Source organism: Pithys albifrons, chromosome 6 (assembly GCF_047495875.1).
Source record: "Pithys albifrons albifrons isolate INPA30051 chromosome 6, PitAlb_v1, whole genome shotgun sequence".
Classification (NCBI taxonomy): Eukaryota; Metazoa; Chordata; class Aves; order Passeriformes; family Thamnophilidae; genus Pithys; species Pithys albifrons.
The window spans coordinates 55,356,536-55,644,893 of record NC_092463.1 but is presented as its reverse complement, the minus strand read 5'-3'; the positions used below and the strand labels follow the sequence as shown (position 1 = coordinate 55,644,893).

At 40.0% G+C, this 288,358-nt stretch overlaps 1 protein-coding gene and 1 long non-coding RNA gene across 3 annotated transcripts; one reads left to right on the top strand and one right to left on the bottom strand.

The window, feature by feature from the left end:
* The first annotated feature begins 49,047 nt into the window (after positions 1–49,047).
* GALNT18 (polypeptide N-acetylgalactosaminyltransferase 18) lies at positions 49,048–275,664 on the top strand. 2 transcript variants are annotated; one of them, XM_071558981.1, is made up of 12 exons: positions 49,048–49,144; positions 49,672–49,937; positions 156,265–156,457; positions 167,758–167,924; positions 201,642–201,825; positions 202,736–202,933; positions 205,042–205,156; positions 220,607–220,792; positions 225,932–226,069; positions 229,208–229,303; positions 257,587–257,751; positions 275,185–275,664. In XM_071558981.1, the coding sequence occupies exons 2-12, from the start codon at positions 49,703–49,705 to the stop codon at positions 275,329–275,331; spliced, it is 1,824 nt and encodes a 607-aa protein (XP_071415082.1). In that variant the 5' UTR covers positions 49,048–49,144; positions 49,672–49,702; the 3' UTR covers positions 275,332–275,664. The 2 variants fall into 2 exon arrangements, with proteins under 2 accessions (XP_071415082.1, XP_071415080.1); XM_071558979.1 differs by lacking the exon at positions 49,048–49,144 and adding an exon at positions 49,247–49,526.
* On the bottom strand, positions 254,754–272,281 carry LOC139673395 (uncharacterized). Its single transcript, XR_011698098.1, has 5 exons — positions 270,304–272,281; positions 266,831–267,001; positions 265,848–266,017; positions 264,094–264,189; positions 254,754–254,770 (listed from the first exon to the last, which is right to left on the bottom strand). It is a non-coding gene; the product is annotated as an uncharacterized lncRNA (long non-coding RNA).
* Positions 275,665–288,358: the final 12,694 nt, after the last annotated feature.

The window sequence follows — 288,358 nt, the reverse complement described above, 5'->3', positions numbered from 1 at the left end:
CTGTGAGAAAAAATATTGTAAGTTTATTGTAAGATTTTGAAGGCAGAATTAGGTCTTGGGAATTACTGGTGAAAATTGCGGACAGGGATGTTTGTTAGAAAAACTTCCCTTCCTGTGGGTGTTGAAATATTGGTATATGGGCTGGGGTATTCCAGTAAATCTTAGGGAGCCTGAAAGTCAGCAGCTCAGTGTTGTGCAATGTGCTCGCAATGAATCTTGCCATCTGTAAATCCAAGTTCATTCCTCTAAAGGTCAAAACTGTCAGGACTCCTTGGTGCACCTGGTATTAAATTTCATTATTTCCATTGGCATTGAAAGAGGATACAAATCATGAAGTGTTTCCAAAATTAGATACAGTATTACAATCTCTCCAAGATCCTTGAGTCTCTCCTATGAGTCATTTCTTTTTGTGTGGGTTTCAGTTCACATCACTACAAATAGAGCCGGTACTTGTACCCCAGTCCTGATGAGATTCAGAAATTGAATTAAGCAGAAAGGGTGTATTTCAATCTGGGCATCTTCATCATCCAGGCCCTGTTGCTGGGGGAGCAGAAGTTCTGCAGAACTCCCTCTGACAAACTCAGTACTTCTCGTGGTGGGGATGAGCTGTTTTATCTTAACTGTAACTTCATCTCAGCAACTAAAATTATGTCCTTCTCACTAAGCAGAAAAAGACTTAATAGCAGGGTGGTTTAAAATGTCCAGATACAATGTACAAAAAGAACAAAAATGGTAAAGAAAACTGATGAGGAGTAATTCCTACTTCTTTTACTTAGTTAGGTCTTTTTGATCACGTTGGGGATGTCTCTGCCCAGTACCATCCCACAGCACTGTTTGTGGAAGAAACTCATCAAACTCAAATGCTGCCTTTTTATGCTAGTTTTGTATAACTTACTATTAATTACTCTTACTCTTCCCTGTAGGCATTAATGCCTATTTAGCTTTTATGACCCAAATAATTGAACATAAAACTGAGCTCAAGTTGTTGAACTTTGCTTGACCTAATCTGACTTCACTGATTATCATTGAGCTGAATGTTTTCTGCTTCTGAGAATGTTCAGTTAGTTCTGAGCTTTCCCAAGCGATGCTCGTAGGGATGGTCACAGATACCTCAGCTGGAGTTTCTTGTCTTCCTCATTACAATTAGGGAAATGTATCTAATGTTGTTACTCATAAGATGGGAAAAAATCATGTATATTTGCAAAGGTGGGGCTTTACACACAGTACTAGGGTTTAGTTTCTGATTCGAGTCAAGTGCTGTATGATTCCATTCTGAACATAGGTCTGTGGGGGAAGAATCTCTCTCAAAGTTGTTTCTCTCTCTCTGCTGATGCTTTTCAGATCTTCTTTCAGAGATCTAGAAATATTCTGTTCTCTGGAGCGTATTGAACTTCTGCTAAAGCTTTAGGTCACCTGTATGAAGAAGGAAATCTCGACTTGCAGAAAAATCACAAGTAGATTGTTTTTATAGTTAACTTTGTGTTTTATCTGTAGACAAAGTATGCTGAGCTTTGTCCCTTATTATCTTTTGAGGCCTGGCACTTGAACCAGATTCTGGCTTGGCCTATGACCCCTGGCTTTATATATTAAGATCAAATGACTCCTAAAATTTACATTGGACAAAAAGACTGAGCAACTTTGGCTGGTTGTTTTCCAGTTCTTGAGTAACTCCAAACTGACAATATGCAGAGGTACATTTTTGGAGCTCTCTGTAACAGTAATACAGCAGTAATACATTCTTTTTTATGGTCTGAAGTTCATACTAAGTTAGAGCTATTTAAAAATGTATTCCAATATGTTGTTTAAAAGTCTAAAACCATGTAAAACCTCATAGTTCCAGCATTTGTGGGGTGGGTTTTTTTGTTGATGTTTGTTTTGCTTTGTGTTTTCTATTTTCTAAATCTGTATTACCTTTCTCTTTCCTGCAGTTTAGAGTGTTAAACAACCCCTGGTATTGGTAATATTCCTGCAGTGAAAGGGGATTTTTTTTTAAGGCAGCTCTAATCTTAAATAGCTGAACAAAGTAGAAAAAGTTGTAATAAAAATTTTACCCTTTAGCTGAGACCTTTTTATACTGAGCTTTAGCCTGAAGCACGTTTTTATAGCTGAGTTATAAACCTGTAAAACAATGTTTCTTGTAAAGCAGAGGCAATGATCTATGATAGTTGAAAGCAGACTTTATGGTCTAAAACATCCTAGAAATTGTTTGAAATACTTAATGCACACTATAAACACATAAATTCTCCAGCTGTGTGAAGTTTTGCTGGCTGTTTGATTCTCTGGGGGACATGTTTTGGGTGACTGATGACTATTTGTTAAGGTCAGCAAAAATTAACTCAGCTCATAAGAAACACATTTCTGGTGAGGGACTCTGAAATCATCTTTAGAAGTGTTCTCTAAAACAAAGGAGAAGTCTCTAATTTAAAATACATGCTGATCACAAAACACCATCTTACTATACCATCACAGGCATTTTGGACATGGAGAAGTCCTTGTCTGTCATGCAGCTTATGCTGTTCCTCATTCATCTGTTTTCTATACTTATTAGTGCTTTGATAATATAAATGTATTTTTTATTTAAAAGCTTCCAATATTTTAATCACCGTTAATTAAAAAGTAGCTGCAAATAAATGGAATGTGTAAAACAAGGCCTCGTTCAACTTTTGCTTGGACAGCATTCTTCACTTGGGCAGATCTTCCACCAAAATGAGCTCAGTTTTGCAGCGCTCAGCTCAAAATTAGGTTAGCTTGAGCTGTGAGGGCAAACCCATGCCCTGCCTCAGGAGAGCTGCTTCATTAAGCTATAATGACATTGACTGGCAACGATTATGAAGCCAAAATCCTGTTTGTGTTTTAGATGGAGAGGAAAAAAAAAGGGACAGGGAGCCTTTCCTCCTACTTGCCTTCCCAATGCAGAGAGGAGCACTGAGGGCATCTCTTTCCACTGAATTCCTTAGATTTGTGACCCAAGCAAATGAAGACAGGAGAAGATAGGTCAGCTCCATACCAAAATCCATCTGGGCAATTTCCAGGGGGCCCAGACTGTGGTGCCAGCCAGTCCTGTGGCCACATTGGTCCTCTGAGCAAGAGGAGCATTCCCTGTCAGTGTAGCTTGGAACACAGGGGGTGCAAGCCTGTGCTAATCCCCATGCTGTAGCCCCTCATCAGGAATTACTCAAGCAAGGGATGAACAGGCCTTAAATTCTACATTTTGGCTTAATGCTGCTGTTCTTATGAATGGTTACTCAGAGGCAGTTGGGGGAAGCAGGAGAAGGAGAGGTTGTGGGCAGCATCATTACAGGGTTTTTTTCCTTAGAAAATGCTATCCCAAGTGAGAGGACTTCAGTGTATTCATAACAGGCAGGGATTCAGGCTAAGATGGTGACAAGGAAGGGAATGATATTGTCAGTTACTTTTAATAAAGCTTTTCTTCAGTGCTAGATTAGAGATATGAAACCATAAATGAGATTGCCGACTGCCAGGGCTTTGCCTGCAAATGCAATATTATTAAGGTGAGCTTTCAGTGACATTCTCTACCTCGGGCTACTGGCAGATTAAGCAAGTCATTTCTATTGCTATTGACACTGATGCAGTATTGTTACTTTCTCATATCTTCTATGTGCCTTGTCAGTAAAACCTGTGATAATTCCTTTCCCAGTCACCAGAGGTGGCTCTGTGAGGCACTGCAGGATAGTGAGTCACTTCTCTTGCTCACAGCAGAGTGGGCACTCCTGCCTCAACAAGCCCAGGACCAAGGAATTGCTGATGTTCTGCACTGATGATATGAAGGGCTGTTGCAGGCTTCTACTTGGGGTGCACAGAGCTCAAACAATACAAAATAGCAGGCAAAAATCAGTCTTCCCATCTACATTCTTTACATTCAATATATTAGTTAAATGGCCACAAGCTTGTGGATTTTGTTTTTTAAAATGCCCTTCCCCCCCCCCCCCCCCTTTGAAGAGAAGCTTAAGTGGGGAGGAATTTTAAGCATTTTTTTAAGAAGTTTTAGCAAGCAGTAGGGGGGAAAAGGGGATATTCACACATTCAATGCCAAGGAACATTCTCTGGAAATTAAATAGAAAGGACTTCTATGCAAAGTCCCCAGTGGTAGCAATGTGAAAGGAACCTTAGAGAGAGAAAACAGCTTGAGATATCCTTGCCCATGGCTGTTTTTCCATTATCTCATGAAATGGCTCACACCAGTCCTACTTCTAACCCTGACATGAGTAACATATGGCTGTGTAAGAAAAGTAACAGTCTAAGGCTGAGATGGAGATGTAGCTGGAGCACACTGTACTAACAGCTGTTTCCCAGGGCCTGGAAAGGGGCTCTGAGAAGCAAAGCATAAGCTGAGGCTAACTGAGCCTGCACCAGTGTCTAGGAGAAATACAGACAGCTTCACCCACAGCCTGAGGAACACAAAGGGGGTCTCAGAATCCCTCTTCTCCTCTTTGGTTCTGGTCCTGAGCACCTCATTTGAAATACAAACAATTTCTTATCCAATCGTAACTGCAAACAAAATTGCATTGACAGATGAAAATTAATTGTGCAGATTTCTAGTGGCATAAAGAGTTTCGAAGATGGATAATACGGATGGATAAATACATTATTTTTGTTCTTTTTTAAAGATTTCTAGTTTTTTCCATGTTCCAGTCTGCAGCAGTCAGTCACTCTGCACTCTTCAGACAAAACTTGGGAGGGTGAACCTGTCATAACATGACATCTGTATTTGAGCATTGTTCTCCAGAAATGAGAGAAGGCATTAAAGAAGCCTGGTTCATGGGCCATACCAATCACTCCCTGACAGTCTCCCTGTTAGTTCATAAAGAGACTATTAGGGATGGTGATGAACCATGCTCATCCATTTACTAGCATAACAGGAATTATTAACTCTAAGAAATGTATTATTATGTAGCCATTAGGTATCAGTTATAAAACTACTTAATGTCTGCATGATTACTTGTAAATGGATTTGGAAAGAAGCTAAATTGGTTATTTATTGGCCATACTGAACAGCATTATTTATTGACTTGGCTCAGTAAGTTTGGTCTTTCAAGCTAAAATGAGATTCCAAGTTTGTAATGATCTAACCAGCATGTAAGTCGATTCAGGAAAATTACATTTTTTTTAAAAACCTGCTGAATTTAATGGTAAGTAGGGTTCTAGAATGATCTGAGTTTCTCTTTCCTTTCAAGTTCATTCACTAATTACTTTTAAATGTGTTCCTGAGACAAAAATCTGAGAAAGTAGAGAATTTAATACTAGTTACACTGAGATACTGCTTCCAAGTAGCACATGGCCCTGTGAGTCAGCAGCAGACAGACTGCAGAGCTGTAACAATTTTTCTGGGCTCCCTTGCTTGGCAGATCAATTCCTGTACCAGTGCTTTGAAATTTGCTGCTACAATACCTTAAAAGACTAAAGCAAATAAAAAAAGTTTAATTTCATGGCATGTGGTCTTCTCACTGAAGTTGATCCTATTTATCTCCACTAAGTAAAAACTAATTTTAGGCTGATTATTTTATAGAAAAGAAAGGCTGAGGGAACAACCTGCTTATTGAATTCCAACAAGGAAAGGCAAGAAAAATACTCAGGCAAAGTCAGAAAGTGCCAGAGTTCAGTGTTTGCTCCTTCAGTAATATTTAATGCATGTTAAACATTTAATCCAATAGACAGACATTGCACAAGGATATGCTCCTAAACGATCAGTAGAAGAAAGAAAGGCATTTTAGCACTCCTGAAATACACTGAATTGCTGAATCTCATGGACATAATAGGGACTTGGGAAGCTCTTGCTTTTGGGGAATATTGGGGGTTTGTTCAGCAGTAAAAATAAGTTCTTGTGAAGCAGAACAGCATTTGACTTGTATTTCTGATAAGTACAGAGCTAGGACTTCTAATTAAATATTGTCTAAAAAAATATCTACAGATTTGGTACAGAGCTGACCCCAGTGAACAGACCCCACTGGATAGAGCTGAGCATATTAAAGACCTTCAGGAGTCCAGGGCAACGCCAAAGCCAATGAAGGTCATTGTGTAAAAGGTGTTTAAGGATTGGAACAAGCTGTTGGGTGTGATGTGCTGCTCGGGTGGAGCCACTTTTCCCTCACAACTCTTCCTGGGTTTTTTGTCTCCTTGCTCCTGCAGGAGGCAGGGCAAAGACCATTCTGTGGTGAGTTCTTGATGCTCACACCACATGCAGTCAGGACTACCCCTGCTTTAAAACAAAAACAACCACATGGACAAAAGGCAACTGTTAGGAGGCCAATCCCATGTGATTGGTGCCTTTTTATATGCCCTGGACTGCAGACAAGGTTGCAGAAGTGCCTAACCTGTTTCTAAAGCAACAGCTCCTGGGGAAGCCCTTGAAGGCCAACAGATGCTTTGCTGAATGTCCATGAGTATTTGACCTTCTGCTTGCTGAATTTGCCAGTATTTAGTGAAAGATGGAATAGAGAGGTCTGCTGTTCCAGTTGTATCAAGATGTAGAAATGGTTGGAGGTTTTTCAACTAAATGCTTTTTCTTTTCAATTAAAGACTAAACTATTTACAGTAGAATTAGTTTCAACCACAAAGAAGACATCTTTATTTTTAACAATGTTTCTGTTGAAATCCCTTCCTGAGCTTCTTCAATGAAAACCTGCTATTATTTGCAAAAAAAACCCTTATATTTGTCTCAATGTCAAAGCAAACCTGGAGTAAAAAAACCCATATCAAATCCAAGACTAATATTTTCAGGTAATAGGAACAGAATGCTCTCCACCTAGGCTTCTATCTTCACAATACTTTGAGTTGTCCAATTTTTAAAACTCTTAAAAATAGAATCTCAAATACTACATCATGGCTGAAGTTGTTAACTTTTTCTTATAAACTGTTATTTGTGTTACAAAAAATGCTTAATCATGAGTGAGAAATGGATTTATAATTAGGAAACCTTTACCATCTTACAGATGTTTCCAGGCTCAGGGCTGTGTGCAGCTGGCAGACTGCTGGATAATATCTCTGCTTTTCCAAGGCAGCTTGCTTTCTGCATTTCACAGTACAGAAGAGTTAACTAGCAAATGTCCTGTTAAATTTGCAAAATTGGGAAGAAAGAAGGAGAAGCTCTAGACAGAAATGGCATGATATGCCAGAAACAGTCTTACAAAGAAGAAAAAGGCAGGTAGTATGACAGTGATGTATTTGGATGGAGAGAGAAATGTACTTAAGGAATCTTTTGGGAATTACACACATTGCCAGCACATACTGTACAAACAATTATACACATCAGAAATCTTCTGAATTCTGTAAATAGAGAAGGACTAAATGATTGCAAAGAATTTTGGGTTTGCTTTATGGCTGGAGGTTCCTTTCTTGTTTCAGCACATTGTAATGCTGGTTTTGCTCCTTTGTGCTGGCTTCTTCCTGTTTTAAATTGACCAAAATATAATTAAACCGTGTGGGTGCTTCCTCCAGATGAAAGCAAGGGCATCCAACATTAATGTTGTAAGGCTCTGTCACCAGAATTCAAGGCCTGTGTCATTGTAGCCAGAAATCACAGTGGTCTGATTTTCTGTGGGCTGCTGACAGGAAAATGTAACATATGCTGTATTTCACAAGCACTTCCATTTTCAATTCTGCATCAGAGCTTGTTGCCTATTATTTGCTTGTAGTTCACTGTTCAGGCTTGAGGAACATTTTTCTCGATTTACAGCTCTATTAAACTGATAAATCAATCACTTGTGCGAGGGGAGGCAGTGTGCTGACATTTGCTTTGCCAACATACTGCCACCCACAACAGTATTCACAGGTCCTCAAGGATATGGTAAGAGGGAGGAAGCTTTCCCTGTAACTTCATTTTTAAAACATAAAACCTGTTTCTGGTGCTCTGAGCAACTTCAAAGAGAATATTTTTAAGAGCTGTCATCTGCTAATCCAGTATTAAATTTGATAACGACATTTTTTAAAAGAGGAACACATTAGGCTTTTAAAATTCTAATGACCAAAAGGGGACAAATCAGACCAAATATTCTGGGGAGCTACACAGAGAATTTTTACCAGGGTTTAAATTGTCCAGCCACCTACTCTGGGATTTGCTTGTCTTTCCTTAAGTGTGTGTTTACTCCTGAAAAAAAAGTGTCAAGGCAATTTTTTTTAGAATTGTCTTGAGACTTTTGGTGGTGGTGCATGAGTTGCTCTATTGTATGACCACTGGTAGACTTTTTTCTTAAACCACACAGTAGTGAGGTTACCTGAACCAAGCAGGTAGAGGTCACTGTACTATGCAGGAGAGTTCCACCCTCTACCTATGAGTTGCAGAGCAACAGTGCCAAGGTCTGAAGAGTGTAGAAGGGTGTCTGTGGGACAGCAAAGTTCTTTTTGGAGCTTGTTTTCTGACAGTGGACAGTACAGTTACAGCAAAAGGAAAGGTCCCTTCTTTTTATCTTAAACTGAATGTACATAGTCTGGTTCCTTCTGTTAACACAAATAGTTTTGTATCGTTAAGTAGAAAGAATCATGTACACTGTGCTAAGACCAGTATTCTTTTCCTTAGACAATACAGATAACTTTGGGGTTAAATTTTATTATTCTGAGGTAGCAGTTTTGTCAAAATCAGCTTGCTAATACACATTGCCTCTTAGATAGGATGATGAATTCATACGAGTTTATTGAAGTTATTCTTCTTTTGCATGGGTGTAATTGATGGCAGACCTGGGTGAGTGTCTTGGAAAGAGAGAATGTAAAAACATAAAATGAAGAAGCATGTACTTTGTCAACAGGGTTCCTCATATAAATAAGTTTATGCTAATGTTATGTCTCATCATTTATCATAATGTCAGGACAAATCCTTTCGTGCCTATGTCGGATTTAAATAAAATTAGTAAGAACTTTTGTATAACTTCTGCAATCACACTGAAGGGAACAAATGAATGTAATGTGCATCATTATTTTCCAGTGATTACTAAGACACTTAGTTCTTGGTCTTTTGTTTACATTTGACACATAATTCTCTTCTCTAATATTTTCCTGTGCCATTCGCTGGTGTTTTGCATCAGACAAATCTGCATCTTCAGGTAAGTGCTGTTTTCAGCATGCAATCAGGATATTTCAGTGGGCAAGCAGGACCATCTCCTGGTCTCCTGGTAGGTTGGGCTGTGCCAGTGCTGGAGGCTGTAAAGCTCTGAGACTGCTTGGAGCAGGGACTGCAGTCACTGTATAGGCAGCCATTCAGAACACTGCGATGGTGCCTGTTTGTTCTTTGTAGTATGAAAGTAGATTCTGACAAATTTAGCTTGTTCAGGATGTATTCTGTGTCTACACACAGATGAATGAGGCAGGTTAGAATAAAAACGCCTCAAAGAGGAAAAGATCTGGGTGCAATAAAGTGGTGTTTTATACTCCTATACTTGTTAACAAGCCTTGCTTGACTTTTAGGTCCAATTCAGTCTTGTAGTCCTTACTAAGAGAGAAACTTTTAGGGATAGCAGTAAAATTCTTGGCACTTCTGAAAATCAGGAGCATAAATAAAGTTTGTCTAGATTAGAGTAGCCAGCTATGAACAATCTAACAATCTCTACTGTGTCATAATATTCTGAAGTATTATTCTAAAGCTTGGGAAGAGCTGTGGATGTCATCTGTCTGAACTTCTGGAAAGGCTTTGGCACAGTCCCCCACAGTACCTTTTTCTCTAAATTGGAGAGATATGGATTTAGTGGATAACATTTTTCACCTTTCCGTACTTAAAGAGGGATTACAAGAATGATGGGGACAGACTTTTCAATAGGGCCTGTAGCAACAGGGCAAGGGTAATTCTGAACTGTGAGGGTGGTGAAACACTAGGACAGGTTGCCCAGAGAGGTGGTGGTTGCCCCACCCCTGTGAACACTCAAGGTCAGCTGGGCTGGGGCTCTGAGCAGCTGGTCTAGTTGAAGATGTCCCTGCCCATTGCATGGGGCTTGGACTAGAAGAGTTTTAAAGGTCCTCTCCAACTCAGACTATTCTATGATTCAATGATTATGAATTCTGAATGTGTCTCACTACATCAAAATGCATCTTTAGAGAGATTTGGTTTTAAACCCTCTTGTGTTCTGCCTCTTCACTTGGCTGATCTGTTACTGTCTGTCCTAAACTGACTCTGTACTCTGTGAATTATATAATTGTTCCTTTTCACTGAATATTAAACATGAGAAACCCTATTCTACTATTTTTTAGAAGTCTGCCAGGTTCTTATGTGCCTTTGCAACCATATCACCAGTAAAACTACCAGAAGACCATGGTGTGTGAAGACCTGGATGAGAACTGCATCTTTTGCCATCTATTGTGCTATTAAAACAAAATCTTTTACTTTCCTGACATTAGCAGAGATACCACTTGCACAGGTAGGAACTTCACAAGACCTCAGTTTATATGTTATTTGCTCTGATGAGGAAGTGGTGAACCCATGTCTTTAATGGGACTTCTCTGGCCTGAAAGAGTTCAGCCTTGACTACTTCATTTCTGTTGCTTTCTTCGTGCTGGCCTGAGCTTTTGTGCTTTATATAGCAGTTGTGCAGAGTAATTAACAATTTGAAAAAGGTTGAGAAATTTGGATGTTCCATTGGCTTGAGCTCATCTCCCAGCTTAGAGAACACTGGAGCTTACACAAAGAACATGATGGGATCAAGTGCATGAGCTTAAGGCAAGGGGCAGGAGGTGGAATCTTACTTCTAGAAAGTGTGTTATTGTGGCAGGAAAAATATGGTATTTGGGCAAAGAAAGATGTTGGGAAGAAATATGTGAAACTGCCAATGTACTGAATATCAGTGCTTATGTCACCAACAGTTTCCAGACAGAGAGCATGCAAACCATGCTTGGATTTTGAGGGATATGCAAGAGCTCTAAATCTGGAAGGACAGACTTAATTTTGAGAGAGTGAGAGTTGCTTATTGAAGATAAAATGGATATTGCAGGAGGACTGAAAACTTCACTGAAACTTTCAGCTTATTAAAGTCTAAGACATTAATTTCATTCTTTGAATCAATATAGTTGTCTCCAAGAAAATTCTTCTTTTATGATTTACGGGTGTGATGCTAAAGTCAAAGCACACATGCTGTCTGCAGGCCATACCAAGGGGAGAGTTCAGACTCACCAAGCTACTTGTTTTATTAAATGTGTGGTGTTTGAAAGGAAGAGGCACAGGTTATAATTATTTTAATCTTTATGGATCATTAAGTATGTTTTCCTGTTGCACAACAAGCAGTTCAAAACCAGTCAGTCCTCCTGCACTGCAGTTCGTGTTCACCATTGCTTAACACACCCAGCACTGCTGGCAGTGGCCACCCTGGCAAATGCCACTTTTCATGTCCTTTGTCAAATTGCAGCTCATACATGGATTAAAGCACACGTAATCCTTAAACACCCACCTGCAGAACTTCCTTGTAAAACTTTTAGAAAGTATCTTTGGCCCACAAATGCAAATGGTGGCATTAAGACAGAGAGGTGTTTTCAAAGCTGTAGGTCTCTTAATTCTTATTGTTGTCATGGAATCTGTGGCATAATCCTGTGAGGAGTAATGTGCTTGTCATGCCAGAGAATACAATGAATGTTTTGTTTACCCTTTCCCTATTCTGATTCTCAGATAATAGCAATACCAGCTCCAGGTGTGATGGAGGCTTTATGACATTTCTCTGACATGAAGTTGAGGTTGCTGACTCTCACCTGGCTTTCAGAATGCTTTCTGCAGCTCTGGCTTACCTGTTTCCACTGATTGTATCTGACTGCTACAGAAAGCGTTTTTATATTGCAACACATACTCTAAACCACAAATTGTAGAGATCTGGATGATGAATTTCCTCATTCCTTGCCTTCATCTAGCCCATGACAGTTACCGTGTGACTAAGCAGCTCTGGGAAGTGACTGGACATTTTTGAATGGTGTACTTTCTCTTGAATAGGATGTTTTTTACCACACACCTTTCACACTATAAACTTGTAACTGTATATGGGTTGATGAATAACACCACAAGTCAAAATAAAGAGACAGAGTGAAGAGAGGCAAAATAACTTGCCTATTCTGGTCATGGGAGTGGTAATTCTTTCAAGAGGTGCAGAGATAGGATTTTGTTTTACAGCTGAATTGCTGTTGGATACAAGTCAGTACTGTTTGTGGGATGTCTTTGTAGAGATGCTATACCTATAACAGTCCCCCTCTGCTGAAAGTGCCTGTGATTTCAGAAATTAGGGTCGAAATGAAAAAGCAAATGTGCAGCAGGTTAAAATGTATCTGCTCTGCTCTTAAGGAACCATTTCTGGGATGGGATACGCCTCTTTTCACAGCCCCTCTCCCTGCCCCCCTACCCCCCTTCTTTTTCTTTTTCTTTTTTTTTTTTTTTTTAATATTAGCCAACTAACTTGAACTACTCCTTCTACATACATGCTGAAATGTGGTTGGCACCCTGTAAGGTGAAGCTGAAGTACTAGTGAATATGTTTTTTGTCTGGTATTTATCTGAACTTTGTAAGCAAGCACTGATTGTTTAATACTCTATTATTCCCCAGCTTCTGGATGCTACCCCACATCCTTTCCTCCCTCTCTGAACCATTATCTGTAACAGCTTGGCACGAATGAGGCATCATGAAACTCATTACAATCCCTTTTCCCTACTGGAATTTCTCCGGGGCATGATGGAAATAAATTAATAGAGTTGTATGGGAGAATCTTGCACTACAGTGTTAATACTGTTATTGTCTGAATAAATAGGATACTTTAGCTGCCTGCTAATAATCTGGCAGCTGCCTGTTAATAACCTTTCATAAAATTAAAACATTTTAGAAATTCTCTGCTCTAGTAGCAGACTAGTCTGTAATAGACAGGGAGTTTTTAAAATGATGGTGATCCGTTGCTGTTCATTAACAGAATTTAACATAATATTCAGTTAGAAATAGTTTTTATTAGATTCTGGGATAAGAGATTTACATACATTAGGAACCAGGGAACATTTCAGAAGATGAGAAACAGGAAGAAAACGGGGAAACCTTGCTTAGAAAAAAGCCAGGCTGCTGGCCCTGAAAACATAAAAAAGTGCTGTAAACTGTGAGGAAGCTGACAGATGTAGAGGAGCACAGATGTCAGATGGCTGTGATCCCCCAAAATGCCCATGGCTAACGTTCAGGGCATGTATGAAAAGGCTGCAAAGAAAGCAGCACAAGTGCAGTGAGTAGGGAGAGCAAATCAGGCTCCTTCCTATGCCCATTGACAACGCACCCAACACAGCTGGCAACAGACCAAGGGCAAAACCTGCCAGTTGTAGAAGCCTGGAAAATGAGATGGAAGAACTAGGCTGCTTGGTTTCATATGATGAGCTTGACAGAGAGGCAGCTCAGAGAGCTTGCAGAAAGAGTGTAGTCGGTGGCTGGGATGTTCCCAGCCTATCAGCTTCACAAAAATTGACAGAATAGAATGTGCATGCAGAGGACTGGCATTGTTTCTGGAGTCTAAAATGAAGTCTAATGAAATGGAACTATTGTTGAAAAAGAAAAACCAGTATTAAATCCCTGTGGTTGGAAGTAGCACACTGTCATAATAAAATTGTAATGTTAGCATTGTATAATTATCCCCACCCTCAGGCAGGATACAGATAAAGGATGGAGTTTAGAGAAACTTCAAATTCAGGACAGTTGGGATGTTTCAGCTACCAACAGAATTAATGCCTCATCATCTATGACAGGATATAGAAATACATTTTTTGGAGCTGCCTTCCAGAACAGCCAGTCTACGGTTCCAGGAAAGATCTGCTCCTGCTTTGGTCGTGAGTGGTGCACAGGACCAGCTCAAGAAGTATGTGGGAGAGCTGATCTGTAATAGCAGTTGCAATCTGATTAGGTTTAACACTGCAGCAGGAGAGACTAAACAAAACAAATCCAGAACACAAATGTTCAATTTAAAGAAAGGGAACTGCATACCAATAAGGCAAGTGGTTAAAAGGAAGAGAAAGGATTAAGAGAGGAGCAGGCTAAGAAACCAAGAAGACTAGAAGTAGCCCAGACACTTTTCAGAAATACTGTTTTAATATTCAAGACAAACTCTGCTGAAACTTGAAAAGAAATCAGAATGGTCCAGCAAAAGCCATAGAGGACTAAATTGAAAATTAAGATGATTTTCATGTAGGAAGGACTGGTATTTGCAGTGTATATTTTGTCTTCCAGAATAGAACAGGAAAGTCTGTCTGGCAGATCAAATGTAATCAGGAAACAAGGAAGGTTAAGGGAGAGTTTGAGGAGGATCTTGCATAAGATGGGGGGGAAAATAATTTTAAAAAAGGTAATTTTAATGTAAGAAAAGCAGGAATATTTCAGAAGTCTGTCCTATACACAGAAATGACTGTAGAAAGGATACTGGGAAGGACACACCATGAGGCTGAATGTCATCCTCCGAAGGATGATAAACTTGGTAAGAAGACTGCTGAACATGTAGAGAAACTGTTGAGAGAAACAATCTCCACCAGAACTGGTAAAATATGAGAAATAAGAGTAATCTGAGTTGGCCCAAGGTGCCTGTAGTTACTATACCAGGTACTCACACCTGCTATGCAGTCTAGCCTATGATGACTTCTGCCTGTCTTGTTTTCATTACTCTAAAAGAAGACAAAAATCTGTATTTTCAGGAGTCCCTAGGGAAGCAAATTACGATGTTTCAAATGTCAAATTAGAAGACAATAAATAGCAGGGCCCTTCTAATAACATAGAGTGTGTGTGGGATTGGTGAGGATGGACTGAGTGGTCCAAGACACAGCAAAGGAATTTTAGTGGATGTAACCCATACATAGGAAGCAGCAGAGCAGCTGGAAGGGTGGATGGAGACAGAACCACGTGTGTATGAAATATCTGTGGCATATGCAGGAGCAAGGAATATGTGCAATATATGAAGGAATGCAATTCCTTAGGTGGGTATTTTCTATGGGGACTGTTGTGACTGTCCTTCCAACACAGAATTTACCTCCTTGGCTATGAGGTGCACACCCATGCCTGCTTCCTTCCCAGCTGTTTTAACTCTAGATCTTTCTCTGTTGCTATGGCATGCATATGGAAACACAGCTGAGGAGCAAAAGGGATAGTGAACATACAGCAGAGATTGAAGGTGGCTTCAAATGTATGAACAATAAGAAATCTGTCTTCTTGTATCTTGGGTTTTGCCTGCTTTGGACTTAGAAATATCTTTTCTCAACATTCTTTAAGAGAGAACATTTTTACATTTCTAACTGCAGAGGCTGCTGTGATGACTAAATACACAATGAGGTCATAAGGTCTAAACAGAGCTCAGAATCTCACCAAAAGAAGATAAATTCAAAGGAAGCATAATTGTGCAGTGTTTGGACAAATAAACCAAATACTACACTGCAGTTATTAGGGAATCATCAAAGTTAGCATCTCTGGTATTCTAAAATGGGCTCTTCAAATAGCACAGCTGTTCCTCAGGGGAGGGTTAGACAGAGAACTCATTTGTGACTCAGACCACAGACCCATCAAAGCAGCATGTATGTTTTTCAATTGTCTGAATTATTATTCTTATCTAATCGGATCTATTGATCATTAATGATCTGGAAACCCTTAAGGCATGGCAGGGGACTGAGGGAAATCCAATAAGCTCTCTACCATTGCTGAATACCAAGAAGTGAAAATACTCCTGTTGTGTCCTTATAGCACATCTGTGAAACACTGCATGAATTAATAAACAGGATTGTCTGGATGCTACAGGCTGACCTTCAGTTCTCTTAGCATAGACAGAGTACAGCCTTTTGTTCAAACAGTACCTATTTTCAAGCCATACACTATAAATTAAAATTATATTTATTAATATAATTGAGTGTATAACACCTACATACTAAATTTTATTTAGGGCCTTAGAGATGTCGTTTACATGAACACAGCATTCCAAGCACTACTTTTAAAATTATTATTTAAAGAAAATTCAAGCATTTTTTACAAATAGCTGTGTTCATTTATGTGAAATAAAGACATTTGCCAATGAAGATATTGCTGAATGTCTAGTTATTTTCCATGTATTAGTAAGTTAAAAATCTTGTTATGTGACACCTTCTTTGTGACAGTGAATGGAATAAGAAAAACCTAATTTGATTCTTCCATCAGATGTCACTAAAGATTGTAATTTTCTATTGGCTTTCAGACATTAAAGCATCTTTGTTTATTTAGAAGTAAGAAGTTCATGTTTTATGGAACTGCATGAATAACAGGGCTTCCTAGATTTACTGGTAGAACTGTCTGGTATTATAGCACAGGTTGTAGTATGAAGGACTATTGGTCAGGTGTATCTGGGGCTACCCACTTGAGGCGTGATCCAGACAAAAAGTCTTACCTACTGTCTAGTGTCTATCCCGTAATTGTTAATGTGTTCTAGACCGATAAAACAGTCTAGTTCTAGAGTTTCTCTTCTAGAAAATCTCACCACTTCCACCAAGAAATGCTTGTGCATTAAACAGTTTCAATCAAAGCATGCTAATTTTGATCTCTTCCTTAAATAATGTCCTTTTTATCTGGAAGATTTTTGTCAGTGTCAACAGTATCCAAGTTGATGCACAGTCCTAGAGTTCAAGGGATAAAATTTTCTGCAGATTTCATGCTCCTTATAATACCCAGGCCTGGGGCCAAGAACCCGTCAGCCTTGTCCATATCTGTGCAGCCCAGAAGACGTTCCTCAGCCCCGTCTGGCACTGCAGGCAGGACAGCATGTCAGCTCTGATTAGCAGTGCTGGGAGCAGAGTGGTGCATGGGCATGGTGCTGATCTAACCTGCTTTTGGTGCCCAAGTTCTCTGTCCTCTGGTGTGGACAGTGTGAGCTGTGTGTGCTGTGGAGGCACCGGAATGGTCGCATTAACTCTCTACATTGCATGGTACAGATGTGCCCTCCCTGCTCAGAATCGTTTGTATGTGAGGGGGAGGGAGGGAGATTCATACCCACTAAAGTCCAATATTGCTCCTTGAAAGCAGGAATGCAATAGTGTGTGCTGAATACAGTACTGGCTTTTGCCCAGTGAGCAAGCAAGATCAAATAGTGGATAGCAGTTCAATTAGAGAGCAAGAAATCTGTCTTAATTCTGAATGAGGCATGGCTCATGTAGATGAAATAGCACATGTGCATGTAGTAAAGGTGTGTATCATAATGAATATGTACACTTTTAATCCTGTTTTTTTTCTAACTCATTAATTCTTAGCTATACTTTTCATATTCTTATAAATATATATAAATAAATATATATTCTTTTCATATTCTTGTAAATAACATAAACATATTTAAGAAATCTAAGCTTAATGATACTGTGTTTTTCATAATGCTTCACCTTTTTTTTCATTTTTGAATAGTAATTTGAATGTTTTCTCTTGTACTCATGTGCATATATTTGTTTATAATATATGGAGTAACAATTCAAATAAAGCTTCCAGTGTAGTCTTTCCATGAAGGTATGTTTGGCTTGGGGTGGTTATTCTTTTGTCCAACATAAACAATGCTCTTCAGGATTGTATGCCCCAAATAAACTTGCCAGATACCTTTTAGACAACAGATTAGAAAGAAGGCCTGATCCTGTGACTACAAATCAACTGCGTTTTATTAAGCAAACCTACTATTAAGTATAATGGAAGAGTTTAAAAATTTGTCAGGAATGAAACAAAACAGAGAAAAGGGAACAGGTAATATGGCATAAGGAGAAAGAAACAAGGCTTGATGCCAAGGTGGATATGACAATTATTGACTGGAGAGAGGAAACATTCTGCACTGTAACTTGGAGCCTTGGAGGAGGAAACTGATCAAGTGGAGGAAAGAATATCCCGATCTGACAGCATCAGGAAGCAACACAAGAACTGTCTCCCTGCTTAAATGCAGTCATTGATAAAAAGTGTTGGTGTATCTTATCCTTTTGATAATTGTCACACAGTAAGTATGGTGATACCTTGCTCATTTTAGGTCCTCCAGGTAAGCCAGGTCAGCAATTCACCTTTGCTGTGAGAACTCCTTTGCCCACCTCCAAGAGCCAGCTGGTGACTGGAACAAAAATGTTCTCTCTGTTGGTTGTTCTGGCTGGTGACTGTTCCCTTCTTTCGCTGGCCAAGATGGTGGGTGGCTGTGCTAACCACCTAACACAAGTCTAAAGAGACTTTTGTTTTATTTTGGACAATAAAAATCTTTCTTTTTTATTAATGAAGATTACTAGTTAATTAATCCACATCCACTCTTGTATTTTAATAGAAGTGTGTAATACTCATAGATTTCTGCTTTTTGAAAAAACCCAAGAATTTTCTTTCTTTATGATTTCCTGATAAATTAATAATGAGTACTTTTCTACCTCTTTGATGTTGCTGGAATCAGGTTCTATGTGTGGTTTTTGCTCAACCTCTATATTTCTGGTCAATTCATAGTGTTTTGTTTGATTCTGATATAATACAAATGTTTTCCCTTTTAGTCCTCCAGTAAGTTGTTATTGTCCTAGGCCATCTTCTTTTTCCTGCTTGCATTAGGATAGACATGCTGCATTTTAAAAAATCTACACCTTTCTGCAAGTATGGCTTACTATAGCATTACAATGCATTATTAATTCAGGACTTGGCAGATTAAGATAAATCACACACTGGGTATTATAAGAATGCTTTGGGATTTAAGGATGTAAGGTGAGGCCGGCACCTCCTTAGGAGGAGTTAGGAAGCCAGAAGGGGTTTTGTTACTAGAGATCTTCAAGGAATTTGCCTGGGGCCAAACATGTGATGCTTTCATTAATGCCCTCTGTGCAATAATGAAGAGTTTGCTAATGAAACCTGCTGTGGGCATACAGCTGGGAAACGTTACTGTGCAAAAGAATTGCAGTATGATAAAGAGGAACTGAATAACCTTGAGGACAGGCAAGAGATAAAAGGAAGAAATTCAGCAGCTGAGAGAACAGGTTCATGCACTTAGAGGTGTTCATGAGAGTTTTCTCCTATGAGCTGCCATCTAACCCAGTCAAGGTCAGGATCCACTAAAGTTTCAGTCATTGTTCATGTGAAAAACTGATTGTAGCTTAAACATCATGGCACTTTTATCAAATCAAAGCTGAGCAAGTTTTACAAGTTATATATTTTCCTGACTTTCCTACTTGCACAGCCCTCCTGGCAGTACGAAGGAGGTGGCCACACCAAATACACACTCAGTAGCACAAGCTTGTTCACACACTTAGCAGAAGAAAAGAGGGACTTAAATCACTTATCGATCCAATTTGAAGACAGAATCTGAATCTCTCAGGAAAGTCTATTAGCAAGTAGGATCAAGCATATTCTGCTTCAAGTTACCTGTATTATCCAGTTGAAATACTTTTACTATGTATAAAATAACATAATAGTAATTACAACAGAAACTGCACTTGGCCTTACAAACAACACATCCAACTATCAAGCTGTGAGATTATTTTCACTGTCTGGTCCAAGGAGCTATCAAACTTTTTGTTTGTTTGGTTTTGATGGGTAACTGCCTTTTTCAGTGTTATACTGACTGGCAAATCCATTCCTCAGCAGATAGGTTTCTTGAAGAAAGGCTTGAGTGTTTGAAACTTCCCATTTTTTTTCCCCAGCTGCATTAGGTTATCTAATGAAAGGTGTCATCTGCCTTGACAAACATTGCTTGCTATTTTCTAGGCATGATAAGTGCAGTTTCACAACTGGCTTCTGTGCTACAAGCTGAGTTCTCATTCCCCCTCAACTCCTGTAAGCTACTTCTACAATTCATATTTTATTTGGTGAAACTCAACCAAATGAAAACTTACTGCCCAGTCAATTGACAAATGTTGACACTAGAACCAGGGAGAGATGGAAATGTCTAGCAGGCAGAATGGTACTGCCCCTTGGGCCAGCACTGGCCTCATGGATGTGATGGACCTGTGCCCCATTCCCATGGATCCTTGTTCGTCATTAATGTGTTTGAAATGCAAAGTACTGAGCTACGTATGCTCCTGTTGAATTTGGACCACAGTCTTTGCACACCAGTTTTGATTTAGAAGGACAGACTGATGAAAATGCCTTTGAGATGTCCATGTAACAGCAGCAGTGGTAACTCATAATCACTGCTGACAATAAGTACTCCACTGATCCAAAAGGATGGGACCCTGGGAACAAAATGTTTCTTAAAAATTAAGTACTTTTCTGATTCTTTCTTAAATGTCTTCCAGCAGTGGTCCTACAGTGGCATCTCTCATTATTTGTCATGGCTGAAAGGCTGCTTCTGCTTCTCATGAGATGTTTTGGGCTGTACAATAGGTTTCAGGTTTACTGTTGTTTGAAGTTCCCTTGTGGATTTTTTCCTTTTCAAAGAGTTTCAAAGCAATCCTTTTTTATTGAACTGTCACGATCACTAAAACATTGGAAGAGCATACAGACTGTGACAGAAAACAATAAAGTTAAGGCAATTCCCAGCTGAAGGTGATATGGCACCATATATCCATCCCACAGATTTTCGCATTAGAGAGAAAATGAAGCAGCTTGTTGAAGTCCTGGCATTGTGCCTGGGCATTGGAAGGACACACAACACTTCCCATCATTAAATGAGGATTTAATGTTCAGGGTGCTCAAATGTTTCTCCTTTTTCTAAAACAAACCTTCATTAGTGTGTTTGTTTAAGCAATACAAACTGTCCAAACTGCCCTGTCCCTACTGCACAACAGTGGCCACGAGGCTTTGGGTGCAGCTGCCAGTCTGTTCTGATGGGTGCTCGGACATCATCTGCACGTGTGTGCTTTGCTTTGGTTTGTACAGAGAAAACATGATTACTGACTGGTGGAAAACAAAAATATGGTCATAAAACCAGGTGCAAAACTGTATCTCTTTTTTAATTGTTTTTTTTTAGTTCTTTAATTGTTTAGTTCTTTTAACTTTTTTCCATAGAGTTCTATTTCTGCTTGCAGGACATCTTTATTCAAGGGTAGTAAGATTCTAGAAATCAGTGTTTGTTATGGAACTTGTGACCTGACTTTAATTTTAGCCTTGATGACTGTCAGCTGAAAAAGCTCTGCATTAACAAATACTGACTATGACAAATCTATTTCTACAGTGAAACACAGAAAAAGAAAGCAGACATAAAAATAATTATTTATAGAGTCTAGGGACAAGAATAGCAAGAAATTTGAGGAGGAAAACCTTAAAACTCTCCTATACCGGACCCTGGAAGTCAGAAGCAACATTAGCATGTTTACTGACACTGAGTTTATACAGGCAGACTCTGTTATCTCTACAGGACCATTTGTGTGGCGCTCACAGCTCTGACTTCAACAACTGCCTTCGAGAAAAAACCCACTTTATTAAACAACTTTATTTGTGCTTTGCCTTCCCTCACAATCCGTTAAATGCCACGCTTCGTGTGCCCTTGGGGCTAATGCAGCAAAGTGCACGCACCTGTGCCTGGGGAGTGCCGACAGCTGTGCTAATTAAGCCCACCTGGCCAGAACATTCTGGGCTGCCCTCGCCTGAGGAAGGGCAGGACTCAGCTGCCTTTTGGTTTTGCTCCAAAAGGGTCTTCAAAATGATGGCTGTTGGAGGTGTTGTTTTGAGGGATGTTTCTGACCCACGAAGACACAGCCAGTTTAGTGTCCGAAGAGAGGAGGCTGTGCCACCCGGAGAAGTAGCTGGTAGGTGACGAGGCGAAATTATGAGGGCGGGGAGATTTACCCTAAACCCTACAGTGAAAAAGGGGTGTTTTGCTTTTAAATTTTGATGCTGCTTTTGTGGCCGGGGCTTCTGTGCGTGTCATGGGCGAGGGGCGGCAGGTGAGGGTTTCTCCAGCACAGCCGGGCCGGGGCCGCAAGGTGGAGCCGCCGGCCGCGTTCCTGCCGCTCCGCATCCAGCGCCTGCCTTGGGTACCCTTTTTTCCCTTGGAACTGTGAGCGAGCCGCTCTGGGAGCGACTAACGGCGCGAGTGCTTCCTCTCCTTAGAGCCATGAGAAGCCCTTGCTCGCAGTTTCAAAGCAAGGCTTTCCTGTGTTGTCTGTCCTTCTACAAGGACACGATAATAGCTGCGTGCCCACGGTGGCTTCTGGAATGTCCTGAATTTGTTGCGTGGTAGTACATTAGGAGAAGTGTTTCCTGGAGAACAAAAGAACTTCTACCCTGTTTATTTTCAATTCTTGAACAGGATTAAGAGAGAAGGTAGAGTAGGTGAGGTTCTGCCCCTCACTCCCCAAACTAGTTTGTTTCTCACAAGAAAGCAAAAAAGCTCTGGGTGGGCAGTTTGAATCAGTGGTTCAGCCTAAGCAGGAAGTCCGTGGGAAATTGTCTGAATTCAGTCTCTGCTAAGGACATAAACCTAAGGATTTCAGTCCTTCTTCTCTTCATTAATGTGGCTACGGCCTAGAAGGTAAAATAATATGCCTTAGTCTTCGAGAGGGCTCTGGCTCCCCAGTGAAGGGACCCACAGTGGAGTAGCAATGAAGTTATGAAGTTATTACATCTGAAGTAAAACCTACTTCAGGGCTGGTAAAGGAAGATGTGAGAAATTCTTTCAAGCCTGTCAGAAGTTACTGGTCTAAAGTGAGAATAGCTTGAAACCAAAATTCTGCCATCATGACTGCCAGAGGAATACCTAAAACAGCCTTCAGATGTGGGGAAAATGTAAAAAACTGCAGCTGGCTAATAGTGTCCAGTCAATTTTTGAAAATAATCTGAGTTACTGTGTTTGAACAAAGTTTTCTGGCATCTCTAGAGGATCTTATTTCAACTCTAAACCCTTATTTTAAGAATTAACTCAACATTTCAAAACAAGCTGTTAGAATTTCAGTAGTGCTGCAATCGGCCATCTGCTATTTTTCTAATTCTAGCTTATGTTCAGATAAATTTGGCTCATTTTCACAAAAGTATGTTCTAAGGCTTGCATGTTCTGGCACTGCATGATCCTCTTGGGTTTATTCATGGATTGCGTGGGGATGGGGTCTCAGAAATTAGAAGGTTTCTGACGTCTGTTCTTAACCTTCTCTTTTTCCAAATTTAAGAAATAGTTCTAAATAGCACATTTTATTATTCTGAAAGGGAAGAGAGAGAAGGCTCAGTCATGGTACTCTCTGCTGGATTCTGTGGAGTTTTTGGTGACTTGACTTCCAGAAAGTGTACTCTGCTATCATTAACATTCATACTGCTCTAAATAAGTGATATGCTTAGTGTTGTCTTTATTTCTGTTTTTTAGATGTTGGCTGTTACAAAAGCATGACCTTGATAACTGATGGGCAGATTTCCAAAATTTATGAGTGCTTAGCAGGGTTAACATTCCAGAGGAATAACAATATGAAGCACACCTTAATTCTGGTTAACCTAACAGTTGTCAAGGGTTGGGTCTTCTGTACGTTTCAGGTTACTGTAATAATTTCCTGTATTTCTGGGACATTTGCAAGTACCATTTTTTAAGTTTGTTTTCCAGTCACTGTATGAAATTAGATGTAGGTTTATGTTCTAATAGTTGCACTGAAGTCTCATTAAGGAACAGGGATGTTTGGACCCAAATTCTTCTCTGGTGTGTTACACCCAGTCCTTGGGTATCTAGGTCCAGGTGACTCCTGTCCCTGTTTTTTGGATCACCTACTCTTAGTGTAACTTAAATCTGTCATAATATTGCCTACGCTTTACTAGAGAGATAACTTCATGAAATGCTGCATGAAGGACACGCTTTTATTCTTTTATGGGCAGAACACCTAATCCTGTTTCCCGTCACACAGTTAATGTACTTTGGACTGCCTGGGAACTGAATCACAGCTGTGAGAGCCAGAGAAGGACCTCGGTTTTACCTGTTGTGCTATTAAACAAGAGGTACAATATGTGTGAGTGCTATTAATAGTTAAAAAGCAACTTAGGAATAAACTTTGTTGTATAATGGAGCAAAACAAACATGTTTTCTTCCTGCCCTCCACAAAACCAAAGTTGAACATCTGGAGACTTCTAAAATAAGTTGGTATTGGGAAGCTTCTGGAAGAGAAATTAAATGTGGGGTAACTAATAGAATTTATTGAAACTTGGGAAATTATATTGCCTGTTTCCAAGCACAGGAAGCTGTAATACTCCATAAGAGAGCACTAAAATCACTTGACTGTTGCGTGCTTATGTGATAAATGTACATTATGAGTGAACTTGTTGTCTTGCTGTAAACCCATAGCTGACTCTATATCTGCAAAAACTGTGCTTTTCACACTCAAAAAGGTCAACCATTGGCTTTATTTGTAAGGTAGTACCTGAGTTTGGCCTGTGATTTGTACCCACCCACTGGTTTGAGAGAGCTTGTTTTCCTCGTGGCCAATATTCCCAGAAACTGTGTTACAGACCAGTTGTGTCTGCACAGTTCCACAAAAGCTGAGCTTTTTGCTGCTGTGGCTTCTGTTGCTGCTCATCACCACCTCCACAGTCTCACCCTCTCCTGTGCAATGGCTCCAGTGCATGGTTGACTCTGAGACCTGGACTGTCTGCCAGAAATCCCCCTGAGCTCACACCTTGTTGGGTTAGACAGGTGCCAGTTCTAGAAAAAGAGCTGACATGTATAACCTGGGGTAGGCACCTGTATTCAGACAGGTGTATCTGCCCTAAGTGTTGCCCTCTGAACAAGGGATAATCAGACAAAAATGCAAGTCAGGTGACTGAGGTGGTAGCTCAGGGATGCTTGCTGACTGTCCTGTAATACGTCCAGAGCCATTAGGTGGTGGAAGGTTGGCAGAAAGAAACGGAACTAAGGAGCAAAGCTACCCTGTATGTATTCATTGCCTCATTTGTCAAGGTTTGTGTCTTCTCTGCATTCTGGGTTACTTTAATTATTCCCTGTATTTCTGGGAGTTTCAAGTTAGGGCTGTAGGACACTTGAGCACCACTTTTGACTCAGGTGTTCTGCCTGCTGGAAGGCTGGAAGAGTATTTTTGATTAAAAAATCCTCCTTTGTTGTGTGCTCTCTGGTTATTTGCTGTTGGCTGCTGCAGAGGACAAGTTCTAAGTCAAAGACTTGTTCAGACCTGTGTTGTTCCGACATTGTGTTAAACACTTAGTGGGCTCAGGAAAGGAGTCAGACTCCCAGGAGTTCTACTGCCCTGCTTACAGAAAATCTCCTGTAGTAGGCTGGCTATGTGTGAGTGTAATGCAAGGGACTCCTTTAGTGCCTTGCTGAGTTAACACCTGCTGGGTTTTAACCCTCTGAAGTGCTGAGTGTGCTCCATCTCAGGACAGGTAACCTCTGTACTTCAGGCATCTAAAATAAAGTAGGTGGCTGTAGGTGCTGCAAGGAAACAAACCTTGGCTACAAGAAGGAAGTGGATTCAATCTGTGCTTTTTTTCCCCTTGGTACTACATTCATAATTTTTTTTTCAGGGCCATAAGTTACACAGTGCCTGTGCTTTATATATGGATATGCATACAGGCACATGGGTGACCTCTGTAGGTCACACAAAACTTAATTTTGAAGTGTGTGTTTCAATATTACTTAGTGCCCAAGTGGAATGCTGCAAAAACTGAAAAATTTAGAAGACCAATGAAGAGCCGAAGATGAAATAAGAAGAGCAGCTTTGTCAAATGCTCCTCAATTGTGTTCTTTGGCAAGGTGATTTCTGTAGATCCTGACCTTTCAGCAGCTATTTTGAAAGAAGCCAGCATTTTGGTTAGCAAATGAAAGGGGACCTTATACTTTGAGTCAGCAGAAGATTTTTCAGTGTCAGGCTACTGCACAGAGGAGCAAAGAATTCAGTGCTATTTATATTCATTTTCAATTATGAATTTTCAAGTGCTTTGCATCATTTAAGTCCAAGTATTGACAGGTATTGAATATTTTCCACTACCAGTGAAGTCACAAGGATATGAGGTCAGTTCCAACATAATGACATCTTGAGCTCATAAGGTCAGCTCTCTTGACACTTTAGTAGAAGTTTTACTGAAACTCAATCAACTTCTTAGTCTTCTCCCATATTTTTAAAAAATACTACTATCTAAGCAGAGAAAATCTGTACAGGTATTAGGCAAAGAAGAATGGTTATTGAAGAGTGGTTATTGTTAGTGTTGTCTTGGACACCAGTCTGGTGTGGATTAGCATAGTCATGTTGTGATTAATGGCCTTATCACAACTCAGAAAAATTACAGAACTTACACAAAGGAATGCAATATCCGCTGCCACCAAAGAACTTAATAACAAGGAAAAGCATGAAACAGTGTTTGATGCCATTAATAAAATCTATCATGGGATGTAGGAAAGTACTTGCAATTGCATCAGTCTTTGAGAAAAAGGCAGATAAGACAGCTGTGGTGATAGAAAAGATAATACATTAAAGAAAAATTAACATATCTTTGGGGATCTCTTTAGCGGGAGATGAAGGGAAGCTTTTCTTCATTAAGGGAAACTGCAGTTGTCTGAAAGCACAGAGAACATCATGGTCAGAAATCTTCCCTCATAAAGCAGGCATTCTTAAAATAGACCCCTTTACAGGTGCCTGCGTGTTTTATGTAACCAGTGCTGTTTCTTCAAATGGCAGTTCAGCTGCAGTTGTGTTTTTACCTTTGTGTCAGCTAATGACTCCTTACAAAGAATGCACCCACTGTTTTTGTCATGTATTTCAGCTAATAATATCCTGTAACAATGAAAATGCAGTAAGGGTTCAGGTTCTTAATTTTAGCTAAGCCATACTGTAAAACTTTGTAAATCTTCAGAACTTGGAGTTATTATATTCTTCTCTAAATTGTTGGCTGGCTTTGCCTTTCATTGAGCACTAGAATCTGCAAGTTTCATGACCTGTTTTTTTTATGTGTTGGCTTCATGCCCTTAAAAGATGGGAATGCTTTCATGATTACATGATTGCATATTCCTGTGAAATAGAAGGCAAAAGGCACATGGATCAAGTCTTTAGGCACATGTGTCTAACACTGCATGTAGGAGTAGCCTAAGATCCTCTCTGAAAGAAGGCTAATTTTAGCATCCAGCTGCTACAATTCAGAGGAGCAGCTGAGGGAGCTGGGGTGGTTTAGCCTGCAGAAAAGGAAGCTCAGGGGAGACCTTAACACCCTCTATAGGAGGATGTAGCTGGTGGGTCAGTCTTTCCTTCTAGATAACAAGTGACAGGATGAGAGGAAATGGCCTCAAATTGTGCAGAGAAAGTTTAGACTGGATACTAGGAAAATTTTCTTCAGCAGAAGAGTTGTCAGGCATTGGAACAGGCTGCCCAGGGAAGTGGTGGAATCACGGTCCCCGGAAGTGTTCAAAAAACCTGCAGATGTGCACCTGGGGGCATCGCTTACTGGTGAACACGCCAGTGCTGGGTTAACAATTGGACCTGATGTTTTTTGAGATCTTCTTCAGCCTTAACTATTCCATGATGCTACACAAGCACTTCACAAATAAATTGTGCCCAAACTTGAAGAGAAGGGATTCCATGCTGCCACTGGCACTAAATGGATATTGGACACTGGGATAGAAGCACACATTTCAGTCCATTGAAATCTGGCACAAAATAGAGAGGCACAGATTGCAGAAAAGTGCAAAGTTGAGAGAAGTGAGAAGGTCTACAGTCTTACAGAATCCCAGAGTATTCCGAGTTGGAAGGGACCCACAAGGATCAAGTCCAACTCTTAAGTGAATGGTCCATATGGGGATCAAACTCGACCTTGGCATTATCAGCAACATGATCTAACCAGCTGAGCAGTATGCAAGTTAACAGCAGATTTTTAACCACCCAACACCAGTCCAAAGTGCTGGGCATGAACAAAATTCCAGGGTTCACTCTGATAGGTTCCTGTTTTGCCCGAGTTCTTAGTAAACTGACCACCATCTGAGTTAGTGCCGCTGACGATGAGTGTCCATGTCTTGAAGGAAGTCTCAGGCTCATGGTTTTGGGTGTTGATGACATCATCTTGATCATGCTCAGAGGAGGAGCAGAGGTCAATTTCAAGTTTTATTTCTGTCAGCAAATTGGAGGTATTCTGTCCTTCGTAACACTGTAAACTGGCACTTAAACATCTAGTTCTTATCTTATTAATGAGGAGATATTTTCATTGCTGAATGACTTAAAATAATTGAGAGCTTACTGGGCACATGGCCAAAGTTCTGAGCTAGAAAAATCAAATCATTTATGGATTTTTCTCCCTATTCAGCCTACTTGAACCACCTAGTGATGTAAGGCCTGTAGGTCACAGGTTGTCATAAAGCTGAATGTGAGATTATTTTAAATGAATCTCATCGAGTTGGCTCGATATTCACTTACCCCAGCTAAGCTCATCTTTCTACAGGGCTTTCTCAGCCCATATTTTTTCTGCTTTCAGTTTTTGCCAATCTGAACCATCCAGTTGCAGAGGACTTTCAGAAGGATTATACAATGAGTTGTACTTTGAACCAAGAAGCCTCTCAAGCACATGGTAACTGTCAAGCAAGCTCTGTCAGGGTGTGGGCTGCATCTGTTGCCTGTTTCTTGAAACGACTCTTCAGCACTGACCTGTTCACTGGTTTCTGAGGTGGTTACCAGAAAAACCTGCCAGATGCTTCTTGGGAGGCCAAGTCAAACCTAGACAGAACCTGAAGAATGCACACTAACTGCATGTGAAAGGGTTTGTTTCACTGCAGATCTGAAGGAGGAACATCGTCTGGAGATAACTGTGTTCCTCTGAGCAGTGATGTCTTGCCCCTGTGTTCTTCTGGAGTGGGGGGTGACACCAAGATGCCTTCGACTTGTAGGCTATTACCATTAGCACAAGAAGGAGCAGAGTATGGGAACTGTGTGCTGACCTGAAAAGGAAGTGCCTGGATGTTCTCATTTGATTTGCTTACTCTGCCAAAATGTGGGTTTAATGCCTTTTTTTACTGTGCACCATTCTTGGGCACTGTTAAATATGGCACATATGCCTGTCAGCATAATTCTAGTGCATTCACTTTCAATTCTCCTGATTATTTTTCAGGAGGTTATTAAAAAACTTCTGAAAGGAAAACACACCTGCTAGGTGAAGACAGATTATTCAAGTGTCAGGAGAAAACCTCCTCCATATGCACTATAATAAAAGCAAAGAATCTTAAAATAGACTTCAGTGACTTGCATAATAATTGAAACACAGTTTACTATGGAGACAGCATCAATGTAACCAAAGAAACTTCCTTGTCTGATGGCCCTGGATGAGAAAATGGTATATCAAAGTGCTTCAATCACTGCTTGAAGACTATAATCTCTGTCAGTCAGATTGTGAACACATTACACACCCTCTTTCTCACCATCTGCCCAACAATCAGTTGAACTTAATCTGAAATTGATGGAAAAGCAGCCCTCAGTAACTTGAGAACATGACATTTATCACATTTAATATCTGCTGAAGAAAATGTCTGTTAATAAAAGGGTGCTGAATCTCGCACTAAAATAATAATGGAAGAATTCTTTGGGTTTCTGTCTTCATTTTTATATGAAACTGTCAATGAAATGCTATCATCTTGCTTGTCAATGTGTAATTGTCTTTTAATTATTGGCTGCTAAGTAGTATTTTTTTTTCACATTTACTGGTTTCAAAGGCAAAAATATTTTCATAAGACTTTCCCAGACTGGAGGAAGTGAAACTGCTTCACTGTCTTTAACTGTGGACGTATCTTAGATGCATCCTGTGTATAGATGAACTTATCCCATCCACCTTCAACCTATCCTATATATAGGTGACCTTTGCTTAGGATCAGCACAATGAATTAAATGTGTGTTGCCTGATTATGCATGAAGACACATTCATAGACCTCAGTCAGTGTCATATCATAATGTCAAACCCTAGATATTCCAGCTGATTAATTTGGAGTAGGAGGGAGCAGCCAGTGCTGATTTTCTAATTGTTGATTTTCTGTGGCTTCCTTGCCAAGAATGCAGCTTGCCTGGAACTTCCTTTGTGAAGCAGCAGCACAACATGGCAGAGATGGTTCTTGGGAGTGAAAGCCTTGGGGAAAGCAGGGGCATGTCCTGTTTCTTCCCTTTGTAGATACTGGTGTGGTGACACCTCTTAATGACAAAACACAGGGATACACATTGATTTGAATTCCAAGTGGTAGCTGGGAATAACTGAAGGCATTGACATGAGAGGTGTGTTGATGAGGCAACATTTGAGTGCTGAATCCCACTGTGCTGCACTGTGGTTCCCCTGGCACTGAACAGCTGTGGAACAGCTCTGCCCATGGCACAGCATAACATGGTAACAGAGGCAGATGGGAACTGATACCACTCACCAGACTCGAAGTGATGGGCACACACTTCTGCTTTACAAGCCTGCTGTATTACCTGTGTATAACTACACGGTTAATGCCATCCTGCGCTTAACTGAGTTTATAGTTTGATTTAGTGTTGGGTTTTTTTAAAATTTTATTTCAGAGGATGAATTCCAAATATTTTCTGTAAGGCAGTTTGGCAGCTTCAGAAATGACAACTAAGTCTTGATGGCTAAGATCAGATCTCCTTAGATACAGAACATACAAAATCACATTCTACAAGGGAGAGAAGTCATGCTGTCCTATCCCATTTTTTGTGCCAGGAAGGTTTTAAAAGACACTTTCTATTAAAATGTACAGAAGAAAAGTCAATGTTTTTTTCTAAAATCTTAAGATGACAGCACTCAGCAGTCAAATCCTGAAATTATTTTAATGAGACCATGAACAAAAGTTTCACATGGTGAACAGTGTGTTTCCCAGTCATTCACCAATACTAGTAGAGTATTGCTTATGCTGGATCCAACTGCAAACATTGCTATCAGCTTCAAGCTCTTAGGAAACCCAGAACCCAAGACTTTCAGGTGACATTTCTTCCTGGAAGGCACACAGACTTTCTTGGTGAAAGAGGTTTATTTTAGAGCATAACACTGAGGACATGCTTAGATGCATTAAAGGCAACTGAGTCTACTTGGAAAACATCAATACATATCATATGTCTTTGAGCTACATATACACAGTTTTCTTTTAAAAAGTATTATTAAATGACGTTCTTGCCAACTGTTTAGAACTTTGACTCAAGGTTCATCAGCTTGCCAGTATTTAAGTGAACTTTGTGGCTAGCTTTGGTTTTTTCTGTTTTTGTCTGGAACTACATATGCAATAGTGAAAAGACAACATCTGCAAAGTTAATAAAAATCCTGAAAGGGTGCAGCTTTCAGCAGTTCATGTTAAAATATGGCAAGTTTAGCTGTTAAGTCTTGGTATCTGAAAATATTTACTTTATTGTAGGCTGAAAACATAAAGCAACTTGTCTCTGTGAGATCTGGGACAGGACCAATACCCAGCACTGGGTCAGCTCTGGCTGCAGAGCACTGGAGGAATCAAAATGTGTGGGAATGCCTGTGCTGGGGGTCTGTGAGGAGCACATGTGTGTTACCTGAAGCTACTGAAGGGTTCCCCTGGACAATGGCAAACTTTCTCTTGGAGAAAACTCCCTTTGCAATTTTTGCCTGTGTTATTGCAGGTCATCTCTATATCATGGTGACTTCACAATATGGAAAAAAGTCAGTCTAATTTTTTTTTCTTTTCTGTGAACCTGAGATTATTATTAATATTCTTCTGAGTTGTTTTGCCTGTGATGCCTGTCAAAAATGAACTGTAGAGGAAAGGGGGGAGTAGCCTTAAAATCAATATTGAGAGCAACCTGTCTTGAGTGGAATCTAATTTGAGTGACATGTTCGTCTTCCTATTTCTTTTATGTAAGAAGGGTAAAGGTTCTGTTGCAAGTAAAGAAAACTAAGTTAAGCTGTGTGCTCTATTAGCTTGAGCCAGTCCTTACTGTGTGCATAAAACTAGTTCAAGGAATTAAGAGCTGGGTGCTCTGTATCCTTTGGGCCTGTTCTGCAGTGTCTGAGTGCTCTAAACACAAGTATTCCTTATGGCAAATAAAAGTATAAATAAGTGCATTGCTGCCTGAATGTGTAGAAAATCAAATGCAACAACAGATAGAAGAAACTCCTTTTAGTTTAGTAAGTGACTGTAATGTTAAAGGTTTAAAGTTTCGTAAATTCTTATTTTGTTTTTTATTTGAGGGGGAGTAATAGCTGCAGAAGGTGTGCACTGGTGTCACAGAAGGAGGATAGTACCTGAAAAGGTGAGACAGTCACAGTTTGTCTACAATGTTAAAGGCTTGGTCTGAAAGGGCATTTCGTTAAAACAGGCTCCTGGAGTTTCTGAGCAATCTCAAGTTTAACAATGGTGCAGTTCTCTAACTGTTGGACAACCCAATTATTCTGGAGTAAGGAAACTTTCTGTTTCCAGCTGCAACCAGGAGAGAAAACTGGCGATGTTTGCAGCCAGTGGATTTCATGTTTACATATGGGAGGAAACTGCCCTCTGGGAAAGATAGTGCTAAAAGATGAAGAATTTTCTTGTAACCAGAGAAGTACAAGCATGTACTCTTAGATTCCTGGGTAGTACTTCTGCAGCTTAATGATTTCAGAATCCCCTTCTTCATACTTGAGCTGTCAGATAACCATGTCTGATTTTTTTTTTTATTTAATAGAGGCAATAAAATTTACTGTCTAGTATGTTTCTTTATGAATGAACTCTGCCTCACTTGGAGAAAAATGTGTATATGTACATGCTCTAATTTACAGTTTTGCCAAATCTTTCATGTTCCAAGCCCCCCAGCTTAGTTAATGAAATTGCTGTTCTGAATGCAGATTCATTGTGTTAGCCTGCTGGAAAGAAAACAGCCTAGTGAAATGCTCAGCAAAGCCCAGCAGCAGTGATGCATGAATTAGTGGTGTTAAGCCTCCTTTAGCCTCCATCTGTATTCTCTTTCAGCTCTGAGAGATATTTATCCAGCAAGAAGGGGGAAAAAAAAAGCTTTTGGCAATGGCATCTAGCAAGATTTCAGTAGGGGTTCTAGATTTCTCCTGCCAGTGACACAAGTTGGAAGGTGGCATTCGTAGCAACTTCAGTGGTTCTCACATTTCATGAATGAAAATAGAGAGATAAATGCACTTACAGAGTTTGAGGTGTTTTTCCTGGTTGTCACATTATTTGTTTTCATTTGGGATAGTATTTGATATAGGTAGGTATTATCTGATTTAACTGCCTGACTGGAACTCATTCAAACTTCTAAAACATTGGGGGAATTCATAACAGTGGTGGTGGAGAAAGTGGACAAAGGGAACAAGAGAGGGCTCGATCAAGGACTTTAAGGGAAATCTTCTTGAAGGGAAAGTGAAAACAGAAACTCCAAGCACTCTTTTTTTTTTTTTCCCAAACCTGAAACTTTAGATAAGATTCTAGGTGTCAGAACTCTCTGCTCTATAATTACCTAATATTTAACAATAATACTATACCATATATTAATCTTGTTTGGAGTATCATTACTATAATAAGAGAATTGAAGTCAGATTTATTTATGTAATAAGAAATCATGAGTTTGACTATTTCCTATATACCTGAGGCTATAAAGCCTCTAGAACAGGTGCTGGAAACCTCCATTGTTAACATTAGAACTAAAAAAAAAAAAAAAAAAAGCTGTAATATAAATTGCCCTCCCTTCCCCAGAGATGTGCCCTGTTTGGTAACACAGTGTTTCTGTGGAAGTGGTGGCTGAGGCTGGATCAGTAGCTGGGGCTGCTCATCCTTGTTCTTCACAACTGCTAAACAGAGAGCAGAGCATGTCAGGGTACCGGGGGATGTAACTGGTCTAAAACATTCCTCTGATCTCTGCAATTTGGGATGTTTCATCTGGTGTTCCTTCCACCCCTCCATGAAAGGTTGCAGAGAGGGAACATGTCCACTGGCTTAAGTCTGATCCATTTGGGTTATTGTGGCTGTGTCAGCCTTAAAAGTTGGTGCTTAGGGGTTTTACCCTCTCTGTGCTGTTCTACAATTTTTTTTTCCAAAACTATCCACCTAGTGGCATTGATGGACAATAATAACATGTGAAAGGTTCCATTCATGGCAATCTGATGGATTAGCCAAGAGCAGTAGCAGTTGAGTTACTCGGGTTTTCCAGTGTGCCATAGTTACTGTCATAAAGTAGAGTGCTCTCTCCCTCCCCCTCAAAGGAACAAACCTCTGCCCCCACCCAGGAGAGTCAAAGGCAAAATCCTTCTGGCTCTGTTCAAACAGTTATGCTCACTGGAGGATTCATGCAAATCCTAAGCAAATTTCAGTGCTTTGTTGCTGTGAATATTCCAGTCTGCATTGTATCTTGGCATAACATGCCCCTTCATGGTCCATAAAATGATATTTTCTTTCCTCTGGTCTTGATGCCCCCTCTCTCTCACTAAATGTTGTAGTTGATGCTTCTTAATTGCTCTCCTGTTTATTAAAAAAATAAATGGGATTTAAATAAAAAATGTTTTCCTTCTTTCTTTAGTGAGTGTCTTGCTCTAGGAATTGCTGATCTCTTCCCATGAGCACTCTTTATACCTCTATAAATATTCTGAGTGTTTTTGCTGTTGCCTGGAGACCTCAGTAAACTCTTCCTCTGTTGTAGGGGACATCTCTTTTCCTCAGCATTTCTTTATAGTCCTGTTTAACAAGGGGTTTGTGCATTTTCCTACTGTGCCATCCAACTTCAGTGTTTCCTAAATTCTTGTCTCAAGCCTAAAGAAGCTTTGCCCTGTTTTTTCCTTTTTCTCACCTTTTGGAGGAACATCTACTGTGTCAGGTGCCCCTTTCTGTGGATCATGAGTGGCTTATTGCTACAAGACAATGCATAATTCAGGTCCTTGTCCAATAAAAAAAGCAAGGAAATGAAAGATTTCTTCAATTTTTGTCACATCCTCCAAGAGTGCAAGAACTTTTTATTCTGTGTGATATGAAAGATACTCTATTTTTGGTTCATGAATCATAACATGGATATATTCATAGATATGAATCATGTGACATCTTGTGTCTTGATTTAGGGCATCTATTAAAGATGGTTTAAAGGTTGAAAGTAAATATTTGTTATTTTATAAAAGTTTGGGGTTTGAGCTACAGGAAAGGAGTGGGATTTTTTTTCCCCCCTTTCTGATAATGTTGTTTTGATTTGGTTTTTAAAAGCATGATAGACTTACTGCAGTTTAAAAAAGTCTTGTTAATATCCTATAGGGTTGTGAAACTACTCTTGAATTAATTTTTTTCTAAACTGGTCCGTAGATTCTTTCCTCTTTATTGCAGACAAGTATGTCTTAACTGTTTTCTTTTTATTTCTCTGTAACAATTTCAAGCAGTTTAGAAGTAATACAGCATTAAAAGCACCACTTAATTGGAAAGAACTGTGAATTAGCAAGGTAATCAAATAATGCATTGGTTTATTTTTTCTTTAAATCAAAATGCCTTTGCAAAAAAAAATTGAATGCTTTCTCTGGAAAACATTGCTGGGGGTGTGGAGAAGGGAAACACACCTAGTTTTTAATCAAAGGCTTTACAGTCAGATTGTGACTAATGCTTTTCATCTTTGTTGAAAAGGAAGAAATTATTATTTCTCAATGAGTTATTAATTGTATTTGTGCTGATGTTGCCTAAAGGTAATGAATTTTAAGGAAATAATGTGGGTTTTTTAATTTTATTTGGGTCTCTGATTCTTTAAAAAAACTTTGTATAAATTAGTATCTTCATTATGGTACACATGAATTAGTTTGAAATATTTTCTGCTCCTTATTGTACAAAACAGTAACATTCTCTTGCATTTGATCAACAAAATGATGTTTTGTCTCACTGTGACAGTGCTAGTGATAAATTTGGGATCTCTTAGCCAAAATGTAAACTATTTCCCTGCACATACACATGTCAGAGGAGGAAGAGGATTCTTTCTTCCTTGCTGCTGGGTTGATCTATGGTGCTTCATTTAAACAAAAGGAAAATAATGAAGCAGTGTTGGCACTGGTGGAAAGAGATTCCTGTGCTCTTTTAGCAGACACAGTGAAGTGGAAAACATGCTTTAATGAAGCAAGCTTGGGACACTTCTACTCCTTTTGTGTTTGTCACACCTATTATGTTGTTACATTGAAGGAAATAGCAAAACAAGAACAACAAACCAGCAAAACACAAGGAAAGTTATGGGAAATAACTCTTAATAACAAAAAAATAAAAAAAGAAAGCCAAAAAATTATAAAAGTGAGTCCGGGAAAACTGGCTCGCTTTTCCCCAACATTTTCTGAGGGCTTTGGCATTTATATTGCAGTTAGAGGATTTAAGGACATTTAACTTCTCTGTTCAGGCCTTGTAAAAAGGACCTTGCAATTGAACTTTCAAGATGGTAGATGATACCAGTTTGACTTTTCTGGAAGATGCAGCAAATCTGAGTTGCTAGCACTGTAGAAGGAGCATTGCCTATTTCACAAGTTCTCTTTGCCACAAACTGGCCTTAAAACACGTTCCCAAACGGTTGTCCTATTGCAAAACACCAAAGTCACCTTATTGCTGTATGCTGAGAGTTTTAAATGGGAGAGAAGTGGGGAATGATGAGCCGGTGCTCAGAGTCTGTGCAGCAAAGAGAAGGTCTTGTTTAACAAACCCCCAGTGGTAATAACTCCCAAATTATGCCTACCTGTTTTTCCTATAATCCAAAAGGATGACCAGAATTATGCCTGCTCTTAACAGGTAGCAGTGTGTTCTGCAGCCTGGCATCACTGAGTTCTGCAGATACAACAGAAATATTTTTGACTGATGAGTCATCCTCAGAACACAGCATTGTATTGGAATAATGCTTGGCATGCCATAGATAAATCTGAGTTAAAAGTGGTGGAAATTGCTTGAGCTGGGGGAAAAAATTAGATCAAAACATGTTTTTGGTTTTGTTTCATTTGCTTGTTTTCCCCAAGTCTTTTACAGCAATAAGTAAAATAAATGAATATCACCAGAAAATGAACAGCACATTAAATGCTTCTGTTAAGTCCTTCCAGTGGTCCTTCCCTAGTAAGAAAAAAACAAAGCATGGAGTTGTATCTTGTGTCACAAGAGAACTTTTAATATCAAATTTATAGTTGTTGCACCTTGTTTTTCTCTTTGCCTTGTTGAGTTTTCACTTTCTTTTCCCATAATCCTCCACCCTCAGTGTACCCTTTGCTGTTTAGTTGCCACTGCAAGAGGTTAAAATGTTGTTTGAATGGATTCCTTGCCCTGCAAATCAGTGTGTGAATCTTGATCTGTATAATCTTGTCACTAAGAGGCTTCCACTGAGAAGCCCAGATGCAGGAGGGGAAGTGCACTCATTGGGAAGTTGCTGGTAATGACTTTACTTTTCCATGGCAATTATGACCCACCAACACCTGACATTAGTTCTCAGAGGTAAAAACTTTATTTCTAAAGCATTTGCAGTAGAACCTTTTCAACACCCTGGTGAAAGAAACAATGCTTGTCGAGGCAGGACCTGTGGGGGAGAGTGTGAGGTGGTTGTAAGTAACATGTGAGCTTCAGGCAGACTTTCTGTTGCTAAAATAACTGCATTATTTCTGATCTACAGAGATGCAGTGTATACTGTGATTTTAACACTTTACAGATAGTCTGTACTGCCCTTCTTTATCAACAACTAGGTAGAAACCCCATCCAAGTTGTTTAACATTAGCAAATTGTCCTCATCAGGCTTTCTAGTCTGTTCAGGAGTTAGGACTATCTACCAGGCTGGCAGCAGGATTCAGCTTCACCCTGTTTTCTTCAGTAGTGGATGGAACACTATTGGCTCCAAACTGGGAATTGGTTTCTAGGATTCCTGTACAACTGACTTTGCAGTATGTTAGAGCTGCCTTGCCAGCTGGAACCTCAGCCAGCTGGGACACCTTGCATTCACCAGAGGCTTGTCAAAATCATAAAGCAACAAATTGCATCTTAGAACAATATCTACAACAAACCAGAAGGTCTTTTAATGAACAGGGCCTTAAATAAAGAAACTCATACAGACTCATGTTCTTCTATAGTTTTAACACATCAATGCTATTTTATTTCCACTCAACTTTGCTATTCTCCCCATTTTGGACAAAAGGCTGTCGTGGTTAGCCCTGTTTTATGGTTGATGTTAACCTGAGATGCTGCTGTGAAAAGACATTAACTAGAATGGTGCTGGCCTATGTTCACTGCTGATATGATATCTAAGTCTTCACCTGAACTGATGTTTAGTGAAATTTGTGTGTGGTACAGTGTTGTCCATAGATGTCAAACCACAGTTGGCTGAAGATATATGTCAGCTGTACTATTGTAGTTAATGGTTGAGGATTTCATCTCTTCTAGTCTGAATATTTTTGGCAAGAAGCCAGTGGAATGTAATCTCATACAGGAAGTTGTCTAACAAAACTGGTGCCATAAACCTGGATTGTTGAAAACACCCAGCTAAGATGTTCTAAGAAGGAAGAGATGTGATAGTATTTAAAAGGATTGCACTTTACTCTTAAACCTCTATTATCCTGTAACTTTTTTGAACTATAGAGGTTGGCAAACACAAGGAACAGCAGCCTTTTATGTGTCTGGATGTCATGTCAGTGGCTGAAAAATTATTACTTAGTTATCCTCTAAGACTTCATAATAAGTAGTTAGCCAAGTTGTGGGATTTCAAAACCTGCTGTTTAATTTGTTAAAGCTGCAACAACCTAAAAAACTGAACCAATGTATCTTTTGTGAACTGCTTTGAGGTAACTAAAAAAATTAAAAAAGTAGAGCTTTTACAAGTCCCTGAAACTCATACCCCTTTCTGGTGTGGAATGATGCTTTCTGATTCCATCTTCTGATTCATACTACAAGGCTATTGCTTGAATTAGGACTTCTGGATGTCTCTTACTCCTGCAATTTCCACAGTGAAGTCCTTATTCTACTGACTTTATGATATAAACATGTGGTGTTTACTACTTTAATAACTGGAAGGATTCCAATAGTTACTTGAGCTCACACTTTCTGTTTGAGACCCCAGGGCCAGTAATGTTTTTATGGAAGTTCCTTGTAGGGCAGAAGAGACTGTTCCAGCCTGTACGAAGCAAATACTGCAATGAACAGGAAGGTAATCTGGGATGTCTACACAGGATCTGCTTGTTTCTTTAGGGCTTGCAGTACTGCTGACTGGTGCTGACTTACTCTGTGACTGGACTTACTGTGTGTTGGCCTTAACAAAGCAAATACAAATTCACACCTTTCCTGTCCTGAGCTTTATAAAACTAGGTGATTTTTATAAAAAAAGGATCATTTTTCTTAGTGTGCAGGATATTTAAGACCAACAAAGGAATAAATAGTTTGGGATTTTTCTGGCATCCGGTCTGAGTTTGGCCAAGAGCAAACCGGTAGCCATAATGACAATGTGAGTCCTGTTTAGTTCAGAATTGACTAGAAAAGACAATACAAGGAAGGGTGAAACCACTTGAATTTGTTAAACAAAAAAAAAAGTTCTTGCAGTCCTCCTGTAAAAAACAATCCTGGGCATTTTTGTAATCCCACCAAGTGATCATTAGAGGAAAAAGCTGTGAGTTAGTGAACTGCTGGGTGCCTGTTACAAAATGCATTTTGTAGCTTTTCTTTGTCCTAAAGAAGCTGGGGAACTGTGTGTGTTGTGCTGATAAAAATTCAGGCTGTAAATGAAGCTGTAAATCATGTTGTAGCTGTAGCCTAGAATTTCCTGTATGTGAAGCCAGCTTCTAGACTGGCAATCTTCCAATTTATGCAACAGCATTTTCCTCCTACCTGTTGTGCCATCAACCCACAGAAGTACAATGAAGCAATGGTGTTCCTTGCTTCAAATAACTCACATTCACCTTAAGCTGACATCCAGATTTTTTGCAATTACGGCAATGTTTCCAGCTGCATGATAAACTTTTCCCTTTAAAATTCTCATGTTTGTTTTCGCTTCAACTTTTCATACAAATGCTGTGAGAGGCCCATTCCTTTTAATCTAAGCAAAGTCTCAGTGTAAGTGGTGCTCCATTTCCTCATTACAAGTACCAAATTATTTTCCTCAGCTTTTTTCATTTTGATCAACTTATAGTTCTTTAGACTCACAGCAACATGGTAAGTCTTGAGAATTAACACTACTTTGTGTGTCAAGGTTCCTTTGATTTGTTAAATCCCCTTGCTAGTGGCCAATTAGTTTTGATTATCTCTGTAACTGAGAATTTGTTGATTTCAACGTTCAGAGAATTTTTTAAGCCTTTCATGAACTGTTTGTGCTTGATGCTTGATCTTCAGGCTTTAAATATGAACTTATATGTGTTTCATCTTAACATGTTGAAGGGTGTTCATAACCTCTGTTGAACTTCTTACTGCCTGTCCCTGTCAATCATTGAGATATTGGGGTTTGTGGCTTCACAAAGGTGTGGCAGAAGAAATATTTGCCATTTGTTCCTGGAGGAATGTAAGTTTTAATTAAATGTTATTTTAAGTGCTTTTTAGAGCCATGGATTCTGAAAAAAAGTTAACTGGTGACTTTTACCTTTAACTAATGGAACCATGTGGAAGCCAGTGGTTATGTGGCAGCCTATTGTGCCTGTGATCTAATGGTAAATCCTTTTCTCATCTTCTTTTGGAAGATGCAACTAATCCAAGCCCACCTCTGATACCTACTAATACAGCTGATGGGTTGAGATAAGGGACTGCATTCAAGATTAACTTTACTGCAGTGCTGCAGCTCAGTAATTCCACACCTTTGAACTGTTTTATGATGGAAGGGGTGACTGTGATTTGTTGTGCTCAAGACCATACAGCAGGTGCATCCCACTGAACAAAACTCAAGGACTGTGGCTGTTGCATATCAGAGGAATATGTGCATATGACTCCAGTGTATACCATCTGGAACATTGTTATTTAGTAAGGAAAGCAGTTGGAACTGCATGTGTGATTCTTGACGTTTTTTTTATTGTAAGTACACCTTTATTGTAGAAAGAGTTGTCTGAAACTTTTAATTGAAATGCTCATTTCAGCAGTACTAAAATCAGAAGTGCTGCATGAAGGACCAAAGACATACACAGAAATTTCTGAATCCCATGCTGGGGGATCTGTACTTGCTGGTACTGTACTGGCTGTGGAAATGACTCTTGGCTCTAATCCACTGCTTCCTCTGTGGGCTTCCTTTTTTATTACTTAGATAACTTCTAAGTGTCTAGCTCTTTTTTTAAACAAAAAAGAAGTCTTTTGGAAGTGTTAATATGTGACTTGCTTTTGTTAAACATTCTTGGAGCACAGACTGGTGTGATATTCCAGGCCTAACCAAATAAAAACTTCAGTCTCTTCTCATACTGTGAGAGCTATTACAATTGCAAGCTGGACTGAAAGGTTTCTTGTGGAGTCAGTTTTGTTTAAAAGTGGCACAAGGGCTTTGGTTGTTTGTTTTGGGATGGTGATTGTGTTTTGTTATGCAGTGAATGGATCAGAGAAAGGTTAACTCCTGGGCATCACCAAATCCTTTAAAAACCAAACAACCCAAAATACAGCCAAAGCTGAAAATCTTTCATCTACCTCAAAAAGATAATTAATTACTAACACACTCTAGGTATTTTGTTAAACCTTTGACTGCAACACCTGATAAAAAAGGGTGTCATCTGGAAAATTTTTTCATCAGTCTCAAATTGTAGAATCCATGTTTCAGCTGAGTTACATATTTGGATGTGAATTTGGCAAAAGAGCATCAACAGAGGCTTTGGTGCATTTACTCTAAGCACTGGCTGAAGGATAGCTGGCTAAATCTTGCCTTTAAAAAGACTGGGATAATGTTGTTTGGGAGATGGAAGACTTAAAACCAAATGAATTCATCTGTGCTGTCCTTTAGGAGGTGTCTGCCCTACCTGACATTAAACTGGCAAAGCAGAATAACACCAGTTCTTTATAATTTCTGGTTGAACATTAAAATGAACATACAAAATCATTCATATTTTCTCTCAGACTAAAAAGGACAATTACTTTAATGTTCCATTCTCTTTGATCTCTGATTTGAGTTTGCAGTGCCTTCTGAGGTTCTATTCCTCTACCCCTTAGTAGTGGTTTTATTACCTGTCTTTACTTTGACATAAGACTCTTGAATGCTTCAGTGTCAATTCCTCTGAAATAATATGAAGATCCAAGCCTCTGGAAAAGAAAAAACCGCCTTATAAGAACCTAAACTTCTGCAATATTCCTTATTCTCCTATTCCTATAAGACAGAGGGTGATTATTTCTTTCAAATTCTATCTGGATAAATAGCTATCTTGGCAACAATTGAAGGAAGTCACTTTCCACCTATTTACTGGGGGTTTTTGTTTGTTTGTGGGTTTCTCTGAGACACCCATTATGCATAAGGAGAAGCTCCATTCATGCATTAAAAACTGATTAGGACAGCAAGGACAAAGAATAGGAAAAAAGGATCAGTTTCAAAAGAAGAGAGTCATAAGTAGGGGAGACTGGGACCTGTGTTGTTCAGCATATGTAGATGTGATCAGACAAGCATGTAAATAGTGAGGATACCAAAGCCTCAGTCATTTCTAAGGCTAATTGCAAAAGGTTAGAGAAGCCATGACCCCAAAAGACAAGCTGATGAAATACCAAAATATGAGGTGCCTACACCTGGAGAGACCTAAAAAGCTACATCTAGTTTATTACTGGGAATTATATTTATATAACTGGAGAGGAGAATTTTGTGGCTACTTTGGGAAGTTAACTTGAGGCTTGGTGGCAGCTGAGAAAGCTGGGTGGTAGGAATTATACAGGAGGGAGCTGAGAGCAAGGTAGTGTGTGCAATGGTGCATCATCTGGGCTACTGTGCCATTCCATCTTACAAAGAAAAGAAAAAAAGGTGAGCGTAGGAAAGGATAAAAAGTAATTGAAATATGGAGTTCCTGTCCTATGAGAAGGGGCTTACATGTGAGACTCTCAGAAGGCCATCTAAGAAGGTGGTCTGCAATAGGCCTATACAATCTGTTCATGTCTCTTTGCAGAATGAGAAAGTACAGTTCCAAAACTTTGTGAATTTGTAATTGCTTATGTAGTTCGTGTAAGGAATCACTTGGTTGCCACCTCTGACATAGCCTTGAAGTTGTTAAATGTGTTAAAGCTTTTCCAGGTAAAGCCTGGCAAGAATGTTCTTGTCCCTCACTGTTCAGGGCCTGACAGTGTATGGAAATAGGATACTTGGCTACATCAGTTTTTGTTTGACATAAAAGAATGAATTTTATTATTATAGTTAAAGATAGAAAAACCAGCATCAAGGAACGGGTTGAGAAAGCCAAGATTTCTAGATGTCACAAAAGATTTTGCATTTACTACTTTTTTTTTGCATCTGAATGTAAAAATATTCAGAGATTGAGGGGGCTGCAATCTCTGAAAATCTGTTTCAAATGTACCCAAGGTTTAATATCCAGAAATTAAGATACTTGAAGTTGCGTGGGGACAAGGTTGTCATTGGAGGTGTGGGGTGTAGACACATGACAGCTTTGAGAAGAACAGAACATAGTGCTTCTCTGAGGAACTGTAGACATACCACTTGCAAAGGACCATATGTTGCATCTTTTACTCATACTGGGGATTTGCTGGTCATACATGATTCACTTGAGATGGAATAAATGAGAGTTCTGTGGCAAAAAATGGTGCAGTGTAATGCTGCCAGAAAAAAAAAATCACACCAGTGCATAAAAGTAACTAATGAAACAGCATAGAGCAGATCAGTTAAAGTGTAAAGTCATTTTTGATGATTCAGATAGAAAAACAAATTGGAAAGACAAATGGACAAGATAAGCCTGGCAAACACTGAGAATGAAAAATGCCATCCAGAAACAGAAAAGACAGACAATAAATTCTATAGCAACTTTATGAGAGGGGTGACAAATGTCTTTTAAGCCATGAATCTGATGATGAAGACAACAACATGCACCCTTGTGTTCCTAACTCTTGCAGGTTGCTTTTGTATATGCTTCCATTAGATGTTTTAATGTTCTTGCTAGCTCTGTTCTGTTCCCTTTGCATAAGGTATTTTCTCATTGCTTTATTGCTCTTTCCAGAAGACAAGACATAGTTCAGTTTTCACTGTGGAACTGCCTGCGCTCTCTCGTTTCTATATTTTCTGTGCTGTTTAAGTTCTTCCTTTCAGTGTTAGGTGAATGGTTTTGAAATGGTGTAGCCCACAGCTTGGGCAGGTGCACTCTTTGCTGGGTTAAAAACTGCCTGGGCAGCTGGGCCCAGCGAGTGGTGGTGGATGGAGTTACATCCAGCTGGGACCAGTTACCAGTAGCATTTCCCCAAGACTCAGTACTGATCATCTGGATGAGGGTATTGAGGGCACCCTCCGGAATTTTGTGGATGGCACTTAGTTGGGTGGGAATGCTGATCTGCCGGAGGGTAGGAAGTTCTGCAGAAGGATCTGGGCAGGCTGGATCGATGGGCTGTGGCCAAGTGTATGAGTTCCACAAGGCCAAGTGCCTGATCCTGTCCTTGAGTCACAACAACCCCAGGCAGTGCTTACAGGCTTGGGGAAGAGTGGCTGGAAAGGGGCCCAGAGGAAAAAGACCTGGGGGATCTGGCCAACAGCAGCCAAACGTGATCCAGGGTATGCCCAGGTGGCCAAGAAGGCTGATGACATCCTGGCTTGGATCAGAAATTAAGTGGTCAGCAGGACCAGTGCAGGGATTTTCCCCCTGTACTTGGCACTGGTGAGGCCACACCTCGAATGCTGTGTCCAGTTCTGGGTCCGACACTGCAAGAAAGACATTGGGGTGCTGGAGTGAGTCCAAAGAAGGGCAAAAAAGATGGTGAAGGGTCTGGAGCACAAGTCTCATGAGGAACAGCTGAGGGAGCTGGGGATATTTAGCCTGGAGGAGGGTCAGGGGAGACCTTGTCACTCTTTTCATCTCCCTGAAAGGAGGTTGTATCCAGGTGAGGGTCAGCCTCTTCTCTCAAGTAACAACAACAGTACAAGAGGCTGCAGCCTCAAGCTGTGCTAGGGGAGGTTCAGGCTGGACATCAGGAATTTCTTCACAGAAAGGGTTGTCAGGCATTGGAACAGCTGCCCAGAGAGGTGAGGGAGTCACTACACCTGGAGGTGGCACTTAGTGCTATGGTCTAGTTGACATGGTGGTCAAAGGTTGGATTCAATGGTTTTAGAGATCTTTTCCAGCCTAGAGGACTCTGTGACTCATGGATGTTGGTTTTACAAATGTCACTTCATGTTTGTGCTTTAGACACCCATTACCTTTCCTCCTTGGGAGGCTGCAGTGTGGCAATGTGGGACTGACTTTCACCATAGTCAGTGCTCTGCTGAGCAGTCTGTGCCAAGCAGTGAAAAATGAGGAGTCCTGAGTGACCTAAATGAACTAATGATTCATAGAAATGTCCCAAAGGGAGATGTGTTACAGAACTAGTGTGAACTTAAAAGCAGTGATTTTTAAATGAGGGATGGAAAAGATTGACAGGGAATAATAGTAAGGGAACAGAGCAGATATCGACCCAAAGAAGGCAAGAGACAGAGAGTAAGAGTAGCATGGAAGAGAGAAAATGCCAGAGCAATAAAGATGATTATGATGTGTCCCAGCATAACAGGAAAAGCAGGTTTTATGTTTCTCTTTCCTTCCTTTACCCAATTTTCATTCACTTGGCTTTTTTGCCTTTTTTTTTTCTGCATTCAGTTCATTATCTTACAACCCTAACAAATCCCTTCCTCCAAAGTCCAGTTCAAAACCATGCAAGGGCATCTCTGCAATACCTGCATGTGTCTTTTTATGATGTAATAAAAGTTTTAAGATGGTTTTAAATTTATTGAGAATGATGACTAGGGACAATAGACACCAAAGACAATAAGATCACTTCCTTGGGGACTGAACTCATGACTTTTATCTTCAAAATGCAGGAATCCACCTCTTTTTGGGAGCTAAAAACCCAGTTTTGTAACTTGAACTGTTGGGAAGAGCTCATCTGCAGAAGGGGTAATTTCTGCTCGAGACAGACAGGTCTTGATTTGTGTGTGCAGGCTCAGACACCAGAGCTTCAAAAAAATTACCCACTCAGAGTAAGTCAGACTTTCCTAAATTTATTTGGTCATCTCTCTCCACAATATGAAATGCTGTGTTGTTTAGTGTGTGCCTTTGGAATTTTTTATCATTTTTCCAAACAAAAGATGTGATAATCATGGGTGAGAGAGAAGGAAAACCTCCTCAGACTAGATAATAATGATTATATCACCACAAACTAATAGGATTTCAGCTAAGAATCTGAATAGAATGTGATAAAAATAAAAAGTTAAGCTTTTCCATTGATTTCTATCAAGGTGTAAGAAGCCTCTTCTTATAAAATGGAATGTAAGTATTGTTGGTTCTCATGTTTCACTACAGCTTTCTTTGAGGACCCTCTTGCCTCTAAAAATATTTAACTTGCATCAAAATTCACCAATAAAAATACAGGTCTTAAACATTTCCCTTCCCTGAACTGTGATGATAGGTAAGAAATGCTAACTGAATTACTTATAGAGCACTTTACAGCCACCACTTACCTTGCGTTATTTACGAGGTTATGAGGTTAATATTTCCTCATCGCTGTTTGAACTGGTGTCTTATTACAGCATTGTAGGTGGGGCCTATCCATATTAAAGCCTGTTATACAGACACATTTTAAGAAACATGAAATAACCCTGTGAAACAAAAGTGAAGTAATTTGCATAGCATGGCAGAGCAGAGCAGTATCAGGACAAGGAAAAAAATCAAGAAACCTGGTTTAATGACCTGCACAGTAGGTTGTACTGCCTCAAGCTTAAGCACCTGAAGTAGAACTCTCAAAAACACCACTGTGATTTAAGAGAACAAATTTCATAGACCTTGAGCTCCCCTATAATTTAAATGTGCAAAAGAGAACCATTTAGGATTTTTATCACCTAATTTTCTCCCTGACTATAATGTGAGGCTGGCAGCATTTCCTATTGTTCCTTCTCCTGTTTTCATTCCCATTAAATTATAAAAGGGGACTGCCTATGTGTTCGTAAAATGCCTTGCACGGAGGGGTCTCATCTGCATTGTACTACTATACAATAAATCAAAATGACAAAACCAACCAATTTCTAAAACCATACGCTTGGATACCTCCAACTTTGTATAAACTCATAAAAGAAGACTTCTAAAGAGACCTGTCCAGAATATTACCAGGGACATGAAAGTGAGAATATTTTTTGTGTATCAAAGGATGTGGAGGTTTTGCTATGAAGTCAGAGTTTAAACACTAACTTCAGTAGAATCAAGGCTCTAGTGAGGAGACAGGGAATTACTCTTCTGCCATTAAGGACTGCAGCTTTGGTGGTAGGAGAATATGGTTATAAATGAAAACATATTTTAAACATGATCAGAAAAATGGGAACAAAGGGATAATGAACTATTAATAGTTACTGTAATATTGCAGTAATAAAAGGTTAATCGAGTATGTGCTGTTATAAGCAACGCATTAGTCCCATGAGACACATTATCCATCTTTTCCCAAACCCTTATGTCACTTATGGATGTGCTGACAATTATTAGTAACCATTACAGTTCATATTTGTTTATAAAAGCAGATAGTTTTTTGTTACTATGTTATAAACTTCCATGGAAAATACGACTTATTAATGCTTGTTACTCATCCCTTACCTGGATTTATTTCCGGTAAGTTCTGCTTTAAATTGGGAAGTCTGAGGCTAAATCCTGGATTCTGCCTGAATTTCCAGGGCTGAAGAATTTGTGTTTTGTGAGTGCAGGCAGAGTCTACAAAGATTAAAGCAAGTCTAGATCACACTGCTATTAAAGGCAGCAGTAATAGCACTTCCTGCTCTTGGTTGCTATCAGATGCAAAGCTGTAAAACTGCAGTGCAAAAGTAGGAAATAAGAAAATAAATGATGCTGTAGACAAATATTTATTGCAGACCAAGTGGGTTAACTGACTTATGTGATAGAGCAGCACTAACAGTGTTTTGTCTTTTACAAAGCTTGAACTTGTTCATTAACTGGTTTTCCTAACAGTTTTCCCTGTATTACTAAAAATATTTTGCCTTACAATGTAAATATTTTTTTCATTTAAGTACTTTGTGTTATATATTGCAACTTTCAGGGGAGTTCTCTTGGGCTCACCTCCTTTAGTGTTTGCCACTTGGCAAGTACTTTCAAACTGGGCAAAATTTCTGTTAGTTTTCAGAGGTTCATAGGACTGAGGAGGCAGTTTGTTTTTTCAGCTTCTTTGGCAGAGTTTACTGCAGCTTGGTGCTGGTTTGTATGTGTCTGAGTATTCATAGTTTTTACTGTTTCTATTGAGTACCAACTGATGGAAAGGAAGAAGTCATTCTGCTTTTGGCAGGATGGTTGTCTGCCTTCTCTCTTGAATACTGAGTCTTGCTTGTTATTGATTTAAAAATCACAATCCCAAACACTAAGACAAAACATCTACTTTTACTTCTCTCAAGATATTGCTGTGTACATTCAAGCTATTGCAGGGTTTGAATGCTCACATTTAAGCTTCAGAGCAGTAATTCCTGGTACTTGCTGTGCTTTCTGCCTACTGGGTAACCCTGGTGGCCTGATCAGTTATGGGGGGTGACTGCATACTATGATCCACAGCATTTGATGCTCTTGCTTTCACTGGGAAAGTGTTTAAAATAATTTTAGTATGTTAATTAGCTGGTGCCTCGTTGTTTCTAATACTGGTCATGCTGGTTACAGTTCTGTCTTGAGACTGTGAAAAGAAAATTTTGTCGTTTAGAGCAAAAGTCCTTACCTTATGGGAATGGAAGAGATTAATCTATGCTTATCTATTTTGTATTGAGAAGAATTTGCTTTCTTAGTGCGTATCCAAAAGTAATGTAAGATGTGAAGAGAGGAAAGCAGCATGAATATGCTGAACTGAATTTTGAATTAGATACTGCCCCGATACTGAAGCTAATTCTGGATGTACTCTGATAGAGTGAATCCCTGTGGATACAGGGCGGGGGCAGCGATGGATGGATGGATGCTGGGGCTCGCTGGTGTGGATGAGAGCAACAATTAGGTCTTACGAATACAACCTCTCCGGGGAGCAGGTTGGCAAAGAGGCTGAAAGGCAAACATATCGCAGCAGTGGGTGGTCGCTGGGAACCGCGAGCTCCGGTGAGCCAAAGGCTCGTCTCCGGTTTCACCCCTCAGGCAAATGGACGACTCTCGGCGTGACCGTGCATCCAGCCCAGCGACACCGCGGCTCTCCCGGCCAAGCCGCACAGCAAGCGGCAACTGGCGGCCGCTGCTTCTGCCTCTCTACGCTGGGAATTCTTCGCAGGAATGGCAGGGAGGTAGGGAGACGCCGGTCCGCCCCGCCGGAGGGCCCCCGCCGCCCCTCCGTGTGTGTGCGAGGAGCAGGTGGGTCCCACCGCATCCCCGCCCCGCGCCCGCCCGCATCCCCCGCGCCAGAGCCGCTCCTCATTGGAGCCGGGCGCTGTCAGTCCGCGGCCGAGCGAGCCCCGCTCCCCCGGCTGCTCCCGAGGGCTGAGTCTGGAGCCGCGGCCGGTTGCGATGGGAAGCGGCGTCGGAGGGAACAAAGTTTGCCACGCTCGGGCACTGGGCTGCTGGCGTCCGTGATGCCCGGGGCGGGAGGCGGTGCCTGAAGGCAGCGGGCAGGCGGGCGGCTGGCACGCCTCGCTGTCTGCTGTCGGCACTGCCATCGCAAAGTTTCAGCTATTCTAATGTACTCAAACCCAGGATTCTAATTGTCAGCCCTCCCCGCCCCCACCTCTCCTTCTAGGTAGGCGACAAGTATTTGTATTCTGTGGATTAGAGAACTTTTTTTTTGCATGGAAATTTACTGACTTCGGAGTGGTCTCCGTTTCGGGGAAAGGGGGGAAAGGATTTATTTTCATCGCAGTTTATTTTTGTTTTCCGGATCGCAGGACTTTTGGAGCTATATGGAGGGATCTCAGGATGGTGTGCACCAGGAAAACCAAAACTTTAGTGTCCACTTGCGTGATTTTGAGTGGAATGACTAACATCGTCTGCCTGCTGTACGTGGGCTGGGTCACCAACTACATTGCCAGTGTTTATGTGAAAGTGCAGGAGCCGATCTCAGAAAAAAAGTTAGAGGAAGACAAAGGGGACACTTTAAGGATTATAGAAAGGCTGGACCACTTGGAAAATGTCATCAAGCAGCACATCCAAGGTACCACCTTATCCCCGCTTGCTTTTCCTCCCCTCCCCTCCCGGCGCTTGCCGTGTGCAGCCTCCATCCCCTCCCGCCGCTTTCGCTGTTGTGTGCGTGCGACATCCCTGTAGCGATCGGCACAGCCATCCCCAGCCCGGAAGAGCCGGAGCCTGCGGAGCGTGTGGGATCCCCGGCGGTGCTTTCCCGGAGCCCGGCCGGGGGGACCTGCCCCTCTGCCCTCCCTCCTGCCGGGGGCCGGGGCGAGCGAGGCTCCGGGAGCTCGGCCTGATGCTGGAATAAACCTGCCCCCGGCTCCCTGCTTGCCTGTGTCTTGCTAAAGTAGGGGGTCCACGGGCAGGGCCAGGACTCGCTTCCCATCTTGCTGTTATCGTTATTTTAATATTTTTTGGTGTGTGTTATTTTTCTTTCCAAAATGGGTTGCTGCGAGTGGAATTCTTGTTCTGCTCCCCCTTTAAGCCTGACTCTGCTAATCCGTGTTGAGTCTGTGCGCGGCTGGGTGTGATGGAAGGTTTCCCCTCAGCGCTGCTGTAGTGCTGGGAGCCTCTCGGGATTATAACTGGGGCAGTCTCTCATTGTGTAATGCCTTTTAATTTGATCTTCTTTTAATGGGTGCTCTGGGAGAAGGGCTGAAGTGGGCAAGCAGTGGGGGAGAATATGATTATTTCCTGAGAGTTTGAGATTTTATGCGACTTTTGCTTTACTGGATGTTCCTTAGTGTCTTCCTTTCTATTTCCATCATCTGCATGGCATCATACAGTCATTCTGTCAGCCTGCTGAGTGGGTTGGATAGTGAGGAGGTGTGGGTAGGTGAGAGCCCTTGCAAAACCGAGAGGGACTGTCCTTCTCTGTTTCTGCATAACCTCCAGTGAAGGTTCAAATCCCAGTTCTAGTCTCTCCTAAATCTGAAAAGGGAGAGCAGACCATGTGGTGAAGGATACCTATCACCAGTGCAAAAAATCCTTTCAGCAGCTTTGGCCAATTGGTCTTCTGGGAATATGAAAAAAAGCTAGAACAAGCAGAGTGACTATTCCCATAAGGATTGGGCTTCCCCACTTGTCAATACACATTAACTTTACAGTGGTGTCAAAGACAGCTACTTTTCTGTGACTTGTATTAATATATTTTTAGTTATGACATATCACCATTAATTTTGTAAATGCCTTCATTTTTTAGATAGTCTTGTCATCTCATGTAGATGAGTTCATTTATTCTGTAGAATGGGTTCTAGCAGCTCTTGCAAGTTTTAAGTTCTCTCACACAGTCCTTAAGTTTTTCTTGATTGCTGAAATGTATTTTTAAAAGGAAATGTATTCTTGTCTGTGTGCCAGTGGAGTGCACTGTGGAAGCATGTATGAAGGCAGGGATTTTTCAAAATGCTCTGGTTCAGAGTTAGATACACAAAATTAGTTGACTTTCCATATGAGGCTGGGACATAAATCCTTCAAGTTTGTTGATTTGAAACTCAGATAGCCTTATTTATTTGGTCAGTAGCTCTTCTCAGAGTAGTAGAGAAAAGGTCATAAGCTTCTTTTTTTTTGTGACTACCCATAAACCAAACCAGAAGGTATTTTTCTTAAATAATGCTTGTTTCAAAGTTGAAGAGGGTCTTTTAAGTGAACAGTTTAGTAATAAGTACTAAAATAGTAGGGAAAAAATAATAAAATGGATTTTGTGTACTTGCCAAATCATGACAACTGGAGTTCTCAAGGAATTTCTGCAGCAGATAGTGCAGAATAGGATGTTATTTTCATCAGATTTTGCTTAGAATTGTGAGATGCTGTGAATTCTCAGTCATGGTGCAAAAGTCACTGAAGTTATTGGAAGAAGTATCCTAAGCTTGACTGGGTTTGGGATGAGCTTGAAGGTTAGCTTTAAGAAGTTATAAGTTTTGAGATTCAGCGCCATAAATGGGGTAAACCAGCTGCTGTAATGGTTCTTGGCAAGGTTATAAGGGTTATCTGTAGTTTGCTATTAAACTCTTCCTTGGACCACTTCTTTTTCATGTTAGAGATGTCTCAATAGCTCAGATGTTCTGCAATGCTGAACAGGCATGAAATTAGCCCGGATAATAGAATTACATTCCATAGGATATCCTGCAAATACCAGAGCGCTTTAACTGCTGCATTTTACACATGGGGTTATGCTAATATTTCATTTTAATTTGTTTTCTGATTGAATTGTTTGATTAGATGCCATCTGGGAGTTCCTTTAGCATATAAATTGCAGTCTTGTAATGTTTTATCAAGTGTCCTGGAAATGCCATGAAAGTATCTTTTTTAAAAATACATAATTTAAAAAGCGTTTTTTAGGAAGGCATGCCTTACTCCTTCTCATTTCCAGGTACAGTCTGAAAAGAGATTTCCAGTTAAGAGGGGTGCAGAGGAAATGAGAATGTGGATGCCTTGTGTTTGGAAAGAGCAGTGTGGGCAGGGAAATACTGGTATTGACCAAGAATGAGAAAGTTTGAATGCACAAGTACCTACCTGGCTGTACTGCACGTGTTACACTGCTGTGTGTTCACACCTCTGCAAATGTTGAAGGAGGATTTCTCTGCACACACTTCCTGTGTGCTGGAAATGGAGTAAGAACCTTCGTGTCTGCTCTGCCTATATGCTACTTGTCTGCTTTCTTCTTTCCTCATTCTGTGTTTATGTTGTGTAGCCCACAGATGTGCTGTGCCAGGGTCAGGCACCTGTATGTTGACTTCTGGGGTAGGCACTGTGGGGCAGGATTGGCAGCACTGGGGTCTTGTTGGGCAGTAGGGACCACAGAAAGAAGTATCCTGTGGAGCTGAAGCATGATGCTGGAACTTGAACTTGAGCCTGGGAATCATGAATTCTTGGCCAGACAGAGCTCACGAGATGGTTTTGTTCAAGTGACTTTACCTATTTACAATGACGATGACCTGCATGCTTTTCTGTGGCAGTGTTGTGTTGTTCTTTACTTCTGAATGCTCTCCAGCTACTGTGAAGGAGATTCTTTTCCCCCCTGCCCTAAATCTTTAGTAGGAGGCATATGTTTTATGCTAGCAGGCAACCCACTGACAGAAACTTTTAGTTTCCCCTTTCATTTGAGTTTGCAAACAAGATGGTGTATTTTTTGAGATTAATAGTGTGTGTGGTTTTGTGTGTGAAAGAAACTGAGTAAAAGACCAGATGGATCGCTTTATGCAAAATGCAGTCCTTTTCATGCCTAACAAAGGTGTGTGGCACATGAATGGTTTAGTACTAATGAGCTTTATTTCCAGAAAGTGTACTTTAGGGTCAATGAGTGTTAAATGAAGTATCTGTGGTTCCAACCTAGGATTTGAAAGCGGTTTTTCTCAGTTCTATTTGAAAAAACCAAGTTCTATTGAGTTCACAAGGAGCATACTGGTTCAAAAAACTCCAAACACTCATGTTATTAAAATCAATACAAGAGTGTTTCAAAAGGATCACAACACATCATTCATCTTAATAATGCATCATGCATTGGCTCTGTCCCCAAAAACTTGCCCTAAATCATATGGGCAGTTGGAAGATGAGGTGAGGGGACAGGCTGCTCTTAATCCATACTTAGTTTGTAGGAGTAACAAAGTGAAAAACACTTTCAGGAAGGGAGGAACTTACTGTTTTCTGCAACTTGGCTTTAGGCCTTCATAAATGATGAGTTGAGACTTTTACTTGAAAAGCTTAAGCTATGGTTAAGCTGATAAACTTAAAACATCTTATTATGCCATCCTGTCTGTCTTATTATGCAATATCATTCTAGCGTATTTCCGCCTTCCTAGTTTTAATCAGATGATATTTGTATTGCAGCATTATTTTAAAAGGCTATGGACTCTGAAGTCTATGAAGTGAACTTGTTTCCTTGCCCCCTCAGTCCCCACCCCCCTGCCCTTCTTGGACCTAAACAGAATTACTAAATTGCACACAGTTAAGACATGGAGTAGATCTAAGTTAAAGCTGTAACACACAGTTAATTTCTGGACCAGCTGTATTCTTAGTTAAGATCAATGGATGGTTACTAAGATGTCTGTGTTACACTGGAACTTTGGTCCTTCATCTTTGTAAGCTGCTGCATCTGTTTTCACCCATGGAATATCAGGCACTATGTGAACTTATTTGGGAAAATTTGTGAGAGAGGAGTTGTATATATTATCTCTCAACCTGCTGCTTGGAATGATTTTCTCTGAGCTAATATTAGCTCTCCCACAGTTGGCTCTCTGATTACCCCTGTGGTCAGGTAGGGGAGGGAGAGATCCCCAGTGGGTGGTTCATTCATTCCCTGTGTCTTGAACAGGTGTTGGGGGAAATGATTTGCCTTCAGAAATGGCATATTTTGAGTTTGGGAACTAGGTCAATCCACATTCCTAATTTTAGCCATGGAATGGTTTTAAAAGTCTAACAGTGTAAATTCTAGACTTAAAATTTTAGACATGTAAAGGTTTGGGGAAGTAAATTCTGTTATCTACATTTTATTTCTTGACCTTGAACACAAAGAAGAATGTCTTTTGCTGCCTGGCTAGCTAGCTGCATTCCAAGTCAGCTCACTAGAATTCCAGTGGCCATTCCACCATGACTCTTAGTCTTGTGGTACTTTCCTTTTGGGAATAATTGTTGTTAAATTCCCCCAACTTATTTCCCTCAAGCTCCAAAGCAATTAGGCATGTTTATCACTCACTGCAGTGCATTTATTCTACTGAGAAACAAATGAGCACTAGGCAGCAGCCCTGGGAACACACAGCTCTTGCTCCACCAGAGAGGGCTCTGTGTTCTCCATCGCTGTACAGGCAGAGGGACCTGCTGTCCCAATGGAACTAATTGCAAGAGAAGCAGCTACTTGGCATATGTAAGACATTCAGGATTAATCCTATTATGTTTTCTCTTTAGTCTGTGACTTCTCAAGTCATTCTAGATTGCTACAGGTCAGTGCAGATTAATTTGAATTTAACTTTTGCATTCTTCCATGCTTAGGAATGGATGCACTGAAAAAAACCCTTAATATGGTGATTTCAGCTGTAAGACTTAATTTGCTGTAAATTTTCAAGCAATGCAGTAGGTATAGGTATTTCAAGGACCATCTACTGAAGACTTATTATTGCTGATTACGTTGACTACAACTTGATGATGTATTATTACTGTTAGGAAAGTTAACTTTTTTGTGCTTTTAATATCTTTAGTTTTCTTCTAATTATAGTCTTAATGGGTCTTCCATTGAGGATTATGTTACTGGGTTTAGGATGCAGTGACCAAAACTGAGGAGTGGCCGTTTGGCCATGTATTCTATTACTGGATATTTAATGATTTCTTTTGTGATTAAAGTTGATTTTTTCATAATGAGTTGTTTTCTCTTTTTCTGATTGTTAGCTAGATAGCTCTATTAATTCCTCAGATTTCTACAATGGAAATGGCAGGACATGTTTATTTGAGATTGTTTCTTTTGACAGAACCAAGCAAAGTTTTATTTCACTACAAAGTGACAGTGAGTGGTAGCTTTGCAGTTACGAAGGGGATTGACCTGCATTCTGTTTCCTTCAATTAAGGCAATTTCTCTAGTTCACATGAAAGTCTTCAACAGAAGTTTAAAAAATTCATCAGAAGCAGAGACTGGAAGCTGTAACGTCCAGGCCCTCCACAAGTTCTCTTATTGCTGAGCTAGAAAATTTTGTCTTTTTCTCTGACAAAGTTAATTTTTGTTGCCATCAGCGATCTCTGCATAATGGCACAACTTCAGTGGCAGGAGCGGGTTGTGTGCTGCACTCTTTGAGCAGCTGATGCATGGGCTGTGCAGAGATGGGAAGAGCTGTGCTGCTTAAGGTTCTGGACTCAGCTCAGAGCTTCATTTATCCCAGCTCAGGTGTCACTTTGGAGAATGTTGTTCAGGTTGGCACAAGCAGCCTGCAGATGTGCAGAGTCCAGGTGGGGCTCTTGGGGTTTTCTGCTACCTTGTTATGCCCATTTTAGTACTAATGGGTGGTTTTATGTACATGACCAAAATATAGATAAATGTGTATGAAAAGCAACATAAAGCCAGACTTCTAAATAGCTGCTGGGAATTGCGTACAATGTGTGAGATCAGCTTGGTCCTGGTGTCGTGCTCATTCATGGCAATATCAGCCTCAGCAGTCAAATCTTTGACTTGGGTGTAGCATGGCCTGAAGTTTATTATGACCTGACAATTAACTGTTGTGTGTGCAAGGGCAGGCAGGGAGAGCAGCAGATGTGACTTCTCTCAGGGCCAAAACCTCAAAACTGGACCTGCAAGAGCATGTGTGCAAAATATGAGGCTTTCCACTGTATTGTAGAAAGAAAATACAAATGTTTTTTTATCGCTGAGCCTGACATGGGCTGTGTGGTTTCTCTATTGTCTCCAGAGCTGAAAGGTTGAAGTTGTTGCCTGTCTCTACTAAAAATTGCCTGTTACAAGCTACAGAAGCAGTTTCCTTTAATTCTGTGTTCAACAGAAAGGTCTCATCATCAATGTAACTGTGAAAGCATGCGTGAGGTGGGGTATGGTGGGATAAGCTGATATTATCCACCTCAATGTTAGAGGCATGATGTGTAAAGAAAATCTCTGGTAATTTAACAAAGCAAACATTGGCGCAAATCTTGAAACAGCAGTGGAAGTTGTCAAAATGGCTTAGCTGCCTCCTGAGGATGATGGGGAGTCCTTGGTTGTCATTAAAACAGCCCAGGAACCTGATTATCAGCTGTTCATGTATGGAGCATCACAAGGGACACAATGGGACATGAATCCTCTTTAGCTGGTTTATGGCTGTCCTTGTTTTTGCAGCCATAAGGTTATGTTGTTAACCATGCTTGGCCTGGAGATTGGGCTCAGTACAGTGTGCTGTGGAGTCTTGGGATTGTTCCTGAGTCCAGAGCAGATACTGTGTGACTGCTCTAATTTACTGGTCCAAAACTAATGAAATTAAATTTATGTCTAATGTGAAGGTGAAAACTAACTTCATATTGTGTAGTGCCTCCTCTGAGATGAATCAATTTTCATTTGTCTGCCACAATATTTTCCTTTTCATTCCCCCTTTTTTTTTTTTTAAATTTAAAAATGTCTGCTAGTCTTCCTTATTTTGTTCTGTAAGCCATGTGATGATCAAAGTCCAGTGGCACTCCCATCATCTGTGGAGGTATCTTCCTGTGCTGCCCTTGGCCTTCCAGTGTAGCCTCTTTAGAAAGTTCTAGGCTCCTTTATTTTAGGAACTTAATAAATAGTTCAGTAAGAGGCTGCTTAGTGGGATTGATACACTAAATAGTCACTGAAATTCTCAGGTACCTGAAACTTCATGCTCTGACTTCATGCTGCTGTTACCTACACCTAAATCTATTCTTACTACGGTTGTGCAGTGCAACAGCTTTGTTTCTGTTTTCTCCATGAGTTTTTTTTCTGCTCAACTGGTGTTTTGTAACCAAGATGCTGTTTTTAACATATCCTGGATTTCCTGAGGGAAAGGCAGGCATGTTTAGGAGCTGAAGCCATATTGGTAATTATTACAGCTCTCCAGCATCTCCTTTACTTGGCTTTGAAAATTAACAAATGAGACTGCTTTGATTTCCTTTTTTTATAATATGAAAATGGAAGGTCCAAGCTGCTGCCTTGAAGTTCTCTGCATTTAAAATGCCAGAATGTGTTTTCTCAAGTCTGTGATGGATTCTTACTATATTTACCACTTTAGGTGTATGATCTTTAAAATTGCTTATTTCTACACCCCCACCACTGTGGCAGCTTGCTGAAATCCCAGCTGTCTTGTGGTCAGTGCCACATGAATATATAGAGGAACCCTTGATTCAGAGATTTCATCTCCTTGGACAAGGTCTGGAGGAGCTGGGCAGAGGGGAGAGACACAGAGAACTGATATGGCCAAATTTATACAGGCTGTTGGTGGCAGCTTTGACTTGCTGCTGGAGTTGCTCAGATGAATCACACAGAAGGTCTCTCTCTTCTCCTGTTAGTGACAGCCCAGAGAGTGTGTGAATCCTGCGGCACCAAATGTACAGTGGTACAGTTGCCACATCTGTTCTCCCACAGCGGATCTTGGCCTGACTGACATGAATTTGAGACTGACATGAGCCCTGAAGTATGAGATCAGACATGTCTCCCAACATGCATGTTATAATAGCACGTCTTATAAACCACATCATTGCCTAATTCTCTGCTTGTATCTTGAAAACTCATGAGCTCAGTGACCTTGTGTCAGTAGTGTCGGTGGGGCTGTGGAAATCCTGTTGTAGTTTTGGTTTTGACATTTCCTATCTCCTGAATCAAACCCTGTATTTTAAATCTGGATGTTTGAATTTTCCTTTTATTAGAGTTGTCACAGGTGATCTCTGAGAAAATAGGATTTTCTATAAGCAGCTTTCTGAAGAGTATAAGAACAAGATAGTATTTCTGGGTTTTTTTCCTGCACAGATAAATTATCATTCTAGTCTTCATTTCAGGGAGATAATATAGATTTTTAGACTGTGTTACTTGCCCATATGTAATCTGGATCTAGCTAAAGATATCTTTCATGAATCATCCAACTAATGCAGAGAATTACCTGTCCCTGTTTTCATGGGGGATTCAAATTCCTTTGAAGCTTTCCTTTCTGCGTCAAGTCATGACTTGCCAGAGGCTTTGCAAGAAGGTTTGGCATGCTGTAGGTAAAAGAAAAACTGTCAGATAAACTTTTCAAGCCCAGCAGACTCTGTGAGTCTGTACTCATCCATTACAGGATTATCATTGCAATGAAGTTATGGTTAGAGAAAATGCCTTTTGGGATTTCTCTGTGCACAGAATAAATAGGGCTTGCAGAACAGAGCACAGAATAGTTTTTAAACTAACTTTGTTCTATATATTTGTCTTTCTCTGAGGTATTTATAGTTTTACCAGCTGTAATCACATGATGCCAGCCTTTCCCTCTCCTCCTTGTGCTAACAGGAGTATTTTAAGTTGCTCAAGCAAAGGGTGTGGGAGTAGTATGCTGTAATTTCTATGGAATTTCTGATTAGAAGATGTGTTTACTTCATGTGTAACAGTTTGGAGGATGAGGAGGGTCAGGGAGGAGCAAAGTGTAGGGAAAGCTACAAGCTGCACAAGAATACCTGATTGTTTCATCCTTTTTTTAGTTAATATGAAAATGCAGTTACTGAGTGGAAACTATAGAGTTTCCACTTGTGTAATTGAAACTGGAGCTATTGAGTTTCCATGGAGTGGAAAGAAGTGACACACCATTTTTGATTCTCTTCTGATAGCCTGTTACTTTTTTGTTGCTCTCAAAACCGGTTTCATATCCAGTAGATTACTACAAATATGTGCTTGTTAATTTAAACTAAATCTAGCATTGAGAAATTGAAGACTAAATCTATTTGATTTAGTTTATATGGATCTTTTGAAATGTGTGTAGCATCCTTAATGAAGTAAGAAATATTTTGCTTGTATAGAGTCAGAAATTCATAAGCAAGATACTGGTTCTGGAACCAAGAATGTATTGCTATTAGCCCCCATATTATCGTGTGTTCTTTTTTTTTGATCCTGGTTTTTAGTACTCTGACTTGACAACATGATGTCAGCTATAAAGGATTATGACATCATTAAACTTAAAAGTAACTGCATGAGACATTTCAGGCTTCTGTTTAGCTAATATTTTAGCATAGTTGTAAAGCTGTGTAACTTTAGAATTAATTTAAAACTGATAGACATAAAACAAACAAACCAACAGTAAAACAACGCCCCACAAGTTCCAAAGGGATTTATAAAGCTGTACACAACACCAAGAAGACTGGTGAATTTAGACACTAAAAGCAGCAAGACCAGGAAAAGCAATAGCAAAATGACAGCAGAAGACTTATGTTTGGATACATTGTTCCCACTTGCAGCTTTCATTTCCCTAAATGCAGGCATTGTTAACAGGAATGATTTGGTACAGAAACATTTTAATCTCATTGATTTATTGCTGTACTTCATATACGTGCAATTCTATAAACATATGTGTTTTCTACATGACTTATGTCTTTCTTTACATAAAAATACATTAAAAATTTTTAAAAGCATCTTCCTAGTGCTGATTCTGCTGCTCTCATTTAAGTACTGAGAAAAATGTTGCAAGCAAATGAATATGTAAAATAGATACAAATATTTACTACATATGTAAAATATTCACTCTGTCTCTCTATATCAGTGTATGTATGTGCTTTAATGGTTAAGCTGAGGATCTCTGTATCTTGTCTTCAAGGTAGGAAGGGACTTCACCATTCCCTCATATGGACTGACAGGGAAGAGTTTGTAAATGGCAGGGCAAGTGCTGAAGCAAGAGCTTGGTTCGAGCCAGTTTGAGTGTGTTTGCATAATCCCTCAGTGTGGTGGCAGCAGGAACAGACTCCTGCAGCCTGGAAATGCAAAGGACAGAGGTATTGCCTGCAGTGCACTGAAATCAGGTTTTCAGTCAGTGTGTTAGTGCTCTCTGTGGTAACTGAGTAAGAGCTGGTGGCAGAGTGAACCCTGCACAGTCAGTCACTAGTGCAGAGTGTTTTTCAGATGATTGACTGCTGCAGAGCAGGTGGGACATGGGCCATAGAAAGGATGGGGACCCACACTATTGATTTCTCATTTGAAGAAGTAAGCCAAGGTAAAGCTTTTTATGTTGGACCTTCTAACTTGAGGGTGGATCTTTAACCACTCAGTCCTGGTTTCTGTTTTTTTCATAATTAAGCTGCTGTTGGAGAATTTCTAAATTTTCAACAGATTAAAATTCCTTGTTATGAGAAAACCTGGAGACAAACAAATAAAAGGAAATTCAGTGTTGTAATGTGGGAAACATTCCTTAGCTCCTTGCAGTAACAACAAGTCAATATGTTTTGTCTGCTTGACAGTGTGTAGGAAAGGCCTTTGATTTTGTAAAATTGCACATAATTTCTCAACATTTCTTTTGATTCTATTGATTAGAGCTTTTCTGCTTTGCCTGGAGACATTAAATAGCAAACCATCTGCTAAAAATGGATTGGCAACATTCCTGAAAATTAACATAAAAAAAATTCAGTCTAAATATATTTGAAAGACTGTCCCTATTCGTGTTCTGAGAGGAAGAAGAAAACAAAAGCTTCTCTTATAGTCTGGCAAAAGGTGGGACTACCTGGTGAGATACTGGTATTGTCTTCACACTATGGAGAGAGAGATGTTGACTGTTGCAAAAAAGCAGAGGTAGCAGATGCTGTAGTGTAAAAGTGTCATTACCAGCACTGTCCCACGTGGCTGTGTGTTTGCCTCCTGTATCTGTTATGCAGGGATTGATGGGTAGTCAGCTGTTCAGCCCCAAGTGCTTTCTGTGTGGCTGTCAGCAGTGAGATAAACTGACCACAGTTACTGGCTGAGTAGATTTAGGTGTAGGTTATAGAGTAGTCCCCAAGCTCCAAATTTTGCTAATATAATGAGGTGGTAAATATAAAACTGGTGTGATCATGGAGAATGATATTTTTCTAATTATGGCTTTTTATCCTCACCAATGACTTTCTGACTACACTTTAACACAAAGACCTTTGGGGCTGTCAGTGGCTGTGCTGAAGTTCAGAAAATGTTTGTATGTATGGCCAAACTTCGCAAACGAAGATTTGGGAAGGGCTGTCCCCACGTGGGTGTGCCCTTCCAGCCTGCGCAGTGGATTTTAGGTGAGGCTCAGCGTGCGCAGAACTGGCCCCACCGTTTCAGTCCTGAGGTTCATCTGCCACGGCCGAGCGAGCTTGGACAGTGACAGTGAAGTCCTCAGGACTAGAACCTACAGCACCCGGCATTTCCCAGGAGGTCTCCCATCCAAGTACTAATCCAGGGCTGACCCTGCTTAGCTTCCGAGATCTGACGGGATCGGATGTCAGGGATGTCATTTAACTGCCCAAGAACATGTTTACAGGAATAAGAACTCTCTGTATATTTGCAGTGTTGGGTCAACCCCGGGGATAAGTTTCTCGGCAGGTTAAGACATAAAGCTTGTGCATTTAGCCTGGCTTTTGTGGCTGGTTTTGCCAGGTAAGAATGCCATGCAACTCCCTTCAAAAAGTCAAGGGTTGCTCAATACTCTGTGCGTTGGCACAGATTCAATGGAAGATAATTCTTGATATTTGCTTCTCTGGATTACCATTTTAACTGTCCAGTTAGAACAGATTTTAAGTAATAAAGTCATCTGTGCAGGCACTATGCATTTACACCTTTTCTGCTGAACTAAAAGTATGAGGTCTCTGTTTGAAAGTGAGAATATGGAAGTCTTGGTATAGTCACTGTTCTGTCTTGAGATTTTTCCTTACATTAAAATCCTTAGGATTTTGAGAGATATTAATTTTTAAAATTTTTTTTAGATTACATTCTTTCCACAGAAAGAATGTAACAGGGGCCTTGAATTGAGTTCTCAGTCAGCATGAATGTACTAAAAGTTCTTGCTCTAAAATCTTGTCTCTGTTGGACTCAATTCAAGGCCTTGCTGCAGCAGTTCATACATCTGAGGTATTGTGGACCTTGGAAGGGAGCGGAATGATCTGTGCAAAACAGTGTAAAAAGCAGTAACTCAGTTTTTCTGGCCCCTCTGCTGCCCCAGAAATCTGCCCTGGATACTCACAGGCAAGGCTGGGATCGGGAAGGGTGGCCCTTCCTTGCCCCACATCTGTGGAGTTACTTTATTCATATCCCCGTGTCAACAACTGGGTCTGAAGCATAAAGATGGAAGGGAAAGAAGAATCAAAGTATTCACAAGTATAAAATATAATGTAATTACCACAGGAGTTATGTGAAATACTGTGTCAAATAATAGGCAATGGCAAATACTTAACAGTGTGTTCTCTGCTGCCTGTCTATTTTTAATACTTGTGCTGAGCTAGCACCCAGCCAGCCAGGCTGTTCCTGCATGGCATTGTGCACCATGTCATTGTCTGGCTGTTTGTACAGTGAGTGTGGTGCAGAGAGTGTGAGTGTTTTAGCCACAATGGCAAATTGTGGCAGTGCAATGTGTGACAGAAAGAAATTATAATACAACAATGTAGGATGTAGCAGTTTAGCTTTGTTATATTCAGCTAATAAAAAAGTATAATTTTACCCTATAGAATAATTTTAATGTATCTCTTTTACTCTCTGTTTAATGTTCATGCTGCAAATTTATTAAAAGAGACTTCGAATTTGCCTCTCTGGTATTTGATGAGAACAGATGTTGTTTTCTCCCAACTTCTCGACACCTGGAACTGTCATAATTCCCCAAGCTCATTCAATTATCATCCAACAAGCAGGGTTTATTTGAGCAATTTACCTAGAAGGGCCAATTCAACACAAAGTGGGAAAAAGATACCCTTTTCACAGATGTTAAAATAAATGCAAGAAGCCCTGTTTATTTCATCAGAATGAGGAGCTGTGCCTCTTACATTAAAAAAAGTAAAAAGGCAATTTTATGAAGTCCTACTCATGCCCTTCTCCAGTACATGAAGTGTATGGAGCTCAGTAATTTTCTCAAGACTCAAATTTGAATAAACCAGAAGTTTTAGTTGCTTCTTAGGGAGGAAGAAAAAATACCCTACTCCTTGTTTGTCAGGACTTTCTTCTGGCTGGGCTGCACACCTGTGGTAATGCTGTGCTTGAGTCCTTGCCAGTTTGCACCAGGGAACAGCCAAAGCAGCCACATGGGCATTAGCCCTCTTGCTGTCAACTGATGGATGGGGTGTTCAACACCTCTGGCACAGCTTTAGAGCTGTTGGCACAACCCCTCCTGTCCTGCTGCAGAGCCTGGAACCTGCAGGCACCTCAGACAGCGTGAGTGACACCAGGAGTAGAAGGCCCTGGCTGAAGGAACTCATACATTTCATTTTCTCATCTTTCAGTTCCAATTTCTTACAGGGAATTCGTACATCCACCTTAGGTGGACAACCATAATTATCAGTTGCAATAGTTACCTGTAGGATAATTGAGACCTGTGCTTTTGCCACATTCCTTTTCCTGGCAGGAAAAGAAGCAGGATATGTGTCCTCAAGATCTCATGTCTAACAGTGTTTTTGTTTTAACTTGGCTTAGCAGCTCCAAACCTGAAATATAAACTAAAATGAATAGTGATACAGAAAAGGTTGTAGTCAAACAATTAGAGTTTGGATGAAAATTTGAATAGTTTAAAACACTGCAGCAATGCCATGCCCTGTGGCAGGATGTGTTTATGGCCCAGTGAACAGCAGCACTTCCTTATTCTTTCCTTTTTTTTTCCCCCCATGGAATTTTTTCCAGTTTTATTTTTTCTATTTCCAAACTCTGCTAATACCATACTGTGTTTTCCAGAAGTGGTTTTTCTGCCCCTTTATTAACCTTGCTGTATAAACACGTGAACCTGTCTCATAAGAAGTTAGGAGTTTGCAGCTAATGGACTTTGGGAACTTATAGATAAAAGTGGTTAGGAAAAGATAAGTTTAGCCGTGGGATGTCTATTACAAATGTGTAGGAGTTCCCTCATTGTCTCTTTGAAATTTCTGAAAACTGACTGACTGCTAAACAGGTATGTTAAACTATGTAATCAGCCAAATTTCAATGAGAACTTATAATGCAAAACTGCATAAATGGGAATGAGAATTCATTTTTCTCCATCAACTTGATCCACTTTACTAAAAAAACCCCAGTAGGTAAGGTTAGTCTCCTTATGTACTTGTTATAAACTCATTTTTTGAAAGTGTGGAAGAAGCCTGTTTGTCCAACAAGCTTCCTTTCTTCCTGAAGAATGCCAATCTTTGAATGCCTTGGTCTTGAAGCCTCACATAGACTTCTTGTAACAAAGGCTCCAAGGTCTGAATGCAAGGTTTTCCCAGTTGTTCACTGTATGCAGCTTCTTGAATGAGTTTGTTTGTTTGTTTCTATGCATGTTTTAAATTGGCTCTCGATTGCCTTGACATGTTTCAGGCACCGTCTTTTTGTCTGACACACAGTGCAGTCAAATCAGTAAACAGTGATAGTAAAAACCTTCAAATTAGAAATGATGGCCAAATACCTGGCTGTCAGAGAAACAGGCTTTTAATAAACTTGTAAATCCCATTTCTGTATGTCTCTTAGATATGTTCCGAAATTTTTTTCCATAACTGACTTTGAAGCCCCAACTGCTTAATGTCCTTTAGTGTGTATTGTTTTTCCAAGGAAAAAAAGTTAAAAAATTAATCTCTTAAATTACTGAAGGCAATATTCCTTAGTTTTCTGTCCTGCATTACTGGTGTTACAGTTCAGAGGAGCAGGAGCCCTGCAGTTACACCATTTGCTGTGCTCTTCTGCCCTACCTTGGGTACATTTGTGTGCATTTATTGATAGGCAGTACATAATATATTTGGAAAATAAACAGAAAAAATAAGAATTACTGTAAGGATGTTGATGCTTCCTTAGGTAACTGTGCTGTCATGGAATATTAGATTGCAGTGCTTTTCTACTATTTAGAAATGCAATGATGAACTTTCTGTTTACAGACAGATATTTGGTTTGCCTTAGACTAAATTGTTCAGGATTAGAGGTGCCACTCCAAGAGGAGAGGAGTGATTTCCTTGTCACAGAAGGTGGGCTTTTTGTTTCTGAAGTTGGTGGCTATCAGTGGTCAGCACAGTTAGCCCCACTCTGTACTTCTCCTTCTGCCTCAGCAGCTGCTTGAATTGTGACTCAGTAGTGATCAAATCTACATTGTTTTGTTTCTCTGGAGCACAAGAGCTGACAGTTGTACTGAATGTTGTTGCTTTCTAGGACAAATTCAGACCCTGTGTAAACATTCTAATTCCATTGTGTCAGTTGAGGTGTGTGTGCCCATGGCCAGTTCACATTCAGTGCTTCCTCCTTATCTGCTGACCTCAAATACAATCTTTTTATCTTGGATTTTGAAGTTTTATATGTATTGCCAAGCTCTGAGGTGTTCCATGTACTGTGTGGCTATTCCTAGTAAGAGAACTGGAGGTAAAAGACCAGCTAATGCAAATTCTGAGGAAATCACATAATAAATTTTGGTTAGGATGTAATTGCTTCAAATGATTACAACAGTAGCATTAAAGGGAGGAATCAAATACCTACTAGGTTATCTCAGAAACTTTCTACTTTTTTTACTTCTGAATCTGAATCTGAATTACTAAGAAAGAAATCAGTCTACTTTTCCAGTAACTTCGGAATCTGACAATGAAATTGATGTAATCAGAGGTTTAAAATCTTGGCAATAACTATATCCATTTGAGTCTCCCACAGGTATAGAGGGAGGCACTCTAGATACTCTCCTTATGCAAATTGAAAATCTGCATTTATTGCTATTTGCCATCAGAGAATGGGCATGGAAAAGAACACTCACCCACTCCCAATAATTTCGTAAATGTTGTAAAGTCTTCAAAAGAGCTCACGTAATCCCAGAAATAAGTCCAAAGGAAAACTAATGTTATCTGCTCTTGTGCTCAGGGATCTGATTTATTTAATCATGTCCTAGGTGCTTCCTAAGCTTTTGTGAAGAATTCCTGGGCAGAAATAGGACTACTCATTGTCTTGATATGACTGCAACATCCTGGTCTGTAGTGCAGCGTGTTTGCTTTTTTATCAGCTAAGCTGAATTCTGATTGCAGATGGCCAAAAAACTGGGGCACAGCAAAATTAGCAGCAGTATTAATAAATGAGACAAAGCGTACTCTGCTATTTTCATATATAGTGCAGAATATCTTCTGAGCTGGCAGTCCATTTTGCTCAGCCTGAAAGGATCATATGATTGTTCAAACGTCGTGACTGGGACGTACAGGGGTGGTTGGAATTCAGCATCTCTGGCAGTGGGGCAGCAAAACGTTAGGCTGGTTCCTTACCATGGCAGTCTTAGTTTTGGGAACCCGCCGCCCCATTTGCAAGGGTGAGTGAATATAAGAATAAGTGAAAACTAGATGGAAAATTGCCAAGCTGCATGTTCATACCTGCAAAGCTTGAGGGCATCAGTCAGTGCAAAGGGGTGTGCTTTTGGCAGGTTTTGGGCTTAATTAGGACAAGCTTGGAAATGTCAAAACATTTGGAGTGATTACCTGTGACTGCCCAGGTTCTCTGAGTGGCCACGCTGCCCTTAGGCTGACACAGCCCTGCAGAACCACTGGGACTTGCTAATGGTGCTGGAGATGTGCAGTGAACGTGTTGGAGTGGACACACACAGTCTGGATGGAGGTAGATCTTCTGAGCAGTGGATAAAACGGAGAATGAATAATTTTGTGCAGGAGCTGCTGTGAAACCCCCATGAATGAGTTGTGTGAGTATATGTTTGTGTAATAACTATGTAAAAACATACATTTAATAGATACAAAACTTCAGAAGACCTAGTTCAGAAAAAGGTTCTCCAGCAGCACTGTTGAGTGCAAAATGCTTTATAAAGCATATATTTTGCTCTAGGAATGTGTGGCTCTAAGACTTTAGAAGGTAGAACAGCTACTATCACAGTTAATTTTGTGTGTGTGTGTGTCTGGTGAAGCCTAGCATCGTGGTCCTAGATAGAATTTTCAGTGTTTCAATGCACAGAGGATGGTTTCTTTCACCATCTGAAGGTTTTTCCCATTTGCTCAGCATGTATGATACCCTTCTGTAAGAAATTAGCATTGACAGCTGAGGGACAGCGTTTTGGCCTCTGTCAGAGCTCTAACTTCACCACCTAAGTTAGCCAGTTGGTTTTTACATAATCATTTGCCATTCTACAGGAACCTGAACTGGTAATCTTCAGTAATGTTCTTTGCCACTGAGCAGAGGAAGGCAAGAATGTCAGTAAGACTTGCTGATGGCCAAGCTGCAGTTAAGAATTTTGATGTATTAGTCCCTGCCATCTCTGTTTTCTAATTATTCCTAAATTAAGGTGAGCCTTACAGGGCCATGAGGACATTCTCAGTGTAGTCAGCGCTGCCTTTGCTCTATATTAAGGTGCATATACAGGCTCCTGAGCCAGCCAGTCTACCTGGATTTGCAGTTCTTAGTTTGCAAAAAGCTCTCCCAGATTTGCAGTTGGACCTGCACAGCCATTAGAGCAGGATCATTATTGCTAATGGAGTGCTCAGTTACAGCAAAGATGGGTTTCTGGTGAAAGCCTGCCACTTGGAATAGCTGGGATCTACAGTAATTCTTTCAATTAATGGGCCTGCCTCCTTTTGCTGGTACTGGTGGCTGTTCCACCAGCAGGTGGGGGTGATTTTTCTTTCCTTCTGACACAGGTGACACGTTTAGCTTGCTGAGCTGATTAATATCCCTAAACAAAAGCTTCAGTGTTTACTGTTCTAGAAGGAGGCTTGTCAAATTCAATCAGTCATTATATTTACATGGCAAATTGTGTTTGGGATATATTGTAATCAGCCTGTGTAGGAATATTTTTTCTGAAGCAAAGCATAGAAACTTGATGCTGTTTGGGACCCTCTGCAATGAACAGAATTGCTGCAAGAATGTTTGCAGGGGGAAGATGTGTTGTTACATATTTAATAAGTGCATTTTTTCCTTCCATTATCATAATGGAAATGCTTCTACTATTTTTGCTAGAAGTCTTCTTTGTCAGAGGACAAGCTTATCCCTTGTTTACGTTCAAATTGTATGTTAATTGCTTTGGTAAAACGCCACTTGTGACCTTGTGACAGTTTTGTATATGGGCTTGATGGGACTGAGACCCCTGTGGTGTTCGTTTCTGTCACTCTTTTGGCTGTAGTTCCTTTTTGTGCTTTGCAAGAAATTCTTGTGCAAGTATTCTTGCACAAGGAATACTTTTCAATTAGTATATAAGAAAGAAAGGTGTGCAAGGAAGGTGCTGTTTCTTTTTGAGAACACCTTTTTATGGCCCAGGGGTAGTTTCAGTCCACCACAGTTTGAACTTGGGTGCCATTTCAAGGTGGCAGAGCAGGCACATTTGCAGGGTTACCATGTCCTGTTCAGGAAAAAAACATAACAAAAGAAGAAAATCCCGCTGTTTGGCCTAGGAAGGGAAACTCTTGTAATCCATCAGTTTCTGGTACTGGCAAGTCTGCTACTTTGTATTACCTTGGCAGAATTTCAGCTAGAAGACTTTTGTAGAGTTATGAATTGTCTTGACAATGCCTGAAACGTCTAAAAAAATCTTATTTCATTTGCTGAGTGCAGTATGTTTGCTTTGTAAGGAATAGAGTTTCTATGTTTTGTTGTAGCAAATGTTTTTTACCTTGTTAGGAAAAGTTTCTCAAATGAAATCTGAAAAATCATTGTAAAGGCAACAAAGCTGATAAGAATTGGAATAGTACTATAAGTGAACAAGAATTCCTGTTCATTAAGCTAAGGTGGTACTTTCACAGTAAAACCCTTTTTAATTCATGCCTTAGAAAGAACTGCCTCGCAACTTACTGATAGAAGGCAGTTGTTTTTCTTTTAAAATATCACTTACGTTAAAATCTTTCCATGTAGATCACAAAAAGAAACAAAACCAAACCAAAACAAAAACCCCAAACAAACAAAACCCACAAACCCCCCAGAACAAAACCCAAACCTCAAACCAATACAAACAACTAAATGTGTCACTAAAAGGACAGTAAAGTTCTGGTAAGTTACAAGGAATAGTTTGTAAACAACTGCAAGCTTTAAAAATAACACTGTGAGGAACTGTAGTTTAAAAATTCTTGAGTTTAGCATTAATTCAATATAGTAATGACAGATATGAGTGATCTAAATAGAAATTCTTATGTGTGAATACATAACCTTGAAATCCAGATTTGCCAATTTTTTTAAGGATTGTCTGATCTTAATGTATATTATTGACTGATTTTTTTTCAACCCAGACTCTGTTTAGTTATTAATTTGTCTCTCTCCAGGAATCACCAGTTTCTGATGTGTGCTTTGCACCCAAAACTCCTTCCTCTCACTGCCTCTGAAAGCCCTGACCCTTATGCCTTTGCCTGCCTAAGGTGGTGTTTTCTCAGAAGTGCAGTATAACTTTTAGATGAGCTGGGTTGCCATTTCCTCTGTTAATATCTTAATTTCATTAAGCTTGTGCTAATGGCCTCAGTGCCTTGAACACTTTCCTTCTAATGGAATGTTTCAAGCTATTGATTCTTCAGCTGAGTTTAATGTTCGCCTTTGGGTACAAACAAAGTCAGGGGTTTCAGCTCCTTGTTCTGCAGCTTTACTCCTGCAGTGCTTCTATACAGTTCAGAAAAGGTGTTCCAAGCCAAGTTGTCCACCCCCAAGTTTCACTGAGTCGTGGTTTTACAGTTTAATAAATGGACTTCACTGAGAAGGAAACTTAATTCATTGAAATGCTAGTTCCATACATCCATTTCTTCTTCCACGTGGAGGTTTCCCCATAATGACACTCCAGAAGAGAAGCATCCCAGATTTGCATGTTTGATTATTCTGACTGTGAGAATCTATGCTACACAATTCCCTACTGAAAGTAACTTAATTTTTTTTCCACCCCCTTGTATTAGACCTGGAAGTTTTGCACACAAAATATTTTATTTTCTGAATTCCATAGTACTTTCTCTTTAATCCTGATGACTCCTGCAATCCTACTGACTTGGTCAGGAAAGCAATAGTCAGCATGAGTGCCATTAATATAATCTGCTTCACTATGCGTTTTAAGAGAAATTAATTCCACTCTGACCCTGTTGTTTATCCAGACCAATCTGTAGCCAGTTCCTTGAGTAATTTTTGAAAGCTGTGGCTGGAGCAGGTACTGTTGAGTTTTTATGAATACAGAAAAGCCCATGTGGTTTATTCTGTATACTCCAGATTGTTATGAATGTGTAGTATTTTCCTCCTTCTTACAAGAGTTTTTTTCTCAGTCATGTAAGAATAACAAAATGTACGTGCAGAACATTAAAATTTATTATGCCAGTGGAATTGATGAGTTCAGCCTTTCCCTGTGTGCCAGTTAAAATGGAGAGGGCAAATGTTAGTTATTTACCTTGGGAAAAATGCATTTGTTCCCTTGCAAAAAAAGTATAAGGTAAACTTTGAAAAACATTTTTGTGAAATAACCATCTTGAGAGAGAATTCCAGTGCGGCTTTTCTATATCTTTAATTGTGCAGCTGAGAGGATGAAGGGGGAAACAAAACCCACACACAAATGTACAACTGAACAGAGAACAACTCCTGCTGGGGGTTGGCTTTCTCCCCAGTACATTTACTGACTCAAATCAATAGCATTACTGTGATAAGTTTGACTTTTACCTGAGGGTTTTAAGTTGATCACAACTTAAGGGAAAAAATAAACCCTCACCAAACCCAAAACTTGGCCAAGAGTCTGTCCCCTTCTTTGACTCAATGAGCGCTAGGATTTATTTTTTTAAGTCCCAGTGTTGCAGAGGGTCTTCTGTTTCTCTACAGTCTCTTGCATTTCTTTCTGAAATTTCTGTGAGACTGAAACCTGCCTTAGTGCAAAGTTTTGTAGTAATACTCCAGTGACAATTAAATGTACTTGGGTCTTGTGGCAATTCCTTGCTCAATTCCTGAATGCTACCCTAAATGGTTGGATTTTGCATGAAAGCACAGAAAATGGAAAAAAATCATTTATTGTTTGCAAAGAAACAAAAATGAAAATCCAAAAAGATAATTTTTTAGGCAAGTGTATTCTTAACTGCTTCAAATTCTGGTATCATTTTGGTTCGCAGTTTAGGGGACTTCGTGTCTCATAAACATTTAATGAGACACATTTAAAACATTTTGATTCACTTGGGTAACCAATTGTCTAGCTCGATAATTTAAACATTGCTCACTTTAAATCAGTGCTTTATAGGAAACAGCAACAGTCTTTATTCTGCAGAATGTAAAGGAGCAGAACCATGCCCAGAGTGAATACTTTTTTTAAAAATACCCCAAAACATTCACAGATCTAGTTTGAGCTTTGTTTATCTTTGTTCCTTCTCAGTGATGTCTTCGTTCATAGCAGAAAAATATTAATTGTTTTGCCTTAAACCCTAAGCAGCACTCTGTTTTTTACTTCCTTTCCCTAATATGAGCATTCCAGAGACTGGGAGAAGGATTTAGCTGATGGAAAGCATCCAGACTCCCTCCCTGTAAGGGCAGAGGCTCAACTCAACCCAATGTGGAAGCCTCTGGACTTCTCCAGAAAAGCACCTGCTTGTCTCCCCAAATGGTAAGGAGACTGAAGTTTAATATCCCACAGGTAGATGCCTGCTGTAAAAGCAACTTAAGCTTCCTAACCCACGTGTAGATATCCACTTTGTAAGTGTTTACAGTTAGATGAGATCAACCCCACTTTAGAGGTTTGTCAGTCTAAATCTCTGGAAATCAATAGAGCTAATTATGTGAGGGAGGCTGGCCTGCTTTAAGCTATGTCTCCTAGCAAGCAAATGAAGCTTGTTTTTTCTTCTCTGTAGGTGCTAACAGGTGTTTTCTTGTTGTGTGTCATGTTACACATTAGCTCTTCTTAGGAGGTGGTGTAGCCCTTTTAGGTTGGCTGTATCAGCCTTTTATAAGGTGTACGGTTAAAATAAATACAGTCCCAAGATGTTTATCTCAGTATTTTAGCATGAATATCATTGTTGTATTTATGAATGTATATAAATGCACTGACATACTGGCTCTTTGTTCTAGTTACATCTGTGAGAATCCCCTGTTTCACTGGTAGTTGTACTGAGCCTTTACTTGGCTTACTAAGGCTCATTAATAAAACCCTCTTAACACAATAGACTTAGGGTGTTTTATGCACAGTTGTAGCAATGCAGTAGAATCTGAACCAGAAAATAATACCTTAGACAGGAGGCTAGTAAGCAAACAAAATATTTGTCCAGATTGGAGATATTAATTTATGTTATATATGAACTCAGGAAATTATCTCTGTTGCCAGTTGGGAATTTTGAGTGACAAGCCATCATGAGTACTAAAAAACAGTTTATAGTAATGCTTCAATTCTAGGTTTTCCTTTAGGCTGCTGGTTCCACTGGGTACTGGGAATATTAGATTGGGTTCTTTTATTCTGTGCAGATTTCAGTGCAGCGTCACAGAGATGACACATCATGCACAAAGCACAAGTTCTTACTTTTTTTTCCCTCTTTTATCCTAAAGCTGTTTTTGTGCTACCTGGCATGTTATATATAAATATATGTATATAGATATATATGCATAGAGCTTCATCATAGGTATTATCCTTTGAAACTTAAAGGGTTTTGAGGTAAAATAGCAACAGTTTGACAGCTCCCAACTTTTTGCAAGAGGAGAGGAGCCCAGTGGTGGAGTGTTACAGCAGTGTCAGGGTCACTTCCGCATATTCTGTTACAAGCTTGCAGTTGGGTTACAGCTTAGCTTAAAAAGGATTGCTGACAATATAAAAAAGTAGTCATGAATAGGAAGGACGTGTTTTTTCTTTATTGTGAGAGGTACAAGCATAGGAGAGGTTTTTTCCTGTAGAACAGCAGAGACAGAGGCTGTTTGTGGCTTGGAGTTGAAGGGCACTTCCCTTAGCAAGGTGGTAATTCCTGCTGGTGAAGGTGTCTGTATGAAGGTCCTTCTCTGGTAACATGGGAAAAGCGAAAATGGAAGGCACAAGGGATCAAGACCCTTGATTTCACTGGGAAGTAGATGTTGGCTGTTGGGGGTACCCTCAGTGCAATTTGGGTGGTTACCATCCTCTGTTTATATAATGGAAAAGGAAGTCACTCTGAAAAGAACTTAATTAGACTTGAGTCTCTGGGGCTACTGATCCAGTGCCTTTCACAAACACAACATGATTTATTCATTCCGTTAAAAAATGAAAGCAGGGGAAATAATAAGAATGGAAGGGAAAAGAATACTTTCAAATCCTGCCATTTAGAAGGAATTTGTAATGTAAAGATTATGGAATTTTTTAATTTTTAAAGGCTTTATCTGAGATACAAAATGTGATAAAAAATATTGAAGCATGAAGTATTTCACAGGTAACATGAACCTGTCTTAAGGTTGCTTTAATACTTAGTGTGTCATCCTTTACCCATTGGAGATCCAAAAGGGCATCTGTTCTTCAAGCCAATACCATATGCTAGCATTGAATGTGCAGATTGGTTTTTACCCACAAAACAAAGATGAACTAGAAGCAGCTGATACGCTGTGATAACATATTTTTAAATTCTTTAAATCATCTCCAGCTCTCTTGAGATCAAATGGAAAATAAATTTTAGTCTAGAAAGCTAAGAATACATTATGCTCAGTGTATATCAGTCTGCTGCTTTGTTTAATAATCATGGTTTTATCTTGCAGTCATCTCAGTGGTGGTAAATGGAAGTCTTAACTGGGTCAGGCTTCATTGTTCTGTGCATTCAGAAATCATACCATAAGTACCTTCTCCCAGAGAATTCAGGCATGGAATGCAGCAGGGATGGGATCCCTGGGCTGGTACCCAAGGCCCATGGCTGGGTTGGTTGTGCTGCTGTGTGCTGGACTAACCAGCCCTCCCTGCTGGGGCCATCCCTGCCCCTGCACAGACAGCCTTGCCCTGTGCTGTGCCAGCAGAGCAGCCTGTCCGCAGCTGGTTTGGCCTTCTCTGGGTGGCATTTTAAATACTCATTTAACATCGGTGCAATCCAAGAGGGGTGGCTCCGGTAGTTACAATGCTAGTCTGCAGTTTAGAAAGCCTGGATTTAATGAAATTCCTTGGACATGTATGTGTTTTTAAACTGCAAACCAAATCTAATGAGCTGGACTGGGTAATGACAAGGGGAATATAAATAGCCCGGTGCTTTAGAAAGCATAACATTATGCTCAGTTGCCAGCGGGTTGTCACAAGTTGTTACCTGCTTTGGTGATATCAGATTACAGGTTTTGATGTGTTTATGACAGGAGAGAGTCTGAAGGTCATGCAGGTCTCACCTCAGTGCCTTTTGGATAAATATTTTTCTTTCATATTTTTTTTATTTCCCTGAAGATACCTTTTAAAGTTTTTCTGTGTCAAATTAGTTTTATTTAATATATTTATCTCTAGAATGGTTCCCCATAAATTGGAAAGATTAAAGGGAAAAAAAAAGGAAACAGACAGAAACAAGATTCTTGCACGTTGTGCGTAGTGAAGTTAAATGGACACATAATTTGAGGCATCAGGCAAATGAAAGCTGGTTCATTCCATCCACTTAACTGGTTGTATACAATGAGTTAGACAGTTGCTGCTTGTTATATATAAGATACTAATTAGTGTGCTTAAACTATGGGGGAAACAGCATACGGTATCTTAACTCATAAAGGAGTTGTTGCTGGTCATAGGATCCTTTCATTATTTAATAAGAATATTTAATTTATGGAAATCGCAGAATGAATTAATCAAATTAATTTTAAGGCTCTTCTATGAATTTATGAGGCCACAGCACAGGTGATTGTCCAGAGGTTGCCATCAAAACTTTGATCTAAAATTTTTGTGAGGATGCAGCCTTTGACTTGTTTTTTCCCCTCAGGATTTCTTCAATGCAGAATTAGCTAAGTTCATGGTGTTCCAAACTCTTAATGCCATCAGATGCATCAAGGAAAAAAGACTGTCATGATGTTTGTTGGTGTGAAATTAAGGCCAAGGAATTGATAAACAGTCAACAGAAAACAAATAGCTGTTTTTCCAGGGGCAAATGTGACATCATGGCTTCATTTGATTTCCAAAGTCCTGTTGATAAGGTCAGATTATTAAATTCTGTCCCTTTTATGTTTTTCCTAATTGAGGCTTCCTCCCCCACCAGTTGAAAGTGGGAGGGGGAGAAAAGTCTGTCTTTGCACTAACTTTGTATCTGGCCTTTAGGTCACCATTGACTTCCTGTTCCTAGAATGTAGAGCTAGACACTGCATTAGGACTCATGATGGTTATGAATGAACTATATTTTTTAAAATTCTACTTCTGATATGGAACAGAATTGTTGACTTTCTTAGTTTAATGGGGCAAGAGAAGCATAGGCTCTTTCTTAGCTCTGTGTGGAAGAAAGTGGTAGTAAAACATTGTTCATCCAGGACAAGGTCATGCCCTTTGCATAAGACATTAAGGAAAATAGCTGTGCTTCACCTATGTAGCCAGAAGAATCGTATAGTCATAGAATCGATTGGGTTGGAAAAGCCCTCCAAGATCATCAAGTCCAACCCTTGGTCCAACTCCAGTCCCTTTACCAGATCATGGCATTCAGTGCCATGGCCAATCTCACCTTAAAATCCTCCAGGGATGGGGAATCCACCCCCTCTCTGGGCAGGCCACTCCAATGCCTGATTACTCTCTCTGCAAAAAAGTTTTTCCTGATCTCCAACTTAAATTTCCCCTGGCAGAGCTTGAGCCCGTGCCCCCTTGTCCTATTGCTGAGTGCCTGGGAGAAGAGACCAACCCCCACGTGGCTATAACTTCCCTTCAGGTAGTTCTAGACAGTGCTGAGGTCACCTCTGAGCCTCCTCTTCTCCAGGCTAAACAACCCCAGCTCCCTCAGCCTCTCCCCATAGGGCTTGTGCTCCAGTCCCTTCACCAGCCTTGTTGCTCTTCTCTGGATCCGCTCCAGCCCCTCAATCTCTTTCCTGAACTGAGGGGCCCAGAACTGAACACAACACTCAAGGTGTGGCCTCACCACCGCAGAGTACAGGGGAAGGGTCACTGCCCTGGTCCTGCTGGCCACGCTATTTTTTATACAGGACAGGATCCCATTGGCCTTCTTGGCCACCTGGGCACACTGTTGGCTCATGCTGAGCTTCCTGTCAATTAGTACTCCAAGGTCCCTTTCTGCCTGGCTGCTCTCCAGCCACTGTGCCCAGCCTGTAGCACTGCAGGGGGGTGTTGTGGCCAAAGTGCCCCAAATGTGATGGAGACTCCTGACATTATTGTGATACAAATAAACAGTTTGTTTTAAGAAATTAATTCTGCACAGCTGGGGCTTTCCTATGAAAAGCTTGTGGAATTCTCAGATTTTGGTAGCCATTTCAAGGCAACAAGCTGTGTCTGGTTAGTCTGAGGCTGGCAGCTGCAGCTGTCTGGGGCTTTCCAAGAGCTGCTTATCACAAAGTGTTTTACCTTGTGCCACCCACAGAAGTTGTTACTGAAATGAAAGATGTTACTGAGATTCATCAGGAGATTTACTGGCCTCCAACTTTATTGAATTTCTCACCTCAGACAGACAGTGACCGATGTACTGGCCTTGTCTCATGGGATCCTCTGTAGATTAATGTCTTCGGCACTTTTTCTCCTCCTTTTGTTCCTCATCCTTCTGGTAAGTCCTGCTGGCCAACTGTCAGTGCCTGGAGATATTCAGGGATGATAAGCCCTTGAGATTTTTATCCCAGCAGCACCTGAAAAACAAGTATAAATTCTGAGTTTCAAACGGATGTTCAGTATTATTGATGCCCCTATAGACAAGTAAAATTGCAAACTGCTGTGGTCGATGCAGGGTTTCCTTTTGTTTCCCCCTGACTGCTGCTGCAGCCATAGGTTGGGGAATTAATTGAGCACTGATTGCTTGAAGCACCTGCCATTTTTAGGCCCCTGGCTTAATTAAACAAGCAACCTATTTGCAGCTGCAAGAAAGTATGAATTCTCTAAGAAAATTAGTTTTATTTTGATGCTACGGTTCTGGCCAAGTGAAAAAATCAAACCCTTCCCATTTGCACAATGGGCTCCGGAAGGAAGTGGCTTCTCTAAGGAAATAATTCGAAGCCTGAGATGTGAGATTTTTTTTGGTATTTACTATTAGTGAAATCAAGGGGAAACAAGGTAACACTATATATATTTTTTTAAGGAAGTTTTGGTTGTTTGCAAAACATCACCATTATTCTTACTAACAGAATTGGCACTGTCCTTCTGGCAGCTAAGACTGTCTGAACAAAAATAAAACCTGGGTTCTAATCTTGCTTGTAATAAAACAAATGTCCTCAGTTAGTGCCGGCCAATTTTTGGCATTTCTAGAGTGCAAATCAGTTAAATCTTTACATGCTGCAACATCTAAATTACTACCTAAGACCCCAGGCTATTAGATTAATAACAGTGAGGACTTAGCAAAGACAATTTTCTTTGAACCCTGCATTCTCCTGCCTTTGTAAATGGTGGTCTTAGAGTCTGGTCTTGCAGGTCTTCCAATTAAGGTATCACTGTCCCCAAAGATTGGTCCTTTAGTTTGTAGTTTTAAAGCAATCTGTTTTCATAAAGTAGAAAATTGCATATGAATATGAAGAACTGTTTGCATAGCAGGGACATTGTTCAGCACTAAATCTGGCAAATGATTCTGATGTATAGAATATATGAATGTTGTATTTATGAACATTCAAACCAGAATGATCTTAATTTTATTAAGCAGCGAACAATTAAAAAATAATTCCAGATTAAATGTAGGAGAAGTGATTTGAATTGTAAAATAGAAGAAGAAAGAAATTCAAGCTAGTGTAAATTTTGAGGATATTAGTATCTTCTTATTATAAAGTCTAAAATCTTTTAGCAAGCTTCTTGAGATTATCATGGAAGCTGCCCTGCACACTAAGCACTGATGGCAGAATGGTTCTCTTGGAAGACAGTGCCAGCGAGAGTTAACTGAAAAATTAGTTATGAGCCCATTAAATCTGAGGTAACATCTGGCCCATCAGTCAGAATTTCCCTTTAGACTTTTTTTCTTTTGACATTAGCTTTCCTAAACTTTTTGTGTACCTACCATGATGTTATGGATAGTCATACCTTTGCTGAATGTGTAACAAAAGTAAAATTGTTTGCATTGTGCTTAACAGCTGTGACAGAGTGGGTGGTGGTCTAGAACTGGTCAACTTAAGTATTTCAGTGTGAGATACTGGTAGATTTGGTTTAGAATGATGTCCCTTTTAGTAGAAGGGCAATCCTACAGTCAGTGGAAGCGGTTTTACTGGCAGTGGATTTAGTGACAAGAACTGCCTTGAATCAGCTGCCCCTGAAGAAGCTCAATGCACTGTGACTGTTTAAGGGATTCTAATGGACATCTAATGAATGAATGGATGTTTTTTGGGTTGTGTATGATTTCTCCTGTTTAGTAACGGTTATTCGAACAGTGTCCTGGTTGTTCGTTTTTGCTGTAGAGATCCTATGTAGGTTTTGTTCCCCTGACCCCTCTGGGCTGCTTTCCACCCTGGCAGAGCCTCCAACTCTGATTGGCTGTTGGATGCAATCCCCTATTGGTCAGTTGTTGAATCCCTACACCTGCTATTGGTACATGGATGTGATCTCCTATTGGTCAGTTGTTGAATTCCTGTGCCTGTTATTGGTGTGTTTTTCAATCCTGTTCTCCACCAATGGGCTCCCAGGTCCCGCCCATATTTCCAGAGAGTTCCACCCTAACCCTATAAGAGAAGGCCTTTCTCTTTAATGAAGTGCTCCCATTCCACTGCTCTGGGAGCGACGCGGGAGCTGGAGCTGGAATGGCCAATCCAACAGCTGCCTGTCTCTCTGTTCATTTGTACCATTTGGAGTTGAGTATCCCTTCCTGTCACATACATACAGTGAACTTGGGAGCATAAGTTCATATTCAGTGCCATGGAAATTAATGCTGACATTATACTATCCTGTCTGGTATCTCTGAATAATTAATGGAAAGAAAAAGAGAATTGTACAACAGATCTTTTGTTTTGAATTTCCTAAATTCAAATGTCTACTTCTGAATATATCAGTGTACAATCAAGTTTCCTCTCACTCACCTTATAAATCCTCTTACTTTTGGTCATCACATAAAACTAGTATTTTCACACAACCCTAAGCCAGTAGAGTGAAACTCTTTTAAATTTAATTCCTTGGGAAACAATTTTGTTTCAACTGGGTACCACAGTGTAAATTGAAGGGGGAAACTGAAAAAGTAAGTTGTCTGTGTTGTACAACATTAATCCACAAATTGTTCTGAATTTTACTGTGTGGTGCTGAAACTTGTTATTCAAAACATATTAATATGCAGGCATACGCATATTTTAATATCATTTCTGGAAAAATATTTTGATGACCAAGTGGCAAGGTCCATGAGTGAGGGCTGCGCTCTGGGCTGACCAGCATTGCTAGGCAGGAGATCAGGATGGAGGGGTGAGGGAGTGGCTTCTTCCACACAGTGCTCCCATGGCATCGGGTGGGACCTTTCTGGAAGCAGCTCAGCTTGGTTGGCAGAACGGGTCTGTGATGTGACAGTGTGTCCCTGGAGCAGCTCTGGAGTCAAGTGCATAAAGGCTGTGCCGTCTCCTCGGGGCTTTGGGTAGTCGTGAGTCAAACCTGCCAGACTAATCCAGCTCTCAGTGGGAGCCTTTTCTCAGCTGCAGTCCAGCTTCAAATTTTACTATAGCAAAAGTAAACTCTGAATCTGAGCTAAAGAGCATCCTCATGATCTTAGGGGACAGAACTGGAATCGTAATTTGTGAAAAATCCTACAGTGAACAGAAATTTAGCACATCACTTACTGATTTTTACCACACATGGGCACTGTGGATTTTTTTTAATATGCAACAATATTTTAAAGTTCCTTTAATTTAGGCAGAATATTTTCTAAATAAGGACAGGTAAAGAACTAGGATTAGACAAACTTCTGCAGTGCCAGTAGCTACTGACTTTTGTACTGCAGCCTGTAGCTCCTGACAGCTGTAGTGCCAGTCATTTGAGTGGTGCTTTATTCAAATATATTTGAATTTTCTCTTCAGTGAAAAGTGCCATTTCAGCCTTACAATTCAACTGTCAGTGTGTGGTGAAAACAAATCTCATAAATCAAGTATTTCCTGTGTGACAGGAAGGTATTAGGAGACTACTATGTGTAGTTTTACCAAATGCATTATACAGTACCAACGTCTTTAGATAATTTTGTAAGTATAAGCAGTGCTCACAGTATAAACAATTATTCTTTGAACCATGTATACTTTTGATACTAACTCCTTTATATGAAAGGTAGAAAGAAATAGCTTAGATGAGAAAGCTGCTGAATGTTTAAAAGGAATTTGCAAGATTGTGGAATTTGGGATTTGCTTTCTTCTGGCTGGTCATACTAACAAACTGCAGGTTTTACCTGTGAGAGATACAGGAAGTTTTATGAAGAAATCTTGTGTAGGAATTATCCCAGAGGCCTGAAACAAAATTTTAAACAATCTTGGCTTGGATGAAAGGTGATCCCTTTATCTGGTCTTGGGTAGTTACAAGAGTGTGTATATTGGAGTTTGCTGGTACTAGGAAGATGTATTTAGTGTGTGTTCAACCAGCAATCAATTTCACAGCCTCAGATGGCTAAAGAACATGTTAATTCAGTGTTATTTGTCAAAAATGTGTGCTGTACCATTTTTTCAGGCATGTCTTTGAATATACTGAGATGTTAGACACACGTTTTAAGGGAAAATGAAAAATAAGGTTGAGAAGACCTAGTGGTTCATTTTATGTAATTGGAATTCATTTAAGGCTCTTCATTTTTTCAGCCAGCTCTGGTAGAGATGTACCTTCTTCAGAGGGCATAGTGCCCATTAAATAACCAAGATTTCTATTCCTTGCAAATGAACACATTTGAGCTTTTAGAGAACTGCTTTCTGAAGCTGCTGAATAGTCTCAATGCACAGGTTTTAGTGCTGCATGATCTCTGTACTCTGCTCAAATTTCCTTTTAAAAGTTTTTCATTTACACTGGATTTCAGTCACCAAGAATTTTTACTCAAAACCGTCAAAGCTGCTTATTTCCAAGGGGTGGCTTGGAGGAACTGAAAGAAAATCTGTACTATTAAAAGTACAAATATATACAGTTTAAACTATACATTAAATGCTATAATAAACAAAATAATATTGGAAAGGGAAACCTGATCTAGGCTAGAGGAAGAACATTCTGAGAAACAGCATTTACACCATTTGTGAAGAACAAATAGTTAATAGCAAAGAAAAACTCTCAGCTAGATGGTGATAGCAATATTAATAGAATGATAGAAGAAAAGCACTTGCTTTTAACTAGTTTATCAGTAGTTTCCACAGAGGTGACTCAACCAAATGTGTGTAAACATGGAGTTTGATGGCTAGAAGAGGCTTATTGGGGGATTATGTTCTGTACAGTGCACTCTGCGCGTTTCTGCTGTCAGTCAGTGTGGATAGAGGTAAGATTATTAACCACTGCCACTTAGACTTTGCTTGCAATCTCTGCCAGTCTCTAGTGGGAAAATCACTTCAGCTCTATTCATTGCTGGGTTGTGCCTGCCAAAGCAGAGAGGGGTTATTCTGCCTCTTGTTTAGTCAGCATGGAACAGCTGGATGATTTGGTGGGTTTGGTGATTGCAGAGCCTTTGGAATGAACTGGTTTAGGATTCTGAGATAAGACTGATAACGTGATTATGGATCTCCAATTTTACTTCCATGGAAGGCCTATCTAAAAACGTGTTCCTGGTGTTACTAATAGAATGTTCAGTTCTAGTGGTTGTCTTATCTCACACCCATTGGTATAATTCAAAGTGTACTAAAAGAATGGAAAAAATTCTGCTGTGTAGTTCAGCAAGTGCTGAAGCAGGTCTTAGACATGTCCCTTCTGGGTTTTCTAGTTATTAGCAAGAAAAAGCTGTAAGTACTTTAAAGGAAAATGATAATTTAAAAAAGAAAAGGTGTAGGACAATATGAATCAAATCTGTAAAGCCATCTGCAGTTATTCCTGTGGTGAAGCAGATGTTCCAGGTTCTTATGGTTTACTTAGGAAGTACTTTGAGTCAGACTGAGTTTCTGACTTTTGGAGATGCTTGATTGCAGCACTGACATTCATACTGATGGGCAACTCTGCTGATGGTCACCTTGAAACTTTTGCAAGCACTTGCCTGAATTAAGTGGTCACAGGAGGGTAAAAGCTGGGGCAGAGCTCCCAAAGAGCAGCCCCGTTAGAACTGACACACTGCTTGAGCTGAAGCTGCTCTTTGATCTCCTTTCTGCTCTCTTGCACCTATTTGCACTTTCATTTGCCAAGGTCCTTCAGTTTCATTGATTAGTGGGGTGACTGCTCTATGTAATTAGAACATCATGTATATATTTTTCTATTGTTTTGATTTGAAATATGCCATTAGGCAGTCATCAATATATTGCTTCTAATAGCTAGTGAAGTGCATATTTATATCTTGTCTTCTGTAATTTGAAAAAGAAAGTGATTTTTTTCTGGGTTGGTTGGAGTTTATTCCCATTTAAATCTTGGTAGTTTCACCAAATATATCAATTTGCACCCCCACTGAAAATATATTTGGGGTGGGAAAGAGTCATCAAAGCAAAATATCTTCCTCTAGTAGGTAAGACAGGATCCTTGCAAGGGAATTTGACCTTTTTCCTGTTGGGTAACTCCTAAGTTTTAAGAGGTATTTAATATGCACTTTCATAAGCTTGCAGATTGACTGAAGGGACAGTACAGGAAGTGACAACTTTTCTTGGCATCTGCCAGCAGTAAGGGCAGCTGTGCTCAGGTTAGCCCAGAGAAGACAGGGCTGTATTTTTGAAGGGCAGATGTGGATGGGATAACTGAAGCAGTAATAGTCCCTCACTATTGTGGAGGTCACTGTGCTTTCAGCAGGGATGGTGAGAGAAATGATGTATCCAGTCCTGAGAAACCACAGGTTCTGTGTGGGCAGCAAATGCTGGCAGAGGCATGTGGAAAACTGCTGGTTCTCTGAGCACTTCAGCTGTCTCAGAAGTAATTGCCTGTGAGTTTGGGTTGTATTCTTCTGTAGTGAAACTGCCCAGATGGATTTGGCTGATGTTGGAAGCTTGGACGATGGGAATTGTGCCCTATTTTTAGGGACACAATGTCTCTGAGACGTGCTTAGCTGCCTAGAGGTATAGGAAGGCAAGGGAGCTATGTATGTACAGGTACAGCACTAACTCTTCTCCCTGTTTAGGGTTGTGTTCACTCCCACTATTAGGATGTCTGAATGCCTCACATGTTTGTAAGGTATTTATCCTTGCACCCTTCCTCCTGAAATAGGAGGGTGCTGTTCACTGCCACTTTTCTGATAGGGAGTAGAGTACAAGTGTAGATGTTGTGTGCCTGAGGGTGTCTATGAAAGTGCTGCAAATTGAATCCAAGTCTCTGGACTCTGGGGTTGATATATTTAATTGCTGTCACATCTCTTCACCTTTGAGCTATCCTGTGTTGTGTGAAACCGTAATTGTGCTGAAATGGGTTTGTTTTTCAATTGCTTTCTGAATCTTCTGCATGTACCTGAGCATTGCTGAAGTGCTCACAGTCAAAGAAATGATTCATGACAATGTGTGCTATCTGATATCCCCTTTTCCCCCCTAGATGTTTTTGAGAACCTAACCTTGAAATGCACATTTTGCACTGAGCTGAGAAATTCTCTTCATAAACTGCAGATTTCGACCACACTGCAGAACTTCTGACTGATGAAATTCCATTGTTCTGGAATGTCATATATCTGTTCCTGCTTTATCTTCCCAGTTGTCAATTTAGATTTTATTTGTTCATACTGATATATACCAGGTTTTGGGTTTGTTTTTTTTGTTTGTTTGTTTTTGTTTGTTTGTTGTTTTTTGTTTAAATTTTTTTTTAAATGAGAGTTTTAGCTTGTTACCATTCTGGAAATGGAGAAAGCTTCTCAAATTAATGTCTGAGCAACCAATCTTCTGCTTGGGTGTATAAAGCTGCTTTGATATTATAAAAGGACAAATATTTCCATAGCAACCTATTAAAAACACAGAATGTTTTTGCTATGTAGTGTTTTTGTTGTTGATGCTATTACATCCTTACATTGGAGACTTTTGACTGCTGTAACTGAGCCATAAAAAATAGCTAGTGATAGTACAGCAACATTAGTTTGTTTATTTGGGACTTTTTTCCTACACATATACTTTTAAAAATGAATGTAAACAGTTATTAATGAAATTACCTCATGTTTCTAAAATATACACTTTAAAATATCTACACGTGTTTCCCACATTATCCAGCGTTTCTTTTGAGTCTGATGTACCGGTATCATCAAATGTGCAGAGCAGATTATGAAGCAAAAGGAAGTTAAACCATCACACAGGTACATTCAGCCAGCTGGATGAGCTGCTCTCTGGTTTCCCAAAGCAGAAACATGTTTCAGCCTTTATTTTCATTAAGGGTGGTTATGCACTGCTGTCCCTGTGCTGGGGGCCCGTCCCTGTGCCTGTGCCGGGTGCCATCCCTGTACCTGTGCTGGGGCACCTCAGGGTATCGGTGTGTGCCCAAACACCCAGTCTCTGATTGGGTTACCCAGGGGGGCTGTGCATTCCCACTCCAGGCAGCCCAGGACAGTGTTATTTTGCATGGTGTTCCAGGTCACTGATGCAGCACTCATTAGGGGTGGGCAGCAATAACAAGCAAGGCTCTGGACTTTTCCAGCCGTGTGGAATGCTTTGTTATGTTGCCAGATTACATAAAAGTGAGCAACAAGATTGCACTTGACTGCATAAGCGGAAAACCAAAAACCTGCTGCTCCTGAGTAGCTTCTTGTTCATAACCATGTCAGCTCGGTGTCCTGTGCAAGACGAGAAATTTCTTTTGCTTCTCTGATTGGCCTTCAGTTTCAGGCTGCTCCCAAATAATACTATTACTAACTCCATTATTCTGTATTTAAATGTCTGCATGACGGAGGACTCAAGAAAACTATTTTGTTTTTTCAAACATCTTTCCTGAGAAATTCAGTATCTGCTCTGCATTCTCTCTTGACTGTTTCCATGCTACCAAATGCTTTGTTTCCTGTCTTACACCACGTCAATGCACTTTACCATGTGAAGTATTGCTGCTCTGACTGGATTTATATCTCCTTGTATAGACACTTTAGTGGTGGACTTGGCAGTGTTAGGTTGGACTTAATGATCTTAACCGTCTTTTCCAATCTAAATCATTCTATGATATGAGGGTATAATAAAGAAAAAACAGTATGTAATTTAAAGGCTCTGTTTGCTTTAAAAGGTACAACAAATGGTATTTACTTGGCTTAAGGAAATTATTTCTTCATGTATTCATCATATTTTGCTGCTAATAACAGAAATGTTAGAATTTTGCCCCCAAAAGTCTTGCAGTTGACTTCTCCACAGCACTCTCACCCTTTTATAATTGTAAAACTTAACAACCTTGCATAAGTGTTTAAGTAGAGTGGTGTTTCAGAAAAAGAGTTGATTGAAGAAGTGAGGCCTCATTTTACACATGGTGAAGTAACTGATTAACAGAGAGGGTGAGAGGGCAGGGAGTGCTGCCCTAATCCTGTCACTTTCCTGTTGCAGTTATGTGGAAGACTTGCCTTTTTTTTTAATTTGATGTCACTATTTGTTTAATAAAAATTCTCAGGGGAAGTTCAGAACAGCTGGGTTCACTGCATGGGAGTGGGACTATTTTGCACTAAGTTACTGAGTATAACTGGAAAGTAGTAGAAATTTTGGTTATGTGCCTTTCTTCAGATTCATAATCTGGTATAAACTGAGATAAGTATAGGAAATGCTCAAAATGTCCTTGCTCAGCTGTAATGTCACACCACTGGTATCAACCAGGGGACACCACATTACATTCGTGTCTCTACTTAGCTTAGGAAAGCCATGGTGATTGTTGAGGCTGCTCATGTAGCAATAATCTGTGTTGCATGTAGACTGAGTTTATACAAAAAAATTATTTGCAAACTGCAGGAATTTGGCCATACATAATTTGCTTTCCTGAACCTTGTTGACAGCAAAACTTTAGGCTGAGAGAGGTAGCTCTTCATGTGGTCTGTTTGTGAACCTCCAGCTTAACTCAGCTGCTGTTGACTCTGTTGGGATTGGTGTCCAGAGGCATCTTGGAAGCGCTGTCAGTTTAGCTGGCAGGTGTTTATGCTGCACTGGTGTTATCTCTGTGCTGTGCTGATCCCCATTTCAAAACAGCTGTGACACCAAGTAAGCACTTGGGCTAAAATTTCTGAGAGTAAATTGAAATAGCTTGATCCTAAAGGCTGCAGTATATCAAGGAAAAACTTGACTTCTGGAGATCAACTCTCAGCTTCCTACATGGCTGACATGCCCCGGTTTGACATCTGCTTTAGCTGAGACTGCATCCACAGTTCAGTGATCATTGCACACTTATTTATAAGGCTTCTTCCACAGAAATCCTGCTACATTACTGCTTCCATTCACATTGTGGGGTTCCAAGAAATGTGTTTTCTCATTTCTGAAGGAAAAGTTTACTCTCTTATCTTTCTGATCTGAAGATTTGGAGTTTTTCTTACCAACTCTTTTCCCATGGATACTTACTGTTAACAGATCTCCTTTATTTTCCTTTTTAGTGTTGGGATAATTTGGTACTATTAGCTGCATCTAATAGCTGAAACATGTCTATGTGGCTGAAACCACAGGTCACACTATAGAAAAATAACTGGATGTGTGAAAACAAATAGAAGCATATTGGAATTAAAATGCAGTCACATGTTCTTTGAATGTAGTTTTACTCCTTGTGTTTTGAGCACATTAGTTTTTCAAGGTGATACTCTCCTTTCCTGCTAGCTTTCAAAGTGGTGAGTGTGTGAAAATTATGTAGACAATATGCATACACATTCCAAAAAATGGAATTGCTTTGTAGATTAACCAGCTGAACTTCATCCCAAGGTGAAATGCAGGCTTAGTGTGATTTGATGTGGACAGAAACGAAGTTTCATGGCTTCATGTTCACTTAGTATAGCGTTTCATTACAGTGACTAGGAACCCTCAGCCTTTTTTCCTGTAAGCCCAGACTTTTCTAAGGCTCAAAGTAACATGTACTTTTTCTTGTGTTATCTTTACTCTCAGGATTTGTGAATGCTCCTACAGCTGCCATATGTGTCATTCTGTTTTTCTCAGCGGTATCCAGGCAATTCCCCCCTTTTTTTGACTTTGCTTTTCTCTAAAGAATTTCAAAGATCCGAAAACAGAACCCCACATATTAGTTCAAGAGATGACAGAAAGGCTGTGTTCAGGTTTGCATCTGTGTTCTGCCACAGACTTTTAAAGTCTGCCATAGACTTTCCAAGTCCTTGATGTCTCTGCCTGAAATCCCCACCTGTAAAATCTTGCCTGTTTTCATGAGAGAAAGCTAAATTCTTTTATGATATCCTTATGGGACTCACTGGTGTCCCTTTACTGTGGTTAGCTGCTGGCTCTTGTCTCAGTTTTGTGTTTTCACTCTGCCACAAGTCTGATCAGAAGTCTGTTAAATATGATTCTGCTTGCAAAAGATTGGTAATGATGTAATGACTAAACAGGGGTTTGCTGCATGCTACAGGTGAATCTCTGTGGTCATCAAGAGCTGTGCTGTGATCAGTACTGGAGAGGAAGGGTGTTAATTTATAATTGTAAAAGTCTCATATGAGAATATTGATTCACATATGATTAAAAAATAGGTGTCTTTTACACTCTCAGGAAGGATATTTGAGACCCATCACAAATGTGCTAATGCATTTTGTAAGAGTCAGTGTGTTCCTCTGGCACATTCTTGGCCCCAAATGAGAGACATGCTAGGCTGTTTTGCATGCCTGTCAATTATTTGAATGTAACAGATGTGAAACTTGAAGGCAAACTGCTGTGGAGCAGCTTCTCTGTCCTGTGTTAGTTAATAATATCTGTGTCTTCTGCAGGTCTGTGAAAGTGTGCAGATCATCAGTAGCATTTGGAAGCATCACTTGAAATAGCAATGCTGTGTTTCAGATATGTCAAAGGTGGGAGATATTTGAATTCTGATTCAGCCCCTATAGTTGGGATTGATATACATGCTTTTTTTTCAGGTATAATTTTTTTTTTTTTTCACAGAACCTACTTAAAAAATGGTGCTCCAGAATTCTCTTGCATCAAGCAAACTTGAATATATGAGTCAACTGTATTTTTCCATAAAACAGTACAAATATTCCTCTCTAATATTTAAACAGTATGTGTGAGGCAACAGCACTATGGATTTGAAAATTAATATATATTTAATATCAAAGCTATTTGGCTTGATATTATATCTTACCTAATTCTTAAAGGTTTATCCAAAGCTCTTGCCTGTTTTCTAGTCTGTGTGACCTGAGACAGGCAGAGTCAGTCCAGCTTCTGCAATAAACACCGTGACCAAGTGAAAGATGGAGAATTTAGGGGATGTTTAGGTTTGGCGTATAAAGCCTGGTAACATGTGCTGCAGCTGAGATTGATCCTTTCCTCACTCAGTGTTGTTTAGAGAGGTTTTCTCTGGTGCAGTAAATATGTCTGTGTAAAAGATGGTGTGCTGGCTGGCAGATCATAATGTCAACAAGAGTCTAGAATTTTTCCTTTGATGCCTTTGGCTTATTGCACACCTCCTGAGGCATTCTAACCAATGCAAGGTGGTGAACTTTTTTGGGTTTTCATACTTTTGTAGTCAATCAGTCAGTCTGCTTAGGACACTTCTGTGGTTTAAGCTGAATGGCCAGTTATTCTAGAATTTTATAGGCAGCTTTAACTAAAAACTTAAAGTTGTATTTCATAACCCCTTCAGTTCATTCAATAGAGTAATTGCTGACAGCTCTTGGGAAAGCAGCATGTGTTTTTTCTTCTACTCATTGTGAGTTTAGGAGGGTTCACTTCCTCGTCATTCGTGGTGTGACAGCATGAACCCAAACTATTCTGCATCATGTCTCACTTTGGGAAACTTTGCCTGCACAGTGGGCGTCATTTGTCTCTGTCCTAATTCCCTTCTGACTGTAAATGCAACAGGAACATTTGCAAAGAATAAATCTTTTCAATATATTGACAAAGCTGCTTCTATAATTGTGTTAGCTGAAGCAGATGATGAGCTGCAATCCCTTTTGAATTAGGGTTTATGTAACTCTCGCCCAGTTCCTGGCTAAGCCTCGCACCCTGATCCAGAACGGTGAGCACTGACAGCCCGGGTGTTGTGCTGCAGGCAGGAATGTGTGACCTCACACACCAAGGCTGGGATTGTTCAGCTGCTTTTTCAGCTTGGTGTTGCCCTGCTTTAGTTATTTGCCTGTGGCAATGTTACCTGGCAGAGGAGAAAGGCTCAGTTGTACTTGGATGTGGAGGCATTTCCAAGTGTAACTCCTCAGGCTGTGGTGGGGAGGCCAAAGGAGCGTGGTTGGCTGCTGGAGCAAGTTGGTTGGTGCTCTGTTTTCAGAAGCTCTCCTTGGAGAGAGCTAAGATGACATGGAAAAACATAGGCCGCTCCTTTGCTCTCTTTGGGTTCCTACAGTTAGGTTCTTTTACTGTTGTGTTGTTTGAAAAATGGTGGTGAAAAGTAAATAGACTGGTGGTGTAGGCAAAGTGCTGGAAATTGTGTTCTGTAAGTTTGTTACGGAGGGCAATGCACAGCCAAGCTGAATGGAAACCATGAGTACACCATGATTTGTTCTGAAACAAAACACAGTTTCAGAGATGAGACTCTTTCCCCAGATATGATGAGTGTAAATTTTTAGCTCTGTTGAAATTGATCCTTGAGATTTCTGTGCATAAAAGATTTTCTCAGAAGTTAAGAGGTGTGTGGAGTTAAATGAGATTCTCCTGAGAGTTAAACTGGCTGTGCTAGGCAGCACCTACAGTCATGATGCTGCTCAGGAATAAAATGGAATAGAAAACTCCATCTGGAGTCTTGAATAGGTTTATCATGTGGTAAGTGAATCTGTACTTCGAGGTTGAGGCTAATGATGTTTCTGTGATCAGTATTAGAAAAAAATATTTGTAAATTACAGGCTTATAGGAGGGTTGTGTGACTTTATTTTTTATTGTACATGGTATTTATTATATATTCTGATGAATTATTCTGTGTTCCTTTGGACTTGCTGAAAAGCTGACTGTCTCAGATCTTGAGTTACTAAAAGAAGTGCTGTAAGCATATTTCCCAAAGATTTACAGTGCTGTTAGATAAAATACAGCCAGTCTTAAAGAGTGCTGAGGAAAACAAGTCAGTCCTTGTTTTCAGTGTTTCTGGACACTGACAGCAAAATATCCAAGTTAATATACAGAGCTGCAGCTGTATTCTATAAGCCTGATAGTATCTCCTTATTGTTTTGATAAAGATGATTGATTTCCATATTCAACCTTTTCTCTGTTCACACTGTTAATCTAATGTGATGGTGTGAAAAAATGTACTGGAACTTTTCTTTAAGACTTCTTGGGGCTTAATGTCTTCTACTTGGTGGGCTTTTACCTGGAAAATGCACTGCAATTTCAAATCAACTTTCTTCGTGTGACACACATTTATTTACATTAATATTTAATACAGATATATAATGGGTATATATAAATTATATACATATATTCATAATAAACATACTATATTGCATATATACAACATTATATAGATAATAGAATATCCATATAGACATATAATGTATTTTTCAATATTATGTGTCATGTATTTCCTCACATTTCATATATCCATGTATACATAATTTCTATGAATAATGACATATTTTATGTATCTTTACTCTTGAGATGTTCTGTAGAGAGTATTCAGCAAAGTTATCATCTATATGGAGTATTTCCCTATAATAATTTACTTTATAGTGTGTAGCCTGCTGGGATTTATTATGAAAACACTACATTTGTTGGTTCAACCCCATATTATTCTGAAAGAATGTTTCCTTCATTGCTTTGGGGGCAAAAAAAAGGCCAGTTCTGACAAGGTCAGTGTTCACTTCTTTCCTTACCTCTTACCCCCCTCCTTCCATTACAAAAATGGAAAGCATATTACCTTCATTGGTTCAGTAAATTTGTCCTAATTGCTTCATCTCAGTAAGGACACTGAATGCCCACATGCAGATAATACAAAACTCTTGCTATGGGGATGAAAAAAACCCTGCAGAGGTAGCCCTGAGTTTGAAAATACCTTTTGGGTTTCAATCCTTGGCAGCAGTCAGCTGGAGACAGAAACACTGGTAGCTAAGGTATAGTTACATCCAAGTACTTTGGCCATGTGCATTGTTTTGCTTTAGAGAAGCTACAACCAAATACCTGAACTACTGCAGGAGATGCTGATGGCAAAATGACAGGCTGAGGAAGTTACTATCTTCCAATATTTTCAAGCTACAAAATATGTTGAATAATATTGCTTAAGAATATACTGTAGGCAACAGATGAGTCTTAAAATTGCCCTCATAGCATAAAATTACCCTAAACCATCAAGATTTTCCTTCCTGGGTTTTATGAGAATTTCTCATTTTTAATTTTAAGCTGAGAAGCTTGACAGCAGTTGTAATAAGTAAATGCAGTTAGTGATTTTTAATTTTTTTGTTTGTTTCTTATGCTCAGGATTCATACTTGACTTCTGTATTATTATAAATGCTATGTAAATGCACTCTTTGCCCAGTGTACCCACCCGTAAGGCAAATGGATTCTGCTTTTAAGTTTGCAGCTCCATAAAACGGGGACAACTCCTGTTTATGAAAGTGCTTGGTGTTACTTAAATGATGTGTAAAAGTCAAGAGGTTTTCTATTTCTCTGTATGTATTTTTTTTGTCAAGAGTGTGACTGTTGCTCCCTGGTTCTTGTGACTGGTGGTAGAGCAGCCACACAGTGTTGGACAAGCAGTGCACTGTAGTTCTGGGGTTTGTCATTATACATCAAGGGCAGTCCCATGGTGTAATGGAGAGCACTCTGGACTCTGAATCCCAAGAAACTGAGTTCGAGTCTCAATGGGGACCATCCCCTGGCAGTTCAATGCCTCCCTGCCATCCCATCCTGTCAGATCTCGGATGCTCAGCAGGGTCAGCCCCGGTTAGTACCGGGTGCTGTGACAGTCCCGAGGACTTCACTGTCCAAGCTCGCTGGGCCGTGGCAGATGGACCTTAGGACTTAAACTGTGGGGCCAGTTCTGCTCACGCTGTGCCTCACCTAAAATATCCACTGTGCAAGCTGGAAGGGCACGTGGGGAGAGCCCTGCCCAAATCTTCATTCGCGAAGTCTGGCCATACCCACATTCTGCATCCCAGGGCAGAGCTCCTGCACGCTGTGAGGCCAGCAGCAATCCCAGGGCTGAGACAGACTCTCTCCCAGCTCAGACCCAGAGGAAGCACCTGAAGGAGGTGACCTGGGATCCATTCAGCTCCCTGCCGCAGTGCTGTGCTGGTGTGCTGGCTGGATCCTTCCTTTCTGATGTTCGTGCTGCTGAGACAGGGCAGATGGTGCCTTGTGTCCCGCTCCCGGCAGACAATGCCAGCTCTTTGCCAGCTCAGTTTCCATGAGCTACACCATGAAATAGAGGTGTGAATTCCAGAGCTGTTCACCAGGCTGGCACTCTGTGCTCACCCATGGCATCCAGCCCGGGTCTCTGCCATCATAAGGAAACAAATCCATGTGGGTATTTTGCCTGGGGCTTCAGTAATCAACTTCACTTGGGCAAGCTTGGGGAAGGAGTCAGAGCTCTGCCTTTGTAGAAAGGGAAGGTGAGGGAGGAAGGATGAAAGCTTAATGCAGAGTTTGGTTTACTTATTTACTGCTTTTGGTCATGGGTAGCACTAAATGAAGCGAGATGAGGCATTCTCTTTTGGAAATACTGATAGACTTCAAGTTGTTAGTGTTATCTATAAGCCACTCTTCTGTTTTGTTTTCAAGCTTCTCCTTGCTGTCATTTGCCCTCAGATTGTGTGAGGTATTCTAGGGCTTTAATAAGACTGCTCTGAGAGCTTTGATTTTGTAATTTTCTTCATGTGGAAACCAAGTCTTATGGTTTTATTAGCCAGTTAGTTTTCTTAAACTTATATTGCTTATTTTGCCTGTGATTTCCTCTTGCTTTCCAAAGCCAGAGAACATCTCCTTTATTTTTGTAAATATTTATTTTTCCTTTAATGTGTTACAAGCAGATTGTATAGCGGAGGGTAGACTTGAGATCTGAAGTGGAACCAATTTTTTCCTTCTGTGGTTGCTTGCACTTATTTCAGGCAGGATTATGGAAGATCTTCAGAATAAGAAGAGAGTTATAAACTGGTAGTAACAAACAGGCCATGTAATATTGCCCTTTCTGCTCACTTTATTTAAAAATATGCTAAAAGTGCCATGTATGACAGAAGACAATATATTCACTTTCATGCCACTGGAAAGAACAAGTTCAGTATGAAACTAGAGTGGGACTGAAGAAAAACAACAGCACATTGTGTTTGGGAGACAAATCAGACAAATTCTCTTTAGCAGTGTTATTTTCAGGCCTTGGATGCTAGAGGTTCTGAGAAATGTTTTGTGAGGAATCTGCTCCAAAAGATTACTTGCACACATATCTCAGAGTTTAGAAAGGCAGGGGGAATGTGATTCATTTTTTGCTGAACTGAGATTGAGAGCTTAATTCCCCTCTGGTATGCAACTCTTGTTTCATTTTACCTAGAGAACAGGGTCAGTAACACCAATTTCAGGAACATTTTGTGATGTTACATTAATATAAAGCTGTTGGAATCTAATTCTATTTGATAATATGCGAGTGATATGGCACAGATGGGATTTGAAGAATCATAAGGCCCAGAAATGCCATAAAATTTTGAAAATATTCACAAGAAAATCTGTTCAGAAATCCGAGAGCTATGAGAGAACAGTGCTAACTTCTAAGTCAAATTTAGAGCTGATGTGAATTGGTGTAACTTCGCAAAGACAGGTGAGATTAAATGAGTCCTTAATTTTTGCCTTGGTGTTTGAGAATTCAGTGAAGTTGGCAACATCTCTGACTCTCTAATATCACCAGAATGCGTAGAGATGTGGAATCAACAGTGTCGTCAAAGTAGCTAAATTTAGAATTGTATTATTTTGAATTTTTTAGTATATTACGATGAAAACCAAGACATGCAGCAAGATGATGTTTTTCCCCCTTAACTACTGAAAATAGTTTTTCTGTGATGTGCTTCTAAGAGAGATAATTTGCTTCTCTGAATTTTCTTTTAACATTCTGATCACAGACAAAACAATGTTGTTCTCTAGCTGATTTTTGTACCTGTTTTTTGAGATCTAACAATGCCAAACCAAAGTGAGATCTGAGGAAACACTAACTCTGGACTTTTCTGTGAGCAGTAAAGGAAACTGTAGAATATTGAAGTTAGAAATGCTGTGGGCCCAAGGCTACCAAAAGAAAATGAATCTTCATTTGAAGTCCGTAGTAGCAAAGCTCCCCCTGTGTTAGTTATTCCCTATTACTGTGCCAATGTCATTGCCTTCTGTGCATTAACATGAATTAAAGTGAATCAACAGGTCTTAAGTTTCCCTTACAGGCAGGAATAGAAAGCCCTTTTGATGGATTTACTGTATTCCATTAGGCTGAAGAGAAAATGGACCAACAGGAGACATGGAAAAGTGAAGTAAACAGGTGACAAATTGGAATGTTGCTGGAGATGATGAGCATTTGGTTAACAAAAAAGCCTTAAACTTGGGCTTTATTATGCAGCTAATTTTAGTTAACATGGAATAAGTGAAGCTGTGGTGCATGAAGAAATTACCTTTTGGAAAAAGTGGGTTTTACAAAAGCCTAAAATGTGAGTCATGTAGCCACATGTCAGAGGTGAAATGCCTTCTGCACTGCTGGTCTGTCTGCTGTTCACTTTAGGTCTAGTGCTGCTTTCAGAGAATTAAGATTACTAACATGCCATTCCCCTCAGCTGCTCTCCTGTCTAATTTCCTGCCATTTCCACGGACTGGTACCTGCTGTGTGGGGCCCTCTGCAAACATCAGGGCAATTCCTGCCCTGAACAATTCACGCCGCAACAAGCGAATCAGAGTATGCAAATGAAAGAAGCAAGTGGAGGGGCAAGAGGACGGAAGAGGAAGCAGACAGGATTAGAAGGCACTGTATTATTGACCTGGTGGTGTGCACAGCTCCTTTCAGCAATCACTTCAGCCCATAGAACACGTCCTTATCTGTCACTTCAGATGGTGGCAGACTGAGTCCAGTTGAACTTTGTCATGTTGCCACCAACTTTCATTAGTTGTGATAGTGAATTTGAATCAAATGTTGTTTGGTAACAGGTTCTGTGGAATTTTTGACTTCCACCTAGATTGTATCTCTTGTAGACAGTCATCTGGTGCTCTTTGTAGTATTTCTATCCAGTTTGTTTTTCTGTTTTACCACTTTTTATTACCTCGTAGTAGTGATTAGACAAAAGATGTCCTGCCTGGAGCAGCATCCATAAAAAACAAGAACAAGGCAAGCATATATGACAATGCCTTCCATTTTCTTCTGAGACTTCAAACATTTTCAGCCCATAAATTCACTAAGAAAAGTGTGGTTTCTGTGTTTAATAGCTACCTTTGGTGTTCAATGCCCCAAACTTTGTCAACATTTCCTTCCCTGTGTTGTAATCTTCTACTCCTTAACCACAGTGGGCAAGCCCCTCCAAAGCTAAGCAGTAGCATAATGCTCCTTCTGCCGGGTCTTTTTTTGGGAATCACTGACATTTTGCACAACTTTGGTAGCCTGACAAACAGACAACAAAAATGTACATCACTGATCTTGTTCACATTAACTTGGGAAAAGTAGTTAATGTAGTAACAATTTTATTTGGCCTTTTTTGATCACTGTTCCATCCCTGCATCGTGTAAATCTGGTCTGTACCTAGTCACGTTTTGTTTAAAGAAGCACTAATTTAAATTAATTCCTTAATATTACATCTTTATTTATATAACTAATGCTAGCATTGCTAGCTAAGGATGGCATGCAAGGGAGAGTGAATTACACTTCAGTGTGGCTTTCCTGATGATTCTTTATTTTACATAGAAGTGATATTTGGTTTTCAGTGACTGTTGAATACACACTCGGTACTCTGAATTTCTCTGTCAGAACTGTTTGTCTCAAGTGTCTCTAAAGCTTCAGAGTGAAGAGTAAATGAAGTTAAGCTATGGTCTCTCCTTGGTGTTGTTAGAATTTTATTTCAAATTACTTTTTTGTGCCTTTGGGTTTTATTATTTTTTTTTCTCAAAATTGCATTTCTTCCCATACTGTTTTCAAATAACCAGCGCTGTGCCACAAAGGATGAAAATGCATTAGCTAAAAAGGAGGTCAGGCTGCAAATTAACACAAGTATTTGATTTTTTTTTATTTTTGTGAGATTTCAGTACAGATTAGGAGATAAGGCTCCATGCACCTACCAGGTTTCCTGTAGGGAAGGTGAATGCTTGCCCAGGAGGAACAACCTGTTTGAGATTTTGCTGTGTAATGCTCTTGTACATATTTCATCTAAACATACATTAAATTTTACAAAAGATAGCAAAAAAAAAGTGTAAGTGTCAAGTAGTGTGACTGAGAAGTCAGGGATGTCTGCAGGAGAACGCTGGTGATGTCATCCCATTTACCTTAGGCTGTTGTTAATAATGTGCTGCCCTTGGATCCTGGGCAAACCATGGAAAGCTGGAGGCACTGAATGGCTAATGCTGGGGCTCCCAGACTGCAGCACAGGCTGTGCATTCACAGGTGGTGTCTCACTGCCCAGGCTGCAGTGCCGTTTTTGCTCTGATCCTGCATATTGGGGGTCTGTGAAGGGAGACACTGCTGGCTGGTGCTCCAGAGATTTGTTTGTTAGCCTGAGAAGAGAGCATGTCACAGCTATGTGGGAAACGCACATGTTATTGTGGCACTCTGATGCCTGCCATTTGATATCCCAGATGAGATAAATGAAAATGTGGAAGATGGGGAAACGTGCAAAGCCTTACACTGAACACCCTCAAACGAGCTCCTCAGTAAAAACACAGACTCTTCTCCCAGGATGGTCTGTGTAACCTCCAGCAGCAACACTGCAGACAGTAGCTTGTTACAGAGGATGGAAAGAAAGGCGTTTGAATAATTAGCTTTGATCTAGGCCTGCATCAATCTGGCAAAATACTTAATGATTTCCATTTTGAGATAGACTTGAGTGCTTTTGCTGACTTTAAGTGTATGAGTAGCTATGGAATGAGGCTGCTGTTGAAAAGGGTTTTTTGACTGAGGTCTATGAACAAATAGCATTTACCTGGGTAACTGCTGCTCTTTGGTCTTGCTAATTACCCTTATGGAATATTTAGTTTGCTTCATGCCTTCTCCCCTTGATTTAAAGAAATAAAAAAATAAATAAAAAATTTTCTGACCAATGCTGATTGCATCAGTGTGCACAATATTATGTGTTACTTTAAAACCAGCTTGTTTTAATAATGCAGAATTATTAGAACAGTTTTGTGTTGTTGAAACATTTCTCGAATCTGTGAAGTCAAAATAAATAATGTAAGATCTTGTATGATTTCAACCTATGCCTTCCTTTTTCTCTTTGTATTTAGTTATCCTTTCCTACTATTTCTTCTCAGTGATTTGGGAGCAGTGTGAGAAGTGGAAAAATCAGCTTAGTGTAAGTGTTGCTAAGAAAAAGCAGCTTGTAGCATGAAGTGCCAGTCAACCATTTTTATTATTACTTTTTTTAATATATTTAAAATGTTTGCTACTTTTCTAGTTTAACATATTACTTAAAATGCAAAGGGAGAGAGTGGACAGATCAGTATCAGTGATCTGAGTTTTCTGAGAAGGTACTCAAATGTTATTCACAGCAGAGGCTGATGGACTAAATTGTTTCTTATCAAAGTCCTGGAAAATATACTTGAGTGGGGGCTCAGGAGGGTCTTCAGGATTTATTTATGAAGCCTTTTACAGTTGAACTACTTTTTGGCTTATAAAAGCAGAGTGCTTCATTTCTCTGTTAGGGTAACTTTCTAGCTAGATCTAGAATAAAATAAGGATTAAACTAATCTCAGGGACTCAAAGTCAGCTGAAGTGTTATGAGGAAGTGAACTTTTTCTAGCTTGAAGGTGCACTCTTTGTCCTTGTTTTTCTGAAATCTCAAGTGTTTACAATTAGCAGAATGATTTGGGGCTTCGGTTCATTGTGTTAGGGGACATACTGGGTTGTGACCTGTTGATTGCTGTCCTCTGGGAGTCTGTTCCTGCAGAGATTTACATGAGATGTACTGGAAAAAAAGAAGAAAGCTATGTTAGCATAAGGACCTGAATCCTTACTGAAATGTCTTGGTGTTGCTGTAAGGTAAGATAAAGCCAGCAACGATAGGAACAATATGTTGGGCATACTGAGACAAGACCAGTATCAGATGTCTGCACTGTAAGAAGGATTTATGAAAAAATGGTGCTACGGAGATGCAGGGGAGAAAGGTAATTTCTGGACAGGTGTTAAGTACCTTCTCTGAATGTAGAGGAAATCATGAGAAAAAGCAAAAGAAGAGATTTATGGAAGTACTAAGAGGTTTGGAGGTGTTCAGGGAGCAACATCATCAAAGCTAAAAAGCATCTATTAACCAAGTTTCCTACTCTTTTCTGCACTTTCAGCATCTCTTATAAATACAGAAAATGCTTTCACTGCTCAGGGTGGCACTCAGGTAACCTCGGGTGACCAGTTAGTAATAATTTAAAAGCTGGTAAGTGGATTGTAACCACCTGTATTCTTTGCGGGGTCACTGACTGTAGGCAGGTGACTCCAATAAATTGAAGGGGATGTGAGCAGTGGACTATCTCTTCTTCCACCCATAACAGCAGCACAGGATGGTCTTAAGCAGGAAAACTTTTAATGTAAGGACCCAGTAACTGGACACCTTCCTGGCAGGAATTCCCTTGCAGTTCCCTGGCAATGTTGCAGGTCCAGCAGGTGCTGTGATTGGCAGTTACTGATGTACCCCTGCACAAAGGTACCATTTTGACAATATCGGAATGATATTTCATGGTGGTCTGTGCTACAGAGGCTGAAGATAAATGATCGAAATTCAGAGTCAAATGATGGTCTTGCAGTGGCATGGCAAGTCAGACTACTAATGCAATTGTAACAGTATTGTGGGTGTATTTAAATTAGTGCTTTGATAATATAGAAATGGGCAATTTGACTGTTCTGTGTTGGTTTCTTCTATGATTTTCTTGGAGCAGCTCTGGTAGTAGAAACAATGACCTTAATTTTCATCAGGCATCAATGGCAGACTTGCCTGGATTGAGACATTTGCAGAGGCAACTACTCAACCTCTTAAAGTCTGAGGCTAAAACCAATATTTTAAGCAATCCTCCAACTGATTGGAGTATCTTGCTGCGTATTACTCTAATTCATAAGTTGATTTTAAAAAACTCTATAATACTTGAAAATAATTTTTGAAAGCACAGTCATATCTGTCTTCTGGTAAAGCATCTTCTGAAGGTCACCTTGGGAACTTCACTGAATTTGATATGGAACTGGTGGAGTAGTGGTCGTTAAACTCTTTGCAATGAAAGCTATATTTGAGTGAAATACATGCTAGCTAAAGCAAAGGCTGAGGAATGGTGCATTAAGTCTTTTTCACTCTTTGTGCTGAGAAGAGTTAGTCCTTTATATTAGATCTGTCTGAGGACTGATCTTTCCTTGGCTTCTAAATTTGCCATGTGCCAAACTGTAGGGACGGTTTGATGCACTAAAAATTGTTTCTGGGCTAAAAAGCCTTTTTCTGGCTGCATTACACTTGTGCTTCAGAGCTGCTGGGGAGTCACCTGTTTAGCAGAGGAACTGGTTGTCTCAGGCACTACAGCAACTCCAGGGCCAGCTTTTCCAGGTGTGTGGTGTGGAATCCTGCTGTGCTGTGTGTGGCTTGCAGGCTCTGGCAGGCAGGAGGCAGCAGCCATGCAGCAGTGAACCAACTGTTCGGATTATCCAGTGTTTTCTGACATGGACATCCACCAGTCCATGTCCTTGACACTCTCTAGAGAGCCTTTGCCCTTCTTGGAAGAATAAAATGCAGCATTAGTGTTACTGTAATACTTCTGTTGCTAATTTGAAAGATCAAAAGGTATTTCCTATCATTCCCATGAGCAGAATGGGTCACTGATCTGGAGCAGCAAAGCTCTAGGAATACTAAAAAGCAGAGTGTGAGAGTATAAACTTTCTGAGGTATTTCTTGAAGTCCATTATCTTTGCAACTGAACATGTTGCCTGTCCTCAGTTACAGAAACTGTGTGTCTATGCTTTTAGTACTTGTTTTCCTTTGTTTTTTGATTTGGAAATGGCTGATTTGATCTGCTTCTCTGAGTGCAGATAATCTTTTCTGTTTGCTTGACAGAATGTAGTCTGAGGTGTGATAAAATATGTGGGCTACATGCTCTCTGACTGGAAGGCTAAATGTTCTGGAGCTTGTCATGTTTTGCAGCGTCTGCTATATTTGCAGTTGACAGTCTTGCATTTCCAGCAGTTGTTTTTGCGTGTTCAGTGTGTGTGTTGCCAGTGGTGAGAAACCTGGAAAGAAGAGCCAGCAACACACGGACGATGTGCTACAACTTTTAAGATGCCTGATCATGAATAGGATTTCTCTGCACAATGGCTCATTACTTTCTTCAAGTTTAACTGTAAATGATAAGCTTGTGGGCTGTTGTTTTTGACTCGTCACCTTTATCTCAATACCTTTTTATTCCTTTCGTTACCAATTCTATACACTGGGGAAATGGCAGATGTTGGTGATGTAGCTGGTAGGGGATGTGGGAAAGAAGACATCTACTTAGCCTGTAGTTTTTTGCATGTCTTAAAATTCAATTACGAAGTACATTAAGGTTTCCCATTTCAAGAATACCTGCCTAATATGTAGGCAGAGTACAGAGATATATTTTTGCCTTTTATTTGATTCATCTTCTAAATTACTGAGACCAAGTTGAATTTTGTTAAATGTACCCAGTTTTCAGGAGGGTAGTGAAGAGAGGGAACCAATACCTTAGATTTGGCATGTGGATTAAACCTGTTATCTTAAAACTTGGTTGTAACAATGCCAAGGTCATGGGTTCAATCCCGTGTGTGGGCCATTGACTTAAGAGTTGGATTCAATGATCCTTCTGGGTCCCTTCCAACTTAGAGTAGTCTGTGTGTGATTCTGTGTGTGTTTTATTTTTGGCTCTTACCATAAAACAAGCAGGCATTTCTCTGAACTCTCCTTCAAAAGTGTGTTTTCACTGGCAGCACAACAGCAGTCCAAAGAAACAATAGGTCTGGAGAGTAATATGCAGGTAGAAGTTTACAGAGGGCAAGCAGCCTGAGATTGTATTACTAAAGATTTTAATAAGCTATTCTTCAGAAAGTCTCCTCAGGATTTTTTTTTAGTGATTCTTTCAATTTAGTCTCTTCTTTAATAAATTATAAACAGTCTTAGGTCCAGGATGGGCTGAGCACATGCAAGAGTTACCATTGTACAAGCAGGGCTGATGAATTCAGTGTGCATAGCCAGGTTTGCTCATTTATTTCCCCTATATCACACATTCTCTTTTGGTTTCTGTGTATTACAGAATGAATTCATATAGGGGCTGCAATGAAGGCTTGAACTTAAGCTAGTCTCAAATGGCCTTTTTAAAGTCCATAGAGATGTAATAATGCCAAGGACATGGGTTCAATCCCCTGCATGGGCCATTGACTTAAGAGTTTGACTCAATGATCCTTGTGAATCCCTTCCAACTCAGAATAGTCTGTGATCTGCGGATTCCTGTCTCTGGTGGGTGTGGAGCTCTCCTCTTCCTCTGGCCTATTGACATTTTGTCTTTAGCAAATCTGTTTACTTCCTTTTGTACTTTACAGAAAGTAACTTTCTGATTTTATTACTTTGTTTTGCATGCTCTGTAAACTGCTGTCAGCTCAGTGGCTGAGACATCTCTTGTGATACTTAGGGTTACAGTGCTGTAAGAATGAGGACTAACAGAAAACCTACTTTGTTGTAAGACAAGTGGGTATGTGTAGGGGAAGGTGCATCATACGGTCTGAGAGATGCAGTCTAATTATAATAGGTGTAATGACCCTTAAAGTTATGCTCATATTTAGTTCAGAACTTATGCCAAGTTGTCACAGCTTTTCTTTAACTTGTGCCCCTCTTCTCATCTTGCTTTCCAAAAGATGCTTTGCTAATGAGCACTCCTTTCAGCAGCTTAGTCCTGTGCTTGTCTTGGGGTTTTTTGATGCCATGGGGGTTACTCACATGATGAGCATTTTGTCCATATTCACTAGCAGCCTACAGTCTGGGAAGATGCCTGGCAGGGTTGGAATGCAAAAAAAAAAAGGCATCTAAAATCATCCTTCCCATTAAAAGCATGCCATCAAAAGAGTTCTTTACAATTAGTTTCTCTTGACAGCTCTTCCCAGGAAAAAAATAAATCTTAGGATTCCTACCCGCTGAACCAAATCATAGTGTAATTATTCCCATGTGATACCATTGAAAGGAATATGAATGCACAGCTAAAACTTAAAAGCAAAATCTGTCTCTGTGTTTTTGGTCCAGAACTGAGGAAAGTGAGGGTGATTTAGTTCACCTAGAGAGAGTTTAAACACAGTCTTAATCTGGTTTTTGATGCTCATCTTCTTTAGTGTTGCGAAACAGTTCTGAAACCTGAGTCATTTATAGCCACAACTAATAAGCAGACTGGAATTCTTCAGATGTGGTCAGAAGAGCCCCGGGGGCTGTTCGTTGCCCTCCACCTCCATGCTCAGGAGGTAAAAGCTACAGATAAAGGCAGTGAGATGGGCAGCGCTTCAAGTTGCACCACATTTTATGTACTGGTAGCTTTGAGTCCTCTTGCCGGTGTGAGATCGTTCACAAAGAACATCTCCTTCCAGGAGAAACACACACAGCACAGACCTGAGCTCTGTCTGGGTTATCTCCAGCTGCTGGACACACAAGACCACCATGCATTGATGTGTGGTTTGAGTGCTATTCTTGTTTGTACTAGTGAATGCTGCCTGTAGAGGAGATAAACATTAAAAAAATTTAGGTCTTTTTGTATTAAAAGGATGTTTGACTGCAAACGTGAAACAAGCATCTCTGACTTGTTCCCACTGAGAACAATTAGTAAAGTTTCCACTTTGTTGTTTGTGAGGTCTGGATGGGAGCAGGGCTGTTGGTGAGTTGCTTTTGAACATATGCCTTCAGCAGACCAATATATACAAGCCTGGGCTCCTGCCAACAGGCAGACAGCCTGAAGTAAAGGCAATGCCTTCTACGTTCTTCTAATGGTTTGTATTTTGAATATGGGAAAGAAATGTCACTCCTCAATTAGTCTGAATGTTAGCTTGCCTTGGATGCAGCTGCTACCAGGAATCTTTCTCTGTTTTTAAATGCACAAATTGGGAAAAGGTTATGGCTCTTACTACATATGAATGATCTTTACAGAGGTTCCCCAGACACTTCCTATAGAAAAGAAATGCTACAGAAAGGAAGTTATTTATGAAGCAGTTTCAGGAGGCTCATTAACTTCTAGAACACGGATGAACTTCAGGTAAAATAAACATTTAAAGGGCAGCCTTGCATTTTAAGGGACAGGTGGCAAGAATAATTTGTAACTGCAGTTATATTTATAAACATGGCATTTAGGAAACATCAGATGCTGTAGAAAAGCTTGTCACTATTTGGTTGCTCACTAAACGGAAGAAAAATTGTTGGTAAGGAAACTATGTGAAAATAAGAGAGATGCAATTTCAAACCTAAGGAGCAGAAACAGATTGTTTCCAAAGTCACATTAAAACCAACAATAACAGCAAATAAACATTTTTTACTCTAATACCCTAGGTTTTGATTTTAATTTTCTCATATCTAGAATGGGAAAAGCTACAAGCAAAGTGGAGTATTTTTGAATTGTTAGGAAGAGATTGTGGTGTGTCTCGCTGCCAGTGTTAGCTGTGCAGTGGGAATATCCATATTTGTGCAAACAGAAGAGCCAACTAGTGATACTGGGTTGCTTTTTAAAAATTTTTGCTCAGGCCAGTTCTGCATCATTGTATGTGTGACTTTAAAAGAGGTACTGAGTTAATACCTCTGCATGTGTTGCAAATAGTTTCTTGTAGGAAGAGAAATCACCAGTTGTTAACACTGATGTCTTTGACTGAAATTAGCAAGTGGCTCTTGGCAAAGGCCAACAGTCTGATTTTCCAAGAGACGTGGTTCTTTATTTCTGCCTTGTGTGTCCCCCAGCAGGAATGCTCGGTGATCAAAATGTAGTTAACAGTTCTATTGAAGAAATATTGGTCAGTAGAGAATTCAGGTTGTTTTCTCTTTCCAACACTGGCATTGGCTTTGGAATGCTAGCAGGGAAAAATAAATCAAAGTCAGACTTTTCATCTAATCTTGTTTTCTCTTAATACGCCCTGGCAGGCTTGTGACATAGAAACAGCCACATTTTTGCTATGCAAGGTATTGTTTGTGAAGCTTTTTTCTCTAGGGTGAAGCTCTGATATCAAGGTTGATTTTTGTCAAATGTTTTTGTTTGCTTGTTGATGTTACACATTACCAAGGGCCTGGACACCATGACTAGCAGTGTCTCTTGAAATCAGAGACTTCAAGTCTAATTTTTAATTGAAAAAAGCAGGTTAGAGGCCAATCTTAGTATCCTTTGCCAGACTATTTAAATGATGAGGAGTAATTGTATATACATTAAAGTATCAAGATACAAGTGTTTGAACCTTAGACTAAGAAAATTCAGACTGAGACTAATTTTTAAATCAAAGTAAGTGACAGAAGTATTTTTTTCATACATGAAGACTACATAGTTGAATCATTGAGTTTGATGCAGAATTTACAGGGAAAAGCCTGACCTGGGTTAAACTTTGGAAAGACTTAAGTAAGAGACACTGGAAGTTAGTGGGATCAGTGCAAACCTGGATGAGGTCAGAGAGCTCCTGTGTGGGAGCTGGAAAGTCATGAACAGTGGGGCATTCTGGCCTTAGCCTGTAAACATGAAGAACTCCTAAAAAATTTCTTTGAGCGTGATATTTAAGTATTGCAGATACAGGATTTTTTGGGCCAGTATAAGGTCATCAGTTATATTGTACCAAATAAGCTAGCTGTTAAAACAATGCCATAAATTAAAAGCACTGCTTTTTTTGTTCTTCCTTGAAAAAGTTGAATGAGTTGATTCACTTGTGGTGAATTCAATGGCTAGCTGGGCACCAGAATGGCTCCAGTGCAGTTACTTTTGTTGATCATAATAGTCTTGAAAAGTAAATAGTTTATAAAAGCAGAAACCTTCAAGGAAATTACAGAAGACATAATGGCTTTCTGAGAGGCATACCTTTGCATCCAGCTATACTTTTTTTTCTAACCTGACAAAATTAAAATGTCCTGTTAGTTATTTCTGCAATATTTTTTCCTCCTGCAGTCCAACCAATCGTTAATGAGTGTTTGTCCAGTCAGAGCAGCAGCAGCTCTCAATAACACATCTGAAGCCCTGTTTTCTAGTTCCAAAGCATTTTGCCTAAGGAGAGATGAATGAGTCTTTTTGGTGGTGTATATATGTGAAAAAAAATTCTAACAGACAAAAGACAGCAGAGAAGATAGAGGCAGACTTTTCTGGCTTTTGGAGTGGAGAAGTGGGAAGCAGCCTTGCTTTGTGTCACTGTGTGACTGTGCATGAGTCCCTTTCTGCCCCACTCCCTTCTTCAGTGTCTTGGTGCGTAAGTGAAGTGACTGATTCTCTTGAGCTGTGAAGTGCTGCAAACCTCAGTGTTACCCAAAGGTAACAGGGGTGTTGTGGGTAAGCATCTGTTAACCCAAACTGTTTGATGAGGAGACATGGAAGGACTGACTGTGCAACAAGGCCTTTCTTACCATTGGCAGTGGAAGTTCAGATCTGTAAACTCTATGTCCCTTCATGCAATCTCTGTGCCCTCACCTCCCAGAGCATTGCTGTGAATGTGGTGGTGTTCATAGTGCTACTGCTGGCTGAATGTTTGGGGCCAGGGGGATGGTGAGACTTTTCTTCTTTTTTTTTTTTTTTTTTTTTTTTTTTAAGGAGAAGGTTAAACAAAAGCTATTCTCTGTTTCTAGTTTCATTAGCTGAAGGGTCCTCACTTTTGTAATTCTTGAAGGCCCCAGAATTGTTACTTTGTTCTTGCTGCAGGTGGGGACATGGGGTGACAAAAGTAGTACATACTGGTTTAGAGAATTGGGCCCAGGGAGCTATGGTTACAAAAGGTGCTCCTCACGTCAGTGCCTGAGGTCTCCACCATATTTTTCTCCTGTGTGCCCTTACTTCTCCTTTCTGCAACATGATTTATGTCTCATTTCTCTCTACCACCTTCTTATGTTATCCCTTTGTTGTTCCGTGCCACTTTTTCTCTTCCCACATGCTCAGGGTTCTCTCAGCGACTTTTTACTGAATCTCACTGGCTGAAGTAAAATCTTGTATTTCCTCTCTTTTGGGGAGAAATTATCCAGACAACTGACACATTAAGTGTCTCTGGAAGATGGGGTGGTAGAACATTCACCAGCTACAGTATTCAGAAGTTATCCTGTCACCTCAGCTGACACTGAAAATCTCATTTGATCACGGGTCTTAATTTCTCTGGGCTGACAGCATAAGTGAGCTGGACCTGTCTGGGTACTGCCTCTACACTTACCTGTCAATCTTAGACAGCTCTGATGATGTCCAGAGTCACAGCTACCATTGATTTTTCACAGAGCTACCATTTAATCTACAAAGTTGAGGGTGAGAAGGGGGGCAAATAAATTAGTTGTGCTTAAATGTCTTCTAGCAAACAGACACGGTGCCCTTAGAGGACTTTTGGGACATGATTGTTCCCTACTGTGGTATAAGATACTCCAGGGGAATTGGATGATACAGATAGCGATATATTGTACACTGCACTTTAAAAAATGACTGATTATGGAGCATAAGACCAAAGAGAGTTTGTACATTCTGATTTTTTCCAGTTTTTACTTTCTCATGACCTACATCTTACCTTGCTTTGTGTGCTATTAGCACATGCTTTATATTCCTTATAACATCAATTTCAATCTGCTACAGGGAGTCATGGGTATCATAATAACAAACAGGAATAGGTAACAGACTTCACTGCTTACTGTAGAGAATTGGCCCCACTCCACAAACCACCCACCCATTTCTGTGTTGACTGCTGTAATATTTATATGAATGTTCTGTATGACTGTTTCCTGGTCTATTCTTTAGTCTGTAAGAGAAGTCTTCAGACTTGGAGGCGAAATCCAAGGAAAGAGTTAGCATATTAATTAGCTCCATGCACATATATAAATTGGGGTATAAGGATTGCTAACCTTAAACTTTCCATTTTAAGACATTTCCATTCTCTGTGAATCTGGAAAATTAAATGTAGAAAGATGCATGCAAATCCATTACTGAAATAACACCGATCCAGGACAGCCAGAAGAGTGCCTCAGGAGGCACCAGTGAGATGCACAAGGAAATACAAATGGGCACCAAGCAGTGATATGTATGCTAAAGCTCTTCAGCCATTCTCCATTTCTATTCTGTTTTTCAGGATATTAGCAAACGTTCAGTGGGGTTTCTTGCTTGGGCCATTAGTATTGGGAAACAAAATAAAAGGAATTAGCACCTTGATGTAGTCCTTTTTGTTCATTACTGTCTTTTTAAGACTGTGTCAAGATTCCCTCATTCATATCTCATGGGCAAACTTAAATTTTGCTCTGCTGGCTTTTGTGCAGGCTGACTGCAGCTTCTTGTCCTGAGGAGACGTGTGGCACTGAGTGCACAAGGCTGATGTACCTCTTTCTTTCATGTGTGCACTCTGTGCCTTCTGCCCAGTGCAGTGTGTCCAGCAGCATGGGCTGGGGCTGTGTGACATCCTCTGGCATCTGAGAAACATGCAAGGCTTTCCAATTACTGCAGTGAGTTCTTTGAGCTGTTCTTGCTCTTGTTTCAACATTATTAAGTGCTAATGAGTTTAATGGGTTTTGACCTAAAGAAGTGGAAAGCCACATAAGAGCATAGTGCAAATTAAGAGGGGAAAAGAAGAAATATTAAGATTCAAGGGTATTTGCTGACTGTGTGGCAGTTGGCCTTGGGGGATTTGCTCTGTCTCATCCAGACTCAGACTGTGAAGCAGTCCCTTGTATCTGCAGAGAGAACAATCAGTTAAAAAAAAAAATCTTAAAATTGACTGTTTTGATCAGATTTGATCAGTTATCACATTACATACAGAGGCTTCAGCTATCACTATAACTAGTTTTCAAGTGGCAATTAGAATTGTGTGTGGACATAAAATTTGAAGTTCTCTTAATCCTAACAAAGGACAACTTACTGTCCATGCAAAAATAGATTTTATGTAAACAAATAGAAATCTATAAACATATGAATATAAACATGAACCACTTAACATGGTGTTTTTTCTCCAGTGAGGAGGCACGTTTAAAACCACGTTACTTAAAAACTTAGGACAATCTTTTTTGCTGGTACGGATTAAAGAAAGTAAATGCTTATTTATTTGGTGTACAGACAATACTGCAACACTGTCTGTACCTACCCCCAGCCTGTCACACTGACTGACTGTAAGTCAATGAGAATCCTCTGGTTAAGTTGATTATTTGCTCACTCATCACCAATGCTTTAGTAGCTCTTTTTGTTCCCCCTTCTAACTCTTCTGTGAATGAGCTTCTGCAGCTGTGCAAAACTTAGAGTTTAGTCGTTCTGTTTGTTCTGTAATCTAGCTGTCTTCTCGGTGGACAGAGCAAGGAGATTTGCCTACTGACTTCCTGGCTGGTGTTCTGTGAAAATAATGCACAACATTCAGCCTTGATCTGCCATAAGTTGTCCTTTCAGCGAGGATCAGTTTTCATTGTCTTTGTTGTTGTATGAGTTTGGGGTTTTTTTTGTTTGTTGTTGGGGTTTGTTTTGTTTTTTTTACTTGCATTTTACTTATTTTCATTTTGGAATGCTGATATTTGCATAGTGGTTTAACTTCCAGTTTGTTCCAGGAATTGTCTGGGGCTTTAAAATAGTGGCATGATCAAAACAAGACTCAGCCTGTCCATGGTCTGTGAGCCACTTAATAAATGAATTATATTTTGTAATGCTAAATAATACTTATTTACCATGTAAAGAGCAGACCTAATAATTTCTGAAAACATATTGATAGACCTCTGCCTCCCTTATACACTGAAATATATTTTCCATTTTGTTGTTATACTAGTGATTTGCTTTTAGCCTTTTCATGTGCAGTTGGATTGTACCAGTTTTATCTGGGTCTAACTCACATGCCTAACATTGTTGTTTCGCAGGCAGAAGTATGCAGAAATTCCCACATATGCCATTGGAATAGGTGACCTGGGAGAATCTTCTCCTCTGTGTGTTTTGTTCCTACAAAGTGCTGTGCATGAGTAGTATGGCATTGCTGATATACCTGTCTTCCATGGAATGCATCAACTGGATTTTGGTGGTGGTGTGTAGCAGGTTCTTTGTCATGTACTGGAAGCATCAGAGTCTGTTTAAACCTGCCAGCAGAGAGCTTCATTATATGTCAATTGGCTGTTCTAGCCTGGGAGGCGGATCAGGAGGTGGGGCTGGTTGTGAGGGATGTAGCTGGCAGAGCACATTGGACAGCACTGAGATGACCACTGGAGTCACCAGGCACCTTTGCAGGGCAGACCAGCAGTAGGAAACGGCTTTGAGAAGTGATTAAGAACCTTCTTCATAGGTATTGTGCTAATAGAATTGGAGAAGAAGGATTCCATCCTTTGTTAGCAGTGGCATGGCAGGTTTCTCTGTGTCATTTCTGCTGCTAGAACGATACAGCCATGCTGGATGGCTTAGGGCTTGCAGTTCACAAACTCAGAAAGTGCCCTGAACACCCTGACTCCTCCAGCTGTTCGTGTGAGAGCCTTCTCAGTCTGGGGTCACTTACCACTTGGTAGATTTACCAGGGATGTTCATCAGAGAGGAGAAGGCAGTTCAGTCCCCACCCCTGCTACCCCATTGCCTTTTCACTCCTTTGGACTCTGTTGTTTTCATTTCTGACAGAGTGGCTCCCAGTAGCAGAGGCAGTAATTCATTTAGTGTAGGAGTTACTTACAGTACAGCTGTGCTGCCTTGATGGTGCCATCTGCCATCCATGGGTAGGAGCCAGCTTCCTGCAGGCAGCACATTGCAAGGGAAACTTTCCTTAAAACACCCAAACATCCGTGCATGGAGCGTGCACGCCTCATAAAATGTAAGAGCAAAGGAAGCTGGTGTGTTGTTGGGAGTCGCTTAGTTGAGATCTGTGTCTTCAAACTATGGTGCTAGGATCTGCAATAATTATGTCTAATTGAGGTGGAATCATCCCAAGCAACCCTGCTGGCCAATTTTAATTTCCTCCCTTTTAGATGAACTACCTAATTCAGCTTTGTGAGGTACAGCCAGCCATGTCTGTCAGGGCATAGCTAGAAAAGCGAAATTATGAATTGCTGTCTAAATAGATCACCCTCTTAATTGCAGCAGGCCTTAATTCACATTTGATGGGTATATTTTTGCATTATCGCTTAATCAAAAAGCTACTGGGACAAAATATTTTTGTGCCTATATCTGTGCCCTAGATCTCTCCTGGTGTTTGCTATATTGCCCGTGTCAAGTCAGGCTTTCCAACTCGGTTGAATGGAGGCATCGCTGCCAGGGCGTGGTGTTGGGGCTTGCCATGGGCAGGCAGCTCTGGGGTGCTGTTTGCCATTTCCTGGGCCAGCTGAGGCTGATGGAGTGAAAGCACCTGCTGATTAGTTCAGCCACTCAGCTTTTGCTGCCCTGTGCACTGGGTAGTGAAAATCTTAGCAGAATCAAAGGGCAGTGCTGGTCAGAATCACACATTACATCAGTCTCAGAGTAAAACTGTGGATTGTTTCATGCTTATTTTACTTTAGTATGGAAGATTATGTTCCAGAGGGTAGGGCTGAAAGACATCCTGAGCTATGCAAATCAAAGAAGGTATTTAGACATAATCTAATGTACCTAACAAGTAAAAAACTTAGTTGGTTTAATAAATGGGAAAATAATGGGAAAATTATTTTGCCCAGGTTTTTGTTTAAGAGAAAGCTAGTGAATGTTTTTAATAAAACTGTTCGTCAAGTCTTGCTTTAATTGCTTCCTTATTTAAAAAGAAATTATTTTAAGAAAATCATATCTCCTTTTCCACAGTTAGTGAGGGTACTGAGACTTTTCCTTGTAATTTGGCAATGTTTCTTTGACTTCTTGTGTCAGCCAGTATTTGCTGAGCTGAATTGAAACAGGTATGAAAGTTTTCTCTGAAAACAGGTGATTGATGATCTTTGCTCTAAATCCTGTTTATTTGAATGCACTTTAGCTTCTTAGCAATAACATTTACATTGGCCACTTTCCTCTTATTTTGGAGTTAATCTGCCCCATCCACAGTGTGCAGAAGGACCACAGTCCCTGGTGTGAAGAACTATTGTACATTCCTGCACTGTAGTCCTTTTCCAAAATACTGCAATGGCAGAGTTTTCCCAGTGGACTGAGAATCTGTTTGTGGAAAGAGGTCAGCACAGAAAGTAGTGGCAATTCAATTGGAGGCCAGTTAAGTACACTGCAGACACAGGATGGTTTTCTTCCTAAGCATAAGTGTCTTTGCTGTTGCTGGAGGCAGCGTGCTGGGGCTGATTCCTGTCTGATATGGTCACTCCTTTAGGCTTGGTTTATAATATTGAATAATAATCTTGACACTTGTGTGACAGCAGTGTCAGTTTACAGTGATGATTTAGGTCATTAACAAATGGCAGCTATTTGCCATCTGTCATTTATATCAGCCCAGAACCCATTTACAGTTTGGTGTTGGTTGAGCAGACTAACTTTCTCTGAGTATTTTTGCTATAACAGGCAATTCTCTCTTCCATTTCAGTTTCTGGATTTTTTACTCTAGAAATGGTTCTTGTCACTTCTGTGAGGAAAAAGGGGGAAAAGAAACCCTACAAAAAAGGTAGACAGCGAGCGTGTGAGCTGTGTTGATTAGTTCTGTGGACTGTTCATCTTCCAAAGCCTGTGCTTCTACAGGAGGGTGGAGAAGGGGAGAGGTGAGATTCCTGTTCCCAGAAGCTGCTCAGTGCCACAACCTTGCTGTTCTGTTCAACAGTAAGATTCAAATTCCAAAAAAAATTGTGTGGGATGGGGACTATTGAGATGGCTTGAAACCAGGAAATTCCAGGATGGTAATTCCGCTGTTATGGAGAACCTATTACAAATCTGAAAGTAGGTGTCAGACCACAGACTGTTTGAGTCCCTTAGGTCAGTGAGCTGGCTTATATGCAGACAATGCCTATTTCTGATGAAGTCAGTCTTGGGTGTTACAAGCCAACCTACTCCTCTTGGAGTTCTGTACCATTTCCAGAACTAATTAGGCACTGCCATCTCAGTAATGTGATTGCCATGGCTCGGGATTAAGAAAAAAAGCATAGCTGAATCCCCATCAAAATGTCAGCCATGACACACGACACCCTGGGATAACTGGGAGACAGGCTCAGCTGACTTTGAAGTTGTGGCTCAGATGCCTTACCCCAGTGATCCTTTCAAAGGAATCTGCTCTCAGATGGACACCCAATAACACTCTGCAAATATGAGCAGCAGCCCAGCTTACTCAAAGCATGGCTTGATGTCACTGTGTGTGTCTTGGGTACTTCAAGGCTGTGGGGATTTCAGCAAGCAGAAATGGATAGAAGAAGCAGTTATGATAATGGAGATAATTGGAGTTGTATTTAAACCGAGTGGATATAATTAAGTTGTGGCTATATTTATGCATATAAGGTTTTTAGAAAGCAATCTGTTGTTCAGTCTGTGAGGGATTCAGCCTGCACTGCTCGTGGTAGCTGTTCTTGGGTCGCCTGAAGCCTGGCGTTGCTTAGCCTGGTGGGCTCTGAGGAGCATCAGCTAAAATAGAACTGCTGTGCTGGGTGACTTTTATAATAGAGTTTTGTGAGAAACAGGAAGGAACAAACATTCCGCTTAACACACAGACTTACTTAGTTGCATGAACACAAGGGATAAAAGTACTGTTGTTCATGCAAAAAACATTGTGGGATGTCAGCATGCTGGCACTGATGGTGAATAAGCTATTTTAAATAGACAGCCCAGAAACAGAAAATAAACTAAGATATGATTCTTAAGTCTGTAAACCTGCCTTAAATGGATGAAAAGATCCAAAATGACACCATGTAGTTAGAATTTTGAACTCTAATGAGAAGTGAGTAAAGACTGATCACGGATGCAGTTGGTTAAAACTTGGTTATAATAATGCCAAGGTCATGGGTTCAATCCCCTATGTAGGCCATTGGCTTCAGTTGAACTCGATGATCCTTGTGGGTCCTTCCAACTCAGAATAGTCTGGAATTCTGACTCTTTCTGTAGGCAGCTGTTAAGCAAGTAAGTTTTTTAACACTTGTAAAAATTTTTTACTAGAGAAGCAGCACACTGTGGTAACAAGGGCTGCAAGGTCAACTTTATGCATGAATAAATATATTGATATGTTTTAATGATATTCCTGAGGTTGATATTGCAATAACTGCCTTCATTACTGATCTTTCAAAGCCGAGGGAAGGCATTATTACAGAGGCTAAATCATTCTCTAACAGCCCAAAGTAATATATTGGTGGTGTATTTGGAAGACTCTTGTAGAGAGCACCAAACAGTGCAAGTTCTTGGAAATGGCTGTAAAAAATTTGTAGATTTAAAAGTCCATTTCTTCTGTGTGTGACTGCTTTCCAAGCAAGCATAAATGTCTTTTTGTAATCAACCTTGCTGGAAGCAGGAGGCTTAAAGTTATGGGTGGAATTAATTCTGTAATTTTTGTGTAGTGTATTAGTGCTCCTAAGAATGAAAATAGCAGCTAGGGAAAGTGGCTTTGATCTATCCCCTGTAAAATCTTTTTGTTTTCCAAAGGAAAACTATGAGTAGCTTGTGGATTTTTTTCTCCTTGTCGTTTGTTTGTTTGTTTTTGGTTCCTGATACAAATCGCTGCCTCTCTTCCCCTAAAAGTACACAGAGATTCTGAAATATGAATCACACTATTGGATCTGTAATAGCTGTGGTGCCACTAACAGCATCAAGCTATTTACACACAGAGAGGGTGTTTTTTCCTCAGATTTTGGCTATTATATTTATTCTGCTTTACAGGATAGATCAGGGTAGTGTCCAACGTTTCAGAGATAAATGCACATGAATTTAGTAAGGGAATGTGTTTCTTGGGAGATCAAATTAATTGCCCTGCAGGTAACATCTCTGATTTTGCAAACTCATCCAGCACTGCTCTATGACAGAGATTTATCAATGGGACATAACCCACAAATTGCACATTCCTGCTTTTTCAACAAGCCCATCCTTCAGGCTGTGTCTGAGAAATATGAAGAAAAAGTTAAATTTGAAAGAATGATCATTTAGGTAACTATTTCAGCTATTTTAAAGTTTATATTGAAATAAACAAAACCCAAAGTCATTGTTTTTAAGAGCATATTCTATTTTCATGAGAACAGGTACTCCATTACTCTTGTTTTGGATGGTGTAGAAATGTATTGCTGTTTAATAGGAAAGGCCAAACTGTCAGAATATTTATGCTGTGACTCAAATCCTCCGTGTTTTCAGTGAATGACACCTGGGCAAATTTCCTGAACAACATCAAGAGGGACATTAAGCCTTGTTGAAAGAAATTATGTTTGTACATGTTGAAATTGTGAAATGCCCTAGGAGTGGTTGTCTGCAAATTGTGTTGTTTTCTTTCAAGTAAAGAACTGCCATTGAAATACAATAATTGTACGTTTTTAATAATAGAGGGTTTTTCCTGTGTTTTAGCTAATACTGCAAATACTTTCTAATGGGCTTAGTGCATATAATTCAGTTTCCTCAGACAGAAGGAAATGACATCTCATGGTGCTGAGGACTTAGAGCAAGGTATAAAAACCTTTGTGATGAAGCTTTTGTGTTTGGGTATCCAAGGCATTTAAGAGTTAAATACTTGATATTGTATCTACATATTGTTAATGACATTGTATGACTGAGGCCTTAACTTGTCAGTATAGTGACTTTCATATCATGAGAATGAGTTTTCACAATATATTAATTAATTTGAGACTTGTAACTCCATTAATTTTGAGTCTTTAAACTGGTGTCTAGGTGAAGTCTGAGAGAATTTTATGCAGGTGGAAAGTGTGTCTTTTCAGTCTCATAGTGTCTTCCTGCATTACTGGTGCTTGCAGGATTTTAGAGAGGTTTAGTTACCAGGTGCATGTATCTTCAAGAGATCATAAACTACTACTGTAATAAGAAAGGATGTGCTTTTTTACATGTCTGTTGTCATAATGTGGTCTGTGAGCGTGGATTCCTTTAGATTCCCCCATGTGGGTTTCCAAACAAGGAATTGCAGTGTGAGATGCTGCAGATGAATTGGATTGTTGTCAGGTAGTGGTTTTATTGCTTTGTTTTCCTTTTCTGAAGCCAAGTTATCTCAAGCCCTGTATTTTGTGCTGATTCTCATTCCTGGTGGATCTCATTATCAGCCATCAAACCAGTCTTCTATTGGGAAAGAATCCTACTGTCTGATGAATCTGAGAATAAATAAAAATACTCTCTCCAACTGTTGTTTTGTTGGGAAAGTAATTGATAAATTCAAGAGTAGCTGACATGAAAATTATTTTGGAAGAAAGGACAGAAGTTTTCAAAGGAACACATTGAGAGGTGTAGTGTTTTTGCAAATACTGCTGTAAAATGAGTATGTGCAAGTACCATGAAGATGTTTCCTATATCATAGTGACATGTATGCCCAGTAAATACCAGCAAGGAGAGCATTATCAGATGAAAGTAATATGCCAAAGTTCACACTAGGCATTTGCTTAGGTTCTCCTCTAGGTATGGAGAGATTTTCAGTTTCAAAGTTGATTACTGATTCTTACTAGATGCATTCGTGTAGACAGAATCATCCTCCCTTCATGAAATGGAATTATTAAAAAATGACTAGTTTAATAAGGCAAATTTAAGAATCTTGACATGCAAATATTTCTAATAAAAAGAACAGCAAACTCTAAGTAGAGTACTTAGTTTGCAAAGAATTCAGCATCAGAATTTAGTATTGCTGTGGAGTGCAGCAATCTGAAAGTAAAATATATGAAAACAATAAAATACAAATCCAATATGTGCTGGGGGTTTTTGAGAAGTCTGACAACTTAAGAAAACTGGAAATCTTTTAATTAATTTTTTGCAAATCTGCTCATTAAAATTTGTAAGTGCTTAACTAAACAAAACCTTAATTGAAAGTGTCAGAAGTGATCCATGGCTGCATTACAATTTTCTTCTTTATGCATCATTTCCTTTGCCATTTAGCTTGATAGTAACCACTATTCTGACCTATCAGTTAAGACAGAAAATAGTCACCCTGGTTTCTTTGTGCTCTTTAAGGAGAAGAATTAAAAGAGGCTTAGGTTGAAAAAAGATAAAAGTTCATTAGCAATTTTATTCCCAAACAAAAATCAGGGTTCTGAACAGGTGGCCACAGGACAGTTTCATGAATGTGAAAGGTTTTATTCCATGTGTCCTCTTTGTGTCCATGAGTCTGATTTGTTATTAAAAAAATTTTCTGTAGAAGTTATTTCTGACAATGACTTTGTTAAATCCACATATCTGTAGTAAAATGGATGATACAAAAGTCCTTCACTGGCACGGATAAGGATGGTAAACTCATCACCTAGTATTGCCTAGTTCATTTTGTCAGTGTGTCTTGCTATTATCACATAGATTTTTGTGTACAGGACAAATACTTCTCAAAAAAATGTATATTTGATGGACATGGTACTCACTTTGTGAATTTATGAAGAAAGAGTCAGTTATAAAACTCATTTTGTATAAATACATATAAAACCTTTACACCCTAAATGATTTGCTACTTACTGACAGAGCAGGTTCTCACCAGGCCGTGTGGTTTTACAGAATGAGGTGGAAGGATTCTGCTTTTAAAATGCAGACATATCCCAGAGTGGCAGTCACACTGTCCAAAGAGGAGGGCTTTTTCCCAAGGAATCCCAGCCTCTGAGAGCGCTGCTGGAAGCTGTCTCAGGATGTGCCCAAGGAATATATGAAGCTATTAAGCAGTCCAGTGTATTGAATACATTCTCGGGACATTTCAGACCTTAATGCCTTCTCTGAATTATGGGTATATCTTATAAGTGTCTTGCAGCCTACCTGGCAACACCAGGGCAAAGATGTTTTAGCAATTTCCAATGGAATATAAGTTTTTGTGTGCCTTAGAGGCAGGCAGGCTTGCCCTGTGCTCACCTGTGCTGCTTTGCTTTGTGATGGTTCAAATTAGGTTCGAAAAGTTCTTTCTTGGAGATATCAGCAGGCAAGGCAAGCCCTCATAACCCAGGAGAGATAATCTGACTGCTGTATTCTCACCCTGCTCTGCTTATCAAAAAGTTTTCAATGACTCATTCAGATATGAGTGTTTTTTAAAGGGAAATCATTTGAGTCTTGGCCCTAAGTACTCTTCCTTGGGGCAGTATAGAATTCATCTCTTTTGAAGTTGACAGTTCTATCAATTTACATCTTCTGTTTTACGGACCCTTTATGGTTTGAAAATGAACCTTCACGGTCATCTTTCACAGAAAGAAAACCTTTCAAGTTGTCTCTACAGTGAGAGATAAAGACTAAGTTTTGAAAAGTATAATAATGGGAAACAAGGCTAGCAGGAAAGATTCCACTCAGCTATTTTGCTGGGAATTGTGGAAACTGGAGGTTTGAACCTCAGTGCAATAGGCATGAATTTCAGACCTTTTGACCCCAGTGGTTCCACAGGTGTCTGTTCCATCAATTAATATAATTGCTGTATTTTCAATATGTAGTTTCACAGAAATAGTGGAAAGGCTTAATACAGTGAAGAAACCCAGATTTGTTGGTGCCTGATAAATTCCATGCCTCTGTTTCTTAAGCAAACCTACATTATCCACAGAAATAGTCCTGTACCAAGTGTATTTCTGAAGTGTGAGCTCTGCTGAGAAATGAACCATAGTAAACACTGGATCCATGTTTCTTTGCATAGTGTGACTCTTAGAACAAATGTCATCTGGACTAAAAATAAATCCTAGCTGGAACATGGGATCCAAGAAACTTGGATCCTGGAGAAAACTGAATACAGAAAAGCACTGAGTAGTTGGACTTGTTTCAGATGGAGGCTGGTGAGTGCAGAAAAATTGAAAGCTTGAGATCAGTAATTTCACATTCTGGCATGGAGATACATGTAATAAAGTTCCTGGGTTATAAAGAGTTTGGCATGTGAAGTTCCATGAAGAAACCAAAAGTCCTCTCTGTTTGCCCAAGAGCAAAAAAACCTTTTATGTATAAACCAAGCCGAAACTGGAAATTGAAGCATATTGCAGGAATATAAACTGGGGTTTATGTCTGTTTTTAATGGCACTTAATGGAAAGCTATGTATACAAATCAAACAGCACGTCTATGTGTCTGCCTGCCTGCCTTTCCTTGGAGCCCTTTGGCTGTGTGCATTTCTTAGTTCATGGAGGCAGGGGAGGGTTCACTGACACGCCACCTCTGAAAGGTGCTTGCTGTTCTTTCAGCTGCAGGCTTGGCATTTCCACAATGAGATTTATTCATGAAAGCCCTTCAGTGGGCTTGGATTCAAGAAGGAGGTGAGCGTTCCTTTGGAAAACAAGAGGCGTTTTACATTTGCATCCTTAAGAGGTTGTTACTAAACTTATCTTTGGAGCCACGGAATGTTGTGCACAGAAAGGCACAAGAGCAAGTCGCTGTTGGCTTGTGTTGAATGCAAACATACCAAGGTGACAGATAAATTCAGTAAAATGTACTGGGCTTGGAAATCCATCTTATTTATGCTGTCAGTTCCACTCTTGAGGGGGTGAGTTGTGCTCAGTGCTTCTCCCCCTGCCTCCTGTGCAAGCATTAATCTGCAGGAGCCTGACGATGTCTCCTTGTGACTCCCGTGCTGACTGTTGGCCATGCCACGTGGTAGGAGTCACTGCAGGCAGGTCACACAGATTAATGTAATCTGCGTTGATCTGAAACTCCACAGCACACACTGCAGATTAGTTCCTCACTCACTGATTACAGCTGACCTCTTTTCCTGACATGCCCTTACATTTTACCTTATAAAGAATGTAAGGCACAACCACATGTTGTATTAATTACCCTCTTTAATACCTGTCATGCTTTCACCTTTTGGCAGAGGCTCACTGAGAAAGAGATTCAAAAGGGTATCTCGTGCAAAACTGGAAAGAGATCATGTGCTTTGTTACTAGGGTTGTCATCAATAAATATCTCACTACTATGGATAGTTAATACTTTCCCTCTCACTAAAGTAACAAATATATTACTACGTTGTAACTCAGTGTACTAACTCATTACTGTAACACACCACATTAACAGCTCTCCTATTTAAGATAAAGTGATGAAAGCGTATGTGTTTTTATTTAGCCTCTTCCAGGGCAGTGCACAAAACTAGAATGTTGCTTTTCTGAATTAAGTCCTGTAAATACCTACAACTGAGGCATTCTATGCATTTAGTTTGTGCATGACCAGCGTTGCATGATAAACAAAGAGGTTTTTGTTTCTCTGGCCAGATCTTCTCCTGATGCAAATATAGTTCTGGGACCTCAGCTACAGCTTTTGTGTATCTGACTCATGGAGTCAAAGTGTTGATTACCAAGCAGAAGCAGATCAGACTTCTATTTTTAATTTTCTTACTTTCTTAAATTTTTATTTATTTTTTAAAGGTTTTTAATCACAGGTGTTTCACAGGCTCAGAATTTGCTGCATGGATTTGGGTTAATAAGTTACATTGCAGTTACCTGCTTGTGCAGTCCTCAGTGTGTTATATAAGGCATGTGCTGTGCAATGAGCATAAATCCTGGTGTGATGTATCTATTACATAATGAATAAAGCCAGTCATAGGAAGGTCTTTCTAGCCTGTTGCCCTGTTGTTGGCAGCAGCCAATGCATATGGAGAAAAGAAGGAAACGTGTTAAGCAGCAGCTTCCCTGAAATATTCTTCCAGCTTTTGGCAATTAGTACTTGAGGGAATTGGGGAGGGGGTTACCACACAGAGTGCAAAGAGCCCCTCAGTGAACCTGGCAGTCTCCTCTGCTTGTGAATTCATGGACGCTGCTTGTCCAATCCTGCCTGTGATCATCAGCTGTAGAACATGGGTTATGCTCTCCTGTACTGGTGTAGTTCAGTGGGCACTAAAATAGCAGTAAACAGGTAAAGCAGAGACACTTTTTTCTTGATAGAATGACCCCCCAGGGCAATGTTATCATAGCATGCATTCATTGTATGCTTTATATCATGTGGAAAATTTTAATCAGCATCATGAAGAATCTAATGCTCATGCCGCATTTCTTCAAAATTACAGAGGATAAAGCAAAGAAAGTTTAGAAGATTCCTCCCTCTCACCCACATTTTATATTTTAGTTTTAAAATGGAAATAAATAAGCTTTACTGTAGACTGTTATGCTGCATCAAATACTGATAAGTCTATTTCCATGTGACATACAGAAATATTGTTACATGAGAGGGAATTGGAATATCACTAGAAGAGAGAAAAGTATGGATTTCACCATTAAGTTTGATGGAATAAGTATTGTGAAGTCAATAGTTTTTTGATTTGTAAGAATCATAAAATATCTCAAGTTAGATTGGACCCATAAGGTTCATCAAATCCAATTCCATTCTCCTTGCAGGACTACCTAAAACTGAATCATATGACTAAGGGAATCATCCAAATGCTCCTTGAATTCTGGCAGGCTTGGTGCCATTAACAGTTCCCTGGAAAACCTCTTCCGGTGACCAACAAACCTCTTGGTGCTAGAACCTTTTCCATCCAGCTTCACTTCATTTCCTCCAGTCCTATTGCTCCTCACCAGAGAGAGGAGATCTACATCTCCTTTGCTGCTCCCCTTGAGGAAGGTGCAGAATGCAATGAGCCTTCTCTTCTCTGGGCTGAACAAACCAAGTGACCTCAGCTGCTCCTCTTAAGTCTTGTCCTTGAGGCCCTTCTCCTCCTTGCCCTCCTCTGGACACTCTTTATCAGCATCATGTCTTTCTTATATTGTGGTGCCCAGAACTGCCACAACATTCCAGGTGGGGCTGCCCCAGTGCAGAGCAGAGCAGGACAATCCCCTCCCTCGCCCAGCTGGCCATGCTGTGCCTGATGCCCCCCAGGACAAGGTTGGCCCTCCTGGCTGCCAGGGCTCTGCTGACTCACATTCAACTTCCCATCCACCAGGACCCCCAGAGCCCTTTCTATGAAACTGTTCTCCATCTTCCTCTTCCCCAGTTTGTGCATGTAACCAGAATTACCTTCTCTCAGATGCGGAATCCAGCACTTGCTCTTGTTCAATTTCATGTGCTTGGTGATTGCCCAGGTCTCTCTGGAGGCCTCTCTACCCTCAGAGGAGTCTACAGCTCCTTCCAGTTTTCTATCATCACCAAACTTCATGTACATTCAGTCTGCACATTCAGATCACTTATGAAAACATTAAAGAGCCCTGGCTTTAGAATTGAGCCCTAACTTTGGTGCTCATGATGTTAAATGGCAGTTCCTGATCTGTAATCTCAACACTACTGATGTCTCACTAACCTGTCATTTGAGGTGAATGGACAGTCACCATGAAAGAGCTTTACAGAGACCTCAGGCTCCTTAGAGATATTCCCAATTCCTTGCAGAAAACAAAAACAAGGCAAGGCTTCATAGGTTTTATTTAAAATTGGATTACTGCAGTAATAAACAAAGGAAAAATACACAATTTAAACTTTTAAATTGGTAATATCAAATATCTGCTGAGATTACGGGAAAAGAAATGAAGTAATCATGTTTTCATTTTAGTTTAGTTCTGGTGTTTTCCCTTCAGTTTCAGCTCACTTTTTGTGCTTTCTAACATTTTATCTAGAAAAGTGTCAAAATCTGTAAGTTTAAATCATGTTGTTAGGGGTTTATTCCAGTGCTATCTCTTTCTCAAATGGTAGAGAATGTTCCCCCTCTTTGTTTTGAAACCTCTGCTTTAGGCATGTTGATAGAAGAAGAAAGAAAAAAGATTCAATATGAGAAAAGAAAAAAACACTAATGAAAGAAACATATGTTTTTGCTGAGAAACAAAAACTATAGAAAAGAAAGTAATTTGTGAAAATACCTGTCTCCAGAAAGAGGCACTTTATCACAGAAGCAGTTTTTGATAATCTGTTCCCCTCTTGTTCTATAGTTACTTTCAGGTTCATCCATATGAATGCATTTGTACATAGTGACTGAATGAAAGTTAGCTTTCATTTTTTTGTCTCAAAAATTTTATGAACTACTTTCTATTCCAATTTCCTGGGATTACAGATTTCTTCAAAGCAAAACGGGCAAATATCAGGAGATCTCAACGAAGACACTTGATTCGCTTGAACATTCCCTAGAATTTTCCTCCTTTGCTCCAATGTTTCTAGCAGGGATTTAAGGTCCAACTAGTTCCTGTTATACAGCACACTCTGGATAAGTTTCTGCAATGAAATTGCACTAATTCTTTCCCAGCTGCTGTTCTCCAGAAGTTTAGCTTTGCCTCTCTCTGGGGATGTTCTGTCAGACAGCAGACTATGGGTTTGGGGTATGACCCAGTGCCATCAAGTTTTGCTCTGGCAAAACAGTGTCTCAGGTGAGAGGGGATGTCCTGTTATCATGGTCGTAGCTGCAAGATTGTAAACCATTTCAACTGCACTATTGTTAAAAAGACTGTTAATTGTGCCTCTGAATAATGGCAGCATGGTCTGCATTAATGTCTTTGATCGTACAACTGTGAAGATGCTGGAAGACAAAGACTATGTATGTTCATAAAGTGGCAGAAGAGCTGCCTGAAGAGTAATGTATTTCTCAGGCTGATAAAAAGCTGATGCTGAATGGAATCTTAATTTCTGGGTGCTGGTTCCCAGTTGGCCTGCAAGGTGCAACTCAAAATTTGCCTGAGGAGTTGAGCTTTGTAGGGCTCCACTGTGAAGATAATTCTGCCTTGAAGTGTCAGCAAGGTGCTAGCTGCGAATGCAGAGCATCCAAAGGAGCTGCCTGGTGCGTTTTATTTTCAGAAAGCTTCTGCATTCACACCTTGCATTGCTCTCAGAACTCAACACCTCCTAGGAATTCGTGCGTAGCTGTCAGTGGGATTTGGATCCAGCCATTCTCTCTGAATCAGTGCAATGATGTTCAGATCAGGGACTTTTTGACCTCTGCAAACTCTCAGTAAGACAAAGGACTAACACAGTGTATATCTGATACCAGTTTTGAACAGTCATCCATGGAAATACCCGATGTTTAGAGCTGTATTACAGAGAAAGAATGAGCCTGGAGTGGTCTGCTTAGGTGCATGTTTGTGTCCCTTTGAAAGAGGAGCATGTCTCAGATGATGTAATGAATACATTTTGTATTGCATACACAGTTTGATGCTAACACCAATTGGTGGGTGCTGGCCTGACACCCACTAGTGAGCTGAAAATTTGCAAATTGCTTTTCCATTACTGCTCTTATGTGTGAAAGTTCATGATTTAATCTGAGCTAGAGGATGGGGCATAGTGCTGTCTCAGTAACTGAGAAATGTAACATCCTAATCTCAGGAATCATACTCATTTTCCATATCTTGTTCAATTTGTTTCTTTAGCAGTTGGTTGCATTTATGAAAAGATGATGGGTATAGTTAATAAAAAGGATAATTTTCCTTTGAGCTTCATTACTTTGAAAATTCTGTAAAACAGGTAAGTTGGATCTTTAAAATCACATACATAAAAGTGGAGAGTCTTGCTGCTTCTCCTGGGTAAGAGGAAAGATGCTGCTATTTAACAGATTTCCTAAACTGATTTATGCTACTCATAACCTGTACTAGTATCTGTCAGAGTGCCCTGTAACAGTGTTTTCAGTGCTTTGGAAAGTAGGCAATCATTTCAAAAGTCTATCAGATCTGATCTGGGGGGATCAAGTTTTATGTGTTGTCCTGAAATTTATGGAAATTCTGCTTTGGGTCCTCAGAAAACTTGTGATTAGAAGAAAAGCAGGCTCTGAAGAAAAATTCTGTGAAACTACTGTGATTTGCCTTTTGTAGCTATCTCATAAAGTTAGATAGTTCCCTCTCCTCAAGCAATTATAGCTTAATTTCTTTATATTAATTTTAATTCTTATTCAGAGAGTTTTATCTCTTCATTACGTACTCTAGCTGTAATTTAGCTTTTAAAGCATTGCTTATTAAAAAGAGATTTATTTCACTGAGTTAAACATTATTTTTAAATGGATATAGAGGCATCTGCTAACACACTTCTCCCTTAATATTGTTAAATGTTTGAGCAGACCTATGTAGAAGTTAACTTTGCCATTATCAGAAGCTTTCAGGGATTATACAGTTTTTCATTTCATGACTTCCAAAGAATTTTTGCCATTTATCATTAAAAAGAGACTTGAGAATAGGTTGATTCTTCCACTACCAACCAGTAGTCATGGTGCTCACATGGGATGTGACTTTGAGTCTCTCATTCTTTCTTTTTCAATTCTTTCAGTTGAGGGTTTAAATATCTTTTTGACACTGCTGAAAATTTAATTTCTAGAGCTTGGAACTCATTCTTGATGGAATGTCATGACTGAATATATTTCAGCAAAAGTTTTAGTTCTTTCTGGTGACTCATTATTGTCTTACAGTAATTGATAGGCTACAGACAGAGGTAGAATGGCTGCTTATATAATTGTTAGACTGCTTTAAACATTTAGTGAAAAAAGAGACTCCATAGATGTGGCTTTCTCTTCAGGAATATTAATGGATTCCTTTTTTTTAAATTATTTTTTGTGGTGGATGAAAAAGTGTTTCTTGTTCACATTTTGGATAGAATCAAATTAATCAGAGACTTAACATTTAGAAAAGGAAAGTGGTAGCAAGATATATGTAGCCTGAAGGTTTGTTTCATTTATGTAGGAGGATAGTCAAATCAGAAAGATCAATCCAAACTGAATAGTCAGTAACAATTTATAAAATTAAGAAGTAGAGGAATTCTGTGTTTCCCTGTGGAGTCTGCCTCAGAAAAACGTGTGTGCAATGTGAAATTCAGCACTTAGCCATGATCTTGTAGAGAACATCGAAACTGAGTTAAGATGAAATCTGAACTGCCTGGGTATGTAGTTGAAATTCCGGTGCTAGACTTTTATAGGAAACTTTTTGATTTCTTGAATGTATCCAGTATCTTACTCTTTTGATAAATTGTTGGGTTTAACTTGAAAACAATCTGTTGAAATGATAGCAAGATGAATCAGTAAAATAAGTAACATTATTATCCATGAGTAGTATGTGTCCATAAGTATCCATTTGTACACTTTATTTATGATTAGCAAGCTTTGAAGTATAAATCTAGCACAATGCCTTGTTATGTGTACTGGGGAAAATTAATCCAGGGAAGGTTTTTTAATTAAAAACCATTTTGTGTTGCTGAAATACATGTCTGCTGATTATTTCTTTTATAAGGTGAAAGGTAATTAAAATGAATACTTCACTTTATTAATACTGTGCCATCATAGGAATTTAGTATCTGCTCATGTGTTTTAGGGTCAGTTATGTATTTGAAAATGAACAAAGTGCATTTTATTGTGTGTTGTGCTATGCATTTGAAGTTGTGTAATGCTGGATGATTCTGCATGAATTATGCAATGGACACTTCTTTTTTTTTCCAATGCATCTATCCCAGAATAAAGGATACTGTGTAGAACTCTAGAGAAAAATCTTAAGCTGTTGAGTACATACATGGATATGAATAACAAAAAGTGCAAGGTGAAATGTTGTCTTGTCTACAGAGTCTGTGTCCCTGGTGGGATACTTGTGTACAGCTACCAAAAATCCATTATTGAAGGCTTAGGAAGCCTTTCATGGTGCTTTCTGCACCTTGGGCCAGGGGCTTGCTTGCTCACATTGCTCAGGTTGGGATGCTGGGGAACAGCCTGCTATTTGTTGGAGCCATTTGAATTTGTGAATCATGGAATCATTAGGGTTGGAAAAGACCTCCAAGACAGACCATCAGGTCCAGCCTTTGCCTGAATGCCACCCTGCTCACTGAACCTTATGGCAAAGTGCCAGGTCCGCTCGTTTTTTGGACTCTTCTAGGGATGGTGACTCCACCACTTCCCTGTTCCGGTGCTTAACCACTCTTTTAGTGAAGAAATTTTCCCCAAATCCAGCCTGAATCTCCTGTGATGCAACTTGAGACCATTTCCTCCTGTCAGTCCTGGCCACCAGTGACTGTGTATCCCATCCCATTACATGAGTGCAAATAGCCATTTCAACCAGAAATCTGGCACAAAGCTAAAATCCAGGATGATGTCTTTGGTTCACCTGCCAAGTCAGTGTATGAATCTCTAATAGAATGTTACCTCCTTCAAGACAGTCTGTCCTTCTGCTTTAATCAAGAACAAGTTATGTAAATTCTAAAGTATTTAGTTATTGACACATATTTTGTTGACCAATAATTTTGCTTTTGGTAGCAATGGAAAGTAGGGGTACAGAACCAGGTAGATACCTCGTTTATCCTCAGTTACGTGCTGCAGATGACAGTTACAAATAGTGTAAGAGAATGTAATTATAAGTAAAGGACAGAAATAAAATTTCATCGTTTTTATTGCTGAAAATGTGGGAAGGGTTTATTTAATGAATTTGCTGGTGCTCATGGCTTCACAATTAGTATGCTTACAGTCACAACGAGTTTACTTACAGTAGCATTTTTTCCCTTTTACACACTTATGCAAAGCATATCATAATCATATTCCTTATACATTAGTAAGATGATCTCTATATTTTAGGTGTTGCCAAAGCAGTGATAATACAATTGTGTTTGTAAGAAGGTCATGAAACTAAGTAGAATGAAATGGAAGAACTCATTAGAAGAAGCCACACGAAGAACTACCTCTGGGCCTGTTGGGGCAAATCTAATCTCACCTGTAAACAGTGCTGAGTGCTTGCTGTGGAGGAGGGTAAGCTGGGACAGGTAGAAGGCTTTTCGTGTGAGTAAATAGTCAGGTCTCAGGAACACCTTCCCACAGTGATTGCTGGGCTGGGGTTGGGTTATGAGCCCCCTCCTGGGAGACATTCTGACCTGGCTTTGGCTATGTGTGAAGAACTGCTTGTTCTACTGCACCATAAATGACAAAGAACCAGGCAGAAAATCGGTGTGTTCTTGTCAAAAGTTTTGTGAGCAGCACACATAAGTATTGACAAAAATGAGGTGGGGACTGGCAGAGAGAACAAAAAGACTGCAACAGTCTTGATCTTGGCACAGGATGCCCTCAGTGCTTATCCTGAGGTAAGAGATACAGCTGAAGAGGCTGGGTGAGAGCAGAGACAGGAGGGCACTGCTGCAGTGGGAGCAGGGAAGAGTGATGCAATTATAGGGATGTAATGAAGTTGGGATCTTTATATGATGGAAATCTGGCATGGACAAATGGTCAAAATCACAACATACAACTATGCAAAACTTGTTACATTCATGCTCTTGTTTCAGAAAATTACTTCCAGAGTCTCTCAGGGGAAGGAAGGGATTGCTTCACATTGCAGTAATATCACATTGATTTTGGTTGTGTACGGTACTAAAAGCTGAAAATGGCTTTTGGCAGGATTATAGTTAAATTTAATTTCTTTACAACTTACAGCCAAATTTAGTGTTAAAGTATAAGCCTATTGTGTGCCAAAATAAAATACTATGATTAATAAGGACAGCATTATGAAGCCTTAACATTTCTAAGTCAAATATCTGAATCAAGAGTTGACCAAAGAAGGTATTATTTTAAAATACTGAGTTTCTGTGATGCATTTGAATTTGTGACCTGTCTGTTACACATTTTAGGACTTGCAGATTTGCTCTGCAGTCAGAGTTGTAGAAATTTTATTTCCTTAAGGAAAGCTGGAGTTGTCATTAATTTAACTGTTCGTGGCTAAAAGGAACATTACTAAGAAAGCTCCCAATAAAACAAGATGGGTTTTCCTGCATATCATGCACTGTATGCTTGTGAAGTGCTACATATGCTTCCTTTCCAGCTTGGGCTGGGCGCTGACCCCAAGGAATACATCAGCTGTCACGTTTCACTCTTCACTGTCATCTGCTATATGAAGGGGTCACTTTATCTGTACACTTACCGGATTTAGGCTGTTTCTGGTGCTGGAGCAGGGCCAGTTTCCAGCAGCTGAGAATCCAGAAGTGTGGTTGTCCAGTTTGCAATTTTTGTATACCTGTGTTAACAAAGGGTCAGCTGTTGCAATGGGGTGGTCTGACTGCCCTCTAGAGGGGTCAGGCCTTCTGTTTCAGGCCCTATTCTCTTCGGCTTCTCTGGAAATCCACTGTAGATCAGATTAACTGGTTTTAATTAATTTTTGACATCTAGAAGAAAAAAAAAATCCCCCAAACATTGTAGGGTATTGCCTCTGTTGCTTAATTCTGTTGACAGTTACCAATAACACAATTAGATGTTAAACAAAAAGTCTTCTGGAATCATTTGTCTGCTTCCAGTTCAAGTGAGTCAACTAAATTCTCCTCTGTGTTATACTTCAGTGAATTCAAAGTGCTTTGCACTGAGCCCTGCTACAAACCTCTGTGAAATGCTCTACTTGAGGGAGTTCTGCCTCCAGTTGAAAATGGCCTGAACATTTTCCCTGGAGTAAAAGGATTCTGAGTTGGAGTGTAAAAGTCCTTTCTCTCAGAGCCCTCCTAGTTACGTGTTGGTGCTTTGCCTTCCCCACCTCACCGGGTTGCTCTGTGAGAAATTGTCCCCTGAGAAGTTATTACATCACCCCATTTGAGGGAGCCATCAGTCAGCAGCATCTCCTGACCCTTCCCCATTGAGGCTCATGATGAGCTTTGCCAGAAGATTTAGCTGGGAGAGCTGTCAGTCTTCACTCACTTTGCAGTGGCTGTTGTGGGGCAGGTTACAAACTACAGCTGAATGGAATGACAGTTTGATTTTCTGTGTTGAGTGAAATTTTGTGAAAGATGCTTAGGAATTTTTTTTTCTGCCCTTTCTTTTTGATTCATCTTGCCAGTGGGAAGGAGTATAAGCAAGTGGCTTGCATGATAATTATTGCCAGATATGGAACCAACTCCTAGTCCCTGGAAAATCTCAATTATCAAAGGAAAGGTAGAAATCTGAGTTTAACTGTAAGGCAGAGCTCCAGTGAAGGGCTGCGGATTTATTGAGCGTTAAATGCCACTGCCAATGTAATAAAGGTGGTATACAGTACACGATGAGAACTTTTCTGAAGAAAAACCCTTTTCAATAAGTTGTCAACCTGTCTGAAGTTGTGAATTGTTATTAAAAACCGAAAAGACAAAACCCAAACAACAGGTGGGGAGAAAGTGGAAAGGCCTTCTGAACTGTTCAGCTCTCAGAGGCATTTCTGCAAGCTTGTTCCTCGGCCAGTTACCGTGGAGTGTTGATCTGTTTTGATAATGGTTTATACTGGTTTGGCAAGGGGCATATTAATGATATGTTGTGTTTCACAGGTGTTTTTTTCTTGACTAGAGAGACCTGGTGGAAGCCCAGCTGGAGTAGAATACAAGACTCTTTATGTTGTGTGGTCTTTCTTAAGCAAAACTGTCTTGTTTGAAGTGTACTCACAGCACTGCTCCCACAATATACTCTAAAAAGAAAATGGCAGAAAATCCTGTGTGTTCTCCAGGGGATGGGAAGTTATTTCAATGTTATGCTTTAGATACTGAGAGGCTTTAACAAGTGTATCTGTAATAACTAGGAAGGTATTTTAAGAAGTGAGGCTGGGGAGCACACAGCTGTGCTGTGAGTGGCACTGGCATCCCACGTGGGTCTGACCAGCACCCCTGTGCTGTCCCTGTGAGGCTGAATATGGAGAGATGGTCAGTGGTCCAGGACCCAGCTCAGCATTTGCTGCTCGAGGTGGGGGAATATGGGACAGGATGGAGCTGGCAGGTGCCATGGCTGGGTCATGGGCAATATTAGAGGAATTCATTTGTAGAAGGGCTTGCTGCCCATTACCATCTGTGGCTGTCAAGAATCAGACCCAGAGTTTCTGTTCCTTGCAGGCAAGGAATCTGATTGAAGTTATTCTTCAGTGTGTGAAATCAAAAAAATGCTGTAAAATTTATAACCTCCTTTACTCACAACCGCCTTTTCATTTTGTAAACTCTTTGGGATGATGGTAACCTTTCTTGAGTTTTTTTTTTTGTTATTCTCTTTGATCTTCTGAAAGCTGCAGCTGACAATGCTTTAAACAACGTAGCATTTACAAAACATGTATAAATACACATTGTCTCAGCTAAAAATTTGATTATCAAGTATGGTTGGATACTCTTGGGTTTTTCTTAAAAGATGTTAAATTTTGCTTTGACAGCCTTGCAGAGTCCAAGATGTTGAGAAAAGAGCAGTTAGGAAGGTACTGCTGCATTACGCTTCAGGCTCTTTCATTTCAGTTTTTCAGTATTTCTCTTTCAGCATTTCTTCTCTATTTCTGGTCCCAGGCTAGTTTTTCAACATAAATAACAGGAGCGAGAAAAAGCTAAATTTAAAAAAATCCCTCTTCTAGACCATATTAAAGACATTACTTATTTAAAGAGTTTAAATTTAACGTCTTAATGTGAATGCCGTTAAGACATTATCGGCCCGTTCAGCAGCAAGTGCAGGCTTCGTTTTTGGAATGCCTTGTCTATTGCTTGAGGCTGATGACATTTCTGTTTTGATCACTTACAATGTGGGACTCCCATGCCAAACTCACTTGAAGTTTTAGAAAATAGATCTTGACCAGAAAAAAGAACTTTTTTCTTTACCTGACCCCCTGATACTTTTCCTACCAAAGAACCACAAACTAAGTATTAGAGAAGTACAGAGCATTTTATCAGAAGTGAAAACTAGAGCAGTACTTAATACCATAGAGTGATGAGGTTAAGAACTGTAAAATGCAAATATTTTGCTGAAGATGAAATTGGGCAAGAAACTGAGGCAACCTGCTGCTATTGCTTGAACTGGAAAATCAATGTCTTTGTTTTGCTGTATGGAATAGTGGATGAGGCTGTGCGTTTCCAGCTCCCAGTGGGTGTTATTAGGAGCACAAGTACAGCCGAGCTGTATAGAGGCAGCTAAGCATGTATGTTTGATGAAGGGAAACTAAGAACATCTGTCCTGATACTTGAGACTATAAGAGAGCATTGGAATCTGTTGTTCCTTAGAGCATTTGCCAAAATGCATTCCTGACCAAGCCACTGAACAGTGAGAATTTAATAATGCTACAGCTAATGAGGGAATTCAGCTTTGTGCGTGGAAGTGGAAATGTTTTGGTAGAGCACTAAACTTGTATTTATTATTATGGATGGATTGTGGTTGAAAGGATTAAAACTGAATACAACTCAGCAAATTTGACTTACACGAGTTGCACTCATGTCAATTAGTGTTCTCTGAAAACAAGGCTGCTCGTTAAATGCTTGTGGCAGGACCTCATGCTGCTGGGCTCGCTGCTGCTGCTGCTCCCTGTAGGGGGATTACCAAGCTATCAAAACACCTCAAAATCACCCTGGGTATTTGGTTGACCTTCAAAATGCCTTGGAAGAGATAATGGGTTATCTGTCTGCATCAGCTGCTTCTTCCACCCACCTGCCAAATTGACATGTATTTGTGGCACAGCTTCACAAACCAGGTGCATCTTGTGGAAGATAACTTCATTCTGCTGTGACTGTTTCTCAGGTTGTCAGTCCTTTTTGGTTGGCCAGTACCTTCTTGAGAGCTATTTGTTACAGGTTTTCTTTGCTAGCCATAGGGATGGCTTTGCAAAAATGCAAGCAGATAATAAAATATGGATCATTTCCCATCTTCTGAATCAGTACAAGTAATAAATTTTTAAAAATTTGTGCAAGTAAGCACAATTGATAGCTACTTCTATAAAATCCATCCCAGTGCTCCTAACACTACTTTTTATGCAATACTGGGTCTTGTTCAGCGTGTCCTGTGGGATTTGGCAGAGTATTTTAACAAGCTGCACTGTTTTCAGAATGGCGCTCTGAAAGTCCTGTTCGTGTGTGAAGACAAGATGTTCTGGCAAATTGGACAGAACTGATGTCCTGGCATCACATTGCACTGTCCTTGTTCTCGTGGTACCGTGGAAATTAAGGCACTCTTGGTCCTGGAAGGAGGAACTGCACATGGCAGGAGCTGAAGAAACCCAGCCCAGCAGTTGTTTTCTCTGGTGGTTCTGGGGCGGGGGGGGGGGGGGGGGGTACAGCAGTTGCAGGAGATAAAGCCTGAAGGGAAAGAGTAGCCAATGTGTCTCTCTCCCTTAATTTATTCACACACTGAGTCTTAGTTTCTCTTTGACCTAAAATGGTAACTCTTTAAGCTGAAGAAACCTGAGGGTCTCTTTGTACTAGGAGCAAAGGATTTTTCATCTCCCTGTGTTGGTTTTGTAAAATCTCCTCCAACCCTTTCCAGATAAATCATACCCACTATATGTTTGAATGGTGTACAAAGCAAGTACAGGTTCCAAAAAAAGGCCCTAATCTCTTCAGGGAAGAACAGGTATCATTCCAAAGGAGACTGGGAAGCTGACATGATAATCATAGAAAAGACCCATGAGTAAACCAGCCTAAATGGTGGTGTGTGCCCCAGAGGGGACTAGTGCAGAGCAGTGTTTGTGAAGAGATGAGCCTCAGGTTGAGGGCAGAATGCAGGTGGGAGGCTAAGGAAGTTGATAAACCAGCGTTGTGAGTGTAAAGCACATCTGGAGACTGAAGAGTAGCTGAGGGAACAGTGGGATGGTGCTTCTGTAGCACATGCACAAGAGTGGCCATCCCGGTAACTCAGAGCTGGGGAATAAAAGGAGGAAATTTTCACTGAAATTTCTAAAGGACAATAAAAGCAGCTCTTCTGCTTTTGAGAAGGAAATTTTGGGGGTTTTTTTCAAATTCTGCAGGAAAGTAACAATGTATCTTGTTTTTTAGCTTACTTATTACTATGTAAAACCTGTAAAAAAAAACATGAAACCCTTCCACAATTTACTGTTCGTCAAGTAAAATTTTAAATTCTGAGTTGGGCCTGAGTAATATAAATTCACAGTAATACTCTTTGGAAAGACTATTGTCAGGAATTTTCTTCAGGATAGGTAATAAATAAATATGATAAAGGTTTTAACTGCACATCAAGAACATCACAAAGCTGTAGAGACATTTCTGTTGACAAAGACTTTAAAAAGAAGCAAAGCATAATTGCAACTGGAGAGTATGTGCTAATTAGAAAGCTGATGTGTCAGCATCATCACCAAGCTTCTCAGTATGGGGGACCATAGTTTCTCAAGTTGCTTTATGGGCTCTTGAAAAGAAGCATAAATAGAATAATCAAACTCATGGAAAATGCTTTAGTACTTGTTTTTATGGATCACTTTAATTTTTGCAAGGTACAGAGTAGGTAATTACACTTGGTAACTACTAAAATCAGGTAATCTTTTCCTTTGGATGCTGGGGAGTGCTGTGTACATCTGGTAGTCCCGACCTTGCAGATAAAATCTCAGGCTCTTGCATGTTTTGCATCTCTCACAGCCATTGACATAAAAATCATTACCAGTACTGTGTCACCAGAGAGCATTCTTGTCTTCAAAGCTATTTCTTCTGAGTTGCCAGTTGGTTTTCCAGGCTGGGTTGCCCTCGTTAAGTAATGAGCTTGATAGCGCTGGTGGCTGTTAGGAATGCAAACGGCTTTGCTAACTCCAAGACAGATTTCTCAAAGCTCATCTAAATTCTCATTCAATAGTTTCTCCTTGGCTTTTCATGAAGACTTCCATTTATTAAGAGAACAGTTTTGTATTTAATTTCACAGAAAGAGTAATGATCCTTCTGAAAGTTTTTGAATTTTCATCCAAATAATTAATCCCATCTAAGAGTAAGCTAAATGCTTGCATGAATATATTTGCTTTGGTGAGTTTTAACTGATTAGAAAAATGTTTTCATTGTAGAAATTGTGGGAATGTTTCACTTAATGTCTCCCCTTAACTATGCCAAGTTACATTTTTAAAATGTAGGTAGCAAAACTTTATGAAATATTAGAATACCTTAATTGTTTATGATATACCTAATCAGTTAAGCATAAATTAATGTGTATTTAATAGGCCTCCCCTTAAAAATTGAGATTTTTTTTTTTATTAGTTGTAATAAACTCCATTATTTTCTCGTGGCTCTCATCCAAATGGGGTTTTTTCCCCAGTGTCTTTGGGTGCAGTAGTTTCTTTGCACAGAACAAGCTTTCTGGTACCTTTCTACCTGATGTTCTCTTTTTTTTTTACACATTCAGAACTAGCTGTTGTTCCATGCTCATGGAAACACAAGTCACCAAGCAAGTCATGGCAGCCTGTGGGATGCAGCGAGGACAACCAGATAGTCACATTTTTCTCCATGTTACAGACCCAGACATGTGCAGAATTTGTACAAAATCACTGTCTCTGAAGTAAACACAGGTATGGCTGGGCACTGGGAAGTGCCAGTGGCACTGAGCCTGCCAGAGTTCAAGCAGCATTTGGACAGTGCTCTTAGTTTTAGGTAGTCCTGCTAACAGCATCAAGTTGGACTTGATGATCCTTGTGGTTCTCTTCCAACTCGAGACAAGATGCTCTATGATTCTGTATCATATTTTGTACCCAAACCCCCAAAATTATTCTCAGACTGCAACAGGAAAATGTATCCAAGTCAATTCTGCATTAAGTACTGAATTTAAAATAAGCTGTGAAAAGGATGAGTTTGGGTATGCAACTTGTTTGAATGAAAGACTGAGATCCATGTGGCCCTGGTGACTTTGTTTTTGCTGTTAAAATGAAAATTGAGGGTCAGGTTGTTCTTTGGGGTAACAGAGAAATTGCAGACAGATTTGGTTGGGTTTTTTTTATCAGCTACGGAGTAATTTGCTTTCTTGATCTTAGAGAATAAATTCTTAGATATGACTTTGTATAAATAGACTTTAATATAAGCAATAATGCAGGGTGGCCTCTCTGACCTTGGAAACAGTCCTGACATTGCCTGGATTTATCATGGAGAATCAACAGCAATTACAACAAAATTGCAAATGCCCTTGTGGGGTCTTCATTCCCCCAGAGCTAGTTTTTCACACAGTCTCATGGGATGAATATTTCAGCTCCTTACAGAGACTTGTTTGGAAGCTGCTGAGGAAAAAGAGGGCCAAAAATGGGATGGGGGCAGAAAATCCAGCTTTGTTGTCTGGCTGAGGAATCCATATGTACTTTCACACTCAGTTAACTGTGCTTATACTCTTGACTTTAGGTGAAGATTGTTTACATTTAATAGTAGGAGTATAATTTGGCCAGCATCTGAGATTAAAGAAAAACTAATGATTTTAGATCCAAATATAGAGCTGTTTCCCTTACAGGGCAAGGCATTCTTTTAAATATTTGAAAAGATGAGAAGAAAAAGCTCCAACAACTTAACCTATATGGCTGTTTTTAAATAATGCACATGGTGTCTAATATACAGTATTGTTAAAAGCTACACAGAAACCTATTTGTGATGGTTGGAAAACCTATTTGTGATCCTCCTGAACATTCTGGGTGTTGCTTGTTACAGTGCAAGTTTTCTACCCTGCTATTTAATTGTAATCACACTTTTCCTCCCAACTGGCCAGCTGGAAGTGGCTCAGAGGGAAGGTGGGAAGAACAGGACCAAAGCAAGTGGATGCTAACAGGTTCTGAAATATGGTCATTACCAGCTGCTTGAGATTCAGTGGCTGTAATATGATAATGAACTATTAAATTATGCAGACAGAAATCACTGAAAGAGGAATGGCATCAAGTGGAATTATATGACAAATATGACAAAATCTCATTCCTCATTCTGCTGTTCTTTTCTAATGGGAAATGTTAAATAAAAAAATTGAATTCTGTGTTTATAAATGGAATTCTGCAAAGAAGCTGCATAAATCCAAACTACTTCATTTTATTTGTCAAGTATGGCTACAAGACAAACAGCTGATCATGTTAAAAGGTAGACCTTAGAAATCCAGTTAAGCATCAGGAAGATATGATCATGCAACAGCAAGTCCCAAGTGAAACAAAGCTTTGGGTTATACTTTAGTTTCCAGCACAATTTTCTTTTGTCACTGTGTCTTGTTACCAGTTGGGAAGATACTTTTTATCATTTGGTGAGTCTCGTAGTCTGAATATGCTTTATATAAAACTGTTCATTTAACTGATGCTTATGAGAGAATAACTCTTTCCTTCAATGTTAAAATAATGTTGGAATTACTGTTTCCATATCCCTTTGTTTTCTCTGCTCCAGTAAGAAGCGTTTGCTTCAAAGGTGTGGTTTAGAAATTAGTTCTTTTTAAAATGAAAATTTAGCAAGGGCCAAGCTGGTCCCCAGTAGGAAGATCTGATAGTCCTCCTGAAAACACAAGGAGGAACAACTCTGTGGCATGTGGAGTTTCCTTTTACTCCAAGTGGAAACAGATTTATATTGACTTTTTTTCCCCCTGCATAATTTAGTACTTTCCACAGAGTAGCTGTGCTGGTTGGTGTGGTGGAGGAATGTAATGAAAGTGCTTCCTCTTGCTCTTACCTGCTCTCTGCTTCTACCATCCCCTACACTGGCAGTAATATATTGTAAGAAATATATTAAGAGAGATCCTAATACTTAGTGTTATGCTGAGAACAATGTTATTTATAGAAAATGCAAGTTTAAAAGAGGTTACCCTAATGGTTTATAGAATGTGGCTTTTCTTAAGGGTTGGAGACTGTGAGCAGCAATGTGTCAGTGCTACTAGAGAAAAATACCTTTAATAAGAAGCTTGTTTGAGTCTGTTGAACCTATTTAAATTAGATATTTTTTGCCCCAAATATGAGAAAAAATGGACTCTCTTTATGAAAGAGGTTTTAGCTTTGGTTAAAAGTATGTCTTTGCTCCAGTTGCAACATTTATTCTTGGTTGAAAAGCTGTTAAGTTTTCTTTGCACTAGTAGTATTCAGAGTAAGATTATCTCAGTGTTTCTCCTGTAGCATAACTAGTGCTGTTTACTAAGGGGTAAGTTCTGGCTATATAAGTAGCATCTCACTTCAGGTGTATCATTTGTACATTTACTAATTTAATTTTTAAAATTACATAAAGCATTTCATGCAAATCCTTGAATGAGAGCCTCAAAATATAATCTAACATAAAAGAGTGTAAAACTTTGAAGCCCGATGCTCTCAGAGGCTGCATAAACATGCATGTTTTTTCTGTGGACCACGTATGTATCTTAACCCTGGACTCTTCCTCTTCAGAGACAGGGCATGTACATGCCCTGGAGTTCCTTTAATTATCCCAAACACTTTAATTTTACCAACAAAAAGTGATAAAAATAAGCATATGTTTCTATATTATGCAAGTGTTATGAGAATAAAATCTAAGTGTCTTTTCAGTAGCACTTCAGGAAAAGTTTTTAGTGGTCTAGCATTATAAGAACAAGTCATAATATTTAATAACCTTTTGGTGATGAAGATTTTTCCCTCTTTGTTAATACAGAAAAATAGTTAAAAAATATCACATATGGGTTAGTGGTGGACTTGGCACTTCTGTTTTAAAGCTTGGACTTGATGATCTTAAAGGTCTTTTTCAACCCAGGCTATTCTGTGGTTAACAAAGTGCTGTCTTTATGGAATATATATGTACTGGACAGTATGCTGAGAATAAATGTCAGTATTTCCGTTTAAAATAGATTTTATTCAAGTAATTGAGAAAACCTGCCATTCAGAAGTTGTCCCAATCTGGCTCTGATGTCTGCTGGATATTGTCTCTTAAAGAAACAATAGACATGAAACTCAGCTATTTGAAATACTGGCATTTGAACTCAAACACTGTGTTCTGGTATTATAAAAATAATAATAAAAAAATGCATGTATGTTTGACCCAAACAGGAGTAGGAGACCTGTGGATTCCTCAGCACTGCCTAGAACTACCTGAAGGGAAGTTCCAGCCAGGTGGGGGTTGGTCTCTTCTCCCAGGCACTCAGCAATAGGACAAGGGAGCACGGGCTCAAGCTCTGCCAGGGGAAATTTAACTTGGAGATCAGAAAAAAATTCTTCCAGAGAGAGTGCTCAGGCATTGGAATGGGCTGCCCAGAGAGGGGGTGGATTCCCCATCCCTGGAGATTTTTAAACTGAGATTGGCCGTGGCACTGAGTGCCTTGATCTGGTAAAGGGACTGGAGTTGGACCAAGGGTTGGACTTGATGATCTCGGAGGTCTTTTCCAACCCAATCAATTCTATGATTCTGTGATTCTTCAGGTATTTTCATGTATTGTCCATGCAGAAGGACAGGGAGTGAGGACAAACCCAAGAGCCCTTGTGCTGTGCAACCCTGGGCTCCTGCAAGCAGCTGCTGCTGTTTGGCCTTCCAGCTTTGGAAAAGTCCCTTGCAGGGAACACATTTGCAGAAAGTTATTAGCCCATGTTTGCTGCACAGATGGTTTGCACACCTCTGAGCAAGGAAAACCAAGGAGAGGGGTAAAACAGGCTGTGGAATTAAACAAAGAAGTGCACGTGTTTTGGGAGCTGAAAAGTATAATTTAAAGAAAGGGTTTTGCTTGACCAAAATTATTTGTGCTGTATATTCTGACTTGAAAATTAGCATTTTTACATCTTTACATACTGTACGATTATGTCAGTTGTGAATGGATACCCCCTTGGTAACAATTGTTCACAGAATCAAATTTTTACCAGGCTATGTGTCAACCTGAATCCACTCTTTGTGGGGAAGATAGTGCTACTGAAATACCAAATATTCCTCAGAAACCAAACTCCAAAGAGGCAGTAAAAATCTAGTTACACACAAAACAAATCCTCTGTTACTAGTTAAGGAAATGGAATTATAGTAGACATCTGCTCCTTTTAATACAGAGGATGTTGGAGGTTGGTGGCTTGGAAAAAGTAAAACCAACATCATCAGTACTAACTTCTTGTGGAACAGGGAGTACTTGGAGACAGTTGGTGATGCACAATGGTTGCTGAGGCAGAGGAATTTGTGAAAAATGGCTGCTCTTAACGTCTCTGCTAATGAGAGGAAAGAGGATTTATATTGGTTTTATAGGCATTTCAGGCATGGCTGGTACTGAGCAGCTCTGAAGTGTAGCTTTGTTTTACCATTCCTGCAAGGCAGGGGAAGCAGTGCTATGAGATCCATGGGGAAAACACTCTGGCTTTTCTGTGAGGGTTCAGTTGTGCAAAGATGATCAAGGAATCATTTTAGGCAGAAAACTAAATCCTCTTTTTCCTTTGCCACTGTTGAAGGATACTGTGAGCAGCAACAGGAGAAAAAGACCCATATTCCCCAGTGCAACATCATCCTCCACAGGAGGCCAAAGGATGTGCATGTGGTTGCACACAGTTTGGCTGCTAAATTTCGGCTTTTTCTTCTTGTCTGAGGCAAGGCTGTCTTGGGAATAGCTCTTTGCATTGAAGGCTAGGCACTTTTTTAAGGTGGAGATGTTTTAGTGTCTGAGTAATTTACCCAGTGTTACAGAACTGTAACTTCTCACACCCCTTGTTCCCCATAGGTTGTTACAAAGGCAGGCCAGTGCCAGGAATTAGAGGTGTCAGGGGGAACAGACAAAAAAAATACTGAGAATGCATCATAAACAGACATAGAAAGTTCCGCTTATGAAGATTGTGTAAATTTAGACTGGAAAGTGTACAGGGAAATACCAATGTCAAATCTGTTGACTGCAGGTGAGGCTAAGAAGATAAATAAAGGGTTATCTGGTTTCTCTGCTTCCATTTCTTAGAGCTTTGGAGAATCTGATGGTAAATGAAGCCTAAAAGTCATCGTGGATAAACAGATGTCAGTTCCTCCACAACTTGCTAGGTCTTTGGCAGGAAAGTGCATAAACAAAGAAGAGTTATCAGAGCAAATGTGTGAAGGGACAGAACCTTCTGTAACAACATTCACTGGAGAAGAAGCCGTACAAGATTGTGCTCAGTTCTCTGATTCTGATTAACCTACTCTCATGTAAATTATGAGATGAGCAAGGACTCATCAGCATTTCCATGCTTGTATTTTTAGACTCCTGCATTGGCATAGGTGCAGCTGCACAGAGATGCTAATAACAGTCAGAACACTCCTCTGCTGAACCTTCTAGCAGGATGCTGTTCCAAAACTAGGATGGAGTCAAACTAACATCGTTTTTGTGGTATTGATGTGTAGTTCTTTCAGCAGTTTTTGGGTAAGCACTGGCAAGCTTACTGGGCCTGGGTGGTAGAGCACCAAAATCTTGCTATCTGGGAGCATTAAGTTCTTAAAAAGGAGATTATATATTTTTCTGGTAAATGATCTTAACATGAAAAGTGAACTTGAGGTAAATTTCCAACTCTCTTGTGCACCTAGTGACCTCTTTCACACCATGACCATTGACTAAACATGGACAGAGAATCCCATGTGTGTGTTTTAGTCAGATGGACAGAGGAGCAGATTCATTGCAATGTTCCAGCCAGACTGGGGCTCTGGTCATGGAGGAAGCCATGCCTTCTCAGCAGGCTTACCAAATCCTCTTCCTCAGGGATACAAAGAAATGCTGTGTGGGACTTTGTTAGGAATTTTCTCCACCTAAGGTCTGGGGTTGTTGATTAGGACTAAGGCAACAAGCTTTAGTTCTTCTCCTACCAGGGAAATTACCCCTTGCTTTCTAATTTGCTTCAATGTATCTTATAATTATTTATTTTTATTGATTGAAATCCCAGATTCCATGTTTCAAGTAAGAAATTTAGTTCCCTGGCATTGCCTCAAACTAGAATTTTTTTACAAAATTCCTGGATTTTTTTACTGATTTTTTCAGTCTGTGCCAACTGTGTTTAAGTATCAAAGTATTAAATAAAGGGCAGCTTTTCTGCAGGAATGAAGATTAATTGGAAAAAAACTGGTAAGAATCTTCATTTTCAGTGAGAGAAAATTGCTTCCACTGTGGATGTAACAAATCCTTGGTCTCACTGATGAGCAGCTATTCCAAAGGGACATCAACTCCTCTCAAGTCTTCTCTTCAGGGCTGGCTGCATCTAGAACTTCTGCCTTCACTGCTACTCTGCAGCCAATATCCTAACTCTTTTGGTAAAAAGATTGGTTCATTCTTTTCTTTTTCAAATCGAGTTTAATTAGCCCATCCCACCCTAGTGACTCATCAGTAATTAATTCGGAAACCCTGTGGATTTCAAACACCTGCTGGGCAGGCAGAGCAAATGAAAAAACCACTGCTCCTTTTGGACATAACCTCGGGATTAATGAAATCTGTTATCATGTTCAGCGATTCCTAAAAGCATTATGGAAATTCAGAACTGAATGCCTCAGAATCCTCAATAGTCTCTACTGAAAGTAATGATAATAAATAATAAAGTCCCTGATTGTGTAGTATTAAAGGTATTCTACAAAGTTGGTGAAAGTCAGATTTAATTATCCTTTTTTTTAGGCATTTAGCTGATGTTTGCTAACACTCCTGGATAATTCTGTTTCTATTTAGGACAGCTGGGATTAGTAACCACCTGTCTGGGATTATGTGTATATGAGATACCTGCTAATTGCACTCCTCTGTTTAATGCAAACTGCAGGATCTGGGGCTGGTTCTACTCTCCTTTACAGCAAAACAGAAGAATTGGTAGAAAATACTTCTGTGCAGCTACATGAGATGTACCTGTGGCACCTTTCAGCAGCTTTTTGAACTTAGCTTCCACTCCTCTCCATTGTAATACAGCTGAGGCAATAATTTATTCTTTAATAGATTATTTAAAATGCTCTTTTAAATCTTCATCTGGTACAAATCAGTAGCAACACTTGCGTTCCCGTTGGTTTAAGCAGCTTTCTCATGGATCCCAGTAGAGCCTACTTGTTAAACTATTTCACAGCCACTTCCAAGCTCTTTTCTGTTGTATGGGCTTTTCTGAGGGGAGATGGGAATTGTAATGTTTATCAAAACTTTCAAAAGACTTTCCAGAGATGTAACAACATGAGGTTAAAAATGCATTTGCTGCTGGGTTCAGTCTTCTCCTGTATAAAGCGTGCTGTAAATATGCTTAATTTAAGTTACGGCAGCCATAACATGGTGCATTTCTTCAGTGACACACCCAGCTGTGGTTTTTCAGTGTTCCTTCAGTAAGGAGGTTTGGACTGTAGTGGTGATAAGCAGAACTTGGGAAAGAGGCTTTCTGCAGAAGTACTGTGGCTAGCTCAGGAAATTACAGTATTTTGGGCTGATGTTGGTGAGATAGTGGTGCTTTGGTTGGTGCAGTGCAGTAGACACAGTAACCCCTTGCCCTGACTAAAATTGGGGTACAGTGCTGGTGAACACCATTGAAAGGACTGGAATCATTCCTAACAATGAGTCTGGATTTATCTTAGACAAAAATAACAACTGCTACTCTTTAATTAGCAATTGTATTTCCCTTCAGGATGTGTGATACACAGTGTTATTAGAAAAAAGTAGGAAAGTAGAGAATTTGTGTACAATGTCCAAATACACGTCCATGAAGGGATTGGACTTTTCCCCCCTCGTCCTTTTCAGTTTGTGGGTTTACCAGAAGCTCATCATCAGATGTCGGGAGAGGACAGAAAGGAAACAACCATGGCTGAATTTTAGCAAAGTATAACTTTATTTTATGTTACAACAAAGGTAATCAATTAAAACTGTAGTAGATATTTCTGCTTCGGTTCTTCTGTGTTGATTTGTGAATTTCAGACCTTTTCAATAATGTTCCTCACACTAAAGTTATGCAGATCTTCAGGGAAATCTGTAGTCCTGTGATGAGAAATTACTAACTAAATTGCCCAATGTATCTTTCATAATAAATTGAATTTTCCTTTATTTTTCTATTTTGGCACCAATTCCAGATTTTCTTGCCTTCCTTGTCTTTTTCCTCTCGCTTTTTATTTCCATTTAAAAACTGAATTTCTATGTTTGATTCATTCTCTAACCTAACAGTATTTTTGTGTGGAGTTGTTTGATTTGTTGGGGTTTTGTTTGTTTGCTTTGTTAAAATTCTTACAGGGCTGTCATGACACAAAAAACAAAGCAGAAATAACCAACCTCCTCTGTATGTCTTAACTTTCTAATGTGAATGATAGTTGAATTTGTCATTTTGCAGCAATCAGCACCTGTTTTAGAAGCTCCTTACCTGTTCTAAGCTTTCAGATCTCTCTCAACAGTAATAATTGTGTGACTGCACCTTTCCCAGCCCCATAATGATAATTTCTGGCTTTGTAACTCTTCTGTCCATAGACCTGCAGAATATCCCTTCTGAGGAGTCAAGCTGGTGTTTTGTAAAGAGCAGTATAAACCAAACACGATTTTATCTCTTCAAACTGCTTAACAAATATTAAATAACTGTCCTGTGCAGTGAGTGACCCTTGGTGTCCAGTTCTTGCCTCATTTCCCATCAAAGTCCATGGGAATCATGTGCTTTGTTGAGAACTGAGTCCATCTTTTTCCTCTTGTCTGGAGGAATAACAATGCTGATGGAGTTTTCCACTCTTGTTCTTTCTTCATTAAGGCCTGATATTTAGAGAATTCTCAGGACTTTTATGGTAGAGAACACCGGGGAGATACTGTCTTCCATAATTAATTTCTTTTAATGTATTTATCAGATTTTTGAAATATTTGTGTAAACTCAGCAAAAATTCCAGTGTTGCTAATGGAGCAGAACCCCACAGAGCTGCCATTGATCAGATGCTTCCATTCTTCACACAGCTGAGGCAGAATGAATGTAATGCAGCTTCAAAAAAACCCAAAAACAAACAAAAAAACGCCCAACAAACCTCATTAAAATATTCCGCTTTTTAAAGTTGCAAAGGAAATGCAGAATGTTCCAAGTTTAAAGATGTTTTATCTGCCGCTCCTAAATTAAGACAGAAGAGGAAAATTCTCAGGTGACAGATATTTCTCAGAGTTCCTAGTTGCAGGATAGTGTGCATACAGATGAGAACAGTGGCAAACCAAAGTATTTGCTGGGTGTAATCTAGAATTTCCTCTGTGCCTTCTGTTTATGCAGACTGCTAGTTCTCTGTATGATTTGTTTTATTCTTTCAGTATGTTTTTTACTTATCATCTTGTTTCCAAAATTAAAAGTATCATCTTACAGCATTTGCCCCAATAGTTATTAAACACTAAAACTTGATTACATTCTCTTTAATTTTTCTTACTGTTTCAAGGACAACGCTTGACACATTGAATGTCTCAGTTTATTATTGATATTAATATTAGCACAAATCATCTACTTGGTATCAAAGAATGGAGAGTGCTTTTAATTTGTCATTCACATTTTTTTGCAGAGAGGAAAAGCTGTATTATACTTAGGTTGTTTTTTTTTTATTGCAGTGTAGTTTGCAGACCTTTTAAATGCACTCCCTCCCTGCTGTTGTATTTGACTGCATCTTGTGCTTTAAGCATGAGAAGAGAATGACAGATGGGGGTGGAAGCTGCTTTTGGAGAAGTGCACTGAGGCCCTGTTGTTCACATTTCTTCAGGTTTCATTGAAAACTGAAGCTCATCTCTTGGGGGAACTTGGGAAAATCCTTGGAAGTGTGAACTAGCTCCAAGCATGTGCAATTCCATCTGCAAGTGTTTTGAGGAGCACTTTTGAAGTGGGAGCCCTGTCAAGCCCAGCCCCACTCACTGAAGTGTCTGGCACAGCAGAGCTGGTGGCACTGACTGGTGCAAGGGATGAGACAGCTCCCAGGGTTTGTCATGATGTTGGGGGCACTTCTGGAACGTGGAAAGGCTGTCTTGAGTGAGGGAGCTGCTGCTGCTCTCTAAAATGTTTGTGTTTGTAAAGAAGTGGCTGAAAAAAAATTCCTCAGAGGATTGAATGGAAATTTCTGAAGTAGAACTAATCTGAGGGAACTCAGAACAGCCTGGTAAGCAGAGAAAAATCCCATTTTATGTGATTACTGAACGTGGAAGCCTATTTATGGTGCTTTGAGTTGGGTGACTGTAGAAGAGAGCTAGTTTCTGTTTCCTCATGTGAACTTTACTTCTGGTGTGATTGCTCAGTTTTCTATAAAAGCAAAAGCCCCTATGTACGTGACTAATTAGCATGACAGCCTGACAAGTCCTGGCAAAATTGTTTTCAAAATAGTTAAGTACTTTTCGTGTTTACTTCAGGTGACAGAGATTTGGGTTTATGATACAAAACACACTGAGCTTTTAAATCCTCTCAGCTGCACAGATGCAGACTCCACTAATCCCAGAGAAAAATGTGGTCTGATATTCATTAAATGCAGATGAGTTTCCTTTTTTAGTAAGCCCATTAACAGATGTCTAAATTTAGGATCATGTGCAGTTACAAAAAGTGGAATATTCTGAATCTTTTTATCTTTTCTCACACTGTAACTCACTGCTGTGGCATGGAGAGGTCTCTGACCCTAAGCCCCGATGTGAAGCCTGATTTATTCTGTTGCCTTTGCAGAATGCTCTTTTTATGTAGATTTTATTGGCTGTACATCTGTACCCTTCAAGCTTGCCTTGCAAACCTTTCCATACTTGTTACGAAATGAGGAATTTTTGCTGTGTATATTCAAGTATTTATTCAACTCTGATGGCAGGAGAATGTATTGAACAGGCATTTTCAATTGTTTTAGTAACTATATTAGGTGGAGTTGGTTGAGTACCACTTGGGGAAAGGAAACAGGAGGAGGCTGGAAGTCAGCCTGGAATGGCCACTTTTGTCCCTGCGTCATATCCACCTAATCCTTTGAGTCCAGCTGGAGGATCCGTAGGCTTGCTACTGCTGCTTCTCCTTGTCTTCAGAATCCACTCTTCTCCTTTCTCTTGGAGAATCTCTGCTCATCCTTTGGCTCTCTGGGAAGAGGAGGGGAGAGGAAAGGGCCAGGATGGGATCGAGTCAGGAAGCTGGAGGAGAGTCTTAGGCAGGAGCAATGATTACAGCAGCTGTGGCTGCACAGCGGGCCCCTGGGCAGGGAGTCATCCCAATGAGGCCGAGGATCTGTCACCCCAGGAGGTATCCCAGCCACTCTGCTTGTGATGTAAAAGGTCCCTAAACCACAGTGATTAAAAAGAAATTGCCACAAACAAAACAAACCTCAGCCAAAATAGCATAAAAATATATACCACCTCTCCCCACCAAAACCCCATACCCAAATAACTAACAAAATCCCCCACAGGTTTTATTGCTGTAGTGCTGCTTGAGAGATCCTCTTCCATCCAGTGACAAAAAGGTGTGAATTCGAGCAGAAATCTCTATAGCTCTATATAGTGACCAGTATTTAATTACTGGTCTTACATAAGAAGGCTTAATTCGCTTCACTTAAAATTCAGGTAAATTTCTGAATCAAAAAAACCCCAACAAACCCCCTGAAAGTTTCACATTAATTCAGTTGTTTTGTTTTGCATCCATTGACAAATAAAAAATGCTTGTAAATGCAGTAGTGTGATTGCATAATACTGGGCCTTCTGTGAGTGATCTCCCCTGGTTCCACTTGTTCTGTCACAGTAATAAGGAAGAGAGGAAAGTTGTTAGAAATTCAGCTTTGGTTACTGAGCATCAAGTCGAAGCAGTCTCAGTTTCTGAAATATCTGTTTGCTGAATGCAAATGAGTCTCCAACCTGTGAATTTCTATTGTCTTCTTACCTAGAAAAAACACTCAGTTGTAACCAACTTCTTAATGGCAAGGTGTTGGTCGAGCAGGAGGTTAAACACACGGAAGTTGTTTGTTCAAGTCCTTTTGAGGTCCCCAAAGTCAGTGGAGTTTCTGTGTGAAGTTGCTGAACACTTGGCTGTTCTGCAAAATTGAGGTGTAACTTGTGCATTCTTTTTTCTGTTTGTACAGTGCTCACTGCAATGAAATATCGTGGGAGTTTTGAAAATATTACCACAAATAATTTAAAAAGTGGGCATTACATGTGATAATATGCTGTCTTTTTCATCCAAGGCAGGAACCATGTTAGGCCAGTGCCGTAATTCTCACAAAACTGCAGAGATCAGAGGGATGAGCTTAAATTGGTTTAGTGCTTTCCTTGACTGTCTGATCTAATGAGCATTACGGGGGGTATTTCTTCCAACCAGAATCATGACCTGGGATGGGGCTCTCATGCTGCTTATCTAAAAATTAGGTGGGTGATTGTGCCCACCTCATTCCTTTCCATTGTGGGTCCTACCAGTTTGTAATGATAAGATCTATGTATCACAGCAGAAATAAAGTCACCAAACTAATTTTCAGGCAGTTTTTGGAAGATTACTGTGTTATTAGACTGTTCCAAAATTCTTTTGAATGTTGCCTACAGGTTAAGTTTAAATTAGTGCCTTAAGGTAGAGAATTATTTGAAAAGAGAAAAATAATTTTGCAGTTTAAAATGCGTTTCTTGTAAGGAAGGCAATGCTAATCCTTTAAGTTATAGTCAATAAATAATTATTCTGACCAGCCTTTATCTTGAAGGTCTGTAGTTAAGAGGTTTATTGTTGCTTTCAATGAATCTGTGCTGTCTTAAAATCTGGTTTCCAGGTAGGAGGAATGAAAATGGGTATTGATTTGGACAAACTTTTAAAAGTGTTTTAGAAAGTCTGAAGATTTGGAATTTGGTACTCCTTAGTCTTCAATATCTTTATAGTGTATTTTTTTAAAGTCAGCCTTTTACCCATTTTAAAAGACAAAATTGGTCTCTGTCAAAATATTGATGTCAGTGAATATAGAAAGCCTTAAAAGTGCAATACTGGTACCTGTCAGAGAGCTCTGTGTCTTCATGTGAGAGCAAATTGATTCTACCTGGAAATATGTATTTTCTTAGATAATCTCATTCCAGTAAGTTAGAAGCTTCTACCCTGGTTCCAGGGTATCCACTCTTGCAGTAACTTTGTGTTAACTTGGCCACAATGACGCAGGGTTCTGTCTAGGCTGATTCATATCCATGGCACAGTTATGGCTAGAGAGGAATTTAATAGACTGGTAGTGAGAACATATATAGCAGAAACGACAATGGCCAGGATTTATAGAGTTTTCAGATCAGAACAGGCTAGTTTGAGTGTGTACAGAAGAAATATAGAGCCCTTACCAAGGCTTTGTTCATATAAAGTGTTGTTTGCATGCACCCACAGAATACACTTCAGCATTGGCTTGATGACATAAGAATTTCACTTTTCTCCTATACATTTTCTTGCCCTTAGGAAATAACCACTGTAATAGAATTTTCTGGTTAATTAGCATCTTATAAGTTTGGTACTTGTAGTTTGTGAGCTCTTTAACAAGTTCTTAAGAAGCCTCAAACCCCTCAGATTTCTCTTAAGAACCAAATGTTCCTGTTTCTTATGCTGCCCTCTAGCGCTGAGCACATTTTGAGAGTCAAACCTCTTTCTTCAGTGTAAAGCAACTTTTATACCACAACTTTCTAGGAACTGTTAGGTTATCAAAGTCTGCCATGGGAGGAAACATGCACCTTCTCTACAAGAATGTCTTTCCTTGTTGGGTGAATATGCTTACGTGTGTATTATGTAGAACAGACAGAGTTTTGTCCAAGTGAGACAAACTTCCAGTTGTCAGAAGTCCAAAGCTGCCTTTGTTCACAGCCTGACATATTCCCCAATCAGCAGTCACATGAAATGAAGTTCAGGTCTTGCAGTATTCTGTATCACTGAGCTGCAGCCTTCTGGGACCTCCTTGGGAGAAGCACCTGGATCTCTTCCTGTTTCAAGTGCCCTGATCCTGAGCAAAGTTAAACTGAGTCTTAGGTGACCTTCAGCAGAAGTGAGCTTCCTTCCGATGTTTTCATCACTTGGATTGTTGCTGCAAGTCTCACATTCTGTTGCTGCTCTACCTGCATTACTTGAAATCCAAAGGGGCCACAGCCAGGCTGTCCATCTGCTGTGTAAGAACCTGAGTTGTGGTTGTTGGCTTTCAGTACGTATGTGTTGGCATCCCCTTTCAGTCTCTTGCCATATATTAATTCATTCATTCTTTCAGATGTGAGAAAACTTTGTAATAAGAACTTCTTAATTTGAAATCAAAGATCTCATGGATCTTACTATCACCAAATGTGACATTTCTGATAAGAAGTCCCAGAAAGAACATGACAAATCAGTGCACTATTGTGAGAGTGTGGTGCAAGGAACTTAATCCCTTTATGAGAGTGTAATTAATAAATAGTTGACTCTCCGTGGTCTTGTCTAGTGAACAGTTAATGGGAAAAGCTGAGTAATCTGAGCACAGACAGGAATGCTGTGGAGACACATGGCACCCCTGCCCTGGGGAGCTGTTCTGGCTCCCTGTGTGGGCACTTACATGTGCTTAGTGGGAATGTTGCTCTGGGAATACCCAGACAGGTCTGTCCCACAGGCACAGGGCACAGGGTGGCTATTTGGCCAAAAGTAAAGGAGGAAAAACCCCCACAGAGCACTTTGGTGTGGAAGTAAATCTGGCTAAATATTCAAAAACCTCTTTCTGACTGTCAGTCTATATCTCCTTGTGTCATTCATGTAGGGGAAAGGCAGTCTGATGTTTCTGCTTCCAGAACTTGCATGAGACTTCAGGGAGAGAAAGAGCTTCTGCTAAGCAGCAGGACTAGAATGAATTTCTACCCTAATATGCACAATAATCATGGGATTATTTATCAGAATTAAAAAAAAATCAAATTTCTCTAAGAGAGTCTGGAGGTTTTTTAGAAACAAAAGAAAATACATGTGAATAGCATGCTAGTAACTCACCATGATGTATGCATATTGGCTGCTGTAATGAGCAATAGAGAAAATATATCAATTAATTTTGTACAAATTGTGTTTCAAGTTCTAAAAAATGTCCAAAGTCTGCTGAGAGAGTTTTTGGCATTTCCTTCTATATGTGCTGTCATATGCAGTTTAATCTCAGATTTTCATCTGATTGTTTGCTATTCACAGTGTTATCATGGCTTCCTGGCAGCTTTGGCAGGAGAGGATCACCTTTTTTTTCCCTTTTGATTGTTTTTTTTGTCCCATTCCCAGTCTGTCTGATCTGTCCAGTGTTTACACTAAGTACAAAGTGTGCTGCGATATGCAAAGACTGGATATTGAGTTGGATACTCTCAGGGTGGCTGCATGTTTTGTATGCAGTTTGGATCAGGTTTATTTTTTTTAAGATTAGAGCTTTGCTACTCTGTCATCTGTACAGACAGAGTCTGACAGGCTCTGTCACTCTCTCTGAGGAGCCCTGGCAACTTCAGTATGACTTACTGAGCTGTAAGTAAGCAGTAGTAGCAGAATTTAACCCACTTGGATATTTCATTTTTTTTCCTTAGGTGCATTTCCACTAAAGGTAGTTTTTTTGGAACAAAACAACAGTGACAAGGAGAATTAACTGAAGTTGAATATTCAAAACAGTAAAGTTCGGTTTTCAGCACAAAGCAGTATTACTGTTGACACTTTGTCAGCAGTGTTGTGATTTTTGGGGAGGTGAGAGAATATGTAAAATAACTTTTTTGAGAGGAAGTCTGTCACAGTTATTGTAACTTTCAATTTTTATCTTCTGAGTATGCTTTTCTCTATGGCTGATGCAGTGGTGCAGCGTGGTGAGCTGCTTCTGCCATTGCCTGTCAGTGTTTCATCCCCCTGTATGAAACAGGAGGTGATGTTTTCATTTGAGATTCATTCGTCTGATACAGGATTTATAACAGTGTCCCACATGGGAGCAGCCTTCCAAGACAGCAATCCTCAAACTGTAATTTTTAAGGATGCTGATAAGATCCTTGCATGCATTACAATAGATTTTGGAATTGGGATCTTCCTGTGTGTTTCTTGCTGTGTGACAAATTTCAGGGAAAGTTTTCACACTTTTAAAAACAATATCAAGGCTCTCTGACCCAATGCAAGTTTGGGATTTTTACCTGTCTTATAGAATAGCCTCTGGCAAGAGGGTACAGGGGGTATAGACTGCCTAACAGATGAAAGGCACCTATAGAGGAAAAGGATGGAAAGGATCCTTCCTTCCGTGAAAAGCTGAAAGGCTGTTGCCTGCAGGAAATAGAATATAGAATTTTTTGAGTGCTGGGAGCCAGAGTCTCCTCCAGAGAGCTGAGGTTTATTTTGTCTTTAATGATAGTCGACTTAGATGCACATCATTAGTCCACCTTGTAAATTAAGGCCCAGCTACATGGCACCCTTTTTTCTTTCTGAGCTGGGAACTCAACGTGTCAGGCACTGGAGAACTTGGAGGGGCACGTTCTCAAAGCCTTTCTGCCCACATCCTGACACTATTTCCAATGCATCTTTTTGTGAGCCACCTGTTACACCTGAGTGTGTATAGTTCAGCACAGTTGTTGTTGCCTTCTGCATGTCTTTAGCTGACATAGAGGTCTTTTTGAAGATGGGATATTTTTGCTTACTGTCAATACCTTCTTGTTACTGGCACTTAATGAAATCAGTAGATAAGGTTCCACTGCAGATTTTGTAAAGCAGTTCTGTTTCCATGGAAAGCATTTTCACAGTGGTAAAGCCTTGATATGAAACACTGCTGCTTTTGTGAATAGACCTGCAGTCAAATAAGGGGTAGAGCCAAAATTAAACTTATAGACTAGTAAGAACAAACAGCATGTCTGAACCTGTCTCTGCAACTATTTTTGCATCCCTTTTCTGACTTAATCCTTTCTCTTAATTGTGAACCTGTTCATGGTAACCTTTCTTAGGAAGAAAAGTTGAAATCTGAATTAAGCTGAAAAAATGGGTATTTCTTAATGAGCTTCAGAGATTTTATGGAGATTAAACCCAAGTTATTATTAAATGATTGTGTTAATTGTCAATAAGTCCTTGCTTTCTTCAGAGGGTGTACAACCAAGTAGCAGCAGAACAGACAACAAAAAGTCTATCTCTTATTATTTCAGTAGTCTTCTGATTTAATGTCTTTGACAAACTGTATAATAAGCAACAGAAAGAGAACTTCTGTCTTGGAGGCTGATCAGTGAGATCAGCTGAAGCAATTTATTTATATTAAGATTAATTGCACAACTAGAAACCATGGTCCAGAAAGTATGAACTAGAGACACACAGATGCTTTTGGAAAACAAACTGTGAGTTTTTTGACTCAGGTAAGTGTGTGACCAACTCCATCCTGATGTCATGACCAGAGAGGTTTCTGGAAGGAGACTTCCTTAGCCCAGGTGTACAGCCAGCTGACTCCTGTGTAATACACCTCTGGTGCTAAGCAATTTAATGGCAAGGTGTCTGTCTGCCAAGAGTTAACACCAAGCTCATGCCTGTGTACAGTGGTGTGTAAAGTTAATGTGGGGAAGAGCTCACGATAGCATTTGCAGTGATGTGCTGCAGATAGCAAGCTTCCTTCCCACAGGAAAAATGGAAGTGATCTTTCCTTTTTAGAGCATACAAATGTGCCTACCTTTGTATTGCTTCAGGCAGTACTACTCATGGTCACCTTTGAGCCTTTGCTTCCCATTCAGCGACTGCAGAAGCAAGGTAAGGACTGGCTGTGAGACTTCAGGCCAAGACCTGCTTGCAGAGACCAAGGCAGCAAGTACACTTGTCAAAAGGCAGATGATGATCTGATAATAAATATTCTTTTTCTTGTGAAAGACTGGCTGAATAAAGTTACTTCGCCCAAGGGTTTTCAGACAAATAAAGGGAAGAAACACTTTGTTTTCAGAGATGTGATTCCATTGATTGGAATTGTAATTGAAAATGATTGCTAATGCTTTTTTCCTGTAGGATAATGTATTGAAATAGCATATTTGCTTAGGTTACAAAAAAAATGACTGCATTTGACAAGTGGTTTAGTAGAGCTTGTAAACTAAATTCACAGATATCTGTTGCTGGAAAATCGTGGCCTTGCAGATACAAACTGGATTAATGATCATGTTTTAATCAGAAAGATATTCATAGATCACTTTAGGAAATACTTTTGCCTATGAAATCATTAGATAATTCAGCAGATGAGTGTGATTCTGTGACAGTGGTTGTTCCTAGGATGGCTCGTCTTCCATGAAAAATTCTCTTTGGCACTACAATAGTTACAGGTGCATATGCATGCACTATTCTTACTGAGTCTTATTTTCACTCAGGTGTCTTAATTCTCTGGTGTGCTGTTTGCATGTGAGGTGGTCCTACAGCCTTGTGCCATAGGACTAATAAAAGTTAAAACCATCAGGAAAAGTGTGCTTGATTTGAAGAAGTGCAGATTGATGTAACACAGAACAGGTTGAACAAATACTTGCATATTTTCTTAATTAGCAGAAAAGTGCATACTCTTGAAAAGTGGTGAGCTACGTTAATTTTATAGGACAGGGTGAGGGAGATACCTGATTTGAGTCTGTCAGATATAAGGAGAATTTGTGAAATTCTTTGTGCAAATTCAAGTTGGTTTTGTGGCTCTCAGACAACAGAGACACCTGTGACTTCCCACGTTGCTGTGATTTTTGGACTGATATTTAAGGGCTCTTCTGCCTTTCCTCAAGTTAGGACCTTCTAAAGTGATCTGAATTTATCAAACTGTCCTAATTTCCATTGCAGAGTTGTATGTGAACTCACAAGCTCCCCTCTGTCCCATTTATCTGTGTGGTAGCAGGGCTGTCAGAGTAGTTTCCTCGTTTGACTGAGGGTTTAGCATGTCTTTCATCTTTGAAGAACCGGAGCCAATTCCTGGATTCAGACTGTGAGACAGTACTTTGACAAGCAAGAAACATTACACACTTACAGAGGTTGGAATGTAATGCAGGGGAGTAACTGCCATTAGTTTCCTGTCAGTATTGTCAGGGGAAAAAGGAGAACATCTTGGGCAAATCAAACGGCTTAATCCTCTCCATTTATGTTTCTGTGGTTTGGGCTCTTTTTAGTAAGAGATCAAAGGATGCTTCCTGGCATTCTTTGGGAGTCAGGATTCCGATGGTATATACCAGTAGTACATAAACTACAACATAGTTGGATTTAGGTGCTTCCATCAAGCTTAAGGGAGCTCTCAGGCCTGTAGGTGATTCTGGGCACTGAGTAGGACTTTGGACACAGTTGAAGTTTCTCCCTATTGGGCACATCATTGAAAGATTTTCTATTGATTCACTTTTAGTTTCTTAAGTCTCTGTGTGATCAAACATTTATGGTTTGTGAGTACAGCTCTTTAGAAATGAGAGTTCTTTATTAATTTGGTTAGTTGTTAATGGCTGTGGTGCCAGTTGATAAATACATAGAATTTCCAGAAAACGAAGACATTTTTTTCTTTGTGAGGCTCTAATTTATGTTGTCAAATGAGGCAGTTGGTCTCTCTCTACTGATGCACTGCAGATTGTGAAGTGTTTACAGAGAAAGGGGCTCTCTGGGTTAGACCCTGGGGTCGGCTGCTTGAAGACCAAAGGCCTGGTTAGAGGGTGGGATGGTGCTGTCACAGAGAGCCTCACAAATCACCTTGAAAAGACTTTCTGAGCAGTTGAACATTGAGGATGAATGCTGTGACTTCATTGTATTGGAGCTCTTCTTAAATTAAGCTTTAGGTTTATTTTTTCCCTGTTCTATCTTTGTCATAGCAGACAGAGATGTGGCCTTGTGGAATGAAAACCTTTTATTGTAACAAAAATATTGCAAAATGTCAATCCCAGTAGCAATGTCACATGCACCTAAATATTGATTAAAAATTCAGATAGGTTGGGTTGGTGTTTTAATGTCATATGATACGAAATAAAGGCTGGAGATTGTGGTAGTTTTGGCTTTAGTTTCAGCCAGGCCTCAGCTAGGCCTCAATTCAGCGGGCCCAGAGGATGGGACATAGATCAGAAGGGACAAGCATCACCTGACTTAAGCAACCAGAGAGGTATTTCATATCATCTGACATCATAAAAAGAGAGGAGGTGGAGCTTCTGTCTCTTTTGGCCTTTGCCTCAGCCCCGTGAGGACGCCCTGCAGAGACTGGGCCTTGCCACCATCCGCGCTGTGTTATCCGGGGAGGGGAACATTTGCTTGTTAATTTTTCTCCTCTCTTGCTTTGAGTGTTCTCTGGAAGAGTTTTTGGGAGGTTTTGTAGGGTTTGGGTGGTTGGAATCTGTATTATTTTGTTGAGTGACCGCAGTAAAGTTATTATTTCTTGTTTTACATTTGTATATATATGTGTTATATCATATTCTGGTTTTAATTTTCTTTTCTTCTATGTAAATATAAAAACCTTTCAAAATTCCACTTCTACTTGTTTTCCCCTCCCTTTCCCTTGGGGGTGGTGCTCTGACAGGCAAGTGAGCATTTGGCATTTTGCCAAGCTAAACTTAAACAGTTCGTAAACTGGACCATAAAGTTACTGCATGACTGGAACTCGTTTGCTATTTAAATATGGATACCAAATGCTGTGAATTTTTTCATTTTGTTGAATCTGTAGTTTAAAAGAACTTATTTTACACATGGACTTTGGCAGCCATTTAGTGTATTCTGTACAGACTCTTCTGTCTTTATTTTTCCCCTTCAAAACTTTAATCTTTATTCTAGCAAGGTAATGCAGGCTGAAATTAAATAGTTAAAATTAAAAAATAAATTAAATCTCTCTGTATGAAAGCACAATAACCTTCTTTGATAAGAATCCTTCTGAAATTTAATTCTCTAAGATTTATCAGTCCTGGCCTTTAGTTAGGTTCTGATGAAAAAGAATTGGTTCTACCTAATTTTATTTTGAATATTAAATTTTGAGCCTCAAATGCTAATAGTTACACTGCCACGAGAGGTGTGTGAGGGCGTGTCATGGGCAGACTCCCAGGCTGCTGTAAGCTGGCAGCAAGTGCTGCTCTGCCTGGTGCTCTCCCTGTAGTCAGGCTTTTTCAAATAACATACCCTGCAGCCTGTGGAATGGAAGCCTAAAATTGTTTCTTTTTGTCTTTGTCTCTTACAGAAGCTCCACCAAAAGTGGAAGACAATCCTGCTGAAGCATTCACTGACTCCTCTCTCTTTGCTCACTGGGGGCAGGATCTCAGTCCCGAGAACAAGCGCGTGGCACTGAAGCAGTTCCAGTACTATGGCTACAACGCGTACCTGAGCGACCGCCTGCCCCTGGACCGGCCCCTGCCCGACCTGCGGCCCCACGGGTGAGTGCCCCCGCCACGCTGCCACCCTGCCCCTGCAGCACCCCAGCCCTGGGGCTGCTGGCTGCTTTTCACCTGGGACCATCACACTGTGGGATCACACCTCAGCTTGGTTCCATACGATGGCCAGAACGAGTGATTTCTATCAGATACATGAAGGCTTTACGTGCCCAAAGCAAGAAATCCCACTGTTAAAATCCCAGTTAAGCATTCATTAAAAGTTCTCCAAGATCCCGTTGAACCTTAATGTCACCCACATTTTAAATTAGGTAGCGAGTGTTTTATTGCTAAAAGAAGGACCTTTTAATGTTAAATTCCAGTTTTATCAGAAAATCTGAGTAAAATAGGAAGAAAATAAGAACTGCTCTCCTTGCAAGCCCAGAACTGCCGATGGAGATCAGTAGGCAGGTAACACTGTTGCACTCTTGTGACGAAATAATACACTTTGGTGAAGCAGCCTGTGCCAGAGACATGCCCACAGAGCCTCCTTCAATGGGAAGTTCTCTGCTAGGCAGGATGCTAAGCAGGTATGTCAGACAGGGTGAGTGGATCCAGTGTTACTCTGCAGTGGCTTGGTGAGATGGGTGGGACCAGCGGAGTGAGCAACCTTCTCTTCAGTGCACCTGTGCCCTGTTCTGCCAGGACCATTCACAGAGACAGTTGATAGTTTATTTTAAGCCTTGGATATATATCTGATCCTTGGAACAAACGGCAGCTCTGGAGATGGAAAAATGGATGGAGGAATAATTAGTTTTTTGCAGCTTGTTAGAAAAATAAATCATTAAAATAAACATGCTGGGTAGTTACTGAGTGAAATGTGATCTCTTTCACTTATTTTAACCAAATATTTTAATAACTAAAGCAGTAAGAAGTGCATTTTGATGTACATTAAATTGTTTGATTATAACGAAAATATGAGTCCCATCTCAGGCAGCACTTCAGCTGTATCTGCACTATTTATTATTATATATTGTGCTTTAGAAATATTTTTGTTGCAGATTTGCAGAAATATCGACTTTAGGAGAGCAAAGTCCATGCAATTTTATTTGCCTTTTGGTTAAATTACTTTAGCATTGGCTGTAGGGACAGTCTCTCTCTCTCTCTCTCTCTCTCTCTCTCTCTTTTTTTTTTTTTAATTATAAACTAATCTAGAGGAAAAAGAAATCTGTCACTAATGAGACATCAGTGATAGAAATGTTTCTGTTCTTATATCTCTTTTGAAATTGCTCTTCTGAATGATTTAAATTAAATTTTTTATAACTTGGGATTTTAAAAATTAAAAAGACAGAGAAAATGAATGCTACTGTAATAAATTAAGGTTAGGATTTTCAAAGACACTCCATCTGGAAATGAATCATGATCCTAATTTCTGTGAAATGTTTGATCCTTAGTTGACTGTCTGCCAGAAACATGTTAGACATCACAGTATGTTTATGGGCATTCACATACAAAATAATGGCTGACACTGAAATGTAGTAAATTCTGATACTGAGGGGAATGAAGTGTGTTATCAGGCAGTATGCAAACTATTTGCTGTACCTACAGCACCCTGTGGAGTACAGAGCTATGGGGTGTTCTGAAAGCCATGCTGCTGAAAAAATTCTTATTTTTGTGAGAGCGCATGCCTGACTGTTGGGGGGGAAAAATCCCCTACTCTGAGAGTAAGGTTTCCACTGTAATAATCAATTTTTGGGATTTGTAGCACCTGTTTTTAAGCCAATTGCACTTGCTTTGTTAGTCTGTATAGATGTATTTAAATTATCTGTGTGCAGATACCAGGCTCAAGCAGCAGAGCATGAGAGCCAGCTTGGTCTGAAGGGAGCACACAGCAAGTGGCATGGAGACCAAGTTAACCAGCTCTGCTGGCCCTTAATCAGTTGTGGTGTTCCTGTCCTGAACACAAATGCACAGAAGCACAGCTATGACAGAGGCACCACAATAGCCCTGGACAGACTCAGCCTAGGCCTAACCAAGCTCATTAGCCTGGATTTAGCAGTGGTTCTGCAAGAGTCAGAGTGACACTGGAATCCTGGCAAAGACTTGTGGGTGGGTGGCTAAAGGAGTAGAGTTCACATGTTGTGTCTGAGTGCAGTTGTGATCTATTGTCTGTATTCATAACGTATCATATGAAGTATTGGAATTTGGAAAGACAACAGAAATGTATGTGTAACTGAAATCTAGTGTAATTCATACATTCTTAGCCCCAGTTGACACTTGGAGAATTAAGTGATCAGCCAAAAGTGTGTGGTGTAATAGTCCATTTTATGTCATACTAGTATGACTCAGGCTTGAACTTCTTTCTGCCTGCAGTGCTCTGAGAATTCACATCAATATATCTCAGCAGGGGAGCTCAGCATTTCTCCACAAGGTTCTGCAGTGAGAAAGGCTGCTCCACATATGTAATGACCCCATGTTAGAGCACAGAGTATTTTCCAGGGTTGGTATTGATAACATTTAATGCCATGACAAAAACAGAGGACAGTTAGAGATTGCTGAGCCACAGCACATGTGGAGGAGAGGGCAAAAATAAAACCTTGCCCAGTCCTCCCATGTGTGTAGCATGCAGAGATAGGAGAGCACATTTAATAGTTAGGGCAGTGCACCCTGCCCAAACCTCTCAACTCTGGCTTCTCTGGAAAAAGGTGATGATCAGTCAAATGGAAACATCCAGCAAACATGACAGTTTTCATACCTTGCAGTGTGATTTTCTCATGTTTTAGGTACTGCAGAGTGGTTTCAACCCTCAGTACACTCATGAGCCTTGTGTCCACTTCTGAATTTGATTACTGTTCACTGTGAGGATTTGTGCTGGCGCAGTGGAGTTCCCACCACAGTCCAATCTCTTAATCCTGATTGCAATAAATAACTCCCCTGGATACCTCGGCCTCCTCAAGTAATTGTCACACCCTGAAGTGGGCTCCGTTTTTGCAGCACTTGATGGTGGTGCCAGCATTATTGTGGAGTACTGCTTGTACTGCCTCTTCCAGGGCCTGCGTTCATTTTGTGCTGCTGAAATTGGGTGCTCTGCTGTTTACCACCCTTCTTTGCATCTGTTAGCCAACAACATATCTACAGCGCAGACTGACAAATAACTTCTGGCTCTAATGAGCTTGGAAGCATTGAGGAAGGCAATGTTGTCCTTGCTGTGTGGAGAACAGGCTAATATTTCTGTGTTAGTTATAATTCTGTTGTGCTCATTACTTTAAGAAGGGCAGGCACTACCCACAAAGCTTGTCGTGAGTGAAATGTGAATGAAACAAGCTCACACAAAAATTCATTATTAAAAGGTAGTTTGGTTAGGGATCCTAAAGCTGTCTACTGAACTCCTTTTGAGTGGGTGCACTTAGGATTCTACTTCATTGGCTTGTAAAATTGTTGTTGTCTGATCCAGTGTGCCAAAGTACACATGGGAGAGAGAGAGATAACATTCTTCTTTGCTTATGTGATGAGTGAGGGAGTGGTAGTGGCAAAGGAGGAGCGCAGCAGGACCCCAGCAGAGGAGCTGTTTCAAAGGTTTTGCTCCTGCACAGTCTGTATGATATGGAGGAGCCTGACCAATAGATGCAAACCAACTTTTTCAGTCACCGACTGAAAGAAAGCAAAGAAGCAAAAGAAAGAACCAGAGGCAGGAAGGGTGGAGGGGAAAAGCAGCACTTAAAGCTCAAATGCTTATTCTTTGGAGATTGTCAAATAGTGTGGTGTAGTGTGTGGCTTGCATCAGATTTTGCCCTTTTCCTGGCTGAGGTAGTGCTGTTTGGCATCTCGACAAGTGCAGAGGAGAGGTCCTGTTTCTTGTGCAGAGAAAGGCTTTGGCTGTTTTATAAGTACTTCGTGTTTTAAACAATTCACCAATCCCACATTGTGTTACTTAGAGGCTCCATTTGGCAAGGAGCAATGGTCAAAATCTAGAAAAGCAGCAAAATTATGTTTCTTGTAAAGTGGGCACAAACAGAGCAGGCGAGAGGTCCCCTGACTGCAGATGTGACTACAGGAGAGAAAAATCAAGCTGGTTGAGGAGAGTGATGGGGTTTAGGACAAAAGTTGTTTATGTGTGTACATCTGTCCAAAATGTCCATCAGTGGTGGTCCATACCATGATGGTATATGCAATCCTGGATGTAGCATGCAAGACTTCTATAAAGTATTTCCTTTATTAAAATTGATGCAAGAAAAACAATTTGTTTCAAATTGTGAGGTTCAGGCTGGGCATTTGTATGTTAGCTCTGCTCCTCCCCAAAAGGCAGGTCCTACAGACTTGTGTTCCATAAATGTTTGCTTCCACATGTCCCTGGGAAATAGTTCTGTTTTGCTGGGCTTATGTTAGTGATGGATGTGGCTCCATGTTAATTTCTGACCAAGTTGTTTTGTTGCTGCTGGTGAAAGAGGGCATAAAATAGTGCATGTTGTATTTGATGTTTCAAAGGTGTTCTTAAAAAGAGCATGAAAACCTGTTACCTATTGTATTGTTTTGCACAGAAAAATTACAAAAGTATTTAGCATTCTTCTTAAATACCTAGTGTTTAATTCTGTCCTATTTCCTGCTCTCTTTTACATACCTCTCTACCTCTGTTTCTTCTTTTCCTTGTCTCACCTTTGCCTGCCTTCAGAGTGTCTCACAGCAGTGGTGTGACTACCTGACCAATCCCCTGGGATTCCAGTCTGAGCTTCACTTTGTCCTGTCTGGATGCATCTCCTCGAATGGCTGCTCTAGAATTGTTTAATATCATTGTCAGTGACATCGAATCTGCTGGAGTAACAGCCTAAGTTAGTAGTGATGTACACTTGTACAGGGAAAAAAGCCCTTTTTATGTTGTTCTATGCCAGTCGTGTTAGCATAGCTCAGTTAACACGTAAAATACTGATAATAGCAAAAGCAAAAATGAAATATGATCACAAAATTAAATTATAAACATAAACAGTTGAGATGCCGTTCTTACAAGACTCAGTTCTTTTGCCAGAGTTTTAGTGCTGTTTATTTCTTTTATGCCAGAATGAGATTTTTTTTTTTTACTCATATACATCTTGAAGTTCTATTTAACATTTTGGCTGTTGATAAAATGTTACCAGTTCTTGAAGGAAGTACATTTCTGTTTCTATTTGTACTTCTGAAAAACTCCTACTCTATTGGAACTAAAGCTCCCTCCCACTTACACCCAATTGTTTTAGTAATATGCTTATTGCACCTTTTGGGTTTTTTGAAAAGTGGAATATATGCTGTAATTTCATGATTAAAACAAAAAGCATATTCTTTTGCCATTGTTACCTGTGATACCCATGTAACTCTTGTTGACAGGTTTCTAAAAATTGCAGAAAACATTTCTTGTTCATAACTTATGTACCTGTTTGTAAAAGGTCTCAGAGAAAAGTTATTAATGCAGGAAATCATTCTTTTTTGTTGTTCTTACTGCATAGTTATGCCAAACTAATGTTAATGTGACTGGCTGAATTGTGTTCTCACAAGGCACATGTTGTAGAGGAACATAGTTGTGGACAAATATTTGAAAGAAGATTCATAATGTATGCTGTCCTCCATTTACCAGAGTTGTGCTTGAAACAGAATGCTGGGAGTTTCTCTAAATTTCTGGTAACCATGACAACTGCTACTTTAGTGTTATTAGCCTAATGGAATCGAGCAGAGTGGGTTGCTAGTGGTAATTTTTAGCTACATTGGATTGATACTCATTATTGTAGTTCTAAATAATATTTGGAATTTGTGTTTTAAACCCAGCCAGAATGCTGAAATACCCCCTCTGCCTCGTGGATGTGTTTGCTTAGTGCAGCCTCCCTGTGTGCAGGGGCGGGGTGGGGTCTGGTCCGAGCCCCTGGATGAGTCCGAGGCAGAGCTGCCACTGGAACTTGTACATCGCTGGTTGCCACGCAACCGCTCCATTCCCGGAGCTTAATGGATCTCGCAGTTTGAGCTGTACCATTCCCTCTCTTTTTCCTCCTTCAGCATGTTTTATACACATACACATGCAACCTCTCTCTGTACCTATTTTTTGGTCATTCCTATAATTATGGAATTTTATTCCTCATAAAACTTGGCATAGAGCAGATGACAGACGTACTTGTGAAACTGCACAAGTGCTCTGTATTCTGTGCATGATCTGGGGTGGGGTTAGTTCTGACACATTTAAATAAAAAAAAAGAAAGTAGGTAAGTTTTATTGTCATCACCTGATATGAAAAACAATGTAGACAGGAAAATATGTTTTTTAAAAACAACACACACATTGAAAAATAAGTGAATTTGAGCTGGAAGTAAAGATGATGAGTGAATCTGAATGGAAAAAAAAACCACAACCAAACATGAACCCAGTTTTGAAATGTACCTTCTTTGAAATTGAGTCCATTTGAAAAGATTAAAGAAATCATATGCAACAGGAGCCTAATTCTGTAGTTTTGTGCCACATGTAGTTGTCTTTTAAAGTAGTATTGTGGTGCCAAAAGGGAGTCAAATGATGTTTGCATATTAAATCCTTTGCTCTTGTCTGCACAAGTTGCCAGCAATGGCAAATCTTTTCAAGTGTGATATAAATTAAAAACATGTAAGATGTAAATGAATGCAGGTAGGAAAACCAGTAGAAACACCTTCCTTTAAATAGATAGAAGACACATCAGAAGCAGAAATTTTGTTTGAACATTTCAGTTTATGCATGAGTGTACAGCAGGGCAGCAGTATATCTGGGACTGGTTTTGTCAAGTGGAACATTTTTGGAATATAAGTTGTCACTAATTTCTTGCAATAGTGTGTTTTACATATATCTCAACCTGAGATTAATTGATGGAGAAGGAAAAAAAATCAGTATTTAAAGGCAGGAAGTTCTTTGAACTATTTTCAGTGAATTTTCATTGCCATTCAATATATTTTCCAAAATCACTCTGTTGCTCTCTATCTGATAGGTGCCATATCTTACCATATTTGCTAAAGCTTCATTTTTATCTTCTTTGTACACTGTTGCAGCTGAGGATAGCAAATATTGCTGGGCCTAAGCAAGACAGCTAAAAGATAGATTGGCTGTAGCTTGTTTGCTGGACCGTTTTATACCTATGCATTCTGGCTGCAAATGAATCACTCAAATAACAGGCTTTGTCTGTTCTTTACAGGGTAATACTGAAAATTATCCCAGTGTATTTAAACCTGTTAACCAGTTCTTAGTCTGTTTGAACCCAAATTTTCAAAACTTGGGTGAAATTTCAATTATTGCATCAAAGAAAACTGTACTAGCTTTATGAAGGTATGCAGGAGACTAGAGGTCTGGTAGTAATTTCTCATTGTACCTATGCAAATTTCTGCACCTAGCTTCCATATAAGTGATGTATCCAATAATTAATAGTATCCAGTTTGCACATTGTGCTTTTTTTTGTCAATGCAGAATGGCATGGACATGCATGCACACCATGGGCCATAACCAGGTCTGTTCTTCAAGGACCTGGATTTGTAATTGTCTTAACATCTTTCAGAAAAATGTCATTGTTAGTATTTAGGAATTGCAAGTGCAGGGGCCTCCCAGCCAGTTTGACCCAGAAACCCACATGTCGGAAATGTATTTTCAGGTGCCACTTAACCCTGGTGGCCCCTAACATTCACATTTGCCAAAGATTCACCTCAGCTTTGACAGTGCTGAGCCCAAGTCAATTTGTGCCTTCTTAACCACTCAGCCATCTGGGCAGTGTTTTTAAGCAGGGCTTTTAGAGATTGCTCACTGCAGAAGGTGACCTTTCTTTTGTCAGTTATATCAGAGGTTAAAATACTTACTCTAGGTACAGGAGGCAGTTGTGGAAACTATCTGTTTTTTCTTACAGTATTTTGAAACCTTATGTGTGTAAAAAGAGTTGGGGCTGTTCAGCCTAGAGGAGAGGCAGCTCAGGAGAGATGGCATCAAGGTACATAAATATCTGAAGGGAGGCTGCAGCGAGGGCAGAGCAAGGCTCTTAATGGTGCCTGGTCAGAGGAGCAGAGGCAAGGGGCAGAAACTGGAACACAAGTTCTAGAGTCTCCATCTTTAGAGACATCCAAGGGCCATCTGGATAGGGTTCCTGGGCAACAGGCTCTAGGTGACTCTGCTTGACCAGGGGATTGCACAGGATGAGCTCCAGAGGTCCATTCCAACCTCACCCATCCTGTGGTTCTTTATTGCCTCCCAGTAAATTGCTCTGACACCTGACTTGCAGGCTCTGTGAAGGTGCCTTTAACTCCTTCAGCCAAAGTGGCACTTTTGAAAAGGAAACAATAAATATTAGCTTGCACAATAAAGCCAAAAGTGATCACAACAGTTTGTGTGGCATTATAATCCAGAAGACTGGACATAGCCATAAAGAGTGAAGTTGAGGGTTTAAAGTGCATGACTGTCCGTTGGAACAGGTGCTGCAATACAGGTCTTTCCTCCAGGGAATTTGCCCCAAACACGAGACTTACTTGATATCACTCCAACTTACTGTACATTTAATTGATCACAGAAAGTGGAATGACCCTGAAAAGGGGGAGAGAAGATAATCACACCAAGCTGGCAGGTAGTTAGTTCTCTGGGGAGATCAGAGGAGATTAAAGTCATGCTCCTTCTGTTCTGGTTGAAGGTTTTAACTCCTGAACTACTATTTAAAAGAGAAAAACCAGTTCTGCCTTGCAGTAGTTGTCTTCTGGAGGAAAAGACAGCTCCCTCTGCCTCCTGTAGTGTTTTATTTTTACAAAAACCACTCAGGTTCCCATCTCTCTGAAAGTGCCTGTGGCTCTGATTAATTCAGAGGGCCCACAAAGCTTCATGGAGAAAGCTTCTCCTTTTATGTCTTTCCTGCTTCTGAGCAGCTCTGTCCTTCACAGGTTGCATATCACTCTGCTGAAGAAATGCAATATTTAGATTTTTATTTAGGTTTCCTTTGTGAATTTCTTTGTTAAGTCCTTCCTAGAAAATTCTGATTGCCAGCAAAACTCACCAAAACCAGTAAGTTCATGACTGCACCTGCTTCTAAAGGCCAGGTATAGCAGATGTCTAAATGTAAGCCTTTATGAGAATCTGATTTTCAAGAGAAGTGGAATTTTATTACAAGTCATCTCTAATGAATTAGGGTTCACTTTAAAGAAAAAAAAAAGGGAGGGGAAGGGGCAGCGGCTCTTGGTGGTAATTGAATATAAATGACACAATGACAGTCCCACAAGCTGTTGTTACATTTGATCTGCTGTCCACTGGCAATCAAATAAAAACAAAACCAAAAGTGACATGCTTTCAGCTCTTCTCAAATCTTTTAAAAAAATTTTTCAGTCTGATGCTTAATGCTGGGAGTTCTCTTACCAATGAATAGAGGATTAACACACAAGTAGAAATACCAACTGGTTTTGGAAAGAAAGTTTTGATGTTTTATGCTGCCAAAAGATCAAGCCACAGGTGGGAATCAGTAAATCCAAACACCATTTTAATTGTTGCTCTCTTGTACTGATGCCATGGAAGAAGCAGCTGTGGATCTCTGTGAAGAGATTTCATATGTATTTCTGAAAGATGTATGAACCACGTTCTAAAAATAATACAGTGTACACCTTTTAAGAACAGAACTGTTGTTACTTTCTCAAGACTGTGACAGAGAGAAAAGAACCTAAAATATTAAATGGCTTCTTTAATGTTATTTGCATCAATTTAAACTAAAGACTGAATGGGTTGATTTGCTGAATTTTGAATATTATGTGTATCTCAGTGGGTTTGGGTGTCATGTGTCTTATGCACTGGCTTATTTCAGAACCTTTGAAAACTTACATGTGATTTCATTATTCTGCTTGAACTTAAGTGTTGCACACCATCCAGCCCATGAAGAGAAATGCTTTTGTGGTTCTTCTCTGTACTTATTTGCTATGCCAATTAAAATTAAAAAAAAATTTAAAAAAATGCTGTGCTTTCCCTTGGAACTGAAGAATGAATTTAGTTGAGAAGTTATATCCAACCAGGATGTAAAAAATTCTAAATCCATCCATGCTTTCTGTGTGCTAAACACTGGCTTGCAGTAATGCTTTCCACAGCTTAGAGCAGTCCTGGGTGTAGTGAACCCTGGCATCCTGAGAGAAGACAGCCCCTTCAGTGCTGTCAGGAGGCAGAGGAGAGCATTAACATCAATCATTTCCATCTACACTCTATCCAGAAATGCTGCCTGCGTCAGCCTGTGGCCTCATTTCATCCTAGAAAATAGTTTCAGATCTGCAAAAAAGGTAGAATTAATTGTTGCTCTGAAACATTGCATTAAAATACTAAAAGTTTCAAAGGAAAGTACTTAATTACTTTTACTTAATTAACTTGTGCCTATATTTAAAAAGCAAATGTTCTGCTGATAGTTTAAAAAGGTGAAGTGGTAATAGGTCTTCTTATTCGTAAAATTGCCAAATTTGAATCCTTTTTGAAATGAAGAAGGTGGTAAAAAACCCAAACCAGTAAAACACTAAGGAACATTAAACTAGTAGGCAGCACACTGCTCTATGCACAAACAAGTCACAATGTGCCTGAAATACCTACTTTTGAAAAAGGAAAGAAAAATCCACCAGGTTATGAGTGTGTTCCTTTTCCTGATTAAATCCCTTGACTGAACTTACGGATAAGCTTTCCATTGTTGTACCTATTTTTCTGATTATAATGCCTGTCTTAGCTTTTGTAGCGGGATGTTCTTTGGAGATGCATCTTTTAATGTGTTATTCATAGAATGACCTGGGTTGGAAGGGACCTGAAATATCATCTAGTTCAAACCCCTGCCATGAGCAGGGCCACCTTCCACTGGACCAGGTTTCTCAGAACCCCATCCAGCCTGGCCTTGAACAATTCTGGGGATGCAACATCCACAGCTTCTCTGGGCAACCTTTTATTACTAGTTGAGAAAGTATCTTCCGGTTTTTACTGAGGTAGATCGTAGATTCTGTAGCAAAAATAATTAATGTGGCTATAACAATGATCCTTTTTAAAGTGAGGAGCTAACTTTGTTTATTCCTGTCTGAGCTGTCCAGAAAGACATTGTGAGTAACTTCTGTTGAAAACTGCATTCAGACAAGAGTTTACACCTGGGTTGCAGTGCTGTGGGCTGCAGGTGGAAAGATGAGCTCAGTCCAGGCCTTGGTGGCACAGGAAGGTTCAGGAGATTGTTTCCACGGTTTCCTTCTTTTACACAGTAATTCATCTGGTTCTTGCCTGTATGTGCTCAGTGTGTGAGCACGAGGACCCTGTGATCCACGCCTTCAAAAGCTCTCTTGGTGTTCTTATGACTGGGGACAGATTTGTGTTTGCATTGTGACTTCCAACAGTTTACATCTTTTCTTTTCTTTAACCTTTTTCTTCAGGTGCAGAAACCTCACGTTTCCTGACAGTCTTCCCGAGGTCAGCATCGTATTCATCTTTGTCAACGAGGCCCTCTCGGTGATCCTGCGCTCCATCCACTCAGCCATTGACCGCACTCCTGCCCACCTGCTCAAGGAGATCATTTTAGTGGATGACAACAGCAGTAATGGTGAGAGGTTTTGGTTCTTTTCCCTCCTTGTCCCGAGGTTGGATAATATATGAGAAACCTTGAATTCTGACTCCTGCTTGTCCCATTGGCATTTCAAATGTTATGAGTGTATTTTCTCCCTTCTTTGTCCCACAGTCTTGTTGGGCTGTCTCTGAATATGCTCAAGTGGGACATGTTAAAAAGTGTGTACTAACTGTGTGCTTATGGTGTCTGACAGGCAGAATTTGAATGTAACAGTAGATGAGAGACCTAAGTAGTTTTACTCCCTGTACTTCACAGTGTCTTCAAGATCATATGGTTTCTGTTCTTTTCCTGTTTCTGTTGATTGATTGCATGTGTGTACTTACTTTCTCTTCTGTATAAAACATCTTTCTGTGTTTCTTAGACATCTCCTTTAGATTTCCGGTTCTCTTCTCCTCCTTAGCAGCATTTACCTCGCTGTTTTTCTTCTGTCTGTACCGAGGTTTTGCTGTCCATAATCTGAAGGAGTGCAGTACCCATGTCTGATGGTTCAGTCCTTGCCTGGCTGTTTGTCAGAGAGGCCCTGCTGGGCACTGTTTACAAGTCTTATTTTCTGGCAACTTTAGTGATAAAATTTTAATAAGTACAGGATGCTGAACTTAAAGAAAAATTGTGCTGTGCTGGGAGGTTAATTCTGAACTGCTGAAATACCAGAAGAATCTGAATTTATCTAGTTGAAAGAAAATGCTGAACAAAGGGCTTCTCTTATCCTTGCCATCATTGCTGCTGTTATCTAGCTATGTCCCTGTAGCTAGATCCTGTGACTTTCTGCTGATATAAATGTATCTCAGATTTGTACAGAGAACAAACTTATTGGGAAGCAAGTAAATAAGTTCCCCACCTCAGGCTATGCACGTCATCATTTCCTCTTCTGCTGCCTGTCAGTGGAGGAAAGAATATAATCCTGACTCTTTAAAGTGTACACAAAACTCAACAACTTGATGTAGGCTTATGTCAAATCTAATTCTAGTGAACATCAGTCCCAGTGAACAATACTACATTTAGAGTTACCTAACTCTGACCAAGCTTTTCTTGAAACACCTACTCGTGCAACACTGTGGGTAACTTCACAGGCAGAGTTTATTAGTTGCTCTTCTTTATGACACAATTTATGATCTAGCAATGTGATGAAGTAAATGAAAAATCACATGAAACAATAAACTATGAGCAAAGTGGGCAAAAAAAAAGTCCGCATGCATGCACACACATACACGTGATCCAGAAACTGTGAACTGAGGTAGAACTTTGATTTGCTGCAGCACGTGGGTCAGTCATTTGACATGTAATTTTTTACAGCCTGAAGTTTCATCCTGTCCCTTGTGCAATGCATGGCAGTTTGATAGGAAAGAACACGACACTGAAATACAGCTTTGACTGGTAGACTTGGACACTGCAATTTGCTTGTGGAAATTCAGTCCTGCACCTTTCAACCAGGAACTCAATGAATCTGAGTGGCTGTTGGTGCTGCAGGGCCTGAGGTCACTGGACACAGAGGAACTGGTCATAAGGCAGATGTAGAAGAAGAAAAATAATCTGATTGGGAAAAAAGGTGGTTTCTAGAGTTTGAGTCTAACTTTCTATAATTTACAGGCAGTTATTCCAGTGGGCACATTGCAGAGCAGTATCACAAACATCAGTGTTTCTGAGAGCCTGTCATCACTGTGATGAGCCCTCTAACAAATACACTTTGCACTGAGCTCCATGGACTTGTCAAAATTAGTCTTTTTCATTATTTCTTTACCTCAAATAGATAAGAAATCACAGGAACTACTTAACCTTTCAGGAAAAGTTTTTCAGCCACATTTTTTTATTAGTACCGGTATTGGTACTGTACAGTATCATAATTTTATGATTGGCTGTGCCTTTTATTCAGGCTTGCCTTTCTTGCCCTCCAGTGCCTTAAATCCTTCAGCTCCCAGCCCCAAACAGGGGAATGGAAATGGAGAGGAAGGTAACCTTTTGTTTGGCTGTTTTGGCTTTGTGTTACACATCATTTTATACAGAATCACACTGTGCAGGGTGATAGTCTCTTAGAAAAATTCGACACTCTCCAGGATTTTATGCTACTCCTCTAACCCTTTCTCTGGCATCCCTTGCCTGTAGTAGTAAATTAGATTTCTGCAGTCCTCTTTATCCCATAATGTATGCTGAAGACCTAGTAATAGGCATCCATTTGGAGCGGATGGAGCTTTGGTAGGATCGGGAGTGATTGTAAAGATGATTTATGGGCTTTTCTATTATTAGTCTAAATCTTGAAATATTTATTTTACAATCTACTTTTGCTTTTACAGTATTCTATTTTCAATTTTTTCTCCCTCCAAGCATTGCCAAGACGAATCCTTTATATTTAGTGTCATTCTGTGTTTTTGTTAGCAGCTCTTTAGCTTGCAAGTGTTGCTGCTTCTAAGATAAGTGTGTTACTCTGGGTTTGCCTGTGATGTTACCTGAGGGGGCACATCCTTGCTTTGTGCTTGCAGCTGGCTCCAGCCTCTGCCTCTTGCAGGGGCCTGTCAGAATCCTAATTATAAGTGGGATGTTTACTTTCAGGCTTTCACCAGGGATGGCAACTCCTATAACTCTGTGTAAGTTTTCTGGCTGTGGTGCCACAGCCATGGATTTCACAGGCAGTAAACATCACACTTGGGAAGTGACTAGAAAGGAAAAGTGAGATCAGAGACCAGGCTGAGTGAAAATGAGCAGGTTTTAATTTTGAGTCTCTTGGGCTGATAGTTGGATTCACATAGCAGAGTGGTTCAAAATAAAAGCAGGCACAGTGTTTGGCACTAGAGGAGAGGTCCAGAATTTCCTGCTTCTGAGGGAATGTGATATACTGGTAAGCTGGTACAAATTCTTGCTGTGGGCCAAATTCTGAATCTAGCAATGGTTGCCTGGACTGATCCCTAATTTCTGTAGACCTGGGTTAGGAAAAGAGCAGTGAAAGATCTTGTTTTTTAAATTCCAGAAGGCTGATTTCAGAAACCATAAATTCACCAAGGTCCATATATTTGTCTTGAACAATATATGCTGGAGTATTTTATTTCATATACTTCAAGGTATGTCAAGCAAGTTATCTGTGACTTTCTCTAAACCTCAGTGCACTTTTTCAAGTTTCCAATTATGTTTCAGGAGATCTCAGTGAATTTCTTTGTGAAATTTGTCTTTTTTAATATTAATGTTTGGAGTTAGGAAATGGTGAAGATTACAGTGGGTGCCATTTAAAAGTAGAAAATAAGTTTTCTTGGTCCTAAAATTTTTATTCTTTATTTCATAGAGCTATTTGCATGGCTTAATGCAAGTATTTCACCATACCATCTTTTCTGGTGCAATACTGATAAAGAATTACACTAAATTGTTTCATATATGCTATTAAGTACATTAGTATTAAAATCAAATTTAATTGAAGAATAAAAAAGGTGCATTTCGGTACTGTGTAATGAGAACAAAGGTTTTCTTAAAAAAAACAAGCCACACATCAGTGTTTTTCATTTGTATCTCATTCAAGGCTTAATTACGTTGGTGACTAAGCAATGACACAGTAGTTTTCCTGTAGTTTTAAGTGATGTCTGTCAGATCAGAATCTTTCCCATTCTCCTCAGGAGCACTCTTTGCTTTCCAGAGATAACTTACTCCTAAGTTTATGATTTGCCAATAAAATAATTAGACCTCCCAAACATGTTTAGGAGAAGCATTGCCTGAGCTGGAGACGACTGCCATAGTGGTTTATTTGCTCCCTGGCTTCTTGCTTCCCACCCTCTGGGGACTGGGTGGTAACCTGCTGTGCCACTGGAGTCCAGCCTTGGCTGGTTTTGCTGGCATTGAGCCCTGCTGCATTAGGAAGCACCTCTTGAAGGTATTTTAAGATGATTTGAAATCTCTCTGAGAAAGCTCATTGTGAGCCATGATGTGTTCAGTTTCCTGGGGAGGCAGCAGGTATTAATGTGTCTGCAGTATGCCTTGCAAAATTCTATACTAGAGCAGTAATTATCATCCACTCTGACATATTTTTTCATATTAAAGCTAATGATGTTGCAGTAGAGGGTCATATTTTCCAAGGTTTCTTCCTTTTTCTTTGAATCATTATTTATGAATGAAATATTCTAGCATGTTCAGTGTAACAATTCCCATTTTGTCCTGAGATTTTGATGAATACAGCTATTGAAATGCAGTCATAATGCTGGATATCACAGGATCCTAATTTTATGACTTGCAGTGTTGAAGAGAATTGGCACAGACTGGTAGAAAGTGGGTCAGGTGCAACTGTATCACCTGAGAGAGATTTGCAATGGTGTCCTCAAAACACCGAATAAAAAGCAACTTTTCAAAAAGCATCCAGAGCTTTTCATTACAAAAATTTATTTTTTCTTTGGTAATTTTAAAGAGATATTAGGGAATAGAAGGTTGACTGATTTTTTTTTTCTTTACAAAGCAGTGATGAATAAACCTCAAAAGTACTGTTCAAATGCACTCTAGATTTCATATCACAGCATAATTTGAAGGTGACTTACTTGTAGACCAGATATGTATGAAAAAATATTTCCTACAGAAGAATTTAGGTCTTGCTGTCTTTGTTTGGCTTCTTGTTCTTCCCTTACCTGAATGCCAGGAAAATTCCAAAACAAAAACAGTAGTAAACAAGTAAATAGCCAAACTTTATTCAAACCTCTATTCACTCTTGGGTCATGGTTTATATCTTGTGAAGGCTTTAGTTTATCTGCCTAAGTTCATTCTCCCCATTAGTTAAAGGTCTTGATGCTGAAATCATTATTGCAGTCTTACACAAGCAAGCTTTCAGTAGTGTTGGCAGGGATTGACAAGAAAAGAAAGCTGTGAGATGCTGGTTGGGAATCAGATGCTAAAAAGCCTATATTTATGTACAGACCAGGGAACCTTTCTCCATTGTAGATTTGAGAACAACGTTGGCTGTTGTAACAAACTGTGCGTTTTACTTGCATGATAACATTTAGCAGTGCAACTTGCATTAATGAAGACTATTCTGTGAGCATCTGTTTGCTGCTGCTTGTTGTGTGCTGCTCTTGGGACTGCAGTGAGGTGTGCCAGCTGCTGGAAATACGTAAGGAGAAAATAACCAGAGGCGAACGTCGTCCGCTGGCCATCTGTTCAGCCGTCAGCAGGAGTCAGCACAGGCAGGAGTGCTGCTTTCGTTCTGAGGTGTGAGAGGGTGGCCTGGCCTTAAAGTTCAAAACTCTTATGGAAAAAAATATGTACCACTAATGTAAACAGACTGTGAGGCTTCTATGAGGACTCTACATCCTGAAGATGATGTCCTAGAGTGACTGCAGACTTTTTTCTTCTCTTACGTGTCAGTCCTTGTGACTGTATTTGGTTCCTGCTTTAAAGGGGAAAGGTTGTGGAGTAGGATATCAAAATAAAGTCAGAAAAGAGGAGGACACTGCTAATGAATAAGGCCATTTGTACCAATTATTCTGGCCTCTTTTGTTTTGATTTATCATTCTTCACACCTTTTTCCCTTCCTGTCTTCATTCCTTTTTTCTTTTTTTTTTCTTTTTTTTTATCCAGGCATGATCTAGCTCCTTGGTCTTTATTTCTCTCAGTCCACTTTCTTTTTCCTTCTTCCAGCCTGGCAGTCTGTCCTTTTCAAATGTTCACTTCCTCACTCCCATTCCATACACCACACGCTTTAGGTGAGTCTGTGGCCTTCAGTTGGGGTCTCCGTTTTGCATGTTCTCAAATTCCAGTGTACTTGTGCCTCTTACCCTCCATCCCAGTATTTGCTGCACTTTTCTCACAAACTTGCATTCCTCCTTTTTCCCCATTTCAGCATTGAGCTTCCCCTTGCCTTTAGCCACAGTAATTAAACTCCTGCCTGACTCATCCCTCCCCGCCTTCCTCCTCCACCCCCCGGTAGCATTCTGTTCTTTCCTCTGTAGCATATTTTTATCATTCTCCTGTTCTCCTCCTTTTTCTCTCTGATCCCTCCTTTTCAGACATGTTTTCCCATTATTTTTTGCTTTCATTTAAGCATAATTATGTAGTATACTTTTCAACCACCTTTCTGACTCTCCCATGTCTGAACTCCGTAATCCATCAGCCCCCAGTGCTGACCTGCATTCCATCACACGTGAGGGCAGGAACAGATCCCTTGCTGGAGGCAAGGCCCTGATTTCTGTAGCACTGTAATTATAGTTCTATGAAAGCTCTTTTATAACCAGCATGCTGTTTTATAATGGGAACTATCCCATTCTACATTCTTTATAACTCCTGTGGAAGGTCCTTAGCCTTCATTTTTGGACAGTTAGGAAAGTTCCAGCACTGTGAGAGAGAGGTGGGACTGCAGGACCCTGCAGCTGAGTGCGGCTCTTCCCGTGAATGCAGGAGAAATCACTCATCTGTTGGACCACTGGCCTCTGTGGAAGGATGTGCTCAGGGCGTGTTGGCAGTGACAAAGCAGCCTTTCAAAGGAACAGTTATTTTAATCCTCTGCAGTAGAGCACATAGCTCAGTCTGTTTGTATGGCTGGAAAAGCAACGTTGCAATGTGTGTGCAAGCTGATAGCATAACCTCTGTCCACATCAGGGGGCAGCTGTGGGAGCAAAGCTTTTATTTCAGTCTCCTGACACCAGACTTTATGATTCAAGCATTCAGATAATACCGTGAACTGAACCTTCCCTAGCTGGGAGTGGTTGAAAGTTAATGGAGGGTCATGTTATCTTTTATTCTCTTGGGGATGGTCTTGTGTAGGGCCTGGAGTTGGACTCGAGGATCCTTGTGGGTCCCTTCCAACTCAGCATATTCTGTGATTCCATCTGTGAAGTAATTTAACTTATTCAGGGCTGATGCACTGGCAGTGTTCGAGTCTGATAAATACCTTTTTCTATGTCAGATTTAGTACAGCAAGTCCAAGAGGACTGGCCTTTTTTCATTGTGATTTTGTTTTAGATTGAATCCCAGTGTACCAATCTCTATGTTTCTATTTCACATATGCTGTGTACCCTAAATAACAAGTAATGCAGTGTACAGTCAATCTGTTCTTGTTCTTTAGCCCCATGTCTGTTTGCCATCCTCTATTGACACAGTCCTTGGTATGAGCACACTCATGTGTTCTCATGTTACTGGTCACAGCTGAAGTTTCTAGTGATGATAAATAGCTGCATATTGGCACTTTGGGATATTTTGGAAGATTGATTTGAGTCAATTTACAGAAGTAGCATCACCTGTGTCAGGTGTGATTCAGAAACTGTATGTGGCCCACACTTAAGAGTACCATCACGTTTAGTAAGAACAGCTTGTTTTCAGCTCCTCTGGCAGCAATGGGGAATTCACCCTGTGTGCTTTGGCATTGCTATGGGCTACTGGCATCCTGACTGAGAGAATGCCAGTGTGTAAACACTGCCCTGATCCACTTCCCAGTGCTATCACTGTGATTTTAATCATAGTCACTAGAGATCTCTGAGAAATGCCTTGATTGAAAAACCTCTTCCCCCCGCCCCCCCCCCCCCCCCCAATTTTTCCCTCTTTCACATTTTTGGATTATTTTGCCTTCAGAAACACTAGAACAGTTTCTGCTGATAATGTTCTCAAACATGTCACTAAATTTAAGTAGCAGCCACAGGTATAGATTTGATGCAGTGACAAACACTCATGTAGAGTTCGTGAGAAAAGTGCCAATATCTGTTGAAGTCAGTAGGAAAGTCTGGTTTGCTCAGGTTATTTCCCTTTGACATCTTTTCCCATAAAGCATTTGATAGAAATTGTATTTGATGTATTCCAGCAATGTAAGCTGCTATGAGCCTGAATGACTTATCAAAGGATTTTTTTCTCTTTCCTTATCAAGAAAATGGTGCTTATAATTGAAAGAGTTTGACAGGGTGTGGGAAAATACTCAGTACTTACTGTCAGGCAAAGGAGTTAAATATTTGTGTCCTATAGAAAGTCAAGAAATATAAATTGCCTTTAAATGAACATTATTAGAATTTGCCTTTTCTTCCAGACCCAAGCACACTTTTCTTAGAAAGAAAATGAATTTTAAAAAAAGATAATTTCTGTAAAATGAACGCTGAATTCTTAACTTAAACTGGTGACAAAACTTCCTGCCAGGGCTGCTAATTTCAAACACTTCAACTTCTTCGTGATAGAACCTGAAAATTCTTTATATGCTGAAGTGTCCAGGGCATGAGAAGAGATTTGCCCAAGGAAGTAATTAAGAGTGTTGAAGAGTATCACCAAATGATAAAAATCAGTTAGCAAAATATTTGAGTAAAATATAGATTTTTCCTTGATCACCCAAAAGGTATACACAAAAATCACATTTATAGGCATTGCTGGATGTTTTACAGGCATTGTGGAGCCTATTGTAAGTCTAAAGTTCTAGTACAGGATCTTTTACCAAAGGATATTTGAACTCTTGTTGTAAATGAACAAATCAATTCATGTTGGCCTTTCCTTTGGCACGCTTCTCTGTAGAGATGCTTGGCACAGAGTTTTTCAAAGTGTTCTCAAAGTATGTTGGATGTCCAAATTTTAGACTGCTTGACTTCACTTGTTCACCGCTATTATTTTCTGGGTCTGTTATTGAAATGATGTTCTTCCCTTTCACGCTGGAGAAATAACCTGTTTAAAACAAGATGCTTCAAGGAGCAGCCTGGGAAGCTTTGGGGAAGTTTAATTTAAAACTTTATGGAAAATGTGATCAAAAGGGACACAAAGGCAAAAATTTTCATTTATGATGATGCAATTAACAAGGGAAAAATGAAGACTCAGAGGTTGAGCTGTGACAGAGGAAAAATTCTTGCTTGTTTTTCCTCACTCAGTTTATTTGGAAAAGATGTTTTGTTCTTCTTGAGCCTTCATAACCAGAGTCATTGTTACCACCACTTACTATAAGTCTGTTGTGAGGGTCTGGGTATGTACAAGTCCAAATGGGCAGGGATACAGTTAATATACTAAAATATAAATATTCACCCTTTATATTCTTGGTGATTTTCACAAGTGTCTAGAAGTCTGTTAGGTTGTAGAGTAAGTTCTGCAACCTACCTCCTATAGGACAGGGAAAATCTTGCTCTTCTGGCAGTCTGATAGGTGGCAACTTCTGACTGGGGACCTGCATGGAATTGAATTCCCTGTTAGCCTCCTGTCACTAAACTCTTGATTTTTCACATATAAATATATATATGTGTGTATATATATATATGTGTGTGTGTGTGTATGTATATATATTTCTTTTTAATATTAGTTTCCTTTCAAGCATAATCTAAGAGGATTGATAGATGCTCCAAAATTTTCTCACAGGTATTTTTGATACCAACTCAAAGGACAATTTGCCTTTCATTAAATTTAACAGGGTTTGTCTGCACTGCAGTGTAAACTCTCCAATAAATGATTTAGAATCATGAAGACTACTAAATAATATGGCAGCATGAATCATTGTTGTTTTCATTTGGCAGCTGAGAAAGTCTTGATGGAATTGCTGAGTGCTCTCATTCTCTCCAGATAGCTCAGTGCTGGCTGCTGCATTGTTCCTTTGCTCCTCACTGACACACTCTGGCCCAATGCCTGTCTAATCATTGTTTAATGTTTCAAAAGCTGCCACCTTCTATTTGAAGCAACCTCTTCAAGCAGTACAAATACCAGCAGATTTACATACAGTAGAAATAATCTGTAAAAAATAAAGTAAAAAAAATAAATAAGAAAATGGAATGTAAGCAGCATTAATGTTTTATTATGTTGAAAAAATACCATATCAAATTATGGGGAAGTTTAGGAAGCTTAAAGATATTTCTCTGACTAAATACATGGTCTATTGGTTTTGCATGATATGAAATTATTATTCCTCCTGAACTATTGCTCCTAATCTCAAGCTTCGCTCATGTACACAAAGTGGAAAGAGAACAAGGTCTTCTGCAATGAGAAACAAGTTGCAACTCATTTGCCAGCAAATAAACAAGTTGACAACTTCTCTGCCTGGAAACAAACAATGATTTCTGGTTTTTATTGCCATGAACAACTGCAGTGTCAGTACTTGAAAAATGTATTTACATTCCCATGTCAGATAAATGACTATGATTCCTTGCCTTGTAGTGTTATTATTACTGTATGGGCAACAAGTTTAAAACACTTCCCTGTAGCCTGCTTCCTATATGAAATGTCAAGGATTACATTTTAGTGACATCTGTGGCCTTGAAACTTCTTTGTCGATGGTTCATGTCCTCTGGCAATCAGTCTAGAGCATGCAAGTGAAACCGTGTAGCACTGGGTCTGGTTTTGTGTTCTCTCATCAGATATCTCTGAGTTTCCAAAGGAAAGTTCTTTTTTTTACCAATTTGCCCCACCCACACAAACAGATACAGCTTAAGGAATGCCATGGCAAAAGTTATGTGACTGTGTATGGTTTATGTCCTACACGCAGAGAAGACAAAATGTATTCCACAAATAGCTTGGATTTTATTAATGCTATTTGTGCTGCAGAGTGTTGTATAGAAGGGCAAGAAATGAATGAGGGTGTGCCATGAGAGCCTCTGGAATGCCTTGTGTCCAACATGCAGACCTGCCAGGCACTGAAGGTTCTGTTCAGCCAGGAATAAATCTAATGGCAACTCAGCTTGGAGCATTAGTCCAGTGTTAGAAAAGAGATTTGAGGAAAGCTTTTTCACTAGAAACTGGGCAGTGAGGTTAGAAGTTCATAGTTGCTGCTTCTGAGCATCTCTAGCAAACCTGAGAGACTTAGAGAGACAGGAAGATGGCAGCAGCAGTGCAATGGCTTTTGTATCAGAGGGAATGGTTCAGCTGTGGTACAGCTAAGAAAAAAGGTAAGCTGTGTAAAAGAAAGGGAGAGTGTATGACTGAAAAACAAAGGCTTTGTCCAGACTTCCCTTCTCCTGGGAAGCCCAAAGACTGTATAAGGACAAGCAAAACACTGTCAAGGTGATTTTGCCTTTTTTTTGGTTTGTTTGTTTTTTGGTCTAGGCTAGAGCCATCTGAAATAAGCAGTGCCTGACTTGTGAAATTTTCATTTAGTCTGTCTCTTTGCTTCAGCAATTATGTCTCCCAGAAGAGGAGAACATCAGAAGATAATGAAGTTACAGGAAACCTCAATGACTTGTTAAAAGAACATCATTACACGTGGACATATCACATGGATCATAGGAAGAGAAATGTGTCAGATGAAATAAGAGAATTAGTTTTACCCTACAAGCCTTAAAAGATCAGTTGTTATACACTGATATAGCAGTACTTTACAGGTTGCCTGATACTCAGCTGACCCTGAGCAGTATTTTATATAACTCCAACTAAACTTTCACTGATCTGCTCTTCTCTTGAAATCTGAGTAAGTGGCTCTATTATTATATGCCCCAGTGGGAACTCTGGAAAGAGTTTGATAGCAGGAAACACTGGTAGTTCATATCCTTGAAAATGCATTGAGCATGTGAACTGCTGTGTTTCTCTCTTAGATGGTTCTAGAACAGCCTGGACTGCTCTGCAGAGCTTCAGGCTTGAGCCCTTCTGCAGAATACAGATCAGTAGACCCAGTTTAAAGCAGTCAAAATTACTGTTTTACTGTAGAGTAGGATTTTCTGTTGGTTTTGCAGATGTACATTCATAATCCCTGGGGTGAGAATGGTACAATATCCTTAGTGTTCAAGCTTCCATCAAAAACAGCTCTTGGTCTTGGTGTGCAGCCTTACTCAAAGTGATGGTGGCATTAGACTAAGTATGATACCAAATCTGAAGAACAAGATTAGATACAAGAAAGCTCTCAGTTGAAAATTCCTCTAAAAATGGAAAAAAAGAGAATATTCACCTACTTAATAAGTTTTATGGTTTGTTTTACCCTTTTATTTCCTATAGGAAGAGCTTCTTTTACCCTTTGCTTATGTCAGCACTCAACCTTTAGGAAATATCTAAAGCTTTTAGGTTCTGTTTGTAATTTGAGGGCCAATCTTCAAAGGTGGTGACTCCTAGGACCTTGTTTTTCATAAATAGGTTGTTTTCTACAGTGTGATATAGGCTCTTTCTTGTTACATAAAAATATTATCCATAAAGTTGTATGATTAGTCTTAGAGGGTGTTACCACAAAATGAAGGGAATCCAATTCATTGATGGTATTAGGTCAGCTCACATATCAGATCTCCTCAAATCAGAAGTGTTTTATCACTGAAAGAGTTTTCTTCCCAAAGGAATGTAACTGGAAACTCTGTTATCCCATCAGTTCTTAACAGAAGTTTCAACTCCTTGGAGCACCTCTCTGAGGGACTGGCCTATGGAGTCTGCCAGGAAGGGGAGTTCCATACTGAGCCTCAATCACTTTCAGAGATCTGTAATTCTGACTGCTTGCTCAGCCTAGTTTAGCCATGTCCAGTGTTTGTGCTTTTCACTACTCCTTTAATAAGGCACAAAAATTGGGAAGTCAGGGATCTTTTAAAATATCTAAAGAGAAAGACCTCAGGGAAGGTGAGTTCATAAAATGGTCTGTTAAACTAACCTTCATTTTATGGCCCTGAACTTGGAACACTGAGAGAAATTACTTAGTTGCAGTAAAATGGAAAAAAAGGGTATAATCAGCTTTCTTTATAATGGAAACTGCCCTAGAAAAATATACCTGTTGCTTCAGAATATATCTAAGTGAATTTAATCAACTGTGGATTACTGCACAAGAACTCAATCAACTTCAGGTCAGGAAGAATGAAAGTAGAGGAATATTTTAGTAGAACTGTAAAAGAAGATGCGTGTTCAGTAGTTCATTTGACTTCCTGGGATTGGATCATCAAAGTTATCAAAGTAAGATGAAAAATAGCAATGTGTGATTTATCTCTCTCAGGATCTTATGCATCGAGACTTAGTCCTGATATATGACAAAACATATCTCAAAAATTGCATCAATTTTTATGGTGTTGCAGAGTGTTGTGTATACCCTGTGGTTTAGAGGTTCATACAGAGTATTTGCTTGAAAAATGCAAAGCTCTCTGGGTGGACTCTCCTCTGCTACACTGCTACTCTGGCTGTCTTTCCTTGTTTTATTACATCAGTAATGGGTGTGATTCATTTAATCCAGAACAATGATCACTTAATTTAGACCAGATATAACCTGACTCAACGTATCTGTATGCTGGAGATAGATTTTTCTTCAGTAAAGTTTCTGTCCATTCTCAGAAACTTCTAATTGCAGCAGGTTCCTTTGGGTATCAGAACTAAGTTTTTTGCTGGCTTCACTTCCCCCACCCACTCACCCATCTCCAGCTGAACTGAGGAAATTTCTAAATGTGGCCATTTTTAAAGGCTCCTATCAGTGTGAAAGCTGCATTTCTGTCTGTGCCATACATACCCATTACAGTAGGAATTCCTGTGATTTATATAACTGGCTGTGGTAGGGGAAAAGTGGTTTTTTTCTGCTTTTGTACTATATTTTTAAAGGTTGATAACACTTTCAGTGTCGTAGTTACCTGTGTAATCAGTTACCTGTTAAGTGGTTTCCTGACTGAAAAAGATCTATAAACCCATCAGTATCAAATAAATATGTTTCTCTTTTTTCATGGGCTCTTTTAGAAATGAAGGATCATTTTTCTGTGAGTTTTGGGTAATTTGCTTAAAGATATTGAAATTGAGGGGTAAACTCTGCCTGCATTATCCTATTACCAGCAGAACCCTTGTTGAAATAAGTTTCAGCCCAAGGGCTCAGTAGCATTCCAGAAGGGGCTTGACTAGTGACAGCTGAGAAATGCATGAATTATAGATAATAAATAGCCAGTTTTGAAGGCAGGATTGAGCAGATCCTTGGCCTGTCACTATAGGTACTGCACCTTAATCCTGAAAGTACCTGCACAGCTGCCTAATAGTTCTGTCTCTCTTTGGTGGAATGAAGCACCAGGAGTGCTGGGGATGGCTCTGCCCTGTGTACACAGCCTGGAACAGGCCAGCCTTCCCAGGCCAGGCAGAGGTGGTGACAGATTGGTGTGGCCATGCAGGATATTCCTGCCTTTCTCCCCAGGCAATAAATGCCTCTCCGATTTGTGCCAAGTCACAGTTCTGCTGAAGAAGACTTGAGCAATTACACTGCTTGCTCAGGTCTGCCTCTGGCGTTAGATTCCCAACTCCTCAAGGTGTTTCTCTGGCATTTCTGTCACTGAACTCTTTTGCTGCTGTGCTGTTACTGGCACAGATGCCAAAATGGGAACAGAGCTGCTCAAGGCAGTATCACTTGAAATTTAGTCTCCTTTTCCAAAGTGTCTGACTGTCCTGATTTGTGCATTATGGACTGAATGCTGTGCCACCCTAATCATGAAGCCTAATTGCTCACAGCCAGTTGTGTATATTTATAACACACTGCAAGCCTGATTTAGTTCTGTGATTTATGTTATTTTGTGAGCTATCATGTGGAAACATTGAGGTACTCCTTGGCTGAGGTGCTATTTAAGAGTTAGACTCCTAATGGATCCCATCCTCCTTGATGCCATTACATTCAATGGAATTATTTATATCATAAGTTACTGTAAGTCATGAACAGTGAGTTCAGTCTCTCAGCTTGCACAAACAGAGTGCTGGTTTATCACAGATTTGATAAACACACAAAAATAAAATGTAAAAACTCCAAGGAACTGTAAATACTGTGCCAACTGCCTGGAATATTTATTAGACAAGCTACAAATACTTGTCATCTTAATAATTCTAAAATAATTTGGTTATTTCACTTAATTAATTTTTGTCTAAAAGGAAAGTCAGTCCAAATCACAAACCACTTTTTGTCTGAGATGGCAGATCACTGTAATTCTTAATCAGCTGATTTTGGAAGATTTTGATTTTTTTCTCTTAATTTAATGAGTTGTAAAATACCTTTCCCTGAATCAGTTATGTCCCTGGTGGGATTTGATATATTTGATGTCTTTCTGGTTTAGCTTTTAAGTCTTAAATGATTTCTTCCCTTCTTTTATTGAAATTGGTAGCTTTATATCTTAACACTTTCCCTGTATTCTGCCAGCAGTTTAGTATTTGAAGTGATTTTTCTCAAACTAGTTCTTTGCTGCCTTTTTTATTTTTTTTGTTATGTTCAAGTGATTTGGCAGAGCACAAATTTGGACAGTTTTTCTGTATAAAAGCTGGTTTTTAAATGTTGCTGATGACTGTGTAGGGTTTAGAGCCAGCTATCCCTCTTGCCAAATTGTTGAAGCTATCGTGCCCCCACAGGCTGTGGTGTGACTATTCAGCATTGCTCGTGGGAGGAAACTCTTCCAGCTTGGTGATGGGAGATAGTGCTATCTGTCATTCCATTTCCCCCATCCAAGGGCGATCCTGAAATACCAACTCTAAAAGCAAAGTTGACACAATGCATTTTCCATCATAAATATGTTAATATTTATGAATGTTCAAAGGGGCTTGTTACTCAAGGGAACCTCTTGGTCTTCAGATTGATGAGGGAAAATTATTCTTGTCAGTGGAGAGTTGCAGAAACAGTTTTAGATCTTTTATGTCCGTTCTTTTGTTTTATGGCTCATGATTCTTGTAAGTGGTTAGTCTGAAGCAAGTTATTTTTATGGCTTCAAACACAAATATCTACACTTAATAACCATAGATGTGAAGTGTTGTGCTTTTTAACTGTGTCAGGCAACAGACTTAGGTGTACTGTTAATATATTTGTCTTCACTATGCGCTTCATTCCTGCCTATAAAGAGCATGGGACAGTATTTTCTGAGTAAACCAAAAACGATAAGAGACAAACTTCTGTCAGGATTAACTGGAAGGTAGTGCTTTGTCCAGATGACCTCTCAAAATCTATTCAGTGCTGCAGCCTTGGATAGTCTACTTGTCAAACTATTTTTGGTCTTTTAAGAGAAGAGCACTGAGATGCAGTTCATAAGCACTCATTGATTAGTCAGCATGTGGATTTTTAGGGCAGGGATTTCATATTTAGACAAGCCCGTGTTAGTTTCTGACATGTCATGAAGGTATTTCAGGAGTTCTTCTTCCTGTTGAAGGGAAGATGGAAGAATTACAACCAGTAGTAAAAAGTTTTCTCTGTATTTGTTTGGTTTATTTTTATTTTACTGTAAATAAATTCTGACCTCAAAATTTTGTGAGGCTTAGGCAAATATGGAAAAATTAGATCTTCTGAAAGCCCTTAACAGTCCTGTGAATGTTCCTATGCCAGGAGACAGAACTGGAGATATCTTTAGTATCTCTCATGTTGTAATAGTCAAAGTATAGTTGGTAACCATTGACTGTGTCCACATTACTAAATGTTTTGGAGCTGTACTTTTACACAGACATCACTGTATGTGAAAGCAAACCAGTCAGTCAGACTCTGCAATCTGTTTTATGTATGGAGGATACACAGAAAAGTTCACAGCTTGTTCTTTGCATAGCAGCCTGTGGTGCATAAGATCACCATATTCCTTCGCGTTAATGCTTTCTCATTTACCATCTGCAAGCAAGTAATTGCAAAGCTCAATGTCTTTAGCAAAAGACTTCTGACATGGAACAACTTCAACTTGATTGGTATTTACTAGCTGATGTATATAGCTTTAAAGTGGAAGGGGTTTATAATTTTGCTTAGTCACTGATACACAGAGTTTCAGAAACATTAGCGAAACAGTCCCATTATCTCACTACTGCTGAACCTGTTCATTCAGCAAGTTGTGGTATTTAGTCTCTGCAGATCTGTAAAAATCAGAAAACTTCTATTCAATGACCTAAGCAAGGGCTTAGGAGTCAAGCTTCAGACATCTATTTCAAAAGCCTTCCCTACAGTGCCAGTGCTTAGTTTCTTGGCAGGGTTTTATTTTATCTATGAAATTGAAAAATATTATTATTAAAATCAGACTTGATAACATTAGTTATGGATGTGACAAGCTCACAGAAGCCTTCAAGAGCTGAATCACATGCATCCCAATTGCTCTCAGACCTCCTACTCAGGGTTGTAATTTGTTCTGTCTGCTTGTTTATTTTATCACAAACTAGGTGTGCATCAGAAGAAATTAATGCATCCTCTCTGAGGCAGATGGGAACTCTATCACAGTCACAGCATGGCTGAGATAAGAAGCAACCTCTGAAGACCTTCTAGTCCCACCCCTCTGCTCAAAGCTGGGTCAGCTAGAAAAAGCTGCCCAAGACTATATCCAGTTAGATGTCAAAATCTCCAATATTAGCAATATCTTTTGTTCCACTAATAAAAAAGATTTAAAGTGACTTGAAATTTAAGCCAGAAACACAAAGTTAAAACATAAAAAACATTTGACTGTGTTTTTGCATATGGACATAATCAGTTTTGATTTATAAGCCCAGCTGAGCCTCACTGACTGTACTTGTTTAACTCAGATGCTGAATAGTTCTCACCAAAGCTGCTCTTGTCATCTTAATTTAAACAAGTATTTCTGATGGCCAGATGTTAAGGAGTTGTAAAAGTACCTTCTCTTCAACAATTAAAAGGATAGAACTTCAGAATAGTGTCTCCTATGACTAAAACATTGCGGTTATTAAAAATACAAATTCAAAGAGAATAGTTAGTAGTATTTTAAGGATGCCATATTGGCATGGAAAATGAAAATTGTGCTGTCCTTGCAAGACAGTAGAGCTGAGATAACTGTGCATGAACCAACTCAAGTGGTTTGACACTGTGTCCCAGGCCTAGGTCAGGCTGAAGGATGTGCCCAACCACGACCCCAGACAGGGTGAGACCCCCTTGGTTGGGAAGCTGCAGTGTGTGGCAGGTGGAGTGGTGGCTCAGGGTGCTGCCTCTGGTCCAGAGCATGTCAGTGTGTTCCTTCAGCCACAGAGCTGTGTCACACTGCACACAGCACCTTGTCCCATCTCTGCATGAGCTCCTTTTAACAGTTTGAAGTGGATGTAAGTCTTCACCTTATCTGTAAGGTTTGCAGCATGACCTGGGTCCAGGAGAGCTAAATATTTGTTCACCGTTTCAGGCAGAGGAATGTAGCTGACAGGTCCTTTACAGAGCTCTCTGCCAGAGCTCTCACACAGGTCTGGCTGGAGTTAGTCTTCCAAGGGAAATGCACTCAAAATCTGTAGGGTGGACTTCCCTGGGAGCTACTGCTATTGCAAATGTTATTGTCCTCTTATACCAGAAAGACTATTTCTCTGTTGTTGACACCTTAAACATTAAATATCTCCAAACTTTCCTCTAGGCTCAGACTTGCAAGTGAATGGGCCAGGTTGCTCCCAGACTTGGAGGTCGTCCATCTGCACAGCTTCCTGTGCTGTGCTCAGGTGTGCCCTGGGGTGCCAGGGTGCCCTGCCTTTATAGGATGAGTCTTTACTTTCTGGATGGTAAATCCCAGCCATGTTTACTTGATTGCATTATGCTAGTGAATATTTCAGGCTTTCAAACAGAGAGGTTTGGTGATGGGTCATGTAGTAGTGAAATACAAAGACTTCATGAAGAGAAAGAAATGACTGGATTTTAGTGAAGAGCCTTTAAGAGATATGCCTTGATATTCCTGCCGATTTTGTTCATTAAAGTGCAGACCAAACCAATGGGATCAATGCGTTCCAAAATCAGAGCAGCAGATGAATGGAGAAAAATAAGACATTGTTTGATAAATATAGATGTTACATGGGGATACAGACAAGAGGAAATGGAGATGTAGCTCATCCAACTTCTCATAAATTTTACATGCACTGGATGCCAGCTGGTTTCAGAGGGATTTGTGAGTGCTAGTGCATATCAAATATCAGGTCCACTTCACATCATTAGGGAAGGATAGTCCGGATGGGAGCAAAAGGGTGGAGAAGACCAGTTCATTAGGGAATGGTCATGTGGTAGCAGTGGTAGCATGGTTTAGTATTGGAAGCATATATACATCCCGAGGTTTGCATTTTATCCAGTGATAAATTGTACCAAGGTCCCTAATTAATGTCTTTAGATTTCCTCCCTCTCTTTGCTAAGGTACGACTGATATGTTTTTTGTTTATCTACCTGAAGAGATTAAACAAAGCATGTACAAGAAGAACAAATCTTTATTAGGATTTGATACAAAAAACCTTTTCTGAAGCACAATTGCAGCAGAGCAATTTTAATTAGTTTTCACAAATGCTTCCAATTAACACCCACAGTGTTTACTTTTTAGCTACAGAGAAGATTCACTCACATAGCAAATAAAAAAAGGAACTCTGACATAAGCTTCCATGTGCAGCTTAGCAAAAAGACTGAGAATAGCTTCTTGCTACGAGTTGGTGGTCTTTTTGCTTTTCAGAAAGTTATTTGCTTTCACTGCAAGTTTAGGGTTTTGGTTCTTTTGGATGGTAATAGAAAAAAGGAAAATACCCTCATGCCATATTTTTCAAAGAGATGAAATCTGCTATTTCTCTATGTTTAATCACCCTGGATTGTCTGTGGGAAAAGAGAGGAACACTGAGTAGTGTCCAATTTGTAGTATTTGAACTGTGACCGGTTTTTGTTTGCCTCTTCATGCAATTTGTCTTTCTATGTTTATGGCATTTAATGGAGTTTCTTATTTTCCTGGTCTGAGTTCCCTAATTGGAATTGCAGCATGTGCTTTAAGTTCTTCACAGGAGCTGCTATTGTAGCTCTGGCAGCAAACTCTGCTAGTTGCTTTGAGAACAACTTTCCAAGTAGCTCTTCTGAGGAGAGTATAAACCTCTTAGGTGGAATACTGTCTGGAATGCAAGTGGTGAGGGCATAAACCTGGGCTATCAAAGGCAAAGATTTGTATCATCATAAATGACATGTAATTATACCCAAATTTTAATAAGTATATATGGTGTTAGTTGGACTTTTTTTGGTGCTTTATAAACTGAAGCAACATTAAGCCAGTGGTAGTAGGGCAGTGAACATCAAGGCAGCATCTCCTTTGGTGTGATCAAATGAAATGCAACCTGCTGATCCCCTCATGGGTGAGGTGACAGTCTTGAGATCAAGGAGTCCAAAATGTCCATGTTATTTTGATCTATCTTGCCTTCTTCCAGTGTAGCATGGTGGCTATAATTGACATCTACAGTATGAGTAACAGAGAGTGAGAATTTGAGAAAATGCATGAGGCTCTCTGTGTGAACTTCATACACATTTATTAGTCTGACTTACAAAACACAGATGTTTTATGTTCACTTGCAGTTTGTTTGGGCCACTTAACACTTTCCAACATCTGTAGAATGGCCATGTTTGCTATGTAGAGTACAGTTCACACATTTGTAACTTATATCAAGGCAGATTTAGAAAGCAGGAGTGATGTGAGGGCTTTGGAGATGAAAAAGTCACATGCCTCAAGGAGCTTCTTGCTGTTCAGCTTTCTGAGGCACCCACATGTGCGGCTTTTAGAGCTTTGGAAAGATCACCAAAATTACTATGGAATAAATGCTGCTCAGGATTTTAAAGGTTTGGATATTAATTATAACTCTCAATCTACTCCCTTCTGGAGCAATCTCCTCCTGCGACATAATAATAAGAATATAGCTGTATAAACCCTCAAAGGTTAACCAAAATGAATTCCATACAGGAAAATGAGATCATTATGCAGTCTGGAGTTGTCAAGTGGCCTTCAGTGCAATATATTGAAATATGCAGAAAAGGTAGAAATTTAATGCTCATAGATGGAGAGAATTTAATCATGGAATTTCATTACAAATTTAGCTGTGCAGGAAGCGTTCTTTTGAAGATGCTAAAAGGTTTAAATCTGAGAAGGCAGACAGTAAGTATTCTGAAAAATGTGGATATACTGCAAATCATTGCAAATGAAAATCCACTCCAAGGAAATTAGCCTGTATCTGTGCAAAATCATTGTTCCCAATGAAAGGTCAAACAGGATCCTGGAAGAACTGGAGAGGAGATAGTAATTTCAGGCCTCTGAATCTCTGTCATAAATGGAGTCTGGTAGGTTTGCAGTGCCATAGACTTACATCATGGCTGGTTAAATGAGATACAGACGGTACTTAATGCTAACAGACCTTTGTAGAAAGATCTGGACAAGGCCTTAAAATTCCCAAGCAATCTTTTCTGTGAATGTCAAGATTCAGAAGTATAATGTGTATAAAAATAATAACATCAGTAAAAATTATGCTGGGAGCTCTTGACGAAGTCATTTAGATTTGCTGCATTTATTGAGAAAATGAAACTCTGAAAAATCTGATAGGGGAGGGCCTGGATAAAAATTCCCGTGCGTGTAGTTTTCCACATGAACAATCAGTTGGGCACATCCTGAGTTGTCCTTAATGGACAGTGACTGATGGATCCCAGGAGTGTCTCTGCTTTGACCACAGGTGTTGAGTTAAAGAGTTGCTTCAGATGGTAAATTTTGAAGTCAAGTGCTTAAATTGAATGACAAAAAAAAAAAGAAAGAAGGAAAGGAAACAAACCGAAGTTATTGTAAATTCTACCAGACAACAAATATTGATCTAACTTGGTGTAATATATCTAAATATTAATAAGAGGAACTGTAACTCAAGAATATTCTTTTGGACTCTTGTTTGCTTAATACTGAATGAAAAAAAATCAACATTAAGTAAAAAACTTTTCAATCTTTTTGTTAAGTTTAGGCATTGCCTTCACTTATGGGAATTTTCGTTAGAGAGGTCCCCCAAGGTGTAAGTGCCCTGCTGTGTTTTTTATTTCGGTCCATTTTCTGTGCCCCTTGCCCTCGGCCGCTCGGGTGCTGCGGGACCGGCTACGAGGCGGGAGCTGCAATCCCAGGCAGCGGGTCAGGAGCTGCTGCGGGACCGGCTCCGATTCAGGCGCTGCAATCCCAGGCAGCGGGTCAGGAGCTGCTGCGGGACAGGCTCCGATTCAGGAGCTGCAATCCCAGGCAGCGGGTCAGGAGCTGCTGCGGGACCGGCTCCGATTCAGGAGCTGCAATCCCAGGCAGCGGGTCAGGAGCTGCTGCGGGACCGGCTCCGAGGCAGGAGCTGCAATCCCAAGCAGCGAGTCAGGAACTGCTGCCTGTCTCCTCGTGGGTTTCCCAGCCAGTCCCAACCAGCTGTGCTTCTGCTGACCAGCGCAGAGCTTGACCTGGTAGCCCAGCCTGCCTTCTGCAGTCCGGAGCAGGAACTGTCCCTCGCTGGGAGTTCACCCACCTGCAGTGTAAAGCAGAAACTCGGCGCCTCCAGCTGCTCTCTAGGGTGTAAATCCAGGAGGGAGTGCTGGAATTGGTGCATTTCTTACTTCAGTGCAGTGAAAATACACTTTTACTGCTTATATTGTGAAAAAATATTGACACTACTGCAAGTTGTTTCTAGGGAGCAGAAAAGGCAAGGCTGGTGTGTGTTCTGTGTGCATGATTTAAGCAAGCAAGGTTTCCACCCTGCTGCGAGGCATGCTAATAGCCACATTAGCAAACTTCAGTTTTAAACTAACATCATACTCCCAATTGAGTAGGATTTAACCATATCTTTCCCAGATGCTGGCAGCAATACTGTTCCTGTGCTGTGAATTGAAAAGATATGATGAATTTCAGTTTCAAGTTATTGCCTGGGTTACTTTTAATCCCTCACCTTTTTTTTCTTTCTGAAAATGTAAGAATTGCTACTGCTGTCCCTCACATGTTTCTGATGTGAAAAGGCAGGGCATGAACTGAGCTTGTAATATAACAATTAACTCCTAAACATTTCTTTAAAACTCATTGATCAATTGTGATGAGAAGTTTTCTGTAATACCTGATTAAAGGCTTGTAATAGTTTGCTGCATGCTGATACATTTAATGTAAAGATACAAACACTGTGGTGTTGTGTCCTCTTAAGATTTAAAGTCTGGGCTTTTTAGGAAGCAATGGAGGATACAGTACTATAATAAGCAGTTTATTTGGCGATTATGTGGGTTGGATTTAGAGGTTTTCCACTGCTACCAAATGGCACAGTCCCAGCACTGTGTTGCTCCTAAGGAGTAAGCAAATATGCTGGGAAAGCAGCAAGCCAGAATTTGTTGCTTTAATTTGAAAATGTTCATAGTTGATTCTTCCAAAAAAAGCAGTTTCTATCTTTAGATGGAAACAAATCCTGCAGTTCTCATGGTATTCAGACCAAATAATTTCTGATTTGAATGGGGGCTTTACAGGAGCTAAAAAACTATTTTGATTTTATCTGTATTTTTAGATGTTTCAAAAATGAGAAGTTGTAATTCCAAGGTATTCAAATGATGTGAATTAAAAGTAGCACAGTAGACACCTACCAGCTTGTCCCAAATGAACTTGGCAGTTATCAGTGAGGTGACATTTCTTGTAGGTTGTAGTGGGAGTGCACACTGAAGGCTGTTCTTAGTTTGCTTGGTAGGTGATGGGCAAGGTCCTGCTCCTTTTCCTTCTGCCAGGTTAGCAGATTTTGGTGGATGTGCCAGGTAATACATTGTGTTCAGCAGAATTTTTCAAGACTACATGATATAATAAGAGGGCATGTGAGAGCTAACTTTGACAGGGGCTGATTATAACTTACACTTCCTACGACATCATGTGTGATGTTCCATTCAGGATCTGCACACGTAATAGTGATTTCTGGAAAGTTCTCATTGACTTCAGTGATACCATTAATTCATCATATAAAATTGTTACTTGTAAGGGGTGTTTTCTGATCTACCCTTGTTTGCATTGCCAGCGACATGTTAACTATTAGAATAATGAACAAAAATTGCACGTATTGGTACAATTTGCTTTTATTGTTCTTCTGAGAAACATCTCTGCTGATATAAAACCAAATCCTTTTTGTGTACTAATCCCATCTGTTGAGAAGAGCCCTCCTGCCCAGGCAGGCTGTATTTCTCCTTGCTGTGCTGGGTGCTGAATTGCTGCTCTTCCTGTGGTGAACTGCATTCTTCTGCTGGTGACAGTCCACCTTCAAAAGGAGAACATGACGGGTCACACACAACATGATCACAGGTAGTCAAGAAATCAATCCTTCTGACCTGGAATATGGACAGAACGTGTTGTGTCTGATGTGTAAGAATTGTCTGGTAGAAAAAGACTCATTAATTCAAAATAGCTGGTAACTCTACATTTTGTTTTAAAAATCAAAAAAAAAAACAGAAATCACCACAAACTAGTGTTCCTGCTGTCCTGACCCTCAAGGAGACACTCATTGTACCATCAGGTTTCATGCATGCTAGCTACTGGTTTGCTTCCAAGGAAGTAATTCTGTGCAGAAAATACAGAGTTAGATTCTAATTTCTGATATAAAGTAATACTTTATTAAAAATTAATGTGCATGCAAAGCTAAGTCTTATCTATTAAAACCAAAACCTGCCTTTTAATGCTTTCTGGCATTCTTTTAAATAACTATTTAATACTGAATGTTACTTCATATTTTTTACTTGGGCCTGCTTTGAGTCAAGGACTGGATTGCAGAGGTCCCCTTCAAGCCAGAAATATTCTGTGATTTGCTTTCTGTTTCCTCTTCTTTTTATGGTCCTGTTCTCAGCTGTTAGAGAAGAGTTTGATCCAGAGAGGAATATTAGCAGCTCTGTTTCATACAGTTCTAGCTGCATATTTGCATATTCCATTTTTAATGCAACTTATGTGACTAATTTCCTCTGAATCCACTCCAGAAATAAAGTAGTTACACTTGGACTATTGAGTTTTAATTGGCACTTTCTTTTTCTATATGAATCTGTTATCATAACACGAACTGCTATGCTTTTTCTTGGAGTCATGATTATTTATCAAGTTTACAGTACAGCGAGCAGCTTGCTGCATCTTTTGGTTATAGAAATACAGAGATTTCTAATGTGCTCTTTAGATTGTGTTTTTCTTGATTTATACAGTCTGATCTGGCTCTGTTCAGGCACTTAGTTTCTTTTTCTGAATAGTAATTTTTTTGTTCCATACACATCCAAGAAATAGGTTAGAATTAAATGCTTTACGTTGGGGGAAAAAAAAAGGTGCCACTAGGATTACTGGAAACAGCCACTATCCAGCTGGGACTAGAATGCATTTCTCAGGCACTTCTCTTTAACATTTAAAGGTCATTTTACAGATGGATCCAGGAACATCAAGAAATGAAATTATGAACTTGGAATTTTGGCCAAGGTTATTTCAGCAGTGTATTATATCACTGTGTCAACTCTAATGCACAGTCTTGGTGCTTGTATGCGTCTCACTTTGTGGCCCCTTTCTAAAATGATGGTATCCAAATAAACTTCAGACCTCGTTCTTGCATCAGATGTGACACGAATACCCGTGTTCCTGGCCAGGTTTAGTGGTCACATTACGGGCCATGATCTGTCCAGTAACAGCCCCTAAACAGCTGAAGCAATGACACACTGCAAACTGGTGCGGGATAGAGTTCCTGCTGAGATGAGTTCAACCACCCAGCAATCCGTACATTGAGAGGAATAATTAAGTTTACATAATTACAGGTCTGCGTTTAAAGGTATTTTGAAATTTAGACACCTTTGTGTTGAAAGGATGAGGTGTTGCCATGAAGGGGTGTGGAGCAGCCTCTGTTGCTCTGCTGTTCGTGTGGCTGTTGGCAGCGCTTGCAAAGCGCCCCTTCCACGTTGTGGTAGTTTTTGGCTTTAGTCTCAGCTAGGCCTCAATTCAGCAGGCCCAGAGGATGGGACATAGATCAGAAGGGACAAACATCACCTGACTTAAGCAACCAGAGAGGTATTTCATATCATCTGACATCATCAAGAGGTATAAAAAGAGAGGGAGGTGGATCTTCTGTCTCTTTTGCTCTTTGCCTCAGCCCCGTGAGGACGCCCTGCCTGCCCTGCTGAGATTGGGCCTTGCTGCCATCCCCACCATGTTATCCAGAGAGGGGAACATTTTCTTGTTAATTTTCCTCCTCTTGCTGGGAGTTTTCTCTGGAAGAGAAACTTTTGGGAGGTTTTGTGGGGTTTGGGTGGTTGGAATCTGTGTTACTTGGTTGGGTGACTTGGTAGTTGGTAGTGGTGGTTTGGGTTTTTTCCTCACATTTGTATAAATATGTATTATATCATATTCTGTTTTTAATTGTCTTTCTTTGGATAATATAAAAAGCTTGCTATTTTGGATTTGGGGTTTTTTGTTTGGTTTTTTCCCCTCCTCTTCCCTTGTGGCGGGATGGACACGGTTCTTTCTCTCTGTGTTGGGCAGTTGGCATTTTGCCAGCTCAACCCAACACACACGTTTAGTTCCTGTCTGCATGTTCATGGTTACAAAGAATTACACGCCCAACTGGCAATCTAAGAGAAGACATTTTGCACTTCTGTTAGTAGTCCTGCCTTGCTGCATTAAAGAGCTGGAAGGGATGTTTACCTGAGAGAAAATTTATTTTCTTTTCCTCTCTTAGTGTTAACGTTTACCTTTAGTAAGCTCTACTCTGTGCTCAGAGATAAGCATGTGAGTCTGCCCCTCTGTTAGAGCAGTAGAGAGCAGTGTTCAATTCCTTTGTTGCAATGCATTTCTGTTGACATTAGCAAGATCTCCAGATACCAGCTGCCTCTTCATCCTGACACACAGTGAAGTGGATGAGCTCTTGCACCTGCACAGAGTTCTCAGGGCTCCACATGGGCCATGACTCAAACTGAAGAATCTCAGCCTTAGAAAAATCATGCAGTGGTTAATGTGCAGCTTCAGGACTTGGGAGTTCCAGGGTTTTATCTCCCTTTCTGTAACTTCTGGTGTGACCTTGCAGATTCATATGGCATCTCAATTTATCTCTCTTGAAAAGTGTTGTGAGACTCAGCTGCTAGAATGTGGGGTCACTGTTACTAATGATGGGATGCACCTTAGGACTGGAATTGAGTACTGTCTTTGAAGAACCTTCAATAAATAATAGAAGGGAAATAAAAGAGATTTACATCCTTTATAATGAAGACATTACCTCAAGAGAGTAGTACTAACAAAAAATAACAGATGTAATATTTTCTTTTTCAGTATCCCCCTCCTCCATAACACAGTGCTCACCAGTCAGAGTTTCCAAATAATAATTTTTGTAGTTTTTTCTGTACTACTGTGATTTATTAAGATGCAGCAATATTTCTAAGTTAGACTGAATGATCTGGAGGGTGGTATCCCATTTTCATGGCTGGGATTGGAACTGTGCATCATTTAGGTAAAAAACAAAATGAACCCAAGCAGTGAATGTGTCTGTTAGATGGTTCAAGGAACAGTTGTTGGCACAGATCTCTTCTGCAAAGCCTGTTTTGTGTTGGGAGCTGTGTGAGTTTACTGATTGCTGGTTTGAAGTGGAATTGTTTGCTGGTATGTTATTGTTGTGCTGTCAGATTCCCAGGACCTTACAAGAGGATTCAGTGAAATGTCCATCTAAGTTCTTTCCATGCATAAACATGATGTTTGTGAAGAACTCAAGAATGAACCAAAGCAGCCCCCATCAAACCCTTTGACAGCAAAATGTGTGCTTCCCACTGCTCTGTACTAGATTGTCCTGGGCAATTGAAAGAGTCTGTCCATGTGTAGGGGCTGAGAGGGGAAATGTGCTGTTATTTTTCTGCCTTTGTTGTGAGAGAAGAGTGCTGTTCATGTGGTAAAGAAACCCTTGGCTTTTACTGCAAGTTGTGAGCTGGAATGAATTGTAGGCTTCATTTATCTGAATAGACCTGAGAAGGTTTGACAGCAGCTGAGACTTTGCCTTGCTGAATGCAAAGGTTGTGACTATGAAAGTTCATTACGTTCTCTGGCTTTACATGTGGAGAGCCTGAACTTCTGAGATTAGATTATGCATCTCTGTCAACAGCCCAAGTTAGGTACAGTAATGGAGGAGAAGGGCTGTACTGCTTTTCTGGTTTTGAGTCTGTCCAGATCAATTCCTTGCATCACGTTGGTAATTTCCCTTGGGTGGTTTATCTTGTTACCAGATAACATGAGGTTATTAAATACGTGTGCACAGCAAGCCCTCCTTATCTGCTCATGCATTGTTACCTTCTGCTGCAAACATTCTCTATACACATGTGCATTACAAATGACATGCCTCTATCTGGTTATAAATATTTTCCATTTGGAATTATCTGCTTCTGCTACAGAGATGAGAGGTGATCACTTGAGCATGAAAGATAAGGGATCAGAGGTAACGAAAATAAAAATGATGAGGCACAGAGCTGCATACGAAATAAGTGACATAATCCAGTGTACAGCCCTATTAGATAAAGTGCAGCCAACAGGTTCTCTTCCATGCCTAGCTGCTGCCATGGATCCAAGTTATTACATGAATTCAGGTTGGTTGCCTACAGAGGAACTGAGAGGGAAGAGCGGAGTGGGTCTGCAGCAAACCTGTTATAACAGGCTTTCTTTGCCAGAACCTAAGTTGGCTATGCTAATACATTCTGTTTTTCTAAAGGCTATAAAATTGTTACTGGAAGAATGGAAAAGCAGCTCTTCTGGTTCCAAATGCTTTAGGCCACAAAAAAATCAGGTAAAGAAAATGGAAAAATCGTGGTTTAACATTAATTGGCTTGTATGAGTTTTGTCTTTTTGCCAGTTTCCTGGTCTTTCATGCAGAAGCAAGATGTACCTGACGAGACAGATGCTCCCAGTATGGCAGCAGCCTCATGGTGAACTGCCTTCTTATGCTGTGCCAGGTGGCTGTTTTGCCTTCGTGCAGGGCAGTGGATCCTGTTCGGACCTGCTGCACAGGTTCAGGAAGGCTCTGGGATCCTTGCCAGAAGCAAACTGACTGGAGGGTCTCTTGGCTCCAAACCCAGGAATTGGCTCCACTGTATTCTTGCAGCTGCTGTAACAATTTGCCTTTAAAAGTGTCCTTTATGATCTAAGAAAATATCCAGCACTCTTCTTTACCTTGGGACCAGAGTGTGCCTTCTAGGCAGCTCAATGAACACACACAGCTGGAGCATAAAAATAATGAATTGGCAGGATTTTATGCCTTTCATATAATGTATCAATCCACAATTTCTGGCACAGGGAGGCCAGTTGTTAACTTATACCCTATTCTGTATTGAAAAGTAATTCCCTTCACAGTAAAAGAAGCCATGTTTGTGCCAAGTGCTAAGGTTAAAGAGGGACATGGTAATGCCTGGGCCTTTGACAGGAAAATAAATTTTTCCCTAAAGGTAAAAGCACAAGGTTTGCAGAGATGGGAGCAACATCCAGCATACATTCTGCTGTGCCAGTCAGCAGGGACTTTTAGGCTTTAGAAAATGCAGTGTGTTCTGAGTGCTTTTATTTATTTATTTGTTTGTTTGTTGTTTTAGCTCTGTTGGCAAACCTACAGCTAAGAACAGTTTTGAAAACTCAGTAAAATGCATCTGTCTCAGCAAAGCATGAGTGTGGGGCTTCATAAATGTAGTTGTTCCAAGAGATGTGAGGACTCACTTAAACACAGAGTGGGAGTACATTAAAGCGTGCAAGTTACTGAAAGTGAGGCTTTGTTGGGAGTTCTTTAAGCTCCTTCTCTGTGACTGTGAGACAGTAATTTGTTATTTATGACAATGTTCTTTGCATCAATAACTTTGAAATTTGAAGTCTGTGGACAAATCCACAGCTTCTGTAGGGCACTGGTGTAAGGGGCTAAGGCACCTTATATCACTGAGCACTGAGCCTGGTAACTTCTCTGTTTAGGGAGGACATAGGCTTACAAAATCAGGCACTTTGCGTGTGGCTGGATGAAGATCATGATCTCCACCTACATGCCACTGACTGATGGTTTTCCTCCTAGGGAGCTCACTGGGATACATGTGAGAAATCTTTTCCATATCATATGGCCTGCTGCAGCCTCCAGCATTCAGAGGCAGGACTGTGGTCCAAGTCACCCCTCTGAGCTGGGACTGGCCACACAGGCCAAATAAAGCTGCAGTGTTGCAAGGAGAGCAGTTGCATTGCCAGGGCATCTCTCAAGGAGCCATTCTGTCAGCCCCTGTCCTGAAAGGAGAATTGCTTGTGAAGGGATTTTGTCAGCTAAATGGTGCCTTCCCATACAATATCTGTAGCTGTGGGGTGACTGATGCCTTCTGACTCCTTATGCTCCTTGTTCCATCCTACCCTGCTTCTGCTGCTTCCTAAGAAGGCAAAGTTGCACGAAGTCTTCAGCTCTGCTTTGTCATGCTGAATAGGGAAACTTGACAAACAAAATCTTTGTGGATTTGCTAAAAACAAACAAACAACCTCTTAGAAGCATTTGAACTTAATTATGTTAATATTAAACATAATTATGGCACGTTAATTATGTTTTCTACATTTATGAGGAGAGTTATGCTGTGCTCTCCAGACATCTGTACCATATAGAGACAGGTGGTAGAGCACAACATTGCCAAGTGCCAGATCGGCACCATTTCCCCATTCCATTTATGGCTGCTCTTTCACTCCAACTGCAGATACTCATTCAGCTTAGTCAAATTGAGTCCTTATATGAGAGAGTCTGTGCTGAAAGGCAAATGCATCTATCTTTATAAGCCTGTTTGTTTCCATAATTAGACTCTGAATCAACAGTGTATTGAAGATGACACATTTGCTTATTCCCTTTCTTCTCCCCATGGTGGCATAAAGCAGTGAAGCACAATAATTAATGAAAAAGGCTGTTTATTATTCAGGCAACATATCTTGAAGTGTTAAAAAACAGAACATGGGTTAAAATGATACTGCTGAAGACTATCAGTTCCATCACAAAGTGCGTGATTAGTTCTGAGGGGGGAGTCCCATCATTCAGGCCAGCTGGACAGGGTGCTCTCAAACTGTCAAACACAATTGAACTCAGATTTCTTATGTAAAAGTCAGAAAAAATGTGGAATGCATAAAAAAAACTGACTCAAGTATTTTGCTAGGGCATCTTTTAAGTTCTTCCCAAAATAGTGACTTTTTAAACTTCATTTACATGTCTGCTCTGTCCTATGGCTGAGTGAAAATGATCCATTTTTTTAGTAGCCTCATCTTTTCTTCTGGGTGAGTGTGCCCAGTAGGTTTTGTAAGACAAAGGGTGCACATAATGCTCTGCTCAGCACTCTGCTTTTGCACAGCAAGGTTGATCTGTTTTAAATAACAAAGGCCAGAAAGTGCCTGACTGCAAAATACTGCTCTGTCTCCTGTGGACATGCTACAGAGCAACTCACTGCCTGTGGGCCGTGTTGGAGATTAGGTGAAGTGCAGCACTTTACCTCCTGAGGCTGATACTGAGGACCAGGGCAAGATTCCTCCACACTGACTGACCACAGTGACACCTCCCAGGTTCCCCTGAGACTCTCTCAGGCCATTCACTTCCTTTGCAAAAAGCTTCAGTGTAACCAGAAAATTGGGAGTGTGTACTGCCCAGTAAATGTTACAGCTGTAATGTGCGCACTGAAGTCATGGCAAGCCAAGAGTTGGTTTCTGTTAATTTCCACCTGATCCCACACTACACCTGGCTGTGAAAAATATTCTGCGCTTACTCAAGCTTTTAAAGTCAGTCCATGTTAGGAAAAGTATATGATGGGAGGAAGAACAGCACACTTACTGAAACAAAGTGATTGAGAGAACAATGACTCTATCAAGGCTCCTGATTTCTGAGTCCTTGATTGGAGCCTGTTTTCCTTTCACATATTTTCTACTCAGTGGTGATGCTGCATTGTTGTGGCAAATAAAGCTTCCTGGTATTGCAAAGCTATGAACAGCCACTTACACTGAGAGCAAAGCTTTGATCTTCATGTTTGAAAGTCACCCTCCACAATGTTACATTTTGAGAATAGAGAAGTGTTTTGCGCTATTTTTAGGTGGGCACAATTTCAGTACTGTAAATGCCTTATTTTGAATTTGAAGTGCTGTTAGCTTGGGGTTGGTGTGATAGTTTTATGCTTGCTGCAAATCTCTGTGTGTTAGGGGATGAACAATAAGAACATGTGGCTTGGCACAAGCATGGTAGAAACAAGTATGTTTTTCTGACTTTATAAAGGAGGAAAAGTGTATTGATCAATAAGCAGCAAATGTAATACAAAGTAGAATAGTTTTCTGTGCTATGTGTGTGTGGCTCTTACTGTTCAAGCTATGCAGTCATAGACAAACTGAATAGATATTGACAATATAATGTGTAAACTTCTAGGAATATATCCAATCAATTCCTAAAATATAACTGGAGTTTAAAGTACTGTGATGGATAGGTCAACAGACTATTCTTTTTAATTCTTGTTTTTATGACAAGCTATAATTATGAGCACTTTTCTTTGATATTCTCTCACTTCCATGCAGAGTTCATTTTCACAAAGGTGTGTGGCATGCACAGCCCTGCAATGCCTGTGGAACCAGCTGCACAGGCATCACACCTGGTGGCTGTCTGGGAGTCTTTCAAAGAAGGATGAATTTAAAGAGTCTTTGTACTTGCCCGTCCTGTCCTTTCCTCCATACCCTCACAGAATTAGGTCACTGAGTTCATTTGGATTGTAACAGTCTTGGGTCAGATGACCACTTGTGAAACAGTTTAGTTAATCTACCTCAGCTTAAAGAGGACCATCCACCTCCTTTCCAAGGATGAACATTTATGTGTCTAATAAAGTGTACTTGGCTTGTAATTTTCTGTTGCACACACCATTCTAGGGTGTGTGTTCTCCAGCTCTCTTTGAGGTGATCAGTTCCCACAGTGGATGGTTGATCCTTTGGGAAGCCACCTGGGCTCAGTGCAGAGATGTCACCTGGCATGTAGCTGGGAACAGATTACACTGCCAACATGCAATAAACAGAAGAGAAAGTCTCATTGGTTGGGTTTAAAAGACAAACCCAGTTGTATTTTATTGGGAAGCAATTTGTGTCAGCCAACATGACAGAATTTGTACTCCCCCCAGCTCACCACTGACCACAGGGGTGCTGCTCCTTCCTCTGCTGGGCACTGATGCCATCCCTTGTCTGATTCAGCCTCCCCTCTGCTCAGTGCCCCAGGGATTTAGGCCTAATGCAGAAAAAAATAAAACTCCTGTTCTTTAGGGCTTGAAGCCTAAATAGGCTGCAAAGGAAGAAATAAGCATGGTGATTCCATTTTGCAGGTGGAGAATTGATTATGGAGAAGTTAAGTGGTGTGCTCAATATTTCACAGAAAGGACTAGGCAGCATTGAGCTTTTAATGCAGATTTGATGATACCCAGCTTAACATTGTAGCCACAGGAGCATTACTCTGCAAAGACATCCCTCAGTTTGTAGAGAGATTTGGAAGAAAGGGAACTTAATGGCACCAAGGGAATTCTAAGTGGTACCATAACATGAATAAACACAGCAATGCTTATGAAGAATAGCAGTGAAGAGTGTTTCCAGTTAATAAAAATAGTGAATAGCATATTTCAACTGTACATACTGTATTTTCTCATGCAGTGGTCTTTAAACCAGAGCAATAATAGCTGTTGATTCAAAATTTATTATATTTTAGTTAGGAATGATTCTCCTCCAGTACTCTTGCTGGTCTTTGTTCTGCTGAGAAAAGAGCAGAATCATGGAATTTTTTAGTAGAGACTTTATAAAAGAGTTGTCAAAGTTCAGAATGAAAAATGGAAAGAGGAAAAAGAATTAATTTTATTTTTCTTGAAATATTGGTCGAGAAACTTCATGGAGAATACTTGGGCATATATTTTTTTTTTCTGGAAATACAAGATAGTTATCCTGTTTGTTGTTACAGTAACATAATATGCACTTAATGTAGCTATGGCACTTTAGTTTGTGGCATGTTAGTGTTAAACAGTGCCAGGATAATGATGTCAGTCATGTAGGCTAAATCTGAAACTTTTTGGTCCTTCTGCTTTTTGTTTGCCTCCTTCTAGACTATTTGAGAATCCTCAGTAGTTGTGTGAAGATGGCCCCTGCTTTGCTGAAAGAACAGATTTTTACATGTTGTTGAGATGGTACTTGTTTTCAACATCGAATTCTTTGCTTTCTACAGAGGAACTGAAGGAGAAGCTGCAGAAGTATGTTGATGAAGTGAATGCCCACAAGCCTGGCTTCATTAAGGTGGTGCGACACAGCAAGCAGGAGGGGCTGATCCGGTCACGCGTGAGCGGCTGGAGAGTCGCCACAGCACCCGTGGTCGCCCTCTTTGATGCCCATGTGGAGTTCAACGTGGGGTGGTATGTGTCTCCTTGATTTTTTCTGACCCAGAGACCTTTTCCAAGAACAGGTTATAAATTCCTGAGTGGCATTTCTCTTGCATATAGAGGGTGAGTTAGCATTCTGATCTATTTAATGGAAATTCAGACACAATCATTGACAGGAGCATGAAAAATGTGTTTGTGCTGTGTAATATGATCTAGATCCATTTTTATGGTTTGAGTTATCTGCTCATCTAATAACAGTGTATTAAAATGATATTGGAAAACTGCACATTAAAAACCTCCTCCAATAATGTAGCCCATTGCCCGTGAGGTCAAATTTATCTACTTTTCATTAAAAATATTACATTTCTTTTATGTTTTGCAGTGTAAACAAAGTGTTGTTTTGGCACTGAGGTTGCCACTGTGCAAAAATGGACATAACTGAAATAATGTATTTTATATTTGTTCAGTCTGAATTTAATATCTCCATTGCTTCTTAAGTAAAAATGATGTTAAAAAGGCAGGAGATTCTGTCCCTAGGATAGATCTATTATTAACTCAGATCTTGATGTCCTTGATAATATTGAGAGCCTAAAGTTATTGTTACTTGCTAGCAAGGGTATAAATGCTCTGTGATATGCAGATACTCATTTCTTCCATCCACCAGCTGACATCAAGGTTAACTATAGGGCATCCCAGAGAAAATATTGCAGTGTCTTATTTTGTGGCAGATCCTGCACTGTCAAAACTCCATCTCAGAGGAAAGGGAGCTCTGAATGGGTAACAGCTTCAGACTTGCCCCTTCTGAACTATACAGCATAAACTGCTGTTTGGGGGATGGACTAAATGATCTGTAAAGACCCCTTCCAACCCAAACTATTCCATGATTTCCAACACTGCTATGCTTTTACTCATGTGATCTTAACACTTTTACTTTTTTTCCTAGGGCCGAACCAGTGCTCACTAGGATAAAAGAAAACAGGAAAAGAGTAATTTCTCCATCATTTGATAACATTAAATATGATAATTTCGAAATAGAGGAATACCCCCTCTCAGCACAGGGGTTTGACTGGGAGCTGTGGTGCCGATACCTGAACCCTCCTAAGTCCTGGTGGAAACTGGAGAACACAACTGCGCCAATAAGGTAACTGTGGCCTGGATTAGTGTGTCACTGGCAATGCTCACAGGTGCTGAGTGGGCTCAGCTATGTCATGGGTTTTACTGACTGTAGTATTAAATTAATTGCATATCCTTGAGCTGCCCTCTTCAGCTTTTGTCCTTGAACCCTGGACAGTCATCAAGAAAACCCTTGTTTTCCGCAGAACCTCAAATAGCAGTGGCAGCTCAGTGGGGTCATCACTACACACCAGTTTACAGGAAGTTAGTGTTAAGGGTATTTTTCATCCAATCATTCTGTCCTTTCTGGCAGGCACTTTTCTCAGGAGCTGTCAGCTTAAACACTCTGACCTGCACTGCCTTATGTGCTGGGCATTAGAACAGGAGCTAGAATTGGAAAGTAGGAGATAAAAATTAACAGGTTTGCCACAGACATATGTAAAAAGCTGTGATAATTTCCACATCATTAGAAATGGTTATCAGTGTTAATGAACTCTGTTAAAGGTATAAAAATATTTCTATGAGGACAGGACGAGAGAATTAGGGTTGTTCAGCCTGGAGAAGAAAATTCTCCAGGGAGATTTATAGCACTTTTCATTACCAAAAGACGGTACCAAGAGAGCTGGTAAGGGACTTTTGACAAAGGCAGGTAATGATAGAACCAGGGGGAATGGCTTTAAATGGAAAGAGCACAGATTAGATTTTAGGAAGAAGTTCTTTGCTTTTTTGTGGGGGAGGTGAGGCACTGAAACAGGTTGTTCAGAGAAGTTGTGGATGCTCCATCCCTGGAAGTGTCAAGGCCAGGTTGGATGGAGCTCTGAGCAACCTGATCTAGTTGAAGGTGTACCTGCCCATGGCAGGGTATTGGAACTAGATGGTTTTTAAGGTCACCTCCAGTCCAAACCATTCTATGATTAATTACATAGATTTTTTTTATTATAGTGACTTTTAAAATTAGCAGTATTTAAACACAGAATAAAGAGGAAATCTACTTTTGAATTTTACCTCTATACTCTGGTTTCTTATGTGAATTGGGGAGTGAATGTGCAAGTGTCTTATGTCATAAAAATAACTTTTGAACTGATGTTAACTGCTTTTTCTTCATTAATAAATACATCAGAAACAGTCTTTCATTGTTATAAAGTGGGTACTATAGCACTTAAAGGCACAAATACATAGATTTCTGTAGAATCGTACAATCTGTGACTGACATCCTATAATCTGTTTGAAAGCAGATGTCTACACTTACTATTGCTTGAGTGTTCCTGATGATTTCCCCTGTACTGCTAATTAATATCCTGTTGTTACCCGAGTGCCTGGTATCGGCATAATAATCAGAAATGACATTTTTATTTCTTGCTGTTGTGGATTATAGGGTAGGAGAAAAATGAAAAGGCCAAATGACTGTTCTCTTCTCCACTGCATCTCATAAAGGTGAAATTGTAGTCTCTGTGCCTGTACTCTTATCTCATTAAGATTGGCTCTGTGCAGTAAAAGTGGTTGGTTCAGCTCAGGACAGAAGTAGAGCCTACTGATTCAGTAAAGATATGTGACAAGTTTAGATCTGGCCCAGGACCATGAAGTAATGGTGCAGTTTGCAGGAAAGGTCACACAGTTCTTGGTTCTGTATTAAAAAAACCTTATCTGGATGGTCTTATTCAAGACATAATATCTTTTTGGTTTTACATAAGCTTATAGACACAAGTTTCCTTAGATCTAGACGAACCCAGATTCTGGCTGAACACACAGAACTGCATCACTGCCTGCCCTTTGTGATTATCACAGACAAGGAACCTGAGGATTTAGCAGGGACCAAGACCAGAATGGCTGGTGCCTCAGAAACAAAATTGGGACTCCTGATACTGATATTTTTGGCACTGAAATTCTGCCTGCTTTAGTGAATATGTATGTGCAATAATTTTGAGACTATTTTTCTTCAATGGCACTTACTTCACTTTAGAATTAAGAATATTAGGAGGCAATGCTAGATAAATCTGTTTGAGAAATACCTCCCTAAGAATCAGTTTTGATACACCATTTTACTCAGCAATGATAAATATAATCTATATCTGAATAATAATAATATTGTTGATAATCTATCTGCTAATTTTGGTTGCTGCTGGTTTATTCTTCCAGAAGTCCTGCTTTGATTGGATGCTTCATAGTAGATAGAGAATACTTCCAAGAGATTGGATTACTGGATGAAGGCATGGAAGTATATGGAGGAGAGAATGTGGAGCTTGGAATCAGGGTAAGGAACACAATTAGCCAACAGGGGTGGCTTACATTCAAGATATAGCTTGCTTCTTATTACAGCAGGAAAATCAGTCAGAAGTGTATGGATGATGGCATGCAAAGGAGATTGACAGCTCTGCAGACATGTGAATTTAGTATTTGACAAGGGCGGGGGAGAAAAAAAAGAGCAAAAGCTCCTGTATCTTTTTAAAGAACTTAATGTGGGACAAGGATAGAACTACACATTTAGGATTATTCTTTCATTGAAGTAACAATGCTTACCTGTGATGCCAGACTCTGTAAGGATGAAAGGCTTGTCTAGATTACTTGGCTTGTTTAAATTAGGAAAATCACAGTGGAGCAAAGTGGAATATAGAGGCAGTTATGCTGCCTTCCAGAGGGAAGGGAATTAAGATATTCATAAAGTGCATAAGGGGATATGTATTATTTTTCCATCATATGCTCTTCACATATTTAGTATATTCAATACCATGTGTGATTTGTGTACTTTATCTCTTCACAACTAAATACCAATCTAAAAATACAGTGCTGTTCTGCTTGAGACTCTCTCAGGTTTTTTATACAAGACAAATTCTTAGATAGATAGGTGGTAATGAAAAATGGTGTGGTGTGTGTTATAAAACTAAATTCTAAACCCTGCTATGAAACATTAGTGGAAGCTGACATTGTATTTTGTGCCATTTCATTGCCAGAATAAAAGCATACTGCTGTACAATTGAAAATAAAAGGGAACCTATTTTAAGAATATAGAATTCTCTGCTGAGACTGCAAGGTATAAGAAAAAATACTAATTTTTACTTAGGGTTTCTTGAAATTCTTTTTTTTCTGCCTGTCAGAGATAAAGTGTTATTTCAGCAAGAGTGAAGCACGGATCCCCTTTCAGTTACATTAGAGCACTTTTTTAAGGAAAGAGAGAGAACTGCAAAACTGCTTCTCTTAAAAACACCATTCTCCTTGCTATGAGGGCCAGAGAGCTGCACTGTATTCCCAAACCCTTGTTTTGCAGCTCAGTGTTGCGATGAGTTAAAAATTAGTGTCACTTTGATTTTTCTGTTCTTTTTTCAACTGACAAAGCTGTTGCCTCCTCGTGGGTGCGAGGAGTTTTCTCTTGGTTTGCTCATGAGATGGATGCTCTCTGGTCTGCTGTACTTAGCCTTGCAGATGCTGATTGGGAAGAATATGTTGATAGACAAGACCAGGGAGAGACAAATCTCTGCATAATTGAAACTTTGGAGTAGACTGGATCACTGGAATAAGGTCTGACACTGCTCTGATTTCCTCATGGCTTCTTGTCTGTCTCTAGGGAAGCAGTGCCTGACCTACATAGAATACTTTCATCTGTAACAGATTGTAGTGTGCAAGGTAGCATAATATATGCTCCTTTATCTGACTTTATCCTGGCTTGGATCTGTGTTTCTAGCCATATGGAAACAAATTACTGAGCTGTAATGAATAGATTTTCCAGCGGTTTATTACCACCTTTTCTCACAATTCTCAGAGTATCCCAGATAACAAGAGGATGAGACTGAGAGATCTCATTGCTGTCTTCAACATCCTCATGAGGGGAAGCAGAGAGGCAGGTATCCCTTCACTCTTGTGATCAGTGACAGGACTTGAGGAAACAGCATGAAGCTGTTAAGGGAGGGTTAGGTTGGGCATCAGCAATAGGTTTTTCATCCCTAGGGTGGTTGGGCACTGGAATAGGGTCCCTAGAGAAATGGTCACAGCACCAAACCTGCCTGAGTTCAAGAAGGCTGTGGATAATGGTCTCAGGCACATGGGTGATTTCAGTCTGAATTGTCCATCTCTGCTGCTGAGCCACAGTCTTGTCTCTGCAGCACCAAACAGTCATCTCAGTACTTGTACTGCTTTCAACTGCAAGGCCTATGATGAATCACCTAATAAAAATAGTAATTGTTCTACAAAAACCACATTATAATTACAGTATTAGTGCACTAACTAATGTTTCCATTTTAAAATGGTGCTCTCCAGTCCATGACTGCGTATTGCTCACTATGCTTCATCTTTCATTGCCACTTTCCTTTTTTTTTAAGTAGTATCTAGATTCATCCAGTGTTCTGCTGTGTGACAGGCATAACCCTGCAGGATAGTGGAGAAGCAGACACCATGTGCCCAAACTGGCCTGGAAGGGAAATTTTATGCATAAGCATGTGAGAGCAAACATCTTCAGGAACAGGAGAGTTCACTTTTGACTGCAGAAATAGCAGCAGGTGTTAGGATCATTTGGGCCACCTGCTTATCTCAAACGTGCTAAGTTTAACATGGTCCTGTGTCCTTCTATTACGGATTTTGTTCCATAGGATGTAAAACTACTGTGAGCCAAACTACTCTGAGGAATTAGGCCCTGGCAAAATGGAGACTTATTCCACTACCTCACCCAGGAGGTATTTTTGTCAGCTCATCACCTGCATAAATATCTAGTTATTTGTGTTACCTGAGTGCAAGAAAATCCCCAACTACTGGAAACTGTATTTGAAGTATCCGTTGTTGATAAACCGTAACAAGCCACCGAAGCAGGTCTTTGGAGGATTATTCTCTTGACTCTGATGAATTTGCTTTGCTACTCAGCTCTGTTAGTCTCTGATTTGCTGTATTATTTTGACTTCTAAGATTATTCCCCTTATCTGTGGCTTTGTAATAACATTTGTAAAATATTGAACATATATTATTAACTAAATATTAATAGAGATCTGTTGCCTTGAGCTAGAACCTGACAGATGGAATACATTTTGATTCTTAGAAGCAATACTTTCTTTTCTCCTCAAGCAAATGTTTTTTTGCAAAGCTATTTGCCCCATAAAAAAAAAGACAGGATGACTGATGCAAGACTTGACAGCATCCTTTTTGAGCAGCTCAATCACTTTAACTGGGATTTTTGAAAGATTCATTTACTGTGATGCAGAGTCATATTTGTAAATTCACGACAGGATGTGTAATGCTTCTTTTTGGTTTATGTTCAATCATTCCCAATTGAATGGATTTAAGTGGGCTTTTAAGGGACCAGATTGCATTTGGAGAGAAAACTGGAACCAGATTGCTCATCTATGTGACCAAGCAGGAGCTGTTGGTAACAGAGTGGAAACATAGTATGAGTTTAAGGCTGCTGTTCCTTACTGTTATTGAGGCTCTGCTTCTGGGCTTTGCTTGCACAAGCAGTACTTGTAGTTGGAGAAAACCCTACAAATCCATTGCAGTCAATAGGATGCAATCAATCAGATCCTGCATTGAATAGTTCAAGTCTAGTTGTACCTAGACTTCTTAAAGGCCTCTTCCAATTCCTACTGAAGTCAGCAGAAGATTTTCTATCGAAATCAATCCTATAGAAATCCGCTTGTCTTTTAAAGCAGGCTGGGTGCTTGATAAAGCTCCCAAATATCTGTTACAACAAGGTTATTTGTACCACTTTTAGGGATGCCTGAACAAAATTCAGTGATTTGTCTCAGGTCACAGACTAAGTCATTGTCAGAGTCAAGGGAATGTAAGCCTAGGCTTTGACTTAGAGTAATTCTGTATGTCACAAAGACTCTGTGCTTGCAGATGAATTCGTGTTCACAAGGATCTAATGGCCCTGTTAAACGGGTAAGAGGAAATTTTGTTAGAAGTTAATAGCTCTTTAAGGGAAAAGGAATGGATCTTGCTCCCACAAAGGATATATCAGGACTTTACACCAGCTGACCCAGGAGGAAAATTGCACTTATACTTAGGCAGAGTATGGCACACTACTTTTATACAATATATTGCCATAGTGAAATCAGTTGTTTCGTTTCTTGATAGTCTGGTGGCTTGTCTGTAGACCTTAGGTGAGGATACTACTTCTGTTGGTGGAGAACTAGAGGAATGCAGCTTATGGATAGAGATGAAGAAATGAGTTATTCAAGAAGAGAATAGTCCAGTGTTCTTTGGGATGTTTTCCATACAATGGGGTCTCTCTGTGGCAGAGCAAGAAGATGTGAAGTTTATAATGTGTCTCTCTGTCCTATTGTTTTCTCAAATTCCAGAGGTGACTTCCGTTATTTGTTTGCTTCTTTTGGGGTAAGTTTTTTGAGGATCATTTTTTAATGTGCTTTTGCCTCTTAGCTATCTTTTTTTCTTTAACCTCCTCCCATATCCACTTCTGGGACCATGATTCTTCATTCCCAACTAGTTAGCTTAGTCTTTCCCATATGGTGCATAGGAACCTATTGCTGCTTACATTTCCAGTCGACAGTGTGTGTATGCCAGTTGTTTCTTGCCTGAGATCTCTTACAATATGCCATTGCAATAGTGTTCTCTTTGATAATCACAAGCAAGTAAAGATCCTTACGTTTGCCCACAAATCTCCATATTTATCTGAAAACACTTTTGACTTTCTTCTTCCCCTTGAAGTTTCCAGCAATTTCACCTGTCAGTGTTTCTAACACAGGCCATACCTTACATGAACCTATGAAGATATTGCTTGTAAATAGGTGTCTGATTTTATTAAGGAAAGCCTTTGCAGAGTTGTCCTGGTTTTGGCTGGGGTTGTGTTAATTTCCTTCCTAGTAGCTGGTACAGTGCTGTGTTTTGGATTTAGAATGAGAATATTGAAAGTGATGTTTCAGTTGTTGCTAAGTTTGCATTGAATCTAGGGCTTTTCAGCCTCTCCCACTTTCCCACCAACTGGGGGACGCAAGAAGCCGGGACGGGATGCAGCCTGGCCAAAGGGACAGTCCCTTCCATACCATATTATGTCATGCCCAGTACATGAACCAGGGGGAATGCTGGCCATGGGCTGCTGCTTGGGAACTGGCTGGGAATCCATCATGGGTAGTGAGTGATTGCTTTGTGCATAATTTCATTTGTATATTCTGATTCTTTTATCATTATTGATATTATTTTCCCTTTCTATTCTGTCCTATTAAACTGTCTATCTCAACCCACGAATTTTACTGTTTTTCCAGTTCTCAACCTCATCCCACTGGGGACAGGGCAGGGGGAAGGAGTGAGTGGTGTTTAGTTCATGGGTTAAACCACAAATGTCCAAGGTAGGGTTTAGCTTTGCAGCAGATGGGCTTGCACAGCTACACTGGTTTACCTTTCCTTCTCCTCCCTGCCATTCTTGCAGCACACCAGCAACTGGTCTGAATGGCTCCCCATACCCACTGTCTCTGAACACCTCCAGCTCAGTAAACCTTTACATTGAATCCTTTTCTTCTTGTTTTTTTAACTACAGTGTTAATTTTCCTGTTAATCAGTTTGTGATTTACCATACTGCCTCAAAAACTGTTGAGTTAGGAGGGTTGACAGGCTGGTGTGCCAAGAGGTAGAGCTGACTGGGAGTGACCAAAGGAAGTGAGGGGATTTTTCCCAAGCTGCCATGTGGAACTGTTTGCAGGGAGGGTGAGCAGTGGAATGTGCCATGTGTGCACAGTGTCCCTTTCTGTCCTTGCTGCTGGGTCCCCTTTCATGGCACTCCACTGAGCAGTGTAGATCTTTCCTAAATAACCTTTAGGAAAATGAATCAAGATGTCCTGTATTCTTGCACTTACAGCTGCCATCACCTCCTGTAGTCTTAAAGCACGGCTTTAATTTGATTTTAATAAGTAGGCCAATGTCCTTTGCCACTAGGAAATGGTTTGTTGTACAGAAAACATCCTTAGAATATGATCCCAGGTGCTGTTCACCAGTATTGTGATGATGATGTGCAAAGGCAAAGGGCTGAGAAGTAGAAGAATAGGAATATTCTTACATGTTGCTTTTAGATAATATTTAAATACTGCTTTTTAAGAAAATGACTTCTCTTTAACATTACATTCAAGCTTTAAATACAGAGAAGTCTATTTTCTTTTTATCCATTTTGTGAGTTAAGAAGAGACCATTTCTAGACTGAACTCTGCAAGAAAAAATTGTAAAGATTGACCAAATGTTACTTCTTACAAGATGTATCTAATGCTTTTCATAGCTCAGGCTTTCACCAAGATAAAAATAATTCTTTAGTAGAGCAAGTATGGCATAGGCACTTGCCCAGCACCCTCTGTGACCAGCAGTGGCTTATCAGTGTGCACAGATTTATTCCTAAGGTTAATTTAGTTTTGCAAAGTACCTCACTGTTAACGATTTGAGTCCCAAGATGACACAAGACTAAAATTCTCTATTTGCTGGGTTGTAATTCCAACAAAATTACAGGTTAAAAAAAAAGGCTCTATTGAGAATAAGATAAGGAACTGCCATGCCTCCAAATTCTGCCAGTCATGACATCAGCAAAAACTGGCTTTTTGTGACTTTTTCTGGTTTCAGTCACTCCTACATTGGAATAGCTGTTTTTCCCCCCTATTTTGCCCATGAATGCCTCAGCAGGTAACCTGCAGCTACAGCATATGTAGTTATACATACAGACAACATTAGCAGTGAATCATTTTTGTGGTTTTGCTATTTCTGCAGAGAGAACATTTTATTAGCTGCTCCCACAGGAAAGGAAATTACTACAGCACCAGCCAACACGTGGCATCACTGTGCCACTCAAGGAAGGACGACGAGACACATGGAGATTCCCCACAAATGTTTTTTCCCCAGCTGTGCCTGTGTGGTGGCACATTACCAGCTGGGAAGTAATACAGATATCTTGATGTTTTATGAGATGAAATTGTTTATAGTGGTCTGGAAAAAAAGTAAGACAGTTTAAGTCAATAGACACTTACAAATCAGCGGACCCAGGCGAGATGCAAATTAATTAGTGCATTATTAACCTCATGTTTAATACCTTTCTGCATGTTCAAGTCACAGCATAGTGGCAATGCCACTGTACCTTCTGATACTACAGGTCTTCATGGCCCAGGCTGTGAAGATTCCATATTTGTTTTAACATTTTAACCTCAGCTGTCAACCAAGCTCCCCCTAGCCACTCACTTCCTTCCCTGCGCTGGGATGGGGGAGGCAATCAGAAGTGTAAAGGTGAACCAACTTGCAGGCTGAGATAAAACCAGTGTAGTAGGTGAAACAAAAGCCACATGCACAAGCAAAGTAGAACACAGAATTCATTTCCTAATTCCCACTGGCAGGAGGTGTTCAGCCACCCCAGGAAAGCTGAGCTCCAGCAGTCTTGAAGTTGAGTTGGGATTCCATCACTCCAAACATTCCTCTACACTGATTTCCCCCCATATGCTTGGCATGAGACCATATGATATGGAATATCCCTGTGGTCAGTGGGATCAGCTGTCCCAGCCATGTCCCCTCCCAACTCCTCGTGCACCTCTAGCCCACTCACTGGTGGGATGGAGTGAGAGGCAGAAAAGTCCTTGACTTTTCTGTAAGCACTTCTCAGCAGTACCAACATCCCTGTCTTACCAACACTGTTTCCACCACAAACCCAAAACACGGCCCCTGCCAACTACTGGGAAGAAAATTAACTCTGTCCCAGCCAACACCAGCAGAATGTGATGCTGAGTGAGAACCCTCTAGAATTTAATTTCATTGAGTGTTTTTAGTACTGCAAGATTGATTGAGTAATCTAACAATCATTGGAGGAAGACCAGTGTGGGAGAGCAAGGGATTGTTGTGGTATAACAGAAGAGAGTAGAAGACTAAGTTGGATTCACCAGGATGGATCCAGCGTGTTTGGGTCAAAGGTGTGAAGGGCAGATACCTTTACATGTGTGACAGCACCTTGTGTTGTAAGTCAAGCAAGTGGGGTGGAGGAACAGCTTGGTTGAACGATGAACCCTTACAGAGCTCAAGAGGAGAAAGAAATTGTGTAATCTCTGGAAAAAAGGTCAGGCTTCACAGGAAGATTTCAGAGCTGTGGTTCCTGTATGCAGAGTGAAGACATGAAATGCTGAAATGCTCAGTTAGAGTTGAACTGGCCAGTGTTCTATCAGGTAACAATAAGAAATTTTTAAAGTATGTTAATAGCAAGAGGAGATTTAAAGAAAATGTTAGATCAATACTGATGGTCACCTGGCTGATAGGGATGAAGAAAAACCAGCAGCATTCAATGTGGTTTTTGCCTCAGTCTTTGATAACACTGATAGAACTTGGGTTACAGCCCTGCAGAAAGGGCCCTGCGGGTCCTGGTGGATGGCAAGTTGAATGTGAGTCAGCAGAGCCGTGGCAGCCAGGAGGGACCACCCTGTCCTGGGGGGCACCAGGCACAGCATCACCAGCCCGGGTGAGGGAGGGGATTGTCCCACTCTGCTCTACTCTGGGGCGGCCTCAGCTTGAGTATTGTGGCAGTTTGGGGCACTGCAATGTAAGAAAGATATTAAGCCTTTAGAGAGTGTCCAAATAAGGGCAGTGAAGATGGTGAAGGGCCTTGAGGGGAAGTTGTATGAGGAGCAACTGAGGGCACTTGGTCTGTTCAGCTGGAGGAAACTGAAAGGAGACCTCATTGCAGATACAACTTCCTTGTGAGGGGAAGAGGAGGGGCAGGCATTGATCTTTGCTCTGTGGTGACCAGTGACAGGACCTGAGGGAGTGGTCTGATGTTGTGTCAGGGGAGACTTAGGGTGGCTGTCAGGAAAAGGTTTTTCACCCAGAGGGTGGTTGGGCACTGAACTGGCTCCCCAGGGCAGTGCTCACAGCACCAAGTTGGTTTGATTCTTAGGTCTGTCCTGTGCAGGGCCAGGAGTTGGACTCAGTGATCCTGATGGGTCCTTCCAGCTCAGGATATTGTCTTCTGTTTTGTTCTCTGATCAAGTCTAGGAATAGTAGAAGATTAACAAGACTGATCAAGTTCCACAGAACTGTGGTGAAGGAGAGAAAGGTAAAAACAGAAGATGAGCAGCACAGTACAGCTCCATGGATATTAAACCACTGGTGATCCTGTTGTTCACTTTCCTGCTTTTGTGCCTTCTAAGATGAAAAGTGATTTCTTTTACTTCCTATTCATGACTTAAACTTTCCAGTGACTGATGTGGCTGGCAATGAGAGAGACACATTTGAAAGAGAACTGAATGGAGCCGTATGCCTTCAGTGACCCTTCAGCATGTCATCTCCAAGTGGCACAGGCAGGGAGTAGTTCCTGCAGCTGTAAACCAGCAACACACCAGACATGGTTTAACAGTGTATTGTTAAAGTTTCACAGCTCCTGTAGATCCAGGCAGAACTAATCCCTGCAGAACAACACAATTTAAAAAGTACATAATGAAGCAGTTAGCTAAAAGAGGAAGGAGAGTAATGACAATTTAATATGAGAAGAATCTTTACATGTGTTACTTTTTCAATGAGAGCGTTTTATATAGGCACAATTAATGTAAAATGAGGCCTATGAGGCAATTAATGATGACTTCAAAAGTTAGATTTAAGGGATAATTTAAATTTTAAAAATGAAGAGCAGCTCTAGTTATGTAAAAGTCTTTTATTTGCTTTTTGAAAAGTCTTTTAGATTGTGGGTGTGTGTTTTTTTAGGTTGCTTACAATTTCACATTAAGATATCAGCTTGGCTATGGCAAAAAGCTGTTCTCACATACAAATAGGAAAGTTTACCTGAAAGTATGACAGGCTTTTGTTTTCAAGAACTTCACAGAGCTTCAGTAAAACAGATGAAGTCATTTTAATGATCTCTCTCTGCAGTCTCTGATTTCTCCCAACACACTGTTCTGAGCTGTCACTATAGGCAGTCACCTCTCGAAATTAAGGTGCATCCCTGATTTTCAGCCTGCTGGGGTACCCACCAGGGACATGATTCTCTCTCCCAGCCCATTCAGTATCTGGAAGCAGGGAATACACCAGAACTGTGGCTTCAGGAAGCTGTGTGTTTCCTTTCTCTTCCTGTCCACCCAAATTCTCATTTTTCTGGTCCTGAATTTCTGTGCCTCGCTCCAGGACTCTGTTTAGTTCTACTGTTTGGGCAGACTTTTTTAGTGAGAGGACTCAAAATGATCATGGTATTGAATAAAAGTAGTTTATTCATACTTGCCTCTATCAAGCTCATTACTGGTTATCAGTAAGCAATTAATGCTAATGGCACAGGTTAACAAGATTTGCAAATAGTTTTTTGCATTAAATTGTTCCCCAAAATAAATTTTAAAGATACTGGTAACTGTTCGTTTGTATCCACAGTAGTAATTAATTCACACTGACTATTTTTTTATCTTGAGGGCATCTTTAATGAGTTCTTCTAATTTTGTCTTTTGCAAACTTCACAGAAGCAAGAAATTACTTCAGCTTTTTGAGAAATCACTTAATTATTGAAAGGTTTTGTTTGCAGTCCCAATGAACTGATAGTTTCAAACAAGGTCACATCAGCTCTTACAGTAACCGCATAATCTGTGTAAATTTAATGAATGCAGTACATGCTAATAAACTGCTCAGCATCATGTAGGGTTTATTTTTTTATTAGATTTAGACTCTATAACATGAAAAGAACACTCAGTGATTAAAGAGATAAAAAGAAACACTTCTAATGAAGAAGTGTTATATCATTTTATAATGAAGTATAAATTAAATATTTGAGAGAGGCATCAGCTTCAGAGCTGTAATTTTTTTGATTAAATATGCAAATTCAAATACATTTAAATGAAATTGGAAAGGTTTTACTAAAGGATGGGAATTTAGAAATAAAACTAAATGGAAGGGAAGACCTTGGCCTAGTGAAACAGATTTTCCAGATCTGAATGGAATTTGCTTTAAAAAATAATGTGACCAGGTTGGTTTAGACATTTGTAAGGATGTGTGCCACCGCATGTGTCCTCTCTGTGGTTTTACGTGTCCGCTGCTTTCTTGGCTCTCCCAGTGCATGGTGCTCTGTGGTGCTACCTTAGCCTTGGTGAACATAAATTCACACAGATACAGGGCCACAATTATGTGTAAATGTATCTTTGGTAACTAAACAGCATGAAGTGCTTCGAGGTTGGAAATATTCTCCAAGTAAGCCATAACAGCTGAAGATTTGAAGATTTAAAAGGGAGATTCCTCTCCTTTTTTTACCTTCCCCTCCCCTCCCCATAAATTCTGTGTATTCATTTAATGTTCCTGTCATCTCTCACTTGCTTTGCTTAGTTTAGGTCATAGGCTTTGCTGGTTTTAGCCTTCCAGCTTTGTAAGTCTTCACTTTGGAACTGCTACTGTCCCCTTACACCTTGAATTTTCTTATGGAATTTTACTACCTTTTGGAGTGATGAAGGAACAAAGAACCTCTTCAAGAAGAGGAATCCCTCTAAGCTACTCTTGGGGCTATACCAGATACATGAACCTCCTCAGGAAATTTGAGAATAAAGAGCCCTTTCTAAGGCCCTTTTGGAAGGGAGCATTGAAAATACACTGAAAGTGGACTCTGAGAGCTCTTTGGAAGGGAAACTCCAGTTGGTGTGTTCTTTTTCTGAAAGACTGCATTTGCAAACTGAAACATCACAGCCGCAATCTCAAGAAATTCCTCTTTCTGCCTTTCTGGGTCTTCAGAATCATGGGAAGTGCTCCCAAAGATTTATAGCCCCTCATGCTTGAGAACTTTCTAAGGTCTTTACCTTAAGGCAAAGTCTGAGACCCATTGGTACAGTTTTGAAATAGGTGCTTTTACAGCATGAAATGTGAATTGCTGTTTATTGTGTCACAGTGATGAAACCACATGTTAATTTTTACAAATGCATATTTGTATTTAAAGATTTGACAGGAAATTGAGACTATTGCTGGCAATTTCCACCTCTTCCCTACCAGAGGTAAAACATCTTCATGGCCAACAGGAAAAAGTGCTGAATTTCCTTTTAACCATAGTTGAGGAAATTAATCAAGCTTCTTCCTTGCAATTTGTACAAGCAGATTGGTCATTAAGTATTCCTGATTGCAGTCACAGTATGCTCAGAGATAAAACATTTTACTTCAAACCATTCCATGCGATTAATAACAGTCTTTGAAGCTCTTTTATCTTTAGACTTGCTGTTAAAGTCATGGGTCATAATTTGGGAAAACTTCACTGATTTTAAAATTTTGTATATATTTATAAACCATCACATAAAATGGTATAGACAAAGCCTGAACAAAGAATTCTAATGAGAGCAAAAAAATAACTGCAAAATCCACAGGGGAAATGTGTGAAGTTGTGAGGAACTGACCCCTCAACTGCTATTCTTACTTCTTATATGTTAAGACAATCTCTTGTCTACAGGAATTTTATTAGATGAAGAGCGGAGAACTCTTAAAAGGCTTTGTCACTTCCCTCTGAGTATATTTATTAGTGTTAAGACATTAATTACACCCCCCCCTAAAAAATTATATTTGACTAAAAGGTATTGGTTCAGAGTAACTAATTAGTCTCTGCTGTGCACTTTTGACATGAGATTTGTACCTTCTTAGATATCTTGAAAAACCTGCAGCTACCCTCAATGTCTCCAACACAGTGATTAGAGCATCGTGGATTTGTTTATGAGTAAAGGAGATGGGGGAGATGGGAGTTGCCAGTCAGGTGGACAGTCAATCCAAGAGGGAAAGAATCAAACTGCAAGAAATTGAACTATTGAAAATATAATCACAGAAGAATTGAATAAAACCCCTCCTTGACACTTTGTGTAATAGTTAATCATGTTTATGGTTTAGTATTCATATACCCAGTTTAGTATAGTGTTTAATATTTAGTGTATGAATAGCAAAGCTTTTCATTCCTTGGCTGGAGACTGCACATTTTAGGGAGCTGGGAACTCAGAATTCCATGAGATTACAGGGTCCTTTGAAAGTCTCACTCTGTTGCCTACCTACCTACATTATGTTTTTGTACAGCCAACCTCTCCCTAAGTGTAAGGAAATGTTCGGATAAAAGAGTTTTCTTGGTGGACTGTAATCCCACTGGCAACAAAAGCCCCTGGGAGAGAAAGGGGCTGTGGCTTGTCCCAGTTGTGCCCAGCTGAGCGTGTCAGGATTGTGCTTTCTGCCCTTACAAAGCTCTGCACAACTGTGACTCACAGATCTTCAGAGCACTTGTGTTTCCTATGTCTTCTTTTAAAAGTCATTAATTAGAGGACTTTAATTCATCTTGATAAGTGGAAGCTATTAGTGTATACCTCTAGTTCAGTTTTGCTGCATTTTAATCACAGTTTCATGGATTTTAGGTGATTTTTGCTTTAAAACAACAGAATGTGGTTTTGAAACTGTTTAGTAAGACCCACCTGTTCTGTCAGCATCTGTATTGATAGCTAATTAATTGATGGTAATTAATTAGTCTTTGGAAACATAACAAAGACCAAAAGTCTGGGAGAAGGGAGTGACCACTGGATTTGATTAATTGGTGTTTATACAGAGAGTGAGTATTTGTTATTTACAAACTATATTACAGATTTGGCCATCTCAGGATGTTTGCTAAAAACACATAACTTCATTATGAAGTCAAATAATATTTCACTTATTACTGAATTAATACTAAAATTATGGATGAGTCTGCTCTTCAGATTTTCAGTTCCTAGAAACTTACTTGGAAATGCAGCTTATTATAGAGTGTGAATTTTTGGCTCAAATTGTAGTCAAGATGGCATTGAGACCCAACTGAAAATCCCACAAAGATTTGATGTTCACACGTTGGACTTGGATCAAGACCATCCCTAGTTACAATGAGCAAAGGCTGGACAGAGTAGACAGTGTGTGTGGTGTGTGAATTGCCTTGTCCTAGGCTAAGTTACGGCCATCTCTACATTTTCTTTGTCTTTTATGGTACTAATTTAAGCAATGTAGTGAGTAACTCTGAAACTATTTATAGCTGGATGTCAGTGCTGTTCTGAGAAATGACTTGGACTGAAAGCAGGCATTGTGTGAATGCAGCCTGATGACACTTCACATTTAATCTTTATTAGGACATGTAGCTGGACCATTTATAATTAAATGTTTGATAAACGATTAATTTTGTTAAATTGTTAATCTGGATTGCCCACTTAATATGACATTTAGATAGACAGGACACAAATGTTGCTTCCAGATTATTTATTCTTGTGCCAGATCAATTGCACATTTATTTTTAAATATATATTATCATCTTAGTTTTGCTCTGATGTTGATAACGGTTTATATTTATTTACTCTTATGGTTTTCCAAGTTCTGGACACAGAGACATGCTGAAGTTTTTTCAGCTCCCTTCTTGACTGTGCAGCAGGTTTATGGGATAGCTCATTTTCCAGAGAGCTCTGAAAACTAAGGCTGTCTCTTCTCCCAGCATATGCTGAATGCAATTAGGCACCAGTTCAGAAAAAGCTTTGTAAACATTCTGAATTCATGCCACATTTTCTGGTCTCAGGAGCTGCCAAATGCCTAAATGCTGTTTTCAAGCCAGATGTCTAAATATATAAAATGAATGACTGAACAAAGTGCCTCCTTAGTAGAGCATATGCCTATAGGATGGACAGACCTGAGGGGTCTGAGATCAGTTCCAGAACAGGATGTTCTGCCAACCCCCACACCGCTGGCCACTAGGAGGGAGACCAGAATATACTCTCCTGGATGAGCTATATGTGGAAGAAGCACCCTTGCTCTCATTTTTTGCTCTCTTAGTATGAGATACTAAACCTCAGAAATCCCTGTTGGCAGTATCATGAGGCAAACTCTGTCACTTCTCAGTGAGTACACCTGCCTGTGGAACACTGAGGTACTTGTTCAGCAGGATCAAACAGTTGGAGTACATCTGGGCTTTCACCTGAGCAGCATCCACTCAGCCGTTCTGAATGTGCTGCCTTGAGCTGCTTAGGAAGTTTGAATAATACAAGATACACAGAAAAAGAGCATCTATGGAAAATAATACATGTACTTCACTGACTCTTGAGTCTGCCAAAGTGGTTTTCTCTTTTATTGAAAGCAGGAGGAGAAAATCAGAAATAAATGCAATACTTGTGATTACTGTTATGGACATTAACTCAGTTGTGGTAGTGGGCAAAGCTGAAACACCCTTGAGCAGGTACATAACCTACATTATAAATGTGTTGTAGGAGTAGTGACTGACAAAATTGTTCATACAACATTGTCATTAGACAGTCTTAGTCTTTGTCATTTCTTTCTGAACTGTGTTTAAAGCAAAGCATAAGGTGCATTTACATTCTTCATCTTCCTAGAACCTGAAACTTTTAGTGGTCTTAAAAAGGTGATTGGCTTAGCTTTCCTGTTAGGACAGGATGCCTAGTTTGAGACTCTGAGTGCATGTTTGTGTTGAGGTCGATTGTGCAAAATCTTGAACCAGCTACTATTGGCATTGTGTTGAAAGCCCTACAAATAATTTTATTAAATAATCTTGAGAAGAGCTAAATTGATTCTGGAAGATTGTGATGAGAGGCTACTGGTAACATAGAAATTCTATAGTAAAGGTTAAGCAGTAGTAATAATTCATGGTAGGGCAAGTTAATAACTCTCTCCTCTCATAACTGTGAAAAAAAACATGCTGTATCATCAAGCAAGTCTTGAGTAGTTATTCTCCTTTGTAGCAATGACAAGCAGACAAATAATTGCAGTATTTACGAGGCCAACAGTGGAGCTCTCAGTAGTAAATTATCTCTTTTTTATCTCCTAGGTATGGCAGTGTGGAGGAAGTGTTGAGGTCCTGCCTTGCTCCAGGATTGCCCACATTGAAAGAGCACATAAACCATACACAGAAGATCTCACTGCTCACGTCCGGAGGAATGCACTGCGGGTGGCTGAAGTCTGGATGGATGAATTTAAGAGTCATGTCTATATGGCCTGGAACATACCCCAGGAGGTGAGTCACAGAGACCACTGTTTGCAAGCTTTGGCTTTAGATTCTTTTGGGTTTGGTTCCTACCTTGAATTTTGATTTTCCTACTAGGAATCTATTTGTATAGATGTATGTATGTATTTATGTATGACAAATAGGCATAAGAGATGCCTATACATACATGTTTATGTATAAACATGCATATATGTAGTTGTATCTTATTTTGAAATAATTGCTTTGGCTTCTTTAAGTTCCTTAAAAATTTATTTCTTGTCAGGTTCATCATCCTCACTGATGACTCCTCATGGACATTTTAATCTAGTAGCTGCAGAAATGTGGGAGGAAACAAATATCAAATCTACATTACACATCTATCTTATTTTGAGTCTCTTATTTACCATCACTGAGAACTATAATTCCACCCGATTTGGGAGGAGAATTCTGCCAAGGGAGAAGGGGTGCTGACATCTGTTGATGCAAGTGTGGGGTGTATGACTCAAGTACTCCACATCAGGCTAAGGGTGGCTGGTGGATACCATGTCGTACTGCAGAATCCAACTGCAGCTCCCCACTGCACTGCCTGGCCTGGTTTCTTTTCCATAGATGGGCACTGATTGGTCCATTGTATTGAAAAAGATATTGCTGGCTGGCTTACCTCAGAGTTCAGTTTGATCTCAGTAGTTCTGTATTTCTGTGTGCACAGTCAGGCCTCAGGGAAAGGTGACTGTACCTATTCTGGGCAAGTTTCAGGATCCATCTAGAACAGGTTGTTTCCATCAACAGGTTAGAAACCATGACTCTAGTTGAATTTGGAGTTTAACTTAGAGTGCAGTTCTCATCATTGCAACAAAAGCAAATAGTCCAGACTTAAAAAATTAAAGGACAATTTAATTTTTCTTTAGTAAAATGTATGTAAAACTTTGCTGAGTGACCTCACAACTGTTCAGAGAAACTGGTTTTGTTGTAATTTTTCTTTCAAGAAATAAGATGCTGTACTTCTCCTTTATTTTAATAAATAAAAAAGGTTAGAAACAGAAAACCAGCTAGATATATGAATGCTGATGTTGATTCAGCTGTTTTCAGTATTATCTTTCATCTTTAGTGATTAAAACTAGATAATTTTGGCAAAGCGGCAAAGTCACTGTCCTATTTTCAGGTTGCAGCATTAGCCACGTAAGTTATCATGAAAGTACGAGGAAAAAAAATGTCTTCTATAATCTGGTATAGGTAAAGGACTTTTCTGAAAGTTAGTCCCATGCTCACAGAGTCTGAGCTGCCCTTTAAGTTTCCCTGTTTCAAGTCCATACAAGAATAAAGACATTTCTGGACTGGATGGGGTCACTTATTTTATGTTAGAACAATTTCAGTTGAAATTATATGGGATTAACATGATAAATTTAAATTTCAGTTTCTGTTTTTTATTGTTAGTTATTTTCTTGAAGTTTGGTTGATTTTCACTGGTTGATTTAAGTTTCAATTTTTTGACTTGCAAACACAGCATTAACACAAAATTTAGAAATTCCTTTTGCTAACCAGGAAATACAGTATTATACACATCTCTGCATAATATTCATTCAGATATGATTTTGTTGGTGCTTAAGCTTGTGCAAGTTTGAGATTTGAATGGAGTTTGAAATCAAATTCATAAAGAAGGCAAAGATAAATTGCTATTACTGTTATTAAATTCCCATTTAACAAGTAATAATAACACAGTCTTGACTATCCTGATAGAGCCGAGAAAAATAAGCCTGCTATAATACATTTGAAAATTCATTTATTAAACAAAGGAAAAGTTATTAACCAAAGGAAAAGTAAATTCAGTGTGTGGACTGAACTGATTTCTTCACACCACCAAATGCATCAAGTTGTTTGCACAGTAGATCTTGTAATGCCAAAAGTGATTTCTTTTTACAGTTTTGAAGAGGAGTAACAAGTTTTCTTACTTCTTCAACCTCCAGTTATTTTCCCACCACAAATATAATAATCATTGCCCTGAACTTACATTCTCTCTTCATTTTCACAAAGGCTACTGCTGTCACAAAGCTTCCATCTTTTGCCATGGGGAAAATAGGGAAAGAGTTGGACGAGTCCCTCTGCTCCACTCTGGTGAGACCCCATGTGCTGCAGTGCTGCTTTCAGCTCTGGGGGCCTCAGAACAGGAAGCACATGGACCTGTTGGAGCGAGTGCAGAGGAGGAGACTAAGATGATTGGAGGGATGGAATCTCTCTCCCATGAGGAAAGGCTGGGAGAATTGGGGTTGTTCAGCCTGGAAAAGAAAAGGCTTTGGGGTGACCTAATTGTGGCCTTCCAGTACCTGAAGGGAGCCTACAAGGAAGACGGAGAGGGACTTTTTGCAAGGGTATGGAGTGACAGAACAAGTTGGGATGGGTTTAACCTGAAAGAGTGTAGGTTCAGATTAGGTTTTAGGAAGCAATTCTTTACTGTGAGGGTGGCGAAGCGCTGGCACAGATTGCCCAGAGAAGCTGTGGGTGCCCCACCTGTGGAAGTGTCCCAGGCCAGGCTGGGTGGGCTCTGAGCAACCTGGTCTAGTGGAAGGTGTCCCTGCCCATCGTGGGGTTTGGAACTAGGTGATCTTTAGAGTCCCTTCCAATCCAAGCCATTCTGTGATCCTATGAAGAGTGTTGGGGACCTTTTTGGTTCTGACAATATGACATGAATTGAATCAGTCAGTATGAAGAAAATCACAGACATCATTAGAGGGAGTTCTCAGACATCCAAAGGTCAGGAGCAATGCAGGCTCTCATTGGTACAGAAACACAGGGAGAAAGGGTCAGAGTTCAGTGTAAAGAGGCAAAACTAAAAATTAACTTAAAGCTTGTGTGGCACTTGTAATACAGACTTCCAATAATCATGGGACAAAGAGAGCATGGATAAGAAAGGCTGATGATGGAGGATTACCAAGGAGGGACAATTTTTGAAGCCAAACCCAGCTTCAACTAAGGGAAAAAGATGTCAAGACTTCATTGTGAGAGACATGCAGAGAGGACAGACAGATACAATTGCCAAATACTGTTACACAAGTGGGTAACTGCAGGAGTAATTCTCTCTCTGGAAGCTGATGAAACAGTGCACTGGTAATGGATTGTGTAGGTAATAGAAATGTATTCAGTTATAATAGTCAGGACTTTCCATGAAACGTGTTATTCCAAAATGTTAACCACAGGACCCGATTTTTCTATGGAAGAATTCACAGATCTCTTAGATGTTTCCAAAGGTTTTAGTCTTTGAGAGCTAATATTAATAACAATAACAAAAAGGATTCAGACTCATTTGGCAGTGTGCTGTGACCACCCTCTTGGGCTCTCTGTGGGCTTCTCTCTGAAGTACCAAGAGCTTCAAATGGGAATCTCAGATGCCGTGGTGATTTCTGCATCATAATCACTTAGATAAATAGATTCAGAAGAGCACCTAAAACCCAAAGGAAGATTCATCGAGTCCCAGAAGCAAGAACTGTGCTTTCCATGTGTTCTGCCTGTGCTTCTGGTTTTGTTTCTTGGGTTTTTTCCTCCCATTATATCCTCAGCTTTGGGGAACACACTGACTTATTGCTTACGATAAAGCCAGCGTGCTACATGTGTTGTTTTTCTTCTCCAGCTGCATGGGAGGTTATGATTACTGAGGCCCATGATGCTCTTTCTTACCTTACACAGTAAACTGTGAGGAAAAAAGCATTGGTGCCTGCAGGGTTGCATGAGAAGGGAGCTGAGGTGCACTGGAGTAATTTCGACCCTGCTCCCAGGAAGCCAAATGTCTGTGTGCCAGCACCCTCCTTTTCCTTCCCACAGACACACTGGCCAGTGCATGAGCAGCGTTTTCTCATGAGATCAGCTCATTGTCTTACAGCACCCTACAGCCTCTTCCTCCCTCTAGTCATTTACCCCAAAAGTCAGGAAAAAATGGCCACTTAAGGAGTAATTCCACATGAAGTCCTATGAATGATGTAGGGCTTGAGGGGCGGGGAGTCACCATTTTTAAGACTAGGTTGAGTTATGTCTATATATGCCAGATGTCAGTTTTCTACCTTTTAGTATTCCTTGCTGACATGGATTCACTTTTACTTTAGTTAAAAAATGCTTCCATAATGAAATATACTTGTTTTAGGTTAGTGTTAATTCAGTGCTTCAGGATGCAGTCGTTGCTTTAGTAGCTCAGAAACCTACTTATACAGATAGCTTTTTGATGTGTAACTTAGAAAATTCTATGCTTTCAATGATATTTTTAAATCCTGTCTTGTGGCTGACAAAATCTTTGGGGTGTTTATGGCCCAGTAAAAGCTGTTGTTTAAGAAGATAGCTTATAAGATTTTTCCATGAAAATTTATTTATCCTGTGTTTTGCTCTGAGGCAGAAGTGTTAAAGCACAGTGTGGAGCAAAACGTCTCATTTTCCTTCCTGTCAAAGAGCAGCCATGGATTTGCACTTGGATCCCTTTCTAAAACTTTCCACTGCATGATTTTAATGTGATAAATTTTTGATTTTTATATGCAGGGATTTTATGAAACTCGTGCTTTGTGACCTGCTCTAATGATAAGTAGGAAGTAGGTTAGCCAGAAATGTAAAGGTGAATAAAAATTGAGGGAAGGAATATTCTGCAATTGCTTTTAACAAAAATAGCAACTTCTCTTTTTGCATTACAAGAGAAATTTAATAAGCACTATTTCGGAAAGGTAAGCGGAGCTTCTGCTCTTTGCAGTGACACAGTAACCCAGACTTCAAAAACGGCCAGAAAGAGTCATCTACTAATGATTAGGCCACAGTGGGACAGCAGCAATAAGGTGGTTTCTTGGGCAACTTGCTACTTCCTGCCGATTCCTTCTGGATTTGGAAAGCACCAGGCAATGAGAGAACACCGGCGATACTCACTGGAAGCTGGATCGAAACCCTGCTGAAGGCAACAGGGGTGGTTCCACTCACCAAAGCAGACTGTGGCAGGGAGCCCTCCATGGGGACCTAAATCATATTTAACTGAGACCCTTATGGAGTGTGTGGGGGTTACAGATTCACTTCACTGCCAAAAGCTGGGAATTGTCGTAGGTCAAAGCCACCTTAGCAATGGGGGAGCCTCTGGATGTTTATTTACCCAGAAGTGAATTAATTTTCTGATGTCTTTTCTGCTTTTTCTGTCCTTTGTTTTGTGTGCAGGACTCTGGGATTGATATTGGTGATATTTCTGAGAGGAAGGCCCTAAGGAAAAAGCTCCAGTGCAAGACCTTTAGGTGGTACCTTGTCAGTGTGTATCCAGAAATGAGAATGTATTCAGACACTGTCGCCTACGGAGTGGTGAGGATCTTGGTTACATTGCCCATTCTAAAAAGATGTGGTAGTGCAAGTAATTCATGGAGGAAATGCCTGGCTCTAAGGAGAAGAATCAGATAAACTTCAAGTCACTAGTTAAATAATTTGTTAGACTGGTTAGTTGACTGAAACAGCTGCTCTGCTGTCATTTATGCTGAGGTATTCTGAATGTTAACCTTGATTTTTTCCTTTGTTTGCTTCATGGCTTGCATTCCACACAGAAATACTCAAGGCGTGATTTTTAAGGCACATTGGAGCCAACAGTTGCAATTTTTGTCACAACAGGTGAATTCACAAAATAAGCTCAGTATTTCAGCTGCAACCTCCTTGAGATTGAAGCCAGATCTGAATTTTGAATCACAGTCATTTAGCATGGGGAAGACCTCTAAGATCATCAAACCCAACTGTTAAAGTAGTGATAGGAGAAGGGGAATTTAACATCCCTTCCAACGCAAGCCATGCTGTCATTCTATGATGTAGGGACTGCACAATAATGCACATGATGCAGTCTACAGGTGAGAGTGGCCTCATCAGGTAGGAGAGATGTGAGGAGCAGATCTTCTTTGTACTGTGACAGAGGAAGTAGTGGGCAACAGTGGCAACAGGTAAAGGGGAGAGCTTTATGAAATACACAGTTTCCTGGTTTATGAAATACTGTTGTATAACACAAGCAGATAAAGTGCCCCAATGTTTTTAGGAAAAGATATCAAATCTTCTTTTGTGTTTACTTTCCTGTTTGCTTCCACATCTTACAGTGGAGAAAGGTGTGATGTTTCAGAGCTATTCAGCTGCTTTCTTACTCTTTAAATGATTCCATTCATCAGCTGCCTTCATTTTTTTCAGAAAACATAGATATTTCTATTATTGTGTTATTGAAAGAGTTGTCTGAGTAGGGGTGCAGGTCAGGATATAGGCATCCACAGAGCCATCCCACATGTTTATTTCTTGAATCCCAAATTTCCTCTGGTTCTGTGAGAGTTAGGAAAACAGTCGTACCATTCATGTCTAGTCTATGCTGTGGCATATAACTAGGGTTGGGATTCCTGGCAGAGGAAAGGTTTGTGAAGCAAATTTCTTTCTGAATTTTGCAGTGCCCTCCAAGTTAAGAGGAAGCACTGTCAGTGGGCCAAAAGCTGATGTATTCAGTGACTACCTGATTGCAATTAGTTGTTTGAGATAATTTTGCAAATTGAAAATTTCAGTAGCCTAGTTTATGTCTGTATTCTGTAAGGCTCTAAGTTTGAAAGGGAACAAATGACAGTATTGACTAATTATCTCTGGATTTTGGCACTGGGATTGACAGCCTGGTTATATTTTTGGTTGTATTTAGGATTAAGTCTTGGTAGGCTAAAATTGCATTACTCAGGTTAATTGTTTGCCACAAAGCCAAAGATTTTGGAAAGGATAGTTCCTAAGAACCTGGGCCTCAGGTTTTGAAACAGCATTATTAGTTAACAGGCCAGTGGCTTTTTTTTGTTTCTGTTTTCTATAGGGATCTATTCTCTATAGTTATTCTAAGTAAGTTGTAGAGTTGCAACTGGTGTAAGAGATTAAGATACTAAATTTGAAGAGCTTATTTTATTTTTTGTTTTCAAGATTCATAAGAGGATTGGTGTCCAAAGAAATACGGTGTCTTGTCTCTTTTCTGTAGTACTCAGTCACAGGGCAGCTGCTGTTAGGTTAAGGTCACGTTTGTTTTCAAAGCTTGGGACTAAAACCTCTGTATCTGTTTTACTGCCAGGTCAGCCCTCTCAGCTAAGGCACTTGCTGACATTGGGCTAGGCAGATTTTTTTCCTTCCTTTATTATGGGGATTGTTGTGGACAAGATTATAACATTAGGTCTAGGACAAGCATTAGAATTGCAGTTTGTGGAAGAGGTTTTGAAAGCACAAAGGTAAGAATGGATCCAGGCATTAATTAATAAAGGTAATATTCATCATTACTTTGGATAGAGAGTGGTGCCAGGACATCTGATTATGATTAGAGTCATGGTTACATTTATGCATAATAAATAGAAAGCCTAGAGAGAGGAGGCTTTATTTGATTATTGAGGCTTTAATTCTTGAGAATAATGCCAGTATTGGTACCTCATGCTTATTTTCTCCTTAATGTTGAGATTTTTCCTGTCCATTACTGAATTTAGAGTTAGGTTTGGAGCTGGAAGTCTTGTTGAGATGGTTTTGATTTTATTCACTGTCTGGCTTCAGTCTCCAGCTTGCCCACACTTCTTGTGTGCTAGTGCAGTTTCAAACATCCTTTCTAAACATGTGAATTTGTTTTCCTCAAAGAAGGCTCCTGTGCACAGCTGAAGAGCTGCTCAGTTAATCACAATGGTGCAAACCACATCACCTCTTCACTCCCTCTTTCAGAGAGTTTTCTGCTGTTCTCTGAACTGCCCTTATAGCACTGAACACTTTTATACGTGTCCATGGGTGTGCTATCCACATCTTTGGCCTCACACTTGGGAAAGACCTTTACAGCTATATCTGTGCTCATTAATTTAGCACTTCGCTTTCAGAAAACGGTCTCAGCACTGCACAGGTAATAATACACAGGGTTTTGTGATGACCAGGCCAAGTACTTTGCAGTCTGTTCATTGCTGTGTGTGGGCTAGCCCAGAATAATGCAAAGAGAAGCTAATGCATACCAATTGGCCACAAGTCTTCAGGTGTCAGCAGAAAGGAGTTTTTTGAATTATTTCCAGAAATAAGAAGGCTCTCCTGAGAGACTGTGAAAAGCTGTTTAATTCCTCATCTATACTGCTCAGCTACCCACACTGGTAAAACATTCAGGTTCTGTATAAGATGTGTACCAGAGACTCATCAGACTTAATATTTTTAAAACATGTATCAAAAATATATTTCTGTCTCTGAAGGGTCTTTGAAATCTACCCTGCCTGAAACTTTGTGCAACATTATGAAAATCTGTAGTTCTAGATTATCTGCAAGGAGGAATTTAGTCCAGGTACTTTCTCTTCAAAATCTTCACTGCAACATATTTTTAATTTTGCATATTTCCTTGTTCAACTACATATGATGGTTTTTTAAAGAACAGAAATTAATCAGACCACTTCTTTCTCACATAAAACTTGCTTAATTTCTTTTTCTTTATGTTTATTTTAGCTGCAGAATTCCCTGAAAAGTGATTTGTGCCTTGATCAAGGGCCAGACACAGAGAACATCCCAATCATGTATATCTGCCATGGAATGACACCGCAGGTTAGTTTGTCTAATGATCTCTGATATTGCTGCTGCTCTGAGCAGATTGTGTAGGAGGAGCCATCCTGTACCTGTCATTGCTTTCCTGCAACAACACCTCAGTAAAATGTTTGGTAGCTGTTCTATAGAAAGATAGAACATTATTTCTGCTAGAAATTGAGAATCACTAGTATATTAATGCCATGATAACAAAGTTTATTTATTAATTAAGAATTTAAGGAATGTGAGAGTCAGCACTTTCTCAGATTTGTTGATAAAAGCTTTAATTTCTGATCTTAACTGTGCATTTTGTATTAATGAAACAATGCATTTTAAAATGTTTTACATACATACATAGGTATGCTCACAGTTTACTTATGCATTATCTGAAGCAACATATTTTTTTTTCTTTATATATTTACTGTCTCATTCCCACAAATCTGAAATGCACAGCCACTTTCTTCACACCATACAGCTGTGTCAGATTCCAAATCCTGTTCTTGTGAAAACCCCTCTTCTAAGCTCCTTCTTTACTTTCTTTGTTGTTGTCCTGTTACTCCAATATGTGCCAAAGACTCAAATCACGGAAACCTTTCCATTTTCTTACACAACAACTGGATTTATTAGCTTGGCAAGCAAGAGGGTTATGACATGTGTCCCCCAGCTAAGTACATGGACATAAATTAAAGTGTTTCTAGGCAAATCTTGACAGGAAAAGTAATTTTACATGGCCTAGAACATGTTTGTCAAAGATGGATGTGCAGGTTATTTAAGTTTAAAATTAACATATGAAAATATGACATAAAGGAAATGGATATCCTTGTGGGAGTGATTGGAGAAACTGAAAAATCCCTCCAGTTTCAATAGTTATTTTATATGACTGCCTTTTATATTTGATTTCTCGAAAGGACTCTATAGTGCTCCTCCCTATGAAGTTATGGAATGTGGTTTTCCCTGGGAATTGTCAGTTACCTTTTTTGAGTGTACAACGAATGAATCCTTGTAATCTCTCAGAAATACACCCAGAGCAACAGGGTAGTGTATTCCCCTGTCCCTGGGTCTCACAGAACACTCCAGCACGAGTTGGTGAGCTGCAGGTGTGACTCTGTACTCCCTTGCAGAGTTACACGGGCTGAGCTGAGCTCTGTGCTGGCTTCCCTTGCCGAGGGCCTTTAATATTGATCACCAGTGGCGTCACACTTGAGTAAATTATGAATGATGAAGACAGAAATATCTGAGAATCCCATCCATCAGACTCGTTCACTGCGTGGGCTGTGGCTTGTTTGTCACATAATTATGTGGGAACCGCTGTTTGCCTCCAGGAGGTTTCTGAGATAGCTCTCAGTGTTTGTGAAGGAGCTGTGCAATTCACCCGTGAACCAGAGCCATTATTCTTCATCCTCGGGGAGGGCACCAAACCTCTCGTGGCATATCAGCTCTGAGAACAACACACTGCAGGCATGGCTGTAAATTCCAATTAGAAATTTTAATTAGAGTTGAGAGACAAACAACAACAACAGAAGTCACTTCAATTAGCACAGTTCAGTATTCACCAGATAAAGAACTACCTTTGAATGTCAGCCCAAGTTCTGTACAAATGAGATAGCAGCAAATAAATGACAGAGGGAAAGGAGGCAAGGGAAACTTTTCTTGGCAAGATCCTGCTTCATCTTAATTACAGTATTGTGTCTCCTTCCCCCATTACTATGTATATAATTTTGTAACTGTTAAAAACAACAACCAAAAAGGCCCATATATAAGTAAGATCCCTGTAATGAGTGAGAACTTTTTTAGAAGAGAGTTGGAGTTTGTATTAGGGGTTATGGCGTTGACAGATAAAGAACTAACAAACCTCATTCAGCATACTTCTACAAGATTTCCATTGCGCATGTTGCCTTTCTTGCTTAAGCAGAGCTGCAGCCATTTATTTTTCTCTAGCACGTGAGAAATATTTGTATAAACATTCCTTTTAGTCTTATTGGACTTGACAGTAACCACAAAAGGTACTGCTGAGATGCTAATTTTATTCTAACAGTGGTGAAATGCTCTATGAAGGGGGATATTTTGCCCCCCCGGCAGTGCTTACCAAAACCCACCAGTGCCCTGATTCAGGACTGCCTGTGTGAGTGTTTGGGTGATGCCATTCTTGGCTCCGGTGCAAAGTTTTCCTGTTGTAGCTGTTCCTTTGACACTTACTGCTGCCACCAAGGAGGACTTTGCACAGTTGCATCTGATGTGCAGTTATATATCTGGCTGTCAGGAGCCATTTCCTCATATGCGGTTTCAGTTGCTGTTCTTAGTTACTGCTATAGCCCTTCTTCTAAACTGAGTGACTTCCTTTTATTTTTGCCCACTAACCTCTTTCAAATGTTTTTGGATTTCCATCTTTTTGAATAAGAAATAGCTTACATGAGGTATGAGCAATAGTTTTAGAATTGTAGGCACAGCTACTGTTTCCTTTCAATATGTTTGCCACAGGGAAGAAATCATTGAAGTCAACAGAAGGGGAATGAAACTGTGTACCTGATGTTAAAATTCCATCCTCCATATTTTGCAGACAGTATCAAAAACATCATGTGTAGCTTCATAATTAAAAGCAGTAGAAAATGGCAAGGAAATATCCTCAAATATTGCAATGAAATTGTCAGAAACAAATTTCCTTGTAGTGTTTAGTTTCATTTTAAATAGAATCAGAATTAGTGATGATAAGAATTCTGTGAATCAGATTTCCCAAACTTTCAGCAATCCACTCCATATGTCTACTGTAACTAACATTAGCATATTCATAGTTCATTCCTTCAGTCCTTTATCTTGAAGTGCTTTATAACTGTGTTTATTTTTTGCTTCCATTCTGCAAATAGAGAAACTGATGCAAATCTTATGTGTGGTTCAATAGTAGGATGGAATAGATAATCAGAACATAATCTGTCCGTTTCCTTAGCCCTCTGATACTACTAATGAGAAAGAATTTGTCCCAGCAGGGTATTTGGCTTGGCCTGAAAAGACAGAGGGCTCTTGAGAAACTAGAACCTATGATTAGGTATGTTTCCTACTCCACTGCCATCTTCAGAGAGTGCTTTCCAGGGGAGCTGGTTTTGTCCTGGTCCCCAGGAGCCTGAATGCTGCAGGAGTTACGATGCCATCCACTGTAGAGCACTGTGCATGTTCAACCAATGATAGAATGAGCGATGATCCTGCAATGTGTTCCCATGAATTTTAGGGAGGAATTGCTATTCCTTTATCTTTAGCAAGAATGGTTTTATTACAAAATGTTGCCCAGGTAATGACAGATTCTGTCGAGAGCCTCCTTGGCTAAGTGGTGGCATCTGAACAGTGTAGCTGTCCCTGTTGCTCGTCCTCCCCCGGTTCTGCTGCCAGAGGGTCTTGCTCCCTAATCATCCCATCTTTGCATTTCTGCCTTTAGTCACTCTCTGCCCAAAACAACACTGTCATCACTACTCCAATCTGTCCAGTGACATACAGTGTGTTGGAGTAACTCGCCACACTCATCAGCAAGAACATCACCGTCACACACGAACATCTGCTATTGCTTCTGACAGCCACCACAGGTACTGGGCAGCTTTGAGATGTGCATAAGGTGGTTTTGGTACCTTTGGTGAGCTCAGGGTCAATCATTTGTAAGGCGCTTTTAGTGGATCTTCTAGCCTGTCATATGAAGCCTCTCCTGCTGTGCAGTGCTGCTTCTGCTTTGCACAGATGAGCAAAACTGGCCTCTGCAACTATGGAAACAGCTAATGTAGTAAATGCAACATGATCAAATAATTAACAAAAGTAGTTCAAACAGATTCCTACCACATTGTTCAGTAGTCATAGAAATCATGTTGCAGGAGGACAGTCAGAGGCAAAGCACAACTGTGATGGTAGAGGGAAACAGAAAATTGGAAGGTGGGGCAAACTGGCACCAAGGGAGACAGTGAGAGCAGATAAATGAGAAGGCAGAAGAATAGGAGTGGCAAAACAGTACATAGACATAAAGTTCATGTGGGGTTGTGGGGGTTCATGCAGAAAAGGGTAGAAGTACTGTTCTAATTCTTCCCCATGCAATTCAGTCATAAGTTGAGGCCTTAAAAGATCTATTTCCAGCAGTGCCCCTATTTTGGGTAGAAAAGATGGTTGCTTGTAGTTGCAGTAAGTACATGCTGAGGCCTGACTGCACTCACCTCCTAATTCTGGGAACCCCCTGAGCCTGGGTGTTTGTGATTGAGACTGCTGATTAACCAGGCCTGTAATCTTGAAGGCAGACTGTAGACAGTGTGTCACTTGCAGTAAAACTGCTTCTAGGTGATAATTTAGAAGATTCTTTGATAAGAATGAAACACCACATTATTAGAGACTTTATTGTATAATAAATGAATACCATCAATCAGGGAAGAGATAGTTTAAGTTCAGACATACCTTGAAAAGTGCATGTGATTGAGGGGATAATGGGCAGTTCTGTTCCCTTGTTCAATAGCTTCTGGCTCACATAATGCTCAATTTATAAGCACTTAAACCCAAAGCTCATCCAGTGATATGAAAGTCAATACGAACCAGTCAGATTTTTAGGAATTAAAATTGAGGACCAGGGTCAGAAAACTAGATTGGGGAAATCACTAGGAAAAAAATGTAGGTGAGAAGGGACACCCATTTATATAATTTCATATTCTTAAAAGAGATTGCAGAAGTGACATTTGGATACCTGTGACTGTAGCCCTGTCTGGTGTGAATTATTTCATCTGCACTGAAGGCAGTGAAAGGAAGTCCTGCCAGCACCTAGAGCTGTGCCCCTTCACACTGTACGAGACTCTGACCTGAAAAAATGATCTGGTATTCTAAGCACGGTGTGTGAAGTACTTGGAACAGCTGCTAGAAGAACTCCCAGTAACTTCTAAACTTCTAAAAACTTCTTGTATGGTTCTTGACTGCTCCTTTTAAAATGGTTTTCACATACAGTTTTATAAAAGCTGTATTTTCTTCAATCCAACCTCAGCACAGTGTTTGTTCATGCACAGATACTTGTTGATTTGTAACCAAGAACATATGCATGACTAAAAATGGCTATCACTGAAGGCATTTATATTCCACTAAAAAAGTACAGGGTCAATCACAGACACTGTATATTTTTAGCCAAATCTGTAGAACCCAGGAGAGGGAACAATTCATAGAATGTTCAGCAAGTAATTATCAAAACAATTAAAATTGCTTTTGAAAATAATTTGGAGAGGGAGCAGAATAAATTTTTCAGCTTATTTTACATTAATAATTTAGACATCTCTAAAGTTATTATGATCTTCAAGTTTTTGAGATATTACAAATATAAAGATCTCAAAATTGAGTTTTAATACAGCCTTAATTTTAGTGAGTCTGTTGTTATGTTAAATTTTTTTTTAGACTCCTGTACCTAATGAAATTCAAATGGTACTGAACAATCATCAGTGCCAGGAAAGCTGGGAGAACCACCCCAGGTTTTGTCAGAATGAATGTTAAGGGAATTTAAAGCAGAAACAGTAGCCCTCTTAGGAGTGGCTTTTTATGTATGTGAAGTATGATGACCAGCAAGTATTGTAGACCATTTTCTAAGGAGACATTAATAGACTAAATGTGATACTATGGTTTACTAAAGGTATGCTTTCCATAACAGCTTTACATTTGTGGATAGTGCAGTGCTCTTCCTCAACAGCTTTCACACTGCTGCCAACACACTCCCACCACGCTGCTGTCCTGAGAAGTTTTTCATAAAGGAGTTTCTGAAGTTCAGGAATAGTGTATAGCTGTGATGACTCAGATTCTGAGCTACCTTATGGATGAATATGTATTCTTTTTCTCCTACAGCTGAAAATTAAACTTTTACTAGTAAGTAATACTGTAATCTAGGCCAATGTTCTCAGAAACTCCTGTGAAATACAGACATTGCAGAAAAGAAGCCTGCAGTTATTTACAAGTATTGTTCTGAAGTGTGTGTGCAAAACATGTAAGCCTTGCAAACTGAGAACTCTGTGCAAAAAACCAAGGTGTAACAGAAGGGGCTGCTGATTCTATCCCTTTCCATGGATGTCAGGGAATAAGGGAGAACAGAACAAAACCTGCTGATGGATCAATGGTTGACCCTTCAGAGTTGAAAAATCACTGCCCTGAAGATGAGGTGCCTACAGTAAACATTGTAGGCATTCTTTTTTAAGCAATAAAAGGAAGCACAGCAGCTGTTTAAAGCTCTCAGTTATATGAAAACTCAGGGTTGGCATTCACATTTGTCTTCAAGGCAAATGTTGGACCCAGTCAGTGCCTGTGGAGGAGCAGCCTCATCCCAGACCTGCCCTGTGCAGCACCAGTGCTTTCTAGAACTAGAATAACCTTTTTTTTAATCGTGGTTTCTCTGTTCAGTCGAGGTCCAAGTAATAGAAGATAATTTAGACAGCCAGTGAAACTGCCTAGCAAGGATAGTTATAAGCATTAATAAATTATAATTTTTATTTTAAACATATTCTGTAAATTGCTGTGGCAATTAACGTCTTATATAAGACATTCCTGCTGAGTATTTTATTAAGGCTATTTATATCTTTGCTAATTTCTTGCAGTGCATAAATCCTGGGTTTGATCATAGTAAAGTTAATAGAAATTGTGACCTTGTTTGCAAAGGAAGCAAAATCTGGAGTTAGTTTTATGCAATCTTTTTCAAATTTGAGTTTTTCTATATATGCCTGAGAAACTAAATCCAGTAACACTTTTTCAAAGCTGTGGCCTCTTTAGAATATGTAACAGGTGCATCAGGGAGCTACAGAGATGTTTCACAGGCTTCCAAAACCAACCAGTCCTTCTTAGCTTAGCACAGGAAGTACAACAATTTCTTCCTGGGGATGTGTTGTGATTGAAGACATTTCACATTGCATATTATTTTCTTATTTTAATATTTTTCCTTACATTTTATTCTGGCCAAATTGTCATTATTTACTACAGTGCAAAGATTCAGAGAAACAGTCTTTTAATCTGATTTCTGGTTTTGGAGGGGGGTTTGTACTGAGCCATTTGCCACGAGTGAATTATTTCTGCTCTTGCTGTGGCAGTGTTAGGTTTGCAGTTGGACTCAATGATCTTAAAAGTCTTTTCCAAACTAAATAATTCTGTGATTCCAAGAGTCCTTGTTGATAGAGATAACATGACTGTTACCCAGTGTTCTGTGTTGCTTACCTTATTCAAATCCCATGTCCATTGCCTGCTGAGAGAGATTCCCTTAAACTGAAGAGAGTTGTTCACTGGCAAGTGCAGATCAGTGGTGCTGAATTTTAACCTGTGGATCTGGTCACTTGGCCAACTAGTGAGTGATTTGTAGACTGTTTTGCAAATGACCACAGGTCTTTAGAACAGTAGACAGAGATTAACCTGCCTCTTCCTTTTATGAAAGCATCAGACATACTGAATATTATTCCCTGTTCAGGCACTTGAATTCAAAAGAATAAGCACAAGATGTCCTTCTTCAGGTTTCAAACCTACAGTGGGTCTTTTGGATGTTACACTTCACTGGTCAAAAACAAAAGCAAAAACTTGTAGAACTGTATTATTCTGGATCAGAGGAAATGTCTTTTACCTCTCTCAATTTGGAAATAATGGAATGGATATTTCTGCTTATTTATTTTTGTGTTTGAAACCATGTAGTGTAAAAACATTGTGTATGCCTGTGAGAATTGAGAACTGATCAGTTGGAATTGAAACTCCAACCATGGTGAAATGAAAGAGTTGAAAAATAATCTTTTTTTTCCTAAGACTAACATTGATTTTCTCATTTGGAAGCATATAGGATTTTTGTAGTCTTGGAGAAATGGTTTTGTTTTGAAGAAATTTTTTCTTTATTTCAATAGGATGGTCTAGAATGAAAAAAACTTTAAAATGTCTTAGATGCTCCTGAGATCTGTATTCTTGCCTACATACAGGATCACTTGTGAAGGTGAGCATGAATAATGAAAAAGGAAATTACTACTATGAACTGGAACTAGTGATCTGGCTAATCTTGTCACTCAGGTTCCAGGACCCGAGTTGAAGTTAAAAAGAAAGAATTCAAAAAGTCATTCAATTCTTTTGAGTGCCATGAGGAAGAACATTAAGAACTTGAATTGCTTGAAAACCTAGAGCCGAGAAGGTCTTTTTAATTAATATCGGCTGATTGCTAAGCATTTTTCTGACTGAGAAATGACTGCTGCTTTATGTGGGTAGATCCAGCAGAAGAGTCAGAGGTAACTTGGCCAGTGTCACAGAAGACATCTGTCTGAAAAAGCAAATAAAACTCCTAACCACAAAACATAACAGAAATAAAAGCAGTTGTCTGTAATACACTGTATCTGTTCAGTCATGCACTCTTCTAAATGAAAGGCCAGTGCTCATCTCAGAGAATGGATAAGAGCTCTTTCATGATAGCAGTACTGTTTAATATTTGATAGTAGAGGTACTGATGCAATTTTACATCTATTAGAAGATGTGCTGAAAAGATAGAGAAGCACAAGTTAACCTTTAATGGGAGGAAAGATTGCAAATGCTGATCAGAAATATTGTCAGAAAGGTACTGAGAAAGTGCTATCAAAGACATTCAGTTTCTCAGTTTTGCCTAGGAAAGCAGGATTTCCACAGAGATAATAGAAACTTCAATGGGCAAAAAATGCGATGTAATTTGCCTAGACTTGATAAACTCAGCTTTCATCACATTACTGCAGAAAAGAATAATGCATCATGTTAGCCAAAAATATTAGTAAGTGAGCCTGTGAGTGCTCAGGGCAGCACACTTGGGCTACACAGGGTGCTCATGTGTAGAAACAGTGGGATTAATCCATTAGCACCTCTGCTCTCTGATGGACCCCAGAGCTGACAGACATGGGGCTTTCTCAGTTTCTGATTTTTTGAATTGCGTTCTATTCCATTATTTTTAAGGAAAACTGGTTAATTGTTGCTGCTATACATACAGGAGGTTTGTCACAGAGTTTTAAAAGTAATTTCTGAAGTATTTTCCACTCATGTTTTGTGCATCGTGTTAGTGTTACCTGGAATGTTTTCTGTGTTGCTTTAGGGGTCGCATTTGCCTTTCAGACTTTGGGTCATTCTCTTCATCTTGAATTCTGTTGCTTTTCTATATGACTAAATCCTACTTTAGCATCCTTTTCATCTTTCCTGGTTCTCTTGTCCACTGTTGGTATGTCTGTTATTGATATGGGAGGAGAGGGACATACATCTGCTGTTAGTTTGACTAGAAACAATCTAGTAAGCATTTTGTTATATAGATGAGGCCGATGCAGGAAGAGGGCAAGTGGTATATCAAAGGAATTTATTTTCAGGCTATTTAATGTCGTCTTTCAATAGTTTTTTGCATTTTATAAGATTTGAATCATAGTTACTCAGCTTCTCAGGGTCACTGCGAGAACTTTCCTCCTTAGTTTGCATTTATAAGACAGTTTTCCCAGAATATCTGTTGTAAGGAAACCCACACTGAAAATATAATTGAAACAAACTGTTGAGAGCAACTGCAGTGCCTAAGAATTTAAAATTATCAGAGTATTTCAAGCTCTCATGTACTGTTGTAATTTAGAAGATATTAGAGTTGTTAGCCTGAATATTGTACAATAGTTCAGAACTATTCTCATCTAGCAAATAAAAATGCACACACATTCCCAGGCAATTTTCTTTCTTGTGTTATAGTAGGTGATTTTTTGTATGGATAGCTTTGGTCAAAAGGATTGCAGCAGGTTAAAATATCAAAACGTTTGAAAACATGAAGGTGAAATATTGCTGGGCTTCCAGATGATAAGCATCTTATGTTTGGTAAGTGCATTGTTTGGAAATAGCTCAGAGTTGCATATTATGTAGCTGTTACTAGAGTTATCCATATTTTAAAGAGGTCTGTTCTCATGGCAAATTGGCAGTTCAATCAGCAGTTTTTAAAACCAATTGTCACTTACAATATAAATTCAGCATAAAAGCAACATCGTTATTGGAGTGCACTTGGAGATTGATGATGTAGTAATTGTTGGATGGTTGTCAATTTAAACATTCTTTTGATTGATATTATACTGTCTCTCTTGTTACTTCATCGGAGTTGAAGTTCTGAAGGTCAGATTTTTCTTTCTCAAATTTGTAAGAGCATGTGCTTAACTGTTAGAGAGGGTAGTTAATACAGTAGATGGAAGATTCACTTTATAGTTTCTTTAGTTTTATTGATAATTTTATTATGTCATTCCATTAATTGAAGTCATCCACTGGCTCATTTAGAATTCATGGACCAAGTTCAGTCCCCATGGAAGCATATTTAACTCCCCCTGTAATTACATGAGCCACATTACTTCCACAGCAGTCATTCAAATTCTGATCAGCAATTCAGCTTCGGCTTAGTTTCTCCCTGCTATTGTTCATCACTTGCAGAGTACAGTTATTTGCAGAAATGTTTATGGAATGATTGTATCCACAGTGTGTTCCTGTGAACAGGGGATGGGTTTTTCCCCCCTGCTCATTAGCTATCATTTGTCCAATCAGGAAGCAGAGCGACTGTCAGAAATTATTTGTTCACATAAAATGTTGATTGAATATTTATGAGTAACTGAAAAAAGCCTGCACTGATTTGTAAGCCAAGGAAAGAGCTGTGTTTGTCAGATAATTTATTTGAAATCAGCAATCAAACTCGCTCTTAGCAAGAGTTGAGCTCAATCTAAACCTGAATATGTTTACAGAGTAGGGGTATTTTCCCCAAAGAAACTATGGGATATTAGACACTATAATCTGACATGGTTTCAAGAGCCAATGGCTGGAAATTCAAGCCAGTTGGATACCCATTAGAAGTAAAGAGCAGAAAAGTGGCCATCACAGGAAGCAGTGATAGTAACTGTTGAAGTCATGTGAGCTGACAAATTCTGCAAACTATAATGAGCCCATGGCATATGGAAGAGCAGAGAGAAAAACTGATGGACCTCTCTGGCTCTTAATTCTACTCACATGTCAACTAAGTGGCAATCACAGCCAGGACTTCTTTGAATTTGGATTCAATTTAGAGTGTTCAGAAATGGCACTGATTGTTACAGCACATGAATAATGCTATGCCTTTAAAGACACTGTGGGGAGGTTTTAATGTGTTTCTGCATAGCTTTAAAAACAGTTGTTAAATTTCTTGAATATGTTTTCCTTTTCTTCTTTTCCTTTCTCTTAAAGTGTGATTACACCAATTACACGGGGATAGCTCTGTTATTCCAGGCCTTTCCACTCTGCTGCCTGTCCAGAGAGGCTTAGGGCAACCAAGTGGAAAAGCTGAGGAATGCATTTAAGTCATTCCAATGTTACAACAGTATTACCTTTGTATTTGTTTAGCAGGGAACTGCACTGATCGTGAACACTGGAGCTTTGTTGCACTTGCTGTGTTAAAGATGTAGTGATTTATGCAGCATGCATGTTCCATCTCAGCATTATTTGTAGTGCTTTCAAACTCTGAAATGAGCCTTAAAACTGTGAGGTCTGCATTGACTGACTCACTAATGACATCAGTTTGGGAAGTTAAACATCACAAGACAGTTTATGGACTCATAAGTTTTGTTAAAATAACATGAAGCTTAAATTAAAACAAAACAAAACCACAAAACCCAAAAATCCCCAAACAAACAAAAAACAAAAACAAAAAAAAAACCAGCAAAAAAACAAAACCAAAACCAAAAACCCAAAGCAAACAAAAAAAAAACCCCAGCAACCTGGAGAAAACTAAGATATGTTACCACATTAAAGCTGGAACTTTTATAGATTATGCTGCTTTGCACTTGGTATGGAGGTCTGTGACCCAAGGGCAGGGATAGTATGTAAGAAGTAGATCATGGTAAATCAGAGCTGTGAATTTCAGGTTGGGTTGGAGTTTTAATTTGATCTTCTCTTTTATATTGACACAGAACCAAATCCTTAATTTTTTTATTTGTTCTCAAATATGTTCATATGAGGAAATCTTCCATTGTTCAAACAGAAGTTATCAAATACCATTGCATTAGTCTAATACAGCATAATTAAAACATTTCCTTTGTTACAATGTGCCTGTCCAGTGTTTTCATGACATGGGGCATGTAGTGGGTACCAACTGACTCCAGAATTGTGTGTGATGTCAGCCTTATACAAGTACCAGATAATGACTTTTTGTTGCTGGATCGAATTATGGCAATGACTGACTAATCATGCTTTTATTATTTGCATCCAATGCAGTTATGACACTCAATCCTTCACCTATTAGATTGGTTGATTTAAACATCTCATCAAGTTAGCCATTATGAATTTGGAGTTTTTAAGAATTTCTGGAGCAATCAGGTGGCCTTTTCACCACATTGCACTTTTAATGCAATATGATAAGTGCCAGGAGTAATTGTGTTTGCAGAATGATAGACTGTGAGGATTGGGACCTTCCTGAGCACTCGAGGCACGTTTAAGTGTGAGCTGACAAGTGAGCTACATGTCATTCTGCCAGATGTGTGGCATACGTGGTTAATACTCTGAAGTACCTAAATTCCCACTTTCAAGAGGAGCTGTGCTGAATAATTATGGATTGTTTATTGCAGAATGCCTACTTCTGACCTCCAAATATATTTTTAAAACTCTATGTGGTGTGTTTTCAAATAAGTTAAACTGCCCAGTGTAGACTCTATTCACTGCTCTTAAATAATTTGAGGGAATACTGTAATTTGATAGATACTCCATGAGATAACGCCGTAGTTATGGTCAGTAAAAAGAAACAAAACTGCCACCTACAAGAACTCATTTCTCTTAAACTTCCTTGGAACTGTTCAAACTTCTAAAAATCAATGCTGATTAACTGTTTTCTTAATCAGACAAACATCTCTTAGGATTCGTCCTGTCCCTCCAACTTTGTTGCTATTTTCAGCCTTGCATTTATGGGAAACTATTTCCCACAATCATAGAATGGTTGAGGTAGGAAGGGCCCTCTGGAGATCATCTAGTCCAGACCCCCTGCTCAAGCAGGATCAGCTAGACCAAGTTGCCAAGGAAAATACCTCATGACACTTTATTTTTCTATTCTGTCCATACAAAGCAGATGAAACCCAGTTCATCTTGAGCAAGTGAAGAGTCCCCAGTATGGACAAATAAATGACATTGAAATAATTCTGTCTCCTTCCCAATTTGCTAACTCCAAGTCAAATATTGTGTCTGGACAGGGGTGAAGAAAAGTTCCTATCAGGAAAAAAGGTCCATGACCTCAGGTAACCATCACTCTCCCAAAAGGCTGAAAGTTCTCCAAGACTTGAGAGAGATATAAAAGAAACTAATATTTCTGACACATCTTCTTTAAAGTGAGCAAGCCAAGCTTTAAGAATATAAGGTAACTATAACCAGATAGAGTAACCCATGAAATTGTCTCATCTTGAGAAGCAGCTGTGGTTCAATAGTGTATATAACAGTTGGAATGGAGCCTCCCAGCTGATAGTGAAGGATACTCTGGGTCCTTCAGGCTAACAGGACAGTGACTAAAGCTCTAATTTCGGTAAGGCTGGTCCAAGGATTTCAGTCAATGCCTGATGAAATGCTTTCTGCCTGACACCCATGAAATGTGAGCCAGGCTTTAAATGCAGAGCAGCTTCAGACTAGTCAGAGAGATAACTTTGTGCAATGGGAGAATAAATCTGGTGCCTCACGTGCTGTAGAGAATGTAAAGTTAGTTTTATTGAGAGACTGCTCAACACTATATCAGAATCAGGTATATTAGTGTGATTCAGCATCTCAGATGAGGATGTAGCCTGTCCCCTCAGATTCCCATTCATCTCCCAAACTGTTCTTTGAATGTTGCAAGAACAAAATTTTCAGGTGCCTGCTTTTAGGACTGATGCATTTTAGTTCACCAGGAAGGGGTTTGTTGGCTTGAAGCAGACCAAGAGATTTCATCTGGAATTATCCAGACTGTGGACAGTATGATTTTAATTCTCCAAGTTTCTTTCTACTGTGAATTGGACAGGTGTGAGTCAGGTGTCACTTGTAAGAGTGAGTTGTTCTGGAGACTCTGAGAAATTGCTCCTCTGTGGTTCTCCTTACAGGGATAACAACAGAGTTTTTTGAAAGGAGCATGCCAAAGGAAATAACTTGCAGTTGTCTGTAGTTCTGTCCTCCAGATGTGTACCAAGGAGGCATCTGGACTAGCAGTTTGTGGACTGAAAATTGGATGCTTTACTCCTGTCTGGTTTTGTTTTGGGGCAAAAGCTAAGTGCAATTAATGTGGCTTTGAGTTAAACTTAGCCCTGCTGTTTTGTGGTTTTCCCACACTTAATTGATGTCACAGACCAACATAGTAGGTACAATAAGTACAATAGAGAGAACCTCACTCAGGGGAATAGATATTCCCATGTAGTAATCTTACTGTATGCAGATTCAGTGTAGGAGAAATCTCCCTTTGGCTGAGAAATCCAGAGCTTTGAGGCAGTGTGAGGACAGCACCACAGCTACATCCTGGGGCTTGGGGGTACCCTGATGGAGCAGCTGACTGCAGACCATGGGATCTACAGTCTCCTTGCTGTGGGTTTTGGGAACCCTCCCATTCTGTTCCCCAAACCCAGGATGTGGCTCAGTGGATTGTGCTGGCTTTGTGGTCAGGACAGCCCAGTTGTGGCAAGGAGAGGGTGGGAATTATCTCTTTCCTCTCCTGAGCTTCTGCATGGCCTGTCTGGGCCTCGATGCTGAGTTTCTAGGAATTGAGGGGTGACTCCCCTCCCTTCTTACAGTTTGGTGTGGATACATGGATCAGGATTGCAGTGGAGTGTCTCCCCTTGGCAGGGTCCCAGCAGGGCAATTCCTGTTGCAGACAGGGCCAATGTCCCCTGGGAAGCAGGGGAGAAGCAGGGAGGCAGCAGTTAATTCCCAAGCCACTGTTTCTCTGGTGCACACCCCTCCCCTCCTAGGGAGGAGCTGGCCCTAGAGGACCAATGTAGGGACAGAGATTTGTGTTTTAGGGACAATCAGCTGCACAAAACAGTACAAATCACTAAATAGTTTATTGTACAATAGACAATTGTAATAATCCTTATTAGTGTTTTTATTCAAATGCAAATTAAGAAGCTGCTAACAGTAGTAATTGTTGTTGGTTTAGAACAATCAAAAGGATATTGAAGAATTAATTTACTTAAGAGTCCTGAAAGAACCATTATTTATATTGCAAATATTCAGTCACTTTTAATTACGAGTGACTGATGTGCCTGGGTTTTGTATTAATTCTAAACAGCAAGACAGCGAGCCTTCTCTTTTCCTCAGGTCTGTGTCCTGCAGATACTGTTATAGGATAATCTACTTCAGATATTAAAATAAAGGCTCCTAAGGCAGGCAGAAAATGCGGAGGAAAATCTGTGACATAATCTGCCTTTGGTGCTGAAGGCAGCTCAGCGTCACAGCCCAGTGGCACCGGCAGCCTGGAGCTTAGTGAGCTATTTTAGCTATTCACTGTTGTACTTGAAGGTCATTTAAACAACCTGGGCTTAGAGTTGTTGATTTTACTTTGCTGCCTCATCCATCTGATAAGCTCGGAAATCTGAGCCTCTTCTCATTGGCCTGTGGGTAAAGCCTGAGTTTATGTGCGAGCCCAGAAATGAAGTGAAGGCAAACGGGGAGGGTGGGGGTATCCTACTATTGGCACAATTAAGCAACATGCCTCTGCATGACACGGGGTTTACAGCTTCACTGCTTGCCAAGGTTTACAGCCTGATTTGTGCAAGGGGCACACCACAAAGTGGGCAGTGTTCTTGGCCACAAGAGAAGTGATGCTCACTCAGCCATGCACAGTGAGGCTTCCCTCCCAGCTAGGGCAGTTGGATTGGCATTAATGTCCTGCTTCATATCAAAGCAGTTTTCTGCTTTTTAAACAGCTTTATTTATTTGTTTGTTCCTAGTCTAGAAAGTCTTTTAAGAATTAATTACTCATGGTAAGAAATCTTGGTGCGTGGTTACTTTTAATGTCATTCTTCATTTCCATCTTTTCTTTAAAAAATGTCATTAACACTAAAAGTACATTCAGTGGTGGAAATGCACCAAATGATGCTTTTCTTTGCCCTTCTCTTGGGGACTAGATGAGCAGAAGAGGAATCTCTGGGATGTGAGCACAGTACTCCTGCCTGAGAGACATTTCGATTTTCCTTACAGAGCTTTGTGAACTTTGCAATTTATTCATGAACAGAGGCAGGATCAAAGCCACAGTTTCTGCATGAGGTCATAGTACACAGACTTTTCATTTACATTCTAGATGCTGACTTCTTTCTCTGAGTGTCGTTTGCTCCACTCTGCAAACAGTGGAGCCACTACTTCAAGACATTTGGTGGCAGGGAAAGTGCCTGTTATATTAAGGTACATATATTTCTCTACTTGCCTTGGAAGGCTTAAAAATGTTTCAGGGAAGAAATTTTCTTTTAGGATACAGTTGGGATAGGTGAAACTTCATAAGTTTCTGTCAGTCTCCACAGAGAGACCAACAATAAAGATTGAAACAAATCAGTTAAAGCAATAGACTTTGTCACTTGAAATACATATCATTCCTCTTTATAGACTACTGTAATTAAGGATTTGCTTTTATTTTTATGGTGTCCATTTAAAATATCAGGAATTCTTTTCTTCAGCTTAATGGACTTAACTTGGTTTAAGAGGCAAAATACCACTGAGTGTGCCTGGATGGGAGCACTGAGTAACTTCGCTGTCCACAGGATGGAGAGAGATGCACCAAGCTGCCCCTCTCAGCCCTGCCTGCTGAATAACCAACCACACCACGGGCCCTATCTGCTGAAGCAATTAGCACCAACTGAAACTGAAATGCAAATTACTTTTGATCTTTTATAAAAAAAGAAAAGCTTAACTGTTGATGACAGAGGTAACCAACAAAAAATGGTAAAGGTGCTCTTGCCTTGTTTCTGTGGTTATCAGTCCTGTCTGCATCATCAGTATTCAAGCTAACTCATCCTCCATTAATACACTGTTCTGAATTGGCTGTTAAGTCACATAAGTCATTTAAAGGAAAGGACACCACAGCATAGACATCAGATGCCCGAAATTTTACTCAGCACCAAATCAGGCTGCTAAATCTGACAGAGACTTCATTCCCTATGGTTTATTACAAACAATGCTACTGAACATGGAACTAGACTATATTTGTCTTTTCTGTAATTATAGGCTGTATATGACATGAAAACCTGAGGCAAACAGTGTTAGGGTTTTACTCTGAAAAGTGACTGATTCTAACCTGGGAAAAGACTCCAGAAGTATCCACTGAGCAGCTCAAGTGGCAGAGCTTGGGAAAAGAACTGCTGCTTATCCCTGCAACTGCAGCACTGAATGTTCTGTACGTGGAAATGCACAATGTACCTGCAGGTAATAAGCCTTTAAGATTGTGTTCCCAGATGGCAACATCTCAGCCCTAAGACAGTTCCTGATGCCATGTGAGACACAAAACAATGAAGAAAATTGTCTATGTGAGTGCTGTACATCTGTGCCGAGTTTCTCTCCCACTTCTGTGTTTAAACACAGTGAAAGTGTTTTCCTTGTTTTGGTGTTTGAGGCCCTCTGCTCCTCACTGTGTTAGAACACTGGGAGTGCTCCAGACAGCTGTGCTGCTCATCCCGTGGGTTGCTGTACTTATTGTGTTCCTAACTAATTAAGAGTTTGGTAATACTCATGACAAGACTTTCAGAGTATAATCATTCAACGAAAAGCACAGAGAGATCAGGAGGTCAAGTGGGAGGTTATAAGTGCTGCTGAAGGAAACACTGCTAACAGGACTAGGTGACACCTTCAGAGCTTCCCTTCTATCAGAGTGCCATGACACTCTGGCAGGGCCTAAGCTATTCCTTCAGCTTTAATTTGCACATTAATTTTGGCATATTTCAGTCCATTGTAACTGAAGTCTCTGAGCAGGTTCTTCAAGTCAGACAGTTTGGCATTTCAGTTTGTTCTTCTCTCAAAGCTCCTTGCAAGAAGGTCATTTTATAAACTTAACTTTAGCTGATGAACTCTTTTGGGTGGTTTTTGTTTGTTCGTTTTGGGGGTGGTTTTTGTTTGGTTTTTAGGGGTATTTTGGGATGGGTTTTTTGTTTGTTTCTTTTGTGGGGAAAATAAGTATGTCCTTGCTAGTAGTCTAAAACAAAATAAAAGAGAATCAGATTGTCACTAAACACTAGGTTGCATTGTGTTGCCTTTTTGTTTTCCTTTTCTGTACATAATGCTTCACTTTATCTGTATTTTATTGTCTTCAGCATCAATATAGTTGCATTTTAAACAATTTTTCCTTGAATTTGCATATGCTGGTGTTAATGTGGTACTGCTGGAAACCTTAAATCAAATGCATGTGTGATGATAAGAAAAGTGGGTGAGATCTGGCTCATCTGAAATTAGAAACAGATTTGTGATTGCTTTCAGTGAAGGCAGGAGAGCCAGTAGACACAGGGGTTAGATAATATCTGTAGGGAGCTGGGAATTCTTCCCCAAGTTGTGCAGGTAACCACCTTACTCCGTTACCCTCATAAAGTGACAAAAAATTACAGCACTTGTGGAACACAAGAGGAGTTAAAGGACCTCTGTATCCTTAGTCACTGCCACACAGCATTAAAGATGACAAGGACTGGATTAAAAAATAAAACAAAATGAACAAACAAAAAACTTCATAACCTCAAAACCCACGAGATCAAGATGTTGACCATAGAGCAGCTTAAGGTGTGGCACTTGCTTGTAATTTGCATGACTGGACTTATTCCTTGTAGACAACAAATTTTATCAAATTCCATTTGAAAAAGGTAATAATGGTAGAAATAACACAATTTATTTTAGCAAACAGTCAGAAGGTTATACCACTAGAAGCACCACTTCGTGAGAAGTGGTGAGTTACCTGACTCATTGCTGGCACCACATCTTTGTTACTGTTATGCTTATTATTGCAGTTCTAGGCATTCCAATAATGACCCAGTTGTCTATTTATTACATTAAGTGTTCTGCAACCTCAGAATAAAATGTACGCCCTTGACTTGAAGAGCTAAAGTCTACAAATAGAATATGAGAAACAGGAGAGTGTGGGAGAGAGAAGGGAATGGTAGGAAATACTGACACAGCATTTGGGTAATGCTTTGGATGCATTCATTATTCATTTTTCCCCCAAAATGATTGAGGTTTTGTGGGTTTTTTTTTTACATCTGGATAAAAGAGATATTCTGTGGAATGGGCAGAGGAAGATAAGTTCCTTGAAAGATTCCAGCATTATTTCTCTTAGCTTCCAGGAATAATTCCTTGGAAAATGTGACCAATGAAGGCCAGCAATTAGGAGCTGGAAGATAACCTATTGATAGCTTCTAGACTGTAAATAACAGGAGAAGGGGTTGAGAAGGGCTTTGAAAATGAAGACAAGCAGTTTATGCAGCATGGAAATCAAAACTGAAGGAATGAGATTGCCTTTCTGAAAGGCAGCTCGAAAACCAAGTTTTCAGAAGCATTCAGGATGGATTTGAAGAGGGCATGAGTGATGACATCACTGAGGAAGCCAGCAAGGGTCAACTTTAAGTAGAAAAGCTGTATTTTATTACAGGACAAAAAGGCTGCATAGCAAGGTTTGATGACTTTAGAGGAGGTTCAGGGTGAAGATGTGCATTATACAAACATCTGATCACCTGAACGTGACTGTGCCCGGAGTAATCTGAAGCGCTGGGGGCTCATTATGAAAGGGTAAAAAGATCTGCTTTTGGTGCTGAGCTACCAAATGGTTACACACAGATGGCAGTGAAATAGTTGAGGTTTGAATTTGGCCAGAAGGAGTCAACTCTGGTGTGATAGATGGACCAGTGCATCAGCATATGGGAACAAAGGCTGTTTGTTTCCTGGTGAGTATGAGTTGAAGGAGAAGAAAACAGGATGAGAAAGACATGGGATTCTGTAGGACTCCACAAAGAAAACCGGGAAGGGTAAAGAGGGATTTGTGGGAGAGGGTAAAGGAACAGGTAGGTAGGACAAAGTCACAGAAGCCATAGGAGGACAGGATGCTTTTGAAAAAACAGGACACAGTTGCCATGCCAGAAGGGTTCTGATTTTTTTACTGCCTTTTATTTTTGTTTCATGTGGAAGAGTTGTAGAGATCTTGTGCAGAGATAACAGCAAAAGCAAGAGAAGGTTTAGGAAGTGGATCAAGTAAAATTTCAATTTATCTTTTTAATCCTCTAGTTACCAGCATTAGGAGAACTATGGCAGTAAATACTGAAAGCACATATAAACCCAAAGATTGACAGTTATATTCAATTTAAAAAGTGCAGCTTAAGTAATAGGATTTTTGTTTGCTTGTTTTAACTAAAACCAAAGCAGAATACCAAAGTAGACAACACCAGAATTAAGTATTCCACTCTAATATAAGTTCATGAATTTAAATTAAAAAAGAAAAGGGCTGGCATTTATTACCTGTCTATTTTCTATTAAAATGTTAACTTTTTTGTGCCTTTAAGCCTGTACTTATGGCACCACACTGCATTATTTAAAGTTTCTGAGCACCTTGGTTTTATTACTATCAAATACTGCTGCTCAGAGTTCAGGTCTTAATTAGTGCCCAGGCATGAAGAGCAAGTAGGTCAGATAATCAGTATGCTGGTGCCTCAATTCAGGAGATACAAATCTCTGAACACTGCAGTGAAATAGTGAGTCCTTTTTACACACTTGACAATTAAAGTCTAAATGATGGTGTTACACTTGGTATACTAACTGTTTGTCAGCTCTTCCCCAAGATAAGCTGCATAGGGAATAGATGCTCAATATGGATAAAATACCATTATAACAGTTTTAAAATTGTATCATGAGGCTGAAAACCTGCCTCAGAAAAATAACATGAATCTTCTAAGGGTTGACCTGTGGTTTAGGGGTAAATTTCTGTCATTCTCAGCCTGTGTTTTTACACATTTACTTCCTCTGCAGTAGGTGTATTAGGGCAGCCCAAGACATAAAGATGCTGTTGCTTGTGTCTACAGCACAACATCCCTCTTCTGTCACTTCCTACATGAGTAGTAAATGGAAAAACACCTGATTTTTATCTTAGTGATGTATATGTTTGTGTTGTTGGTCAAAGGAACTTGGATTCTGTGGAGCATTTTCTTATCAGGTTGGAAAGCTCTTTCTTTCAGATGTGTTTATGTAACAGGAAATGGTGGGATGAAAGTCAGGCATGATATAAATAGCCAAGAAATGGCAATGTTAGCTGAGTCTGTATTTACCAGAATCCACCAGACTGCTCTTCAGCTGGAGCTGTAGTAAAGTATGAATCTGCTGTGAGACTTTGGACTTTAATATGTCAATATACTACTCCTGGAAATAAATGACTTCATGGATTCATTTGGAGAAAAATATGGTTCAAAGATGGAATCAAATAGTGGAGAATCAGGGTTCTTATCCCTCATAGTTATTATGCCAAAAGCAGAGAAGCAGGTAAATACTGCTGGTGGTGAGCATTAAGTTTCTTCATTATAAATGCAGAGTCATGTACCAGTCGCCAGCATGATTTCATCTGGGAACATTGCCATGAGGATTACAAATGGCTTTCAGCCTGAAAATTGGTATGTATTGCTTTAAACTTCCAGTCGGGAGCTGGCAATTTATCCTTCAGATAATCATCTTGTGTTAAGTTGAACATCTTTGTGTAACTTTTTGCTACATGATAAACCAGCTCCTATGAATAATTTACTGCAACTGGCAACCCACTTCAGCTCTGAAGTCTTTATCAAGTCTGGTGGCTTTTCAAAGTTTAATAATAAACTTGGAGCCAAAAAATCTCATTGCACTTAAAGTCAGTGGAATTTCAGTGTTAATTGCAATGGGAATCACAAATTGACCTTTCAGGGCAAACTTCTCTACAGCAGAAACTCTGCATCACATCATTGAGAGGCCAAAGCTGTGCATTTGTATCCAAGTTAGCAGAGCTCATTTACCTTCCAGCTTATCCTACAGCATCATGGAGGTTTGTGCAAACTTTGTATTTCACTGACCAAAAAAGTTGGCTGAATTTCCTGGGCTTTCGTTGCTCTCATGGCAGATTTAGGATGTGTTTTTTACTTCACCACTGCACCACCTAAAATGTGAGTATTACACTGACATTGCCTTTGCCAGTCCCTGCCTGAGTGGCTGATGTGTCCCAGTGAGGGCTGGCCTGGCCTTTTGTTCTGCTCTGTCTGGCTGAGCCTCGCTGCTGGTAGGGATGAACTGAGGTACTGAAGGGGATTGTGTGAACTGTGCTCAGCACCATCCCCTCTGTGGAGAACAAGGGCAGCCAAAGCTTGTCAGGTGATCTCTGACATCAGCAAACAAGGATTTGCTAGTGCTTATGCTGGATTCCATATGCGTTATCTCAGCTGGAACCTTTCAGAAACAAAACTCCTATTTTCCCGTTTTGAGCATCCTTGCACGGCTCTGCTCTGTGCCGTGTTCATTCCCTGCCCCTGGCACTGTGTGTGCTGGGCTGTGTTTTTCCCAGGGAGCACTAGCTGAGCAGAGGATGAACTCTTTGGCAGTGAGATGGCTGTGCAAGTGGTGTTTCAGGATTACAGCTGAAAGCAGAATTTGTCTCGGAGGAGGTAGGTGGAATAGAAGGGCAAAAGGACCCTTTGTTCTGAATGTAACAACTGAGATTTAGAGGAGACTCTGACTCCAGGCATACTCTCCTTTTTCTCTTCCATGTTTTTTTGCCACATGAGATTGCATCAGGAGGAAGGGGGAGTCCCTGCATTCCCAAAAAATGAACAAGGGTATGGCTTGGTCCAATGGCAAGTAAAGCTGCTTCTCCTTTATTCTGGAGTTGGTCTGACTAGCAGTACTGGATACAACTTTTGTTTTCATTGCAATATTTTAAGTCTTTCTCATATTCAAGCAGATTTTCAGAAAAAGTTAAGCTTAGAATATTAAATAGAAAAGAATAACATTTAGCAAATTAGTTCACCAGAAATGCAAGTGAGGAAAACATTTCAAACATGACATTTTCTCTAATAGTTCCTTGTCATTACGATGACTTCTTGACAGTCCTAGGCTATGCAGCTCTCAACTGCCATGTTTTCATCTTTTAGCTGTCTTTTTAGTACAAACAAATGTTGTTCTTAAAAAAAAGGTATTTTAAAAAAATGAAAAGTATGCCTTAACTAAACCTCATGCTTTCACCTTAAAAACCATGTTATCATTTGTAATTGCGTGATACCAATCTCAGTTTGCTTGTCTTGTATTTTGTCTTAATGTGTATAGTCAGAGAGATTATTAAGTGGAGCAAACAGAAATGAAGCAATGGCCTTAGACAGGACACTTCTAGGAAATAGCTTTTTTAGGAAAGCTACAGAATAATTGGTCCTTTAGTTGGAAGATGCCAGTTTACAGGCATAAGGCAATTTGCAGGCCACGTTTCTCAGCAGATATTAAATGACACAATTTAAAAAAGTCTTCATGTTTTACAGCCAGGAGAAAGATTAGCTATAAAGAGATTACTTTTGAGGCTGGTCTTGAAGAACACCGAGACTGAAACAGAAGCCTTGTGGCAGAGACCTATGTCATGCTTTGAAGGCAACCAATATGCTTCTCTTCTGACCCAGGGAGGAAGCTTTTGTTATTTTAATCATTCACTTGCTGCAAATCTTTAGATTAATGACACACAGTTTTGTTTTGAACAATGTCTTTCTGTCCCTTTAATCTGCTGCGAGCCCCAGGCTTGCAGAGGAAGCTCCCTGAGGGCCCCGAGTGCGGCTGGACCGGGAGCACAGGGCAGCTCCCGAGCCAGCCTGGCAGTGGGGGTGGCACTGCCCACCCTTGGAAAGCCTGTGCCAGTGTGGCTGAAGGAGATGTGGCAGTGCCCATGTTGACTCTGACACTTTGCAGATCACAAATTCCACCCAGGTTTTAACAGATTCTCACTGACAGTAACGCTGAGTCCTTGTAGCTTCAGTTTTTGAGAAGGTAAGTGCCTTTTGTCAAACTGAACTGATTTCCTGAACAAAGGTGCTCCCTTCCACATGCCCAGGAGATATAGTTGTACATCAATGCTGTTACAGTGGAAAAAACCCAGATGGGAAAATGCTGTGGGCTAGGACAGACTAATGAGACGTAAGGAGGCGCTTTTTGTTACAGAATAAGGGAGTTGTTGCCATGTACTTTGGCACCAATATCCAAGCAAGATTCTTTCTGTGGAAATTCAGGAGCTCCTCAGGGAGTAGGTATGTGATGATGATGTGAAAACGTGTGCTTGTTTTGCTAAGGCAGCATCCTCAGTGAGAGTGCAAAGGAACTTTGTAAGAAAGCTGTAAGTCAGCATACAGCAAGTGTCTCGACTGCAGCAGAACTAAGCAAATTTTTGTCTACTGAATCTCTAGTCCCTTGAACAAGAACTGCTCTGACATTTGCTGCTGTAGCAGAAATGAAAGGTCCAAGTTCTGAATAAAATATTCAAAGCTACCCTAACTATTACTAGTCCATATTCAGTATTCAGTCATTTGGACTTTCAAGGCAGTACTGAAGTGGTTGTTCAAAAATCGCTTTCCAGAATTTCTCTCCTGTTGGGTTAGTTGATGGTGGGTCAATGTAGTAGGAACAAATGTGGTGGTAAAATGTGTTTTGCCTTTATCTTTTGAAGTGTTTTAAACAAAAGTGCTTCAGTTATCCCTTTTGGGCTGAAGGGAACTGCAAACCAGCAAATGTGCTTGTTGATGCTTGTTAAAAGCATCCTCTTGAAGTGGTACTGCTCTGGCCATTAATCTGTTTAACAGCTTATTTAAATCATGAGTGCAAACTGGTCTTAGTAGGGCTACATGTAAGATGGCAAAGCATGACCATATTTTACTTGAAGGTCAATTCAAAATATACTCAATAAAAATGCATATATGTGCATACTGAACCCGGACATTATGAGATGGTAATTCAGTTGGTGTAACTCAGGTGGTTAATCTTCCACAGCCCACTCCAAACAAGTCATTTGTGCACCATCTTTTAAACAAAACAAAAAAAAAACCAACAAACGCCCAAGCCACAAAAAACCCTAAGTAAAACCAAACAAAAAAAAAAGAAACTCAAAAAGTATTTTGGAAAATGAAAGGCATCAAATAGAAACAGGAAGATATAGCGTGAAAGCAATTAACATATTTTTAATATATGAAATTATTTAAAGGGAGGCTTTACCATGGTTTCATGTTGAATAGCTTTAGGTTTCAGACTAGAAGAATGTTAATTAGTAGTGTCAATAGTTAATTCTGTTTTACCAAATGGATGTCCTTCTTTATCCTAACATAGTATTATGTTCTTTCTGTGCGGGGTCTGTCTCATTCTTGGGGTAGGTGAAAGGAGTAATAGTCTGTCTGTAGCTTTTAAGAAAAGTTTTCTGGCCAAATGCAACACAAAACAGTACCTTGCTGTTTGTTGTCGTGCTGCTCAAGTCAAATTTGGGGAACGTGTGTGCTTTTGGTGTGATTCCTCCTTCAGGAAAACACAGCAGTCAAGTTACTAAAATCACAAGGCTGTGCAATGTTTTCAATTCTGAAATGAAATAAGATATTGTATTATTGTATAAAATACTAAAATGTTTATAATCATATACAGAATAATTAAATATTACCCATGTTACTGGATAAGCAAAGCACCACCTTGAAAGAGCCATGTTGGACAGGCTGCCACCCTACCAGTCTTTCAGTCTGAGCTTATCTGTACATGCCACCTACGAGCTGAAAAGTGCCATTCTCAATACTAGGTGAGAATTCAAGATTTCACACCTCTTTTTCTAACTGGTCTACAATGAAAAATGAAGGAATATTAGCAGGTAGGCTGAGCGCTCTGAAAATAAATAGCAACCTGATAATTAAATTTATTAAGAGTAATTGCATTTGATTCTTCTGTACAGTTTTGCCAACAAACTGAATTAATTCCCCCAGCCAGAGCCATCTCTCTGCTTCTGCCTGGAAAGATGGTCAGACTGAACCATTGCTGCTTTGACATCCAAAGTAATGTTGGTGGAGCTTTGCTATGAACTGAGCTTGCTCTATCCAGAAGATGAAATGATTTCCTGCAGCTTTCAGTCCACTCTGTGAAAGGCTGAGGGGACTGAGCTAATACAAACAGCCAGCCCTGAGGTTTGCAGGTACACCCCTTTCTCTTGCACCAGCAACCTTGAGCTATAGCATGCACTTCTCCGAGTTACAGCCAAGCCTGCTCATTTGTTTCCTGTGAATGATGGGTATCATTACGAAAAAAAGCAAACTCCCTTTATCTCCTTCTAGTGTGTTTGCTGTGGCAGCAATGTGCTGAAATAACAAATCCCTTCCTATTAGTTAAAAATGAAAAGAACTGACAATTTCCCTGTCTGTTTTCTAGTAGTAATTTCAGGTAAGAGGTAACGAGTTGCAACAAAATTTTCATTTGTAGAGTTAATGTGTCATAACAATCCCCGTTAAAGATCGTCTTTCTGTATCGCTGCCTCAGTCTCTCTTAAAAAAAAAAGCATATCTAAATAGATTGTAAATGTGTCTAAAGTAGTTGCTGTTGGTCTGTCTAGAAATAGCATTCTAAATGTTTATTGCTCTTCTAAGGCATCAGGTTTGTTTGCAGGAGTGTTAACAGCCTGACTTGTGGATGGAGTCTGTTGGGGTGTGGTCTTGGTAGTCTTACAGTTTACTTCAATCCGTCATAACCAACCATTCTGGAAATGTGCTCTGTGGGTCCATTTATTCCCCTGCTCTTCTCCTCTAAGGCATGACTGAACTATTCAGCTTTTCTCTGTTCATCCTCTTAAAACCCAGACTCATCCTCACTTCAGCGGGCTCAGACTTGTTATCATTTCTGTGGGGTGAAAAAAGGGGGTCAAACACCTGGACTGGTCTAAACCATTAATGGCAACTTCATTAACTTTTATGCAACTCTGTCAGTTTACATCTGCTGCAGGTCTGCCCTGGCAGTGTTACAGAAGGGTAAACGGGGGATTTAGCCTTGCCCAGAAACACCACCATTTGTTTTGATTGTATTCAATCCCTCTATTGACTGTTTTCAGCATTCAAACGTTTTTTATTTCTTTTTTTACATGAAGCTCCTAAATCTCTCCTCAGTCCTAATTTGTTCTAATTCTTTCTGTCTTATCACAGTTTTCACAAATAAGAACACACACATAAAACAAGTTACAACACCAAAAATGAACAAATACCAGGAAATGTGATCAGCAACTTCTTGGAACAGAAAAGATTCCCAAATACACATGGCATAATTTCCAGCTTCCTTTTTGTTACAGACAAATAGAACAGCTACAGTAAATGATGAGGGGCATTAATTTGGTAGTTGTCTCCGCTCTCATCTTTTGTGACTGACACCACTGAATTATCAGAGACTTATCCCTAAAGCATGATGTTTCCATTTCATCTTTCTCATTGTCCTTTCAAGAAAAAGGTCTGATTTTAGCAAAATAAATTCTATTTGTGATGAGCAAACAGACGATACCCATAGTCCTGTGTTATCTTTACAGGCTTGTATGTAACATGTTAATCTTCAAGAGGATGTATCACCTCCACCCAACAAGCTCACCTTCCTTCCCCTTCTTTTTCTTTCTTCCAGAGAAACCTCCCCTATATCTTTGTTGTGAAACTGAGTACAAAGAGTTTGTATAATATAATAATCTCCTGCCTTTGGTCCAAAGTATAATGACTAAGGCCTATGAGGCCCTTCCTTTGCTAGAAATACAGAGCAGTCAGTGTCAGGTCCCTTTTTCCTGTCTCTTGTGTCTGTGTGTATTGCCATATAAAAGATAAAATGAGAACAAATACCTCAAAAAATGTCCATTTTGCTCTCTCTCTCTCTCCTCTGCCTTTATTTTGTCTGTCACCAATTGCTAATAACTTTTTATTGCCCATGCTAGCTGCTTCAAATGTGGGATTTAGCATTTGTTTGTAGGAAACCTTCATTTATCTCTGTCATATAAAAGATTGAGGTCCCTCCTGCTGAGCTGCTGTGCTGCTCTTCTCTTTCCTTACGGCTCCTGTTGGGTATCATCCTCAGATGAAATAATCTAATGGGAGTTGATGACCGTACTCAAAACAGCCCCACTCCCTGCTAGAGGGTGTCTATCTTGAGTTTGCATATTTCCTCTTAAATACTTAACCAACATTTACTCGTTGATAACAATGAACAGTTAATTGTTAATTTATAACAACTTTTACAACGTTGTGTTGCTTGCTGCATGCAAGAAAATAATTTAAAAGCCATTCTGGGGTCAGCCTTCTGCTACTCAGCATAGTTATCTTTGCCACCAGCTTTGGGTGAAAGTGCTGCTTCTGTCCAGAGGCCACAAATGGTGTTTGTGCTTCCTGTTGCAGAATGTTTATTACACGAGCAGTCAGCAGCTCCACGTGGGTGTTCTGAGCCCCACCATCGACGATGATGACAACAGATGCCTGGTGGATGTGAACAGCAGGCCCAGGCTCATCGAATGCAATTATGCCAAAGCCAAGAGAATGAAGCTTTACTGGCAATTTACTCAGGTAATTCTTACTCAGCAGACATTTCGGAAAGTTTAAAAGCTGTTTCTGTATCTGAAGTGTGAATAATCTGTTTACTAACTGAACAGAACCAGATTTGTCCTTGCTTTCTTTGCCTAAAGCCAGGAAGCTGTTCTTTAGATTTGATCCCAATGTCAGCTGCCTCGGGAGGGTACAAAACTTGTATTATATTTTCCAAATTCGCCATAAATAATTTGTTTCTAAGGCAGGATACTGGTACGGGATTATCTCAATTAAAAAAAAAAAACCAACAAAACCAAAAGAAAAAAAATCAACCAACCAAACAAAAAACTCAAACCACCAAACACTAACAAACCCAAAAAAACCCCACCAAACAAACCAAAACCAAACCAAGAGCAAGGAACAGAAATGTTTTTGTTTGTTTAGAAGTAGCAACTCCGAAAATGCGGTAGCGGGTCATTAGCGGTAACAGCCTCCTAATGAGCTGCTTTTGCAGTTCCTTTCTTTACAAGGCTAATGCTTTTGTGTATGTGTGTGGGGGGGAGTGTGGGAGATACAGAAAGAGGTGCGAGTAAAGGCTGAGAAGTGATTTTGCAGTGATGAGCATCCTGTTAGGACACTGAATCCAAGTCTGGTGTTCACACTTCTGAGAGAAGCGAGGAACAACTACAGGGAAGCCACAGCGGTTCTGGGGCTGGAAAACATGCTCTGCAGTGTGATGCTTATGGAGATCACTGGTTTAGGTAAGAGGAAGTGGCAAGGTCACTCAAAGCATATCAGTGTTTCCACAGAGGGACGTAGCTTATCCTAAAGGCAAAACAGGTTCCAGTGGCTGGAAGGTAAAGATAATCAAATTCGGTCTTTCACAGGCAGATGAGATTTTCCCAAGGTAAGCTTGAGAGCATGGACGTTTACCATGTCAGGTACTGACAGGCTGGTTGCTTTGGATCAATGAAATGAAATTGCATTAAAACAAGTGCATGGTTTAGCTTCTGGGGAAATTGTCCCAGCTAGTGCGAGTTTGCCTCTCTCAGTTGCTCCTCTGCAGTTCTAACTACAAATCCACTTGAGTACCCCAGCTAACAGGCTGAAGCTTACCATTGAAGTAATTTTATTCCTCCATTTAATATTTTCTGTAACATCCATGTGGGCTTGCAGATATCTTTTCTGTCAACTCATTAGTTTATTTTTCTGTAACAGCCATTATCCACATATTTTAGGACCTTGTTAATACAGTTTACCATCAGTCTTGGAGCAGAGAGCATCTGGGCACTAATTAGTAAAGCATACCATTAATATAATTAGTATTTATACTTGAAAGTTACTCAGATATTTGTGCTTCAAAGGTAACTCTCAAGTAGCAGACCTTAAATCCCTAAATTTGAAAGACATTCCAGCTTTCAGTCCCTTCAAGGGCACAGTTTAATTATGCTTTCTCACAAATTTTAACACTAGTCAAGGGTGACCTCACTGTATCCATCTCAGCACTTGATTTTTTTTTACCATTTCTAAAATGTATCAGTAACATATTTCTTTAAAGATTATTTCAGTAGTGTTTTAGTATTGTCCACCTGTTCAGTGATTGCTCTGTATAACCCCAACCCTTTGGTGTTAATTAATGGTTTCTACTCCAGGAAACTACCGCTGTTTTGTAACACTGATTATCTTGGATCTCATTTGAGGGGCAGCAGTAGAATTCCTTGATAATTTAGCTATTAAAAGCTTCAAAAATAGTATTTAACTGCATTAGGTTTGTTTCAATTCCATGTTCCAAATATAATCTCCCAATGAAGTCGCAGTGCTGTTAAACGAGACTCTGTGGACTCTGTTCCTTCTGCAAAGGAACTCTGGCCCAGAAGAAGTGAAAGCTAATTAGTTGTTTCTTTAGTATAAATTAAGAGACAAATGAAATAATTAAAAGTTTTCTGTTCAAGAAGGATTTTGTTAATACCCAATGCAGCTGAAATGTCATTATTGCTCAACATACAGCCTGGTACACAGCCCTGGGTAAGTTCTGTAAGACAGAAGAAAGCTAATGAATGTAATCAAGGCTTGCCAAGATCAACTTATCAACTCCCTTTGAAATGCTCCCATTTTGTCTGGTGAAAAGATATGTTTTTTGTGAATATGCTGGAAGCTGTCTCTGAAAAGAGGCTTTTTAAAATTGCTTTTTTTTTTAAAGCTCTGGTATTTTTTCTCCATATTGTGCAGTGAGCAGAACTACTGCAAGTAAGCAGGATTGTAAGTATTGATGCTTATGTAGTCTTGAATTTGTGAACTATTAATTAAAATGTAGATGCTGGTTGTAGCTTTTTATAGCACCTGCCTTTGGCTGAAAGTATGCTTGGACTTCTCTGATTTTTGAGCCATTCAACAAGACTATCTGATGCTATAGATAATTAAAAATACAGCAGTGCAATGGAGAATTTTCTCAGTAAGGGAATAGGAAAATAATTGATCACCCAAAGGATGATAAACCCATTGAACTAGATTTCTCTGACCAGCACAAAAATCTGGGGTTTTTTCCTGCATTCTAGATCTGAATGGGGAAACACTCTCACTGTATTGCATTATAACCTGAGAGGTACCACAATAGTCTGGGGTGAGACAGGGATAGCAGTCTGGTGGATAGAAGACTGGACAGATTTTTGGAAACAGGATTCTTCAGATAACATTTTTCACCTCTCTTGCACTGTTAAAGCGTAATCATGAGTAAATTCCTTATATCAAAATTAGAAAATGGGGTCATCCTCAAGTAGGAGACTCCTTGCTTCCATAGATCTATTACAGTATTATTTAATTATTAAGTCATATAATTGTGTGATTAGAAGCATGTGTGTATAAATATATATAGATCTCTGTGTGTGTATATATATCTCAAACTCTATTTATTTTTTAACTTTCTGTTTTACTTTGGTTTTAAAATTGTAGATTCCCTGGCTACCTTCAGTTGCAGGCAGCTGGAGTCAGGCAGGCAGATGTTCACGGCTGCCTTGTGGACAATGTGTGATGGACAGTCATGTGGAGGGAACCACTCCCTCTGGTATCTCCCTGTACAGGACAAACTTGCATTGAGCATCCAAGCTTGTGCTGTGTGTTTGTATAATCAGGTTCTCTCTGAGCACATTTCCATGCTGCACAGTTCTGTAGGGCTGCCAAATGCAGTGAGACCCAATAGAATGTAAGCTTCGGTGACATTCTTTCTTCTAAAGCTTCTTCCAGTGTTTATAGCTGTAATTATGTCAAATTATGTAAATTAGTCCTGAAAAGACTCACATCAACTGGATAGTGTTCAAGAATTTTATTGTTCAGGCTGTTTGTCAAGTCTTCTCTTAGGGAAATGTTTATTTTGGAAATACTTTTGTGCTGGTAAATCTCCTAGGTGTTGACAGTCCATCTAATTCACTCTGTCTCACCACTTTTTCATTTAATCAGAACAAAATTAGCAATCAAATAACACTGAGAATCACAGGGTAGTAAAATGGTCAGATTTTTACCAAAATATTCCTTTAAACTTGATACCAAGGAGCTCTGGCATGATGAACCATGAGGAAAGCTGCAGTGTGCCCCCTGAGTACCTGAGTGGTGGAACAGGGAGCAGCACTCACGTGTGCCAGTCACTGTCCCCAGGCTCTGCACAGCTGCTGCCACTGCTGCAGGGACTGTGTCACAGGGTCTGCTGGGTGACAAAAGGAGATAGGAGATGGAGGCCAGCACACCTGGACAGGTAATGCCTCAGACCTTCTTGCAGTAGAAGCTGCTTGTAGCCAAAACCAGGCTCTTCTGAACTGACTCAGACAATTAAGTTTGTTCATGTGCTAAAGAAATAGCACATTCTAAATACTGCAATAAGGTTTTTTTTTGAGGGAGTGCATTGGTTTGGGGTTCTAAGAAGCCTCTCAGTCTCCACAGTCTGCTGCTGGAGAATCTGATGTCTGTGCACTCCTCACCTGAGTGGTAGCAGGTCAACTAGAAAGTACACTTACAGCAATGTCAGGAGTCCTCCAGACATGTAAGAAAGGCAAAAAGGGGAAGCTTTTCTGTAATAACTCTTTATCTTGAAGTACCTTCATGTTTCTTTTTCGTTGGATGGGGTTGTGACTCTCTTATGCTAACCAGACCATCTATGCTGTCACTATTTGCTCTTGTGAGAAACATGACAGGTAAGGGCTCTGTGTAAAAAGAGGTATAAGAAAGGACACAAGGCTGACCTAAGCCCCTGAGACTAATCCTTTTATGACTGCACCATGTTGAATTCTTTTTAGTACAGCATACTTAGTTCAAGTAATTCAGCTTCCAGTGTGGTTGCCATGGGAAGATGGGAAGAGTGCACATCTGTAGGGGTGGACACTCACCACAGCCAGGCCTGATCCCATTCCCACTGACAACAGAGCTCTGCCTGTTGTGCAGAGTTGTGATTACACTCAGTGCTGCAGGTTTCCACAGATCTTCCAGTTCAGAGATGTTTGGAGGGGGTGGTTTGTGCTATCCTGAGAAACTGTAAACAAAATTTGTTGCTGACAGCTGTAGTGACAGTATGTTTGATTTCCTATAAATCATAGTAGGAATTGCTTTGGGAGGAACAGGGAAGACCGACAAGCAAATTAACTACTGAGTTGTTACAGTATTAGACAGATAAACAGGATGATTTAGATCTCATTTAAATGGGTATTAGATAATCTCTGTCCCAATTTCCTGTGCCCCTGGCCGAGCACACAGTACAGAAACAGAGTCCAATGCCATTCAACAGCAGCCCAATTCCTTCTAGTGCCCACTGCAGTTCCAGCCCAGACATGAGCCAAAGCCATCAGTGGACAAGAGGGATTCATTTCAGTGGATCTGTGTGTCCAAGGGAACAGCGGTCCCCATCAACTTCCTCAGGTTCTTCCATTCTGAGAGCCACAGGACAGAAAACCAGCATCATTCATTTATCAAGGATTTGGATTTATGCTGTCCTTCTAACCACAAAGGATGCAAATACTCCCAATATGCATTTGCAGTATAAGACATGCTGTACTGCTATATAATTAGGCAGTGCTGTTTGCCTGGAAGCTCAGAACAGAAAGGGGTTGTGATCCTGTTAAAGAAATACGGACTTTGATCCTGCAGGAGAAATACAAAGAAAACCAGAACCTAATTATTCAATTAAATGAACCAACAGAGTAGGTTATAAGCCCTGTATTTTTAGTGAGGCTATCTGATTTTTAAATAACCAGTGTTGCCAAGTGTGACCTTTTGAGCCTCAGACCCAAAAGAGCTCTTTCCCAAGCCCCAGGGGCCCAGTGAAAGGTTGAATAGGTCCAGGACTTGAGCAGCACTTCCTTCTATATTTGGATATTCTTTGCCCATTTTTGATGAAATATTACCCTAGCTTGCCTGTACTTTATATTTTAACTAAATGTATAACTGCACGATGTGTTACAGCCCAAGGACAAGGAAACTGAGCCATTGTTCTGCTTAGACATAAGAAAGTGATAGTCAATGTTTTAATTTTCGTTTTTCTCTACATTTGTCCTTAATTCATATGCAACTTAATATTCTTGTCATATTTTAATATGATAATATGAATCTAAAGAAACAGGTATGTTAAACTATTTCTTTTTTATTCTTCTTGAACTGTGTCTTACTCTAAGCCTATAAACTCGTTAGTCCCATTTAAGCAGAATGGAGTTGTTGAAAAGTACAAAAATCTGAAAGCATTCTGTCTTTCTGAATATTTGATTTCAACTTAAATGTGAAAACATATAAGCAAAAAACATGTACAAACAATAAGAAATACAAATATTACTATATAGTATTGTGTTTTAACAACTAATGCTAAACTTGCATGGCAATAATTGCTGTAGCTAATGGTGATCAAAATTTCATTGTAGCAGTTTAGTCTTCTATTTGGAGTAATTTTTTAGTAGCAAGTTTTAATCTTTGCAAATTAGGTGTAGAACTTGCCAGCTAGAAAGTTTGTGTGTGAATACAGCAAGAAAATGAGCTTTTAGTGGGTGCATTTCAAGTCTTTTCTAGCATATCACATTATGCAGTATTTACTCTCCTGAGGACTACATTTAAGCTCCAAAGACACTTGTGCTGAATTAATTTAAAAGGAAGTTAACACATACCCCTGTTTTTCCTTTGAAACAGATACCCTGTTTGCATATCTTAGCATATAATTTTAAATGCCACATTTATTTACAAAGAAATTATTTGTTCTAATTCTGCATGATTTTTCCTAATTTCAGATGTCCAGATAGGCTCCATGCAAAAACTGCAGCTGAGAGCTGCTAATGACAAGGCACTGCAATACCAGGCATGTCAAAGAATGGCCAAATCCAGATTGTTTCCTACAACGTGACAGTAACCAGCACTTACCAAAGGAAGGGGCTGAGTTACAGCAGATCTGAACTCTGTTCTTGTCCCCTCTTTGCATCACTGCACCAATCACTTCTTGCGTTCTGCACTTCTCAGCTGGGAAATGGGTGGGAAGATTTCTGCCTTTAGCATACATCTTTTATGATTTCTAACTTCCCAGATGAAAGCAAGACTCTGTCCTGATCAAGTCAGTAAAAGCTGCATCTTTAATTCCAATGGAGAGAAAAACACTACCCATGTAAGCAAGGTTTGGCTACCAACTAATCCCCTGCAGTCCAAGATGCAAATATGAACAAAACCTTCCCTGGGAAGTCAAATAAATAAGGATGGAACAGTGATGTATATTACAAGAAAAGAGGGTTTGTTATTCAGTGAAAAGATCAGGCCATTGAGTCTGGGATCTTGAACCCAACAACAATGATACTTGGTACAACAGATGAAAAAATAATTTCCATTATTAGTACACTGCACATGGTTTGTGCTGAAGCAGCAAGGACATTGCTTTCCCAATAGCAATAATAATCAGCTTTGTGTGGTTACTAGGGAAAAGGCCATCTTCAATAACTAGACACTGTGATCAGAGTCCCAAAGAGCCCAGCCTAAATTCCCATGTTAGAATATGCAGATCAATTGAAATAATAGTGCAAATTCATTTCCTAGTTCTCTTCACTTGGCACTCAATGTATTTCTTTGTCTCTAGAGACTGGTTTAATCATAAGCATATAATGACAATGCAAGTAGCTCAGTTTCTGGGTTAAAATGAGTTAAACCTCCTTCATATTGAGCATTCATGTAAGAAAACCTAGATTAATTGAATACAACATACACTACAGAAATAAATTGTCATTCAGTATTTTTGTTTCCCAAAGGACTTATGCCTCACACACAAACAGGCATTGCTGTCATCTAGACCCCATAAGTCTTTGGGAATGTGTTATTAAGTATGTGAAAAACATCTCATCTTTCCTGGAGGAGAATAAAAACCTTGGGTTTCCTGATTGGGGTGAAAGGAGTTTCTTGTTTGTCTGGCTGAGGATGATGATAACTCGATGTAGCCTGTGCTAAGGCAGGTAAATAACAATGGGTAGTTGTCTTCTTTACGTTAGTTTTCTATGTATGTACATTAGAACAGTGTTTTCATCCATAAGGAGAAGAACAAGGCAGGAGCTTCAAGTTCAGGATGTGCATGCATGTATTCAGTGGTGCCCCTCCCTACCAGCACCACTGAGGTGCTGTGGCATGTCCAGAACAGGGTTGAGAGCTGGGGAAGGGGCTGAGCACAAGTCCAGGGTGAGGGACAGCTGGGGGTGTTTAGTCTGGAGAGGAGGAGGCTCAGGGGAGACCTTACCCCTCCATCTGAAAGGAGCGTGTAGCAAAGTGGGTATTGGTCTCTTTCCTCAGTGACAGGATGAGGGAAAATGGCCTCACATTGTGCCAGGAGAGCTTTATATTGGCTATGTAAAATGTCTTCACTGGAAGGGTTATCAAACACTGGAACAGGCTGCCCACAGAAAGGGTGGAGTCACTAGCCCTGGAGGTGTTTAAAACATATGTATATGTGGCATTTGGGGACATTGGCAGTGCTGAATTAAGGGTTGGACTTAATATTCTAAAAGTTCTTTTTCAACCTAAACAGTTTTGTGATTCTATATATCAAAATGATGATTACTTAAAAACCAAACAAAAAGGCAAAACCTAGGAATACACAATTTGCTGCATTACAGATCAGAAAATTAATTAACTAGATGAATTACCTCATGTAGAAGACTGCCTCAGGCATGATCAGTGCGTGCTGTTTCACAGAAATGAGCTCTGTTCTGAGCCACCAGTTCACTGCAGGACCAGGAGGAGGATTCCTTCTTTGACTCCTGATGTCCTCTCTTTGAGAAAATGGAGACTTGTCTGGATGATCATCCCAGTATGCCTACAAAGAGTTGTTTTATCAGCACTCTTAAAATTAACTCAGCCCTTCAAAAACATTAGTCAGCCTCCAACAATGAATTCAACAGGTTTCCTGTACTCTCAAAAATCACAGCAGTTGTTGCAAATTTCTCATCGAGCAATCCTTTTTTCCCAAGAAAGTTTGTTTACCAGTTTCTCACTGGTATTCACAGGTATTCATACTTTTGATCACTAAGGTCAGGTCCCACTAATTTTCATTCACACCCTAAGCAAAGTCCTATTTCTATTTCATGTAAGTAGATTTTCTAACTCCCCACCATCTGAATATTCCATCGCTCTTCAAAGCATCTTTGTTGCCTTTCTGTCTTCCACTTTATGCATCTTGAAGCAAGCCTAGATCAAGGCAGATAAATCAAGCCTGAGTTGTTAGAAGAAGTCATTTATATGTAATCTCAGAATGAAAGAGAAAAAGGTAACTTTTCTGAGCTTTTCACAAAATGTACTTTTAAAATATGCAAATAAAGCCAATGCCTCCTGCATTCCCATCTCTTTCCCAGTTGAATCAAAATATTGTTTCATTACGTAGGCAGCTACTGCATGGCACAATCTATAAAAACAAACTATATAAGAAAACAATTAGATTTTTAGTTAGAACAAAATTACCCTGCAGAAAACAAAGCAGTAACTTTGGATACTTTCCTGTAGGCCAGGTCTCACTCAAGACTCCAGAAGCGCTCAGAAACACAATATTTACTTATATCCAACACTCCTGCAAGTAAAAGAGGTACAAAATAGAGCAGTTCTTACTGTGAATTTATATAGTTTAGAAACTCACCATAAATTTAAATCTAGAACTTCAGAGTTTCAAAGTCCAAGCACTAAGTGGGCTGTGCCTACTTGTGTAGCTGGTTGTGCATTTCCTGTTCTCTGCGTGCCGCCAGGTAGGACAGCAGGCAGGACATGGCAGAGGAGGATGCAGAACAGACACCTGGGACCAGGATCCCCTCTAGCAGTGAGAGAAACACAAATCAGAGACATCAATTTGTCAATCATCCCTCACCAGCATGCACTGCTGGAGCTTACTCTTTTATGACTGTCAGTTCTCAAAAAGTAGCATAATTTATTTCTAAATGGCTTGTCCTGCTCAGTCAGGACAGCAGCTGTGGCCAGAAAGGCTGAACAGCACAAAGCCAGGTTTTCCTTTTCCACAGAGGACTGGCTAGGTAATCCTGGCTATCAGAAGATCAACATAATACACCATCATCTGGATTTGCTGCCAGAACAAAACCAGACAGTATGTTCAACTGTAAAATCTGCATTTAGCCATAATAATCAGGGCTATGTATGGATAAAGGATTCCTTTCTAATCTGCTTCCCACTCTACCACACCCACACACATCCCTGGGAACAGCGTTCAACAATTAATTTTAAAAATCGTATTGTATACCTAAAATATTTGTTAGTGCAGATGTTTTTTCTAGTGTGCCAGGAGAATTTCCTGGCCACTGCTGATACAGTAACCATTCATGTTCAGTTTCTGAAAAATATCTAATAATCTTCCTAGTCTGGCTAATTTATTCTACTCCAAAACCTCATTCCATTTTCTTAGTTTTATCCCTATTTTCTGTAGGAAAAATCCACATTCAAGTATCGTATCCTGAATAGCTTCTTGGTATTTCAGTGAAGGCTTGAATTTATTTCTTTCCCAGGTATTATTTTTTAGTCCTGTTATTAATAATAGACCTTTGCAGTCTGTGATAAAATTTTATATTTATTTATATATGTGTAGATAGATAGATAGATACACATATATATATATGTGGAGAACTATTAGTGAGAGTTATAAACCCATACATTCCATTTCTGATTTCAATGCTGTCTCCCTGTACAAAACTCCATTTCCTTTTGCCAGGTTTCGTTGCTTTTATTTTAATACTTTAATGAATGGCATAGAGTATTTCTACATCCTGAAGATTTAAGTATTACACCTTTAGCAGGATGTGCTTGGAACCTGGGCTGTTCTATGATCATGTAGCCAATCTAGATGAAACAAAACAGAAAATGATTGCACAAACCACCAGCTACTAAAACCTGGTCTGGACAGACAGATGAGTCTGCATCCTTTGATTTGTCATGGCTGCAGTATAAAAAATTTGCTGCAGCAATATAAAAATTCAGCATTTATGATTATCTAAAACCTGAGCACTCACTCAGATGTCTTGGTAGTGGAACGAGACAACAGTTTATAACTGTTGAATGATGCCTCTAATCCCACTGTCAGAGAATGTTTTGCAGTATTTATGCATTGGTACTAGCAAGTAGCTCTGAGACCAGTGCTGGGGTGGCTTGTCAACAGATTCTGAGTGCAGGAGGAGGAAAAAAATTACCTTTTCCTTAAGAAATGGTTTGGCTGGTCCCTATTATAATGCCACTTAAGTTTATATTGTACAGAGCAATTAGTTTGGGTTAGTGTTGAAAAAATAAGTTCACATTTTACATGTGTCTGGTAAAGATTCTCATTTCCCCATTTACCTGTAAATAGGGATCGAAATAGGTGACAGACAACACCTTATTAATATATAACCCTGCTGTACATAATACACATCCTGGCAGTTATAAATAAATAACTAAATAGCGTAAATGTACCTTTTTGTCACAGTAGTCACCAAATACATCAGGACCTAAGTGCCTTCGAAGAAAAGCAACAGCTAACAATATACTTCACCACAAAATATTTTAATTTAAATAGTTAACATTATTTGATCAAAAGTTTGAACAGCAAGGGATAAGTTATAGAGTCTGCTTTATTTAAAATTTAACATCCTGCTTTACATTTGAGAAGGAATTAAACAATTACCCATATATTATCTATACCTATATCCTTTTTACAACTGTAAAGCATAAAATCTAAATTCAGTAATATCATCCAGTATTTCCAAGCAATGGGCAATACTGAAGATACATGAATTAGTGAATGGGATAAATTATTCCCTTTTTCCTAGGAATGCTTCTTCACTGCATCAACATCTGTACAGAAGTGATCACACAGAGGAAAAACTAACTTGTAAAATTCAAGTAATTTCCTTTAGGATTAAATCTGGTGTACTAACAGTCACTAAAAATTTACCTTAGTATTTCATGGAAATGCATGGGAAGATCAAGTGTTCTGTTTGGAGTGGAGAATATCTATGTGTCACATACCTCACCATAATTCCTTGACTCAAATGTATCAAAGCAACAGTGAAGATTAGACTTCCTGCCTCAAAGGCAGAGTGAACATGTAAATATTTGAGGTCACTGATTGAGGTCCAAAGAGAAAATTAATAGACTAGTGAATGCAATGATCTATACAGTATATGTGATATGAGACTGGATACACTCATTAACCTTGTAAGACCTTTTTCTGAAATATCCATGGTTAGGCAAGCTGGTAAAAGCTCTTTTTTCTCTCTCTTTTATGTAGAATAACATGAGCTTTAATGTGATGAGCAAAAAATAGGTTTAAACTCTGTAAGGAAAAGCACAGACTTCAAAGTCGTTAGAAACAGCTATCAGTCTGATTTTCAGCAGTGCATTCATTTTACATCCCTTGCTTTTACAAGTGACCCAACCCTGTTCTAAGTTTCATGCCCAAGAGCTTTTACTAGCTCATGAAGCCCTGGTTCAGCCTAAAGCAACAACTCCATTTCCCTGTTTTCCCTTCCTGTGTTGCTTTTTCTGGGAAATTTGGGATCCCAGTACAACTGCAGCTCACAGGCCCCATCACACCTGCCTAAACTACTGGAGTGTCACAGATCACATCCAGCAGATGTGCCAAGTGCCAACCATGATTGCATTGACCAAGTCAGGTAGATTTTATTTATTCAGCTTTGATGGTGCCACAAAGCCACATTCAAATCCTTCCTGTAAAATACCTAAACTATGAGAAGTAGCATCTGTTATTTTCCTGCCAAGTGCTTTTTGGTTCATGTATCAAAACACAACCTTGGCAATCTGACTTCAGCAGAGAAAATGACCTGGTTCTTGCTGAAGAGAATGCTTACTGAAGAAAATTCGAGAGTAAATATAACAGGAAATTTCTATTAAATACAGACAGAAAAATACATTTTACACTGCAGGCAGTGAATGTCACCTGATTCAAAGGCCTGTCATTCAGCACAAAGGATAAGTAACCATATGGTGAGATTTTTTTTTGTAAGTAAACCCACAAGCTGTTCAAGTCTTTTTGGCTTAGTAGATATTTACAGAAATTTCTTAATGCATCTTTTTTCGTGAAGTCAGAACGTGGTTTTTTTGAAGGGAGTTTACCTGAGGAGTGCAGCATGGTGTGAGAGCCCAGGGGGGCAGCAGCGACAGGACAGAGGGCAGGAGCTCCAGGTTCCACGGTGTGTACACACTGCACATGTTTCTGTACAAAAACAAATTGTATTTATCTCTGGTATTTACAAAGAAAGCTGCACCAATGCTCTGTCCCACATGTAGCCCTCTGGACAGGAGGTGATCTAGATACCAGAGAAACGCTGTGACAGCTTCCAACTGAGCCTGGTTCTGCACAGACCGATATTCCGGAGAGGACCCATCCCACTTTGCCACCCTACAGAACAAATGCAGGAAGGGGAAGGTTTGGGAACTGTGTGCTCACCAACCCCCAGTGAACCAAAACAAAACCCAGAGAACAGTTCAGCAAACACTGTCAAATTACTTTGCACAGCTTACTAGCTCTAACCTAGAATATGTAATTATACACTTGCAATATGCTGCTTGTGCTAAAAGCAAGTTGGTTTTTCCATAAGACAGAGTCCCATGGTACTGCCCTCCAGGCATGTTGGACCATCCTGGTACTGCAGGGGCTTGCAGGCAAATCCAAAGGGGTTCTTAAACACTGTATTTTCAAATAAATTCCACTGAAAGACTGAAAAGGAAACCTCTTACATGCAGCAGATATGTAGGAAGTACAATAAAGGAAGTCAAAAGTATTGCTTTCCACTCTGTGTAACAGGATATGTGATTTGCAGTGGTGTTAACATTAAAAGTCTGCTTATGAGACACTCCCATCAGTGTTCTGTGTGTCTGAGGCCACCAGCAGGAGCTGAGAGCATTTGTGTTTCTCACAGAAATTGATGGGTGTTGCAAAACAAATTGAAGGAAGTTTTCAGGCAAACTTGTTAGTCCTCACAAGTTCAATCTGTTTTTTAGAGAACAGTTGACCTGGATATTTCTTTATCCTCTTGAGACTTCTACTGCCATTGAGCTGGCTCTCATCATCAATGATCTTAATCCTAATTCTGTTTAACTGGGCAGAATTTTTCTTGAACTAGTTTCAGCCCACAGAATGATACTTTTTGCCTCATCATTAAAGGCATTACCCTAGGCTATCAAGTTTTTGCCTTTAAATTGGAAAGTAGAGGTCTTGCCTAGAGGGGGGGAAGGAAACCCGTTAGGCAAGTCACCTTTCCCTTGGCCTGAAGTGTAGCAATACAATAAACCATTTTGCCAAGCCTGTGGTTGACTATGAGAGTTTTATGCAAGTTTTGCCAAAATCTTATTAAAAAAATAAATAAAAAACCATAAGGACACCTTTGCCTGCGTCTTGCTTTGGGGTTCCAAGTGCTAGTGATGCTGACAGACTGCAGGAGCTGGTTGGGAAGGCTGTTATTTGGAGGCCAAGCCAGTCAGAGGAGCGCAGGCAGTTAGCTTTTGGAGCATCAGTCCTGCCTGCTCTGCTTTCAGTGGAATTACTCAGTTTATGGGCTTTAATCCTTGCACAGCTCCCTAATTCAGGCCCTGCAATGTGTATGAAGGTGCACTGTGACCAATCCAGAGGGAACAGACCAATATCACCGTCCCAGGAGCACATTAGGCATGTGAAAGGGACCCGAACACAGTTAAGCAGACTTACAGCAGGAAATTTTAAGTACTTTACAAACCTTCCTCCTTGTATTTCAGAGCATTTCCTTCATCTCTATGCCTACTGAAAGGCACCAAAGCTTTCAGACTGCATCCTCTCCAAGGGATGAAGCCACGGGTCTGCACAGCCCTCACCTCTCTCGGGAGCCAAGTTGATCTAATAGGTCTGGAGCCTTCATGTTTGTCTTTTGTGGGAAAAGAAACCCACAGCCTACTAAAAGCATCTGAGCCCTCTGCAACACTCAATTTCCACATATTAGCTGCTACTTAACTTTGGTGTCTCTTTTATATTCCATTCAGGGCTCCAAGGTACTCAGCAGGGTGATTTTCAGCAGTCACCGCAGACTGCTTCCCAGCACATCAGAAAGAGCTTCCTTGGCTTTTTATCTCCCGAGTCACTGGTTTCTGTTAAATAGAAGACAGATTTCACATGAGGACACATCAGGAAAAGGGAAGAGGTGTGAGGGGAGCTTTTCTTGTGTTTGTTTTTTGGTGGTTTTTTGTTGCTTACTTGTTTTGGTTTTCCTCAGGAGTGGTTTACACTTTGGTTATGTAGCTGCCTGTATTAAAGTGTTTCACATGAATATATTTAGTGTAACATCTGCTCTAGAAGATTTAGTATAAAGAAAAAACACTGTCTCTACTGTGGCATCCTCCTCCCTCTACCCCCAAATCTGCGAGGCATTTGGGCCCATTTAAGTGAAAGAAATCCTTGACCACTGAAACGAAGGGGAATTAGGCACAAATATTCTCACTGAGCTTGGCAGTGTTTATACCTTAGCCCTGCACCCTCCTCTACCTAACAGAGTTCCAAGCTGTTCTCCAGGTGGACACCACAGAGATCTTTTCACAGGGTTGGGGTGAGTAGAGTTGTACCAGGGAAATGAGTGTATAAAGCTGTCATGCTTTACAAGAAATACAGAGAATTCTGTTCCTCCCCTTACCCCAGTAAGTTAGAAATGACAGGCAAAGTCTAAAAGTACCATACCCAGATTCATATCCCAAGTTCAAAAGTCAGGCAAATAACAGACCTGAACTGGTGTCCCATAACAGGTTAGTTTTCTGACAAGACAGAAAGCAGGACCTTTCTCCAGCTTCCCTGGTGCAAGATCTGAGCTGAAGATGTCTCAGCACTGAAACTGGGATGGGAGACAGCCAATAAATGAATGATTCAAAACTAGTTAATGTAACTGACAGCCACACAAGCACCTCCAGCATCAGCTGAAAACACGAGGATTTTAATCTTGGCTTGAGGTTTAGGCAGAAACATTTTTAAACTAATTTCTAATTTCCAGTTTAATCCCAGGGAGCTGATCCCAAGTGCCATATGCGACACTGAGCCTGTGCAGTGAAAAAACCCACAACTCTGCAGCTTTCACTAAGGACAGAAACACTATGGTTTGCTAGAAGAAAATAAAACAGCTGTTTATTTTTGCAGCGAGAAAATATCTATTACCTCAGAGTTTTATGTGTGAAGAACCTAGTTCAGAGCTCATTAAATTAATTTGGAAAACAAAAATTACGAGGAAAAAACCTATCTCACTGAATTGAGCTTTATAAGGCCAGAGTAACCAGGAGAGTTAGGGAGCTGAGGAGGGGGGTGTAGGGCACATATCTAGGATAAGAGAACAAATAGCGTATAATAAAGCTTTGACTAATTTTTCATCCTAGTTTCTTCAAATTTCTTGCATGTCTTACAGTTTTATTGCGTTTGGATCTTAGAGTTTATGCTCCCATCAGACACCCAAATGCAACTACTGTTATTAATCTGAATGTCAATAACAGTTACACAGCAGTGGGGAAACACAGTTCACTCAGCATTTCGTTATGGAGGTTCATTAAAATACCTGTGTATACCTGTCTGTTTAGTAAATTCATCAGTGAAAATTGTATCAAGACTGCACATAGGCCAACCATGAGGATTTACAAGAGCCTCACAGTTTATATTTTGGTGGATTAGTTCAGAAATGGTCTCACTTACCCAAAGCTATATTTAAAATGTGGAGCTTTCAAACCTAATTCTGTATTGTATTAGCCAGGTCTAAAAAATTCTTTTAGAAGTCACTTGTTAGGGAAAGTAGTCACTAAGAATTGGTGGTGGTAGAACAGGAGGAGACCCCCAGCCACCTCTGTGAGTGGCACGAGCTCCCCTTGCCTGCAGAGCAGCCTGCTTGAAAACAGCACACAGCCAATATATTCATGCCAATATACTTGTGATTGTAAGAACAATCTCTTCCAGTCAGGACTTTATAATGCAAGGTATGACACAGGCTTGAACAAAACTATGAGATGGTAGGGTTTTTTTGTATGGGCTTGGGTTTTTCTATAGCAACTATTTTTTCCCCTGTTGTACAAATAAGTAATTTAAATGCAGCTGCTCTTTCCATGTACACTTTTCAAATGTATTAATCTGTAGTGACTTACACTTCATTCTTTGATGGCAGATTAAGCCAGTAATTCTCTCCTACACAGGTCCAAGACACTCTAGGGAAAGCCACTTTCAGACTTCTGTGCAATTACTCTGCCCAGTGTATCTTGGAAGAAACTTCCCAGACACTAATGTGCACAAGTTATCTATTACCTTTATTAGACAGAAGAGGGGATGAAAGAACCAACTAAAAACAGATCTAAAAGGGGGAAAATGTAATTTATGTCACCTGCATGACAATTTAATTGCAATTGAGGTCTATAGCTAACTGCTGATAGCCTCAGTGATTTAAGACTTGGTGCGCCTCAGCAGTGAGGGCAGGGCTTTAACATGCCACTATTAAGCTGAGAATTGAACAGACTCAATACTGAGGATTAGCAACATAAGATTATAAAAGACATTTCAGTATTCAAAAAATAAACATTTTTGCCTTTTGTTCTTTATACAGGACACCCCTGGCCTCATTTGCCTTTTTTTGGAGTTCAGAAGTGCAGCAGAGCCACAAAGTTAGGGAACTGAAGCAAATGGGAAAGTTTTGGCTCATGGTTAAAATGCATGGCTAGAAACACAGCTCACTTCCAGCAATCCCGTTTGCTGAAATGGAAACCAGGCAATTGAGGCTATTCCAAACTGCATCAGAGATTAAACCAGCCTGTGACAAAGGAACCTTCATTCCAAATCCAGCCTAGTGCTTACCTTGTCTCTAACTGAAACCTTTCTCACAGCAGCGGTGGACTTTTAAAGATGGACACTGGGATGGTCTATAATCTATGTTTCTACAGAGCAGTAATGCAGCAAGTTCACAATGTTTAATCCAAGCACTTCTTTTTCTTTTTGTTTTCCTGTCTTTAAAGGGAGGTCCTATCCAGAACCGAAAATCCAAGCGTTGCCTGGAATTGCAGGAAAACAATGACAATGAGTTTGGATTCCAGCTCGTCCTTCAGAAATGCACTGGCCAGCGCTGGTCTATAACAAATGTCCTGAGAAGCTTATCATCATAGCAGACTAAATTTTGTACCCATTTCTTTTGCTACTGTGTAGCAAATACTGCATTGTCGCCTGCTGTACTGTATTCCTCTCGCTCCCCCTCCCTCCAGCTCCTTCTCTCCTCTTTTTTGTCTCTCTGATTTTATTTTGTGACTGTGTGGGAATTGGGTTTGTGGGTTGAAAATAAGATGTTTTTATTTCACAATGATGTTTTCACGGCATTTATAGAGACCTTGAATGACAGGTGACGGGTAGGCTATCCTAAAATATTTTACAACTGTAAATAGCAAACAAATGGAGAATATTTATAACTCAAACTTTTATTGAATAAAAAAGCCCAAACAGTATTACTGTCTAGCTGTCTCCATGGAAATCCATTTGGAAGTTAAGTGCTGGTTTCAATGTTTTCATTAACCCAAGCCTGGTCTGGGCAAGTTGTTGCAGAGCAACGTTAAGTATTCTCTAGGCTTGGGATAAAAAGTGCTACCTGCACACCAGTGACTACAGAGATGGAGGATTTGCTCCATTCTGCCTCTCTGGAGCTCTGTCCAGGCACTGTAGCCACGAGTGTGCAAACACGGGGAGGGAGGTGAGGCGTGGGGAGGTGTGTAATATGCACCCATGTACATGTCCTCTCCTGCACTGCTAAATACAACCCCAGAGAGAGCTCCAAGTCTCAAGTGGCACAGGGAAGAGAATTCACTAAAGAGAAGGGGGGAAAACTACACTAGAAAAGCAGCAGCTACTAGAAGAAAAATTAAAAATAAACCCTGACATTTCTCAGTGGGTTGGCCTCCATTTCCATGACTGCATTTTCTTTCTAATTCTTCATTCTTACAGCTTTTTTTTGTTCCCTGGCTACCACAGAGACTTGGATAAAAATGGCTCCATCCAAGAGCAAAAGGTATGAATTCCCTCTGCCTTTCTCCCTGCCTTGAAGGGGGCGTGAAGGCAATGCCATATCACTGCATGTCAGCAAAAGAAACATTTTGATGAGGTCAGCCAGAACACTGGGATTACTGGTGTCTATTTCCAGCTCCTTTTACCTGTATATAAATTCCTTCTCTTTTATTACTCTATATGTTCTTTTTATTCTGTTGTGTGTTACCTTAAGTAACAGTCCTAATCTCTTTTGGAGCTGGTTATGTGCCCGACTGTCTTTTACTGGGTGGCTTCATATTGAGGATGAGCAGTATTGTTTCTTAAAACTGTTTAAAAAGTCATGTGGCACATTAATTTTAGGTGTTCAAGCTTCTGCTATGTATAGTTACCTCTGCTTCTCAGAGAAGAAAACACTGAGACAACAACTTAGCAGTCACAGCCAGTGGAGAGGGGCTGAACACCTGCACTTTGACCAACTTTGGAGGCCCCTCAGGTGTGTTCAGGCAAAAACCCTCTCATTCAAACTGGAACCCTGAAAGAGCATCAATAACATGCTGCCAGGGCACTGCAGCAAGACAAGGCAAAGAAGGGTGAATTTCAGTCTGCAGAGAAAAGAAGAGGTTGGTACAGGAGCGAGCCAACCACCCTGCCTGCAGGTGCCCGTGCAGTGTCCTCACAGAGGGCTCAGCCCACAGGATGCAGAGCCACTTGGAGCTGTTCCAAATTCCACCACTGGCCAATCTGACTAATTTGATTTTTCACAGCCATTCCAGATGAATGAGCAGGAAAGCACATGTTCAGCCAGAGAAGAAGTGCAGAACACATACAGTAAAGTATGAGAGAAACTAAGCTTCCTTTCAGTGAAGATGCCAAAGCTTCAGTGCATGGAGATGAAGCCAAAAGGGAAAAAGTAAGTAGCATAGTAGAAAAAGAAAGTCTCCTCTTGAGTCACACAGGTTACTGCACTGAGCCCTCACTTCTGGTTTGTGGGTGATTTTAGTTATGAGCACTAGAGGGAGATACCTGGCAAAGACTTGCCAAAGGGTGCCGAGCTCTGAACTGCTTTATTTCATAGCCAAAGTGAATATCCTGTGGCTAGCATTTACCTGGAGAAGATTGTGGTTACTCTGATCACCTTCCAGCAGTGTCCTGATGTTCACTGCTAAGTGAAAAAAAAAACAAAATCCCCAAAACCCCACCCCACTCACCTCACCAAACCAGAGACTCATAGAAGGGGTTGAGTTGGAAGGGACCTTAAAGACCATCTAATTCCACCAGACCAGGTTTCTCAAACCTCATCCATCCTGGCCTTGAACACTGCCAGGGATGGGGCATCCACAGCTTCTCTGGGCAGGCTGTGCCAGTGTCTCACCACCCTCACAACAAAGGAACTCTGCCATGTATCTAACCTGAATTTCCCCTCTCTAATCTGAACTCACTGCTCCTTGCCCTGGCACCCCTTCAGTGCTACCCAGCCATCTCTCTCTGCTACACTCCTGCTTCAAGGTGACTGATCCCCGTGTCTGCCAAGGGACTGCACTGGGGAACACTTTCCTTCAACAACATTACAGGGATCCCTCAGTGGTAACTGAGTTTAAATCTGATCACGCTGCAATTCTGGTAACTCCAGTGAAATGAACAAAGCAAACATCTGGTGGGTGGCAAAACAACTAAATCTGGGCTTGAAACGTTACTTTGTACCACAGCAATTCAGCTAAATGTAAAATACATGCATTATAATTTGCTTTTCCCTGTGTTTTATACCATGGAGCAAACATTTTTATGTAATAACTTGTAGAAAAAGGGAAGGGGGTTTAAAACTGTGCATAAGCCCATCAAAATGGTACAGCAGAAGTTACGAGCATCCATAAGCATCACAATTATTGCACATTGAGACCTAAGGTCTCTGAACAGACTTTCTTTGACATGCCTCAGAGAGAGAAAAGCACAACTGCGCAAGCAGAACTGAAGGACATGGCCACATTTCACTAGACAATCTTAGAATACAAAGTGAAAAATAAAACCCACCTTCACTTCCTGGAAAAATTACAGAATATTATTCAATCATCAGTTGGCTCAAATGATCAAAACCATTTCCAAATATTTCTTAACAATAGTTGTTGTATTTTGGTGGTGGTGGTGGTTTTGTTTTGGTGGGGTTTTTTTAAATTTTTTTAAAGAGGGAAAGCTAGCACTGAAGGGAAAAAAAACAAGAACACCTCTACAGAAGTCATATATTGCCTTACCTGACTGTGGTCAAAGATGACCACAAAGATGCAGTCAGCTCCCTCTTCCCTCCTACTGCCTGAGAAGCACTCCCAATACATTTTGATCAGGTTTTCTTTAAAAGCGGTGTGTTTATTAGCTGATAAGGAGATCCTGGTACCAAGACCCTACCTGTTTATCCTCAGCTAGAACTCTGACAGGAGAATTCAGGACTGCCCTGACCTGTCTGGACTTCCCAGGCTTGCTCAGGTCTGTTGAAAGTGGCTGTGCAGAGCAGAGCTTGGCATTGCACTATTGCTGTGAAGGAGGTGGCTATTTTTTGTTTCATCTTTCTGAAAGACCAAAATTTACCCCTCCAACCTCAGGCCTCAGTTGTACTACATTCTGCACCTTTTCTAAAAAGTTAGTCAACAGCCACCACTGAGCCCTTTTATATCTGTTGATCAAGAGGCAGTTGCAAAAGTGATAATTAAGCAAGTAGCTGCCACAGGTCATTCTACTCTGGGTAGCACTGAATACTCAGCTGGAGATCGAGAGAATGGGAAACTCTGGGATTTCAATGTCATGCATCCATAGAACATACCACAGTTTTGCTTACAGACCTAAATTATGCATATTTGTGTGTATATATACTTCACCACCAAATATACAAAAGTCTCTATGTGAAACATGAGTTTGCATGTACACAATCAAACTGTTTGCTGGCCAACAACAACAAAACAAGGAAAATCACGTTAAGGTGCACTCCATCCAACCACAGTCTTACAGACATGCAGACAAGGTACCAAAATGAAAGGTTTGTATCACAGTTACATCACTCTGCTACCCAAACACCTTCAGCACTACCTGTGTTTCTAAAAAGCAAAAAAGTAGAACAGCACCACCCTATTGCAATGTTTGTTCAAGTACATTTTAAAAGCGTTCCTCTATATCTTCTCAAAACCAGAATACAAATTAGTTGTGCTAATACAGAGGCTCAGGAGCCAATTAGTAAGGCTGTTTTCTAACAGTGTGTTCTTCACTGATTTGTGGCAATATTTCTTAAATTTCCCCCCTGCTACACACCTTGCTTTGAAAATACTTAAAAGTGCTGAACATGTTTCTCAGGACTGTCATTCACAGCTGCATTCTCAAACAGCAAAGCAACAGAGTTTTGTTTGCTGACTAACATTAGCTTTGCCTTTTCAGGTAGAAGTGACTATTTTACCTGAATTCAGTCTTGTTACTCACAGTCTCGGAGGGGGATCTTGGTGACAGACCACCTGGAAACTTCTTTTAATACCAGAGAAATAGGCTTTTCATCATAATACATTATTTCCAGTGAAGTAACCTCATTTGAGGTGCATACACGATAGGACAGAATTCTCCAATTACAAGAATATATTTTCATCTTGCAATATGAAAACAACAAATATATGTAAGGTGCAAGAGGCCAGAGATAAACATAATTTTCATTAAGCTTTTAAAAGGAAAGAAACTGAATTTTCTAAGGAAACTGAACCACAGCTTAGAAGGGGATGACGGCTCAGATCTAGAAGAAAGTATTAAAAGGTTAAGTCTGTCCTTTAAACTCTGCTGCCATCTCTGGTCAGCAGTCTGTGTAGGTGGTATGTTTTTCTTTATAAAATAGCACACAAAACTTAAAATACCAACTCTTTCTTACTCCTAGAAAACTACAAAATCGAACCTCTTCTGACAGCTGAACTTGAGCATGCAACAACCATAATCCACAGCCATCCAGCAATCTCTTGCTCGCTCCTTATCCACAAAAGGGGATCACACTGTCCAGCTAAATCCAGGAGCTATTCATGCATTGGCTTCTGGGGCCATAAAAGTTCATCTCCTTGGCCAAAGATGACAGCATGTAAATCTGTAGCAGAGTAAATCTGGTCCCCAAACTTCCAGCACAGCACAGAGCTACCTGGCTGCAGAGCTTTGCCACCTCTCAGCTAGGTCAGAGAATTCAAAACAAGCCACCAAAGGCTACATTCTTACCTCCAGCCTCTGTTAATAAGGGGTTTCTGTGCACCCTATTTATTTATTTACCATTATTTTATGATGTTCGATATTCTCCTAGACTTTTTTTTCAGCTACATAGCAAAAAGTACATTTTTTTTATTGCTTGAGTTCCAAATGCCTTGGAAATGCTCAGAATTAAAAAGCAGATACTAAAAATATGTCCCAAACATGTCTCCAGACCGTCTTGAGTAATCAGAGACAAATCACAGACTGAAATCCTGCCCCTTCCCCCATCTCAAGGTCGCTGAGCAGTTCAAATCCAGAGCCAAACATCAGCATGACAATCTGAATGCTGTGCCCACCCTTGCTGGTGCCAGGCCTGGATCCTCACCCAGGGGGAGTTGGCACACACACATCCCCTGAGAAGAACAGCACCAACTCCACATTAGGAGGAACTGGCCTGGGTGCCCAGAGTATGCCCCAAGCAAGACTCGTGCTCAGTTCCATAGAGAATCCCTCCTTTATTCACGAGTGCAAGGAGTGCTCAGAACTCACCTATACACTGTAAACCTACTCAGGCTGGACCTTGCCAGCCAAACTGGATGCTGAGAATACCTTTCTAAACAGTAGAAAAAGTACAACACAAGCACTGCAAAGACAAGAATGAAAAGTTATTCTACAGACAGACAGTAACTTTTCCAAACAGGCCTTGTGCTCTAGCTATTTCTGCTGGATGTATCTAACCAAATTTGGCAGCCATTTAGAGAGCTTACTGTTTTGACAGGTGAAGAAAGATTATCATCACGATCTAGAATTGAATAACCTTGACTTTCATTGTTTCTCACATTATTTGCTATTGAGCACAGTGTGCCTGGTATATATCTCACCAATCATCACTAAAACACAAAGCCAGTATCAATAGCAGGTATCACTTTTCTAATCTCTGTTACTTTCCTGTTCTTAAAAAGTAAAGTCCAAACTTCACTGAATTACTTTGAAGCCACATTGGCTGACTATGTGTTAGATACCTAATCCTCCTGCCTGCAGCTGAATGCTATGCATGCCACATCAATTTTTCCAACCTGTGTATATTGTGCCCAGGCATCTCAGTGTTAGATTTCTGTGTAAGCAGCAGCCAACGCTAAAGAAAAAGCCTCTCACTCCAAAATTTGATAGCAGAGAGAGAAAAATATTCAAAATGTCACTTCAGACTTAAACCAGTTCATGTTTAAATCACTTTGCTGTTCCATAGCATGACTTCATCTAGTGGTCTTACAATCAACAACTGCTCTCAGGGAGGGCCAGTTTAAATAATTCTTCTTCTTAAAAGAGATGTTTTCAGGTATTAAATCCTTGACTGCAGTTTCTTAGGAGAGATTGAATCACATGGAGTTTTCATCAACTGAAAAGATCTGAAGAGAACATTATGTGCCATATCTGAACTCAGACAAGTTTTACTGGTGTAGTTCCAGAAGTCTGTCTATTCCCTTAGGCTTTATGTTGCCTGCAGAAGTGATCATTTACTTTATGGAAAACACTGTCATGCAGGGATATTTGGTGATAATCAAATTAGCTTGTATATCAGTTTCTGTGGGACCACTTGCAGAGTGACACACTTCCCAGGAGGAACATGGTTATTAAAACCTAACCCTTGATTATTAATTGAATTTTGGTCTATTGATCCATCCTGATCTTTTAGCCCAGTATAATGCCTGGCACTGTTAAGGGCCCTGTAGAACCAACATTATATTAAAGGTTACTCCATGATCGAGAGATCCAGGAAAATTGAGTCTCCCAGCACATTTTGCTGAGATGTCACACCTCACTGTTCCCCTCAGTGCACTCCCCAATATGTATATTACTGACGAATTGAAAAATGATCAGTTGGGTCAAGAGTTCAATAGTCTCTTAAAGCCACGGCTGCTAATTTGCCCTTTGATAGTGAGGCTGCTGGAAGGAAGGAGCAGGAGTGCAACCTGCCAGCAATCCTGGCTGTACCCAGGCATGGCTTTGGGTGCATGGATTGGGAACAGGACAGGCTGTGGGGACACAGGCTCAGATTGCTCTGTGGTGCAGCTGCCAGGAATTCTTGGATACCAATACGGTTTTCTCCTTAAGTGATCACATAATGCTGCACATTTTGCTCTCCAATTTTATCAACTGGTCATTCCAGATCAAAGTAGAAGCATGCCAGCCTTAATTAATTAATTGTGTCCCACCTCTTATGCTAAAAGAGCATCAGTTTATGCTTAATATTTATTAAAACACTGAAGAACAAGAAGATTAAAGTCTGTCCAAAATTATAGCCTGCTCAAAGCCAAACTTTGCAGGTCAGAATGCTGTTTGCTTTCTTCCCTGCTGTGCTCAAGAAACCATCATGTACATAAGTCAGTGTTCACAGTTCTCTGGCTTTTTTACAACATAATTTTGAGTTCTGTATAACTGGATACAGCTTCTCATCTTGTCATTCAGAGACGTTGTTACCATGCGGTGAAGAATGAGGTTGGCTTGCAATCCAGAGCTTTCTTTTCCCTTCTACAACAGTCAAGAAAATCGATTTCATGAGTGCCAATTTGTGAGAAATTTTGCCTTTGGCTCCTAAAGTCATGTAGATAATCAGAGACCACTCTCTAGTTCTTTGATCCACCAGAAAAGTTTGATCAGTACACAAAAATTTGATTAACATATGATAAAATAGAGAGTCAATGTTTTATCATCTATATAAAAGTGGCACTAACGTGATGGATGTCACTTCAATGTGGTCCAGAACTTCTTGTCTAAGTAAAGACAGAATGTAAGCCATGGAAGTTAGAGAGCAAATCAGAATTCTCCCCTGCTGTCACAAATGTCCCTTGCAGCTCAAGGCTGAAGAAACAAAGCACACTTGTAGACATGGATGACTTAATATTTACCCTTGCAGAGCAGCAGTCATCCAATTGGAATGAAAGTGCAGAAAAACCATATGAAAGGGGAAGAAAAGGTGCATCAGACAGCCTAGAGTGCCCTAAAGCTGGCTGGTTTCATGGCATGTGCTGATACTCATAAAGCTGCTGATCTTTTGCAACTTATGCATCTTCCATCCTTTCTCCACTCACCAAGTGCTGAACTCTTAATGCTAAACCCAGAAATCCTTCACAATGCAGTTGCTGACCCTACTTGTTTTTGTACATTGCACCTTACAGGTGGCCAGTGTTTAACTCAGAAATAGCACCTGTGTTACCCTTGCTTTTAAAAACTGAGCAGAAATCCCTCTGGAGTGATCCATTCCAAGAGGTGCCTGTGAAACAACAGTGGTTTATGCAACCTCTTTCTGACCTTTCCACTGTTAGAGTAATAACCACTGCAAAAATAGTGTAAAAGAAGTATGAAAATTAAAGGAAGCAACCATCTGAAACAAAAGTTGAGGAAAAAACATGTCTAAGTTTGGCTTGAAGCCAAACCAGCCCACCCAAGTTTGCAGGTAAACTGCACACAAACAGAGCTCCACAACTGGAAGGTGTTGCACTCAAGGGACTACCCACAGAGGTAATATAAACATTGCTGCACAGTGTTCTTACATTACCCATGAAGCACACAGGAAAGTTTCTGTCTGACTCTTGTCAGGTATTTGGATGGGATCCCTGAACACTCAATAGATGACACACATCACACTTCCCTGGGAGCAGCACATGGAGCTTTGGCTACCACGACTGACATGTGAGAGCAGCTGGCTGTACTTGCAGCCAGGCCTTCTGGGCACTGAGAGCTTTGGAAAGAGTGTTCTGATCATCTGCCTGCCTGTGCAATCTGTCTGCATTTGTGGGCAGCCCTGGCTTCCCTGTGCCCAAGGGAAGGGTGAGGTTAACTTAAAACACATTGCCAGAACCCTCCTCTTGCTACTTGGCAACAGGGCATCTCAGTCTCCCATCCTGTCAGTCACCTGCAGCTGACAAAAGAGAATTTTGCCTCTCCCAAACAGTACAGTAGAATTACCAATAAAGACACTGCAATAGTTGCCATAACAACTGCCTTTAACTGGAATAGTAGTGAGGAATACAATTTCTTTTTTGTCCACAGACTAACAATATGTTCATTATTGCTAAGTAGACCTTTGTAAAGAGCTGAGTTCTTTTAAAGCTGTTACCCTTGAGCATGGATTTTAGATCTGCAAAAATAAAGGGGAATGCCTTTTACTGTTCAGAAAAATAACATTTCTAATTAATACCTTAGGTCCTGTATATGCTTCTCCAACTTCCAGCCCACACATACACATAAAACTAAAGAATATTTCAACAAAATTACTAAAGTAGAGATAACATCTATCAGCTTGTTGCCAGCAAAACATCACTTGTATTTCACAGGCAGTCAGTCCATGCTTGTCTTCTATGTAAGTCCCAGTGATCAGTAACAGTACAAGGCAACACTGACTACAGAGATCAAAATATTTTCCTTCATCTCCTTACACACCACACAATAAAAAAGGGACAGGGGCTAAATTTTGCTTCATGTTGCCATTTCTGAAGTGTGCACTTTTCTGAGATCCAGTTGTTCCCAATCTACTCTCCCCAGACAGGGGATGCTGCCCCAGCAGCAGGTTTGCCTGACACAGCTGCTGCAGCCCAGGAAGGAGAATCGTGTACAACTATGGCTGCAGACACTTGCTCCTCCTTCTTGGAAAGGAACAGAGAGAGAGGAGAAGCAAAGAATGTTTGTTGGCAAAGGGTGCAAGACACACAGGGGTAACAAATCTGTCCTTTGAAGTGCAGAGGAGAAACATGGAGTGACAGATTCATAGATGAGAAAACAAGTCACAGTTCTCAGTGGCTGGAGGGATTGATTGCCCAGTTAATTGTGCAGCCTCACCTCTTGCCTAGCAGAGCTGTGCCACACAGAAGGCAGAGTGCTGAGGCTGCTTGGTGTAAGTAGTGGATACAAAGAGCACAAGACATGAAATCCACTTCAAGGGGATGGAAAAACTTCCAGTATGTAGGTGGGCATGGTGGAGAGGGGATTGCCTGCAGATTTTTGCAGTCTTGAAAGAGCATAACACGTTTAATAGCTGGTCACTGAGAAAACAAGCTAGAACAGCCTTCTGGTTATTAATTGTTTTAAGTCCCCAGTGCATTCATGTCTATTCATAGCACCTTAGAAAATGAGTAATTCCATGTCCCCTGGAAACTGCCAGCACCACAGCCACTGGCTGTGCACAGTGGGGATCCCGGGGGTTCCTACAGCTGCTCCTGGCAGCAGCCAAGGTGGCAGTGCTGCCCAAATCCCTTCTGCCAGCCTGGCAGCTCCAGGCCAGCCCTCTCCCCCCCTCCCACAGGGGCTCGGACAGCTCCACAGCAGGGCTGTCATAGCTTCTCACGCGAGAACACCATTTGAGTTCTGTGATGTGTTCTGAAAGGGGTAACTCAGCACAGCCTCTGGGGGAAACTCCCCAGCAACTCATCCCAAGGAGCTGTTTCACAGGATTTGTTATTTCTTATCACTACATATATTTACATGAAGCACTGCTGTGTCCAGGGAAGCATTTGCAAACGTGATTGAAGAGACAGCAATACAACCTGCCTGAGCTATTGTTCTGTACAAGGTCCTGTTCCCAGCAGCCAATATAACAGACACCCACACCTAATGAAAGGCTCCTCAGCTTGTCTGTATCTAGTCTGGACGCTGCCCAAGGTGCATTCACAGGCCAGATTGCTCGTGCTACTGCCCTCTGCATCAAGAGCACTTCATAAATGCACTTCTGTGACACGTATCTACTGATCACCCCCAGTTATCTGCTTCTAAATACCCCTCTGTAGTGATGCATTCACACCAGTGGAGTCAATACACTTATTTCCAATTCTTCGCTGTTCAATCAGAATGCCACGTTTTTGCCAATAAGTGATACACAAATATTCATTCAGAGTTTTCCTAAAGACAGACTGGGCAAAAACCCAGGACGTACATGGGGATTCAATATCTAATAAGAGTATATAATTCTGTCCCTAATGATGTTATATAATTATAAGATGAAACATCAGAGCTATTTGAACTTGGCAATCATTTACCTTTTCAGAATTGATACTGTGTAATTGCTGACCATTTTGATGCAGCAGCAATTTCACAGAAATACTGAACTTAATTTTAAATTATTATAATAAACTATTTACATTTACCATGGATTAAACAACAAAAAGGACACATGCCAATGTTTCAACCTTAGAAGCAAGAGGTTGGATATAATCAGTCAGGAGAGGAAAAGGGGGGAGGGAAGGAAAAATAAAAGCTTTTTATTCTTTGTTTCCAATAGTCACACAGTTTAAAGTATTGCTGGAGAAATATTAAATATTAATATTAAATAGGTCTCACATGTAAAGGAAATAAGTAAATAAAGATACATCAGAATATCAAGCTTCATTATTTGAATTCCTTCTCAGACCTTGACAGCTGCTCAAGCCTAAGTGAAATATTTTCTCTTCAGGTTTTTAGACACTGTTTTCTATTGGCCCACATTGCTTTGCAGGCTTTCAGTGAAACCAAAATTAATAACACTTGCAGATGTTGGTCTGTGAAAACTGTGAGTCCACAAGGACTTCCAGGGAAATTCACAAGAAAAAATTCCAGGGAAATTTGTAAGAAAAAAGGCAGTAAAAATTATGTTTTATTCAACAGGAAAAGAAAATTTTGGACTAGCTCCAAGGAAAAGAAGTGCTTAATTTCAGTGATTGGTTGATTAAACACTGGACCCTGCCATGACCCAGGTTTCACTTAACATCTGCTCACCTTTGTAGGAAGAAAATTGTCTCCCTGGCACCTGGCTCCTTTGTCAAGCTTCAGCTTCACAAAAAAATTCTTAGGTGCAGAACTGTGGGCTGCAATTGCTGAAGATGTGACTGGGTATGTTCTCTGAACCCTCATACAGGTACAGTCACTACTCAAAACCAGCTAGAGAAGGTGTGCTTGTTTTCCTTTCTGTCAGCAGTTACCACTCACACCGAAGGGGCAGTTACAGTCAATAACCTTCTTTCGGAAGGAATAGAAGCCCATTTCCCCCAACTTTCAGGGGAGTGACTCTCCTAAAAGCACCTTTTTAAAACAGTCTGGCAGGGGTTTTCCTCTCTTCAGCACATTTTATCACAGTGTTTCTGTCATTGCAGTGACACCCCACTTCATGAAGAGACATTAGGGCTACTGCTGCCACCGTGTCTGCCAACCACAGAAGCTTGGTGGGGCAGCACTTCATCACCAGCCAGAGGTTTCAGGGATCTACTTCAGCCACACCAGCAGCAGGTTCCGGGGGTTACCATGCCCAAACACCTGTTCCTCAACATTATTGATATCCTGTGAGTAACACAGCCAGGTAATGGACACTGCAGAGCTGGCAGCTGGAGTGCTGGGCTAGAGATGGAGAAAGTTCTCTGATGGTCCTTCCACAAAGTCTAATTTTGCCCTGAAAAACAAAACTCCGTGCTGAGGGAATTCTTCTCCGAGTTACCCTGCAGCCAATTTGGCCCCTTTCTATAGACACTGAGTGTGTTCATTACTGATCTTCTGCACATCTTCTAAGGCATTTTGAACAACTTACCTCACAGTGCTTGTCAGTCTTTGTATTTAATTTCACTCATGGTTGGCAGGCAGTGTTTGAGTGGCTGCTATGCTGTAGGATGCCCCCAAAATGAGTGTTTAATACATTCTTTCCCCCAATAAGACATTTGGGTTGGTTTTCTGCTTTAACATCTTGAAACAATAGTATCAAAATGGTTGACTTTGCTGTTCTTTACTGTACAGAGAGGAGCTGTCACACTGTAAAACTAAGAATAAATCAATGTCACTTCTAAGGCAAGTGTGGATCATATCCCTCAGCACATGTCCAGTTCTCTGCCAAGTAAGTTCAGAGTATAAGAAATTATATGTTAATTAATTAATACAATTGGTATTTGGAATGAAAGCATTCTGCACCTTTATCATGCAACAAGAAGCACAGGGGGAAACATTTTCAAAAAGTGC

What these genes read in the sequence shown, in the direction of transcription:
- GALNT18 (XM_071558981.1), top strand. Translation starts at nt 49,703, where the DNA reads ATGGTGTGCACCAGGAAAACCAAAACTTTAGTGTCCACTTGCGTGATT. An exon ending in CCCGACCTGCGGCCCCACGG is followed by an intron (nt 156,458 to 167,757) that starts GTGAGTGCCCCC and finishes CTTTTTCTTCAG; the next exon opens with GTGCAGAAACCTCACGTTTC. An exon ending in GTGGAGTTCAACGTGGGGTG is followed by an intron (nt 201,826 to 202,735) that starts GTATGTGTCTCC and finishes TTTTTTTCCTAG; the next exon opens with GGCCGAACCAGTGCTCACTA.